The 250,837-nt window shown below is 40.1% G+C and overlaps 4 protein-coding genes across 8 annotated transcripts; 2 read left to right on the top strand and 2 right to left on the bottom strand.

The window, feature by feature from the left end:
* Window positions 1-43,043: 43,043 nt before the first annotated feature.
* Window positions 43,044-68,822, top strand: siae (sialic acid acetylesterase). 2 transcript variants are annotated; one of them, XM_002940008.5, is made up of 10 exons: window positions 43,044-43,151; window positions 48,253-48,417; window positions 50,567-50,742; window positions 51,620-51,758; window positions 53,830-54,025; window positions 54,729-54,826; window positions 60,460-60,593; window positions 62,540-62,694; window positions 63,767-63,962; window positions 65,938-68,822. In XM_002940008.5, exons 1-10 carry the CDS (start codon window positions 43,094-43,096, stop codon window positions 66,157-66,159), a joined length of 1,539 nt encoding a protein of 512 aa, XP_002940054.1. In that variant the 5' UTR covers window positions 43,044-43,093; the 3' UTR covers window positions 66,160-68,822. The 2 variants fall into 2 exon arrangements, with proteins under 2 accessions (XP_002940054.1, XP_017951429.1); XM_018095940.2 differs by lacking the exons at window positions 53,830-54,025; window positions 54,729-54,826.
* Window positions 68,823-78,279: 9,457 nt separating this feature from the next.
* Window positions 78,280-94,510, top strand: panx3 (pannexin 3). The gene is made up of 5 exons (XM_004916530.3): window positions 78,280-78,607; window positions 83,712-83,854; window positions 85,272-85,486; window positions 88,537-89,198; window positions 93,144-94,510. The coding sequence occupies exons 1-5, from the start codon at window positions 78,430-78,432 to the stop codon at window positions 93,170-93,172; spliced, it is 1,227 nt and encodes a 408-aa protein (XP_004916587.3). The 5' UTR covers window positions 78,280-78,429; the 3' UTR covers window positions 93,173-94,510.
* A 2,267-nt stretch (window positions 94,511-96,777) lies between these two features.
* aplp2 (amyloid beta (A4) precursor-like protein 2) lies at window positions 96,778-176,277 on the bottom strand. 4 transcript variants are annotated; one of them, XM_018095936.2, is made up of 18 exons: window positions 176,112-176,277; window positions 129,189-129,362; window positions 128,004-128,133; window positions 125,840-125,952; window positions 125,112-125,299; window positions 122,069-122,265; window positions 120,489-120,656; window positions 116,072-116,202; window positions 115,905-115,979; window positions 114,972-115,130; window positions 114,401-114,529; window positions 110,953-111,052; window positions 110,408-110,581; window positions 109,126-109,161; window positions 106,739-106,821; window positions 106,297-106,371; window positions 103,625-103,780; window positions 96,778-97,381 (listed from the first exon to the last, which is right to left on the bottom strand). In XM_018095936.2, exons 1-18 carry the CDS (start codon window positions 176,181-176,183, stop codon window positions 97,280-97,282), a joined length of 2,262 nt encoding a protein of 753 aa, XP_017951425.2. In that variant the 5' UTR covers window positions 176,184-176,277; the 3' UTR covers window positions 96,778-97,279. The 4 variants fall into 4 exon arrangements, with proteins under 4 accessions (XP_017951425.2, XP_017951426.2, XP_017951427.2 ...); XM_018095937.2 differs by lacking the exon at window positions 109,126-109,161; XM_018095938.2 differs by lacking the exon at window positions 120,489-120,656 and having other exon boundaries at window positions 176,112-176,276.
* Window positions 99,568-101,944, bottom strand: LOC101734072. The gene is made up of 2 exons (XM_031905699.1): window positions 101,872-101,944; window positions 99,568-101,664 (listed from the first exon to the last, which is right to left on the bottom strand). The coding sequence occupies exon 2, from the start codon at window positions 101,580-101,582 to the stop codon at window positions 100,905-100,907; it is 678 nt and encodes a 225-aa protein (XP_031761559.1). The 5' UTR covers window positions 101,583-101,664; window positions 101,872-101,944; the 3' UTR covers window positions 99,568-100,904.
* Window positions 176,278-250,837: the final 74,560 nt, after the last annotated feature.

The following is a 250,837-nucleotide window of genomic DNA, read 5'->3' as shown; positions in this document are numbered from 1 at the left end:
CTTGTTGCATGCAAAAAGCAATAACAGCAAGAAGACAGGAAGCACTCTGCACAAAAAGAACAGTGAATAGAAAGGGTCTATTTACAAATGAAAGGCAGAACATATAGAATATGGGATAAAGAGTAATCTGACCAGAAACTACCTGAACAAACATCCTACCATCGACAATTTCTTCTCTTCTGCAATAACTTTTGGATCAAATAAATACATTAATACAGTGCTGTCCAACTGGCGGCCCGTGACCCCCCTCTGTGTGGCCCCCCACCTGTCTGACTGCTTTGATGCCTTACCTTTGTGTAAGCTTTAAATGGTATCAGTACTGAGATCCCCCTGTATTGTTTAAAAATGTAATCCCCTGTGTTGTTCACACCTTTTAGTTTCTGCATTGTTCACCCCCTACAGTGTTCACAACTCAGGCTCAGGCTATAATCACCCACATTGTTCACCTCTTCACACCTCAGACATTGTATGTACTGCCTGGACTATGCTGCCTGTGTATAGGCAGCATAGGGCAGGCAGAGTATGGCACATAGGTAGCATAGGGCAGGGAGGGTATGGCACCCACAGGCAGCATAGGACAGGCAGAGTATGGCATACACAGGCATCATAGGGCAGGGAGGGTATGGCACCCACAGGCAGCATAGGGCAGGCAGAGTATGGCACACACAGGCAGCATAGGACAGGCAGAATATGGCACATAGGTAGCATAGGGCAGGGAGGGTATGGCACACACAGGCAGCATAGGGCAGGCAGAGTATGGCACATAGGTAGCATAGGGCAGGAAGGGTATGGCACCCACAGGCAGCATAGGGCAGGCAGAGTATGGCACACACAGGCAGCATAGGACAGGCAGAGTGCTGCCTGTGTGTGCCATACTCTGCCTACCCTATGCTGCCTGTGGGAGGTGAACCTGGCAGGGGTTTGTTCTGGGAGTTTGTTAGCAGTTGGAAATAGCCATTAAATGGTCCCTAAGGTGTGTAATTATATGCTGGGGGTTGCTGTGCTACACACAGGGGAGGAGGAGCCATATGGATGTAAGGGTGTGTCTTAATATGACATAATATAATTCTTTAACATATGAATGATGGTTGATATCCCTGCAGCGACCATTGTGATAAAATGGGTGTGGTTTAAAGTGGGTGTGGTTTAAAATGGGGGAGCGGCCAAAACTGGCTTCCATTAGCGGCCCTCCACTATGTATGCAAGAGAAATTCTGGCCCTCGGCACCGCAGAAGTTGGACAGCACTGCATTAATACAATTACTTTAATTTCTTAATTTTTTTTTTTGCTTTTCTCTTTTCCACCGCCACCTATTAGAGGTATCATGGTTAGATATATAATTAATTGCACAAAAATATAGAAAGGAACTCTCATTCTGAAAGGAAATTTTGATGTTCTATATGGTCAAGTTAATTTTTTCAAGTCACATACTGACACATACTGTATGCATACTGTCTGCTTCCTATAAAGCAAATTAAGTTGCCATTTATTTGGATAATGTCATGGTAAGCTACACTTGTTTATATTTATAAACCACTTTGTATGCAGATCTCTGGTGGTATTCTACTAGAAAACAGAAAAATGTCAAATTTAGGACCAGATTCCATTTGATGAGGATAACCTGGTAGTCTGGATTAGCCTTAGAGCAGCTATCATGGTAGAGCATCCAGAGTTATAGAAAGGCAGATGAGGCTGCATTTAATGTCTAATTCATCCATTTCCTACATCAGTTGTCCTTCTTCCCTGGCTGCCAGATACTATCCTCACAAACTGACCATCAGGTAAAACAAAAATTAATTAAAAGGGATTTGCTAGACAAGTTGCATGCAGATGATTGTTGTCTGAACATCTGGGTTTATTTTAGGCATATTCAGAAGCCTCTCTTTCAAATTTAAGGTTATGTCAAGCCTCTTTGACTTCAGCTGCTTGAAGCTCATCCTTTTCCGCTTCTGAGGAACCACTCACCTGCCACAGCCATTCTCTGAAGATATAGCACTCCAACCTACCTGCTAATGGCAAAGCTCATTATATTTGTTTATTTTTTTCTTTTCATTTAGCCCTCCTATTGTCATTTCAGTTCCTCTTCCCTCATCTCCTCATTCTTTTTCCTACTGTTAGTGCTTGCAGGTTATACCTCTCCTGGGCCCTGCTCAATACATATTTATATTCATTTTAGTCCTGCTGTCTGTTGCTCAAAGCCTTTCGTTCTTCTTCTATTTCCAACCTTATACAAATTCCCACTCTTCTTTCTTTCTGCCTTCCTTTTTGTGCCCTTCTTAACGTCCACTCCTTAACCAACAAATCCACATTCATCAATGATCTGTTTTGCTCTAAATCATTTAGATTGAGGCTGCATTTTCCCATGGTGATCTTTCTTTATCTCACACAATTGGACGTGGTGGAGGAGTCAGAATTCTCCTCTACTCCTTTTGTCCTTTTGCACCTATTCCTCCATCTTGAGATGCATACCCTTCAAATCTTCCGTCCTCTCTCTATATGGGTGGCTGTCATTTACAGACCTCCATTTGCCTTTTCCTCTACTACCTGGCTCTCTTTTTTCATCTGTACTGACAGCCCTGCATCATGCTTGGGGATTTCAACTCCCATATTGATGATCCCTTGAAACCTTGGACAAACTCTCCAACATCATTATGGCCACTTTCTGGATTTAGTCTTTACTTAAAATCTGTCCCTTTCTGATTTTAACAGTATCCCCTTCCCCCTTTCTGATACTCATCTGGTTACATTTTCTGTCTCATACTTTCATTCCCAACCTGCTCCTTCCCCAACTGTACTAATTTGAAATACACGTGACATAGACCTCCCAACATTATCTCACTCTTTCAGGTCCATGTCTGATCCCAATACCCTGGTTAGTGATTACGACATACTAGCCTCCACCATTGACTCATTTGCATCCCTACAGCCTAAGGGGCCGATTCACTAAAGGTCGTTAACGCATAGTTTTATGCGATAAAAAGTGTTCGATAATTAAGTACCGATTCATCGGTAATTTCGCATTGTGTTACTACTCATATGGCATGCGCAAAAATTCAGATTAACACAAAGCGTTATTTCCATCACATTGCAGTGATTATCTAATAGAAATAATGCTAACGCATAATTCACAAACATATATGAAGAGTTAAACACGTGAAATATCGCGATAATCTGTGCAAATATCAACACCTACTTGGAGTAGGCGGTACATTGCGGTTCGTTAGCTTTTGTCAAGACAACATGGAGTTTGCAGTCGGATTTTTGTTGGCTTGTGAAGAAGAGGATCAAGTATGTGATCGTCCTAGAGTGATGCATCCTACAGTTTTCAGGGAAAGATCAACTCTAGAGGAATTATCAGAGGAGGAAATAGTGAGGCACTATAGGTTAAATAGAGCAGCAATCGATGGCCTGTATGAGGTACTGGAGCCTTATCTGCAGCCACTAACATGCAGAAGCCATGCTGTTCCTGTTGTCAGACTTCTGTGTTGGGGTTGTGAAAATCAGCCCCAGTAAAGTGGCACAAATTGTAGTAGCCTGCGCTGTACTGTACAATATTGCCAATTATCATGGATTGCCTGGGTTTGTGGCTGATGACCTAGATGACACAATTCATCCCATATATCGTGTACAAAGTGCAGATGAAGTACGAGGAGAAATGACTTTGCGTGTAAGTACTTACAATCTTTACTAGAATAAAAAAGAAACACAAAACAATATCTGAAACAATACTATTTTTATTTACAGTGAAAATAGTTGCACACTTTTAAAAAAATGTTCATTTATTTTATTGAGCTCAGCAGTACTGAGTGGCAATATGCCACATTTCTGCATTCACAGTAACTATGATTCACTAAGCACTTAAGGATCATGTGCCTTGGAGCGGGTGAGCCCCCCCCCATAACAAATATAAAAAAGAGAAAAAGAGAAATGTTTAATTACATAGTAATAGAATCACATAGGACTAATGTTTGCATCGGTCTTGCATTATCATCAACAAGAAATCTCTTTTCCATTTCAGGAGATTGTTGTGGTTCTCTGCGGAGCTGTCTTGCTGACTTTACAACCCACTGACCTCTTGGATGTTGATCTAAAAAAAGGATATACTTTTTTTCAAACTTCTCAATGATGATCATCATGACATGAAACATACAACTTAATAGAGAATAATGTAATTCTGTTATTTTTGAACATTACAAAGTTCACGTGAAGAAAACCTTTTTTGAAGGACCACCTCCAGTTCCAGACCTAAACAAAATATATGAATGCTTTTATTGTGTTTGGCTACAATAAGCAGTCCCATAACAACGTAGTCATTGTAGACCAAATGAATCCCTTTCTTTCCAGTGTAAGCAGTAGAATACTAAAGCATGGTCTGACACTAAACCTACTAAACTACTGCAACTTGCTACTAACTGGCCTCATGCCTCCTTCATTTTATTCAGTTGTTTATTACCGCCACTGCTGTATGAAATATCGCTGTTGCCCCTCCTCTGCATTGTTTGCCTTGCCAAGGAGGTTTTTAGAAGCGCTCCAGGCGGTTCTTGCGCAGCTGCATTTTCCGCATCCTCCATCTTGCGACTCACAGCAGAAATGGGGAATTTATGTGGTATATGTAGCGTAACGTTTGCCTGCATAATAGCGTGTGCTATGAGATAACGCATAAATATATTGCATGCTTTAAAATAACGCTTAAAAATCTGTCATTGCCAGATAAATAACGAAAATAAAATTGCTTCTTAATTCATACAAGTGTCCTTTTTGTGCATCTATCGTTAATTCTCAAAATATAAGAAGTGATAATATTTTAAACGCATGCTATAAATATCGGCCTTTAGTGAATCAGCCCCTAAGTGTACTTGGGCTGAAAACCCATGCCCCTGGCTGTATTCACAACGGTTGACCACCCCTCCTGATGCTAATTCTGCATTTGATTGGTATCCGTAATTAGACTGCATCCTGGATCTCGTCTTACCTTTCTAACCCATCCTTCACTGTCTATTATGGTAACATACTGTATAATAAATACATATATACATATAAACATATACTTATAAATATATACATATATTACATATATAATAAAACCTCATCTACAGTACTTTAGCCTTAAGTATTCACTTGAAGGTTGAGTTATCCTTCTTTTTGGGAGCAATACTCCAGAGGAAAGAATGTCAATTCACACTGTTTTGGCTAGATAGGAAGTTTCTAGATGGATCAGGGCATACGTCTCTCAGAGTCTTAAAGGGGTGGTTCACCTTTAAGGTAACTTTTACTTTGTTATAGAATGGCCAATTCTAAGCAACTTTTTAATTGCTCTTCATTATTTATTTTTTAGCATTTTGTAATAATTTACCACCTTCTTTTAACTTTGTAGCTTTCAAATGGGGGGGTCACTGACCCCAGCAGCCAAAAAAACTATTGTTCTGAGAGGCTACAATTATATTGGTACTTTGTAAAACAATTTTTTCTATGCAGGTCCTCTCCTATAAATATATCAGTCTCTCATTCAAACCAGTCCCTGGTTGCTAAGGTAGTTTGGACCCTATCAACCAGATAGCTGCTAAAACTCCAAACTGGTGAGCTGCTGAACAAACAAGTTAAATAAATAAAAAACTACAAATAAAAAATTAAGACCAATTGCAAATTGTCTCAGAATATTACTCTCTACATCATACTATAAGTCAACTCAAAGGTGAACAACTCAACTAGGGGTCAGGCAACAGAAGTGAAAACTTCCTTGCATATTATCTGCAGATCAGAATCTTGGGGATCTCCTAACACTTTTGTCTGGATGTGACATCAGCTAATTGTGCTAGTTTTGGTCACAGTGTTCTGTCAACTGTTTCTCATGCACATTAAAACATTTTGTTGCATATTCTGAGAATTGTGTTCTATTATCCCTTCTTTGCGAGCTGCTATGTCCATGCAAGTGCTGATATGGAGAGGGCCAAAGTAAAGGGGGCTTCATACTTAATGGAGAAGGAAAGTCATTTTGACATACTGCCAACAGATTCACCATATTAGTGCCACCTGGAATGCTATATTTATTCTGCAGAAAGCTTTATAATACCTGAGTAAACAGCCTTAGAATCTTTCTCTGTTTGTGCAAGATTGCCGCTATCATTTTAGCTTGGTCTTCATAGCTTCCTGCTTGCAGCTCTAGCCGTTAAAACTCAGATCACACATTCCTAAGGGTGGGGGGAATGAGTTTCATGAATTCTTATGGTAGGGGAGAGAGGAGAGCTGCGCAGAGTCAAAGTCAGATACCCTAAGAACAAGTTTACAAAAAAGGAGACAAGAAATCCAGGGACCGGTGATGCATAGCAGGGCGTAGGGAGGCAGGGGCATGACAGCGCCGTAGGGGTTGTAAGCCACTCCCAGCTAGTTTGTGATTGATGGGTTCAAATGGCTGCAAGAGAGAGGTATAAAAGGTGGCTCTGTGCTTTCCCGCTTCCAGTTCCATTTTAGGCAGTACAGGAAAACGCCCATGCTCCCTCCCCAAACAGGTGAGTCAGTATTATAGTTTGGCTGGCAGGGTGGTTGAGTCCTGGAACCAATAATTGCATGGTTATTGGTGGTTGGCACGTCTGGCACCTCAGGGGTAAGGAGGTGTATCAGGAAGTGAGTTTGTTGAGGAGTAGATGGTCCTGGGCTAGGATGGCAGCTGGCAGCGCTAGTGGCGTTGCGCAGTTATTGGATTGTTAAGGTTGTTTGTTATACAACCTTATCATATGTTCATGATATGTTTATCATATTTTCATGTTATGTTTGATATGTTTATCACATTTTCATGCTATGCTATTTGTTTATGGTATGTTTTAAATTAAACTTCAGTTGTTAATAAATGTTCTGCGGCCCTTTTCATCCAAATCTGGTCCGTGTAATTCTTCTGGGATTGGAGGGAAAGGAGGAGGTGGTGTGGTAGGTTGCCAAGAGGTGGAGCAAGTCCCAACTATACGCCTGTCATGTGTTTCTTTTGATGGAGGACTCAGTGAAGCTTTTCTGTGAGTGCTTATGGCTGTATTTAGACCTTTCTGATAAAGCTTAATTAGTTTTTATTTTTCCTTCTCCTTTAACCTTTTTAGTGCCATAGGACGTAGATTCTACGTCCTAGGTACCAAGGGACCAAAGTGCCATAGAACGTAGAATCTACGTCCTATGGCACTATCGGGTTTACAAGCGCTGCGCTCGCTTTTAAAGCAGCGCAGCGCTTGTAAAGCCTGCACAACCCCCTAGGCAACGAGCAAATGAAGACATACTTACGGATCCGGTCGCCCAGCCGCACCGATCCGGTCCCTCAGCCAATGACAGCAGTGGACACGCATTGATGACGTGTCCACTGCTGTCCCTTTAAATGTCGCCGCCCTCTCTGTCGCCTCTTCACTCCTGCTGCCACGTGTGACTGCTGGAGCCCCCCTGCTGCCTTCCTGCTGCCTTCCTGCTGGATTGGTCGCCCTGATTGCCTGCCTGCATTGTGTGAGCTGAACTACAACTCTCTAACCACTGTTTATTTTGCTTATTTCTATCTCAACTGTCTAAAAAATTTTTTTTTTTTCCATTTCTTCTTCTATCTTTGTCATTATTACACTTTTACACACATACACACTTATTTACAACTTTCCCAAGCACACACAGACACTTACACACACACTTACACTCTTTTTTTTTTTTTTTCTTTCTTTTCTTTCTTTCTTTGCTTTCTTTGGCAGTCTTTTTTTTTTACTAAAACTTTATTTCTGATCTTGCTCTATAATTATCTGATTTATTTGGTTGCATTTTAGTGTTTTTTTTGCATTTTCATAATTGATTTCTGTTTTTGAATTATTCTATTGCACTGTAACTTTTTTATTGCTATTAGGTGCTGAATTTGCAGTGACATTGGTGGATCCAGGGCTCTGACCACCGATCTCATTGCAATAATTGTTCTTCTGTTGGTTTGAGTGGTTTTTATTTGAATTTACTGATTTTATGGTGTTTTATCTTTGCATTGTTCTTTATTGTGTATTTAGTGCCCCAAAAAGGTTGCTTTTGCAGTGACATTGGTGGATCCAGGGCTCTGACCACCGATTTCATTGCAATTATTGTTCTTTGATTGCTTTTAGTGGTTTTATTCCATTTTAACTTCATTTGATTTCAGTTGTTCTAGAAAGGTCCAGAGGTGCTAAGATTGTTCTGGTAGTTTCTATTGCCAAGGGTTAGGCTGATGCCACACATGGCGTAGGGCTGATTTTTTCAGCAAGTGGAAAAACGCTTGCCGAAAATTCAGCCCTACGCCTGCTACTTGTGCCTGCACCCGAATGAATGGAATACGCTCGGGTGCAGGCACATGTAGCCGATATACGCATATTCCATTCATTCGGGTGCAGGCAAGAAAAAAGGGGTGCATAGAGTGCAGCCCCAATATTATGCATTTTCACTTATGTGCAACCAGACATAGGTATTGTTTTATTCAGGGGAACTTGAAATATATACTTAAATATATAGATTGTGGGGGTTATTTCACAGGTAGGGGGGGTTAACACTGAAAAACTGCAGGTAGTGCACATAGAGCGCAGCCCCCAAAATTTCAACTGAAATTGCCCTTATGCATTGCCCCTGTTTTGGGGCATTTGGTGGCCACGTCTTTATGTGCACCCATACATATGGGGTATCGTTTTATTCAGGGGAACTTGCAGATTGATGTTTAGTAAGTTTTTGGTAGTTGCCATGGAGATTTTGGGGAGAAATCTAGGTTTGTGTCTGGTTTTTCCTTGATTTCTGACCAAAGCGCTGACTTCTGCAAGGGACTGTGGCCACAATTTTCCATGTAGAAAGAGAAGAGTGGTGTCTCTGAATAGCTGAAGGTGTGCACTTTTTGAAAATATATAGTTTGTGGGGGTTATTTTACAGGTATGGGGGTGTTTAGACTAAATAACTGCAGGTAGAGCACATAGAGCACAGCCCCCCCCTTATGCATTGCCCCTGTTTGGGGGCATTTGGTGGCCACGTCTTTATGTGCACCCATACATATGGGGTATCGTTTTATTCAGGGGAACTTGCAAATTGAGGTTTAGTAAGTTTTTGGTAGTTGCCATGGAGATTTTGGGGAGAAATCTAGGTTTTTTATCTGGTTTTTCCTTGATTTCTGACCAAAGCGCTGACTTCTGCAAGGGACTGCGGCCACAATTTTCCATGTAGAAAGAGAAGAGTGGCGTCTCTGAATAGCTGAAGGTGTGCACTTTTCGTAAATATATAGATTGTGGGGGTTATTTCACAGGTAGGGGGGTTAACACTGAAAAACTGCAGGTAGTGCACATAGAGCGCAGCCCCCAAAATTTCAACTGAAATTGCCCTTATGCATTGCCCCTGTTTTGGGGCATTTGGTGGCCACGTCTTTATGTGCACCCATACATATGGGGTATCGTTTTATTCAGGGGAACTTGCAGATTGATGGTTAGTAAGTTTTTGGTAGTTGCCATGGAGATTTTAGGGAGAAATCTAGGTTTGTATCTGTATTTTCCTTGATTTCTGACCAAAGCGCTTACTTCTGCAAGGGACTGCGGCCACAATTTTCCATGTAGAAAGAGAAGAGTGGTGTCTCTGAATAGCTGAAGGTGTGCACTTTTCGTAAATATAAAGATTGTGGGGGTTATTTCACAGGTAGGGGGGTTAACACTGAAAAACTGCAGGTAGTGCACATAGAGCGCAGCCCTCAAAATTTCAACTGAAATTGCCTTTATGCATTGCCCCTGTTTTGGGGCATTTGGTGGCCACGTCTTTATGTGCACCCATACATATGGGGTATCATTTTATTCAGGGGAACTTGCAAATTGAGGTTTAGTAAGTTTTTGGTAGTTGCCATGGAGATTTTGGGGAGAAATCTAGGTTATTTTATCTGATTTTTCCTTGATTTCTGACCAAAATCTAGATTTGTATCTGGTTTTTCCTTGATTTCTGACCAAAGCGCTGACTTCTGCAAGGGACTGCGGCCACAATTTTCCATGTAGAAAGAGAAGAGTGGTGTCTCTGAATAGCTGAAGGTGTGCACTTTTCAGAAATATATAGTTTGTGGGGGTTATTTCACAGGTAGGGGGGGTTAACACTGAAAAACTGCAGGAAGTGCACATAGAGCGCAGCCCCCACATTTTTAGCTGTAATTGCCCTTGTGCATTGCCCCTGCTTTGGAGTGTTTGGTGCCCATGTCTTTATGTGCACCCATACATATGGGGCATCATTTTATTCAGGAGAAGTTTGTCTTTCAAATTTGCCTTTGTTAGAAAATTTTTATGAGATTTTTTTTTTGTCAAATCCACATTTGATCATGCGTCCAAGTTTACGTTTTAGAAAAAAAAAAAATGTCATAAAAAGTTCCAAATTTCACAATGCACTGACAAAAGGTATTTGGCTTTTGAGTGAAAACTACTTTGCACCTAGACACCTGAAGGTCTGTAGTTTCTAAAGATACCAAACATGAGGGGATATTTTAGATTTACATATAAGTTATGCTGCATCAACTGTTACAAGCGCTTTTCCGCTTTGTTCTGGTGTGATATTGTACTAAGTATTGCTTTAGTTTGGGGGTTACTTCTGGACAGGAACTGTGGGGTACCACCACATATTTGGTATCGTTGGACTTGGGAGTATCAGGGCTTTTACAAACAATAAAAAAAAGTGTGTAAAATTAACTTTTCTATGGAAAAAAACCTCAAAATATACAGAAATTTTTCATAATTTTTTTTTTTTTACATATTTCACCCAAAGTACACATCATATCTCCAGAAAAGTTATAAAATTTGGTATGTATGTCGAAGCCCAATTAGTGACGAAAAAAACGATATATAATTTCCCTAGTTTCATGGAGGTTTTCCTACCAAAAAACATTGTTAAAGTGAATGAGTACAAAATGCTTAAAAAACGTCTGGCACTGGGGGGAACCGAAATGACGAATTCGGCTGGCACTTAAAGGGTTAAGCTGGCCATACACGTGGCGATCTCACGATGTTTCGTACGACCGTCGGTCGCACGAAACATCGTCAGATCCGCCACACACCATTCAGGGCTGAATCGGCAGGTAAGGAGGTAGAAACAATAGGATTTCTACCTCCTTCTGCCGATTCAGCTCTGAAGGGAGAATTTTGGTCAGGCGCCTTCTATGGCGCCCGATCAAAATTTTCTAACCTGGCCGATCGGCGAGTCGACCGATATCAGCAGCTTCCTGCGATATCGGTCGGCTCGCTGACATGCCATACACGCACCGATTATCGTACGAAACGAGGTTTCGTACGATAATATCGGTGCGTGTATGGCCACCTTTAAGGTGATTTTCCTTTCTCTGCACCCTCCATATCAGCAGATTCCCTGACTAGGCTGCTTACTAGGCTTGAACTAGTATGTGATGCTGGTATATTCTAATGAGTCGTATTTAAGTACTTTTTGGGGAGGGTTCATTCCTGAAGTAGGCAGGAGGGGATGTTCAGGTGCGTGCTGATATGGAAGGTATTTTTCTCTTCCCTGTGATAACTGGAAGAGACACAATGCAACAACAAGGAACTTGGCTGTATCTGTTATGCAAAGCAAAGAACAAGAATCGGTCAACTTTTGTTTCTCTATCATTGTGCCCAATCAAATAAGAAAAATTATTTTTGGTGTAAAGTTTGTGTTAAATTGACCGTAATTGTATTGTGTGGTTATCATGTTTTCCTTTATATTCTTTAATTGAGCATGTGAAGAATTTTTTGCAGGGTAATGCTATACAACACGCAACGACAAACATTGCAGGTCAGTTAACTGAATTTTCCCACTGTTTAACATACAGAGACTTCCTGGACATTGTAACTTGCATTTAGGTTTGCCTAACCTTGTTTGTTCAGAGTAAGTATCAAAAAATGTAACTTTAGTTAATGATAAATCCATATTAAATAACCTTGAAGTAAGCTCCAAAATATCCTAAAAATTATTAAAGTTCCTTTGCTCTAACAGAGCAAGAGCAATTAATCTAGTATTTTACAACAAGCAAAGTAAAACCATAAGAAATACATATTTTATGCCTTGCATTGTATCTACAGTTATTATCCAAGGAATCCTCCAACTGTGACTTAAAAGACATGACAAGTCTAAAGTCATTAGTTTTCTCACCCAGGCCAGTGCTCCTGTTATGAGAGAACTGCACCAGCCAGTGGAAAAACTAAGTGATACATCTGCATTTTACTTTTTATCTGTGTCACAGATACCCTTATGTAAATCACTGTTTGCTCAAGCACAGTAGAGTAAACCAGGCAAAGCCACTGATCACCAAAAGACTGAATATATAAAGGTATGGAGATGCCAGCACAGTGTTTAGAGTGTTTTTCCATGGGCTGGTCCAGTTTTCTCCTAATAGGAGCACTTGCCCAAGAAAACCCTTTGCAGACTACGGGGTGTTGAACATTTTGGCACCCTCCAGTGATATAGACTTTACATGTCCTATAAGGAATCATGTACATATGCTTCTGCCACAAGACAGGGGCACTAAGGGGTGCATAATCTCTTCCTAAGGCTAATGGTTCTCAGGTCATTTTCTACTCTGGTGTATCAACCAAAAAGCCAATCCGAACTTTGTATGCATGTGCACTGGCAGACACAGGATCAGCCTGTCAGAGTGAGGTACAGAGCACAGTGAGGGTGGGTGCAATGGAGCCCTGTACTCGCTGCCTACTATATGGCAGGCAGAAAGGATAGGGCTTCGTATTGTGATGTGCCTGTCTGCACTCCCTAACATTTGTATTTGAATGATGTGCAAGTTAAGGACAAGGAGGGGGGACAAAAACATGCCTCTGCCTGCTACTCATAAATACATTGTTTACAAGCGCAGGCAGCATTGTATTCATGGTGCAGACACAGGTCACATCTGCAGCCAATAAGAATAGTTCAGGGCAGAGCACAAGTGTGCAAAAATTGTTGAAACTGTTTTGTTTTTTTTACACTTTGTGTTCTTCCCTGCACTTAGTAAATGAGCCCTCTGGACTTATAGCACATTCCATGGCACTTGTGGGTCAAAGGGAATTCCACCTGCCAGTAGACCAGTGTGGGTTCTCTTTGCTTGGTGCCTTTGCAGTTATTTTTGCACATATCTGAATTGTGTGAAATCATAATTGAAATGTATGGAAATCATAATGACCTGTTGCAACATACAAACAGTACATTTACATTTATTTGTTTATAAATAGCATCTAGCAATAGGTGCACTGATGCTAACATTTTGGAGAACAAAGTTGCATTTTGGGAAAACATGACGCTTTGCACTTTTGTCACTCTAAATTCATGGTATCTACTGTATGTGATGTGCTGTTTTGGGGGTTAGCGGGGTTGCAGCACAAATTTCCAGAAATTAAGGTCTCCTTTCAGGATATATAGGCCTTCTTTAAAATTGTCAAGAATTTTCAAAAATTGTTTTAAGCAGTAGGCTTGCCCTTTGTTAGGTACATACATGTTTGCTAGAGTACAAATTAGCTCACCTAGGTAGCATTTGATTATTAAAAACCTTCCCTCTTTATCTGCTAAAGTTGCTATATGTTTAAAGGGGATATCCTTGTTGACCATAGTAACCACTGCTGTTGCTTTCTTATCAGGATTGTTACTAGTGTATAAATGAGGGTAGTGCTTCAAGTTGCCTCTCACGGCAACTCCAACGATTTCGGGAAATTACGGCGCCGCATATGCCATCCCACCGGCGATTTACATTCAAGCTGATGGGATGGCATATCGGGGAGATTAGTCGCCCACAACAAGGTAGATTTGTCGCGGGCGACTAATCTCCCTGTCTACCACAGCCCTTAAAGTGTGATTCTTGAATCATGACAATTTTAGAATTGGCTTTTTTGCATTCATGAAGTATCTGGGCCCTTTTAACTGGTTTGTTCAAGTCGTTAACATTATATGACATCACCGTACACTCTAAGGCTTCAGTATTCTTATTATTAGACATTTGGTTAAGTTGTGTTGTTTCCTATACCGTTTCTCTTACACTTGTTGGCAGTTCGCCCTTGTGTAGAAGGGGGAGGGTAAAAGTTAACTGGGGAAAGACATAAACATGTAACAACTTGTTAATAAACAGTGAGTTTCCAAATTGCCGCGGTAGTCTTAATGGGGGCTTGCCCCATGGCTGGAAGGTTGGAACAGCAGCTAGGGTATTCAATACCCTTATTGTGGGGGTAGGTGGGTGCTTGGAAGTGGGAGGTGGTATAATGAGTGACTATGCATCCTCAGAGATTTCCCGATCCTTGTATCTTGATTTTTTTTTTAGAGATGGGGATTAGGGGCTGATATTACAGCCTTACCATGTAGGTGTAATCAGTTGCATGTAATAATCAGAGTGAAACTTATTGCATAACTTGAGTCAAGTATTGCAGGTTCTCCCCAATCCCTGCATCCCGGTTTTTTAAGAGATAGGGATTTGGAATTAATATTACAGCCTTACCATGTGACTGCGTTCAGTTACATATATAAGTAAAACTTATTGTACGCCTTAGATCAAACATACAAGTTACTTTTAGTACCCTTAACTAGCAAAAATAACAGTAAATATGTATGGGTTTTTTTTTTCACTAATAACATTTTATAATGAATCTAAATCAGAGGGAGTACAGCACTGTGTCGGTGTACTCAGTCCCTTAAATTCCAATAATAGTCTTAACACATGTCGCATGAAGCATTGAGAGGGGCAGCCTTAGGTTTTTGTACCCTGTGGGCTCTCTCCAATTTGATTTCTGTACAGGGGTCTCTATGCAGGAAATTGTTGAAGATTTGGAGCAGGGCCTGACATATTTGTCATTTTGTACTGCTTCAGGGACCCCTCTTCAGGGCCGGAACTAGGGGTAGGCAGAAGAGGCAACTGCCTAGGGCGCAAACACTGGGGGGCGCCAGGCAGGAACCTATCCTGCCTACCCCTAGCTCCTTTTTCATTGCCCCCGCCGCTTGTCAATACTTGGTGGGGGCAAGGAATTATCACGTAGGCACTGCCCCCCTCCCCCGGAACTGCGCATGCGCGCTGAAACGCGAGGGGGGGCAGAAGGTGCAGGGGCGACGTGGCCGACCCGGTTGCCTAGGGTGCCCGGTGGGCTTGGCCTGCCCCTGCTTGCCACCTAGTTATAGAGAACTACCCTTTTAACTACCCTATCAGCAGCGAATCCACCAAGTCTCACATTAGCTTTAGGTCAGTCCATGTATGGCCCATCTTTAGCCCCCCCAAACAACGATTTTAACCATTTCCTGCCTCTGGAGGAACTACTGTGCCCTTATTATTATTTTTAATAACATGTATTTACAAAGAGGCATATGTTGAACAGACTACATAATAAAAAGCAACCAATGAATAACCAATACAAGAGGTAAAGTGGCTAATTCCACAAAAGAACTTACAATCTAAAAAGAACTGGGTGGAAGACATAAAGAAAACAGAGGAAATAATATCTATAGAGAGTGACAAGAAAGAAACATCTATTTAAATGTCCTGGGACTTTATTAATGAATGGATTAGTCATGAGAGAGGCATGGATTCGCAGCGGACACACATGTGGCGCATCAAAATAGGCATGGTCACAGGAAATAAAAGAAGTGGGCTACAAAAAAATTTGAGCAACAAACGCGTTTCATGGATTTTTCGCCGTTTCATGAATTTTCCTGTTGTTTCGCAAATTTTTGCCAAAGCCAAATGGGACAGATTCACTTATTACTAATGACACTATATGATATAATGATTTACTTTAGACAGGACACTATATGAACCATTTTATATATAAATTGCCAATACTTTTATACTTTTGAATAGTTTTATACAGGGGTTTTTAGTTACAAGTTTATGATCATAAAAATGCCAAGTCCCCCATACCACATTAAGGGAAACCCCATTAACTTCATTTACTTCCATTAAAAGTGAATGAAAATATACAAAAGAGAGTTTATGATCATAAAATTGCCAAGCCACCATACCACGTCAAGGTAAACCCCATATGGTGGAAAAAAATGATGGCTCTTTATAAGTGTAAACAATAAAGATTGTTAGTAAAATCATTGAGTTACTTATATAGAGCTGACACGTTAAGCAGCACTTTATAGAGTTGATACATCATTCCCTGCCCCATGGGGACTGCTAGCCTGCAGAAGTAGAACTCCCCGCTTTCCAAACTTGCCTCTAAGGCAGAAATAAAAAAATGGGCCCCTCTTTTGAGGCAACTGGGAGCAACATCAAAGGGGTTGGTTATGAACAAGTTGCTCCCAAGCCACTGGTTGGGGATCACTGCCCTGGGACCATAGATTATTAAAGCTAGTTTCCTTCTATTTCAGTCTGTAATCGTTTTCCAAAACAGATGGGATCCCTGTAATCTAGACATTGTGGCAAAAGAAGCAATTTCTTCTACTCTGCTATGTTACAGTGTAAGGACTGTGTATGTGGAATGGTAAGGAGACAGCTGAAGGTAGCCGTCTCTTCCATGAAGCAAGAAAACCCCTGTCAGCACTAGTCTTCACCAACGTCCTTTTGGGGCCCTGGATCTTTCTGCGGCAGTTCTGACGGGGAATCTACACACTTCAGAGATACAGACACTGGTGAGATGAATATCGAAGTCTCTGCCGCTGTGCAAATTGTCTTTCTGTCCTATAAATATTCTGGAATCTGTAGCTGGGTTATATTTCCTTATGTATAGTTTGTGCCCAGCAGTAACACCGGCATTTGGTGCGTCCAATGAAATGCTTTCCCTTACAGAATTATTAGGCTTAGACTTCTGGGAAACATTCAAAGTTTTTGGGGGTCATTTATAAAGTTCGCGAATCACATATTTTTTTCGCAAATGGTTGTTTGCACATGTTTTCCTCTCACCGCTTCAATTTTGCACTGCTGTGCCCATCTTGCCTTTATTTGCGAATCACAGTAAATTGTTAATTGCACACAAATATTTGCAAATGAGATTGGGATTTGCTTGAGCGTGCCCTCTGTGTGTGTTTATTAACAAAAACAGTTTAGCAAATATTTTTTTCGCCACTAAAGCTGCGGCATAACTCAGAGTGTGCGCTGAAATATTCACAGTTCGCGAATTTGTCCTATTGAAAAAGCCCTAAGGATATTTGCATTGTGAATTAAAAAAAATTTTGCCTATTAAATGCACCAGTCTTGTCCAACGTTATAAATATAAACACGGGCAGGGCTAATATGTTCACTGTGCGAATATTCTGCTCTTCAAAAATGTTATAAATGACCCCCACTACCACACCAGAAGGGTTTGTTGGGCTATTCATGGTGTTAGACTGTAAGCACTGTCCTGTCATTACTAGTTGTTCTTCAGCTCGAGTTGAATGGAGTATATATTTACTCCCCACGTGTTCATTTTTTTGAGCAGTACTGGAAATCCATCCCAATCTCCCATCCAACCTCCCATTCTATTTTCAGTAATTTGCCTTACGCTTGTTTCCTACTGCTCATCTTAAGCATTCCATTATGGGAATAGTAACATTTGATGGAGAACAGACATGAGTAGTGTCCATCCATCTTTTCCTTTGGTCTAGAATTGTGCCCATAGTTGAAATGCAGTGGTGAAAATTCCCAGTGACTAAGTAACAGCCATCAATTATATTTATTGGCCTTTGCCTTTCTTGTCCATATCTTCAATGGTCTGTGTAATTATATTTAGTTTGACTGGGAATCATCTTTTTTATCAGACTGCTCAGATCTGCTCGGATCTTTTCTCTTCATTGCTTGTGCCCATGCCCTTAATCTTGCCATCATTACTGATCTTGGTGGAAATATATCATCTGATGTACAATCTTCTTGTACATCCCGTGTTTCTGCCTTTGTCTCTAAGGCTTTGGGGCGTACCTTAGGTCCTTTGCCCAGTCTCAGCCTGAGACGCTTGGGGTTCCATAAAGCAACATCTTCTGTGTATGTGTCCAACTTTCTCTTCTTTGTTTGAGGAATTGGGTTCCTGAATAGAGGGGAATCCTCATATGGAGACTGTCTGAGATGCTCCATTTGTTGTTGTAGAGCCATCTGCTGTTGATGTGCTTGAATGGCCCGTTCCCTATCACTCAACTCTATAAATTCATATATTCCCCTGGTGGTAGTAGAAGGATTCTCAGGGGCCGTGACATTATTTTGAACATTGCACTGTTTCTGTTGACCAGAATTGTCTTTCTGGGCCACGGAAGAACTAACAGTTGACTTTATTCTGGTTTCTGTTGTCTGGTTAGTGGCAACGCTAGTGTTTGTTTTACTGTCAGATATTCCAAGAGCTTTGGCAACTGCATCCTGGAATAATTTGAAAGCACTAGCATGCTGCTGGCTATAAGGGCTGGGCTGTCGGTTTTTTCTACCTTTTGTAGATTTTTTACAAATTTGTCTGCTTGTGCTTGTGGAATTAGTAGCAGTTCCATTGTCTTTAGTGTCTTCCTTTTGCATTTTGTTAACTCTCGACTGTTCCTCACTGGAACGAGCTCTTTTTCTCCCAGAAGAGGTACTTGGAGTTGCCTCTGAACTACTGGCCATGCTTGTAGATGGCACAGGAGATGAGGCAACTTGTGTATCTGCTCTGGAAGTGCCAGTAGCCGATGAAATTCCAAGGACTTTGATATCCTGTGCCTCCTGTACGCTAGAAACCTTGGGCTTGTCTAAAGAGCATCTTTTGATCTTCTTGTATTTCCTTTTTGGTTGTTTTGAGGCACTCTGAGCCCGAGAAGAACTAGTTTGTTCTTCTGATATTGCAGGGGCTCTGTTTTTTAAGTCTGAGGTACTACCATTACCATCTGTTCTGTGACGTTTGCTACTTTTAGTCTGGTCCTCAGGAGAATATGCTCTTTTTCTCCCAGAAGAGCAGGTACTTGGAGTTGCCCCTGAACTGCTGGCCATGCTTGTAGATGGCACAGGAGATGAGGCAACTTGTGTACCTGCTCCGGAAGTGCCAGTAGCCGATGAGATTCCAAGGGCTTTGGCAATTGCATCTTGGAAGACTTTGATAGCTTGTGCCTCCTGTACTCTAGATATCTTGGGCTTGTCCAAAGTGCGTCTTTTGATCTTCCTGTATTTCCTTTTCAGTTGTTTTGAGGCACTCTGAGCCAGAGAAGAACCTCTTTGTTCTTTTGATATTGCAGGGGCCATGTTGTTTAAGTCTATTCTGCAATGTTTCCTACTGCTAGTCTGGTCCTCAGGAGAACGTGCTCTTTTCCTTCCAGAAGAGCGGGTACTTGGACCTGCACTTGAATTGCCGGCCAAATTTGCACTGGATGATGGACCAGTCACAGTGCCAGCATTTGCTCCAACTGGAGCTCCATCTGGATTAGAAATGCCAAGAGCTCTTGCAGTGGCATCCTGAAAAACATTCATTGCTGTGTTAACTTGTTGTGTGTTCCCCAAAGGGGAACTAGTGGTCTTGTTTGGATCACCTGGATCCATAGTGACAGGACAGTGTACGGTGACTGTGTACTCAGCACTGTGTGCTAAGAGGCGACTGCACCCGTCAACTGCCAACTGCCAACTGACAGCTGACAGGAGTGAAGCCATAAACTCTGTTCTTATCTGATGGTTGTCATGGTAACGGATAAGGTTGCCATGGTAACGGATAAGGTTGCCATGGTAACCGCGGTGGTGTGATGCTAATTAGCATAAATCTACGTGGGGGGTCCAACAGCTGTGAAATTCGATACTATAACAATGGTTGATGAGATTAGTAGTCACGGTAACAATTGCAATGTAATTTTGACCGGAAATAGTTACAAAAAATCTACGTGGGCGGCCAAACAATTGTGAAACAAGAACTATGACCACAGATTTTGCATAAACTCATTAATCAGTTAATTTTTGGTTATGCTGTTGAGAGTAATATTCTGAGATAACTTGCAATTGGTCTTCATTTTTTTATTATTTGTAGATTTTTCATTGTTTCAATAATTGTTCAGCAGCTCTCCAGTTTGGAGTTTCAGCAGCTATCTGGTTGCTAGGGTGCAAGTTATCTTAGCAACCAGGGAGTGAGAATATGGTATATGGACAGGAGAGGACTTGAATAGAAAAATAAGTTATAAAAAGTAACAATAACAGTAAAAGTAGAGCCTTACAAAGGAATAATTTTTTGGTTGCCGGGGTCAGTGACCCCCATTTGCATGCTGCAAAGGGGAAATAATTCAGAAACTATAAAAAATAAATCATGAAGACCAATTGAAAAGATGCTTAGAAATGGCCATTTAAGGGACTCATTTATTAACCATCAATTTTTCATTGATTCTGATTTTTTTTGAAAAAGTCACGAGAAAAAATGCTGCAACTTGTACTATGTGTCTAAAAGGCTAAAAATCCGAATTTGACAATGCGCCAGATTAAACTTGCCGAGTTTAGGTGGAAATCAGTGGCAACGGTCCCTTCCCTTTCCTTGAATTTCTTTCTTTTGTCTCCAAACTTTAGAGATTGAGCTGCAACAATTTGATTTTTTTTACGACTTTTCTCGCGACTACTCCTTGTGACTTTTTTTAGTAATTATCAGACATTCTGGAAAACAAATTTAGTTGAATTTGAAAAAAAAAAAAATACAAATGATGGAGTTTTAGTAAATCTGTCCCCAAGAGTACCTTAAAAAAATGCCTTCTTATAACCTTCAAAGGCCTTTATTCCTCTGCACCTCTCTCCATCTCTTCTCTTGAGTCACCATATGTTCCTGGCCGACTCCTCTACTCCTCACAGAGGAACCACTTGGTTGCGCCCCCCACTACTACTGCCTTAACCTTTCTGCCCTGCTGCCCCTTACATTGGGAATTCCATCCCTGAATTCCTCTGGAGAGATTCCCCCTCAGTCTTTTCAGCACTAAACTCAAAGACTCCCTTTGGAGCACTCACATAGCAACCATTGTTACCAGCAGCTCTTCATATCATCTTATTTGTGTCTAACCACCGACCTTCCAGACTCCCATTTCTCCCCTGCAATCAATCTAAAAATATGGTAAAATCCCTATAATGGCAGCCTGTTAAGCAAATGATAGCATATAAATCCTTCTACTAGTATTCAAAGCCCTCAGAGCCACCTACATCCATTGCCATCTCTTGTTGTTCTTACTTGCAGGGGTCTCTGGATTTCCATCCCTGAATTTCTCAACCTTTTCATAAATAAACTCAGACCCTACTTTTTGGAGAACTAGAACAAAACCTGGTCCAGTCTTGGTACTTAAGGGCCAATGTTATCCACCAAATTTGACTGTATGCTCTTCAGAGCAGGGGCCAGTGTTTCTGAGCATATGACACTTAGGGGCCCATTTATTAAACCATGATTACCGTATATACTTGAGTATAAGCTGATCCGAATATAAGCCGAGGTACCCAATTTTACCTAAAAAAAACTGAAAAAACTTATTGACTCGGGTATAAGCCTATGGTGGGAAATGCAGCAGCTACTGCTAAGTTTAAATAATCAAAATAATCTTTTATTAACCATCAATTTTTCATTGATTCTGATTTTTTTCTGATTTTTTTTGAAAAAGAGGAAGAGAATTTGGGCAACAGAACAGTTAGGAAGACCTGTTAGTAGCAGGTTACAGTAATGGGGATAGGATGAGAGCAGGCATGAACATCTTGGCTGTTGGATGGATTTTGGCAATATTGTGTAGGAAATAGTGACAGGTTTTGACAATGGTGCTAATATGGTCAGAGAGTCAAAGATCACCCCAGACAGGGTTAATGAGCATCCAATCCATAGAGATAGTGAAGTGTAGGACAAGATTTAAGTGGAAAGATGATCAGTTTAGTTTTTGTTAGGTTCAGTGTAAGGAGCCATTGGTTCATCCAGTTGGAGACCGCGGCTTCTTTAGACGCGACCGCGCCCAATTTGACGTGCAACAAAAAAAAATCTGTGAGACGAATTCTTCTGTGGCGAATTTTCATGAAAGTCGCTGCGAATCCATGCCTGGCAAAAAAATTTGTGCATCACTAGTGATTTTAGGTGCAACTCACTGCGGGGGAAAGCGTAAGTTGCCCACTGCACTTGCGGACGTAAATGAGCCCTTCCATATCTCAAGCCTTGCATGCTGCTTTACTGGTCTGTTAATCAGTTGGGTGCTGCTACATTGTTTTGGCAGTCAGAAGCAGCAGTGGGGGTGCTGCTATGATTAAGGGTTTTTTTTGTCACCTCTCCTTCATGCCTGCCAGGTAATAGAGAAATGCTTAGCAGCAAAATGCCTGCACCGTCTTAGCCTTTGATTTGCTCCCAGAAGTGATAAAACTTGCAGTTACACACGTCCCTCTCCCAAAGCTTGTCTGCAAGCAGCCTCATGTTTTCTAATCAGCGGAATGGCTAATATACAACATTACCCCAAATATTGCTTTTTTTCTTATATAAAGGCAATAAAATCCGAGATAACTTTGAATGAAATGACTTATGCAAATCCAGCCGCGCGGGACTACAAAATCTTTGCAACAATGAACGTTCAAACAAAAATTCACATTTAAAAGATCAAAATTTGTTCACTTATAATTACCGCCGTGAAGGGATGAATATGACAAACAGCGCATAAATAGAGAGGAAGGCTGCTACATTGCTGCTAATATCAGCCTTGCCCTTGGCTGCTATTTTACCAGCTAGACTGGTGTTTGCTATAACTTACTTATACCATATGTAACCTAAAATATTATACTTTTCATCATTAACCAACTAATTTCAGCCATCACCAGGTGATTGGCATGTGAGGTATGAACACACATTGCCTAACTTGGAACTTGCCACCAGGGCCGGAACTAGGGGTAGGCAGAAGAGGCAGCTGCCTAGGGCGCAAACACTGGGGGGCGCCAGGCAGGAACCTCTCCTGCCTACCCCTAGCTCCTTTTTCATTGCCCCCGCCGCTTGTCAATACGCGGTGGGGGCAATGAACTATCGCGTAGCCACCGTCCCCCCTCCCCCGGAACTGCGCATGCGCGCTGAAACGCGAGGGGGGGCGGAAGGTGCAGGGGCGAGGTGGCCGACCCGGTTGCCTAGGGCGCCCGGTCGGCTTGGCCCGCCCCTGCCCCTCTTACCCTGATGTTGTTCCTTCTGCTCCGATTCTCTTGGTCCTCAATCTGCCTCTGAAGTTCCATAATAATGGTGTCCTGTTGGATGTGTGTTTTTCTTGAAGAACATTGGGATAAGTTCTGTTTGCAAGAGTTGCTGTTTCTTCCCCGATGCTCTCTCTTTCTCCGGTCGGGTTTTTTGAGGTTTCCCCATCTTTTTGTAGCGTGTAAGGTGGTTGGATTTGGTTTGTGCTCACGGAGCTCAGCGTTCACGCGTCCATTAGCTTCCAAGGCAGACCACATCCCCCCTGGCTGCATATTTTTAATAGATGTATATTGAAAAGTTGTTTGAATTAAAAAAAAAAAGCTTAAGTTGTGTTTGGGTGGGGTTCCCCTTTAACCAACTCTGTCCTATTGTTATTCCAAATGTTGATTATATTTGCAAATGATTTACCATCTGACTTAAATGCATGCAAGCCATCATTTTCAACCTGTAATTATTCCACACCCTCTTTTTGTAGCATATTACTAAGCAGCTCTCCGCAATAATATACCCACAGTAGTGATAGCCTTTTTGAAAGGTGGATGCCCCCTGCAGCTGACTCAGGGTTTACCCTGGAATTGAATCAGCGACCAGCAGATTGTTATGGGGTATCTTTTACCACTTCTCTATTTGGGCAGACAGCTAGGGACCTGGTTCCCTGCGTCATAATTAGCACGCAATGTTGTTTGCATTATTTAACTCACGATGAGTGTTTTTCTTGCGTTAATCCCGCCGTGTGCGTTATTTCCCGCTGTGCGCAATATATTTCGGCGCTTACTATATTAGCGCACAATTTTACGCACATAACCATTACTTTCGGAAAACTACTTTTCTGAAAATTACCATTTCCCTGAGAACTGGAGGATGCATCACTCTAGGGCCAACAAATACTTGAATAAATCCCACTGCAAAGTCCATATTGTGTTGCCAAAAGTACCGCCTGCCCCAAGTAGGTGTTAATATTCGCACAGACTAATGCGATATTTAGCGTGTTTAACGCTTCATGGGCCTGATTCACTAAAGTGCGATAAAATGTGTGCTATTTTTAGTGTGCACTATAAATTTTACCGCGTCTTAATTTTGGCGATTTTTCGCACAATTCACTATAAGCATACTCGCGCTTTTTTACGTGCAGTATTTTCATTGTGATAAATAGCGTGCATGGTATTTTCCGCATGCAGGCTATTTATCGCATGCGCTAATTGTCGCGACAAACCTATCGCATGAAATACAAGACAATTGGCAGCATAAAAATGGCGACATTTTGCCCTGGGAGAGCACAGAGTGCTAAAGAGGTGCTGTATAAAAGTTTATTTGCAAAAAAAACCCCAAAAATTTATAAAAATCTAAGTAAGAAAAAAAAAGAAGTGCTAGAGATAATAAAATGGGGGTGGGGGGCATTTAAGAATATTTAGCCAAATACTTAGGGGTCCGTTTGCTAAAGTGGCTTAAATTAAGTTAGAGATTTTAGACACAGAATAAATGGCAAATATGTTATGGGCACTTTATTAAACGGGGACAAATATAATATTGCAATTATTCTGGCAACAAAACATTGGATTGGCAGTTATCACACTCGCCAGAAAATACGCTACGTACTAATTAACGCAAGTTTTACTATTCAGCAAAATGGGCTAAAGACAAAATTGTTGCCAGAATATTTGCAAACATTTAACCCATATAGCATATTGATGCTGTTACTGATAAATGTAAGAGTGTAGGGGAAACTACATGAAAGTATAGAATACCATATCAAGGAAGGAAAAATAATGACACATTACTCAGTTCAAAAGTAGAAAACTAAAAACTTTTACTTAAAATAATAAAATAAAAAAGGGGGGGAAAAAAACTTAGGGCTTGCTGCCCTTGAGTTCCTCAAAGTCCCATCTTAGTTGGGCAACTTCCCCCCGGAGCTGGGCCAGCTCAGCCCTCATATTGTCCAGGTCCTCCTGCATGGACCGATGTGCTGGGCCAGGAGAACCTGGTGGCTGGCATCCGGGGGTCTAGGGGGGGAAACTCAAGGGCCGGGGAAAATGGGGGCAAACTGGGGGAGGAGTAAAGGGGGGATGTGTCCGGGGCCTCCTCAGCCTCCATGGCCTCCTCGGCCTCGGCGGCCTCCTCCGCCTCATCATCCTCGGGGGCCTGGGTCAGTCCTGGGGCCTCAGGGGTCTTGCTGGGTCCTGGGGCCTCTGGGGCCTGGCTGGGTCCTGGGGCCTCTGGGGCCGGTGGTCGGGCCTCTGGGGCCAATTGTTGGGCCTCGGGGGCCGGTGGATGGGCCTCGGGGGCCGCAGGTCGGGCCGCTGGGGCCAGTAGAGCCTGCTGGGCCAGTAGAGGCTGGAGGGCCTGGGGTTGGGCTTGGGGAGGAGGCGCCAGCTGAAGTTCTGTGAAATAGTATTGCAAGATGTTATTTTGTGTAATATATTATATATATATATACATTCATACACCATCATAAATAACGGGGCCCCTCACAACAACATTTTTTGGGCCCCCCTCCTCCCACGCCCCCAATGGCCCCTCCCCCTGTGAACCCTCACATCAATACAAAGGACACACAGACATTGTTAGCCAGGGCCCCCTAAAACATTCGTGGCCCTTCCCCAAATGACTCACACTATGGGCCGCTCCTTGCTGCTTCCCCCCTGCTTTAAACTTATTTATGCATATGTATTTGAAAATAGATGTGTATATATATATATATATATATACAATAGGAAGTGCTGGGAAGCTGCACACCATAAGGAACAATAACACCTGGGTGCCTGTGGCAAAACAAAATCTAGACAGGCATGGGGTGACAGCACACACAGGATTTTGACAAGGAGTCACAAAGATGTGAAATAATATTCAGAGGTTTATTGTGAGCAACGTTTCAGTTCCTCACTGGCATTATGGTTGAACGTGATGGACGTATGTCTTTTTTCAACCCAACTTACTATGTTACTATGTTACTTTTATCATCCCTGACATTTCTTACATTTGTACCTTTAGTTCAAATTACTTGCTAAATCTTTTACTGAATGTATACTGTAAAAGCATAATAAAGTACAATAATTACCTTCTCTCATTTCAGCGACCAGTTCTGGGCTCCTGCGCTTAAGGTCGGACCACAGCCGCCGGAGCTGGCGGGGACCCACATCAAGGGCAAACCTGGCGAGCAAACCTTCTCTTAGCTCGTCCAGGATTGCCCTCTTCCTCTCGTGGACCCCAAAGTCCCCCGGCGGTGGGTGGTCATATCCTGCACGCAGGAGCACGCTGATAATATAGCGCCTCTCCCCTGGTAGCAAGTCAGAAACCCCAGGCATGTCCTCTCAGTTTGGTGGCTGCAGGCTCATTGACACAAAATGGCCCCAAGTCGCACATGTCACTAGATTAAAAAATCGCCACAAAATGTCCACAAATCGCGAGATTACAAAATCGCGGAAAAAAAAAATCGCCAAAATATACATAGTAATGTATTTTGCGCGACAAAATATTCACCGCTATAGTACTGTATATTTTGGCGAATAAACTTTTACCGCTATAGTACTGTATATTAGTAGCGAAATTCCATACATGCCAAGACTTTAGTAAAATTGAGTAAAAAGACACATACTTGAATAAATAACACTGTAAGTCCATATTTTATTGCAAAAAAATCATTTACTGTACTTTTCTATAATTTTTCGCCTGCCTGTAGTAGGAGTTAATTTTCGCATAGCCGAATGCGATATTTAGCGCGCAAAAGTTATAGTGAATCATGCGATCGTATTCTTTTCAGCGCGGAAATTAACGCATGCGGTAAAACTAGCGCGAGAAATACCGCATGCGAAAATGGCGATTTATCGCACGCGATAATACTATGGTGAATCGCGCGCAAATTATCGCGTCTTTTTTACCGAAAAAAAGCGTGCGATAATTTTTATCGCACTTTAGTGAATCAGGCCCCATATTTGTTTGTGAATCATGCGTTAGTATTATTTCTATGCGCGAATTAACGCAATGTGAGGTAAATAACGCTTGCAATAGTGCGTTTTTTTGCACATGTGATATGCGTCTTGACGCATGCGAAATGACTTTGATGAATCGGGACTTAATTATTGCGTGCTTTTTAACGCAAAAAAAACATGCGATAAGTGTTATCGACCTTTAGTGAATCAACCTAAATTAATATAGAAATATTTTAATTTATTTTTTTGGACAAAGGCACTGTATACAAAGCTAGCTATCTCACATATTTTATATATTTCCATTTACCCTCCCATCCCCTGTCCTAGATATCTGCTCATTTTCTACCATTCATCAAATTACCTTGTATTCTATTCCAGTTTCCTTCTTGCTTGATTTAGTCATTTAGCACCTTTGTGAGCATTTGTAGATCTCTGAAAACTCACACTATAAACCTAGTGGCAGCTAAGCGGCAGAACACATCAGGTTTTGTACAGGTGCCATGAACCTCTGCCTGACTACAGTGTATTTCTAATGCGCTCCCTTTATTTCTCCACAAAGTGCTGCTCTGTAGTTTCTTTAGTGGCTTTCCTTTTCATAGGAGGTATAGGAGAGGTAATTTCTTCCACCTGACTCGTAACATAGTTGCTGACAAGTTTTTATGCTAAAGGGAATTTGGCTTTGAGCCTAACCCCCTGCTACTTGGATGACATCAAGTGTTAAAATGCAAGGCTCCAACCTTTTGTTTTGTTTCTAGTCTAGCACTGCTAGTTGTACAAACCTTCAAACAAACCATGGCTCAGACAAATGGGTAAAACTTCTTTTCTCAGAAAAATATTTGTATAGTTTAAATAGTCCTCCATGCTTGACAGCTGGTTTCAAAGCGTGCCATTCAGAACGTTATATTTCATTTGTTTTGTTCTGTTCATACCAGAGATGAGTTCTTTGGTGAGGTGGAGTTTCAGTCCAGTTTGGCGCACCTTGTAGTAACACAATTACTATTTCTATAAATGTTCAGTAAAACACAAGTACAAGGCCAGTTCTTCACAAAAAGTCTTTATCTGCATATATTTGCACATTTCCTGAATACCTACATGACAAATTGCCTTTAACCATACTTATCCTTATATATAGGTAGTGTTTGCATTCAAATCATTTTTAATTGTTTAGTAACTTAATATTGTTTATCTCTATGTTTTAAAACTCTTCATAAAGCAAGCGCTATCATACTATTTCTCATTAGAACAAACTATTAAATCTGGTCTTGAGGAAAATATGGCCTAATACAATGCATAAAGGGAGCTATGCAATAAAAGGTGCAATCGTTGCTACAGGTCTAATCACCTACATCAACCAATCAACAGGAAAAGCTATTTATAATTTCATGTCACAAATGATCAATACAGTGTTTCTAAAACAGAGCTATCATGCATTTCTGTATCTACAGCAGGTTTAAGTACCCTAACTGGCCCGTATTTCTCTTTCACTAGCCAGTGTCACTCTTGCATGCACACTTGACCAGTTCACATTGATATATGCATATTGTTGTAGATACAGAAAAAGCTAAACTTGCTGGTCTGCTACACATGGGTACCTATATTTTTGCAGCTCCTGTACCTCAAAGCTTTTACATCACCATCATTATCATTTCTATGGCTAGGGTTCAGTGAGCAAATTTTGATGTCCATTAATATGTGAGTGCTCTGTGATATGGAACAGGATATTTCACCCTATGCATAAAGGCATTTATTGTTCTGTATATCCTATGAGCAAAGTGCTGTGTGAAGATAGTGAGTAGAAAGTGAATGCAAAAAAAGACCCCTGTACTTTGCACCCAATAATAAACCAAGTATATAGAGAATACTAAGCAAAAAGAGAATAACGTAACCTTGAGTATGGCTAATAGGAATTCAGTGGCTGATTTTAAGTTATGGGACTTACTACAACACTTTAATATGGATATCAAACAGTGTGCTAAAAATATTGTGGGGCAATAGACAAAAGCATACACTGTTGTAGGAGAATCACTCTTATCATAGTAGCAGCAGCACCTTTTCCATAGATAAGAGGCAGGTACATGAAATTCCAAACAGATTTGTTTGTCCTTTTATCTCACACAGAAAGTTCCAACAGAAGAAATGAAAGTCAGTTACTTAACCATACAGCAGGTGCTGTGACTAATAGGGGGAGCAGGCTTGGCAAATTCTTGATGAGGGCCCAGATATATTTTTAGTTGGGTGCCCCAGCTCCCAAATCTTATGCTATTGATGAAAGTTCTTACATCTGATTCCTCAGAAGAGCAAACAATTGGCAGTGTTCTAACCACAATTAGGGCAAATAAATGAATCATAACATAAATTGAAATTTCACTTACAATGTCTAGGGTTTTTCCAGCTCTTTATACAGCTACAGTATCCTAGCTTACTTTCAGTCCTTACTGGCAGGCCACACTACTTTTAACTAGAGGTAGGGCTAATAAGCTTATACTCCTGACCCAGTGCCCATTGTTATAGTCCTCCTTGCTGCTTCATAGAGAATTCAAGAGGAATATACCTTTCTTCTATGATTTTTCCAGTAAGTATGTCACACTATGCCAAATAACATAACACGTGATAACAGGGTTCGTAACAGTCTGAGATACTTGTACGTTTGTGATTTGCTATAAAGATGAGAATTACAATCTGAAATGTTTGGGACTTTGTTAAGGTGTCTTTATCCACTTATACTGAATCAAATTTATAGCAGGCACCACTGTGGAGAGTAGTCTGGATAAGTATCTTGTATCCTTAGGATGTGTACTTTAGCAGTCACAGATCCCAAACAGCTGATGGCGATTCAGGGATAAGAAGGAACCTGACACCTGTGTCTTAACTGTGGTCCTACACTAAGGCAACTGTGCCTGTAGGGCACTCCCAGCTAATCTCTCATGGTTGGAGCCAGAAACTACTTTCTAACTAAACTAACTCTCACTTTCCTAGAAAAGATGAAAGATGCCTTCCATTATCCTGCTCTTGTTAATCCTCATTCACGGGGTCCCTGTTTCCTGACTTCATTAGAGTTTAGATAGTTCTCTAAGGTAAATTGCTTACTGTGGCCCTGTTAATCCCAGGCTCAGTGGAACTTCCACCTGAGTCAACAGATACAGCCAAAGAGGAAGATCCACCCCTTTTCTAAGCACTTTATTAGACTGAAAAGGGAGTGGTCTACCTTTAATCTAATAATGCACACAATGCTAATATCAACTAGATAAATGGGTTTTTGCCCAGTAACAAGGAGAAATATGAAATGGTAGGGTTTAAAGTCACAGGGACATATTTACTCTATGTCCCTACAAAAATGAAATAAATGTGTTGAATTTTTAGTGGCTGAAGTGATCACCAGGGCAATTTGTATGCACTAATTTGATTTTGGGGTCTCTCAATGCCAGATACTTTGATAATCCTATGCACAATGGGCATCAAACTGTTCGGTGGACCCTAGGCTTTCATATTTAGGATGTTTGTTCTTGTACCTAATATGTGGGAGATAAGGTGCTTGCAAGTGGAAGCTTTGAGGCGATTTTTTATAATCTTTTTATAGAAACTGCAAGAAGAGTATTGCTGTTTGGTACTTGGGAGTACCATGTGTTCTTTTAAAATGTAGGGACCCATAGGGTTAACATGCCCCTATGGCTTTAAACCCAACTTCCTAGTTAACTTCCTAGTTATGCTGTTACTGGGCAAAGACCTATGTATCTAGTTTATCCTTTGCACTTATGCCTTATTGGTTATTTGGTTGACTACACCCTTGGCACTCCAATATAGGGTTTAGCAAAGGGGTGGGTCTTCCTCTTTGGCTGTCTCTGATGTCGCAGGTGGAAGGTTCACTAAGCCTGGGATCAGAAAAGGTCCAAGTAAAGCCAAAGCCTACCCTAGAGTTACCATCCACTCTAGAGAAGTCGGTGATAGGGACCCCGTGAATGAGGAATAGCAAGCATAGAAGAACACCTTAATAGCACCCTCTAGGAGAGTGAGATAGCTATAGATAGTAGGATCAGATTCTGACTGCAACCAGGAGATAGCTAGAAGTACCTTTCCATACAGGCACTGTTGCCTTAACCTAGGGCCACAGTTAAGATACAGGATACAGGCTAGTACCTAAACCCTGATCCATAGTCAGCTGTAGGACTCTTTAAAAGTATTCAACCTGAGGACTGAGGTATCTACAGAGACTGCCCTCCATAGTGGTGCCGAGCTGACCAGGTGCTTTACCCTTGTAGCACAAATAGACGAATGGCCACATGTATCAATGCTATTAACAAATATTTATTCAGTTTCCAGCCAATCACATATATCCAACAGTACTGTTCCGATCAGCATTCAGTTCTACTGGGCAACACAGACAGGCTTACCCCATAATGCAATCACTCACATATTTTTCTCTCCGACTAGCCTTACTCAACGTCACCCCCGCTGAGAGCTCACTCCCCACCTGTCCACTTGACAGTCCGGCGTTCCTCTAACGACCCTCTGCCCTTCTCTGAACAGGCCTATTCTGTGGCATAGCTCCTAAGCCATCTACTTCCTTGTTAGGGGCGTGGGCTACCCATGCTAAAAAGCCTGTCTTCCTGAAATGCCTTGTGCTTCTCACTGTGACACCCTCTATGTCTATCCTACTGATCTACTATCAAAAAGCCCCAAACTGGGTGTGGTACCCTGCTTATAGCCTTTCTGCCCTATGTTTCCCTCTAGTGGCTGGAGGCTCTATTTTACCAATGAAAACGTCGAATCTCTTTGGGTAGAAATTTCAGTAGGGCTGAAGGTCACAAAGAAAATGATCATTGGTGTATGTTATAAACCACCCCGTATAGATGAGGGGGATGAGGCCCAGCTATTGTTGCAAATGGAGGAGGCTTCAAAACTGGGTCAAGTTGTTGTTATGGGGGACTTTAATTATCCGGACATTGACTGGAGTAATGGGGTGGCTAAGTCAGAAAAAGCTAGTAGGTTTGTAAATATGCTAAATGACAACTTTTTATTTCAGGCAGTTCAAGAACCCACTAGGAATGACGCTATTTTGGACCTGGTGATTTCTAATAATAATGAACTTATCTCTAACATTTGTGTGGGTGAGCATTTGGGGAACAGTGATCACAACATGGTCTCCTTTGAGATAATGCTGCAGAGACAGCGCTATAAGGGAGTAACTAAAACACTCAATTTTAGACGTGCAGACTTTGCCAGTATAAGGGCATCTCTGCAATGTGTCAACTGGGAAAGGCTTTTCATGGGGTTAGACACAGAAGGAAAATGGAACATCTTTAAAACATTGCTTTGTAGGTATACGCAACAGTATATCCCCCTAGTAAGCAAGGAGAGGCATCGCAAAGCAAAACCTTTATGGCTGAATAAAAGTGTTATTGTCGAGGTTGGTAAGAAAAAACGTGCTTTTAGGGCATTCAAGTTAGCTGGGACAGCAGAAACTTTCATCAGGTACAAGGAAGCAAATAAAGCATGCAAAAAAGCTATCAGGCAAGCTAAAATAGAGATGGAAAGGGATATTGCTGCTAGGAGTAAAAAGAATCCAAAATTATTTTTTAATTATGTGAATAGTAAAAAAATGAAGCAAGAAGGGGTGGGAACTTTATTATCACGGGGGGGTACGTTGGTTGATGAAAACGGGGAAAAAGCTGAAATTTTGAACTCTTATTTTTCATCTGTCTATACATCTGAGGAGCCAGATAATGAAGGCTTCCCTTGTAATATGCCCAGTGCTAGTAATTTAGCTACTGACGCATGGGTCACTCGGGAGGAAATTCAAAAGAGACTTGAACATGTAAAGGTAAACAAAGGTCCAGGGCCGGATGGGATTCATCCCAGGGTATTAAATGAGCTGAGCGCTGTGATTGCCAAACCTCTTCACTTAATTTTTCAGGATTCATTGAGGTCTGGCATGGTGCCAAGAGACTGGCGGATTGCTAATGTGGTGCCGTTATTTAAAAAGGGATCCCGTTCTCAGCCTGAAAACTATAGGCCTGTTAGTCTGACATCAGTAGTAGGAAAACTTTTGGAAGGGGTAATAAGGGATAGGGTACTTGAATACATTGCAGGTCACAATACTATTAGTTTGTGCCAGCATGGTTTTATGCGTAACAGATCTTGCCAGACTAATTTAGTTGCCTTTTATGAGGAGGTGAGTAGGAACCTTGATGCTGGAATGGCAGTTGATGTCATCTACTTGGACTTTGCTAAAGCGTTTGATACAGTACCTCACAGAAGGTTAATGATCAAATTAAGGAATATTGGCCTAGAACATAATATTTGTAATTGGATAGAGAACTGGCTGAAGGATAGAGTACAAAGAGTGGTTGTAAATGGAACATTTTCTAATTGGACCAGTGTGGTTAGTGGAGTACCGCAGGGGTCAGTCCTTGGGCCTTTGCTGTTTAACTTGTTTATTAATGACCTGGAGGTGGGCATAGACAGTATTGTTTCTATTTTTGCTGATGACACTAAATTGTACAAAACTATAAGTTCCATGCAGGATGCTGCCGCTTTGCAGAGCGATTTGACAAAATTAGATAACTGGGCAGCAAACTGGAAAATGAGGTTCAATGTTGATAAGTGCAAAGTTATGCACTTTGGTAGAAATAATATAAACGCAAACTATCTACTGAATGGTAGTGTGTTGGGGGTATCCTTAATGGAGAAGGATCTAGGGGTTTTTGTTGATAACAAGTTGTCTAATTCCAGGCAGTGTCATTCTGTGGCTACTAAAGCAAATAAAGTGCTGTCTTGTATAAAAAAGGGCATTGACTCAAGGGATGAGAACATAATTTTGCCCCTTTATAGGTCCCTGGTAAGGCCTCACCTTGAGTATGCAGTGCAGTTTTGGGCTCCAGTCCTTAAGAAGGATATTAATGAGCTGGAGAGAGTGCAGAGACGTGCAACTAAACTGGTTAAGGGGATGGAAGATTTAAACTATGAGGTGAGACTGTCGAGGTTGGGGTTGTTTTCTCTGGAAAAGAGGCGCTTGCGAGGGGACATGATTACTCTGTACAAGTACATTAGAGGGGATTATAGGAAGTTGGGGGATGTTCTTTTTTCCCATAAAAACAATCAACGCACCAGAGGTCACCCCTTTAGATTAGAGGAACGGAGCTTCCATTTGAAGCAGCGTAGGTGGTTTTTCACGGTGAGGGCAGTGAGGTTATGGAATGCCCTTCCTAGTGATGTGGTAATGGCAGATTCTGTTAATGCCTTTAAGAGGGGCCTGGATGAGTTCTTGATCAATCAGAATATCCAAGGCTATTGTGATACTAATATCTACAGTTAGTACTAGTGGTTGTATTTATAGTTTATGTATGTGAGTATAGATTGGTAGGTGTGGGTTAGGTGTGCTGGGTTTACTTGGATGGGTTGAACTTGATGGACACAGGTCTTTTTTCAACCCTATGTAACTATGTAACTATGTAACTATGTAATTTTCCCAAACTTGCAAAACCCTGCCACCTAGTGGCTAAACTACAAAAGTGCATTCTAGCATAACTAAAACCTATGCTGGGGAATTAATAATCACTAGGGCACCTCCCTACACCCTGCTCAGTCTCCAGAAGAGGTGGGATAAACCGGTGGCATCCTCTCTTCTATCCTCGGATGTGTTTTAGTTATTTCCTCTGTGTGGGTATTGATTTCCCTGCACTACTATTTCTCTTGGACAATAAACAGTTAAATATTGATTTGCAAAAGCTCCTGGCATCCATTCCATCATTTATTTAAGCTTTGCACTACACTGGCAGTGGGAGTTATAGTTCAGCAATATCTTTCATAAGCACCTTAGACATTGCGAAGGCCCATCCTGTGAAACAGAGTCACATGTACCCCATGCTGTATCCTACCTGGATATATTGACTAATACAGCCGAAAAGGGGTTACAAAAAAATATACTGTTTCCTGGGTTAAACTTAATGTTTTGGAATTTTTAGCTTGGAATCTAAAGTATGCCCTATTCTGCTGTAATGCTTTGAAAATTCTATTCTGCTGTAATGCTTTGAAAATTCTGTAATTTACTGCTGGGAGTTTTTGATCAATGGAAGTCAGAAATCTAGTCATATTTGGTATTGGCACATTTGAGATACATGAGGCTTTCTGAATCGGTTTTATTTTTGTCCATGCAAGAGACCCCTCCACCCTGAGCCCCACCAAGGCCATTCCTCATCAAACTTTTAAATTACTGGGGACCGGGACACAGCAATCCAGGCCACAAGGGAAAAAGGAGACATCCACTTTTAAGAATCCCAAGTCTCTCTGTACCTGGACTATTCAGCAGCCGTTCAATGTCAGCATAGCACCTTTATTGGAGATGTTTGCATGACCTAGGTATCAATTACAGTATGCCTTTTCTGGCTAAGGATTATTGGCGGGGGAAGACACATATCTCTAAGCAACCTGCCAACGTTGAACATTGGCTGGACTCTCATCCCCAATCTCCACAACACAGCCCACCACAGCAACAATCCAGCCCAGTGCGCTCTCCTTGATGTGGCCGCAGTTACCTAAATTACATGGGTAAAGTGAGTATCCTGACCTATGAAGCACCTACCTGAGGGACACTGGCTCTTTATACCTGTACCGCCTGCAGGACACCCCTATCTACCCTGGACCAGGTGATGTAACACACAATTGGTGCCTTTCCTCCCCCTCCTTACCAGATGGTTACACATTATGGAGCCAGTTTACATCCCCCCCCCCCCCCCCACAAATTTTCTAATACAGGGAATCCTTTTGCAGAGTCAGGGGATCTGCATATTTCACAGACTATAACATTTCTCTAGCCCAGTTGGGCCATTTGCTGTAGATCTAGTTGTTTAAAACTTGTTTATATAGACTGAGTAGTTTTCAGTTTCAGTTGTGGGCCCCAACGCTACGACTACATTGTTATGGGAACAATGTATCTCCAATTGTTCTATGGAGGATTCCATAGAACAACTGGGAAGGGTTGTTGGGAAGTTATATATATGTTCTAACCAGACTTAAAATAATCTTATGGAACGTTAGGGGTCTGAATGATAAGGTAAAAAGTTGTTGGACCTTTAGACTTTAGGTATTAGATCATTTAAAAAAAAACAAAAACCAAGGGGCAGATATATAGTATTGCTCCAACAGACATATTTAGCAGGGAAACGGGTAGGTGCTCTAAAAAGACAACTGCTTGGCTGTATATTTGATGCAGGGTACTCAAGAGGCATGCACATTCTCTTTAGAAAAAAATTATTAGCCCCACTGTTGAGAATGTGATATCTGACAGGTTTGGTAGGTTTCTCATTTTAAAGACTACGATTGCAACAAATACTATGATGCTGGTCAATGTTTACTCCCCCAACCCCCACCGGGTGACTTAAGTCTGATCCAGATAATCCTTAAAAGAATACTGTCATGGGATAACTTGTTTTTTTTTTTCAAAACTCATAAGTTAATAGAGCTTCTTCAGCAGAATCCTGCATTGAAATCCGTTTTTTAAAAACACAACATTTTTTTTGTATTTAATTTTGAAATTTCATATGGGGCTAGCGATATTCTTCATTTCCCCAGGGTTCCACAACCATGTGACCTGTGCTCTCATAAACTTCAGTTACACTTTACTGCTGAGCTGCAAGTTGGAGTGATATCACCCCCCCCTCCCAGCAGCCAATCAGCAGAACAACGGTAAGGTAGCAAGATAGCAGCTCCCAATAGATATTAGTATAGCACTATATAGTAAAGAATTCAAGTCCAACTCCTCCAGTTAGGGTGAAGACACATGGAGCTACTAGTAGCAGCTACTTTTCATGACTACTAAAATAGACAATGCTGATCATTTACTATAATTGTCTCTACGTGTGTTTTAGCAGAGACAATTCTTAGTATTGTCTACTTGCAAGGTATTTTCTAGCATTTAATAGCCCTGACAACTCAAAACTGATTGACAAAGTCCTATCCTTGTTTAAAACCATGTGTAGGTTTATCTTACAGAAAAGTGCACTCTGGAGAATCAAATCAATCAAGTTAACCTAATAGATGTCTGGAGATGGTCCCGCTCATCCTCTACACAGTTCTCATGCTATACTACATCTACCTCTGCTCTCTCCTGAATAGACCTGATCTTGGCTTCTCCTTCAGCACTACAGAAGGTTGACTTTGTCTCCACCCTGAGAATCTGCCCTTACCATGCCCCTCTCCTTTTTGAAATACAACTAGAAACGGTAATAGGTTACCACCAAAATGGATTACTTGTGATCTGGTCAGCGATGCATTTAAGGCACAGTACCGATAATACGGGGAAATAAATCAGGACACTGTCCAGGAACCTGTAGTTTTAAGATGCAAGCAAGGCCTTTGTGTGAGGGACCTATATTTTGTAATTAGGTGGGCCAGAGGTAGGCAGGATGTAGACTTAGAATCCCTTCAGAGAAAACTAGGAGAGGCTGAAACATAATTTGCTAACAACCCTGCAGAGCCTTTGGGACTGGCCCTTGTGGCTGCCCAGAGAGATGTCAATCTTGCCTATGTGCAAAAATACTCCAATAGGAGATCCAGAGGGTGGCTTCTTGGTATGATAAAGAGGACAAAAGCGGCAGGCTCCAGGCGATCCTCACCAAGGACCCTATCAAAATAACATCTATCCCCATGCTGATCTCTGAGGGAGGCTGGGAGCTTTGTGCGCAGGACCAGATTCTTTCATAATTTCTCATCAAGTTTTAATCCAATTTATACAGTTCTAAAATACAATGCCCCATGGAATGTATTGACCAATACCTAAATAGTGTTCTGATTCCTAAACATTACAATGAGGGCTCTGATCCTCTCAATTGGCAAATAATGGTACAAAGCACATAAGGACCTAGTGGTGCCCAGGCTTAGATCTCTGTTTAACGCTATACCACAGGGAGCACAACTCCCTGATGGTATTAAACTGTCCACGATTACACATTCTTAAAATGGGTAAACCTTCTGAGAGGTGTGAATCCTTACAGACATATTTCACTCCTGAACACAGACATTAAGATACTAGCAAAGGTGCTTGCAAACAGACTTAAAAGGGTAATAAAACACTCTATTCACCCTGAGCAGACTGAGTTTATGCCCAACAGGGCCACAGACATTAAGAAGGTGGTGGTATTATTGGACACAGTGAAAGCCTTTGACACTGAGGAATTGCCCCACCCTCTTACAATGGTATGGGCTGGGCATTTAATATATTTAGTGGGTGAAAGCCTTATATGATTCACTGCAATCAGAATATTAGTAAATGCAGAGATATCACATGAATTCTCACTGGCAAGGGGAACTAGATATGGGGGTCCCTTATCCCCCCTCCTTTTTGCCCTAGCCATAGAACACCTAACTATACAAATACATAACAACCCAGGGAGTGAGGGTCTTAAAATCCAGAGGCTAGAGGAAAAAATCTGGCTTTATGTGGATGATATACTGATATACCTAGCCAACACCAAAAATACCTTTCTATGCTCCTTGTGGAGGTAACAAAATGTGGGATTTTTTCAGGTCTTAAAACCAACTGGGCAAATTCGACTGTCTTCCCTATAGACCCCGGCAATACCAGGGACTTGCAACATGGACTCCAGCTCAAATCAGTGTCCTCCATCACCTATCTAGGTATTGTAGTTCACAGGGACCCAAGGCAATACTCTGAGCTGAATTTAACCCCAATACTGGGGTCCCTTAAAATAAAAATTCAACACTGGTAAACTGCTAGGTTGAATTAATATCCTGAAAATGATTTATTTACCAAATTTCTATATGCCTTTCATGTTGCACCAACTATGCTTCCAAAGATGTGGTTTTAACAGCTTGAGGCTTGTGTCTGCAGATGCTACAAACCCCAGTAAAGAAGGGTGGGCTGGCCCTCCCTAACATCTTACTTTACTACTATTTTAGTCAGGTGGTGTATGCCTGGTGGTGGCTTAATCCAGACCCCGACAACCCAGCCACCATGCTGGAAGCTTCGGTAATCTCCTCCTTTGAGACCCCGGCCATCAATTGCATTGAGGTCTCCCATCTGTGTATGCTTTGACACCCTTCTATGAAAACTGTAACCCAAATAATTCACAGAACTGTAATATCTGCTTACCTGACAACAGGCAGCTGGTCCAAATACTTTCCACTTTGGGGCAACAGCACCCTGGTGCAATTCAGATCTCTCCAATATGCTAGTTCTTGGGCCACAGCCAGTGTTAAACACCTTGTTTATATAGTGCACTCTGGTGAACAGTTTGCCCAATTGAAAGAGGAATTTGTACTGCCGAAGCATATGTATAAGCATCAACAGCTCTTACACTATGCAAAAAAAGCTATCCTGCTCACAAGGAAAGCCACGGAACCTCCTACTCTTGCCTTTTGGAGCAAGCTAATTGATTTACATTTGTGGCGTGAGGTTGCCCGGACAAATTTGAGAAAATATGGGACAGTTGGCTTGTTGACCCATTGACGGGTACAGCAGCTCCTTAAAGTAGAAAGAAAGGTAAAAACTAAGTAAGCTTTATATCAGAAAGGTCTATGTTAATACAGCCATAAGCACTCACAGAAACACAGGATTTCTTTTCTGTTTATTTTCTTCTGCCAGAGACACGCAGCTCTCTGCTCTCTCCCTCTCCTGCTCCTCCTTCCCTCAAGAATTCTAAAAACTCACCCCCACCCTTAGTAATGTGGATCTGAGCCAATCAGCAGGAAGCTTCCTCATTCAGTAGTCTTACAAACTGAGCATATACATCGTTTTTGGTCTTGGTGCAGGAGTGAGGAATTATGGGAACTTTCTTTACACAGCTCAGCGTTTTTTCTTCCTGTTCGGCTTCTGATCACCTGAACAGGTGAAATATGGGGAGACTTAAGGGCACTATTGAGACAACTGAAGGTATGCCTGTAGCTTGAGATTAATTCTTTATTAGCCTTTCCTTCTCCTTTAACAGTTTCTAATTAATCCTCAGTTTCGTAAGGTAAAATGTATTAGCACAATGGAAATGCCTATCACTACACTCACTCCTCTTTTCTCCTTGCTTATGTCTTCTTTAACTATTTTGTTAAAATCAATAAAGATAAGTTAAAAAGTATTTATTTATGTTGCACTATGTAAACCACAAAAAAAGTGTTTCAAAAGTGAAAATCCCCTTTAATACACTACTGCTCAGAAGCCTTTATTTTCTGTGCATGCAAGTCTCAGTTTTCCCAATAGACCCAATAGTTTATCTTATTAGTTACAATTGTATCTAAGTGCAGGTATTGACTGGTAAGTATTCTGGGCTCTCTGCCAAAAGGCTACTTATCTAATTAAATTTGAGAAACTTTGTATCTTTTTTGGCATTCAGTGCAGGAGATCAAAAGGAAATTAGGGACTTTTCAATAAGACTGTTTTTAAAATTGGAACTGTCCTGTGTAAATTGGGACAGTTGGGAAGTGTAACCGGCTACTCTTCTTGTGAGAACTTCACATCTGGTAATTATTCTATTATTGTCTGTCTTTAGATCTCTGTGAAGCATTTTTTGCCCCCCCCCAAAAAAAGGGGATATAAAACCCCACTTGGGGTATTTAATTCTTGAAAATATCACTTGTTTTCTTGGATGTCTTTCTTTCTTATTTGTTGATGTAGCACATGGATCCTAGTTTGGTTTTCTTTTGAGTCTGTTTACTCAGAAACCATAATTTCTCATAATTTTCCTGATCTCTTCTATTACCATCAGTAAATCTATGTGAAAATCTAAATTACTGCTGTGTTTTGTAAATACTTTGTATACATAGAGGGAAAATGAAAGAACTAAGGCTAATGCCACACGTAGCAGATTTTTAAAGCATAGTGGTTAATTTTTGACCTGTGTCACTAACCTAAACCTTGCTACAGTGTTCTCCTTCTGATCTGGGCCTGTGTTTAAATATGCCTTCTTGCTGCCTACCCTGACCAGTGGCCCAGGATCTTTCACCATGATTTTGTCTGACCCTTATCTGTGCCGTGCTTCTGAATTTTTCTCCATAGTTTTCTGGTTCTTGTCAGCCTGCAGCAGAAAGTAAAACCAAAAGGACATCAGTGAAGAGCTGGTAGGGCTCTCCTGTTTCACCAAAGAGAAGGATTCACTAAGCAGTCTCTAGATTTCATTAAATACAGACTGTAGCAGGTTATAACTTTAGCCACTGTTAAGTACCCAACAAACTGGCAGGCCCTGTGTTTTATTTTCTTTGTCTATATACACCTAGATAAAATATAAGTGAAATAAATAGTCATATTTTTTTGTAGTCACCTGTGGGAAGTAGTTTGTTTTTAATCCCCTCCAGTTCCCTGTCAGACTCTTTTGGCTTAGTATGGAGACAAAGCTGAGGGGGTGGCTGGTATCCCACTCTTACTCAACTTCTAGGGCCTCCTTCCCACACCAACTGACACAGATCCTATGCACCCCATACAAACACCTCCCCGCTAACTCTTAAGTTTGTTGGCATGTTGCACACACTTCCCCACAATCCTGCACCTATGCTGATCACTCAGTGGCGCTGTGGTGGGACTAGCAGGAGGCAGCCCAACAGGACAGGTCCTTCCGAGATTTTCCCTGTTGCCTGACGGACCAGTCTGACCTGCATACAAGATTGGCACGTATGCACAGACTGTACTGTGCATGTACTGATTGGGTAGAAGAGGGTGCACACAAGGGACTATGCCTAGGACAGCACCATGTATAAACCCAGCTTTGAGATAATGAGCTGTTTATAAAAGACAGTTGCCACTAATGGCAATTTTGAGGTGGCAAAGTTTGACCACCACTGCCTGCTCTCACCATGGTTACCTCTCCTCCTGCAGTAACCATCGGTTGGGGCAACCTTGTTGCACTAAGAGCCAAACTTCCTGTTTAGAAACAGGATGATTATCTCTTTAACATAAAGTGGAGGGCGTTTACATGTGTAGGGATCCCCAGATTTGAGCCCCTTAGGTGCCTTCCCATTTATACAGGCACCAGAGGGTGGCCTCATGGGAAATAAGTGGCTGCTCAGGTGGAGCAACAGGACCACATTGTGGAGATTCCTAATCAAAGGGTATTCCAGCGTGAGTACCGGGGAGAGGTCTCAGGTAGGGTCAGCCTGGCGAGAGTACCGGGGAGAGCCCTAAGAGAGGGTCTCCTGGTGCAAGTACTGGGGGGAGCTCCCAAAGAGGGTCTTCCTCTTGGCGGGAGTACCGGGGATAAGCCTGAGAGAGAGGTTCTCCCAGAGGGAAGTAAGGAAAGTACCTGAATTGCATGTTATACCCTGGATAATCTGTCTGCAAGTAATAAAGAAGTTCATCTGGTTAACCATCACTGCCAGTGTCCTGATCTATTCCTCACAGTGTGGATCCTCAACTTCCTGGTAAGCAGCTACCCCAAGGGAGGGGCAAGGTACTGGGAGTTGCAGGGAGTCCCTGTCCAAGGATGACAGTACAGAGTTTCCCAGGGAGGGGTGTTACAGTTCTACCTGTCCCTACCCTGGATGGAGGCACGCCAAGTAATAGCAATATTATACCTGCCCCCCATAGTAAGCGGGGACACAGGGCTCCTGTTAGCGCCAAATACATATAATTGCGTGGTAGAAGTAGCAGCACCGTCTAAAGTGGGCTACACATGTGAGCAAGTAAACTTCCTTATGGCAGCAAAAAACTACACCTTTTCCTAACTGCAGAAAAGGCTCTGAAATGGTTCTCTCACTGGTCTCCACTGCTGTCTGCCTTGGACTTGACCAGGATCAACTGAATTAAGTTCCCTGGTTTACCTGTGACCAATAGAGACCATTTTGTCAGAAGAACCAGTAAAAACCGATCAAGTGTAAAATAAAAATGTGTTTTTATCTTATCTAGTCTGTACTATTTAGAGCAAGAAATAACACCATTGAAAACCATATATTAATTTAAACAGGCAAAATAAATGTCTGCTCATTGCTCCCAAGCTTATTGCAACAAGTTGAAAATCATATTGATAGAAAATCCTGTGAAGCTGGTGCACACGTAGAAGACAACAAAGGTAGGGCTTGTTATTTAAATCTCATGTAAACGATCAAATACTTTAGAACAGGCACGTCCGCTTCCTAGTGCACTGACAAGTTAGTGATTAGGCCACGCCCACAGTAGGAACACAATGCTCCTTATTACCAGCAGCACTTCCTTATACAACTGCAGTTAAAATGAAGCTGCTACACGCTTGCCAGTTCCTGCTCCTTTGTTATTTTATCTGCATTACAGGTATGACTTTTGTGCCATTTTACTGAATCAAAATTCACTAATTTCAATCAATTCAATAATTGAATTATATAGGGGGATAATCTTCATGAACACTAAACAGAGATATCAACTAAACTGCATTATTAGTGTGATAATGATCCTGTTATGGATTTTATAATCTTAAAAAATGGTAAACCTGAAACCTGGAGTGGATCATTATCTCCGTAACGACATGGGGTTAGTTGACATCTGTGTAGTATTTGCTCTGTAAACTGGGTTGGCACCCTGCTTTTGACACATTGGTGTCAAAAGTGATTGATAAATATTTATTGTGTTACTGTTTTTCTGTGGGATCTCTAATCACAGTTTTGTGGGATATGGTATGGGTTCTGAACTTTTAGTGAGACACTTTATGGGGCAATGAGACACCAGAAATAAGAACCAATTAACTGTGGTCCTCAATGTTTCTTTATAAGAATATTTATATACATTTTTAATAAATGCCTGTTTGCAAAGCTGTCAACACTAACTACTGAGGTGCTGGTCCAGGAATGTTGACACCTCTGTGTTTGGGTATCTGATTGAAATGAGGAAAAAACAGGTTATCAGTTGTCTTTATATGTTTCTAAAAACAATTCTATTGGAAAGCAAATGTGTTTAATGCATGCATATGCTGAAATGTTTAATAATTAATCCTGCCTTAAAGGAGAAGGGATGTATTTGGGCAAGCGCTCCTTCTTTGGTCTCTGTGCGTGCGCAGTAGAGTGAAAACCCGACTTTAATAAAAAAGCTGGCTTTTCATTCAACTGTACATGCATCAGCCCTGGGATTCTGAAGACAGAAGTAAGAGGAACACACTCTCGCATATACCCCGGGCTGGTGCAGTTTTTTCCTAAGGGCCGTGACAGACGGGGAGATTAGTTGCCCGCGACAAATCTCCTTTGTTGCGGGCGACTAATCTCCCCGATATGCCATCCCACCAACGAGAATGTAAATCGCCGGTGGGATGGCATACGCGGCGCCGAAATCACCGAACTTTCCTCTCAAGGAGATTAGTCACCAGAGACAAGGGAGATTTCTTGCGCGGCAACTAATCTCCCCGTCTGCCACGGCCCTTACAAGAGCACTGGCCAGGGGTATCAGGTAAGCAATTACATTTTGGCACCCCCAGTGATTTAGCCTTTCCTTGTACAATCATAGTTGTTTACATAGCTCTATAGGGAAAGAGAGTTAATTTAAGGGGGATGGATTTCAAAGTAGTGGAGTAAATTGAAATTAGAGAAAAAAATATTATCATTAAAATAACATCAGATCAGAAAAGTTAGTGGGTATGGTGAATGTGTACTTATAGGCATTAGATTTCCTCTTTTGGAGGACAATTTGAATTTTCTGTATTAATACATCGTCTTCATAAAGCTGTTAAATCTTTATTACTCCAGCTATTTTTTATTTACATAAAAATATATTTTTGCATTGATGGGCTTAATTGCAAAAAACATTGTTGTTCAGATAACTGTGATTTTTTTGTTTTTCTAGTGTTATCAAACATTTGACTGTAAGGGCAATGGCAGATGAGATTAGTCACCACAATAAATATCCTCCACTGCAGGTGACTAGTCTCCTGTAAATGCTTTCCCACAGGTGTTGCTTTGTTTTTCTGATGTTGCCTAACAAGGAAACTTTGGACAACTTAGGGCTCTGGCACACGGGGAGATTAGTCGCCCGCGGCAAAACTCCCTGTTCGCGGGCGACTAATCTCCCCGAGTTGCCTACCCCTGCCATCCCACCGGCGAACATGTAAGTCGCCGGCGGGATGGCAGACGCGGCGGCGCGATTTCGCCCAAATCGGCGAAAAAGACTTGCGAGTCTTTTTCAGCAATTTCCTGAAATCGCCCCGCCGCGTCTGCCATCCCGCCGGCGACTTACATGTTCGCCGGTGGGATGGCAGGGGTAGGCAACTCGGGGAGATTAGTCGCCCGTGAACAGGGAGTTTTGCCGCGGGCGACTAATCTCCCCGTGTGCCAGAGCCCTTAGTGACACAAATGTTTTCCCAATGGCAATTTACATTACTGCTGGTGGGAAAGCAGTTTCAGGAATTAGTTGCCTGCTGTAGAGGTTGCTATAGGTTGTTTACTCGGGAGTAAAATTACCAATTTTTGGAATTCCCCTCAAATTTTATTTGAGCCTGAGGCTTGTCAGTCTTGGTATGTAATAGGTCGCTATTGCTATGTGAGCGGCCAGGATTCCTTTATGCCTCTTAAGTTATTCTGAAATATGGAGTCTGTAATTGGGGTTGGCACCTTTTTCTGGAACAAAAGTCATAGTATCTTTATTAGAGCAGTCCTACTATCTTTTTAGCTTACAGCCAATTACAAGATGAATCTTAACCATTCTGTGATTCCACTGCATAGTTCCCACTCGAGTCTACAGCTGCCTTGATTATTTTTATCTTTAACACTTCTGTTTTTATAACAAAATAAGTCTAAGGGCAGTGACACACTGGGAGATTAGTTGCCCACGATAAATCTTCACTATTGTGGGCAACTAATCTCCCTGACAAAAATGTAAATTGCTGGTGGGATGGCATACGCATCGGTACGGTTTTCCGAAGTCGCCCCAAAGTTTCCTTGTGAGGCAACTTCGGGCGACCGAAGTGATGCGTTTACCATCCCACCGGTGATTTACCATCTTGCCGATGGGATGGGATGTCAGGGAGATTAGTCCCCCACAATAGTGAAGATTTATCGCGGGTGACTAATCTCCCTGTGTGCCACTGCCCTAAGGCTACGGTCACGAGGGGCTGTTTCTTTGCCCACATTCTTGCTGGTGGAATTGGCATGTCGGGGAAATTAGTCGTCCACAATAGTGAAGATTATTCATGGGCGATTAATCTCCCTGTGTGCCACTGCAATAAGGCTATGGTCACAAGGGGCTGTTTCTTGGGCCACTTCAGTTCAGCACTAACAGGGACAGTGTCTCCGGTAACCGGTCTTCTGATAGGTCTCTTGAATGCATACTGCACACACGCAGTGAGTTTTCTATGATGTCACCCCATTTTTCGCATGTGCAATGACGTCTTATAGACAGGGTGCGGTGCACATAGTGCAATTCCCCAGGAGACAGTCTCCTAGGGCTGAGAGCTCTGCAAAGTGCATGTTAGGGAAACATGTGAAAAATAGCCCTTTTATTTTATTTTGCTTGGGCACATAGTGGACCCTCACACAATTAATTTGTGAGGGAGAAAATATTACCTCTGACCTATTAACTATGACAAGTGTAGCATAGTTTACAAAATGTTTTGGACAATTGTATTTATTAACTGCTTGTATCACACGCATTAACCTTAGCAAAACAATGGCAGCATATCTTCTCGGAGGACTGCCCTGACCCGGGGCCTAAAGCTGTTGTACTTGAGTAATTAGATTTTAATTTTATGGAACTAGAATAGAAGGTTGCATATGTAACTGGCAAAAATGCACTAATGTCTTTTATGTGCTTAGCATGCATTTCTAATGCAAACAACATATAAATAACTAATAATGGTTGATATAAAGTGGTATTCGATTTAAAAGGGTTGTGGTAATAATTGGATGACATGAAATGCTAACTTGCAGTTATGTATTTAACCTAGTTTGGCATATGATGTAAATAAAACCACCAATAAGAATCACATCAAATCAACCCTTTAATTTGGGGTGCAAAAATGTGCTACATGAATGAATTTCAATCACTAGAATACCTGGTATTTTTGTAAATATAGCCTAAATACTGCTTATTTTTAAATGGTTGACCTTATAAAACTATCCAGGATGATTATATCATAAGCTTATTCCTTTAAAAGCAAACACATTTTTAATAAGTGTATTCTGAATTAAATATCAAAGCAGATGTAATAGTAATATACCCTCAGCAGAAGGAGGAAAGCTTTAATGACAAAAGGAGCACCAGCTTTGAGGAAAAAACATACAATTTAATTTAATTTAATTCATTGAGAGGTGCCTAACATTTTGGCATCTTAAAGTAAATTAGCCTTTCCTTATCCTTTAAAAATTGATGTTCAGTTGTAATTATCTAAAATTCAGGAAACAAGGTTTTAAGGCCACACACACACAAAGGGGCGTATTTATTATGCTGTGTAAAACTAATTCGCCGAAAAAACGGAGGAAAAAGCTGTGTAAAATAAATGGAAAAGATCTCCGTCTGAACACCAGATATTACGCTGTTATTTTCCATAAGTTCCGGTGGAAGAAAAAACGCGTAAAAAAATTACGCCAATTTTACGCCGTTTTTACATGGCAAAGCCTGGCGATGTGTGGCAAATTTTCTCTCCGTTTTTTACACAGCATAATAAATATGCCCCATGGTGTACTGTACACTTCTTTCTGCCTGCTTTTTGTAGGCAGGGGGAGAGGAGCAGATCCGCTTCTATACTCCCCTGAGTCTAGCTGCACTCATAGGCATAGCATTGACCTGGGTGCAGCTACACAGAGCAGAGATCATCCTGGAAAATGTGAAAGCATACATTTTTAGGACAATCTCTGCTCTGTGTAGCTGCTCTCAGGTCGACACTATGCCTGTCCGTGCAGTTAGACACAGAGAAGTATAGGAGCGGATCCGTTTCTCTCTGCCTGCCTACAAAATGCAGGCAGAGAGAAGTGGATGGTATGCCATGTGTGACTGGTTCCTATCCCTTTAGGCTACATATGGTAAAAATTTGGTGCTTCTTCTTTTGGTCTCACCAAATTCTATGAGTTCCTGCATTTTATGATGTGCTTTTCCTGGGTCCAATCAGCACTGCTGTCATTAGAATTTACTCCTCATATATGAAGGGCCAAAATGCATCTCAGCATGTTGTATGTTTGCAAATTGTTTTTGAGGGTCTTTATGTGGCACCCAGCTTTACTGCTTGTCAAAATCTGTCCACCTACTAATGCAAGATTATTATTTTAACTTAACAAACTATTATTTCCTTTTCCAATCCTGTATCAATTGTATGTGTGTGTATATATATATATATATATATATATATATATATATATATATATATATATATATGATATTTAACATTATATACATGGCTATGTTGACTTGTAGTTATAACATATATGTTTATGCATTGTAGATTGTGCTTCATTCAGATTTGCATCTTATTATGCCAGCCACATGGTTTTGCAACAGAAGCCCTCACAAGCTGTTATATGGGGCTATGGTGAAGTTGGAGCTGCAGTCACAGTCTCTCTTTTTAATGGGTCTGACACCATTTCAAAAAAGTCTGTACCCATAAATGGTAAGAATCCACATTTTCACCTATGACAGCTTAAAATATACAGTTAAACTAAAAGTCAATAGGTTCAATAGAATTATGTATAATTAGTAAAGACCAGATTTGCTACATTTTGTTGATACTTTCTGATCCTTTACTATGCTTTACCATTTTTGGTACATTCATCTCTGCATGCAGTATTGGAGATGTACTAATCTCAAAGCTAGACTAGCTGATAACTGGAATGGACCATACAGAAACTGTCAAAAGTCAAATTCTTTCTTAGAAGTACAACACAAGCAATCTGTATATTGAGTAGGGATGCACCAAATCCAGGAATCGGTTCGGTATTCGGCCAGGAATCGGCCTTTTTCAGCATGGTTCGAATTTGCCCCGAATCCACGGTCCTGGCCGAACTGAATTCAAACCATAATTAGCATGTGCTAATTAGGATTTGGAAGGGGAAAAGTAAGAACGCAGCGTATGCTAAGTAGGATTCAGATTTGGTTCGGTATTTGGATTTGGGGGTTCGGCCAAACCCGAAAAACTGGATTCCGTGCCTCCCTAATATTGAGGTTCCTTAAAATTCCATTGAGATAAATTCCAAAAGATAAAATGACTAACAGAGAGACAAAATGGGAGGACCAACTTTATTTTGTAAGCAAGTTTCTAACTCACCACTTCAAGAACAAACCCACTGACTGATATACTGATATTTAGTTTGCGTCATTGGAGTATGTATATAGGTAATTATATAGACTTTTCAGCACATAAGAGAACAGCTTCACAGGAATGGAGAATAGATTGTGAATGACTAATAGAGCAGATGGAAAAAGCATGGGCGAATCGGACCTCACAAAGTGACTGCAGAGTAGAACCAAACAGGACACGACTTGACACTATTGACATTAGAGTAACCATTATTTCATTATTTTTTCTTTGTTAGGAATGTTCACACCCAAATGAGTTTTTTATTATTTCCAACATTTTCCTGAAAGAACAAACATGTTTCTTTTGGCTTAAATTCATTCCATTATACATTGTACTATTCATTTCTTCTTTTTGCCTCTGCATGACCTTGGGGCAATGGGTCTACCTCCTCAAAAGGGAATTGCATAATTTGTAAGCCATGCTGTGCAGGGAAGACCATGCTAAAATGATATCACACATTTTAGCTGGGGAATGTCGTAGAAGCCCATGTTTCGCTTAAACACTTCACTGTTCAGTTTGTCGCACATTTATTGTTGCAGTGCATTATTGTTCCTCTGCCACACTGAGGGGTATAATTGGTTAATGAAATAAGTAGCTAGAGCACACATATATTTAATGCAACAAGAAATAGAGAGGTGTCCTGTTCATATCCATTGTGTCAAAGAGCAGAAGTCAAACGCAAAGAATGATTATTATTGTTCAGTCTGTGGCTGCACATTATGCACAATAAACTATAGGCATAATAGGAACTGCTATACTGCTGCTCTTTTGTGATTAGATTTCTAATTTATGTTTGTCGCTAACCTAAGTGTTGTCATTTATAGGTGTTCTGACATCTTTGCAATTGCTCATACCAAGCAATTGACTTTTTGTTTTGTAAACCCTATTTCAACTTGTTTTCTCAAATGCACAGAGCAGGTTTCGATCTTGGTCTTGAAACCAATAGCATATAAACAGACTGTAGCATTAACTAAGCCTGTATCTTACATTACACTTGTTATAACTTTGCACTTTTTGTCACCACCTATTAGGTCTGGCTTTGGACAGTAAGCCTACTATGGACCCCTTTAATAACCCAATATAAAATCTTCACATTTCATGCTCATTACCACATTTTTACTTCATATCTGCTGCCATTAGTAACTCCCCTACAAATATTGCAAAGGAATCCCTTTTTATAACACCCCCCTCGCTTAAGACCAGGTACAGTGTTTCATTTTAAATGAATACCAATTTTTATATTTATTGCAAGGTCATCTCTCATCTTCTTTTCCTATCCATTTTTTTTTTGTCGGTCTATCCAGAATAGCATAGATAGTAGATATAGACATGTATGGACCCCTCAATTCAAGTGGTATAGACAAAACTGCTTTTTATTCTATGAATGTAGCACCTGTAGTAGTGTTTTGTCTTTTCAGTCACAAATTAGTTTAGTAAATAATGTTGTTTCTTTCTCTGCTAGATGATGCAGGTGTCTGGAAAGTACTGCTGGATCCTGTTGATCATGGAGGGCCCTACTGGTTACTTGCCCAGCAACGTTACCAAAAAGATATTACTGACTTGGCATTGCATGACCTTTTATTTGGTGATGTTTGGCTTTGTAGTGGACAGAGCAATATGGAGATGACTGTTTCACAGGTAGGTTATATATAAGTCAAGAAAAGCAATGAATGTTTCAGGGTTTCATCTCCTAACTTCTCAACAGTCACTTTGAACAGATACCCTTATTTTTTTTACTTTGTTTCCCTACACAGGTGACCCAGTCTTTTTTGGTAGTGGCAAGGTGTAACAGAATGGATATACTCTGTGCCAGTATCCAAAACTTTTAGGTGAGTGGCTTGTATTATATACTATACAAGCCACTCACCTACATGCACCCAGTTAGTTTTGATTGATTCATGGGATGGCTTGTATTATATACTATACAAGCCACTCACCTACATGCACCCAATTAGTTTTGATTGATTCATGGGATGAGCTGTATTTTTTGTATATATTTGTATGGTAAGGGGAAGTGGCTTTTCCCTAATTGAATACTTGCTCTCCCAACCCCACCCCTTTAAGGATAGCCTTGCAGCTAAGAAGGTATTTATTCGCTTAATCACTGAATGGTTTATTTGGAATAGGTCATGCCATATAAAGAGAAAAGCAGGTATGGTCTTTCTCCCCCCAAAGAAAATATATTCTCTTTTTTCGCTAGGTTAGGACTGACGCAAGGACACTGCCTTGAGGGGGCGCGTCAGCTTATGCATACTTTGTACAAACCGTGTAACTAAACATGTCTCTTTTCACTAAAATGCAGACATTTTTCCTTCAGTGTGTGCAAAATTGGTTTTTAATTTACTCTTGAAGCTTTATAATGGAGTGCTTTGGTAATGTGTATAGTATATAATACAAGCCACTCACCTACATGCACCCAATTAGTTTTGATTGATTCATGGGATGAGCTGTATTTTTTGTATATATTTATATATATATAATTTCATATATCTTTGCTTTTTTTTAAAAAAAATAGGTATTTAATGCTAGTGAAGAACTGGCAAAAGCTGCTGACTATCCTACCATTAGATTATTTACTGCAGCATTAGAAGTATCTCTAGAGGAACTTGATGACCTTGCAAAGGTAGACTTACAATGGTCAGCACCAACCCCTGGTAAGAATTCATTCTCACAAGGCTTTTGGATAATTCTATAATTTGATCTACCTTTTGAATAGCTGGTAATTAGTAAAGGTAAAATACACCTTATTTATGTGGTTTAATGTTTACTTCACTTATAGCTGTAACACTTGATGCCATAGGTCATTTTGTGCCAAGAGAATTATCTGTCTCCATGTATATATTTTAATTTGTGGTATTAGGCTTCATGTGTATATTTTTATAGACAGTTAACAAAACCTTTTTCTATATTGAATGTATTATTATATTATATGTACTAATAACCTTATTATTATTATTTATTTATAAATATCTGTTGAAGCTGCTTAAAGGTGGCCATAAACCGGCCAATTCTAGCTGCCGATATCGGTCCCTCGACCATTGATAAATTATCCCCTAACTCTACTAAATTTAATTACCGTATATACTCGAGTATAAGCCGATCCGAATATAAGCCAATGTACCTAATTTTACCTAAGAAAACTGGAAAAACTTATTGACTCGAGTATAAGCCGACACCCCCAGTTACATGGGAGTAGGAGAAACAATAGGTTACCTCAAAGCAGTTCTAATGTGTAGCGCTGGCTCCTTCTGAAAGCTCAGACCCAAGCACAATGCACTGAGATGGTGCCTACACACCTATATGTGAGAGAATGAACTACTACTCCCACATCCCCACACTAACAGCAGTCCAAGGGTGCTGGGAGTCACTAGCATTTATGTATAAAGCCTACCCCCCCCTTCAGTTTGTGTATTATTGCCTTTCCGTACAGGGGACTGAATGCTCAGGCTTGCTGCTCCCACTGTACAGAGCTACACAATGCCCCCGGCATGATTGCTAGGGCAGAGGAGTTCCTGGCACAAAAATACAGAGAGGAAGACACTGGGAATGCCATTAACTCACCTCGCCTCTGACTGGGGGTTACAGTAATAGGAACGCTGGCGGCCTGGGGTAAATAAAGGGGAGCTTCCCCCGGGGGTGCATGGTAATGCTAGATCGCGGGGACTGACAGAAAACCAGGGTTACCATAGCGCATCAAACACCCTCCCCCTACTCTGCTTAAACGAACATTCACACCACCGTTGCCTGTAGCAAATATTGGGCAGGGCGGCCATTTGGTAAGGGGGGAGGGGGCAATGGCCTTCCCAGGCCCAGTGAGTTTTGGGCATTATGGAGGGCCGACTGTGCTTCACTTACTTGGATTACCGGGCCCCTTGCTGTCAGCTAGCTACATACTACAGAGTGGAGGGCGGAAGCTAGGGTGCATGTTCCTTCCCGGTAGCGTCTAGGTCCCTCTGCCTCTCGCTGTAGTGCAGCGGTAGATTCAAGTGGAGGAAAAGTACCAACTGATTCTGGGGTGCCTGCATGTTCCTAACGTAGCGTCTAGGTCCCTCTGCCTCTCGCTCTAGTGCAGCGGTCCCTCTGCCGCGGTATATTCAAGTGGAATATTCAAGCGCGCATGTCATCGATTTACCGTATAAATTCTAGTATATGCGCGAGTATAAGCCGAGGCTTACATTTTGAGCACATTTTTAGTGCTGAAAAACTCGGCTTATACTCGAGTGTATACGGTAAACATTAAATAAACCTGATAGGATTGTTTTGACTCCAATAAGAATTCATTCTGTCTTAGTTGGGATCAAGTACAAGCTACAGTTTTATTATTACAGAGAAAAAGGGAATCATTTTTTAAAAATTTAATTATTCGATTAAAATGGAATCTATGGGAGATGGCCTTCCCGTAATACAGAGTATTCTGTATTTCCAGATAATGGATGCCATACCTGTATCCCAAGGTTTTAATAAACTTATAAACATGTAACATTAATTCTTCAGTATCAGCTAAAACATGTATAATTTAGTAAACTGTTAAAAATTGTATTTATTAAAAAAAAAAATACAATGTTTGGGGTGCATTAAATATTGCCTTTGTTTTCAGCAGTTTGTTTTTCTGAGCTCTGTTTTAGACAAACTATTTTAAAGGTAAAATACTGCTGTAATGCAGTTTGGTGTTTGTTCTTAGGTTTGATTTAATCTTTTATCCATGTCTGTTTGCCTTTTAAAAAGAAAATCTTGGAAATGGCGAGTTTACATATTTTTCTGCTGTATGCTGGCTGTTTGGTCGACATTTGTCACGCAGACTGAAGTATCCTATTGGATTAGTGGAGTCTGTATGGGGAGGAACGCCTGTTGAGGCTTGGTCCTCGAAAAGAGCACTACAAAAATGTGGGCTTTCTCAACATATGGAATGTGCCTCTAGTAGGTAAAGTATTCTATGTCCAGTGCAGATGATAGCATAATTCTGATTAAATCAAAATACTGGTCACACATTTGAAAGGAACCATCTGGTTGGTTGGTTTAGGTTACTACAACTTTGTGACCTTTTATTAAATTATATTCCATGATAATTTAAGTAAGCAGTTGTTTGGTGAATTCACTAGTTAGAACAGGGTTCCAGATTCCATTCATCAGACCAACAGGGTTCAATTCCCCAGCCCCATTAGCTTAGAGGAAAAAACAAGCTGGCACAAAACTGGACCATCACAATGTAAATGATGCTGTTAAAATTGTTTATTTAAAAAAAATCTCAGAATACAATCTCAGCACACAATACAACTGGTCACCAGCCAGGGCAGTGGTATTTTTGTTTGTTTTTTCTTTAGAACATTCTGTTTCTTGCATGAATGCAAAAGAATGATAAATCTTACCCAAATAATGATAGAGTGTTTCACTCTATGCTATGTAGCATTGCCTGCTTGGAATGAGAATAAACAGAGTAAGCCCCATGCAGTCTTACCTTTCCCTTGTAGCTTTATAGCTTTCTGCCCTGCACATGCGCATTGTGCTTTGGATTGATGCAGGTTCTTGTGCGTTTTGATCAGCACAGTTATCTTATTTTATTTTAATCAGCTGTTCAGTCTATACAACATATGCCATTCATGTCTCAAATAACTTTATTTTAAAAGGTCAATGTACGCAGGGCCTTGTAACTACACGGTACTGTGGAATGCAATGATACACCCTTTGCTCAATATGACTATTAAAGGAGCTATTTGGTATCAAGGTAAGTTGTTCTCCCATTCAAGCTGTTTTAAACAAATCAATCATTTTTTAAATATATATATGGGGGAGGTCACTAGGCATGTACCTTTTTCATCTACTTCTAGTTTGGCCACTATCTGCATGTCCCCCCCACCGTCTTTAGCACGGCTGCATGGTTTCTTTTTCTCGTTCACTTATGCACATGCAGGGGGTGGGCAAGGAGGCCAGATGAGTTGTCTAGGGTGCGTGTCCTGATTAAACCAGCGCCGATAGATGGTGCAGATCTTATTGTGGGGCCACTTCTGACTTGGAGACCAATTACCTTGTGAAATGGGGGTTAGTGCAATATGTGTGCCAGTAACTCTGATATATTGGTACCAATGTAGAAAAAGCAACTATTCTTAACTACATTAAAGTGGACCTGTCACCCAGACATAAAAAGCTGTATAATAAAAGCCCTTTTCAAATTAAACATGTAACCCAAAGTCATTTTTTTATTAACACATCTATACCCATTATGTAAGCATTTAAAAGTCCCAGCTGTCAATCATACATTGCCTGACCTGCCTCTATACCTTAGGCATAGGGGTGGGGCACACAGTTACTTTCAATTCAGAACTTCTTAGATGTCACTGCACTTCTCACATTCCCCCTTCCTCCTCACCATCTAATTGTGTAATCAGTGCATGGATATGAGTATCAGGTCCCTCCAAACTGGCACAGAAACAAGATTTTAGCAGGATGCACAGCTTGCCTTAATAACAGTGTCCACAAAATGGAGCAATTTGCCATATCTTTTGCACTTTACCACCCTTCCCTGAATTAAGGGAGCATGTCTGGAGTGTAAAGACCTATGCATTATGAGGTGTGGGAAGCAAGTTGAATAAGCACTAATGGGTATGATAATAAGGGGTATAATTGTGTACCCCTTACTGTTAGCCCTTTCATCTGGGGCATTAATAAATTACAATTACCTTGATATGTACTGTAAGCTTGCAGTTTATTGAAACACAGGGGTGCCCATTTCAGCATACAAAATATAAATCATAAAAATAAATTCTGCCCTCCTTGCTAAGTCCTTAACTACACTAAGTTCCCTTGTGTGCTACCAGTAAGAAACACATAAATGTTTCTCCCAACTTTCCTTTGAGGGATTGCTCAGCCTCCTGGATTTTCTTAATTAACTCTCAGTCTCTTGGATGCTGGGTCAAAGACTCTCTCGGATCCTTGCAGTAGCAGACAGCACCCCAGCCCCTCTGGGTGTTCTAACATAGACAGGGTAAGACTAGGCCATCGGGACACTGGGAGAAACCTGGTGGGCCCCGCCAACCCAGACCTGATTCCGCCTGCAAAAGTAAGTATAAGGTGCGCACGCAGGGAAGAAGGGGCTGGTGGTGGTTAAGTGGGCAGGCAGCAGGGGACCCAGAGGGGATGTAAGGGTTCCTAAGTAGTAGTGGGGGTTCCTGGTGTAGTAGCCCTGGTGGGCCTCACACACTGCAGTCCAACCCTGGGTAGCCATCCTGCTCTGTGCCTGCTCAAAGAGACCTTCCATTATTTCCATTGCAATTAAATACCTTTCCATAGGACAGCCTTCCTGTGGAAAATGAGTTCCAATATGTGAGCTTGACTAATAGAATGGAGTAGCTGTATGGTTGCGACTTTCTGCCGTGGCTAACCCCGGGCAGTGGGCCTGAGGGGGCCTGTCACTGTGGAGGGGGGGGAAATGGCGTCACATGGGTGGGGCTATGATGATGTGGGCTGATAGCCATGTCAATCTGAAAGAGTCTAGACTGGTTTTCTAAATTGAGGTTTTGACCCAGACAGCCCTTCCGAAAACTGGGCTGTCTGGGTCAAAACCAGACAGGTGGCAACCCTAAGTAGCTGGCTTACCTGTTCATTCCAAAATATACCAGCTTCCAGGACCTGACAGCTAAACTCTTCGAACAGAGAAACCATTTTCTGTTTAGCAACACTTTTACTGAATCCAGGTCCCAATGTGGCCCGAAACGTAACGTCGGCTGTTTATGCTGTTTTAAAAAGATCGACGTTTCGGTCCTCACCCGGGACCTTTATCAAGATATAAAATGAGCAAACAAACAGTGTTTATAAAGACTCACCCACCAGTTAACCACCACCAAACCACACCCCTCTCTGGAGTGGCTGTGTTAACCCTTAAAAAAGATCTCAGTTCCAGCAGATATCAAACCAATCACAATTCCAGGTAATCTGTAAAATAAAGTGCATAATGCATAATATTCTATAAAGTGCAACGTAAGATAAAGTGCAATACATCATAGTGTATAAAAATGTATAAAACTTAGATTCCAAATGAATGGTGCAATGTCAGTTAAAATGCAGTCCATTGAGGTGCATACAAATAAAAGGACTTAAATGCCAAATACAAATACACACTATTAACACATAATAATAAAAGCATTGCAGAAAAATTACTTAAAAATACCTAGAGTAAAATGGCACTTGCAATAGTAGAAACGGAATTTGAAGTGTACTGGGTGAAACCCAAACATTACCTGGTATTTAAATAAGAGGCAAAGGAACAATACTCATAATACTCGGGGGAAGACAGTATCTAGAGTTCTAACCCAAAACATCTCCTTCTGAATCCCAATCACCCCCCCTGTTGGGCTCTGGGATCAAATCTATTCCCATGAACTTTAAAGCTGGTAACCTGTGCCCCATCATTAAAAAATGCTTAGGTAGGGGTAAATCAGATTTGCCGGTTTCAAAGGCTTTCTTAATGGTAGACCTGTGATTTCCCATTTGCTCACGTAAAGTATATTGTGTTTTGCCCACATATGTTAAACCACAGGGACAAGTAATTATATAGATCACGTGGGTTGATGTACAGGAAATACAGTGCCTTATGTTAATTTCTTTGCCAGAGTGGGGATGTCTAAATGATTTACCTGGTGCCATGTATCTACATGTTGTGCACCCTGCACACTTATAGCAACCCTTTTTCAATTTATTTAGCAGACTAAAACTAGAGTAGCTTTGAAGTTCATGGGAATAGATTTGATCCCAGAGCCCAACAGGGGGGTGATTGGGATTGCATGCTGCTTCAGAAGGAGATGTTTTGGATTAGAACTCTAGATACTGTCTCCCCCCGGGGTCTTAATGAGTATTGTTCCTTTGCCTCTTATTTAAATACCAGGTAATGTTTGGGTTTCCCCCAGTACAGTTCAAACTCCGTTTCTACTATTGCAAGTGCCATTTTACTCTAGGTATTTTAAGTAATATTTCTGCAATGCTTTTATTATTATGTGTTAATAGTGTGTATTTGTATTTGGCATTTAAGTCCTTTTATTTGTATGCACCTCAATATATATATACATATACATTTTTTTAAATTGTTTTATACAGTTTAAAACCTGTTTTCTGTATATTTGCAGATGCACTTTGCTAGTAAGTCAGGCTCATTATGAGCCTCCCTGTTCTGAGTAATCCATTTATCATAATAAAGTTAGCAAACCTGTTTATGAACACAAATACCAAGGATCACATGATATTTTTCTGGCAACAGTCTGAATGACATTTATGTTGCCAGCAGAACAACAAATGTGACCTCTTCCATGTGAATCAAGGCAAAGCCTGCCCCTTGCTTCAGTGTGAATTATGTGCTACAGGTATGGGACCTGGGGGTTTTTAGGACAAGGGATCTTTCTGTAATTTGTATCTCCAAAATAAAAAATCATTTAAACTCTATGCTGTTAGAGTTAATTTTACCTTGAGAAAGAATGCAAATTTTATGACTAAAAATATTAATTAGTTATCTATTTGTTATTAGAATATAGGCTCAGAAAGTATAAATGAATATAGTTAACTCTAAAGCTGGCCATACACGTGGCGATCTGACGAACATCCCACGAAACATCGCATGAAACATCGCACGAAACATCGTCAGATCCACCACACACCATTCAGGGCTGAATCGGCAGGTAAGGAGGTAGAAACAATAGGATTTCTACCTCCTTCTGCCGATTCAGCGCTGAAGGGAGATTTTGGTCAGGCGCCTTCTATGGCGCCCGATCAAAATTTTCAAACTGGTCCGATCGGCGAGTCGGCCGATATCAGCAGCTTCCTGCGATATCGGTCGACTCGCCGACATACCATACACGCGCTGAATATCGTACGAAACGAGGTTTCGTACGATATTATCGGTGCGTGTATGGCCACCTTTAGGGGCACATTTACTAATCCACGAATCCGAATCCAAATGGGAAAAATTCGGATTGGAAACGAACATTTTGTGACTTTATTGTATTATTTGAGATTTTTTCGTAGCCGTTACGACTTGCGCGAAAAGTCGCGACTTTTTCGTAGCTGTTGCGATTTGCTCGTATATTATCGTGACTTTTTCGTATTGAGCGCTCGTAAACGGTGGGCAAAACTTTCAGACTTTGCATGATTTTGGAAGCCTCCCATAGGACTCCATGGCACTCTGCAGCTCCAACCTGGCCCAAGGAAAGTCACGATACTGAAGCTTGAATGAATTCAAAACTTTCGTACTCGGCGTGATGGCTACGAAAAAGTCGCGACAATTCGCACAAGTCGTGACAGTTTACGAAAAAGTCGTAACAGCTACGAAAAAGTCGCGACAATTTACGGAAAAATCGCAAAATACCGATCATTGCGAAAAAAACGCATTTGGACGCTTTTTCGGACGTTCGTGGATTAGTAAATGTGCCCCCAAATGTATAATGAAATCTATTGAAAACACCGTAGTGATAGCCTCCTTTTAATATATTTAAATCTACCAGAGCAGGGTTGTCCAACTGGAGGCCATGAGCCGGAGTGTCCCTCCAAAGTATTTTTATGGCCTCTTACCGGCTTCATCAACTTCATTGGATGACATGATAATTTTAATTTAATCTGGTCCTCAAACATGATTTATAAACAGTATTTTGCCCACTGCATGTAATAAGTTGGACAGCACTGTACTAGAGAAACAATATAAATGGGAGGCAAGGATCTTTACAGGCAACTTATAAATCTCTTTTACCTGAGATTATAATAAATGGCCTCACTAATATATCTACATTTCTGCATAAACTGAAGGGTTTTATATAAATAAACCAGTACATGTTTAGAGATAAGCATATTTGTGTGTTTATTTTTTTACACACAGTCAGTGAAAATCACCCGGATCCTTTTCTGACAACACATTTTCCAGAGATCATAGCAATAGCCAGTGCACCCATTATATCATAAATAATGAGTTGTCAGGGACTAAATATTCTCTGAGCTGATTATATGGCTGAAGGCAAACGGTGGCAGATATCTTATAATTAGTAGCTTTCTTCCAGTCCTTTTAAATACCTCTTGTATTGTACCACACTATGGACCAACGTTTGCTCTAAGCTGTACACTGACACATGCATACTCTTGCTGTGACGCCAGTGCACACAAAACATTATGGCTTGCACAAAAAGTAGCGTGTTTCATACACTCACATTCGACAGTGACACAATATACAGTGAATGCTTCTTTCAGTCAAGTGATGCCAACAGATTTTCTGCCTGTTTCTAAAACTTTGCACAAGAAAAATTTAAATATGATGTAAGGAATATTGCTTGGAATAATAATTAATAATTAATTAATCTGATAACTCCCATTTTGTTTTGTGTATAACAGGTGAGCAGAACACAGGTATGAACACTGACTTATATAACTGCACATTCCCAGCCCTCATAGAAGACTGGAGACTATCATTTCATGAAGGCACAAATGGACAGACTGATAGATACTTCCCCTTTGGATTTGTTCAGGTAATCATATGCATGGTTCCCAGAATAGCAGCATATTTTATCCTGCAGCTCTCAGTGTTCTATTTATGTTGTTATAAAAAGCAAAGGAAAAGCTTTGCTCATTTTTCTTGTAATGCTATTTGTAGCTGAAGAAAAACATTACTTCTAAATTGCAAAACAGTCATTTTATGTTTGCTGTAAATTAGTTGTTGCATTTAAGCCAGAAGGAAATTTCACAGCTCTAACTTTTTTTTAGGTGTACTTACTTCTTGGTAAATATGCTCTACAAATCCTATACAGTTAAATGGAGAGCTGTGAAATTGTGCTTTGGTGAACTGTGCTAAGCATGGCCAACCGCACCTGCAAATGGTCTCACAAGGGGTCTGAGGATCTCATCTTGGTACCTAATGGCAGTCAGGCTACCTCTGGTGAGCACATGGAGGGCTGTGCAGCCCCCCAAAGAAATGCCACCCCACACCATTACTGACCCACTGCCAAACTGGTCGTGCTGGAGGATGTTGCAGGCAGCAGAACGTTCTCCACGGCGTCTCCAGACTCTGTCACGTCTGTCACATGTGCTCAGTGTGAACCTGCTTTCATCTGTGAAGAGCACAGGGTGCTAGTGGCGAATTTGCCAATCTTGGTGTTCTCTGGCAAATGCCAAACATCCCGCATGGTGTTGAGCTGTAAGCACAACGCCCACCTGTGGACATCGGGCCCTCATACCACCCTCATGGAGTCTGTTTCTGACTGTTTGAGCAGACACATGCACATTTGTGGCCTGCTGGAGGTCATTTTACAGGGTTCTGGCAATGCTCCTCCTGTTCCTCCTTGCACAAAGGCGGAGGTAGCGGCCCTGCTGCTGGGTTGTTGCCCTCCTTCAGCCTCCTCCACGTCTCCTGATGTACTGGCCTGTCTCCTGGTAGCGCCTCCATGCTCTGGACACTATGCTGACAGACACAGCAAACCTTCTTGCCACAGCTCGAATTGATGTGCCATCCTGGATGAGATGCACTACCTGAGCCATTTGTGTGGGTTGTAGACTCCGTCTCATGCTACCACTAGAGTTAAAAGACCACCAGCAGTCAAAAGTGACCAAAACATCAGCCAGAAAGCATAGGAACTGAGAAGTGGTCTGTGGTCACCACCTGCAGAACCACTCCTTTATTGGGGATGTCTTGCTAATTGCCTATAATTTCCACCTGTTGTCTATTCCATTTGCACAACAGCATATGAAATTGATTGTCAATCAATTGACAATGTGTGATTAACTTGGAGTTACATTGTGTTGATTGTGTGATTGACTTGGAGTTACATTGTGTTGTTTAAGTGTTCCCTTTATTTTTTTGAGCAGTGTATATTTAACACAGTTCCATATAGATACAGAGTTTAAATGTTCTACAAAAATCAAAGAGTTTAACCTGTCAAGTACCATTGAGTCCTACAGAGGCTTAGAATAGTAGAGGAATAGAGGAATAGTCAGTAACAGCCTGTCCTTCAAGGGTAAATTAATCCCCTCATTGTTTTCAGTTTCACCCAGTTCAAGGGGAAGTTAATCATATCATTGTTTTTAGTTCAACCAGTTTCAACTCAAACTTAAACACATTATTGTTTTTCAAGAGTGCCAATGTTCCTAAAATGGCTGCTGGAGCAATTCCTGTTTGGGAAAAATTAAAAGGATTCATGGAAACAAACTTCTGTTGAGACTCTGATCTGTTGAGTGCCATTGATTCCTATGGAAGGCTTCCAAAGCCAGACATGGAAGGCTTCAAGCCAGAAAGGTTTTGGCACAAAAATTTAATGACTTTCAGAATGCAAATGCAATATTTTCGTACGAACAATAAAAGCATTGTTGAGACATTTTAGAACATCAGAAATGATTGTGGTTACTCTGAATTTATACCATATTGTGTTTTAAGCCCCCAAAACAACGGATTTTAGTAAATGTGCTCCTTTGTGTTTTTCAGTTATCTACATATCAGAAAAGCCAGCAAAATGATAATTATCCTGTCATTAGATGGCATCAAACTGCTGATTATGGTTATGCTCCTAATCCAAAGATGAATAACACATTTATGGCTGTTGCAATGGATCTTGGGGATGATAACTCTCCATATGGATGGTATGGTGAAATATACAACATTTTATTATATATGCACAAAAACTACCAAACAACAATGCATATCATTAATATTAATGATGTCATATAGCCAGACTATATTAATTGACTTAGTGTAATGTTAAACTGTTTTATTGTGCAACAAAATAGACATAATAATAATAAAAAAGTGGTATTCAATGAGCAGGTCTGCAGCTTTGCATAAAAAAAGTGCTTGTTTTTTAAGGGGGGGCCCTTGAGCTTCATGGCCATTCATGTGTCACTCCTGTCCCACTCCTGTATTTACTCTATTCTCTATACACTCTGTTCTGGAAGCATCTGGGTGGCAGATGCAAAACCTGGGGACAAAGTGTACATTAAAATTATTTTTTTATAAAAGGTTCATTGCATCATTTTGTGGTGAAACACGAGGGGGCTGATTTACTAAGACACGAATTCGAATCCGAATTGGAAAAATTCCGATTGGAAAACGAACATTTTGCGACTTTATTGTATTTTTTTGCGATTTTTTTCGGCGCCTTTTCAACGACTTTTTTGTTACCAATACAATTTGCGAGAAAAAACGCGAGTTTATCGTAGCCATTACGATTCGCTCGTATCTTGTCGCAACTTTTTCGTATTGAGCGCTCGTAAGCGGCGGGCGAAACTTTCAGACTTAGCATGATTTTGGAAGCCTCCCATAGGACTCAATGGCACCCTGCAGCTCCAACCTTGCCCAAGAAAAGTCACCATACTGAAGCTTGAATGAATCCGAACGCTACGAAAAAATCGCAACATTTTGCGCAACTTTCGGAATGGCTACGAAAAAGGCGCGACTTTTCGCACAAGTTTTAACACTACGAAAAAATCGCCAGATTTTGCGCAACATTCGGAATGGCAACGAAAAAGTTGCGATAATTTTCCGAAAAATCGCCAAATACCGATCATTACGAAAAAAACGCAATCGGACGCATTCGGCCCGTTCGTGGGTTAGTAAATGTGCCCCAAGGTGTATTTTGTATGTTTAAATCTCAAGCAGAATCAGATTACAACTGTAGATTACACTTTCTCTTTCTTTCTCTATCTTTTTCTGCAGTGTTCACCCAAGAGACAAACAAACTGTTGCATATCGACTGTATCTGGGAGCAAGAGCTATTGCTTATGGTGAAAAAAATGTTCCCTTTCAGGGTCCATTTCCAACCAAATTTGAAATATTTTACAAAGAATCATATATAAACATTACATATGATCAGAAACTTCTAATAACTCATTTAAGTGACAGCATTTTTGAGGTAAGAACTTGCACTACAAGTTTTGTGACTGCAAAAACATATTATAGACATAATTCAGAGCAATAGAAGACTGCACCAGTAATAAATAGAACAATTTAAACAATTATATTTTTAAAAGTGAGAAATGAGTTTGCTTGCAATAGAGATGCATTGAATCCTGGATTCAGCCCACTACCAGCATATGTACAGACTTCCAACTGAAAAGTCAGGTAAATTTAAAGCACTAGAGCTGAAGGTGTCATGTTTTTTAGCGGGACAGTCCCGATATTTATGGCACTGCCTGCTGTCCTGGATTCATTGTTAGATGTGCCACTTCTCAGCATTGCCATTTAATTGATTGCTGTGCCTGCTCTGCCCCGGAAAAAAAAAACCCACCCCCTTAACTCTTGAATCTCCCCTGCTACACTCAAGCTCACAGGTTTACCTTGATGTTTAATTGTCCTGGGAGGAGCATTTGTGACAGGCAAGGGTCAACTATTGGCATTGGCGTGCATTCCTCTCCTTGCTCCTGCTCACCGGGTCAGGAGCTGGGAGTGCACTCTGTCTTTTATCAGGCAGAAGAGGCTGCTGCCTTTATTTGTGTGCTGGACAGTTTCACCTTTCCACCCCTAACATATATCTCTCACTCCTGGGAATCTCTGGCAGAGCACAGCATGCAGGAGAAGACAGAGGTATCGCTGAGCCGCTGATCTGTTCACAAAATATAGCAGACATTTAAAAGGGGCCCTTATAAGTCTTGGGAACCTTAGGCTGGCCTTGTTAATATGGCTAGAAATTCTAGTGGTACATTAATATTGTTTTGCTTTCAACTGATTAAGAATAGAAGGAATTAACATCGATTTATGTACCACTGGAATTGGCCCTGTTTATAACTTTGGCAAATGCACAGAACTGTTGGCATGTCTGAAGTTGATATGCCCTTTATCAGTTTAATTTAGTAATTTTACTGGGATGTCTGGGGTTAATATGCCCTTTATCAATTTAATGTAGTCATACTGGCACCTTTGAAGTTAATATGTCCTTTATTCTTTTTATTTGGTGATTAAACTGGCACATCTGGGGCATGTAAAGTGGGTGTGGCATGTGGGGCGTGGTCACAAACCAGGCGTGGCCAAAAAAAATTCGCCGCACTTCCCGCGTCACATATTTTTGTCCCTCTTTCTCTTAAAAAAATGTTGGGAGGTATACTGTTATCTTATATCTTATAGAAAATAGAAACTTAGTACAAGTATAGTATATATAATCCCGAAATGCTTGGGACATGGGGTTTTCCACATAAGGGATCTTTCTGTAATTTAGACATTACATAAACCCAATAGGGTTTGTCTGTGTCCAATATGGATTTCTGCAATGTAGTTAGGATCAAGTACAAGGTACTGTTTTATTATTACTGTCAAAAAGGAAATAATTTTTAAAAAATTAAATTACAGGTATTGGACCCCTTATTTGGAAACCCATTATCCAGAAAGCTCTGAATTACGGAAACGTCATCTCCCATAGACTTCATTTTATTCAAATAATTCACATTTTTAGAAATGGTTTCCTTTTTCTCTGTAAAAATAAAACAGTACCTTGTACTTGATCCCAACTAAGATATAATTAATCCTTATTGGGTTTAATTTCTGCTTAAATAATTTTTTAAGCAGACTTAAGCTAGGCGATCCGAATTATGGAAAGACCCCTTATCTGGAAAACCCAAGCATTCTGGCTAACGGGTACCATACCCTGTATTTGCCTAAAATGGAACCTATGGGAGATGGTCTTTCTGTAATCTGGAGATTTTCTAGATAATGGGTTTCCATATAAGACAACCCATACCTGTAGCTGAATGCTTTATCCATCTTATTTTATTGCTACAATTGGTTGATAAAAGAGTATTATTTGTGGGAGGTAGTTCTAGTTAATCTGGGTTTTATGATTCCTTCTTATGTCTGGTTTAACGGCATTTATTGTGAATTTATTATTTATATTCCAGGTGCTTTGTGACTCAAAGGATGAAACAGTGGGTGGCTGGTTTCCTGTGCCAGTAACATCAGCATGTTCTAACGTGGTCACTGTGTACTTTAAAGGCTGCTCACAAATTTCAGGAATACGCTATGCATGGGAGGACTGGCCCTGTGAATACAAAAAGTGCCCTATTTATAGTATTCAGAAAAAACTACCCGCTCCTCTCTTTGTAGAGTATTTTAAGAAATAAAAACCAGGGATATTAAATACTGGCAATGATAAACTGTTTCAGAACATTGTTTTTGATACAAATAATTACTGTACATTTAAAAATACACCCGATGAATAGGCCTTGTGCTCAAAACAGACTTTTTGCATATTGTTTTAGTCAAAAGAATCTAACTGAGGAGCAAATATGGAGTAGTTTCAATATTCTTGTTTAGATCAAGAAATAACAACAAGCAGAGATTTACAACAAGCAAAAGATATGTTCAGCACAAGCTCTTCTAAATTTCTTACACACATACAGTATTGTGCCTGGAGGCACAGTATTACATAGTGGATGTAGGTAATACATTGTTTGTGATTACTCCTTTTCCTTGGAGTAAGAGAGGCATTAATCCCTGACTATTAGTGGAGTTGAAAGGAGTTAGGGTGAGAGAGGTTGTGCTTGTGTCAATTATATCTATGCAAAACCACTATGTGACACTCCAATATATTTTGAAACAAGTTGTGACACACCAAAGCCCTTGCACTGCATAAATAAAATGTTTTAAAATTTCTAATATTATTCTCTGCACTAAATGGGTGATTAGACTTGGCATCTATAAACAGCATAACCATTCATAAATTTTTCTTTTCTGAATTAAAATGTGATGTAAAATTGTTGCAAAATTGGTGCTTTATTACATGCATTGAATATTTCAATAGAAAATTATTACGCTTTGTAACATATGCACTGTTTGACAAAGAACAGATTTCACACTGTATAATCATAATTAGATATTTATAAATCAGTGCCGTGCTTGAAGCAAGTGCCCCCCAGCTCATACCCTATGGAAAGGCATAGAGAACAGGTACAGGTAATGTGGTCTTTGTAGTGGATAGATTTATGTATTATCAATACTGAGTTCATTGGGGGCCAGGATAAGTGCAGAAGATAGTAAGGGACATAGGACATATGATTTAGTGTATAGTGTCTTGTTTTTCCCCACCAAAAAAGAGGACTGGAACAGGAACAATCTCTGTTGGAAGGTACACTGACGCTCACCTCAATATTAACTTTTAGTATGATGCAGACAGCAATATTCAAAGGCAGTTTAAAGTTTAGTTTTTTTAATTATTTACTTTTGTTCCTGCTTGCTCTTAAGCTTGGAGATTTAACTGCTATGTGGTTGCTTGGAGTTCATTTCCCTAGCTACCAGACAGCCAGCAGAAAGACAGAATGGAATATGGATTAGAGAGGGTCTGAACAGAAAGATAATCAATAAAACAACCATAACAATAACAGTGAAGACTAATATTTGTCTTTTATTTGCTATGTTCAGTTTATAGTAAATTGAGTACAGAGACATGGGGGGGAATTCACAAAAGTGGTGATATTGAGACAAAATAAAAGTGGAGATAGATTTGTCAGATTTTCCACCTAATTCATAAATCTCCACTTTTGTGAATTCATCTTTTAAACAGACAGTTTTCAGATTTTGTCATTTTCCTGACATTTTTTTTAATGAATTTGCCTTTAGCTGTTAGTAAATGTGTCGGTGCCATCAAACTCAGTCCCACAGCTACAGGAGCCTTGGGGTAAGGGTTTTACCAACAGGATTTTGTATTTCATATGCTATTTGTCATTTCACATTGGGAGCATTTCCTGAGGGGTAATTTTAGTTTGCCCAGGGAAACTATACATCATTTTTTTCAGAACAATCTGGGCTTTCTAATGTTTTCTATATTTCTGTGTAATTCCACTTCTGTAACAAGATTTAAGGGTCTGAATACCTTCTTCTCTAGCCCCTACTCATTACTGGTCAGCAGCAATCTGGGCCACACACCAACATGCCAAGTAAAATGAGGTCCAACAGGACTGGGAACCACCGGGTCTTTATCGAGTGCCCTGTTGGGCCAGTCAAACCCTGTACCCCAAAATCTAAGTTTGGGTGCCAGTGTGCATGTGCTGTTTGCTAATCACCAAGATGGCGGCTGGGAACAGGTGGGGGACCAATGCTGTCAGGCAGCTCTGTAGTTCTGGACACGCTATGGGGGCACAGATAAGTTGGGGCAAATGTCAGTGAAGTGATTAAAGAGGGGGCACTGCTGCTAAAACTAAAAATTTGCCCGGGAGGCTTTACTTTTCCTTTCAATAAAAATGTTTACAATATATTCACACAAAATGTTATTATTGGCTCATTGATTAAGCTTAAAATAGCATAACAATGCAGGTAAAATCTTTTTATATATAAGATATAAATTAAACTTTTTTTTAATCAGAGTTTTACTTGTTTATAAAATGTTAATGAGGCTATTTGTGCCTATTGTTCTATGGTTAGACAGAAACTTGTCCCCTAACAATAGTCTGCTAATCCCCATTAATATGTTACTGATCCCCCAATGGGGCCTCTACCAGAGGTGTTAATTGGAGATTAGGTGAAACCAAACAAAACGGAAAGGTTTAGAATTGATCTAACAGAGTTACACTGAGCTTTACTCCATTTTGAAAATGTCAGAAAAAATGTCGTTAAAACGACATATAAATGTCATTTTAACGACAAATTCACAAAAGTGTCTGCAAACACATATAGTTTCTATCAAAGAAATAGTTTATCCGTGATGTGATCATTCACCCTTAATGCCTGCTTGCATACTGTTAATTGTCATGTTAACATTTTGAAAATAAAGAAATTAAACAAAAGGTAACGATTTTGAGTTGTTTATTATTATTATCACCATTTTTGTATATAGTAGCAATATATTTAAACAGCACTTTCTTGCCAGTGGCCATGCAGGGGGGCAAATAGGCACAGTTTTGATTGACCATACATTGTACATTGCATCCATTATGCATTAGCAGATGGCTTCACTTGCAGAAAGCTAAACTATGGGTAGGTAGAAGCAGTATGTGCTTCCCCCAACATTGTCCCTTTGGTACTTGCCTCTTATGCCTATCCTTAGTTTGCCCCCACCCCTTGTTATAATGCATGAAATGTATTATAAAATACAGCAGAATAAATGGTTTTAAAACACAATGAAAAGTGTCTGTGCTAAAACAAAGCTTTGAATGCTCATGGATAAAACTAGGCAGAATAGAATGGAATCAGTCAGCTCAAATGCTTCATTGCACCCAAACCTGTGTCTCAAATGCACAAAATAATGTCCATATTTAAGGGCCCAAAACAATCAGCCTTTGATTGACATACTACATAGAGCAAATGCATCCTGACTTTAAATAGCTAATATTATGTCAGTGCCAAAACCAGTAAATAATTTGTAACACTATTTTGCATATGGCCTACTCTCTGCTACCTTGCTTTTCTTACCCAATTTGGACTCCTCGTAGAGCCCTTTCCTCTCCAGTGGGCCCTCACTGTACTGGTGGAGGAAAGGTTAACCATACTGGATTCACACACTGAACTTGATCTCTCAAATAACTTGGGTGCCAGTGGTTCCCAAAACAAAATAACTCTTTATTGACTGATTTACAACTCTTTGTGGGTGAAGATAAGATGGTACAAACATCAATTATTTCAGAATTGCTTTTGACACTTTCATCCCTTGGATGGTACTCCTCAGAGGCAGTACTTACAGGTAAACTATTGCCCAGCGCTAGGCAAAGGTCAGTGATGTATTACTTCAGGAATCTCCTATTCCTGAGCCTGTCTCTATACTGGTGGAAGACACTGCAAGGTACCAACCCTTACTAGGCTCCTAATTGGAGCCTCTGGCTGCTCTACTGACTACCCTGATCCTTCCTCTAACTCCTAGAGCGAGCTATTTACTGGTCCTTACTTAATCTTCTGGAACCTACCTCCACCCAGGATCATCAACACACCACATCCTCCAGCAAGTGATGACTGAAGATGTGATGACTCTCTGTTTGAGAACCTTGCATCAATGGCCAGTCACTAAACTGCCAAGGACATACTTTAATGGAAAACACTTACCCTCCTAAACTAAATCTAAACCATGCCCAACTCTAAGTTGGCCAAAACCTTCTGGAGAACTATCTGAAAAGTGTAAGCAGAATAAAATCAGAACAGGGAAAAGTAGAAGATCCTATAAATCAAGAATTTTAGGTGACATGCATTGGATATCTGTCTATTTATCTATGTGTCTATCCATGTATCTACCTATCTATTTGTTTATATATGAGTCTGTCTGTCTATCTTTATATCATCTATATGTTTCCATAGACTATAACAAATGGAGTTCTAAGGTACATTTTGTCAAGACTTATAACTCTGCTCTTTCGAGCTTACAAACATGCAGGCTGACCTGCTCTAGCACAGTATGGCCAGGACAGCGAGTTTTAGTTTGATGACATTGGCTCCTTCCTCTGCTTCTCCTGGATCCACGGTGGCTGTTTGGTCAAAAGGGAATTTTTAAATAGAATGTGATTGCTAGCCAAACATTTTATTATAGAAATAAATACGACATATCCAAGCACATACTGAACTGTTTTTGTGGCAACCTTTTGGCTAAAAAAATATAAAATTCCTTTAGGGTGGGGTGCCATAATGACAAAGAACCATTTATACATTATTATAGTAATGTGGAATCTCCCTGTAGTACAAGGGAAACACGCAGCTGAGTCATAATGCACAATGGACAGTAGTTCACACAGCACGTGGCCTTTCACAAATTACAGTGTACATTATGTTAACAAATACTATATTGTAGTAATATTTTCCTATAGCACAAAGCCCCTAGGAGTAAAATATACAGTTTTATAACTGATCTATTATTATACTGCTTCGGCTTTATACAAGAACAAAATAAGCTATGAGATGGATTATATAACTGAGTATATTGAGATACTCTACTGCAGTTTATATAAATTAGCTACTCAGTAGCCATAGTTGCAGCCATTCAAGATTTAACAGTGCTATAGGACACACATTTACATAGAGGATGAAGGAGACACAAACTTCTAACTTGACAAGGGGACTCAATTGACCCTTCATCTTGAGCCAACCCACCTTAATGAAACACCAGGAGACAGAGATGGGGTAAAATGGCCACATTATTTATTCACATTTTATTAAATAAATAATTAATACCCAAGGCAATATTCCTTGCTGAAGGCTTGAATGTTTCTTCCATAGTTGCCATTTGAGATCAGTGCTATGTCATTATATCCACCATAGGTAGAGGCAGTATTAGGCTGCCTCTACCTATAGAGAGGATGGCCCAAAACTCTGCTACCAGCAGGAGCTGCATCACCAACCATGAGAAAACTTCAGCAGCCCAGCTAGCAGTCCTGAATCTGCTGTGTCATCTGTGTTTCGATGATAGGAAATCCAAACAGGCTGTCACCTAGCACAAGCAGAACTAGCTTCTCTATCCACCGTGCAATCAAAGGAGAGAACCTCCTTCATGCTGCCCCTGCGCTTATAGCTCCAGGGCTTTCCTTTCCCCTATTGCTCAGAAAGTCCCTGCCACTCACTTACTCCCTGACGTAAGAAAGCCTCTTTCCATCTTCATTAGATCTACCTTGTGTCAGATCTATTGCCTGCCATATTGGAGTCCAAAAAGAAACTGAGAACATGTTCCCTAAGGGGCCTATTTATTATGCTGTGTAAAAAACGGCACCAAAATTTGCCACACATCAGCAGGCTTTGCAGCATAAAAATGGCATCATTTTTTACATAAAATAAAGGCATAAAATCTTGCTTTCGGACAGAGAAATCTGCCATTTATTTTACACAGCTTTTTATACCGTTTTTTATACAGCACAATAAATAGGCCCCTAAGGAGTGTATTTATCAACCTTGGAGACAAACATCACTGATGATGTTTCCTATAGCAACCAATCGGCAATTAGATTTGAACAGACAATTAGAAAACAGAAGCAAAGACCTGATTGGTTGCTATGGGCAACATCACCTGTGATGTTTGTCTCCAGTGTTAACAAATATACCCCTAAGGAACATGAACTGGTGTGAAACAAATGGGGCTGGAAGGGATCAGGGGCTCCATTTAGCCCAAATGGAATCATAGTACATTGGTATCAACCATAGGGGTTGCAAAGACAGTTTTAGGTTTGGACTTTTGCTCAAAGGAAATCTGCCAATAGCCCTTGTTAAGTCTAAGGTAAAGGTGCCTCACCCAAGGAGTCTAGTAACTCATCCACACAGGGCATTAGGTAGGCTTCAAACGTAGACACTGCATTGACCTTGTGCAGGTCTACACAAAAGCTTATTGATCCATCGGGTTTAGGGACCACGACTATGTGGTTACACCATTCACCAGACTCCTCAATAACCCTCAATAACCCCAAATGTAAGCATTTCTGCCAGCTTCTTCCTCACAAGACCCTTTTAACTGTGAGGGAGGAAATACTTTCACCCCTGGGTCTGTTTCTAATTTATGCTATATAAGATGTGTCTTATCAGAACACATCTGTAAACTGTAAAATTAGAGTCAGCAGATCATTTTTCTGTGTGACCATGAGCTGTTGACCCATAGGTACCTGGGGACTTGCACCTTTACCGATGGAAAGATGTGTCCTCAAATCTGTGTAATCTGGGAGAGGGTGAATAAACATGGTGCCCCAGTTTTTTTAAGGCTTTAGGAGGTTAACATGATAATCGTGAATCTCGGTGTGCAATTTCATAATTTATTCCCCTGTCCTGCGCAATACCTCAAAGGGACCCTGCTATTTAGGTAAGAGCTTGCTTTTTGAGGAAGAAGTAACAGCACTTTATCACCTGGCAGAAATGTCCCAAGATTAGCATTTCTATTAAAGTGTTGCTCCTAACTTTGTTGTACCTTACTCAAATTCTTTCTGGCAAACAGACCCGGCAGATCTAACTACTCTCTTAGAACTATGACATACTGATCAGTATTTTTAGGAAAGGAAGGCTGCTCCAAGGCTCCTTTAATAAGTCCAGTACCCATGTGGCTGTCTCACATCCAATAGCTCGAAAGGGGAGAAGCCAGTAGAGGCATGTGGGACTGCAAAAAAACAAGGTGCAGAAAATGAAGCAATTTGTCCCAGTTTCTCTTTTCAGAGTCTCCAAATGTTTTTTAACATGCTCTTTAAAGCCCAGTTGAACTGCTCGGTTGCCATGAGTTTATGGGTAATACACTAAGGTTTTTATGGACTCTTACCTTACCTTTAAAAGCTCCAGCACCCCTTTTTTTATGAGTTTGGACATGAAATTGGTCCCTTGATCATTGAGCATTTCCTTGGGATCTCCCCACCCTGGAGAACAGTTCAAAGTTTAGCAGAAACTTGCTTAGCAGAAGCCGTTCTTAAAGAGAATGCCTCTGGGTACCAAGTTGCACAGTCAATCATTAATAAGATAGACTTGTGGCCTTTTGCTGAAGGTTCCAAATGGCCAACAAGATCCACACCCACTCTCTCAAAGGGGACATCTATTAAAGGCAAAGGTACTAAGAGGGCATGGTTTGGACTAATTTGGTTAACTGGCAATCTGGGCAAGCAGCACAAAAAGTATCAATAGCCGTATAAATACCTGGCCAGAAAAAGCTTGCAAAAATGCGGTCTAAGGTTTTACCTCTGTCCAAAAGTCCACCCCAGGGAAATGTATGAGCCAAGTTAAACACAGCCCTTATTAACTCCACAGGAAGCATCATTTGTTTATAACAAATCATTATGCAATTCAATATGGGGAAGAAGATTTTAATATACAATTATTTTTACCATTTTTACCACTTTGTCATACAGTTTGGCCAGCACTGTGTTCTCTCTTTATTTCTTTTTAAAGTCAGAGAGAGAGGATTGTAATAAACACCATTTCCCTCCTGTCTTAGACTGGAAACTGGGATGTGTGGGGACCCAGGCAGGTGACCTAGAAATTATTTTACCTTCAGTCCCCTTTTTAGAAACCCAGTCCTATTAGTTAATTTGTCTATGTTCCTGTGATTTTTTTAGGCACTGTGTCTGGCTAAAGATGTCTGGTGAAAAAGGAAACAGTTTATGTGGGGCATCTGGACACACAGGTTTCACAGGGGAAGTAGTTGGTATTAGTGAAATCCCTTCCCAGTACCACAGGGGTAGGCAGCCAGGGTGCAACTACAACACAAAGGGAAACTGGCTGATCATTAACCTTAAAGGTTACCTGGGCTGTAGGGTATTTATTTACACCCCTATAAATACACTTAATATTAAAATTAGTGGTATATTTACTAAGCTCTGGGGGAATTAACTCTTTCAGAATGAGAGTGGTCCCGGAACCTGAATCAATCATTTCGGTAACCTGTTTAGAAGTGTCCAAAGGAGGTAAAGCCATCTCCTCTGGCAATACTGTACCTTGCCATGGTAGTATAGGCTATGTTGTGTACCACTAGAGGGAGCAGCATGCCTAAATGTTAGCTCAGCTACAATGTGTTATCTAGCTTAACTTCTTCTTGTTCTCTATGGTTAGATATACTTCCTACTTGCAAATGTCTGTATATACAGTGGCTTGCAAAAGTATTTGGCCCCCTTAAACTTTTCCACATTTTGTCACATTACAGCCACAAACATGAATCAATTTTATTGGAATTCCACGTGAAAGACCAATACAAAGTGGTGTACACGTGAGAAGTGGAACGAAAATCATACATGATTCCAAACATTTTTTACAAATAAATAACTGCAAAGTGGGGTGTGTGTAATTATTCAGCCCCCTGAGTCAATACTTTGTAGAACCCCCTTTTGCTGCAATTACAGCTGCCAGGCTTTTAGGGTATGTCTCTACCAGCTTTGCACATCTAGAGACAGAAATCCTTGCCCATTCTTCTTTCCAAAACAGCTCCAGCTCAGTCAGATTAGATGGACAGCGTTTGTGAACAGCAGTTTTCAGATCTTGCCACAGATTTAGATCTGGACTTTGACTGGGCCATTCTAACACATGGATATGTTTTGTTTTAAACCATTCCATTGTTGCCCTGACTTTATGTTTAGGGTCGTTGTCCTGCTGGAAGGTGAACCTCCGCCCCAGTCTCAAGTCTTTTGCAGACTCCAAGAGGTTTTCTTTCAAGATTGCCCTGTATTTGGCTCCATCCATCTTCCCATCAACTCTGACCAGCTTCCCTGTCCCTGCTGAAGAGAAGCACCCCCAGAGCATGATGCTACCACCACCATATGTGACAGTGGGGATGGTGTGTTCAGAGTGATGTGCAGTGTTAGTTTTCCGCCACACATAGCGTTTTGCATTTTGGCCAAAAAGTTCCATTTTGGTCTCATCTGACCAGAGCACCTTCTTCCACATGTTTGCTGTGTCCCCCACATGGCTTGTGGCCAGGGGCGGGCCAAGCCGTCCGGGCGCCCTAGGCAACCCGATCGGCCACCTGTCCCGCCCCGCCCCCTCTGTTGGCGCGCATGCGCAGTTCGGGGGGGGGGGTGCGATGCCGTGGATCATTGCCCCCGCCGCTTGTCATTAGCGGCGGGGGCAATGGCAAAGTAGGGGAACTAGGGGTAGGCAGCAGAGGCTTCTGCCTGGCGCCCCCTAATCATTGCGCCCTAGGCAGCTGCCTCTTCTGCCTACCCCTAGTTCCGGCCCTGCTTGTGGCAAACTGCAAACGGGACTTCTTATGGTTTTCTGTTAACAATGGCTTTCTTCTTGCCACTCTTCCATAAAGGCCAACTTTGTGCAGTGCACGACTAATAGTTGTCCTATGGTCAGATTCCCCCACCTGAGCTGTAGATCTCTGCAGCTCGTCCAGAGTCACCATGGGCCTCTTGGCTGCATTTCTGATCAGCGCTCTCCTTGTTCGGCCTGTGAGTTTAGGTGGACGGCCTTGTCTTGGTAGGTTTACAGTTGTGCCGTACTCCTTCCATTTCTGAATGATCGCTTGAACAGTGTTTCGTGGGATGTTCAAGGCTTTGGAAATCTTTTTGTAGCCTAAGCCTGCTTTAAATTTCTCAATAACTTTATCCCTGACCTGTCTGGTGTGTTCTTTGGACTTCATGGTGTTGTTGCTCCCAATATTCTCTTAGACAACCTCTGAGGCCATCACAGGGCAGCTGTATTTGTACTGACATTAGATTACACACAGGTGCACTCTATTTAGTCATTAGCACTCATCAGGCAATGTCTATGGGCAACTGACTGCACTCAGACCAAAGGGGGCTGAATAATTACGCACACCCCACTTTGCAGTTATTTATTTGTAAGAAATGTTTGGAATCATGTATGATTTTCGTTCCACTTCTCACGTGTACACCACTTTGTATTGGTCTTTCACGTGGAATTCCAATAAAATTGATTCATGTTTGTGGCTGTAATGTGACAAAATGTGGAAAAGTTCAAGGGGGCCGAATACTTTTGCAAGCCACTGTAGTTTGCCATGTTGGAGCTCTAATAAATAAGTTGTTTAAGCATTACTATTGAGTCCTGCACAACTACACTGTGAACCCAACAGGCTACATAAGCAATTCCTTCCTGCAAGGAAGCCAACTGCTCTGAGGTTTAAACAGTTGCAATGTCCCCTGTTCTTGGCCTTTTCCCTTTAAGAAGTGAGAACCCCACTTCAGTAAGGGAGACTGTGCAGTAGATGGGGGTGATGGCTGTTGCTGGAGGGAGGATGCTGCGACCAAGTGCCTCTTTCGCTGACAGAAAATAGCTAGTGGGAGGGCAGTAGCTCAGTGTCTTTGGGCTCACTGGTCTATCTCAACAGGCAGAAATTGTTTTAGGACCATGGTCTCAATTACCTGATCCTTGGATTTTGTTGCAGGCTGGATCTACCTGGTTCAAAAGTGCATCATCCACTGGGCTTAAACTCTGGGCCGACCTGTGTAAGGCCCAACCAGTCCAGTATAGTGGACTAGATGTTAGCCATGTCTGCAGGTGTATATTGACTGTGCTTCACCAGTCAGAAGGAGTTCCAGTAAACTTGCCCACTTATCCTCAGGCCATTTCTGGACACTGACCACCCTTTTAAAAGTTATGGGAAATGCCTCTGGATCACCAGATAGACTCATTTTCATCAGGAGAGGTTTAGGTAAGGTTTCTGTCTCCAGACTGGTTTGTGCAGCCTGGAATTACATTAGGTGTTCATGTTGTCTGGATTGCTGTTCCTGTAACTGCCTGAGTAAATGGATCTGTTGCAGCAGCCACTCTGTGGATTAATAGCACACTTCTGTCACCATCTATGCCAGGGTAAATACCAGGACAGCAAAAACATGTGAAAAAATATATGAAAAATAAAGGCAGTTTTGCTTCAGCAAAATAGTTCAGCAGGATTTCAAAAATACAGACCTCTGGTCAGGCAACAAAGTGTTAACAAGTATATAGACTCCTATGTGCTGGGTTAACAGACCTCACTCCCTATGTCTCTTTCACCTAATAAGTGCCCCTCCCGTAAAAAGGGACATAATTAATGAACATCACTCTTCCTAAATTGGTTAAAGGGTAATACAATTTTATGGACATGTGAAGATTAATTTAATCGAGATCAGTGAGAGACAAGTGAGAGCAGGGTCATACTGGGCCAGAGGGACACTGGGAAAAAACCTGGTGGGCCCTGGCCCTCTTGGCTCTGAAGACCCAGAACCAATTCCCGCCAGGGAGCGGGCGACTGGGGCCCCTGAAGTGGCATGGGGGACCCCTGGATTGGCAGTCCCGGTGGCCCTGCACACCCCAGTCCAACACTGAATGAGAGGAAATTTTGAAAATGTCAAGGAATGGAAGAAAACTGGTAAAAATACTCCCGCTGGCAGGTTTCCTATAGAACCACAAAATGTTATACAAAAAAAACCCCATATCCTTTGCCATTTTACTAATTTAATTGGGTGGTAATGGATTACCATCCTGAGACCCTGCATGCTTCTGACATGCAAATTATTCCATATTAAACTGCATTGGAATGGAGCATATGAACATCTTTGTGCATATGTATAATTAAATGGAGCATTAATCTATTTTTGTCTTTATTTAGAACTAGCAGAGAAACTACCCTGTAATTTTAGTGTTTCTTACAGAAAAACACATCAGCGTACTGTAGACCCAGAGCAACCACGAGCATTCCACCTTTAATTTAGCAACTACATACTGACACCATTGTGGTCTGCAAATTATGCAGTAGCAATTGATGGGACAATTTTAGCTGTTCTGGTGAAGCTTAGATGCAACCCTGAAATTTCCACTGTTTATATTTAGAGACAAAAAAAAGATACTTACAGTATTCCAGTTCTTTCTGGCAGTTATAGTTATTTTAGATTTGCTTTGTGAGTTATAAAGAAGCAAGTGACTTCTGCAGGAACAGAACATTCGGGAGGATACATGCTCTAGCAGAAACGCACGGCCTGCTCTGTGCCATTCACATTTCTTCTGTGTGTATTGTTTTTATCTATAACATGTCGCTTGCAAACAGAGTTGCGGAGTATATGTTATCAGATGCACTGCTACCAGATAATCCTCCAAAAAAGAGAGGCCTTCGCCTGGAATTACCTCTTGACCGAATCATCACTCTGGTTTCAGTTGGCCTGCCTCTATTGCTTATATCCTTAGCATTTGCAAAAGAAATTTCTACAGGTAAGTCTAAAATGATTTTGAGAGACTTGACTTGTATACAAAGATACTGGGATAATGAGAAAAATCATGGGACGCTTTCACAAAAAGGCTACTTTTGCAGTTTAATTCAAAATGCAGGTATGGGATTTCTTTTCTGGAAACCTGCTATCCAAATTACAGGAAGGTCATCTCAAATGGTTTTAAATTATTTCCCTTTTCTCTGTAATAATAAGGCAGCACCTTTTTCTTGGGACCTGTAGTTTTCTAGATAAGGAATCTGTAAATATATCATACCTTAATACAGATATAGGACCAGAATGCTCAGGACCAAGGGTATTCCGGATAAGGAGTCTTTCCGTAATTTGGATCTCCATACCTTGTCTACTAAAAAATCAATAAAACATTAATGAATCCAATAGGATTGTTTTGCATCCAATTGCATTATTTATATCTTAGTTGGGATCAATTACAAGGTACTGTTTTATTACTACAGAGAAAGGGAAATCAGTTTAAAAATTCTGAATTATTTGATTAAAATGGAGTCCATGGGAGACGGGCTTTCCGTAATTCAGAGCTTTCTGGATAACGGGTTTCCGGATAAGGGATCCAATACCTGTACTACTTAAAATCATTTAAAGAATAAACCCAATAGAAAGAGAAGAGTTTTTATTAAGTACAATGTACTGTATTATTATCACAGGGAAAAAGGCAATCATTTTATAAACTTAGAATTATTTGCTGAAAATGGACTGTAAGGGAGATGGCCTTCCCATAATGTGGATTTTTTTTAGAAAATGGGTTTTTGGATAAGGGATCCCATCCCATGCTAATTAAGCTTGGATTTGATCCAAGTTATGGAAAAATCCCTTATTCAGAAAACCCCAGGCTTCTGGATAATAGCTGGGGATCTGGGCTTTTTTTTCAGAAAAGGAATCTTTTCTAATGCTTTAAGGCTACTTAAAAACTTTCAAACATTAATAATGGTTGGTACAAAAGGACACTATGGGAAATGGTACTATCATATCTTGGATCTTTTTTGATAAGAGGGATCTACATAATAAATCCCATATCTGTACTCAATATGAATTTATTGAAGCCCTTGTAAGTTCAGCATTGATATTCATAGGTTCAGTAAACATGTTATTCTGTAATCCTTTATGGTATGTCTTTATATACTAGTAGAGGGTATTATATAATATAATAGAATGCTGAATAACGTGCTGAAAATGTAAGAAACGCATTAGAGATGAATATGGGTGACTGAGAAAAAAGTGGGATGACGGAAGGTAATCCATTTATGATGCTTGGGACACGTTGCAAATATCTACTGCATGGTGTTATCTTTTATTTAACTGAGGAGGCCTCCATGCATAGTTATAGTAAAGCAGTGATATTATGGGTTCTTGCCCTCGTATGTATGCAAATTTACCTGATAATGAACTATATTATCTGGAATAAATATGTATTCATTTCATTTACATTTTTTCCTAATTTCATGTTTTACACTGTAATCTACTATGCCATACTTCATTGGTTCACTGGGTCCATTTGGCTAAAAAAAAATCTAAAATATAAAACTAGCCTTGTAGTATAAGCAGTTACAATAGCTTTTACATGAAGCATCTCCCAGAAATGGCAAAGCCCTTGTTTAATTATGTAGGTATGGAATCTGTTATCCAGAATTTGTGAGACCTCGTCTTTAATAGGTAAGGGGTTTCTCTGTGACTTGGATCTACTAAATCTACTTAAAAATCATTTAAACAAACCCAATAGGATTGTTTTGCCACAGTATGGATTCTTGCAGCTTGGTTAGATATTATTACACAGAATTTTTTTTTTTAACAAACAAATTAATTATTTGATTAAAATGGATACTGTGGGAAATGACCTTGCTATAATTCGAGGATTTCTGGATAAGGGGTTTCCAGATTCCGGACAGGTATGTACTTGTATATGCTATGTCAATGAAAAGAAATATATCCCCATACTGAAACTATTTAACTTTAATGGCTCACAGAACTATATTGCTGGCCTTCGTTTAAGGCTGATGCCACACGAGGCGTAGGGCTGAAATTTTCGTACACCTGCTACTTGTGCCTGCACCCGAATGAATGGGATACGCTCGGGTGCAGGCACATGTAGCCGATATATGCATGAAAACGCGAGACTTTGCATTCTCTCGCGTTTTCGTGCGTATATCGGCTACATGTGCCTGCACCCGAGCGTATCCCATTCATTCGGGTGCAGGCACAAGTAGCAGGCGTAGGGCTGAAAAAATCAGCCCTACGCCGCGTGTGGCATCAGCCTTAGGCTCTTTTCCAATATATAATAAAAGGCTCTAAGTTTGCCCAGGTACAGGAACACATAGCAAGCTATTTTCTGCTGATTGGTTGATAATCTTGTTTTTTTCACATATGGCATGTTATAAGATACCACAGCATAGTTACATGGTAGATAAATGTAAAACCACAAGCAGGTCAGGATGCATTAATTCCATACAAAGATAACTACATAACCCAGCAGAGTGCAGTGCTTAATAACTGTTATCACTGTGTACTGTATTATACGCACACTGCGTGTATCAGGTAGTGTCCATTACAGGTGTGATTAAGTAAAAAAAAAAAAATAATAATAATTATTACCATTGAATCCTTTGCTATTATTATTTTATGACCATTGCAGTAATTAAAATCTACTGGGTCTATATTATGAAAGGTGCAAAGTTTACTACAAGTCCAGTGATGAGCTAGTACTGGATAAAAGTGTGGCTGAATAAAAGTGTTATTGTCGAGGTTGGTAAGAAAAAACGTGCTTTTAGGGGATTCAAGTTAGCTGGGACAGCAGAAACTTTCATCAGGTACAAGGAAGCAAATAAAGCATGCAAAAAAGCTATCAAGCAAGCTAAAATAGAAATGGAAAGGGATATTGCAGCTAGGAGTAAAAAGAATCCAAAATTATTTTTTAATTATGTGAATAGTAAAAAAATGAAGCAAGAAGGGGTGGGAACTTTATTATCACGGGGGGGTAAGTTGGTTGATGAGAACGGGGAAAAAGCTGAAATTTTGAACTCTTATTTTTCATCTGTCTATACATCTGAGGAGCCAGATAATGAAGGCTTCCCTTGTAATATGCCCAGTTCTAGTAATTTAGCTACTGATGCATGGGTCACTCGGGAGGAAATTCAAAAGAGACTTGAACATGTAAAGGTAAACAAAGGTCCAGGGCTGGATGGGATTCATCCCAGGGTATTAAATGAGCTGAGCGCTGTGATTGCCAAGCCTCTTCACTTAATTTTTCAGGATTCATTGAGGTCTGGCATGGTGCCGAGAGACTGGCGGATTGCTAATGTGGTGCCATTATTTAAAAAGGGATCCCGTTCTCAGCCTGAAAACTATAGGCCTGTTAGTCTGACATCAGTAGTAGGAAAACTTTTGGAAGGGGTAATAAGGGATAGGGTACTTGAATACATTGCAGTTCACAATACTATTAGTTTGTGCCAGCATGGTTTTATGCGTAACAGATCTTGCCAGACTAATTTAGTCGCCTTTTATGAGGAGGTGAGTAGGAACCTTGATGCTGGAATGGCAGTTGATGTCATCTACTTGGACTTTGCTAAAGGGTTTGATACAGTACCTCACAGAAGGTTAATGATCAAATTAAGGAATATTGGCCTAGAACATAATATTTGTAATTGGATAGAGAACTGGCTGAAGGATAGATTACAAAGAGTGGTGGTAAATGGAACATTTTCTAATTGGACCAGTGTGGTTAGTGGAGTACCGCAGGGGTCAGTCCTTGGTCCTTTGCTTTTTAACTTGTTTATTAATGACCTGGAGGTGGGCATAGATAGTACTGTTTCTATTTTTGCTGATGACACTAAATTGTGCAAAACTATAAGTTCCATGAAGGATGCTGCCGCTTTGCAGAGCGATTTGACAAAATTAGATAACTGGGCAGCAAACTGGAAAATGAGGTTCAATGTTGATAAGTGCAAAGTTATGCACTTTGGTAGAAATAATATAAACGCAAACTATCTACTGAATGGTAGTGTGTTGGGGGTATCCTTAATGGAGAAGGATCTAGGGGTTTTTGTTGATAACAAGTTGTCTAATTCCAGGCAATGTCATTCTGTGGCTACTAAAGCAAATAAAGTGCTGTCTTGTATAAAAAAGGGCATTGACTCAAGGGATGAGAACATAATTTTGCCCCTTTATAGGTCCCTGGTAAGGCCTCACCTTGAGTATGCAGTGCAGTTTTGGGCTCCAGTCCTTAAGAGGGATATTAATGAGCTGGAGAGAGTGCAGAGACGTGCAACTAAACTGGTTAAGGGGATGGAAGATTTAAACTATGAGGTGAGACTGTCGAGGTTGGGGTTGTTTTCTCTGGAAAAGAGGCGCTTGCGAGGGGACATGATTACTCTGTACAAGTACATTAGAGGGGATTATAGGCAGTTGGGGGATGTTCTTTTTTCCCATAAAAACAATCAACGCACCAGAGGTCACCCCTTTAGATTAGAGGAACGGAGCTTCCATTTGAAGCAGCGTAGGGGGTTTTTCACGGTGAGGGCAGTGAGGTCATGGAATGCCCTTCCTAGTGATGTGGTAATGGCAGATTCTGTTAATGCCTTTAAGAGGGGCCTGGATGAGTTCTTGATCAATCAGAATATCCAAGGCTATTGTGATACTAATATCTACAGTTAGTACTAGTGGTTGTATTTATAGTTTATGTATGTGAGTGTATAGATTGGTAGGTGTGCGTTAGGTGTGCTGGGTTTACTTGGATGGGTTGAACTTGATGGACACTGGTCTTTTTTCAACCCTATGTAACTATGTAACTAGGTAACCATTTACTGGCCACCTGATTGAAATCAAATATCTTATTGGTTGCTATAGGTTACCGCACCTGGGCAAATTGTGTGCCTTGTATTACATATAGAGGTACTTGTGTTGACAGTGAATTCCCATTTTCTACAGCATAAATGGGTGCCCATAGTTCACTGGCTTTGTACATATTTGTATGTATTGATTGTGTTACCTCTGAAGAAATTGCTTTCTAGGTCAACACTATCACGTAAATCTTTCCCATAAAAGTGATATTATTTGACAGTTTTGTTCTCCTGTTTCAGGACCACAGGTCATCTGTTTTCCTCCAAGTAATTTTACAGAAAAACAGACTGAGTATGTTGACAAGCACTGCTGGCATTCCCTGACGCATCATGATTTTAATTTTGATGGAAGTATTTCTGTACATTCTTTATGGATCCATAAGGTAATCATTTAGCTCACAGAAAAAATAAAAAATGACTGCTGGGGGTGTTTGGTGGGGGCTAAGAGTGAGCAGTTAGTTGTGGGAGACAGGAGTCTAAATTGAGCTATGTACAGGAGTGTAGGCCCTAGTGCCAAACAATTGAATTACAACAATGGTTATAGAAGCTGTTGGAGCGAGGACTGCATCAATAAGCCAATGCGGTCCCCGATCTGACCTGAAAATTAAACCTGCCTGAGTGACACCTGACCAATTTTCAGGCAGGTATCGGGCCTGTTAATCTGAAGGACTCAACTGGGCATCTTAAATGAGGGGAAATTTGTGAACTTTTTTTTGGTGATCTTAAGGCTGATGCCACACGTGGCGTTTTTACGCTGCGTATTTTCTAATTCTCTCAGCGGCTTAAAAACACCCAATATCATCATCCATAGAAATAACTTGAAAAGACTCGAAGCAAACCACACAATGCAGAAATACGCTAGAAAACGCCTTAGCACGGATTTTTCAAGCGTTGGCTGAAATATGCCGTTATCTGCACAGCAACCTATTCCTATGCATACACAAAGGCAGCTGCCAGACCTAGCGGAAATACGCGGCGTTTTTTACTATTTCGCACTATTAGCACCATGGAAACGGGATTTGCTACGTCACCAGTACTAGGCTGAAAAACGCCATAGTCAGGGGCTGTGTGGGTTGTACGGCGTTTTGAGGCTGAGAAAAAACACAGCGTAAAAACGCCACGTGTGGCATCAGCCTAAGAAAATCCAAGTCCAAGATTTCATGTATGGGAAATGTTCACCATTGTTTTTTTTTTACTGACTATATTGCTGTGTACTGAGTTATTTTATATCATTTGCATAACCCAACCCATAACTTAATAATAATGTTTATTATTAGATTCTGCATTCTGTCACCAGGCGGAGCAGTGCCTTCTGGCTTCAGACACCTTTAAAACTAGGCCACTCAAATTTCTTTTAAATGACAGTACCTGTTGTGGATAGTTGCCATAGGTTTCTCAAGGCATTAATCAGAGAGTATATCACAGGGAAAATGCAGACCTACCTATAGTTTTAGCACATATTGCAGGAACATAGCTTTTAAATGAGCATATTTTAATACATACATGCTTTTTCTTTAGGTTAAAGGTATCTAAATTGAATTCAGAGTGCTTCTAAAGTAATTGTGCTATTAACATATATAATTGCTAATTAGTAAACATTATCAATTAAGGTCAGAGGATATTACTATATCCTCTGACCTTAATTGATAATGTTTACTAATTAGCAATTATATATTACAATTACATATTTCAAATATAACAAAAGAGAGTAAGATAATTCTAATTTCATTTTGAATTGCACTGTAATACATTCACTACAGCACCAAGAGTCATGTCATTTACATATTTTATTTCCTTTAGGTTTTTCCATACACTTTAATGATAGTTGCTGTTGCTATGTATATTCCTGTAGTACTGTGGAAATATGTTTCCAAGTCATTGCTCAACTCAGACCTTCTTTTTATTGTGGATGAACTGGACAAATCCTATAATCGATCAATCAAGCTTGTTCAGCACTTACTAAAGGCCCACAGAACATGTTCTGATCCAAATTTGTTTTGGGAGGAGCTAAAAAGGTAAATATTTATAACAAAAATCCACATTATTTGATTATAAATGTGTTACCCAATATCTGAGAACCTTCAATAAGGTTTGCATTCAATTAAAAATGTTAAAGGGCATCTACAGTCAACTGCCTTGCTAAGAAATTACCTGTTTAACAGTACTGGTGTACAAGCACAGTGATGGATGTATGTCTGAACTTGGCCCTGTGGTTCTGAATATTCCAGGACTTTCATGGATAGTCCACAATGGGCCAGAACTCAGTGGAAAATGGAGGGCTGTCCGGGCCAGCCAAGAACAGTGTACATATGGGAGAAGACTCTTTACTAATGTGAAGTGCCAAAACTAGACATACTCTCCTTTTACACCCCTTTTTACACCCCTTTGTGCCATAGGGCCACTGCATAATTGCCATTTTGAGCCTTAAAAACTATTAATTTAACAGCTGGTGCAAGATGAATGGTAGAAAAACATAAACAGCCTATATATATATTCAGCGCTTTCCCTTTTCTTAAGCCACAAACTGACTTGTGCAGTGAATTTGATTGGGGGGGGGGGGGAAGAAACCCTCTCATCACACCCACTCCATTAAAAGCAAAGTGGCAGTAGATTTATTCCTAATTTTCTATAAACTGGTGTATATAGTAGTGTTCAACCAGGCATCCAGGGAACTAAAGTAGTTCTAAAAGTCTGCAAAAAAACGAGTACATGTGAGACTATTATATGCAAGATGAATGAGAATTTCACCAGATTTTATTAAGCACTAATGCTATGTCCTTTTTTGGCAAATATATCTCATTTGTGGACATGAATGTCCAAGAGGATGAATGGGCTTTACCAGTGATCCCCAACCAGTGGCTCATGAGCAGCATGTTGCTCACCTGCTGGGATGTTGCTCCCAGTGGCCTTAAAGGAGAACTGGGCTATAAAAGCCTTCTTAACTATCAATGCCTTGACCCCCCCCCTCCCCTCTCGCATAGTTTCTAAGTTTAACAACTGTCCCTATCGCTAACCCCAAGCTAAAACAGCAGAGTAGCGCAGCAGCGCACCTAGTCATCATCTTCCCTGCAACTAAAGACACTTCAGGTCTTTCCGCCGATACGAACCTGCATGCACAGTTGGAGGTAGCAGGAGATCTGCTTAAACACCGCCGTGTCGGTGGTGAGACCCAAAGGAAGAGGTGAGGGGGGGGGGGGGTCAAGGCAGTGATAGTTAAGGGGGCTTTTATAGCCCAATGAGTATAGTTCTCCTTTAAGGAGGAACATTTTTGAATTTTTGGCTTGGAGGCAAGTTTTGGTCTTCAAAAACAGGTGTACTGTCAAACAGAGCCTCCTGTAGGCTGCCAATCCACATAGGGGCTACCGAATAGCCAATTACAGCCCTTATCTTATCCTGGCTGAACTGAATCCGAATTAGAATCCTTAAAATCACTTGACTTTTTGTCACATAAAAATGGAAGTTGAAATTTTTTTGCCCACACTCTTCTTTTTAACTGAAAAACAGGCTAGTTCAGGCTCAGGAGCAATGAAGATCGAGCAACTGGGCTTTAAAGGCCCCTTATTGCTAGACCAGCAACACATGTGGTTAACAAGATGGGTGGAGACAAGAGGGAAGCAGGCCGCAAAGGTGGCAACCCTAGTTTCAGTGTGTCAGGATCTGTGAGGTATCAAACGCTGGACTGTGTGCTGAACTGTGATTTTATTAACCTACTGAGCCACAGGAGGCTTTTTGAGCAGGGCTTGGGCGGTTTCCCTGATGTGGATGCACATCAGGGAAACCGCCCAAGCCCTGCTCAAAAAGCCTCCTGTGGCTCAGTAGGTTAATAAAATCACAGTTCAGCACATAGTCCAGCGTTTGATACCTCACAGATCCTGACACACTGAAACTAGGGTTGCCACCTTTGCGGTGTGCATCACTGACTTCATCATGCAAACTGCTGATGTCATCACACAATGACGTTGCAAATGATACTTACAAATTTACTGATTAACTGCTGTATCTACTAATCAGACCTATCAACAGGATGTGTTTCATCATCTTTCATGATTTACCTATATCCCCTTTAGCAGTAAGACTTATTACCGTATATACCAGAGTATAACCAGAGTTTTTCAGCACGAAAAATGTGCTGAAAAACTCAGCCTTGGCTTATACTCGAGTCGATATATGCTGCGCTGAGATTCGGTGTGCACACCCCCCGTGCGTGTGCGCTCGCAGGTCAGAGAAACCTTTAAGATGCGCCCAGTGAATATGGAGTAAAGTATCACAGAAACCTCTAAGATGCGCCCAGTGAATATGGAGTGAAGTGGGAACTGCATAATAAGATACAAAAGGGTAAATAGAAGGAGGCAGTTACTGTAGGTGCAAAAGAACAACTGGACAAAAGTTGGACTATAATTATTTTAAACTAAATGTTAAAGTATCTTCATATTAGCATTCTTATCTTGATACTTAGTATGGCAGCTTCAAGGCAGGAGGGTCAACAGGTCCTCCGTCCACCTTTCCCTAATCACCTAACCCTAATATGCAGCTGCCAACATAATATATTTATGAAGAGTTCACAGGGGGTCACACTGATTGTCCTTTATTAACTTAGCAGTAGCTGCTGCATTTCCCACCCTAGGCTTATACTCAAGTCAATAAGTTTTTCTTAGGTAAAATTAGGTAACTCGGCTTATATTTGGATCGGCTTTTACTCGAGTATATATGGTATATACTGTCCAATTCTATGTATACAGAACTGATTAGGAAAATACTAGGGCATAAGAGGATTTCCATGATGGAACTCATGCTACTTAATCTCTAATATGTCAGCAATTTTCAGGTGCAAATATCCAAAAACAACAGATCTTTGCTGGCAAGGGTCACTTGATTGATGATTCCCTTTAAGTAATAAATGATTAACAGCAAGTCTACAAGGCATATGCATGCCACTCGTTGGACTTTACCTTTTCATAAACCAGAAAGCTGGTAGACAAATTCTAAGTAACACTGATATATTAGGAGAGACCTATATATTACTGTTAAACAATTCTGAATTAAAGGTTTTTTTTCTTTCTCTAAGTGCTCGTCATGTGAGATACTTTGAATTTCCTCTGCTGGAGAGATACCTGACTTGCAAACAGCACTCGCATTGCCTTGTACTAACGTACCTCCTGAGAAATGCGCTGCTGCTCCTCTTCATTGCACTTACCTGCATCTATCTGGGCATCTTTCACCTCACTGTTTTCTATCAAGAGGAATTCACCTGCCTGGTAAAAACCAGGTTCCTAAGGACTGATATACCCAAACCAGAATTTGTCAACTGCAAATTTGTTTCCCTCGCCATATTTCAAATCATAAGTGTCGCTAATGCAGTGATATACATTCTTTTGGTTCCCATGATCATTTATAATTTAAGCAAATTATGCTATTGGGACAAGCAATTCTTAAACGTGTATGAAATGCTTCCTGCATTTGACCTCCTTAGCAAGAAAATGCTTGGGTGCCCTATTAACGATTTAAACGTCATCATTCTTTTCCTGCGGGCTAATATTTCAGAACTAAAATCATACAGTCGCCTAAGTGTTTTGTGTACGCTCAAGGACACCGCAAATAAAAAGCAAAACATCGACACAGTTGTGGATTTCATGACTCTTCTTGTGGGAATGGATATGGAAAACACGGGACAGGACAGTCCAACATCTGAGGATGGGGACCAACCTCCATCCGGAAAGGAATGTTACGGTAAGATATGATTCTCTACTGGCAGAAACAGTTAGCAAAGCAAGGGTAGAGCACGCATTCCATCTTGGATGATAAAGTACTATTATAAAGAAGATGGAGGTTTCCCTGACACCTGTGTGCCTTCCAGTATAATGGTGACAGTGTCAGACTGGCCCTTCTGTATACCAGGAAAACTCTCGGTGGGCCCCAGTGTCAGTGGGCCCTCCTGCTCACCCAGCCATTTACCTTGTATGCCTATACCATGGTCATTCCTCATTTCTATATGAGAGTAAGGAAACTAAATAGGAGGAATAGAGAATAATAATATGTATGTAAATAATAATAATATGGATTGAGAGAATAAAGAATGTCAGTGAAGAGAAAAATAGTTTAGATGCTGGGCCCACAGTCTAAGGTTTTGTGGTGGATCCCTGGCAGCCCAGCCTGACAAGCTGATCCCTGCAATACTCCACTATTCTGTGAGCTCAACAGATTTATGCAAGTGGCTATAGATGAATATGGCAACTTTACTATTGTTCTGTTAGTTTAAAAGAGCAGAAAGTGAAGTTAAGTGGCAGATGGCATTGGTTAAAATTGGCCAAACCCCCTCACCATATTCTGGCCATGTACAGCATGGCAATCATAACTGCAAAACTATCTAGCTGAAACAGGCTTTTAGATGGCAAATGGGGACCTGTCAATGATATAAAGAAGCACCCAAACTAGCATACACTGAGGAACATACAGTAAGTATTTGAACACCCTGCGATTTTGCAAGTTCTCCCACTTAGAAATCATGGAGGGGTCTGAAATTCACATTGTAAGTGCATTCCCACTGTGAGAGACAGCATTAAAAAAAAAAATTCCGGAAATCACATTGTATGGTTTTTAAAGAATGTATTTGTATTGCACTGCTGCACATAAGTATTTGAACACCTGAGAAAATCAGTGTTAATATTTGGTATAGAAGCCTTTGTTTGCAATTAGAGAGGTCAAATGTTTCCTGCAGTTCTTGACAAGGTTTGCACACTCTGCAACAGGGATTTTGGCCCACTCCTCCACACAGATTTCCTCTAGATCTGTCAGGTTTCCGGGCTGTCGCTGAGCAACACGGAGTTTCAGCTCCCTCCAAAGATTTTCTATTGGATTTAAGTCTGGCGACTGGCTAGGCCACTCCAGAACCTTCATTTGCCTCTTACGGAGCCACTCCTTGGTTATCCTGGCTGTGTGCTTTGGGTCATTGTCATGTTGGAAGACTCAGCCACGACCCATCTTCAATTCTCTGACTGAGGGAAGGAGGTTGTTGCTCAAAATCTCACAATACATAGCCCCATTCATCCTCTCCTTTAATACAGTGCAGTCATCTTGTCCCCTTCACAGAAAAGCACCCCCAAAGCATGATGTTACCACCCCCATGCTTCACAGTAGGGATGGTGTTCTTGGGATGCAACTCATCCTTATTTTTCCTCCAAACAAGGCGAGTAAAGTTTAGACCAAAAAGTTCTACTTTGGCCTCATCTGACCACATGACTTTCTCCCATGCCTGCTCTGAATCATCCAGATGGTCATTGGCAAACTTCAGACGGGCCTGGACATGTGATGACTTGAGCAAGGGAACCTTCCGTGCAATGCATGATTTGAAACCATGACGGCTTAGTGTTCTACCGACAGACCTTTGAAACTGTGGTCCCAGCTCTCTTCATAGTTACATAGTTACATAGTTACATAGGGTTGAAAAAAGACCTGTGTCCATCAAGTTCAACCCATCCAAGTAAACCCAGCACACCTAACCCACACCTACCAATCTATACTCACATACATAAACTATAAATACAACCACTAGTACTAACTGTAGATATTAGTATCACAATAGCCTTGGATATTCTGATTGATCAAGAACTCATCCAGGCCCCTCTTAAAGGCATTATGTCATTGACCAGCTCCTCCCTTGTAGTTCTGGGCTGATTCCTTGCCTTTCTTATCATCAGTGATACCCCACAAGGTGCAATCTTGCATGGAGCCCCAGTCCTAGGGAGACTGACAGTCGTCTTTAGCCTCTTCCATTTTCAAACAATTGCTCCAACAGTTGATCTATTTTCACCAAGCTGCTTGGCAATTGCCCCGTAGCCCTTTCCAGCCTTGTGGAGGTCCACAATTTTGTTTCTGGTGTCTTTTGACAGCTCTTTGGTCTTGCCCATGGTAGTAGTTGGAGTCTGACTGACTGTGGGGTGGACAGGTGTCTTTAAAGAGTTCAGACAGGTGCTACTAATTTAGATTACTGAGTGGAGTAGAGGTGGACTATTTAAAGGCAGAGTAACAGGTCTTTGAGAGCCAGAATTCTTGCTGATTGCAAGGTGTTCAAATACTTATGTGCAGCAGTGCAATACAAATACATTCTTTAAAAATCATACAATGTGATTTCCTAAATTTTTTTTTTTAAATGCTGTCTCTCACACTGGGTATGCACCTACAATGTGAATTTCAGACCCCTCCATGATTTCTAAGTGGGAGAACTTGCAAAATTGCAGGGTGTTGAAATACTTATGTTCCTCAATGTATGCAGAAGCGATCTGAGCCTACATCATCTTACTGCAGGACTTCTTACTGCTACTTCCTTCATAAAGATCACAAGCAACAATCTGGATATAGATGTTATTTGTGTGCTTTCATTGCCATCTTGTGGACACTCCAGGCAGTTACAGTTTGCCTATAAATCTTATACAGACAGCCATTTTAGGTCTCCAAAATCAAGACTGACACTTGATGTTAATACATTTTTTTTTTTTAAAAGGACCAGTAATGCAATGAAATTAAAGTGCATAAAAGCATTTAGATATATGGGCCTGATTTATCAAAAGTTGAGATAAAGATTTAGTTTCATCAAGACTGAGAAAGACCTATATCTCCTGCAAATGGAGAGTTTTTTTTTTTAATTATTAATTTTTTTTACCGAAAAATTTGGGAACTGAAAGGTGCTGAGATTTATTCAAAGAAATGGGAACATCAGTGTTTGGATGGAAATCTTTCTAGCACTCCACTTGCCAGAGGGTATAGTTACTATTAAAGGAATACTGCCATGGGAAAACATGTTTTTTTCAAAACACATCAGTTAATCAGTTAATAGAGCTTCTCCAGCAGAATCCTGCATTGAAATCCATTTTTCAAAAACAGACTTTTTTTTTTTTTAAATGTAATTTTAAAATTTCACATGGAGCTAGCCATATTTTTTTATTTCCCAGGGTGCAACAGCCATGTGACCTGTGCTCTGATAAACTTCAGTCATACTTTACTGCTGCGCTGCAAATTAGAGTGTTATCAACCCCCTTCCTTTTCCCCCCCAGTGCCAATCAGCAGAACAATGGGAAGGGAGAAAGAGAGCAGCTCCCAGTAGATATCAGAATAGCACTCAATTTTGGATTCATCATCTGCACTATTTTTATATTAAAAAAATATGCCTCTTAAAAAACCGTTGAAAACTCAATTAAACAAGAACAAAAATTACATAAATGGGACAGAAATAACGACGGCTCAGATTAACAGTTTTAACAGTCTTGTATTGTTTAAAGAACTAAAACCAAATATGAGAAGAAATGCCATATTTATTATTCTGAGCTTAATGTACCAGCCTAAAGTTTCAGCATCTCTATAATTGTATTGATCCTTCACAACTGTCACAGGAGCTCCCCATCTTGGATTTTGTAGAAGTGTCAGTGACACTCACATTGCTCAGTGTGCTCAGAGAAGCCACTGAGAAGCTAAGCTTAGGGGTTGTCGCAAATTATCAAAAAAAAAAAAATACAGGCCTGCCTTTAATATTTTCTGCCCATTCACAGATCAAAATGTGTAGGACTTATTTTTATTATGTATTTTGCTTTTTTCCCATTGCACATGGCAAAAATAATGACACCTAAAGTCGATATAAGTTCTGGCTTCGCATTTGTTATATGTTTGTCTTCTCTTTTCTAGAATTGGGAAAAATTGAAGAAACACCATAGAATGTAAAAGAACAAATCCAGGCAAATGGAATAACAACAATTAGCCGAGAAGGGAAAAGCAGTTGCCACAGTAGTTGCTGTATCGTACCAGTTTCAAAACTTTAAGTATTGTGCCCATGTATTTTGAGATGCCAACATATATCCCTGGCCAGACCAGATACAACTGACCTAGCCAGCCTGCTGAAATATATTGCAATTTGAACAAACATTTTAGAAGCCTTTTGCACAAAATATCAGCGAGTGGTGAAAGTATTTTGTTCCATTTAATTATACGGATCGGCTCTCAGTGATTACCTTCTTAAGTTAGAAATGCTTGTGGTGGTGAGCACAGCTTTGCCCTTAATTGAACCAGAGCAGCCGGATTTTGTTAAGGGGGAAATTCACCTTAGTTAACTTTTAGTATGTTAAAGAATGTCCAGTCATTTTTCAACTAGTAATTTTCGTGTTTTATAATTATATGCTGACTTTCAGACAGGGGTTAGTGAACTATTGCTCTGTGATACAATTTTAATGTTATTACTTATGTTTCCATTCAGACCCTCTCATATTCATCATCCTGTTTCTCATTCAAACCCCTATTCCATTTTGATTTTTGTCAGTTTTCTGGTTGCTAGAGTCTGATTATCCCAGCAACAAGATAACTGCTGAAAATCAAAACCAGAATCCAAAAAATAATTGACTATCATGCCTATTTAATTAGAACAGTTTAAAGGTGAACTACCTTATAAAGTTTAACTGGCCAGAGACCAACATGTCTAGAACATTACTAGTTACATACGGTTGAAGACCAGAGTCCATCAAACCTATACTAACAGACTGACTGGTTGCCAAGGTAAACTAGACCTTAGCAAACAGATTGCTGCTGTAATTCCAAAATGGGGAGCTGCTGGACAACAAGTTAATAACATAAAAACCATAAGAAATAGGAAATGAAAACTAATTGCAAATTGTCTCAAAAAATCTATGTCTATGTCATAATAATATAAAAAGGTGAAAAACCCCTTTAATAACCTCAGAATACTTAACCAATAGATAAGTTATATCATGCGACCTATAAAAGATACCATCTTTGTAAATAGTGCCCTTTTACATCTTTTCCCTTGAGCCACCATTTTGTGATAGGCTCCCTTAGAGATCACCTGACAGGAAATAATACAGTTGTAACGGTAACAGGAAGAAGTGTAAGAGTAAAAGATTTAATCTAGCATATTTGTGTGTGAGCACAGTAAATGACATATAGAGGGGGGCAAAAGTACTTAAAATGGCAGTTTTTCTATTCACCCAATTCCACATACTTCTAGAAAAGTAGGTTGTTATAAAAATTGCTTATTTAAAGGAGAAGGAAAGTCTAAGTCACTTGGGGGTGCCAAAATGTTAGGCACCCTCAAGTGACTTAAACCGCTTACCTTTTACCCCGGGCTGGTGCCCGTTAGGAGAAAACAGCACCAGCCCGAGGTAGCAGCGATCACTTCCTTCTTTCTTGTTCGCTGCGCGCGCATGCGCAGTAGAGTGAAAAGCCGAACTTTGAACAGAGAAGTCGGCGTTTCACTCTACTGCGCATGCGCCTGTCCCGGACATTTGCCAGCAGCACGAATAGGGAATAAGCACTCGCTACAGGTACCCTGGGCTGGTGCTGTTTGCTCCTAACAGGGGCACCAGCCCGGGGTACAAGGTAAGCGATTTAAGTCACTTGGGGGTGCCTAACATTTTGGCACCCCCAAGTGACTTAGACTTTCCTTCTCCTTTAAAGAATAACAATGTTTTACATATGGATTTTTTAAGCAATATAATTTTAGAGAGCCGTGCAAAGATTAGGGTGATCGTCTTCCTGTAAGGGCTGTGGCATAAGGGGAGATTAGTCGTCGCGATTTGCCAAAAATCGCCGAAGTTGCCTCTTGAGGCACCACGTATGCCATCCCACCGGCGATTTACATTTTGGGATGCCATTTCGGGGAGACTAGTCACCTGCGACAAGGGAGACTGTTGTGCGGCGACTAATCTCCCCGTGTACCAAAGCCCTAAGTGTTCAGTGCCAAGTTACAATGTAACGAGAGTATTCAGGAACAAGATAACACAAGTGGGTGTTGGGCATTATCTAGCTACAGGGTAAATCTGCATTGCTCTGAAGTTATACTGTTCAGTTGTTTTTATAAAGCCTAACATCCAGTTATATTGTCCATAGTTTAGATATAATCCTGAACACATGTAACTGGGCACATGTGTCTGTGTATAAAGTTGTACAAAAGACCTGATTTTTCCCCATTGGAGATGCCAGACCATGCTATCCATCATCACAGTTACCATAGGAAAAAGAGAAAAGAATACACCAACGCACGTTTTTTATGGAAGTTAGTGTTTATTGATGTGTTTTCCAATTTTTACATTCCCCACAGAACACACAAAGGAATCTTGCAGGTTTAAAGTAAATCTGTGCATAGTGCGAAAAAAAATCCTGGCAAAAGAAAACAAATTAAAAACTCACAGTAATATATGGAAAAATATATAGGAAGACAAACACCACAGGTTACCAGAACCTTAAGATTTAGAAAATAATTACGTTTGAAATGATGCAGTAATAGCAAACATCACATTTACAAGCATTACAGAGACAGGGTGGGGATCTGAAGACAGCTCTGACTCTAAGTGGAAGCTATCAGTCCCTTGTTCTACGAGTCCCTCGGGCAGCAGTACTACTGGCCCTTGTTCCCTATGAAATGTTAGTTTATTGATGGTCTTAGCCCTGGCAGACAGTTCCACAGAATAGAAAGCTGCAAGTGCTTGTTGTACACAATCATACAAAGGGGAAAAAAACTGCCATTCTTGTTCTTGCTTCCATGAAGACAATTAAAGGATTAAGTGCAAAGGTACCAGTATAGCAATGATGAATGGAAAATACCATCTGATAATTTCACATGGTGCATCAGTTTACTAAATTACTCTTAATGGCATCAAGACCAAGAGTAGACTGCACTATCTTACATGGATGCAATTCTTTAAGGTTCTGCCTTCTACAAACACAGAGCGCACTGGCCCAAGCAGGAAAATATCTACAAAATAATCAGTAGTACACAACAGCTCTTCTCAACCTGAATCTAAAACAACCAGATTGAAAAACCTAGTGGAAAAGTTGCTTAAAAGGGATGTAATGTCAAAAATTAAACACTCATTTTTAAGAGGCAAACCTCTAAAAACTAACACTTTCTCTACTACACACGTGCATTCAAAAATTCTGCAGTGTTTTTGTGACAGAGTTCTGTACTGCACTCCACAGGCATTCCACTTGCTCTGAAAGCCATTAGCAATGGTGGTGGCTGCCCTCTTTAGAAGGGATCTGCAGCTTCTCAGACTTCATACAGCTCGATGGGCATGAGAGCAGGAGTGGGTGTTCATTTCTCACTAAGCCTGCTACCTGTGGTAAGAAAACAACAGCCATGCTGCTGTTAGAGAAAGTGTTATTTTGAGAGGCAATGCTATCATTCAGTTTTTGACTTTAGATCCCCTGTAAGTGGCATAGCAAGGCCTCTGCTTATTATTAGCTTACAACATCTTTTTGTACAGTAAAACTCAAAATGCAAGCTGACAGCTGCTTTCCCAATCCATTTTTGCTCAGCTCTAAATCAAAATACTCCTGTTTTGTAGTTTACTTCATCTTCAATAAACCAGCAGGACAGAAAGATGCTGCATAAAGAAACATTCTACTGGAACAAGAAACCTGATAGAAATGAATATTTTTTCAATTTACATACATATTTATATATATATATTTATATTGTCTGCAGAAATCACAAGGTCATCTGGATTGTTATTTATATCATTAACAACAAAAAAAACCCTACACCTTAAAAGATCAGCAGTAAAATATTTACCATAGACTCAGTAAGTCTCTACTCTGTCACCCGTTTAAAGGAATGGAAAATGTACTATCAGGAGTGATTAAGAGTCCAAGAGTGCCTAAAGTAATAGGCATATTCTCCTTCTCAAAGCAATGATTGGTCAGCGGTGAAACGCAAATCAATATCCCACCCATTTTCTTTGGCCCCTCCCACTTCACACCCTAATTAGGCTCATTAACCCACCCAGTCCCACAAACCCCCACATATGCATCACTCAGATCTGCATCTGCTCCAGGTATTTATATGTAGGGTTTTCATATCCGTGATTCTGCATCTTGTTTAAGTGACGTTCCTCAGGAGTCAACATTGGATCCACCTAGAGAATACAAAACCATAAGATGGTGAGGCAACATGAAAGAGTGCAGAATTTAAGTTGAGTTATTTAAGGTATGCTGCTAGAACATGTTTAGTAGTAATGATGAATACAACAGTTGTCATCTGGAGCAAAGTACCTAAACCTCTAACATCTACACAGAGTTTCTTCTCCATGTTGTTCTGAATAATGGTATTTGTGTGTGTCCAGAACCTAAATGGGGACAGCAAATGCCTGGGCACAAATGGGAATTAACAGCCAATAAAATCCAATGAAACTTATTTTTTATAAAACAAATACTTTAGAAATACAGTACTTCCTACATTCTATTATAAAAAATGCTGGACCCTGTTTGGGGTTATTGTTTTTTTTGGCTGAAGCTTGTTTTGGGGATGACAGAAAAGCCAAATAATTAGCATAACCTAGAACTTAACTGTGTGGTAACTTAAGCATGGGGCTTACTGCACTGACAGTACGGGCCATCTAGAAACGGATTTTCCGGTAAGTTAAAAATCCTCCTTTCTCTAGTACGGCCCTACCTGTCAGTGCAGCTGTCCCATATCTAGGGTGGGTTCTATTTACCCCTAGGGGGAGATTTATTAACAATTTCGTACCTAGCGCGACTTTTTTGTCACTTTCACTCCTTTTTCATACTTTGCGACAAAATTTCCGCGACAAAATCGTATTGTTGCGCCGAGTACAAAAGTTTCGGATTCGTTCAAGCTTCAGTATCATGACTTTCCTTGGGCCAGGTTGGAGCTGCAGAGTGCCATTGATTCCTATGGGAGGCTTCCAAAATCACGCACAGAAGGATCAAAGTCGGAAAAGTTTTCCTGCATTTTACGATCGTTCGGATCGCCAATACGATATTATTGTGACTAATACGATTTTTTTGTAAGCATTTTTGTGATTTTTGCGATCTTCAGAAATTATCCGTATCCAATCTGAATTTGTCCCATTCGGGATTCAAACTCGTGTTTTAATGAATCAGCCCCCTAGTGTTGCACCGCTGCCTGTAGGACTTTCCTGCCAAAGGCTGCTAGTGCAGAGTGGAAGACCCGGAGTCTATAAAACTTTGCAAACGTAGAGAGTGATGCCCACGTGGCTGCCTTACAGATTTGTTCTGGTGTAATTGTATAGCGCCCACGAGGTACTGACAGCTCTGGTAGAGTGTGCTTTAATACTAAATGGTTTGGGCTGTTTCCTGAGTTTGTATGCATAATTTATTGTACTGACCAGCCATCTGGCTACAGTACGTTTGGATGCTGGGGAGCGCTTGTTCTCTCCATAAGTGACCAAAGCATCCGCTTTCCTGTAGTCTTTGGACCTGTCCAAGTAGAATTTTATTGCCCTAACTACGTCTAACTTATGAAGTGCCTTTTCCTTAGCATTCGTAGGTCGTGGGCATAAACATGGAAAGTTAATTTCTTTATTAATATGGAGGGGAGAGACCATCTTCAGTGTGAATGATGGGATTGTTCTGAAGACTGCTCTGTCTTGGTGTACAACCAGCCAGGGTTCTTTGTGGGACAGGGCTGCTAAGTTGGGGACACCAGCTTTGCTGACGCAATTGCTATCAAGGAATCCATTTTCCAGGTAAGGAATTTTAAGTCGCAGACGCCTAGTGGTTCGAAGGGGGGCCTTGTAAGACTGTTAGGACTACATTAAGGTCCCAGGGTGGCGTAGGGTCCCTGTACGGTGGCCTTGGCTCTACCCACTCCCTGCAGAAACTGGATTATATCCGATTCCCTTGCCCACTGATGTTGAAATAAAAGGGAAAGCGCAGAGATTTGAGGGTGGCTAGAGAGAGACCCATATAAAACCCCTTGGCCAGGAATTCTATGATCGTCTGGCTGGAGGCTTGTTTCCATGGTGTGTATGACGAGGCACAGTAATCTATAAAAGTCCTCCAAGTCTTGTAATAAGCCTTAGTGGGCTTTCTGGCTTTCAAAAGGATATCGATGGCTGATGTGGAGAAACCTTTCGAGCGCCACAGTTCGGTTTCAACAGCCAAGCCGTCAAATGTAACATTGCCGGGTTGTCGTGACTGATTGGACCTTGGGTTAGTAAGTATGGTCTGAGGGGCAGGCATCATGGTGGGGCTACCAATATGGTTACAAGGTCCGCATACCAGGTCTGCCTGGGCCAGTCTGGGGCAATCAGGATTGTCAATGTGTGTTCCTGTTGTATTTTGCAGTTTATCCGTGGTAGGAGGGCCAGTGGGGAAAAAGCATAGACTTTGTTGAAAGTCCAAGCTATGACTAAAGCATCCACGTACGATGCCCCCGGGTCCTGCGACCAGGCGCAGTATGTAGGTACTTTGTAGTTGCATCTGGACGCTAGCATGTCTATGTCCGGGCATCCCCACCTGGCCACAATCTGGTCGAATATGTCCGGATGGTGTGCCCACTCTCCCTGATCTATCCGTTGTCGGCTGAGATAGTCTGCCTCCCAGTTTTGGACACCCGGTATGTATACTGCTGATATTGCCGGGACGTTTGATTCTGCCCAACTGAGTATCAGGGATACTGCACGCGAAGAGGCGGGCCCTTCAGCTGCTGGGACCAATGGAAGATGGCATTCCGGATGGCCCTGATCTCCAGAATATTGATTTGTACGGGTGAAGGTAAAAAGGGGGTAGGTTGTTGAATGGGATTCTGTACCCCTCTGATGATTGACAGCACCCAATTGTCCTGTACGTGTGTTTGCCAGGTCGATACAAATTCTTGAAGACGACCACCTATCCTCTCCGAGTTCGGTGGAGTTCGGTGGAGTGCAGTCATGCCGATGTGGGCTTTGGAGGCCCCGGTTTTCTACCTTGTTTGTGCTGTTGTGGCCAAGGCGTTCTGCCCTTCCTTGTGTCTGCGTGTGTTTGCCAGGTCGATACAAATTCTTGAAGACGACCACCTATCCTCTCCGAGTTCGGTGGAGTGCAGTCATGCCGATGTGGGCTTTGGAGGCCCCGGTTTTCTACCTTGTTTGTGCTGTTGTGGCCAAGGCGTTCTGCCCTTCCTTGTGTCTGCGTTACCTTGTGCTGTGTGGAAGGATGTGTTTTGCGAAAGGAGCATCCCCGGGCGTTCCATTGGCTATTATAGGGTCTGCTTGTGGACTTGGGTCTGGCTTTCTTACCCAAGGGTAAGAAGGTGCTCTTGCCCCCGGACGTCCGAAATAATTTGTTTCAGGTTGGGCCCAAAAAGAGTGTCTCCCGTAAACTTGAGGTTAAGGAGTTTGGATTTGGAGGCTGTGTCTCTGGACCAGTGGCGCAGCCACAATGCTCGTCTGGCTATCACCATGTTCACGCTGGTCTTCGCTGCTAATCTTAACGTGTCCATAGCTGCATCTGATAGGAAGTCTAAGGAAGCACTGATTTGATCTTAGGCCTCCTGCAGTGCCTGAGGTGAAGGCGGCGGGTGCTTAATTAGCTCTTGGCACCAGAATTTTGCTCGACAATCCTGCTGATGCCACTGCTGGCCTGAGAATTGCTGTGGCATGGGTGAAGCCTTTTCTGAGGACGACCTCCATTTTCTTATCCATTGAAGGCAGCTTCCTCAGTGGGCAATGCTGTATTTTTGGATAGGTGGGCCACTGTGGAATCAACTCTAGGAGCTTTATCCCAGAGTTTTTGTTGTTCTTCCGGTATGGGGTAAGTGGTGAGGAAGCGTTGGGTCAGGGTAAGGCGGTGATCCGGTTTTGCCCATTTGTTTTCGATTAACTGAGAAATAGATTTGGAAACGGGGAAGGTTCTGGCCTTTTTGGGCTGTACCCCCAGTACCCTGTCGGCTTTGGAGGCAGTTGTTCTGTCATCTTTAATTTCTAGCGTAGCTAGCATGTCTCGTAGTAGTCGTTTAGCAGTGTCGGGGCTTGCAATAGAGTGGTAATGCTGATCTCTTCCAGAGTCGTCCGTATCAGCGTCACTGTGTGATACCTCACCCAATTCTGGTTCGCTATCTTGTTCACTGACGTCCGTGTCAGAAGAATTAGTGTCAAGCAGAGCTTGTGATTTGCGTTTCCTAGGGCATGTAGAGGACTGACTGATAGTGGACTGTATGGTTGATTTTATCCAGTCAAACAAGTCCTCTAGCTGTGGTGGTTTTGCAGATGTGGAGGGGATGGCTTCCCTGTCCAGCTCTGGTGTGATTGGCATCTGTGTGGGTTGAACTTGATTAGCACCGCCCTGAGGCTGGGTTACCACTGTATGTGCCATATCGGGGTGAGGGGATAATAATGGTGCAGGTATTGATGGCTCCGCACAATCCCTGCACTCTCCCTGTTCACCTTTGCACAGAGTGTGCTTGCAGACTCTGCATTTTTTGAACTGGGTGGTGGCCCATTTGTCAGTAGTCTTCCTAGCCCTTGGGGTAGGTGTGGTAGTGGCCATATCCTTCCTAAGCTCATCCAGCGTTTTGTCAGTCTTCATTTCTAGTTGAAAACAGATTAGTACAGACCTGAGTAATACCTATCGTATGTTAGGCCTATGGTAATGTGGTAGGAGAAGTATGTGTAGTGCTCTATAAAGTGCTACAATAAGTACCTTATCGTGCCCACTTATAAGCAGGATAGAAGCAGGATCGCTGTGTCATCTCTGATAAGCTCTGTTCCATGTACCTGCACTGTGGTTTGCGTGGTCTGATGGGTGCACTTGATCGTGCATGTGTCCCAGGTGCAAAAGGCCCGCAACCAGACCTTAGTGATGCACTGTTAGTGACGCGATACGTACGTGCGTGCGCCTCGTGATTGAGACGCGCGCGTCTTTTGAAAGAACCGTGCTTCCTGAAGGCACGTTCCTTGTCCGTGCGGCACCGCTCATACGCGGTGTAGTTTGTGGGGGTGCCCGATCTCTGCGAGATGGTTGCAGCCCCAATGTCACTCCTGAACGGCTGGCCAGACCTGTGGTGTGGCGTGTAGCCAAGGGATGTCCCAATAATAGGAAAAATGGAGATCAACGATAAGGTGCAGCGTGCGGAGTTTGGTCTGCAGACCTGCGGTGTGCATAAAGACCAGTGAATCTAACAGGAAAGTCCAGTCAATATCAAATGAAATCAATAAGAAAAATAAAAGAAAAAAAAAGTGGTCTGTCCTAACCTTCTAGCAGGACAGAATAAGAAAAAACTGAAGGGAAAAGGAGGAGCACTGGCTTATAGGCAGTAGGTGGAGCCAAGAAGTTTTTTTACTTCTTCTGTCCTGCCTCCGGAACCCATGGCGTCTGCACTGACAGCTAGGGCCGTACTAGAGAAATGTGTCAGCTGCTCCCATGTATATAAAATGGTCTCTTTTAAAAAGATGCTCCTTTTCCAATGTATCTGGGAGGTTTCAAAATCTACATCTGTGAGAGTAGATGGCTCCAACCCCCCTGGTGAATAATAGGGTCAAATAGTAATTATAAATGAATGCTAAGCCCAAATATTATTTCTAGACTTTACCCTTCCTCTCTCAGGAAGATGTTATGTCACCGTGCCACTCTCCCACTGTGGGCAAGAATGAAAAATGTGCTCTGTATAATAATGAGTTCTCAAGGTTAACAAACAAAGAGAAATGTATTAGATGAAGTGAATGAAATGGAGAAGTAAAACTTGATGCAGCACATGCATTGCTTGTATATCAATATACATCAGTACACTAATGGATAGATTTATTAAATATTAACTTGATATTATTAAATTTTTTCAGAACAAATCATTCTAAAAGAAACCACATCCGTGGTTAACACTTATCAATATTAATAAACAACAGCTTCCCTTTAAAAAACTTGTGTAACACTGCCTACAGTGGGATTCCATAGCACAGACCTGTGATCCTTTTGGTGGTTGAAAATACTGAAACCCCAGATGGCTCAGACAGTGTTATATGTGGATTCTGAGTTATTTGATTATGGAACAGCTACACATTCTGCAGGATTCCCTATTCAGTCTATGATATCTATGATAGATCTGCCACAAGTGTTAGCCAGGCCACCAGTAACATTCTTAGGGCCGCCTCTGGAGATGACCTGAATGCTAAGCAGCATAACTGCCTCCACCCCATGGTGCACAGCTGGGACAATATGAAGGAGGGGTTAGAATGCGTAATACTTACCATGACTAGCCCATCTGCCTTACCAGGGCCATGGGGTCTGCTATATAATATGTACTTAAACCAAATAAAACTACAATATACTCCTCAGTGGTAAAACATATTTGAATGACCAACCCCAGCAGGCCTACACACACAAAATCTGTGCACATGGTCAAAATTACAAGTACATCTCACCTCCACAATTCCATGGCTTATTGTGCCATACTGCCTCTTCCTCAGCAGAACAAGGCTAATGACAATTATTGTAGCAATAGCAACAGCAATGACAAGGAGACCAATGAGTGCTCCACTGCTGAAGCTGAACTCATTACGTAGAGGTCCATCAGTGTCCTGGAGGACAAAAAGAAACAACGTATTTAAGTCAAGTTTATATTGATTCTGCAAAGAAATAATCATTAACATGGTTGACCAGGAGCCCACTGCGTCCCAGTTTGCTTTAATACACTCAGTGAAATACCAATGCAGTAGGGCTGCTGATGGTAAAGCAAAAGAGAATTAACTTCATTTCAACAATTCAACATAAACTTATAAATAGCTCTGAAACTTAATGAAAGTAAGCAATATAATTCAAAGGACTGCTGGAGTAAAACACATAAGGAAAGGGGAAAAAAACACACAAATTTAGCTTTAAAGGGAATTCATATGCTGAAAGAGATTACACGATGGCACACACAGTAAGTCCGAATGCTGTAAAAGAAAGTTAATCCAATATTTTCTCTCAACGGATCAGTACATTAGCCTTTTCTTTTAAATAGGACAAAACACACTTATCAATAGATATACACTGGAGTATGCAGCTTATACAACAACCGAGTGCACCCTAGCTGGCAAGAAACAAGCACACAGCAACCCTAACAAATCCCTGCAAGTGCTTGCTCACAAGCCACTTATCTATACTAATGACATGTCACATGCATGTCTGCTATCGTCTACATAGAAATACTGTCCCCTGATAATATAATATAGTGTAGAAAATGCTGGATCCATAGTAATGATCAGGAAGATATTGGGAAAGAAGATCACTATCTTTGGCAATCGGGTTGCTAAAAATGAAGAAACTGTGGGATTCACACAAGAGCACAAGTACTAAAAGGAAATGTATCCTAAAGAGAGGACTGATGTCAAATTAAGCTGTCGGCACTACAGCAACTCTGCAAGCATACGCCATATTGCATTTTCCACCTATGGTTGGGTAAGTAGTATCGGCTGCTAACTATGGGACTGTTCTATAAAGGAAGACTTTTATGGAGTTTTAAGATCTTTGGGGTACCAATTCTTATTCTCTGGTAGTATGAAACTTAGCGTTCCATGTATTTTTATATGTATGAGTTACTTAGCAGAACTTCCCCACTTGCATCTGTAGTATAAATGTACTGCAAAAACACACATAAACATTGCTCTTTGTATCTGGTAGCTTGCCTAAGCAGATAAGCAAATAATATGCACATGTGACAGTGTGGTGTCAGACCATATGCCATATTGCGCAGGAGGACTTGCCAAAGAACTCCTAAGCACAACTAAGCAGCTCCTACACTACAACTTTCCAATATATATTAATACTAAATGTAATTTGTAACTGTAACTTGCAAGATTAAAAGCAACATTTTTTTGCACTGCTGGTCCTGAAATAATGATAAGGTCATCTCTCCTACAGGCAAGACTCAAATTCTGATAATACGTCATAAGTTTCAAGTGTCTGAACCAGCATAATGAACCCAGCATGGGAAAAATACTGCTTTCATAGCAATTACATTTCTAAATAACAATGAAATAATGAAACATTTTTAATTTTTACTGGGAATTTGTTTTGAATTACATTCTTTTATTATGCTTTAATTCTATTTTTTTTTTTTTTTGTAATGGGAAGTAAATCATTTTCCATTAGTTTAAACAGAACAGCACCAAGTTATAATTTGAGATGTAGTCAAATCTGCAGATGCTTTCATTTAACCTACTACCAGGACCATCAACCATTAACTCTCTCCTACTCAGCAGTCCAGACCATATTGCCACTAACCATCAAGCCTTGCAGTGTTAAACACCAGCACTATATAACCAACCAGTTATCCGGAACTCTTTGAATATCTCTTTCTGAAGCAAAAAAAAAAAAAAAAAAGGTCCTTCTTTTGTTCTATAACAGACACTCATCTGACTCAATTTTTTTTTTTTTTTTTTTTTTTTTAAATGTCTGTAAAGGGACCAAAAAGACGTCCCTTGCAGAATCACTGCAGAAGCGCAAGAGAAATGGTTGGAATAGTAATTGCTAGGCCACATTAAATTATTTGGAGGCCAGCAAGGTTCTTATCTTCGTAAGCCGCATCTGTAAGTTCTTTTCCCGAGCCACCAATCATTGGCTACAACGAGGCAGGCATTACATATTGTTAAATGAGGCCAGCATGCCCATGTGTTTAACCAATGTCCATCCAAAGCAAAATGTCCTACACTATAAACCCCAAATAGTCCTACAATGCTGTTTCGGCCATAGCCAATACCATAAATGCTTGCACCTATAGAAGGAGGAGACCTTGAAACAGAAATTGTCCTTGAGAAGTGCGATAGTCCAGTGACTTGGAGCCTTGGGAAAACCACCCTCTGGATGTAATATATAATAAATGACCAAAAGCAGCTCAAGGTTCTTACTCAAAATCTTTGCCTTTACAACTTTGCTAAGCTGGGGTAGGAAAGGAAAAAGGGATAAGAAAACACGTAAGGGCTAATGCAGGTTTTCTATTGGCACTGGAAAGAAGGAGCCAACAGCAGCAACCACCAGAGAAACAATGCAAGCTGTGCAAGTGGCAGACTTCAGGGTAAGACAACTACACTTAGATGGCTTCTCACATACATACCGGCTCATCCACAAGTCCACTGACTCTCTCTGCATTGAAAATCATTTCCTTCACATCAAGGGTTTCATCAATTACCTGAAAACAGTCATGGAAATAATTTAACAAAAACGTATATATTCTATAGCTTGGCAGAGGGGGCAGACACATACAAAAAAAATATCAAATAGGGCAGTGGTAATAAATTGTTGTTTCTTTTTCTATTGCGGCACCAGTTCTTTTCAAATAAAACAAACGTTTATGGGATTTATTTCCTGATACTAAGATTCCCGGGGCCCATACCTGTCACTTGTACAGAAGTTAAACTAGCATTGCTGGAGTATCCTTGCCCTGTTAATGGTATTTACCTGTTTTAGAAGATATGTGATTCATAGAGAATAGAGGGAAATTCTGGATTAGGTGCTTTACAGAAAAGGATGTGTCAAAGAAATATAAGTAGACTTACCACTTTCTGATCTGCTTTGCTCTTGCTATTGATAATCTTTTCCTCTGCACCAATAAGAGTGTTAAGATCAGCCATGCCAGAGCCTAAGGGCAAATATGAATACAGAATAAAAAGCTTGATTGGTAGACCTTTTGGAGAAGTTTAAAATGCCAAGGATCACTTCCTATCAGTAGCAAAGGACAGCATGGTAAATAGCCCCGGGACCCATACCTACCACTTGAAAAAGCACACGTAATGCCTTGTCCAAAGCTACTTACACTGCTGTCACTGAGAAGCATACTCTGAATTACATTACTGACTAGTATTGGTCAAATATCAAATACCCTCTGTATTATAGTAGCCCTAAAATGTGGGGGAAAATTACAGGTGCAACCACATGTTTGGAGGGGGGGGGGGTGAGATAATGAATAGAGGGTAACTATACATTTTAAAGAGCATAACTAAGAATAACATAAGCAGTTCATTTCACAACTAAAGATCTGTGGGGTGCTGCAGGTGGGCCTTAAGAGTAGGCCTGCAAAATAAATACCCAGACCATCAATACAATTTGTAGGGTATGTTCACAATTATTTGGAAACCATGTGCACATATATGGAGTGGCACAAGCAAATGCAAAATGATGCATTATACAAACACTCAGCACATTGCATTCACTATTATGCTATGGTTAGAGTGAATTATGAATGCGATTTTGGTACAATGTGCTATTGTGAATTATGTGTGCATACAAAATATTAGCACTTTCCAGTGGTGTCAAGATGCACAGTAGCTTAGAGCAGGACTGTCCAATTGGAGGCCAGTGGGCCTGCTGTCCAACCAAGATCTACAAAAATCTTGTTTGCTGGTCAAATACTGGCTCACAGAAAGGGAAATCTTAGCAGTATCTTGGAGGATGTATCCCTCTGTCAGTAAGTCAAGGAAATAAAGAGAAAATAATTTAATTGAAACAAGTAAGCAAGAAGACCCTGAGCTAAGGCCTTGGCCAACATGTCACTGAACACTCATGTAAACAACAGGGAGTTCTTAAAAGACAATATGTAACTGTTCTTGGAATAAGTGTTTTCTTCAGTAGCACTCATAGACCACATAGCGTTCTGCACAGACCTTAGCATCAAGTTTGGCCTAAAGGTGGTCATACATGGGCACATTTCAGGTGCCGATTCAGGTCCATCAGACCAATTTGGCAGCTTATATGCCTGTGTATGGGCACCCATCGACCCATATCTGACCTAAAATTGGCCATACACTGACTTCAGGTGCTCATGTGGGTCCATCAGACAGATTTGGCTGTTTGAACTGTTCATGGGCACCCCCTACTGATATCTGGCCTAAGGGCCAAACGACCAAATTAGCCGATATCACCCACCTTAGGTGGGCAAATTGGGAGAAGATCTGCTCATTTGGCGAGGTCGCTAAACCGTGTATGGCCACCTTTAGTGCCACCTTTAGTTGTATGAAAGCTTATGTTTAAAATGTACAGTGGGCAAAAATTAAAGGCTATTATTTAAAACAATTTTTTTGCACCGTATGTCACATGGATGTACAACCCAAAAAACTGATTACCTTACCAGACTAAAAAGACAACAGATCTATCAATGTATAACTTTTACATTTTATAATTATATGTTATAATTATAGGGAATTGCAATATTTTCCTTTACAAAAAAAGCTGCCCCCCTGAAAAGCTTGCTCAAAGTCCAGAGTCAAATGTACTTTTCATTTGCTAGTCCATGTGGTTGCACCTAATAGAAAGGAGGCAATATACACCTATGGTGAACATAAGTCCACTGAATCATTTGTTTTGAAACATTTTACATTATCCCTCCCTCCAAAGAGATGGAAGAGATGGATGCCTTTTCCCACATTAAGAAGGGAGTTAGTGAAAATGTATATTCACATTCTAAAATCAATTCTATAGTTACAAATGGATTTATGTTATAACCAGGGGTATAGTTGCCTTTTAAAATGCTATTTTTCTACCAGATGAATTGATTTTTCAATGAACTGCATTCAAACACAGTGTTTATTTGGATGCTTATGCTTGATTTAGGACAGAAGAGAAAAATGAACACTTGGAGATATATACTTTTAACCTAGGTGTTAGGCCCTTCAAAAATAAAGCTTGGCAATTCTATTAGACTGTGATTATGAGAAGAGACGGAGCCCTTTCACCATGTGCGAATTTAGCAGCTAAGCCACTAGTCAATTTTGTACCAGTATTTTGACATATATAGTTTTTTAAAGGAAGGTTATTTAATAACTTTAGGGAGCACTGACATATTTTGACATATGGTGAAAGTTCCCTCAATATAAAGAAAAATTAAAAAAGAAGAAGCAAAATGGGGGTGGTGCAAAACCTTGAGAATTTAGTTTGTGTAAAAACCAACCTTTTCTCACTGGAAGGTAGGAATCCCGTTGTGTTTCTAAGCAGGAGATCAAGGGGGAGGTGAGGGAGGAACAAAAGGAGAAGTGAAGGGAATTAAAAAAAAGAAACAAAAAGATAGAAAAGCAGAAGAGATTAAAAATAACTAAAACGTTTGTGAGAGCATATTGCTTCAGGCCTGTGAGCTGGTTTAGTGCAGTTATCATTCACTGGTTTACCCCTGCATTCATGCTAAAGACGACCAAAGTAAAGGTATAAAGGCAGGGTACACTGAAGTGATTTCATGCTTCATTTTTCAGCAATGTGAATCATACTGGCAATATAACTAGAAAGTGCCATCAAAAAGCTCAAACAAGGCATTCTTGGTAGGGCTCCTGACTTGCAGCATGCACCTTGAATCAAGTGCTGCCTGTGTTAGGCAGAGACTTTGTGGCAGACAGGGAGGTAGGGAGAGGTAGGGAGAGGCAGGAGTCGTACACCCTGACGTTACCACCTGCTCTAAGGCAACAGACCCCTGGTGTAAATATTACTTAGATGAGCACTAAGGGGCACTAATACGCCAATGTGGTCTGGTCTATTCTACAGAATAATTTTCTAAAGAGCAAATATTTTACAGTAGTACACCAACTTCAGTCCATGAGGTATTCAATTTTATCACACAAATACAGAACCCATAAGAAGCCAAAGATGCAGAATGTCACCCGAAATTCTTGTTTTCTAAATATGTATACTCTGTGCTGCTACAGATGGGCTTATGAGCATCCTTGCAATGCCTCAGAAAATTACCCCATTAAACAGCTTTGGAGATTAGGAACCATGTACTACCATGGTGCTGGCACAGCATACCGCATTTTAGCCTTAGTGCGACATCCTCTTTTTTTGCAGATAAGTAAAGGGCTAGGGATATTTAGAACTAGAGGAAATATGAAATTATACTACATTTAGTGGGAAGAAGAATTGTTGAACTTGAGATGCTTGATTTACTTGCACCTAAACTGGGAAATGTTCTCTGTTATATTTGCAAAAGTTGTAGCTCTGCGGTCAATAAAATAAACTAGTAATAGTAACTAATTTGCTAAAAGGGTTAGCATTTCTGTTCAGACACCTTTTCGCAAACCAGGTTAGTATTCAGGGAAGTAACACAGTATTTCTTAGGCTTCCTGGAGGCAATCATATGGCAAAAGCAAGAATGAATTTTAATGGTTCTGTATCATGGTTTTTCGGAAATGAGTACTGGGCGAATTAAATGCTTATGATCAATTTAAGGCATCTAAAACAAGGCATACCTTCTGATTCTGTGATTGATGGGAAGGTTTTCACCTGGAAAGGGCGGAAGGGTTTACCATCCTTTGGAAGAATTTCTTCACTTTCCTCTGAGCTAACCCTTACATCTCCCTGGGACTCTGAGAATGAAGATGTGAACTGATCCATATCAGTTCGTTGCTCCTGGAATAATTCATCTATATAGGAAAATAACCATAAAAAAAAAATTGAAACTTCTGAAATTCTCATATACACCTTCTAGCCAACAGAGACGTACAGCAGACAAAGACATACCCATTAAAATATGGCAGTATTTTCATAAAATGATGAATCCTTTGTGGTTTGCATTACTCAAAATCAATAGCTGTTAAAAGTTAATTGTGCTGGGCCCCAGTCCTAGGCAATAATGCAGTTTACATAAATTGGAAACAAAGTGGATAGTCAAAGCAAAAACAAGAACACTGCAGAAAGCATTTGCCTATTTAAAAACCTTTTTGTTTTGTGTGAAGGACATTGTTCCATATGGATCTGCCAGGTATTCAAAAATAAACTATACAATAATGCCAACCTATTTCATCCTGAATTTCATCAGCAACATAGGGAACCTTGTAGAGCAGAGACAGGCTTTGATTCATTCGCTCTTCAATAACATGGAGATGGGTCATGACCTGAAAACCACAGGACAAAATATAGAATACATAATCCAATACAAATTACTGGCTATTAAAAAACAACATAGATGATTTTTGTATTAGATTATTTCCCCCTGAGGGGGAAATGATAAGACATTTGTAAGAAAGCTTTTCTCTCACTTTGCAGCACCAAACCAACTCTATATGCCAGGGGGGCTTGCAGTGACAAAAGCAGCTATACTGCATGGAAGATGCTCTACATCTGCAGCGCCCTATAAAAGGGTAATGGGAAGAGACTGGGCGGCAGTGGGTAGACAGAATACCCATCTAATTTACTGATCCCAAACATGAAACAAACCAAAGTAAGCACATTTATATAAATGTATTGGAAGCCCTCATATTGCATGTAAATCAAACCAACTTCCTTTCCTATTTAATAAATATATATATTCAATTATTTCAAGGAGGACCACATGCTTTATTAATGGGTTAACAATGACTTGGTTAAAGTGAAAAACTGCAGACATAAATTGAAATTACTTCTTTAAAAGGCAACTGCATATTCTGATATTCTTGAGGCTATAATTCATTGCTGTTAAACACTTTGCTGAGCTGCTTGATGCTAGCAGCATACTAAAAGCCTACAGATAGGGATGCAGAGTAATGGAAATTAACACAACAGCAAGAAAAAACATTTGTCAAATGTGAAATGGAAAAATAAACAGGGAAAGCAAATTTGATTTCATCCTCTGAACACCCAGTGTTTACATTTCACACACAGTCAAAATGCAAAGTATGAAAACACGCAGGGAAAAATACATTTTAAATCCCTGTCCAGCACATTTATGGTACATATATAAGTCTTTAGACACATATTAAAATGTTTTTTTATATAGTGAATTAAATACCTCATACTTTAATTTATGAAGGTGGATTTAAAGAATAAGTAAACCTTTTTTTTTTCTTCTATGAGTTAAAGGAACAGTAACACCAAAAAATGAAAGAGCTTTAAAGTAATAAAAATATAATGCACTGTTGCCCTGCACTGGTAAAACTGGTGTGTTTGCTACAGTAACACTACTATAATTTATATAATAAGCTGCTGTGTAGCCATGGGGGCAGCCATTCAAGCTGGAAAAAAGGAGAAAAGGCACAGGTTACATAGCAGATAACAGATAAGCTCTGTAGAATACAATGGTGTTTTATCTGTTATATGCTATGTGCCTGTGCCTTTTCTCCTTTGAATGGCTGCCTCCATGGCTATATAGCAGCTTATTTATATAAATTATAGTAGACTTTCTGAAGTAAACACACAACTTTTACCAGTGCAGGGCAGCAGCACATTGTATTTTAGTTACTTTTATACACTTTCATTTTTTTTGGTGTTACTGTTCCTTTAAATTACTTTAAACAGCCTCCAGAATTACCTACCTTTGTCCCAGCATTCTCTCTCACCTGGTTCCTCGGTCAGAAGGTATTCTTTATCGTTGCTTCCTTGTGCAGAGTGAAGCCCCACCCACCCCTACTTCCTGTTCAGTTCTCTCTTCAATCGACAAGGTTGTTTGAGTGGAGAGCCTTCTGCGCATGCCTAGAGGCAGCAGGAGCCAGTCTGTGCATTAGCCGGGTTTTTTTTTTGATGAGAGACCTGAACAGGATGTGGGGGCGGGGCTTCACTCTGCACACGGAAGCAAAGAAAAAGAATACCTTCTGACTGAGGAATCAGGTCAGAGAGAATGCTGGGACAAAGGTAGGTAATTCTGGAGGCTGTTTAGAGTAATTTTACTCATAGAAAAAATAAAGGTTTACTTATTCTTTAACTCCCCCAGTAATGTCAACTCAAGCACCAGACTTCGTAATTGAGATTGCTGCAAATAGTAATTTTTAATACAAAAATGTATTTATAATGATCAACATATTCCACAGAGCCTATGTATAAGGGTAAATAATAACAAATACAAACTAACAAAGCAGGTATAGAGGGCCCTGCACACAATGGATTATAGTCTATAGGGGTGATGGTATGTGAAAAACAAGTTCGAAAAAAGTCTGCGGAATGGAAAAAGTTGTGGTATTTTTTTCCACAGTATGGAAAAAGTTGCCGTGAAAAACGCCCATTGACTAGTGCATTTTGGGAACTGGAACAGGGCAAATTCGCTAATCACTATTACAGTTAGTAAGCAGATAATGGATCAGTAGGATGTGATGTAAGAAGACTGATGTGTTACGCTGGGATTGAATGACTAAGAGCTGCTAGAGGTTAATAGGTTTTAAATCTTTCAGTGTTGGCAAAATAAAAAAAAAGTTTCCATGATACATTGCAAGGATCACTGAAATGCTACTGCTGGCATTGTGCTAAAATTCTATACTGTGTGTTTGCTCATAGGAGGCTAGTTATTGAATCATTCGGTATAGATCCATAGTACACACTGACAAGTAAATAAGGCATATTTCACTGGTTATTTCCATGAGATTGTATGCATTTGTAGGTTAAATACCATACAATCACTGTAATATGTATTTAAAAAAGCTCAATCCTTTTATGTTCCACTCTGTATATACCTATCTAATAAGAGTACTAGTTATAATGTGGGTCTATTAAAGGGGAAGTTCACTTTATGCAAAATGCCAGCAAAGACTTTGCAAATAAACATTTACTATATGCAGTTGTTTAGCAAATAGGTTTTAGCTTTAGGCTTCCTCATTGGTAAAAGGGGTTACACCTAATAGGCCACTTGATTGTACGTTACAGCTGTGTTAAAGCAACTTATTCTTCATGTCCTTGAGGGATATTTGCACAGGAGTCAGTTTCCCTTTGACACACAATATTTACTGGTAATGACAAGGGTTAATCAGTGCAGCATTAATTTAACACTACTGGAGGCATGCAAGACCCCTCTAACAGCCAGATGCATAAACTAAAGCAATAAATGATTTCTGCATGGCTGTATGAGGTGCAGGCTAATTGAAATTGACTATTGGTCAATGTTTCATTTTGAGGGTGGGCCAAACTTCCGATAGTCTGAGAACAAATGTAAACAAACTATGCTCAAGCCTATCAAAAGTTTTGTCTGCCTTCTCAACCCTGACTTCAACTTCTGAGATCATCAGAAAAAGCAGCTGCTCAAGGATCAGTAATAGGGGTTAATGACAAGGTAGGTGGGATGTGTGTGTGTTGACTTGTAAGAGACATGGCACAATTTTGAGAACCTGGGTAGCTAACAATTTTTCATGTCACACCCCTAACTGCTCAGCCACCCCTCAAATCACACCTGGCAAATGCTACTTTTTGTTTTTGTAATCCAATATTTTAAGCAACAAAAACGAATCTGCAATATAAAGTCCACAAAAATAAACATTTGATATTAACTATGAGAGCAATATTACCTGAGACTTCATCTGTGCAGCCTTCTCTGGATCGACAGCAAGCACGTGGTGGTAATGACGAATGGTGTGCAATCTGTCTTTGTTTTCTGCTCTTACATAGCGTTTTAGGGCTTGAAGGATGCGATGTGGCTAAAATAAAAAAAAATAATGATTTTCAGGGCATTCTGATTGAGTTGTCCAAGTTGAGTGTACAGAAAGTGGTAAGGGACATGTGTGAGGGCATATTGAACAACACTTCCCCTTTTCTTTTTGAGTAATACTAAGGCAATTTCCATCCTGGATTGGATAGGAAGTTGCTAGATAAACAAATTTATTCTTTATATGTAAATATATATAATTTTTTTTATGCCATTACCGAGTGTTTAGGGGATATAAATGGAGGACATACTGTACTAAGTGAAATTGTTTATCATGTTTTCAGGCAAGAATATGTGAGAAAAACGTGGAGATGTTAACTAAATTTCTTGGATTTAAAACTATCACAATTTTTTTTAAGGGCAAACTAAATATCTCATACCCATGCTGTATGAAAAGCAGAGCAAATCACAGCACTACATTTGCCTTTACTTACACGAGGGGAGTCAGCCTGCAATGCAGAGAGGTAGTTCTCCAGAGCATTGCGGCGCTTGTCATTGAGCATGGCTTCTACACGGGCCAGGTGAGTCTCCACTAGCTGCTGCTTCTCACTGGCTGCCTCTTTTTCAAGGGCTTTCACTGTGGCCTGAAAATGCTGCAGGAAGAAGAATAGTACCTTGGTAAATGACTTTCAGGAATTTTTATAACAAGCTGTCATTTGGGTTAAATAGCAAAAGCAACTTTATCTCAATAAACATTGTTGTGATTCTCTTTGTTCCCAGGACTGTTACCCAGGTCCATCATGAAATGAACCTATGAAGATTAAAAGTTAAAACACCTTTTGCATTTGTCTAGTAGGAATATTAAAAGAGGGACATACAGTTGTTCTGTTTTCACCCTACTTTTTATGAAGCCTTAACTTGCTCTGCTCGCAGATTAAGCAGACACTGTATTTACGACTAACTGGACACCAAACTCCTAACCATCTAACAATTGCCATCCTATTAAAGGGGCATTATGTAATTTCTAAGAGAGCTGTGTTGCTTGGGGAGACGGATAAGTGGGAATATTTCTCCCATTAATGACTCTTATGGAGAAATAATAAGATCAAGGATTGTAGTAAATCAACCTGTAGATTTCCTACACATGAACTCAAGGCATATCCTGCCTCTAGGCATATCCTCCTGTTATACACTTATGTCTTAAAATGGCAGCAACTTGTTATGATAAGTTGGCCTGTTACTATACTATACTACTTAAACAAGATTTAAAAAACAAAACAAAACACCGTTTTTGAATGGAGCGTGTGCTTTACATATGGGACTTCTAATGAGATTACTGGAAGGGACAGGCACTGTCTGCCCAAGTGCAGCAAAACACCTGTAATTTAAGATTATTTTTTTTAATTTATGAACTAAATAGCATTTACCTGTATGAGGGTCTGTCTTTCAGCTTTTGGCAGACTCTGGGCCTGACTCTCAGCTTCTTCCCACTCCTTTTTTACCTTGTAAAAATATTTTAAATGTTAATCCTACATTCTTTCTTAAAAAGTATATTATGCTTATATTATCATTTCAATATAACCTTTGGACTTACCCGTTCCATGCGATTGTGGTGTCGAACCTCAAGTTGTTCTTTAGCCTTCTGGAAGCGTGCATGTTCATTATCATCAGCTAAGGTCTCAAAATACACATCCACATCATCAGCAGGAGCTGGAGTTTGTGCCACTGAATGAAGCAAAGATTATATCACTAACTTCCTTAAGGAAAGCAATTTCAGGTGGTAAATTGGCTGTGAAACTGGTGAAAATGTTATTTCAAATAGCAAAACCCGGCCCGCAAATTACAAAATTATTTTCAAAGGTATACATTTAAGATTAAGCATTCAGGTCATCCCAAGTAGTTTCCTGGCTAAGCATAGCAATCATGACATGCATGTTACATTACATTACAAGACAGAAAGCAACATTCTAGAAGCAGATCTTTTGGGGAAACACACTACTAGAGTACAAATACTAATTTTGTGATTTGCTTAGCGATTTGCAAGGAAAGCTCTGAACATGTTGCCAGAGATACATAGGAAATCCATCATGACCAGCATGTGGAAGAGATTCAGCATTTATTAAAATCCCAGTTGCTATTTGCATGTGCTTCTTACTCAAGAGAATGAAGGAGGGAGTGAAGGAATAAGTGTTATATAAATAGTTAAACTCTGCACAGGATTCTTATAAGGGCTCTAGCACACGGGGAAATTAGTCGCCCGCGACAAATCTCCCTGTTAGCGGGCGACTAATCTCCCCGAATTGCCATCCCACGAAGTTGCCTTGCGAGGCATTTTCGGCGATTTGCCGAAATCGCGCCGTCGCGTGTGCCATCCCACCGGCGACTTACATTTTCGCCAGTGGGATGGCAATTCGGGGAAATTAGTCGCCCGCGAACAGGGAGATTTGTCGCGGGTGACTAATCTCCCTGTGTGCCAGAGCCCTAAGCAGATTTATTTATAACAAAACAACAAAAAAAACCCCATAAATGTAATACATCATTAAAAAGATAGGTACCACCTGTAGTAGGTGTTCTTAAAACCAATTTGTGTTACCAGTGGTAAAACAGTATATAAAAATATAGAAACTGTAGTTTAATAAAAAGGATAAAGATTGTGACCAGATCACGTCAGTACATATTAGGGAGAATGTTGTGTTAGGGTAATAGCAGGCAACAAATATCCCTGAGACGCTTTTCCACTGGCAATAAAGTCAACTGTCTACGCAAAACCTACCTGGTGCTTCATTTTTTCTTAGCTGCCCTAAGTTGCCTCGCAAAGAAACTTGAAAAACCAAGCACTGCATATATTTTACCACAGGCAATTCACTTTATTGCTGGTGATAAAGCATTTCAGGGTGATATGTCGCCAGCAGCAGCCCAGATGTAACTGCAGCCAACAAATCTCCCTGTGTGCAACTGCACTTAGAGATCACAATGAATGATTTCATATAAAGCATCAGGTTGCCACAGCTGCAGAAAACTTCTAGCAGTACATACATTGCATGGGCACCTATTAGATTACTCTAACATGCCTTTGAAACTATGCACCATCGTGCTACATTTCTACAGTATAGGGTTCCCTTTCATCTATGTTGTACTGCATGTTAAACAGCAACACACTGCCTGACAAGATCAAAAAGATCAGGCACTGAAAGGGGAAACAACATAGTTATGGAAATGGTCCGCTTACACCCAATTCTTCTTTTTACATTCAGTAAAACATACTATCCATTTTCACAAAGCCTTGCTGAAATAAATAAGGCAGCTTATTAAAACATCCCTTTAAGTGCTGACATAGTAATCTGTGTAGAGTGGTATGTATGCCAAGTTGTTTAGTAATCTGTGTAGGTTGGCATTAAGTATGTTTAAATTAAAAAATGTATTGATTAAGTTGTAAATGGATATACATAAAGCACAGCTGCAAAAAAAAACAGTATTCATTGTAACCAACTGCTAATTAAACACACAAATGTGCATTTCATACAAATGTGGGTTTAAAGTTTTAAAGGGATAATTAAGCACAAGAGCGAACAAATGCTTTTAAACTTAATGTTGCCATGTGATTACATTGTGTCTTCTAATTTATAAATTGTGGTCTGATATTATTTAGTAGGGATGCACCAAATCCACTTTTTTGAGATTCTTCTTTTCTTTGTAAAGGATTCGGATGAATACTGAACCAAATCCTAATTAGCGTATGCTAATTAGGTTTCGCACTCTAAAAAAATTTGCAACTTCTTTTTTTACATGACAAAAAGTCACGATTGTTTAAAGATCTGGTTCAGCCAGGAACGTGGATTCGGCCAAATTTAAAGCCTGCCGAAAAAGGCTGAATCCCAAATAATAATTCTTATATTTTTAATTCTGTTCCTTTGGACTGAAATCATAAACTGCTCTGCACCTCACTACTATCTCTTCAGCAGTGTTTCTATACTCCATTAATGGCTGACACCTCCACAACCTAACTCTTGGAACACTGGCATACAACTGCCTTAACAGTAAATTGCAGCATTTATTACCCTCTAAATTACCCAGTCACTTAGATTGTATGCTTTACAGGTCAGGAACGTCTTTCTGAATTAAACAATTAAAGAAACATCTTAACTTGCAAAACAGTTGCAACCGTTTCACTTACAGCATTTTCCAATTCTAGTAACTAGAGCCTAGATATTAAGCATTAATTAAGCATTATTAAGCTAAGTATTAACAAGTAAAGTTCCTTTCCACAGTAGCAATGTATTCTGTATAGTTATGGTCTGTTACTATATTTTCCATAATTCCCATTCTTGTAACTTAGTGACTGTAACAAAACCATATAATTTGTTTCAAATTGGGAGATGGCCATAAGGTAGTTTGAAGATTTCTGGATAACTTTTTTATGAATAAGAAGCCCCATACCTGCATTATAATACATTTATAGAACATATCTATATAACATTCTAGCTGGGATGGACCATCCCAAATGCTAAAGTTCAAACCACCTAAAGCAACCAATGTGTTGGCAGCACTTACTGGTCAGTGGTTTGAAAGGCACAAAGTTTTGAACCTATGCAAACTTTGTGCCTTATTGCATATATATCTTTAGATAAATACCTTTCGTATTAAAGAGTAGGTAGTATAAAAACAAATTATATAAAAGATACATACTTTTTCTAACGTCTAATGTCATTACATTGTTAACCTTTCAAAGCACCAATGACAAGTTATTAGGACTATCTGTGTATGAGGAAATGTATGACAATTCTATCACACTGAACTTCCACCAATATATTCACAGCTCTGAACCATGCTGCACAGAAAGCTACATTAAGTCCCACAGTTGCCATAACAGCCTTGACCCCAAACCATTACAAAAGGCCATAATAAACACTAAACCTATGCAAAGTAATGAAATGATTTTAAATGTTAAGGTCCCCATACACGGGCCGACTATAGCTGCCGATATCGGTCCCTTGGACCGATTCGGCAGCTAATCGGCCCGTGTATGGGGAGAGCAGAGCGGCCTGGCCGACCGATATCTGGCCTGAAATTGGCCAGATCTCGATCGGCCAGGTTAGAAAATCCGGTCGGATCGGGGACCGCATCGGCTCGTTGATGCGGTCCCCGATCCGACTGCCCCATTGCCGCTCACATAATCCGATCGTTTGGCCCCAGGGCCAAACGATCGGATTATTATTTTTTTTACCTAAATGCTCCCCGATATCGCCCACCCGTAGGTGGGGATATCGGGGGAAGATCTGCTTGCTTGGCGACATCACCAAGCGAGCGGATCTGCTAGTGTATGGCCAACTTAAGTTGCTCCTTAAAGGACCTTTACTCAAACGGAGTAAAGTGCTTTTTTACCTAAAATCATTGAACCAGCCCCATTTGCTGGAAAGCACTTAAAGGACAAGGCAACTCAAAATATAATTTTTTGCCTAATAAAAGAAACCAAAATTCTGAGCAGCTTTGCAATATACATTTATTACAAGTTTGTAATGGTTTTTGAGTTATTTGTATTTATAATTGCTATTAGAAGCAGTGCTTGCCTGTGCTTCCTATTCTCTGCCCTGGTGGCTCAGACTGTTGAAACATTGTAACACAAGGCGGCAGACTGACAGACCTGGCTTGCTGGAGAAGCAAGACCTTTGCAACATTGTTTAAAATGTAACAACCAGGAGTTCAGCAAATGCTGCTTCCAATAGCAATTACATTTACAAATAACATTTAAAGCGCTACAAATGTTTAATTATTTCATATTGGAAAGTTGCCTAGAATTATGTTTTCTTTCATTATGCAAAACATTATTTTTGGGGTTGACATGCCCTTTAAATTAAAATGCACAAGAATCTCATAGTACAGAAGGTTAAATAAGCGCCAAGGGGATATGCAGGGTTAATAAGACAAGACACCGGGTTGCACCACAATCATCTTGGTGAACCGAAGCAAGCAGCTCTCAGTTGGGCACATCAGCACTGATGCTCCAGACTTACTCATCACTTTACAAACGGCCATGCAATAGTCCTCAGACTCAAAATTGTTCCTGTTGCCTCCACAGCCTCCATATATAAACCGAACACATTTTTTCTGGCCAAGGTCGAAATACCAGCGTGGCATCATGGCCCGGCAGGGACCGGTCATGGCCTCTTGGGAGCAGACAGCTGTGAGAAGATGGGTTACACACACAGTAGCAGGTGAACACCCGCATGATATCTATATATAATATCTATATCTATATATAGCATTAAGCTAACATTTTTAAAGCTGTTTTTACATTTCAGAATTCATCCTCTGATAGCATTTTATGTTAATGTCTACATTTTTACAAGTATGTAAAGGCATTTCTCTTCCATTGTTAAGTAAGTTCTATGAGCAAAGATTTTTGTGGAGAAAAATGGTTCATCTATTCACATACAGTAACTTACACAATACCACTGCAGAAACAAGCAGGGTAACCTGTAATGATTTGAACATTGTACCCAAGATATTTGGGACATTGTGAAATAACTGTCCCATTAAAAAGATTTATTATATTACCTGATGAGATGCCATAAAATTCAGTAAATTACATGGCCCCTCTGTAAATAACAATTGCTACTGAAACATAAAACTAATATTAGAAAACCTAAGAAGAGCAATACTTCCATTTGAAGCCACATTAATATTCAAATCAGTTTTATTCCAAACATTTGCCTGCTTCTTTGCCACACCTTGGTGTAGCTGTAGTTTGTCTTTCTTACAACGAACATTAATTTTCTATATATTTAATAATTTATAGGTATAACTTTAGAAACTCAAATAAGTGATAATTATACTTGTTTCAGCCCTTGATTTAATAGGCAACACATCCAGGCGTGCTGTATTTTAACCAGCCCTACCTCCCTACAGCAGAAGACCTTGAGTTGTTCCTAACACTAAAGGTGCTCAGTGTGCATGTGCTTTTGCATGCTATCATGACAGAGAAAAATGTCACACTCAAGGTGATACAGGAAAGGTAATGCAGTACTAAGGCTGCTTTACACTTGAAAGCAGATATGCACACTGCAATGGTTAAGTAGTCACACAGAGGACTGAGAATGTAACCAGAGTGGGGGGAGAATTTCACAGGTATTAAAATACCATGGTACAGAAAGAGACTATTCAAATATACCAGCATATGAATTCTCTTGAATGAAGTAAAAATCTGTAGGAAACCTATTGGCTGTATGGAATAGTCCTAAAACCTAATGCATTTTAATATTTTTTAGTTGTTTCAGATATAGTTAATCAGAAATAAAAAATGAAAAAAACTTTGACCCTCCTGAGTCCATTGTTAACACTGATACACTAGTTACTAACGTTCCATATATGCTACAGAGAAGTTTTACAGTTCAAAGTCTGCACCTGGATTATTGAGCTGCTAGCCTAAAACACCGGAGAGAAACATTAAACTTTAATATTAACAAAACTGTCAAAAACAAAATATAGAAAGCATCTGAAATAATATTTTGATGACCCTACACTGAGAAAGTTTGGAAGGTGAACAACCCCTTAAAGCTTCAAACCACAACTGAAGTCAGAGCCTCTTACTTACATTTGACATCTGTAATTATGTCTTTCCCAGATGGTTGTCGCTCATTGGGAGGCTCTGTTGGGTTTTCATTATTGTAGTCCTCATCTTTGTAATTGTCATAATAATAGTCACGGTCTTCTACAACTTCATCTTCCACTTCTTCTTCTTCTTCCGCAGCTGCAGTAAAATCCTCTACATCAGCCTCAGTGGGGAACTCACTAGGAAAAGAAATTCTGTTACAATCAAACAATTACAAAGCACTGCACAGGGCTGCACTGAAAATAACAAGAACTATCATCCAATTTCTGATTATAAGGCCCAGTTTTTACCAAGTAACTTTTGACCTGCTAAATCTGTGCACGGTTTTAAAATTTGCACATTTTCAACACTATCAAAGGATTTTTTGCTTAAATGTCCCAAACCTGTCAGCAAAAAACCATCAACACGACCTATAGGTAGCTTTTTATGTATATTCATATTTTGAAAAATAGTTTTTTCGTGTCAGTATCACTTTAACACTTGCAGGCAACCATGCTGCAGTGACACTTGCTACCTGGCTCCCCACACCCATGAAATGATGCTTTGTGTAACCTGCGTCTACTTAAAACCTGAAATGCAAAGACTAAACTTTAATGCTCTTCCAGCTGATTAAAAAAAGACGGAACTTATTTCTCATTGCACTTGAAATACAAATCAACTTCTGGTCTTCTACTGCTTCTCAGATGATTGCTCCATGAAACTGCCTACTAGAGTATATGACACCCAGCAAACACCTGACATTTGTCATTACTGGTTACTTTGCAGAAATTTCCACTGAAGACAATGGGGGGGGTTGACAAGCATGACTTCACATATTTTGATACTACCTTTAATGTGTCAAACAACACAGAAGGCAAACCACTAAAAACTGTTCCACATACCCTAGGCTTTAAATGGTGGTACTCTACATTCATTATGAGGAAAATTAAAGATATTCAAAAGGAAAAACAGCCCCTACTGGGGCTAGTGAGTTTACCACTGAAGTCTAAGAGAAATGGGCAATGTGCATTATTAGTAACAGGGATCAAAATAAATTGTGTCTTATGGCGTCCTTTCTGAAGGGGACAGCTATTTTTGGATACCAGCTATAAGAATTGTGTTTCTTCATTGTGTTCTTTAACAAAAAAACAGCATTCTAGATGTCCAGATGGCTAGATTAATTATTCTGGTTTATTATCCATCTTTACAAATCAATCTAGTATATTTTTTTATCTGTTTTACAGAAAACTGCATAGTAAACAACTAGAAAGATATTTGGTTAGCTTGGTTTCCTAATTTTTGCTGATACAGAGAACATAGAATTTAGCAATTTATTCATATTTGGACTCTGTATGTAGTATAATATATTTCAGAGGTTAGAGAGTGTTCTTCACTTAAGATTAAGTAAGTACACTACACAGGATATGCAGACATGGCAAGAATGGTTTATCACACAATAGCAAAGTCTGCTAGAGACATAATGAATTCTGTGATTTATTTAACACCGGTATTAATGCATGAGTGTGTTTGCGAATTTTAAAGACATGGAAAGGCAAAGTCACTTGGGGGTGCCAAAATGTTAGGTACCCCCAAGTGACTTGAATCGCATACCTTTTACCCCGGGCTGGTGCCCCTGTTGGGAGAGAACAGCACCAGCCTGGGGTACCTGCAGCGCTTCCTCCTTCCTGTATCGCCGCGCGCATGCGCAGTAGAGTGAAAAGCCGAACTTTAACAGAAAAGTCAGCTTTTCACTCTACTGCGCATGCGCCTAACTCGCAGTCACATCTTAACGATACAGGAAGGAGGAAGCGCATTGCCCCAGGCTAGTGCTGTTTTCTCCTAACAGGGGCACCAGCCTGGGGCACAAGGTAAGCGATTAAAACATTTTGCCTTTCCTTGTCCTTTAATGAAGTGTGGGCTGCAGTTAACCACTCTAAACCTGTAGTTTTCTCAAACTTAATTTCCATTTTAGGCACAATATAAAAGTTGGGGTGAGAAAGTTACATTTTTATTCTATAGAAAATATAATTCCTGCATGTTCACAGTTTGCCAATCAGTCTGCTTGCCAATCACAGTCTGCCAAACAATTAGATTTAGAGATAAACATGTTCAGAGTGTTGACAACTGCACAGTGTACGTAAAGGAAAAGTAACACTAAACATTTTTTAAGTAAAAAAAATCTATTCTACCGTGCTCCAATAATTGCCCTATCCTTCCCAGTGTTTATTATTCTGAATTCTTTATTAGAAAATACCTAACAAGGCTAACAATTGACTTTGGACTTCTGGAGTCAGGCTAGGAGGAGATGTCGATTGTTGCATTGTGGATTCTGCATCTTCTGGATTGCCGTATTTGACCGGATGCAATGTTTTACAAGGTATTTTCTAATAAAGAACTCCGATTAATAAGCGCTGGGAAGGATACGGCAATTACTGGAGCAGGGTAGAATAGATTTTTTACTTTAAAAATTTTAGTGTTTCTTTTCCTTTAACACTGTTAGGCAGGGCCTAACACTGCTATCCAAAGAAGTCAGTAGTGGTCATATAGCCCCTCTCCACCTGTCACTGTTTCCATGTTAATTTATGTGAATTACCATGCCTGGGGCACCAGTAGCGACGACGTGCAGACTTCTGCTCAGAAATGCTTTGCCAGCAATTTTAAGCAGAGGTGCATCTATCACTGCTATGCAGCAATTCTCATACATTAATAAGAAAAATGGAGACAGGTGAAGAGTCACCAGTGAACAAATCTGACCCATGCAGTTTTTTTCTGCTGCAGTTTAGGGGTTTAAATTTGGAAAGCAAGTTGCAGGTAAAACTGAAAAATGTTAGGACTGCTGCTGTTACAGTTTTAAATGAAAAATGTAACATTATTTGGTGTTATTGGTCCTTGGAGTTTGGAAAGCCAAAGAACCCACAATAAAAACTGGATTCCAAATAAACCCTAAACATTGTTGTTTCTAGGTTTGTTATTACATAAATCTGATCAGATGGCAAAAGAACCTTGTTTCTAGCTATCCATAAGGATTTAGTGATTATGACATTACCTTTTGTAAAGATCATAATCATCTTCATCTTCTTCCTCATCATCCTCTTCCTCTTCTTCCTTAGAAAGAGCTTCATCTAGGATTTTTGTTTGAGGACAGCAGACATACTCAGCCCCACGGAACTGGTCCACAGCACATGGTAGCAACATGCCATAACTGTGGAGGACCATAACCTCAGTCATACAAGCCTGAGACCAAACAAGACAAAATTTACTAAAAAATGTATTTATATTAGATCTTATATCATCCAAAAATACTTATGTACTGCAATAGCAAGGAAAGAATTGTCATTGTGAGTGCAGCAAAATAAGAGCCCAAAAATACTGTGTCCTATTACAGCTCTACATTTGGGTAGTGCAACACGAGGGAGATCAGGCCACGAAAGGAAGTGTGGTGAGGGTTCTACTGCACTGTCTGCTTCCTATCACAACCCTGCATTAGAAATCCATGCTGTGGTGTGTCATATATAATAAACATATTTGAGAACTGTATAAACACAATCTATTGGTTTTGTCCCTGACAGTGTCATAAAGGAAAAGAGCTGTTTGAATAAATATACTGTATAAATTTAGTTTGATGTTGTATCATTATCTCCTGTTTTGGTACTAGTAAAGTGCCCTTTTGTACAGTTTTCTGGAATATGTTGGTACTATATCTGTTACTGTGCTATAAAATTAGATAGAAATAGAAAAAAAAAAAAAACAGAAAAAAGGAGCTCAGGGCATTACCTCTTTGGCTACATTATGCCAGTGCTGGTGACCTTCACATACATCCATTCTTTCCTTGTGAAAGAACTTGCACTTCTCTGGGACAAGCAGCACATCGCTAACAAACTCGCCAACTGCAAGAAACAATATCAACTGCATTGAAATAGAAAGTAACAAAATGGATCTCGAAGATGATCTGGTCGTGCCTTCAAGTGTGCAAGCTACTAGTCAGTGATCTCTGCAGAAAGACAAGACACCCAATATGCTGTATCCACATATAAAAGAGCCAACTCTACAGTTATAGAACCTTTTACTTGTGGCCAGAATAAAGGTGACTGTTTAGGGGGAGGCTATGTATTAAGAAGATCTGACTTGCTTAAATATGTCTGGTAAATGCAAGGCAAATCAGCAGATGTGGAAGGAGTTATTCCAATTATTCAAGCTACAACACAATGTAAAGTGCTATACATGCATGTGGTAATTCGTAAGGATTTTGTCTTGACATTGGGTACTGGCCAGTGTTTGGCCACCTATGTATTTAGGAATGGCTCTATGATGTAGAAAGAAGCTAGCTAAAAGAGCACTATGCTCAGTTTCTTTAGGAAGATGGTAGAGGACGTTATGAGAAGGTTCACAGAAATATTTTGCACTACTATTAGAAGATAACAGGCATGACTACACATTAGCCACCCTATCATTTTAGTTTTAAACTAAAAGTTACTAACTGTGGGTGACATCATAAAGACAAAGATATGTCCTGCCGCTCAACCAGAATGAAAATAAATCTAAAGTGTACTAAATGGTTTCTTCATATATTACACAGATAAACGCACAATTTAAAATAAATTTAAAGAGCAATAAACTATTTTCTTGATTTCTGTAAGGTCTGCAAGGGGGTAAGAACAAAAGATGACTATATTTAGCTGTGTACCTGTACAAAATAACTCTGAAAATATATGAAAAATTTCGTTTGACACACATAAAAGAATTTAAAATTAACTGCATGTACCCTGCCTCTGGATGTGCACAAAACCATGACCAATCTTACTCAATTTGCAGAAAGGACTTCTGGTCACCAAAAGCGTTAACCTTGAAGCTTAAATAAGTTTGTTTGCATCCAACGTTATAAATTCTAAAGTGAAGGGTATTGTGACAGGTTGGATTATAACAGTAAAAAGCACAAGAAGAAACATTAAAGAAATACTGTCATGTAAATAAACATCATTTACTAGAGTTTCTCCAGCAGAGTTTGCTTTCAAATCTGTTTTATAGAAATGTAAACAGATTTTTTTTTAAATTTAATTTAGAAATTTCACATGGGGATAGCCATACTCTTCATTTCCCAGGGTGCCACAGCCATGTGACTTGTGCTCTGATAAACTTCAGTCATTCTTAAGGGTGAAGACACATGGAGCTTCTAGCAGCGCCGGATTTGTTATATGGATGCCCCCAAATTTGTGCCGCCCTGGGCCTGGGCCTTTGTGGCCTCAAATCCAGGCCTGGCTACTAGTAACAGCTACTTTTTCACGGATACTGAACTCCAGAAAATAGCCCGCCATTTACAATACTGAGAATTGCCTATGTTAAAACACATAGAGAGACAATTATCATTCAATGATCAGCATTGTCTATTTTAGTAGCTACGACTATTAGCATTGTGTGTCTTCACCCTTACTGCAGCACTGCAAATTGGAGTGATAACACACCCCCTCCCTGCCTCCCTCCCTCCTGAAAGCAGTTCTAATATGTAGCGCTGGCTCCTTCTGAATGCTAAGAATCAGGCACAATGCACTAAGATGGCCGCCTACACACCAATGTTACAATTAAAAAAACAAAACACATTTGTTGGTTTAAGAATACAATTTTCAATAGTAGAGTGAATTATCTACTATGTGAACAGTGTATTTGGAAATAAAAAGTACACCATAAAGTACACCAGAATCCCATTAAAAAAAGCAAAAGAAGAGTTGGAAATATGGGGTGATGGGTTGACAACAGAAAACAGTAAAATGAAAAAGGTAAGCAATAAAGAACATGTATCGTAAAAAAAGGAGAAAACTCATAGCAGAATGATAAGAAAACTAGTAAAGAGGCACAAGGCAGTAATAGAGTAAGAGAAGTAAAGTATCTATGTATGTATAAAGTGTGCCTACATAGTTGCAATGACAATCTTAATAAAACTCACCTAGACACTTGAATGGGACAACAATATGGGAATGACCCTTGCATTGTTTTTTTCCCTTCTTGCACCAGTTATCAATACTAACTGGCTGATTTGCTTCTACTACATTGGTTATTTGAAGATCAGGAAACACCTACAAAAAAAGAAAGAAGACAACTTAGAATGAAATAAAAACATTTAAAGACTTTCATTAACAGATTAAAAAAAAAAATATACTAGACTGTAGGATGTAAATACATCTAAAATTATTAAACGGTTACTGAATATCCATTACAGTTTGGGTGCATGGGGCAGCTTCTTTTCTGTAATGTGTCATACATTCAGATTTTATTTGACTAGCATTTATATAAAAATTAAAAACTGTAAACAAAAGCACACAAGATATATGACCTACAAAAGTGTAATACTTTTTAATACCTGGTATATAATGGACAGCAGTGATGAGCAATTTTTTTCGCCAGGCATGGATTTTCGCGAATTGTTTCACAAAACTTCTGTGAAAATTCACCGTGGGAAAATTCGTTGCACGTCATACTGGGCACAATCGCGTAAAAAAAAAAAAAAACCCACAGACGACAAAAAAAACCCTGCAGGCGACAAACACCAGGCGACAAAAAAATTGTGCGACAAATGCGTTTTGGGAATTTTTTGCCGTTTTGCAAATTTTATGGCGAAGCGAAACGGGACAGATTAGCTCATCACTACTGGACAGTTAAAAAAAAAAAAATAGAAATGGTAGGATAAATAATGTCCAATGGTAGCAGCATTTTTTCTACTGGCAAATACCTTACCTTATAAAACCTGACCACACAGACCAATCATGCATGTAGAAAACAAAAAAATGTGGGTGGCTGCACTTTGTACAGTCTACCAAACATTCATTTTTCTTACTTGTTGGTTCACCGATTACACCAGTGGATGCTATTTTATTAGCAATTTTGGGCTACATAAATTTAGCGAAATAACTGAAGAAAAAGAAAGCTAATGTAAACCTTACTTACATAATAATTGTCTTATTTTCAAATTAGATAAAATTAGTATTTAAGACAAAGCATTAAAGGGGTATGGCTGGCCCAGTTATATTTTATCAGTGATATTTTACCAATGTCATTCATTCTGCTATTGCAAAACAGCAAAATAAGTTAGCAATGGAAACAAGCATTTTAAAGGTCCATAGAAAAACTTCACCTCTTGACAGTACTGAAGAACTTCTTCCTTTGTCCCAATGCAGCTTTTGGTCCCAGAAGGGTCAGGTTCCCATTTGCCAGTCTGAATGTTAACATGCATGTTTAATTTGCCACAAAACATAGCCACTTGTGGCTCTGCCACAGCAAAGCCTGCTCCAGCATTGGCTGCCAGTGCCTATTAGGAAAAAAAAAAAACAGAAAGTCAGTCCTGTTTTCTATAGTACATTGTGGATTTTTTTGCCATTACAAAATCTTACACAACCCCCACTTTACCAAAAGAACATAAAATATGTCTGAATATATTCAGTAATCCCTGGATTTTGCCTGCTTTAAAAAGAGGCCAAATTTGACAATATAAAAGAGTGTGTGATTATAATGAGGAGGGATTTTTATTTGCTTTAAACTAGAGAACAATTATTTAGATAATTTAACTGGGTTAAGCAAGAGAGGTACTTTTGCATACAAGTCATGAAACAAAGTTGCCCATTTAATGTACTTCCACACAAATTAGTTATTATTGTGCCTACTTTAACACACATATATATTGCAAAATATGACGAGTTTATGCATACAAATGTTATCGTTAGAACAGTACAGACAAGGAGACTGCTTCAGCAGAAATGATACATAGCATGCTATTAATCTCTTGCAAAAACTAAGACGACGATTAACAGGACATATATGGGGCTTTCACTTAAAGGGATACGGGTCATGGTTTTTATGGGGTACTTTTTGTTTCTAAATTACACTGTTTACATAGCAAATAATTCACTTTATCATTCAAATTTTTATTCTTGAACCAACAAATGTATTTTTTTTAGTTGTAACATCAGTGAGTAAGCAGCCATCTCAGTGCATTGTGCCAGAGTCTGAGCTTTCAGAAGGAGCCAGCGCTCCTTCTGCTGGAGAAGCTCTAATAACAGATGTGTTTTGAAACAAAACATGTTTTCCAATGACAGTATTCCTTTAAAGGTAACGTCCAAGATATTCCATGTTTTCAGCCAATTATTTGCTACTTCACAAGTGTGGGGTCCAAATGATTTTAAAGAAGTCATACAAAGAAGTCTCTGGATACTGTGGGCTTTCTAGGAGTGATAAAAATGGCATGGAAGACTTCTAGTTAGATAGTTCTGGTTTGGTACATAGTTAACCTTTTGGAGGAAAAAGTGAAGAACTTTGCAGATGGTATGTTAAAGGGGACCTGTCACCCCAAGACATAATTCAAAATTATTTTCTATATAGTTAGTTAAGCAAAATGAATGTTACTTACGCTATATAAATAATATAAATCTTGTTTCCTTCCATCTTGGAATTACTCAATCAAAGCAAGCAGGCAGGCACCATTTTGTGGACACTGTTATGAAGGCAAACTTTGTATCATGCCAAAATCTTGTTTATGTGCCAGAATGGGGGACCAGATGCCCAGGCCCTTGCACTGGCTACACAATTAGATTATGAGGAGGTAGGGGGAAAGTGAGATGTGCAGTGACATCTAGGTAGTGCTGAACGGAAAGCTAAAGTTATTGTCTGCCCCGCCTCTATGCCTCTAGGCATAGAGGTAGGGCATGCAATATATGATTGACAGCTGGGCTTTTTAAATGCTATTATAATGGGTTTGGATGTGTTAATATAAAAATGAATTTGGGTTTTATATTTAATTTGAAAAGGACTTTTATTATACAGCTTTTTATGTCTGGGTGACAGGTCCACTTTAAACGTAGGATGGGACTATATCAGGTGGCTAATAGTTACAGATTAGGTCAGATTACCACAGCCAGTAGCTAACGTAAAAACACATCACTGTAGCAGCAGTAGGAATAGCCTGGAGGACATAACATTCCTCCAGCAGCGGTCGACTGGATTGGTAAAGTGCAACACAGTATGTGCAGTGGGTGGAGGGTATAGAATGTAAGGTTTGGTAAGCTTTGTTTGGAAATGACTGTTGGTGGCAGGGTTTGCATGGTGAAAAGGTACTGAATGAACAGGAAAGTGTCCAAGTATGTAAATTAATGAATCAACAAAATGAGACATACAAAGCTTAACAAGGCTATTAAGTGATCAAATAAAGGCACAAGACCACATGCTATTGCTGAATGTTCATGTAGCTCGACTCTGGGATAATAACAAATTGCGGAGCTTTGCTTCCTTAGCGTATGCTAAAGTATATCTAAAGTAATGCTAAGTCATAATTAATTAGGCTGAAGACTGATTTGAACCTGCATCCATCATAGGCCAGTTAATTGAAACAATACTACATGAAGCAGCGTAGGTGGTTTTTCACGGTGAGGGCAGTGAGGTTATGGAATGCCCTTCCTAGTGATGTGGTAATGGCAGATTCTGTTAATGCCTTTAAGAGGGGCCTGGATGAGTTCTTGATCAATCAGAATATCCAAGGCTATTGTGATACTAATATCTACAGTTAGTATTAGTGGTTGTATATATAGTGTATGTATGTGAGTGTATAGATTGGTAGGTGTGGGTTAAGTGTGCTGGGTTTACTTGGATGGGTTGAACTTGATGGACACTGGTCTTTTTTCAACCCTATGTAACTATGTAACTATGTAACTAATTGGCGGCTGGATGATTTTAGAAAAATTATATACATATCAATATATGGAGGCTTTAGGCAGACAGGGGGCAACCAACAGCCCTCTGGTCCCCCAGATGGACACTTTTGAATTGTGCCTAAACAAGCACATCTTCAGGAATGAAATTATTTTGCAACCTCCCACAAATAAAGGTCATACTGTAAATAGAACATCTTACTCAGAAAAGCTATTCCCAAGTAAACATCCAAACAGCCACATAGTCAAACAGACACCTATGATTTTGAGTGCTTTTAATCGATGGTAAGATGTTGCCAAAACGCAATCTGAGACAGTCTGTGTGTGACAGTTCGTTTGCAGAAAAATAAATACTGACATGCATTAAAGACACCAATAAGGTACAAAATATATATATTTTTTTACATAATAATTACAGGTATGGGATCCCTTATTCGGAAACCAGTTATCCAGAAATTTCTGTATTACGGAAAGGCCATCTGCCATAGACTACATAGACAAATAATTCAAATTTTTAAAAATATAAAACAGAACCTTGTACTTGATCCTAACTAAAATATGATTAATTCTAATTGGAGGCAAAACAAACATATTGGGTTTATTTAATATTTAAATAAAATGATTTTTAGCAAGTTTTGGAGAGAGACACTTCTTATCCTTCAGCAAAAATGTTGAAGTCTAGCACTGTACAACAGTCTACAGAGATTTTTTTGTACTCAAACATGCACGAGTGAACAGGCATTCTACTGCATACACCGGAACATCACATGTGCTTAAGGTGAATTCAGAGCATTAACTATTTAATAAAAGGCTTTTTGTATTTGATCAATGCTTAGTTTGTTATTTCTAGTTGCTGGCTTATGCAAATATCTGAAAAATAAAATCTGGCTATTTCTATTCCTGGCACAACAAAGTTAATTATCAAACAGGCAACCTTGTAAAGTAGTGAACTTGGAACAACTATTCACATCATAATGTACTAGCAAGTTCCTCCACGGTACTCAACTGAATAAAGAAAATAACTTTATATAATTTACCAAGAAAACTGGACTCCTTGCCAAAAATATTGCTGCTAGACATTCCTACCAGACAGCAGCTTTCACAGCTTGCAGCACTGTGCCAGGATTCACACTACCCTTCGGTTTTGACTAAGTTAACATGCACAGATGTTAAATACAAATAGAAAATGTTGAAGAAAAGGGAACTACTGTACATAGATACATTATTCCCAAATGGGTTGTTGGTATTTAACGGAATAGCAACACCAAAAAAAAACAACTTTTTTTTTTCTTTTTAAAAGGAACAGTAACACCAACAAAATTCAAAGTGTACCAAAAGGAATTAATATATTATGTATTATTGCCCAGCAATGGTAGAAGTTGTACGTTTGCTTCAAAAACACTACAATAGTTTATGTAAGCAAAGCTGCTTGCATAGCCATGGAGGTAGCCATTCTATTGAAATGAAAAAAAAAAAAAGGCACAGGTTACATAGCAGATAACATAAGCTGCACAGATTCCAACTGTATTTGCAGAGCTGATCTGTTATCTGCTATGTAATTTGTGCCTTTTCTCCAGCTTAAATGGCTGCCCCAATGCTGCACAGTCGCTTATTTACCGTATATACGCGAGTATAAGCCCATTCGAATATAAGCCGAGGTACCTAATTTAAAGGAACAGTAACACCAAAAAATGAAAGTGTATAAAAGTAACTAAAATACAATGTGCTGCTGCCCTGCACTGGTAAAAGTTGTGTGTTTACTTCAGAAAGTCTACTATAATTTATATAAATAAGCTGCTATGTATCCATGGAGGCAGCCATTCAAAGGAGAAAAGGCACAGGCACATAGCAGATAACAGATAAAACACTATTGTATTCTACAGAACTTATCTGTTATCTGCAATGTAACCTGTGCCTTTTCTCCTTTTTTCCAGCTTGAATGGCTGCCCCCGTGGCTACACAGCAGCTTATTATATCAATTATAGTAGTGTTACTGTAGCAAACACACCAGTTTTACCAGTGCAGGGCAACAGTGCATTATATTTTTATTACTTTAAAGCTCTTTCATTTTTTGGTGTTACTGTTCCTTTAACCTAAGAAAGCTGGAAAAACTTATTGACTCGAGTATAAGCCTAGGGTGGGAAATGCAGCAGCTACTGCTAAGTTTCATCAAAATAAATACCAATAAAATTACATTAAATGAGGCATCAGTGGGGTATATGTTTTTAAATATTTATTTTAAATTAAAACTGTACACTAGCTCTGTAAGTGGAGGGTCAACAAAAACAATTGTTTTATCAACAATGATACCTTAAGAGTACTCAGTAACCAAGCTAAAACACAAAGGGGCAAATTTACTAACCCACGAATCCGAATCCCAATTGGAAAAATTCCGATTGGAAAACGAACATTTTGCGACTTTTTCGTATTTTTTGCATTTTTTTCTTCGCCGTTACGACTTTTCGTAAATTGTTGCGACTTTTTCGTAACCATTACGACTTGCGCGAAAAGTCGCGACTTTTTCGTGGCCATTACGATTTGCTCGTATCTTGTCACGACTTTTTCGTATTGAGCGCTCGTAAGCGGCGGGCGAAACTTTCAGACTTAGCATGATTTTGGAAGCCTCCCATAGAACTCAATGGCACTCTGCAGCTCCAACCTGGCCCAAGGAAAGTCACCATACCGAAGCTTGAATGAATCCGAAACTTTCGTACTTGGCGCAAAAGCTGCGAAAAAGTCGCGACTTTTCGCGCAAGTTGTAGTTCTACGGAAAAGTTACGACATTTTGCGAAACATTCGTAATGGCTACGAAAAAGTCGCAACAATTTCCGAAAAAAACCCAAAATACCAATCATTACGGAAAAAATGCATTTGGATGCCTTCGGACCGTTTGTGGATTAGTAAATCAGCCCCAAAGAGTTAAAATCCTTCAAAACTATATATAGTTTATATAGAATATAAAGTGAAATGTCTAGTGCAGAATGGGACAGGTGAGGATGGTAGATGAAGATGAATTTGGGAACAGGCCAGGGCACTGGAGGGTCTGGTTGCGGGTGGCCTAATTTGCACACAAAGGACAGAGGGTGCTAATTTGGAGGGACCCATGACACCTGACTCGAGTATAAGCCGAGGGTGACTTTTTGAGCACATTTTGGGTGCTGAAAAACTAGGCTTATACTCTAGTACAGGGATCCCCAACCTTTTATAGATGTGAGCCACATTCAAATGAATAAAGTGTTGGGGAGCAACACAAGAATGAAAAAAAGTTCCAGGGGTGCCAAATAAGAGCTATAATTGCTTATTTGGTAGCCCCTATGTGGACTGTTTGGCAGTACTCTGGGTTTTTTATGCAACCAAAACTTGCCACCAAGCCTGGAATTCAAAAATAAGCACCTGCTTTGAGGCCACTGGGAGCAACATCCAAGGGGTTGGGGAGCAACATCCAAGGGGTTGGTGAGCAACATGTTGCTCCTGAGCCACTGTTTGGGGATCACTGCTCTAGTATATACACTATATAAACTATAGTAGTCTTTCTGAAGCAAACACAAAAAACTTTCACCAGTGCAAGGCAACATTATCCTATATTTGAATTACTTTAAAACATTTTTATTTAATAAATATAACATACTGTTGTCCTGCACAGTCAAAATTTGGGGCAAATATAAAAAAGGATAAACTGCACAGGATACAGCAGATAACCGATAAGATGCATAGAATACAATGGGGTTAGTTATTATACAGGAAGATAAACAGGGATCAAATTTGTAAAAGATTCGGCCAAATACTGAACTGAATCCTAATCTGCATATGCAAATTAGGATAAAGAAGGGTTAAAGAGAACCACGAGCAAAAATTTGTGACAAAAAGCCACATGATTTTAAAGATTTGGGTAGGAGCGTAGCTTCAGCCGAATCCTGTTGAAAGGCAGAATTTTGGTTGAATCTCAAACTGAATCCCAGATTTGGTGCATCCCTAGAAAAACGCAATTACAGTTTTTAGTGGTGTTTAACACCCCTGACATAAAAAGAACATACAAACTCTCTTCCACACAAAGCAAATGGATATTATGTTGCACATTCACTTCATGTATGAGAAGTCCTTATTGTTATACTGCTTGGTAAGCAACTTTGCAAAATATTTGTTTGCTGATTTGTTTGTTGAGATTTTCAAATGTGGCAGTATCACTTTAGGGTAAGGGCACACATTTGTAATTTGTAAAATGCCACCCCTTTTGTAAACATTTGAATTAATGAAAATAAGTTACATTACTTGCGGTGATTGAGCTTAATTGCTGGAGGGGGGTTAGGGGTGCAACAGGAGGGCCTGCTACCTTTAAAATAGTGGCTGTTAGTGATTGGACCCCTCAGAAAAAGTTTCTTGCATGAGGGGCCCAGCACGACTTATGCACAAAGTTATGCCACAGCCTATGACCTTGTGGTAATGTTTCCGACTGCAGGTCCCCTCAATCTTAGATATAACCCACTGAATTACTTATCTGGGGATGGTGGGAACGGAATACCAGCTCACTGGTGGGAGTTGAATAGCAGCTTGGAGACCATAGTCTGAGCCCTGAAGAAGACTTTCTTTTTACAGTTCATAGATCTATAACAACTTAAAGGAGAAGGAAAGGTAAAACCTAAGTAATGCAAAAGAAACACAGGATGTCTTGTCTTCTTTTGTGTATTCATGTTCTATCAGACTTCCTCTCTCAGAAAAATCCTTCATTCCCAGGGCCCAAGTCTGCCCAGCTCTCTCCTGCTGCCCCCTCCCACAAGAATTCATAAGTATTTACCCCTCCCCCCCCACCCTTAGGAATGTGTGTTCTGAGCTACCAGCATCTAGAGCTGCAGCACAGATGGTAAGCAGACCAAGCTAAAATGGCAGCTGCTATCTTAAACAGAGGGAGCTTCTAGGACTATTTACTCAGTGAGTACTGGCATCCCTGCTGCCAACAAGGAGGAGGGAAAGATTATATCATGCATCTACTTTTTTTGTTATTTGCTTGTCCTATTTTCTTTTTTTCCCTTTTTCTTTTTAACCCTTCTTTATGCACTATTTTATTCCCCCACTCTACTATACATTATCTGTTACTGTGCCTCCCTTCTTTGCTTCATGTCAATCTCCAATTTGCCTAACTGTTTTCCTACTTGTTGTAATCTCCCCCTCTGCTCTTGCCTTTTGCACCAGTTTACTTCTATTTCCTCCTCTTTCACACCCATTTACTTTTTGCTCCTGCACCTCATGTTGTTGTGCATTCTCCAGCAGAATGCCAAAATAGTACTGCTGTTCTACAACTCAAGGCCTGTTAAAGCTGTTGAAAAAAAAATTCCTACACCCTTCCTACCATCCCAGAACCTTATTCTGCGAGGACCATACACCCGCAGGACCTTCAAACTGTGCATCAGTGTGTTCATTTAGAGCAGCGGTTCTCAACCTGTGGGTAGTGCCCCCTTTACAGGAGTCGCCTAAGACCATCAGAAAACACATATTTCCAATGATTTTAGGAATAATTTTATGGTTGGGGGGTCACCACAACATGAGGAACTGTATTAAAGGGTTGCGGCATTAGGAAGGTTGATAACCACTGATTTAGAGAGGTGTGCTGGTAAAGACAGAAACAGTTGCAGAAAGTTTTCTGATGCTCACAGGTTTGATGTAGGCTCTGCAGGCCGATTAGTTCAGAAGGGAAGTGCCACGTATGGTCAGAAAACTCCTATCAACAGTTGTTTCTGTCTTTCACTGTGCACGTCTCTGTATGTAAATTTAACATTGGAGCATAGTGACCTGCTTCACAATCCTGCAGGAGAATGGCATTCCACCGCATAAGGAAGGAGACAGCAGGGGCAAAAGGTCAGGCTAAGACAAGCAAGGGAGGGAACAGAAAATGAGCACTTTAGCAAAGTGGTGGGATTACTTCTAAATTAGCAGGCTAAAAACATGGCAATCCTGTCAGAGGGCAGCTAGGCAAAAGGCAGAGCTAGATTCCGGCCCATGTAGATGTGCAGCCGTTTCTCCATAAATAACGTGAAAATGCTACTGTTTCTGTGCCGTCAGCGGCTCTCTGCAAACCTTGTCAGCTTTAGGCAGTATAGCAATATACATCAGAATCACAGGCCCAATAGCCAATGAGAAAGAGCCTGCAAGTCATCTATTTTAGACTCTGATGTAGAGCTGGCAGAAAGAAGTTCAGAATGTAGAATATGTCATCATATTCAGAATGTCAGAATATAGATTGTAAGCTCTACGGGGCAGGGACCTCCATCATCTTGTGTCTTTGACTCTTATCTTATTGCAACTATATATTTTATGTGTTTATTGTAATACTTTGTATTTATCTATAATCTTAATAAACCCCTGTTTGTATTAGTGTATTCTACTGTACAGTAGATGCATTGGGATTAGGGACTTTCATATCTTGACCCAAGGATGTGTTTAAATAATTATTCATGTTACAATAGTTCGCCCTTAAAGAACAGCATTGTACAGCATTATTAGTACAATAAGCGATTTCTTCCTATGTTCCAAACATGTTGCAGGTCAGAGGAAATAAGGATTTGTTGTTTTTTAGGTGTTATATGTCCTTTAAACTGCTTCAATGAGAAAGCAGTCTCTGCTTTGGAATTACATAAATCACACTGTTCATGCTTTCAGTTCTTTCATCTTAATGGCACAGAGACCCACACCCCTTTTTTTTTTTTTGCTGCGTACATGCAAACAGGATTAAAAGAGCAAAACTAAACTGAATTTAAAAAAAACATTATTTCTAAAAGCCAGTGCATTAGAGGTTTCTATTTAGTGGACCAGCAAAGTTAAAAAATGAAAATAATTAATTTTAAACATCTAAAGTTTGTATCTGTTGATCAGGCACCTACAAATAAACTATTTATTAGCTACAGATGTCCCACTCAGCGGCGTAACTATATACACAGCAGGGGGATCCAGACCGCATGGTCTGCTGTACCTTACCTGTACCCTCTGCTGGCCCCTCTCCTATCTTGAATATAGTGGCACAGTCGGGGCCAGGAGGAGGGGGTGGTGGTGGAAGAGGGATTGGTCGTGCTGGGCCCTCTCAACAGATTTTTTATTTTGACAAAGTTATGGTCCCACTTTATATGAGAAAGGTTTAATTCCATTGTTCTGTAGAACAACATGCCATTTCTAGCACTATGCAAATCTCCCTTGTCGTGGGTGACTAATCTCCCCGCAATGCCATCCCACTGGCTAAAATGTAAATCGCCTCTCAAGGTAACTTCGGCGACTTTGGAAAATCGCGGTGCCACGTATGCCATCCCACCGGCAATTTACATTCTAGCCAGTGGGATGGCATTGCGGGGAGATTAGTCACGGCGCCACTAATCTCCCCATGTGTTACAGCCCTATAGGTCATCCCTGGGATCATACAACATGCCATAGACGACTTAAATAGAAACTACTGGTGACATGCAGATTTTGGCCTGAAAATGCTCAAATGCTGCTGAAATGATTTGCTCTAGATTTAAGATTACAGTAAACTGAAACTGGAGTAAGAAATATTACTGGAGTTAAAAAAACATCAAATTGATTATTTACTTTCGAGGCTTAAAAAGGGGGGGGGGGGGAGGTGTGTGTGTGTGCCAAAACAAAACATGAGTGAAAAATAAAAATACAGATAATAATTGTCTCAGTAAATATATACAATGTTAACAAGCAAACAAAGAATGCTCTAATCAAAGAATGTTCTAAACAAATAAAAAATAAATAAATAATCAAGTGGTCCAGGTAAACAAAATTGTCTTGTAACATAACTGCATAGCCTGGACATAACAATCAGGGAGGTATTGTACTAGTGATAGGAAACGACGCATGTGTTAGCGATTACAAATATTAACACAAGTAAAAAAAGAAGCTGTACATACAAGTAAATAATTCTAGAATACCACAACTTTGGTCCATCCTGGGCCAATTCAGACATATAGTAAAGAGTTGTAGAATTTACCGGATAGTCAACCCGTTTTTCGTACAACCGTTGAACAACAGAAAGGGAGTAGTGTACCAAGTCGGGAAAAAAAAACAAAAAAATAAACGAAAAATAAAAGGAAAAAAAATAAAGAAAAAAGTAAAATGAAACAATGTGGAATATATATATATATATATATATATATATATATATATATATATATATATATATATATATATACTTACATAAGGATTTTAACAATGAGATTTTAACAATGAGTTTATCACAAGACAATTTCTTCTTGTTAAATATCAGTTCTGCACAGCAATAGTTCTGATGCAGCTAAATGGGCTAGTAAAAACCATACCAGGTAGATTACAGGGAAAAGGGATGGCTTGCAGCTTTTTACAGCCGTAATAGATTTGCTTGGGATGGTATATGGTGAACAGAAATCACCTTCATTACTTGCCTGAAAACAGGTAGCAAAAAAATAGTTAAATAATTTTATGCACTTACTTGCAAATGGTTGTGATATGTAAATAGATATCGCTTAAGGAACATCCATCTACAGCACAAAGCAAACATGTGCATTGCATTTTATTTACCTTACAGATCCTGCCATCACATACTCCTCTAATATTTACTCTGAAAAGGCATGAAATAAACTTACAAAAATAACAAACTGAAATCTAATAAAAGAGAAGGAATGATGCACGGCTTTACATAATATAGTATATATAAATATATATACATTTATAAATATACACATACACACAAACAAAGAAGACATAATTATGCCTTCACATTTACTTGTATATTTCTTGACACAATATGGATGCTAACTTGAACAGATTCTTGATCTCAGTTATATGGTTTATTAAATTAACTGCAGTGAGATTTGCTGCAGAGAGAATCTCTTAAATATACTTAGCAGTTGTCAATACCTTATTCCCTTTAATTTACACAATTAACCTCCATTTTAAATAGAATACAGGTATTGGACCCCTTATCCGGAAACCCATTATCCAGAAAGTTCAGATTACGGAAAGGCCATCTCCCATAGACTCCATTTTAATCAAATAATTCACATTTTTTAAAATGGTTTCCTTTTTCTCTGTAATAATAAAACAGTACCTTGTACATGATTCAAACTAAGATAGAATTAATCTTTACTGAAGGCAAAACAAGCCTATTGGGTTTAATTATTGTTTAAATCATTTTTTTTTTATAGACTTAAAGTTGGAGATCTAAAATACGGAAAGACCCCTTATCCAGAAAATCCCAGGTCCCAAGCATATGCTAATAAGGTTTCGGAAAGGTAAAATGTAGCTGCATGCACAGCAAAAAATTTTCAACTTCCTTGTTTACGTGAAAAGTTGCGTAATTTTAAGGTCCAAACCCTGCCGGAAAAGGTTGAATCCTGGATTCAGTGCATCCCTATTACAATGCAACATGTACAATTTTATCTATGCAATTTTTTTTCCCCGTTTGCTATTTAAACTAAGTTTTCAACATGCCATGTAATAGTAAATTTATGAATGTTTTAAAAAAAGTTACATCTCAGAGTAGAATTACAATCTAGAAATCAAAAAAATAGGAAAAAAAGCTTCAGCAGGTTTGCTGCAAAACATTTAAAGGAGAAGGAAAGGCAAAGTCACTTGGGGGTGCTAAAATGTTAGGCACCCCCAAGCGACTTTGATCGCTTACCTTGTACCCCGGCTGGTGCCCCTGTTCGGAGAGAACAGCACCAGCCCATGTAGCTGCAGCGCTTCCTCCTTCCTGCTTTGCTCGTGCGCGCATGTGCAGTAGAGTGAAAAGCCGAACTTAAACAGAGAAGTCGGCTTTTCACTCTACTGCGCATGCGCCTGTCGTTGCAAAACGAAGGAGGAAGCGCATCGCTACAGGTACCCCGGGCTGGTGCTGTTTCCTCCTAACAGGGGCACCAGCCCGGGGTACAAGGTAAGCGATTAAAGTCACTTGGGGGTGCCTAACATTTTGGCACCCCCAAGTGACTTAGCCTTTCCTTGTCCTTTAATATGGGTAGTGGTAACATAACATTTGTCGCAACGAGTAAGAAAGTTTCGGAATTTATTCAAGCTTCGGTATGGTGACTTTCCTTGGGCCAGGTTGGAGCTGCAGAGTGCCATTGAGTCCTATGGGAGGCTTCCAAAAACATGCACAGAATTTTCAAAGTCAGAAAGGTTTGTGCGCCTTTTACGATCGTTCAGATACAAAAATGTCAGAACGTACAACAATATTTTCATATGACCTTGATCCAAAATTTTTGTACTTTTAAGGCAAATCAGAAAATATCGGATTTACTCTGAATTTATTGTATCGTGCTTTTTAATGTCCGAAATTCGGACTTTGATAAATGTGCCCCTAAGTGTCAAATATGGATTTACCTCTGATCGTTCAAATGTAGATAATGCATAAAAGGATTGAATAGCCACCAAAATATTTCATATTAATGGTGCTTTGCGATGTCTTCAGTTATATTATGTGTTTAGTAATGCATTTGTGTAACACGACTCACTGAATTTTGTACATGCATCCCCCTACTCTAAGGCAGCATAACTGAAATCAAGTATTTGTTTACTATGTATTTAAAAGCATTAGCAGCTCTGTTCAATGGTCAGTTTACATAAAGGGTACTTGTAGCAATTCTTCATTTCCCATAATGGTCAGTAAGAGAAAAATGCTTATGTGTTTTTCTATATAGGGAATAATGTACCCCTGTTGTAAAATAAGAATATTAGAAGTTACTGTGTAGTCCAAAGGCCCAGTGCTATTATATGTGTCATGGAATTTCAAGGAGACTTCCATTATCCTCATATTTTACAACAGGGGGTACATTATTTATTTTATTACACAAGTTTCAGTGTGAGTTGTGTGCACGTATTACATCCCTTAGCTCAGTTTATATAGGATATTAGTTACAGGACAGTCATGACTCTTGGAGGGAAAAAGAAAAAAAAATCTGCATTACTGTCAAACTTACTAGCCCCTAAAAAAGAGCACATGATAAAAATTGTATCTACAATATATCCAAGTTAAAAGCTTTTCTTCAATTTGCATTTTGCATGTGGCTTGAGAGCTAAAAGCATGTTCTGAATGCTTATTAACAAATCTCTGCCAAGGGCACTAACAATGACTTTGAACTGCTGCAGAGTTCCAGGACTTCAAAGAAAAGGGATTTAGACCAAGACATGTTCATTGTTTAAAGCAGAGCAACCACAGAGTACATAAGCAAGGTCCCAGGTGGGTCTCTATAGATGAAAGATTTGACCCGAAAACACTGAAAGTTCAGCACAGTGCTAAAAGCAAAAAAGACATGATCATTCATGAGTTTTTCTTTTACTATGTTAAAGAAGTGTATGCATCTACCATATGAATTGCACACCCCCGTATAGTTGCTGTGAACTATATAAACCCACCAATACAGACAATCAAACACACAAAAACTCCTCCCTGTAAATACTGTATCTTAGGGCTCTGGCACACGGGGAGATTAGTAGCCCGCAACAAATCTCCCTTGTCACGGCCGACTAATCTCCCTGAACTACCATACCACCGGTGAAAATGTAAGTCGCCGGTGGGATGGCACACGCTGCGCAGGCGATTTTGGCAAATCACCAAAGTTGCCTCGCCGGTGGGATGGTAGTTCGGGGAGATTAGTCGCCCGTGACAAGGGAGATTTGTTGCGGGCGACTAATCTCCCCGTGTGCCAGAGCCCTTAGGTAAAAAGTTCACAATGTTATCTCTGAATAAATAAATATTAAAATACAAACTGAAAAACACCCTGTGTAAATTAAAAGAGAAGGAAAGGTAAAAACTAAGTAAGCTTTATCAGAAAGGTCTATGTAAATACAGCCATACACATTCACAGAAACGCTTCACATTCACAGTTCTCTGTCAAAAGAAACAGGATTTCTTGTCTTTGTTTTCCTGTGCTAGAGTGTGCGCAGCTATCTCCTCTTTCCCCTCTCCTGCTCCCCCACCTCAAGAATGCTAAGAACTTTCTTTACAGAGCGCAGCGTCTGATCATCTGAATGGGGAGACTTAAGGGCACTATTGAGACAACTGAAGGTATGCCTGCAGTTTAAGATTAACTTTTTATTAGCCTTCCTTCTGCTTTACTTATCCTTCCGTATGCTGGAAGACTAATGCATAGATTAAAAGGGGTAAGGCGCTATACCAATGAAGTGTGCAGTTCCATTATTTTGCACCTATATGTGGCAAGACAAACCTATATATTCCCTTTACATGTGATTCCAACCAGTCTGCTCAGCATATGAACATTCATGTATCCTGTATAAACTGACATGTTCACAATCTTCTCCCACAAAGTGCAAATGTTGTCAAAACGACTCTACAACATGCTTTAAAAACCATTTAAGAGTCAAGTTTACATTTGTCTCACACCCTGTTTCCTGGCCAACAATTCAATTAAAATGTTCATAGAGTCACTGACAAAATCACAGTACATTTTGGAACAAGCTCACCATTTCAAAGCTTATCCAGGTAAGGTATTGTGTTCAGAAATCTCCTTGTTTGCTAACCTGCTATAAATCAACAGTCCCATGCCATTTTCTGTCTGTCTTCTGAACCTCTTCTGTCAGTTGTTAATATGAATCTTGCAGGAGCATGCGCAGTTGAAGTGGATTCAGAGACGCATGTTTCTCGAATAAAAGAGGATTGGAAGACAGGGGAAGACTGACCCTATAAACTCCACTAGACAATTCTGCAAATCTATGGCAGGTCAGGACATAGGGAGACTTCTGAAAATAACAGATGCAGCGGGGAGGGAGCTAGGGTTTAATGCTCTTATAAAAAGGTATTCTATCACGGTGAATTTTTTATGTTTAAAATTACACTGTTTATATAGCAAATTATTTGTTGTACCATTTACACTTTTATTCTTTAAACAAATTTTTTTTTTTTTAGTTGTAATATTGGTGTGTAGGCAGCCATCTCAGTGTTGTGCCTGAGCCTGAGCTTTCAGGAGCCAGCACTACACATTAGAACTGCTTTCAGATAACCTATTGTTTCTCCTACTCCCTAGACTAGTCTCCCCGATATGTCATCCCACTGGCTTGAATGTAAATTGTCGGTGGGATGGCATATGCGGCGCTGCGATTTCCCGAAATTGCGAATGTTTCCTCTCAAAGAAATCGCAGCGCTGCATATGCCATCCCACCGGCAATATACATTCAAGCCGGTGGGATGGCATATAGGGAAGATTAGTTGCCCGCAACAAGGGAGATTTGTCTTCCCGTCTACCACGGCCCTTAAAGGATTTACAGGCAAAGGATCAAGTACCAAAACAGTAGTGCACCTTATTCCTAAGACTTACCAGCACATTGGTAGGAGCACATAAAGCAATGTGTAGCTATATGCCTTTAATGGCCCAGTAACATGACAAACGCATAATTTTTAAAAATATTTTGCTGTATCTCTATTCAATCACAGAAACAACCATTTCTGGCAATCGCACACAGTGATTTTTGGTTTTGGCATCTAATTGCATGAAATCACCTTCAGTTGCTCTCTGACTCACATGAAAGTACTGGTACAACGTTTGTCAAAGTGGTCCCTAAAGACCAGCATTACCTTGAATGTATATAGCTTCTGGAGGAAATGCACATTTTAAAAGCTAATGCAGTCTTACAATGCGTTATACTGAAATCAACACAACGCCTTTCTCTTTTTCAGTTTAATTTGACATATTATTCAACACTGTACATATGAAAATGTTTTATTTACTCCACACACCGTGCCTATTCCAGCACGTCTGGTACCAGCTTTGCTGCATTCAGACATGTATTAAAAACAATGCTTTACTAATGCTTGTGTGTGGAACAGAGATATTGACAATTTTCTCTACAAATTATATTTTGATTGTGTAAATATTTCCTGCAAATGCTTTCAGGCCATTTTAATTTCCTGGCAATTATACTGGTCTGGTATACAAAAATTGGTTCCCAGAGGTTGGGCTAATAGAGACACACACCAGTTGGGGGGAAACAATAGTTTGTGTTTTGTTTTTTTAAATAGCCCTTTACAGTGCTAGGCTGAGGAGCTCACATGCGTAAAAAAGCAAGTGCCACAACTCGCTCATTATGCACGTGTGTGACATAGACGGGTGAGTTGCATCCACCGCTCCTACGCCACATGCATGTGCGCTAAATAACATAGCTGCCTCACTGGGAGCTCCCTCCCGCTGTTTCCCTCAACTAGAATGCACATCTCTAGTGGGGGAAGCAGTTTTCAGGCGATAGGTGCACTTTAAAAAAAGGACTATTACAGCATGGTTTCTTTTAAAATGTCTACTTAATTCAACTCTACATAATTTAACAAAAAAAGGAAAATATCCCAGCTGATGCTACTGTGTACTGATGCCAGTGTTTCAGTGTCAAAATGGGCACAAACACAGTTTAATAAATACAGCCAAGACAGTAACTTAAACTTAAATCACATAATGCAAGCAACATGGAGGGTTCTCAATCTGTCAGTAAATATTCAGAGAATTATAAAAAAAAAATTGTATATATTAGAAATGATTGAGGGTATTTGGCTAAATCTGAAAAATTTTGGATTTGGCACATACCTCCTAATCAGTTACTATCAAATAAACTATACAAAACACATTTTTTAACCACTTAACATGAGGGCACTTTTAAAAGCACCAACATGCAGTGCCAACATACAATGACTCATACTTTATTGGCAGTGTAGTTGGAGGACAAGGGACTGTTCCTTTAGTCAGATGCATAAAGGGAGATAGGAAGAGAATGTCACACCCATAGTCACATTGTGTGTCCTTTCTGCCATGATAAAACACAAAGGGGAAACTCCCATATGATTAACATACAGAGCAAGGCACAAAAGAAAAAGGCAGCTGTGACTTCCTGAACCCAGCTCTTTGCATCCTTCCAGCACAATTGATCAGTTTGCATCAGGGAACATGTTAGTTTGCTGTATGCTGGCTCAGCATATTTTTCCCCTAATGACACTGTCTGCTCTCATCTTAGTAAAGGTTTTATGTGGGAAAGGGAAAATTCTGAATGACAGAGTTTCCTGTACACTGGTTCTTTCCTGTTGCATACGCAATTCCCATTAAAAAAAACATAAAATGTGTGAAGGTACGTTAAATGGGTACCAGTTTTTTTTTTTTGTTTGTTCATCTAACATCTATTTCTGAGGGATGTTTCAAGGCTACTTGTTCAATCAAATCAATCATGCCACTCAAGTCAACACAATAAATATGATAATTTAGGCTCTGAATAAATTAAAATGTATATAAAAAAATTAACTAAGGAACTGCAACTGCATCTAGGCCATTGCAATGGCTCCAGATGAACAATAAGGTTTTTGGGGTGTAGGGGAAGATGATCGGCCTGCGTTTATCTGCAGTCCCAGAATCGGACCTGTTTGGCAGGCGCCTTAAGGAGAACTCAACCCATCTGGCAGTCTTATGTCTGATGGAAGGCACCAGGCTGCAAGTGTAAAGCAAACACCAACAAAATTTCAGGTGCCATTTTGCAGTTAATGTTTTAAACTTTTTAATCAGGTTTCCTAGGAGTCTTGATTTTCCAAGCACACTCCTGAGAATTCTCCATAAAGACATCTGCATTGTGGACCTCAGTAAAATCCGTTGAACAGTATCTCAAGAATGTTATCTCCTGCCTCATTAAACCTTTTATTTTAATTACTTTGTGCACAGCAGTGGATGACAGACTGCAAATCCATCACATGAGTTATAGGAGGCACTTATGATAATGCAAGCATGCTTGCAAGAGATATTCCCCATATATTATATAAATATAAGTTTCATATTTAACCCACAATATTCCATTCTCTTTTCAAATGTTTTAAAAACATCTACCTTAAATAATGTATTAACAGTATTATACAATTTAAAGCTATAAAACACCTAAACTGTAGTTACTTTCAAATCGTTTTTTGTTTTTTTTTGTTTTGTTTTATTTATTTTTTTTTACTGGCTGGATGCCGGTGGGATGGCATACGCGGCAGCGCGATTTGCCGAAGTCGCAAAGTTGTCTTGATTGGAAATTTCTGCAACTTCGCCAAATCGTGCCGCCGCCTATGCCATCCCACCCGTGATTTACATTCTAGCTGGTGGGAAGAGTAGTCGCCCGCGACAAGGAGGATTTGTCGCCCGGCGACTAATCTCCCCGTGTGTCACAGCCCTAAGGCTACGCATGCACTGTCTGTTAACTCAAGTAATCTTCCAATTGTGTCTGAAACCGGAAGCAATGAATCTGCTCAGCTGCAGGCACATGCAGCCGGAATCCGCCAAGTAACTCAAGACTTACCATTTGTTGGCAAATTTTGGTGCGTGTGTCTGCACCCAGGCACAATTAGTAGAAATTTTCAAGCGGATTGATCCACCTCGTGGGGCCTTAACCTAAAGGAAAGCTCAGTGCAAAGGAGGAAATTGTGCTCTAGTTAGTACATTCGACATCTGTTTAGTTCAGCCTTGGCTAATGTTTATGTGGCTGCTATACCTGGACTTTTCCCTACCATTAGCGGTTTTCAGCCAGTAACACAATTATCTTCCTACTAGGCTACGACACTTCTTGGCTTTGTGTAGGCTAACATGGGGATTATTGTAAGTGGGGAAAAAAGGGAATAATTATGAAAGGAACAAATTGCTATTAGTAGCAATGAACACATTTAACGGTTTGGGTTTGTATTTAACAAAAAAAAAAAAGGTGGAATATTACAATAAAAGCGGGACATTTAAAACTGACACCTTCGAGTAACATGGATGAGAAGTGTTTTCCAGAGTTGCCTCAATACAGAGAAGATCACCTTGAGGATAGTGCTGGGCGGTATACCTTTTAATACCGAATACCGGTGTTTTTTTTTTTTAAATTATATTAATTTTGCATAAACCCCAATACCGGTGTGTCAGGGTACTCACCCGTGCGGTCTTGCGCGCATCCCGTTGTCCGCGGGACGGTGCGCGTGCGTCAAAACGCATGTACATGTCAAAGCGTGCGCGTCCGCGACGCGCTGACGGCGCCAGTTCTGCGCATGCGTGGGGGGTATTTAAAGCTATCAAACGCCTCCTCCTTGCCTGGGAAACTAAGCCTGCCTGATTTACCTTACGACTTTCTGTTGCCGATCCTTCGCTTGCCTGACTCTGATTTTCGTTTTTGCCTGCTGCCTGCCCAAGACCCTTCTTGCCTGCCTCCGACTACGTTTTCTGCTTGCTGCCTGCCCAAGACCCTTTTGCCTGCCTCCGACTACTATTCTGTCTGCCCAAGATCATGCATGGAAAAAAAAAAATACCGTCAAATACTGTGACACTGATATAATTTTGAAAAATACCGTCATATAAATTTTTGGTCATACCGCCCAGCTCTACTTGAGGAATGCATTGCCTTCCACGTACTTATTTGACTGAATGCCCCAGAACTCACTAGACCAGTGCTGTCCAACTGGCGGCCCGCGGGCCGCATGCGGCCCCCCTCTGTGTGGCCCCCCACCTGTCTGGCTGCTTTGATGGCTTACTCTTGTGTAAGCTTTAAATGGTATCAGTACTGTGATTAACTGGCCCCCTGCATGTTTCTCACCTCAGATTCAGCCTTTAATCAGGCTGTATTGTTTAAACATGTAATCCCCTGTGTTGTTCACACCTTTTAATCTCTGTATTGTTCACCCCCTGCAGTGTTCACACCTAAGGCTCAGGCTGTAATCACCCATATTGTTCCCCTGTTCACACCTCAGGAGCAGTAGAAACCCACAAATAATCCCTGCACACTACAAAAAGAACATATACTGAGGTGGTACTGCAATTAAAAAGTTTTGTAATATATAGTTATTGTGCAGACTATAGGAGCAGTGCCAGCATTGTGTCACTGTAGGCTGCCTGTGTGTGCCATACACATAGGCAGCATAGGGCAAGCAGAGTATGGCACACGCAGGCAGGGTAGGGAAGGCAGAGTATGGCACACACAGGCCAAGTTTGGCACAAACCAGCCAAGAATGGCACACACAGTGAAAGTATGGCACACGCAGGCAGGGTAGGGAAGGCAGAATATGGCACACGCAGGCAGGGTAGGGAAGGCAGAGTATGGCACACACAGGCAGGGTAGGGCAGGCAGAGTATGGCACACACAGGCCAAGTATGGCACAAACCAGCCAAGAATGGCACACACAGTGAAAGTATGGCACGCAGGCAGGGTAGGGCAGGCAGAGTATGGCACACACAGGCAGGGTAGGGAAGGCAGAGTATGGCACACACAGGCAGGGTAGGGAAGGCAGAGTATGGCACACACAAAGGCAGGGTAGGGCAGGCAGAGTATGGCACACACAAAGGCAGGGTAGGGCAGGCAGAGTATGGCACACACAGGCAGGGTAGGGAAGGCAGAGTATGGCACACACAAAGGCAGGGTAGGGCAGGCAGAGTATGGCACACAGACAGGGTAGGGCAGGCAGAGTATGGCAGGTTTTTGCTGTACTACAACCATTAATATGGGTATGGTCATGTGATAACATGGGTGTGGTTTCAAGTGGGTGCGGTTTCAAAAAGGGGAGTGGTCAAAACTGGCTTCCATTATCGGCCCTCCACCACGTAGGTCGGAAAAATTCCGGCCCTCGGTACAACAGAAGTTGGACAGCACTGCACTAGACTATTCATATACAAAACATTACTCCAATATAATCCTACTGGCAAATAGGATATGTAAAATAACTGGCCAACTACATGGAAAAACAGAAGAGCAGTAGCTTAATGCAACGACAGGAGTGGCATAGTCGATCAAAGTTAAAATAATGAATTTTGGGCTGTAAAAATTATCTATTTTACTTCAATGCCTAAGAACCTACTGTCAGATAACTGATTTAAATATCAAGTCACCCAAAGCCATGGAGACGTATTATTAATGGACACTAATCATTTTCTATTATCAAGTGACAAAATAGAAATTGCTTACACAAGAAAGGTGTTCAGAAAGATATGTCATAATGACATTCTGTCTACATGTTGGCAGACAAGGGCGTGCTCTATTTCAGATCTCATCACTAAATGCAGCAAAGAGCACCATATATTAACCCTCTGGTACTGAGAGGATTAAAATGAAGCCATAGAGCAAATTATGATTCCCGGAGTTTTTTCTACTCATCATCAGCTCTGTGCAGCTTCCATGACACTTTACATTAAAGCAAGTGTCAACATGAATGATCCAGCTAAATGTCACCTATAAAATAATGAAAAATCCTAGTTTTAACTCACAATTTTGTTGCCTTTTAAAAGATTGCAGGACTTGTTTATTTATTTCTGCAATAATGTATGTCTAATACATAGTGTTACTTTCCCACCAAAAATTTTAACCTATGTTTCATTAACCAATAAACTTATAAAAACAAGAATGTGGTACACATCTACCACAGGTGTGGAGGGGAGCGGGGTTCTAAGTTATGCCAAAGCTTGTGCTAATGAATTACCAACTGCTGTGTGCACAAAAACAGTCCAAAGGGTAAGGACTGTAGATTTAAAAAAACATGAGCTAAGAAAACATAAGATCTAGCAGTGAAGGTCTGTCTGGAAAGTGGTTCTTATTAGCACAGCACCATGTATGCAAACTGCCTTGAACATGACTGCTGAGATATCTTCTTTCTGGTTCTTCCAAAAACAGATAAAAAGCAGCTCCCTGCAGATGGAGTTAGACAATCTCAGAGAGGGAGATGGCATTTGTTGGCAGATGGTGGCTGTGTGCGCTTAAAGGAACAGTAACACCACAAAATGAAAGAGCTTTAAAGTAATAAAAATATAATGCACTGTTGCCCTGCACTGGTAAAACTGGTGTTTTTGCTACAGTAACACTACTATAATTTATATAATAAGCTGCTGTGTAGCCACGGGGGCAGCCATTCAAGCTGGAAAAAAGGAGAAAAGGCACAGGTTACATAGCAGATAACAGATAAGTTTTGTAGAATACAATAGTGTTTTATCTGTTATCTGCTATGTGCCTGTGCCTTTTCTCCTTTGAATGGCTGCCTCCATGGCTACATAGCAGCTTATTTATATAAATTATAGTAGACTTTCTGAAGTAAACACACAACTTTTACCAGTGCAGGGCAGCAGCACATTATATTTTATACACTTTCATTTTTTTGCGTTACTGTTCCTTTAAATGCTTCAGGGAGCAGGCACAACTAGTACAGTTTTCAGTGTAGTTAGTGTAGGAGCAGATTGTTAGCCTGTGCTTATCTGCAGACATAAGGCTGATGCCACACGTGTAGGGCTGATTCAGCTCGAAAATTCAGCCCTACGCCTGCTACTTGTGCCTGCACCCGAATGAATGGAATACTCTCGGGTGCAGGCACAAGTAGCAGGTGTAGGGCTGAATTTTCGGAAAGCGTTTTTCCGCTTGCCGAAAAAAAATCAGCCCTACGCCACGTGTGGCATCAGCCTAAGAGCACTTTAAGAAGGTGGATTTTTCCCAAAACATCTCCCGAGATCTGAATAAAAAGCATCAAACCCCACTGCATGTTGCTGTTTATGTGGGGGTCATTTGGATTATGGTTTATTGTAATTTGAAGAACGGGTCTTTCATTTCTGTGAGCTTCATTGTTTGACACTTGTATAATCAATACATTATCTGTAGCACATGCCAGCACAAATCATTTGGGGGGGGGGGTGGCCTGGGTATTTTGTTGGGGAGCATAGCAATGTCATTTTTCTTCATCTGCCATGTGTTCCCTGGGCACAAGCTCAGTATAGCAATTCTTGTAATTCACAGTGTACAGAGCATGTATCACCAAGTCCAAGCCCACACAATGAACAACTGGTTGCTGAAGCAAAATGGTGAAGCAGTGCACTCACTCGAGGGGAAAAAAAGCTGATCCTTGGCCTGCACTCATACACTTCATTTTGGCAATGAAAATGAATGAATGGGCAGAGATTTGCCAGTAGTTGTAACTGGGAATGGTCAAGGCAGACCATGGTATGGCCTAATTTGTCCCACACGTATGGCAGTAATTTTAAAAGTAATCTAATGCAACAGCCAAAGATAGCAAAAGTTATGGCTCTGCAACACTGAATGAGGCCAGGCCACATAATTATAAAACCACATCATACTCCACAAGGTTGTAAAAGAAATGGGTGTAAATACTGAACATATAGATTACATATGCACATACAACCAATAAGCGATAAAAGAGGTAGAGAGGGCCCGCACAAGCGAGCTTACAACCTAATTGCAACAATAAGACAACTTTTACCACATTTTTAATAAAATGATGGCAAGATATTTATCCATATTTTTGCTGCCACTAACAATCTCCATTCAAATGTGTCTATTTATTGTGAAAATATAAACTGAAAAGCATACCCTTCTTGATAACTGCTCAGTCTTAAATGAGAAGGCAAAGCATTTTATTGCCAATAGATTAGCCACATTAGTGCAAGCTAGAACACTATATTTATTCTGCAGAATTCTTTACCATACCCGAGTAAACAGCCATAGAAGCTCCCTGTGTCTGTTAAAGATAGCAGCTGCCATTTTAGCTTGGTCTGATGTCACCTCCCTGCCTGCACACTGTTCACTGGAACAGCTCTTAACTCAGATTGCACAGCAGAGATATAAGGGGGAGAGAGGAGCAAACAGAGCAGGTGTGTGCCATGCCCTGAAGAATTTTTCCGTAAGTCTGACACAGAAGATCAAGTATACAGAATAAAAGGAAAGGAATGCACTGTTTCTTTTCACTGAGGACTCAGAGCAGCAGTTCTTATGGCTGTATTTACATACACCTTTCTGATAAAGCTTGCTTAGTTTTTACCTTTCCTTCTCCTTTTAACTATTTCCCCTCACCACAAAACCTCTAGAAAAAAAAAGAGCTGTGTACAGTATAAACATAGGTGTTACAGTTCATGCAAAATTTTAATCTTACAAACCTAAGCTTCAGACAGACCACTCAGAACAGAGGTGACATACAGGAATTATGGCAAAGGTTCACAAAAATGAGCGCATCTCTGTTGAATTTCCCCTTCTAAAAATTTTTCAAACCACAGAAAACTTTGCCAGATCAGTTTACAGAAACTGCAGAGGAAACCACAACAATCAAGAGCAAGAGTGAGGCAAACACTGTTTTAAAGGAAAACTAAACCTAAAAATTAATATGGCTGTAGTTGCTCAGAGATTTGACAGTCCTATATAAAAGCAATTATCAATGCCTTCAAAGTTGTACAAAGCAGTCATCTTAGATAGGTTAGCTTCTAAGTCAGTAACTTTTATGTGCCCAACAGTTGTTGAGAAGCTAAGCTTAGGAGTCATCAGAAATAATTAAACATATAATGAAGCAAAGTCTGTTGCAGTGTGCACTGGTTTCTGAGAGGCCATGTAACATGTAATGTTGTATTGCCTCATTGCCTGTATTATCCTATGTGGGTTAAAGAGAACCGGTCACCCAGACATAAAAAGCTGTATAATAAAAGTCCTTTTCAAATTAAACATGAAACCCAAATTCATTTTATATTAACACATCCAAACCCATTATAAATCCCAGCTGTCAATCATAGATTGCTTGCCTAAGGCATAGAGGCGGGGCAGACAATAACTTTAGCTTTCCGTTCAGCACTACGTAGATGTCACTGCACATCTCACTTTTCCCCTCCCTCCTCCTCAACTAACTGTGTAGCCAGTGCATGGGTATGGGCATCTGGTGCCCCATTCTGGCACATAAACAAGATTTTAACAGTGTCCACAAAATGGTGCCTGCCTGCTTGCTGTGACTGTGTAATTCCAAGACGGAAAGAAACAAGATTTATATTATTTATGTAACACCTGTTTGGCCAGTAAAGGGTCAATCCAGACTAGTATTAGGTAGAGCATGTGTTACATGCGATCCCCCTTTCCCAGGATGGGCCTCCGCTAATTGGGAGATGACCTTTAGGAGCGTTTTTGGAGATGATGCTGTATGGTGTAGTACTAGTAATTAGGACGCCAGAAGGTTCTTTGCTGATCAACTATTAACATTTATTGTTACACACAAAATGATGCAGGGTGATACTCACAAATACTGAGGTAGATGGTGAAGCAGTTAATAACAGTTGTAGTTATGCAATGCAGAGTAACACCACGTTGGAGGTAGATAAGGAGATATAAGCAATCCTAAGGATGATCACCTGGTACTGGGCCGGATCCCTACAGCAACGGTGGATCAGGGGAAGAAACTGCCTGATACCTGTGTCTGACTGCGGTCCCTTCAGTAAGGCAAACAGAGCCTGGGTATTGCTAAACCCTTTTTAGATCTCCTATGGTGGAGCGAGTGCTGCTCATGCTAGATAGCCCTGACTGTCTCACACTATATAGAGTGTGCTATCACAGGATCTATCCCTCTGCTAACTTCACCTCATTCACGGGGCCCTGTCCCCGACTTTCACTAGAGCACCAAGGGGCTACTCTAGGGCAAATGGCTTTTACTGGGGCCAAGTCTGATCCCAGGCTCGATGGAAATGTCACCTGAGAGTCAGAAGGCAGCCAAAGAGGAAGCCACCCCTCCTTGCTAGACACTTTATCAGTCTGCAAGGGGAGTGGTCATCCTTAGTAAACCAATAAGGCACAATATAGTATGAACTAGATACATGGTGCTTTGCCCAGCAACAGCACTAGGAACTAGGGATTTAAAGCCATAGGGACTCTAATACCTATGGGTCCCTACATTTATATAGAGTAAGTAAAGTTTATTTTGCTCAACTAAAAATATAGAAAATAATTTGGAGTTATTTCTTAGGGTGACAGGTCCCCTTTAAAGTACGAAGAACAGGTATGGGATTCCTTATCCGGAATCCCGTTATCCAGAAAGTTTCAAATTATGGAAAGGCCATCTCCCATAGACTCCATTATAAGCAAATAATTCCCATTTTTTAAAATGATTTCCTTCTTCTCTGCAATAATGCAACAGTATCTTTTACTTGAGTTAAGGTATGGGGATCCAAATTACTCAAAGATCCCTTATCCGGAAAACCCCAGGTCCTGAGCATTCTGGATAACAGGTCCCATACATGTACTTGAAAAGGAGTTATTTGAATAAAATCAAGTCTATGAGAGTTGGCCTTCTCTTAAATCAGATCTTTCAGGATAATGAGTTCCTGGATATTGGATCCCATATACTTTGTTACTGTATATACTCGAGTATAAGCAGAGTTTTTCAGCACTAAAAATGTGCTGAAAAAGTAAGCCTCGGCTTATACTCGCGCATATACTAGCATATATACGGTAAATCGATGACATGCGCTCGTTGCTCGTGCAACCCCCCCTGCTTGATGCGCTATGGTAACCCTGGTTCTCTGTCAGTCCCCGCGATCTAGCGTTACCATGCGCCTCCGGGGGAAGCTCCCCTTTATTTACCCCAGCGTTCCAATTACTGTAACCCCCAGTCACAGGCGAGGTGAGTTAATGGCATTCCCAGAGTCTTCCTCTCTGTATTGTTGTGCCAGGAACCCCTCTGCCCTAGCAATCATGCCGGGGGCATTGTATAGCACTGTACAGTGGGAGCAGCAAACCTGAGCATTCAGTCCCCTGTACGGAAAGGCAATATACAAACTGAAGGGGGGGGTAGGCTTATACATAAATGCTAGTGACTCCCAGCACCCTTGGACTGCTGTTCGTGTGGGGATGTGGGAGTAGTAGTTCATTCTCTTTAGTATTGGGCTGTCCCGCTATGTTGTAGAGTTATAACAGTCTGTATATATCATATGCGTGCGTGCGGCATCGTAAGCAACGCATCGTTGTACCATTAAGAGAAGCCACAGTATGCTCCCACTTGTGAGTTTTTCTGTGGACCTCTATTCATAGTGCACCATGTAAAGGGAGAAGTTTTGAAGGAATGTTGAAGGAAAAGGTTAGTGAGGTTTTTATACACAACATAAAGTAAATTTTAAAGGAATACTGTCATGATTTTTATGGTATACTTTTAGTTCTAAATTACACTGTTAACATAGCATATAAAATTGTGTTCTTGAACCAACAAATGTATTTTTTTGGTTGTAATATAGGTGTGTAGGCGCCATCTCAGTGCATTGTGCTTGGGTCTGAGCTTTCAGAAGGAGCCAGCGCTACACATTAGAACTGCTTTCAGGTAACCTATTGTTTCTCCTACTCCCATGTAACTGGGGGAGTCGGTTTATACTCGAGTCAATAAGTTTTTCCAGTTTTCTTAGGTAAAATTAGGTACCTCAGTTTAAATTCAGATCGGCTTATACTCGAGTATATACGGTAATCTTTAATTCTGCTTTTAAATTTATCATGCAGAACAATAAAGGTAGCTGTTCTATTTGTCTATTAGTTTATTCTACCTGTAGAGCATGCAGTCAAAAGAGCATTATACTGAGCAGTTAAGATATGTTGTTAGGAAATAAATGTGTTGGATGGCTTTCCTTGCAAATGAAATGTTATTCTATGAGATTTAATGTTTATTTTCCAAATCTCAATTTTAAATCATTCTCCTCCAGTGTAGTCTCCTCCAGTGCAAAATCCCAGCCCAGAAACAAAGTTCAGTATATTACTTGTATGAAACACTAAGATATTTTTTAATCTCTGTGGAAATAAAAGTGTGCACCATTCTCTGCTGGATGAAAAAATAGGCACTGTCCCCTGAGAACTTCTCCTTACATAGCTCAAATAATGCTGATGGCCAGTTTCTATAGTAACATAGATAACATCCAGATTAACCTGGCTCTGGAACAATTCGACCTGTTAGTTTAAAATAAAATTCTTCCCCCAACATTTTTCTTTTTACTATTTGGTTAGATATTTCATAATGAAAGCATTGTTAGCAGTCACAGCATCTGATGTAGAGGCCTTTGTCTCCGAAACATTTCCTTCAATAAGTTTATTATTTGGCTCCTTATTTTTAGAACAATGGCCCACAAATGTATTTTCAGGTAACCATGCAAAGGATGCAGGGCAAAACTGACAAAGTGTACGTATTTGCAGCTTAGAAAACTGGTCCACATTTCAAAGCAACAATCACTTGGCAAATACTAACTAATAATAAAGGGTTCCAAACTGCAAAAATGTGCAATTTCACTAAAAATTACACTCACTGCAGAATAACATTGATTATAGAGCCAAAAAAAACCCACTGTATAGCTTTTGCTCTTCTTTCAAGAAGGAAAACAGAAATAAGCGGAGGAACATTTGGTTAGAATAAAATATCCCAAGATAAGCATCAATGCTCAAATCACTATAAATATAATAGGGGCAATATACCCAGTTTTTAACATAAGTTCAATGACTAAGACCTGTGCCAACAATACTGTTTAACTTGGGCAATAACAAAAACATGTTTTTTTTATTATTAAAATAGTAGGCAAAGTTAAACAGGCCAAATAGGGAGAAACTACTCCAAATTTAGTCCTTGTGAGGGGATAAGTTTACAGTTGCATAAAAAATATCCTTGGATAATGAACTACCACTAAAAAAAAAAAACAGGGTGAAGAGAGGAGAATGTATATTGGTTGCACAAGCCGAATCTATTGTTGGAAGAGGGTATACTACCCCTTTAAGAGGCCTGCCAAAATCACTAGGAAGAACCACTGTTGTGAAAGGCCTAAAAATGAATTTCCTTGCAGAAGTTGGAGAACAAGAGCTCATAAAATATTCAGTGACTACTGCTAATGCATCGCACATAATGGAAACCTACCATGTTCAGCATGTCCACAAAGGGGGAACCATGGAAAACCCACAACAATTACTAAACTACCTGTTAAAGCTTCTGTCACCACATTTGGTCAGTTTCTTTTAAAAGATAGGGATTGTCATGATTTTTATGGTATACTTTTTATTTCTAAATTACACTGTTTACATAGCAAATAATTTAAACATTTAAAATGTTGTTCTTAAACCAACAAAATATCTTTTTTTAGCTGTAATATTGTTGTGTAGGCAGCCATTTTAGTGCATTGTGCCTGAGTCTGAGCTTTCAGAAGGAGCCAGCGCTACACATTAGAACTGCTTTCAGGTAACCTATTGTTTCTACTACTCCCACGTAACTGGAGGAGTCATGAGCCAAACTTGGATTTCTTACTATTGAGTGCTATTCTGATATCTACTGGGAGTTGCTATCTTGCTACCTTTCCATTATTCTGCTGATCAGCTGCTGGGGGGGGGGGGCATATCATTCCAACTTGCAGCGCAGCAATAAAGAGTGACTGTGGCACCCAGGGAAGTGAAGAACATGGCTAGCCCCATGTGTAATTTCAAAATTAAATATGGAAAATTCTGGAGAAGCTCTATTAACTGATGTGTTTTAAAGAAAAAAAAACATGTTTTTCCATGACAGTTTTCCTTTAACTGTAAACGTAACTTTAAAAAAAACAAAAAGAAAAAGTGACCAATATAACATTGATGACTTGTCAAATTATAAACCAGCTTAAATCTCAAACTAAGGGCATCACACTTGACAAAAGGCCAATTAAGCTTTGTTGCGTCAATAAACAAATTTCATCTAGTTCTATAATATAGTGTTTTGGTTTTTTTGTTTTTTTTATTTCCTATTTTAGGTTCGGAACCATGGCGGAGGTGCAGTACCAGAAAAGGATGAAAATTCTGTTTTCTTCCGTGGGAGGCCAAGCACTTGTATTTACTAAAAGGCTGCTGTCATTTTAAGGGATTTTTTTGCTTCATAATTTATGTATCCAGTACCCTAAGATATACCCTATATAATAGGGTAAAAACAATAGTCTCAACTGAGACTTAATGACTAAAATGTTACCTGGCAGAACATGATTTAAAAACTTGCCAAAGCAGCACAGGAAGGATAACTAGTTCTTTAATGAAATACAACACAGAACTGAAGTCTTTTATCTTTTGTATACTTTTCAGAATAGAAGTGAAGTGTCCCCTGTTGTCTGTGCTGGAATTTAGGTCACCCAATAAGGATTAGAGAAGCTTTGGCATCAGAGTTTATCTGTGCTTCGAACACTGTGCCGGTTAATAGCATTTCAGAAGGAGTTTTCAGTGATTGGCAAGGCATCTGCAAACTGGAACATATACATACATTATATATATATATATTTTTTTTAATACACTGATTTGCATAATTCAAGTGCTGCTTCATTTTTCTATTGATTGATATATTTAATTTTATTTGTTGGCTAGTGGGGCTTGCTAATCTAGCTCCTCTGTAGGTAATGCCGTGCTTCAAAACCATTATGCAGGGACTTGAATCTTGAAATAAGGCAAAGCAATGACTAGTTGTTTAAAATATCAAGATTAATTGATTGATTGGTAGGCATTTTTTTTTTTTAGATGTACTAAGGCAAGGACTAAACTTAACACTGAACCATCTTTGTAAAGCACCAGAGAATACATTTCACTTTATAAATAAATATCTAATAATTAAGGTAAAATCTTAATCCCAGGTGTTTCTTTTAATAGCCATACACTTATATAGTGTGGCATCGTGATCTTGAAAACTGTACCCACGAGATCTTATTAAAAACCACCCTTACTGTGAGGTCTCCATTTCATAAGCCATACTGTGAGGTCTCTGTATTTTTACAGGTTTAAATGATCAGCCATCCCCCTCAATATCAGCTGATGCAAGAGAGACAAAACCAGGGCATTTTTTTTTTAAAATACATATTTCATGTTCCTCACAAGAGCTCAAAGCTAAAAAAAAAAAATTTCTGCAGTATAAGTCATCATTTAAATGTGTTTAAATTTGCTTTAAGTATGGTTCTGTGAAGTATAATAGGTCAATTAGTAATGACCTCCCAGTTGCCTGACAAATGTTGTTTTTTTTTTTTTTTTTTTTTTAAAGGTTTTTATTTTATTTTCTTTACAAACATAAACATAAAAACAGCACAATAGCATATACATTAATTAGTGCTATGACTGTGGAGAAAGTACACAGAAGCAGGGTCAGCTAGATACAGTCGGTGTGGCCTGAGTAGTTTGGATAAGGCCTGTGATTTGGAGGAGGCCTTTGGTGTAAAAGTCTCAGGGTTATACAGTGGGACTCGCTTCGGGTTGAGCTTCTAACCAGGGTTCCCATATACTCTCGAATTTGCTAGGGCAACCCCTAGCAAGGTATGTTAGTTGGATAAGTGGGAGTCTAGTGTTAACAAGTTGTATCCATTGCTGGAGGTCAGGGGGGTGGGGGCTCATCCATTTCATTGCGATCACTTTTTTGGCATAGACGTATAATGATCTAAGTAGCATTCTAGTTTTGTTCAAGGGGACTAGGTCATCAATGAGGCCCAGAAGAACACTTCTGGGGATAGAATTCCTGGTAAGGGGATTTGCTTGTTTAGGTATTTGGTTGCATCTGTTTAATATTTGGGAATTGTAGGGCAGCCCCATATTAGGTGGAAGAACCCAGCCTCTGTCATTTGGCATATAGGGCAGGAGGCGTGTTGGTTTTTCCCCATGGCCTTTAGCCGCAGTGGAGCGATATACAGTGGCTTGCAAAAATATTCGGCCCCCTTGAACTTTTCCACATTTTGTCACATTACAGCCACAAACATGAATCAATTTTATTGGAATTCCACGTGAAAAACCAATACAAAGTGGTGTACACGTGAGAAGTGGAACGAAAATCATACATGATTCCAAACATTTTTTACAAATAAATAACTGCAAAGTGGGGTGTGCGTAATTATTCAGCCCCCTGAGTCAATACTTTGTAGAACCACCTTTTGCTGCAATTACAGCTGCCAGGCTTTTAGGGTATGTCTCTACCAGCTTTGCACATCTAGAGACTGAAATCCTTGCCCATTCTTCTTTGCAAAACAGCTCCAGCTCAGTCAGATTAGATGGACAGCGTTTGTGAACAGCAGTTTTCAGATCTTGCCGCAGATTCTCGATTGGATTTAGATCTGGACTTTGACTGGGCCATTCTAACACATGGATATGTTTTGTTTTAAACCATTCCATTGTTGCCCTGACTTTATGTTTAGGGTCGTTGTCCTGCTGGAAGGTGAACCTCCGCCCCAGTCTCAAGTCTTTTGCAGACTCCAAGACGTTTTCTTCCAAGATTGCCCTGTACTTGGCTCAATCCATCTTCCCATCAACTCTGAGCAGCTTCCCTGTCCCTGCTGAAGAGAAGCACCCCCAGAGCATGACGCTGCCACCACCATATTTGACAGTGGGGATGGTGTGTTCAGAGTGATGTGCAGTGTTCGTTTTCCGCCACACATAGCGTTTTGCATTTTGGCCAAAAAGTTCCATTTTGGTCTCATCTGACCAGAGCACCTTCTTCCACATGTTTGCTGTGTCCCCCACATGGCTTATGGCAAACTGCAAACGGGACTTCTTATGGTTTTCTGTTAACAATGGCTTTCTTCTTGCCACTCTTCCATAAAGGCCAACTTTGTGCAGTGCATGACTAATAGTTGTCCTATGGACAGATTCCCCCACCTGAGCTGTAGATCTCTGCAGCTCGTCCAGAGTCCCCATGGGCCTCTTGGCTGCATTTCTGATCAGCGCTCTCCTTGTTCGGCCTGTGAGTTTAGGTGGACGGCCTTGTCTTGGTAGGTTTACAGTTGTGCCATACTCCTTCCATTTCTGAATGATCGCATGAACAGTGCTCCGTGGGATGTTCAAGGCTTTGGAAATCTTTTTGTAGCCTAAGCCTGCTTAAAATTTCTCAATAACTTTATCCCTGACCTGTCTGGTGTGTTCTTTGGACTTCATGGTGTTGTTGCTCCCAATATTCTCTAAGACAACCTCTGAGGCTGTCGCAGAGCAGCTGTATTTGTACTGACATTAGATTACACACAGGTGCACTCTATTTAGTCATTAGCACTCATCAGGCAATGTCTATGGGCAACTGACTGCACTCAGACCAAAGGGGGCTGAATAATTACGCACACCCCACTTTGCAGTTATTTATTTGTAAAAATGTTTGGAATCATGTATGATTTTCGTTCCACTTCTCACGTGTACACCACTTTGTATTGGTCTTTCACGTGGAATTCCAATAAAATTGATTCATGTTTGTGGCTGTAATGTGACAAAATGTGGAAAAGTTCAAGGGGGCCGAATACTTTTGCAAGCCACTGTATGTTCTGTGTATTATTTTGAATTGAATCATCTTGTCTTTAGTGGAGATCAAAAAACTATATAGGTCGCTTGTTGTATCTGCCCACTTGTCATCTTCTAGTTGAGGGATGTCGCCAACCCATTTGCGTTTGGCTGTGTCAAATGGGGTCCCAAGGGTTTGCAAGAGTTTATACAAGTCAGATATCAGCTTTTTGGGGTTTGGGTCCCATAACCTTTGTTCAAAAGGTAGTTCTGCGGTATTGATTGTTTGGGTACCAAATTGCGATACAATCGCATGGCGTAGCTGAAGGTACCTGTATAAATCTATATTTACCTGGTCTAGTTTCCCTTTTAGTTGGTCAAGGGTTGGGAAGTTGCCCTTAATCAGGAGATCTTGTAGGTGGCGAACTCCCAGTTTAGGCCAGTACTGGAAATCAGGAAGGAGTAGTAGGTGTTTGAAATTTTAGTTTCTCCATAGTGGGGAGCGGGGTGATGACAAGTGCGCAGATTTGGGAAATAGGGTCTTAGCGACTGCCCATATTCTTTGTGGGACTTTGATAACTGGGGGGAGTCCTGGGGTATCTTTAGCTATCCTATAAGGGGCATTTCTCAGGGCTTCCATAGATTCCATGCGTGACGCCAGTAGAACTGTGAGGGGGTTATCCATCTCTTGGCTAAACCAGCTGTGCGTAAACCATAGTTGTGCGGCATAGTATTAGTATTGTAGGTGGGGAAGGGCTATTCCCCCCATCTTGTGGAGCCATTAACGTGCGTCTATTGACCCTGGGGGCCTTGTGTGCCCAAATAAGGTGTAAAGGATTGAGTCAGTGAGTTTAAATAATTGGGGAGGGAGCCATATGGGGGTGTGGTGTAGGGCATATAAAAATTTGGGTAGGCATATCATTTTAAATAGATTTACTCTGCCCCATGTAGTCAGAGGGAGACCTTCCCAGAGCCCGCTGATGTTCTTAAAATTATGTATGATCGGATCAATGTTGTCTGCGATGTAGTCAGTGGGGTTTTGTGATATTATAATGCCAAGGTATCTAAATTTCGGGACCCACTTCAATCCCTGAATGCCACCTCTCGTTTGGGGGTCCTCAGGGGAGAAGCGGGTCGATTTAGTTTTGTTTATTTTGAGCCCACTGTATGTTCCTAGGCTATCTGCTAGGTTGATGGCGTTAGTAAGGGACGTCATCTGCATATAAAGCTATTTTTTTTTTAAACCCAACAGGATTGTTTTTCCTCTAATAAGGATTAATTATATCTTAGTTCAAGCACAGGTATATACGGTTTTATTTATATAGTGAAAGAGGAAACAACATTTTAAATTATTTGATTAAAATGGAGTGATAGCATTCCTATATCTCTGAGCTTTTTGGATAACTGGTGTTTGGATAACCGACTCCATACCTGCAATACAATAATGATTCCTAATGCTGCTCTACAACTATCGTCGTTTATGAATGCAGACATGACCTTAGTAAGGCTCCAATAGGCACAATATATCACTTGCCATCTATGAAGCTTGGCTGCATTCCCTAGAATGTGCAGGAACAATTAAGATTGGAGAGACAGGCACTTAAAGCTTTCAAACTAAAATGGCAAACAAGTAGTATATCTTTTGGCAATTCAGGCTAGAAAAAATGCAGTTACTAGATTGTACATACTCTGGACCCTATAACCACTAAGGAAATAGAGAGGCACATTTGTATTTGGAGGATAAAATAAAATCTCTACCTTATCAATTATTCATTTAACATGTCAGATACTTCTGTTTTTTTTTTTTTTTTTACAATACAATGTTGAACCCATTATAGCCACTCACTTTTCCTTGTTCTTTGCCTGTAGCAGGATTAAGGTACATCCTAACTGACAGATATACAAAAAAAAAAAAGTTTACCCAAGTAAAGGTTACTTTTACAGTATCTGCTTTTTGTACTGAATGTGAAAAACCACACATCAATTTATTTAGAAATTAGTTATAAACCTTTTATCAACCACACACCACAGCATAATCTTTAAAGCATAATCTCCCGCTAAACACAAAAATTATTTAGTTTTCTAAAAGTGATAACATGATAAACAGAATGTGAAAAAGAAAGGGAAAGATGTTTGAAGCAGCAAAAATAACTCATCTAGTGCACAGAGCAACAATTGTAATGTCCCTTTGAGAGAGTGCAGACTTCTAAAAGACTAAGCAGCTTATGATCATTATGTGTGCGCAGGTGCAGATGCCAGATTATATCTAATCTCTAAGGTGACTTTTCAGTCTGAGGCATGAAACTTGCCTGAGTATACAATGACTTCTACTACACAGTGACAAAAAAATCTTTTAATATAATGTGGGTATGTAGAAATAAAAATTTATTATGTTTTATGTTCAAATGGTTAAGAGGCTCTGTATTTGACTGTATATACAAATGAATCTGTAAAAGATTAGAAACAGGAACTCTTGACACTAGGAGAAAACCCAAAATGGTCACTGCACGATAGTGAAGAACAAACAAATATATGCAGGTAGAAGACTTCTGTATTGCAGAGGCATAACATAACTGCAGTGCTCCCTTAAATTTTGTACCATATCAACCGACCTTGATAAACGAGCATATCTTACTGTATGGCAACCTTAAGCGCCTTTTATTATGTATGGGGGTTAGTCTTATCTGCTTCCAGCCTGCACCAACACCCACCCTGCAATAATGCCACCATTTCATATCCCCTTCCCAAGTCAACTATCCTGTCATGCCCATAACCGTCCAGCAATCCCAGTATCTCATGCTGTATGAAGTTGCTCATAGTCTTTTATAATATTGGTGCACATCATTAATAAGTAACAGTTACAACACTGTGCTTACTATTACTTTATTTTTTCACCAGTGCGTGCATCTGTACAAGGTTTCCAAACAATTGTACCATGTACTACACAGCTGAATAATATGGGGGCAGCTCTAGACTGTACATCACTAGCTTTTAAACAATGATTCAAATTAAATATTATTTAAACCCAACTTTTTCCACATATGGAACACAAAAAGACTGCCACTTTTAGATTACACACATTCATATACTGAAGAGATCCTGTGCAAGCTTTGTCACAAGCAAAGTACAAGCTATTTCAAACAAGTATTTCAAAACCAAAAGGGAAAACTGGAAAGAATAAATATGTTATGTATAAACACTCATGCCTCCCATTGACTAGAATAAGACAGGCCTAAAAGATCCAGCACTCACCTGCCTCAGCCTTTTTTTTTTTGGCAAACAAGAGTTAATGTCATACTGCAATATTGGCAAATTGGAAAGGACACAAAAGCAGGACAGCCGAAAAACAGCCCTATCTAATAGGATTTTGAGAAGCATAATATTGCTAAGCAAAGGAAAATAAAAAAAAAATTGCAGACCTGTATATTTAAGCCAGGACAGATATCTCAGTGCATTGTGGCTAAGTCTGAGCTTTTTAGAAGGAACCAGCGCTACATATTAGAACTGCTTTCAGGTAACCTATTGTTTCTCCTACTCCCCATGTAACTAGAGGAGTCTCAAGCCAGACTTGGATTTCTTACTATTGAGTGCTATTCTGATCTACTGGGAACTGCTATCTTGCTACCTTCCCATTGTTCTGGTGATCGGCTACTGGGAGGGGGGTGGATATCACTCCAACTTGAAGCTCAGCAGTAAAGTGTGACTGAAGTTAATCAGAAACCCTGGGAAATGAAGACAATGGCTAGTCCCACCTGAAATTTCAAAATTAAATCAAAAGTTAAAAAAGAAAAAATCTGTGTTTGTAAACAGTGTAATTTAAAAATAAAAAGTATGCCACAAAAATCATGACAGAATCCCTTTAAAGTTTACCATAGTTGAACTTTGAAACAAAAGTAAGAGATACGAGACCAGGATTCAATATCAGGCTAAGTTACTGAAAAACTAGTGTAAACTGGATGTAATTTAAAGGGAACCTCCATGGGAAACTGAATTTCTAATTAAAAAAAAAAGTCAATTTAAAACTGCAAAACAAAAAACAACGTGATCACACTAAAATCACATTCTATTAATTTTCATTGAGTGTAAATTTTCATCTTCCCTTAGGGTCGCTTAATGCAAAACCAAATTCTTAAATACAGGATACATTCTTACACAGGAAAATGCTGCAGTCCCCTTTTTAAGATTTTAAACCCTAAAAAGCTTAGTGTGTTATATTTGCATATAAGTATAATTTATGTGACATGCCTGCTTGCTTGCTTCCCTGCTATCATAAAAGTGGCTAATTCCCACGCATACCTATTCATCACAGCAATACAAACCTAGCACACAAATCCGTATGTCTGCTAAGCAACCAGGAGTGACAGAAGCAGAGCTTTAAGGGCAGCAATTAATAGCAGCCTTAGGCCAGTTACACCAGAAATCAAATTTTCTATGAACATGCATCTACACATGTAAATTTCCATTCCATTCTTTCACATTCTTTATTCCTCCTGTTCACTTGCTTTTCCATATTCCTTCTATTCAGTTGTTTCCCTGCCCCCCACCTCCAATCTACATTCCTGCATTCTCCCAGCATTGTTGCCTATCTTACTTTTTACCTCTCTGGGTTTGTTTTTTTTTGTTTTGTTTTATTGTTCTTTTTAGTCACCCTCCCCCATCCATCCATGCTTGGGGACCTGAGGTTTCCAGCTAAGGAATCTTTTTGTAATTTGGATTTAAACATTAAATAAACTGACAAGGATTGTTTTGCCACCAACATGGATTCATGTAGCTTAGTTACCATCAAGTACAATGTATTGTTTTCTTATTGCACAGAAAAAGGAAATCCTTCTTAAAGGACAAGGCTATCCAAAATGTAATTTTTTGCCTAATAACAGAAAACATAATTCTAAGCAACTTTGCAATGCAGATTCATTACACATTTGTAATGATTTTTGAGTTATTTGTAGTGCTGGGCGGTATACCGGTAAAAACCGATCACCGTTTTTTTTTTTTGAAACCGATATGAATTTTCTACATACCCCCATACCGGTGTGCTGAATACTTCCGGGTGCGCACGTGACGTCAGCGCGCACGTGACGTCAGCGCGCACGTGACGTCAGCGCGCACGTGACGTCAGCGCGCACACTCTACAAAAGCGCCATCACTAGGACGCATTCAGAGTCGGATACCAATGTGAGCTGTCGGGGGGTTCCTGGCCAGTAATTATATTTTATGTGAAGGGGATGGGTGGGGATGGGTGGGGGTGGGTGGGTTATATTTATGTGAAGGGGATGGGGGGTGTTTGGGGTGGGGTGGGGGGTGTGTGTGCGGATGGGGGGGTGTTTGGGGTGGGGGGGTGCGTGGGGGTGGGGGGGGTGCGTGCGGATGGGGGGGTGGGGGGGTGCGTGCGGATGGGGGGGTGTTTGGGGTGGGGGGGTGCGTGCGGATGGGGGGGTGGGGGGGCTGCGTGCGGATGGGGGGGTGTTTGGGGTGGCGGGGGGGGTGCGGGTGGCGGGTGTTTGGGGTGGTCACCTAATCATGCATGGGGGAAAAAAAATACCGTCAAATACCGTGATACCGATATAATTTTGAAAAATACCGTGATATAAATTTTTGGTCATACCGCCCAGCACTAGTTATTTGTATATATCATTGCTATTAAAAGTAGTGTTTGTCTGTCCTTTTCTATTCTCTGCCTGGTAGCTCTAGCATTTGAAACAATGTAACACAAGCCAGCAGATTAACTGACCTGTCTTGCTGGAGGAGACGGACCTTTGTAACATTTTTAAAAAGTAACAACCAGGAGTTCAGAAAATGCTGCTTTCAATAGCAATTGCATTTACAAATAACATTTATATTTATATGGGAAAGTTACTTAGAATTACAGTATGTTCTCTTTTATTTTTTTTTTACTTTTTGCCTATGAATAAGTGCTCCTAACGCACGAAACGCGTCAGGCACACTTTTGTTTTTAAACATGATGAAATAAAGTACAGAATTTTAACGGATTCCTTGTGTCCGAAGTGTGCTCGATGTCCTTCCTTCCACTTTGATGTTCTCTTTTATTACCTCATTTTGTACGATATTTGGTGTGTGTATTGTGCGTGATTTTGAATCTACGTTCAGGGCTGAATTGCCAGGTAGAGGTAGAATTTCTATTGTTTCTACTTTAATATCGGACGATTCAGCCCTGAAAGATCGGAATGACTACGTGTATGGCCACCTTTAGAGTGGGCTTTATAGAAGATGGTCTTCCCTAATTTCCCTAATTTCTTGATCATGGGTTTCCAGATAAGGGATCCAATACATGTATGACCTTTCCTCAGCCGCAACTTCTGCCTACCATAGTTTAGTTCTGTCACCCTTTCAGGGGTTCTCATGGTTGTAGATGGGTCTGTAGATAGCTCAAAGTATGCTGTGTGACCTGCCACCAAAGGCAAGCACTGAAAATTAGTCAGAGCAATTAAATGCAGAGTTAGACTACCCCTTTTAAGCAGAGGACAGCCTTGATAGCCTGCTAAAAGATCACACAATTTCTGCAAATAGAAACCTATTCACACTCTAGGTCAGTGGTCCCCAAACACTGGTCCACAAGCAACATGCTGCTCACCACCCCCTCTGATGTTGCTCCCAGTGGATTCAATGTAGGTGCCTACTTTTTCATTTCTGGCTTGGAGGCAAGTTTTAGAAGCACAGAGACACAGTTTTACTCCAAGCAGAGCATCCTGCAGGCCAGCATAGGGCTACCAAATAGCCAATTTCAGCCCTTATTTGGCATCCAAAAAGAACTTCTTTCATGCTTGTGCAGCTCACCAACATTTTTTTAGATAGGAGTGTGGCTCACGAGTAAAAAAAAATGTAGGTAATTTAGGTACAATGATTCAACTCAACAAGCCTTAATTCGTCTGCCCATCTTGAGGAAGAGGTGGTGGGGGAGGGAATCTTGGAAACACTGCATTAGCATTACAAACAATGTATACAGGAAAGAGTAAAACCTGTAGCTGCAAATCACACATCAAACATTGTTGATACTTTCTTATTCACTAATCATTTAATTAGCATTGAACTTTGTTGTGCAGAGTAATGCACAACTTTAAACAATGACCCCTTGGTCATAGAGGTAATATTAAATCCCACCACCCAAAATACAGTTTCTGTAACAGCAGATCACTGAAAATTGCTAAATTCCTATTTACGGCAACAGGGTGTCTCACTTTTATAACAGAAAAAGAAATTAATCAAACATGGAAAACAGATATTACACTCAATGCATGCAGGTCTTGTAATCATGAAAATGGTTTTGTGTTGCTTACATTTTTCAAGCTCTTTAGTAATGGTTACAAAGACATAAGAAAACAAAATGGATAATGTTTTTATGTTCATCCAAGGCCACAACTAATAGGTTACTAAAAGCCACTGCACTGCTTTGGAATCTTTCTCTAGTGAGTAGGAACACACTAAACAAGGTAAAGCAAATGGGCAGCCAGCCCCTATTAGTGGAGTTGTGGCAAACAATTAAACTCATCAACATATGCTGCAACATATTTTTGAGAGGTTACTCACACTGCTTCTACACTCAGACTTGCATTAACACATATATGTGGCCAGTACAGCAGCTCAGTATTCCCCTGGCAACTACCCCTTCAGCCCAGTCTAAGTAATCCCTCTTTTTGCTAGCTACATTACAAACAATGTAGTCTGTGATGGACCCCCACACCCCACTTCTTGCATATAAATGGAAGAAAGGGTTGCATACCCAATTCAGATTTATGCAATGTTTTCAAACTATGGCAAAATAAAATGCTGGTTTTTATTTTTATAGTAAATAAATAAAGCAAATAGTCGTAGTTCCGTTTTTTTAGTATATATATATATATATATATATATATATATAAATTTTTTTTTTTTTTTTTTTTAAATAAATCCTAACTTTATTAGATTCTGAAGGAATAAGTCTGATGGGCCACAGGGAGGAAACTCTGCCTTTCCACCGGCAATTCACTTTGTTGCCAGTAGAAAGGCATTTTGGTGAGATTATCGTTGTATAAAGAAATATTTCTATAAATAGCTCCTCCTCATCATCATTTCCTCAAATGTTGCAGCAGAGGGAGGTCCTCTAGCCACACGATTAGTGCTAACATTTTGTGTATATTTTTTCCGATTAGTATGTGATAAGATTGCATTATTTTTATTTGACTTTGAATTTTGTTATGGAATGCTCTTATTTTGTACTGATGTCTCTTATTTTGTTACCCAGCCAGATGAGCAGAGTGTGGAATCTTTCTACAGTACATATCATGGGGTAAAGAATGGATGTGCTGTTCCACTATCAATTCACTTAATGATCTAAAAGGTTGTTAAATATATTTCTAGATAGTCAGCAGGTGCAGCAGACAAGTCAGTTTCTAAGCAAATGGTGCTAAATGCTTTGTTAGTAATCTGATGTGCAGCCACATAACCTGGAGGCAGACATTACAGGAATGCCTCGCTGTTGCTTCATCAAAAGAAGAAAAAAAACATATGACTTCAGGGCATATTATTTTGCCATGCAAGCTTTTCTTTAGCTGCTAGGAAAACATTTGTCAGTCATTTGAATTAATTAAACCTCATTTTCTTAAAATGTGGCAAAAATAATAAATATACTATAATTTAAATAAATCTGGGTAAAAATGGTTTACTTTTTAATAAATTAAGATTACATGTCAGAAAAAAAGTAAAAGGTGGTAATGCATAGAACACAACACCCAACTTACATCTATTACAAACATCTCCATAAGAATATATTATAAAAATAATATAATATATAAATAATATAATATATAATATATAATATATATATAATATATATATTATATATATATATATCTTGAACCAAGATTGGCACTCCGCTTTAATCTTTATCCCAGGTGCAAGGTAAATGGTTTAAATATCGAAAAAAAGACCAGCAACACGGATTTATTGCAAAAAAAATTAGTTGCGTATTAAAAAATGCATGAATAGCCAACGTTACAATTGCCAATTACCAGTGTGCCTGTTTTATGTATCCCATTTATGCAATTTTTAAATCATGTTACTCACATTTTTACAGGCACACTTGTAACTGCGATACTGCGAGATGTAAAGAAGTATGGATTAATCATGTATTCATGTAATATCTTTTCACGTTTTTATGTATACACAGATAACTAGGATACTGTAAGATGTAAAGCAGCATATTATGGAAATAGGGGATTGGCTGTTTCACTGTATCACTTTATTGAGGTTTTACGTTGTATTAAATGACATGGATTGTACTAGGGCACTCAGTATGCACTTATAACATTTTAATAATAATTTATTGCACGGATCACTTTGCAGCATGGATTGTTCACTTTACTGCATCAGTCATTTTTTGGCATGTCTTCACTGATGTCACTTCCTGTTTGTTTGGTCACTATGGGTATATATAGGTCATGGGGTTCAAAAGCATGGTTGCCTTGAGAAAGGTCCCGACAGGGACTGAAACGTATTGTTGGCTGTTCATGCATTTTTTAATACACAACTAATTTTTTTTGCAATAAATCCGGTGTTGCTGTTCTTTTTTTCCCCCGAATATATATATATATATATATATATATATATATATTATATATATACATATAAACCAGGTGGCCATTAGGAAATCACTGTGAAAGTAAACAAATATATATATATATATATATATAAATAAAAGTCCTGGGTGCAGGTCAAAAACAACCTTCCTGACATCCTTTAGGCTCACAGTGTAATGCAACCTCTCCCTCATCTTGCTCCACTGCAAAGTGATGAATTCTGGGACTTGAACTCTCTTGTGCTTTCCTAAGAAGCTGTGCACCATCAACTATCAAAATCTTAGTGGTTTCAAGTACATAAAGCCATAATTAAACTGTGAGCCTAGAGGTGGTGGGGAAATTGTCCCAGCTAACACAGATAAACTACTACATTATTCTTTCTATCTGTGGAATGAGGTATGTGTGAAAGAAAAATATATTACAGTATATTCATTTCTGGAAGTTCAGATAGTGTTATTCACCTTTTATACATCAGCCCAGCTAAATGAGCTCCTGTCAAAAAAAGGGTCATTTTTTTCTTTAATCTGTGTTGATCACAATGTGTGGTTCACACAGACATACTTGTGGCTGTTGGTCAAATGACTGCAAACAGAGCAGGGCAATTAATAGTCTTGTGGGTTTACACTTACAAAGAGCTCCATTACAGTGAGAGGTAAAGTGCCAAAACACATCTGCCTTTTTTCTCCACACACTCAGCTTTTTGCAGAACTCATAATTGCACCCACTGAAAACCAATGAATCATTTTGCAACAGACATTTCAAAGTCAATATTTTATGCATGGCTGCATCATGTGTCATACATGAAGCACTTGAGACAAACAGAAGGCTTGTTAACGTTTTGCAGTTCATAATTTTTCAGAATATTTAATTCACAATACTGTACTTAAAAAGCATGTGCTAGATAATTCAAAACTGGGTTTCAAAAATACCCACTTTTACCAAGTACAGGTATGGGACCCATTATCCAGAATGCTCGGGACCTGGGGTTTTCCGGATAAGGGGTCTTTCTGTAATTCGGATCTCCTACCTAAAGTCTGCTAAAAACATTATTTAAACAATAATTAAACCCAAAAGGATTGTTTTGCCTCCAATATGGATTAATTACATCTTAGTTGGGATCAAGTACAAGGTACTGTTTTATTATTACAGAGAAAAAGAAAATCCTTTTTTAAAAAGTGAATTATTTGATTAAAATGGAGTCTATGGGAGATGGCCTTTCCGTAATTCGGAACTTTCTTAATAATGGGTTTCCAGATAAGGGGTCCAATACCTGTAAACCGTAAGCAACTCAGCGAACAGAATGAAAAGCCAGGATTAAAGTTAAATAATGGTTAAGTATGCAAAATATGAAGCATGTCAGGCATTTTTACATGTTGACTTAATGTTTGTATTTTAACTTTAATCCTGACACTATCTGCCTACTGCCTTGTTCCTGTCTCAGAGCTGTGCTGCCTGCATGTATGCGACAAAATGTTTGCTTGCGCAAATGTAATACACAAATGCAGACCAGCATTCTTCCACCAAGTTAATAACAACTGTAAAGTACAGGACTGTTTTGTGCAACTACATGTTGCACCTGTTGCCTCATTCACATAAATGAGTGGGACTGCCACATAGGTGCTAGATGCAATACAATTTAAGCATGTTATGAACCTAGCAGTGCACCAGTAACAGTTTGTAGGCCAAGGAGGCACAATAATCATGCTCATAAAATGGGAAGACTAGCTTGCATCCTTATTATAACCATGAAGTCAAAGCAGTCAAATATTAAAATACTTTAAAATAAATATTATAATTAGAACCAAATATTTGTAACTAAAGTTGGGTTTTAAAGGTCAAATAAAAATCCACATCAATGGTTAATGCAGCTGCCACAACAGTAGCAAAATAAAATATTGATAACACTATTACTGTCAATATATATCTTACAAGTATTCTCTAACTGGTCGGTTAGGCTAAAATGCAAAACACCTATCCCTAGCTTAAAGCTCAAGGCTGCTTTGCAAACCAATCGAAAGGAATGTGAATGCTACAGAAACACCTCTTCTAATAGCAAGACATTTATAGGCAGAAATAGATCAGGGAATATTTGCAAACGCATTAAAGCCTCACACAGAAAAAACTAAGAATGCATAATTTTCACATCAAAATTTCACAAACCCTTCCAGAGGAATCCAGGTTGTTGATGGAGTGAACGCTTTCCTCATAAATATAAGGACATATTAAAAAGTATGACCTTGGGGCAACCAGTCAGTACAAAGAAATGCCATTATAATTCATTTATGAGTGTTCCAGAGATGACAAATGCTCTGCACAGATAACTGCAGCAGGAACATTAAAGAATGGTGTCTAAACACAGCACATTAAAAAAAATATATATTTTCAAGAGCTTTAATTTATCTATGCTAATCCACAGCAAGTTGATACTTATTTTTCAGCTGAGAATAATTAACAGGTTTACCCCCCCCCCCACCACACACAAACACTATTACAAAACGCAGTGCATATTTTATCACCATACAGTAAAGTTGCCTTTTATTTAACATTATTTTGCTGAAACAGTATTGCCTTGCTGGCACTGCAGTCAACTGGGTTTGGGGGAAAAAAAAAAATGTGTGTGAGGTTCAGAAAGTATCCACAAATAATCTTTTAAAAGGACCTTTTGTGCAAATGTCAAAACGCAACCCAACACAAGAAAAGTTTCCTTTCATATGAAAAACAAGTACATATCTAAGAAGGTGAAAACCATAAACATCAGATGGCCTAGATTCCAAGACAGAAAATATACACTCCCTCCCAGCTGTTGTTGGACAAATCCAAGTTAGTCATTAATGGACAGCACAATAACCTACCTACAAGTATTAAGTGCTGTAAAAAATTATACAATTCCAATCAGCAATCTTTACAAATATTGAGGAGAAAAACAAACTGATTGTAATTCCAAGCCTTATCCACTTAAACCAGATTGCTAACAAGGGTTATATGGTAGATGCAGAGATTTCATATAAATATTGCAGAGGGATGTATGTACCTAATCTGATTGTGAGAAACTGGAGACAAAACAGAAAAGGCTTTACAGACTCCTTTCAGCTCTGGGATAATCATTTAATTCATGTAACCAGTTCTCTACCAGAGGCACAAACAGACGCAGCCTGTTCTTCCCATTCTGTACAGTATCAGATCCCATTCGATTAATAATGCTTAATGGCTTAGCGGGTAATCTCCCCAAAAATGGAAATAATCAGCCTTTCAAAATCCCCTAAAAAATCCTAATGCCTTCTCTATGTAAAGCCACACTTGAATCGAAAGAACTGGCACAACCACCACCTTTACAGAGGCATCCTCTAACTGTGCCAGGAAGGGAATGAAAAGGCAGTGGGTGGAGTGGAGCCATTAGAACTAAAGGATATCCTGAGAGACAAATGGGAAGTTAACCATTCCCCTACCAAGGTAGCAAGGCGCAAGATTCATCAACCTGGGCTAATTACGCAGTCCTAATAAAACGTCATTTTAACCATGCACAGCATCCCTGAGGGATCTTGGTCGCAGCAATGTCAGTCTCTCCAAGCTCCCGCAGCAGGACGGGCCAAGGCGCAGGCTCTCTCTGGATTAAAACGCCTTTGCCCCCCAACAGGACATAGGTTAGACAACAATCCATTCCCATTCTCCGCAGGTATACAGTAGGGTTCCGAAATTCCCTGCTTAAAATGTAGAAGCAGCATTTAAACAAATCAGAAAAATAGCTCGTAACGCAGCCCAGCCTACATTTATCAACCTTACAGGTTCCATTGGTTTGTACCGAAGCAGTGATTAATCAAAGGGGAACCTGACTAATAAAAGGCTTACCTCAATATAACCGGCTAGTGCTGGAACTAATATCACAGCTATCACAGCGAACAGCGTAGGTGGGGTCCCCATATCAATGTCTCCCACGCCCGATAACTCCTCTCGCCACAGCTTCCACTACCAGACTGAAGAACCTTACCCAACCGCATCGAAAGCTCTAAGCGCATCCGGAATTGACGTCACCAAATCCAGGTGCCGCCCAGAACCACGCCCGTTCACCCAGAAAGTAAACACACGCCCACAGCGCTGCGGATCCTGGCATCCACTGTTCAGCCAATGGGAGAAGAGGCTATGCCTCCACGCTCATCGCCCACCCCAATAGAAGGTAATTTAGCTATTTGTCCATCTTATTTGGCCCCGCCCCTTCAGTTGCGGCGCTTATGTCTAGGTATTTGGGGTTGCTCATTTATCAATGGAATGTTACGCCCCTATGTCCATGTTTGGACAAGTCAACAAAGGCTGCTCAGTGAAACCCACTTCGTTGTTTGGAGAGGTCAGCTGCTGTAGGGAGGGTTGCCTGAAATCCTAGTTTCTTACCCTTGCAGTGGACTTTTCGTTTTTCTATCTGGGACAAGGCTTTGTTTTCTATCTGAGAAGGCTATTTTGCAATTTATATACATACACAAACACACGCAAACAACGTATTTAACAAGAATTTATGGAGTTCTTATTATGTTTCCAAACCTGAACCCACACCCAATCTGCAAAATGTTGCAATTGTAGAACACATATCCAAGCCATACCCATGTCTTTCCACTCTGTACACTACCTTAGGTTCCAAGACAGGAAAACTTTGGGAGCAGGGGAAGAGTTTACTTTTCCCAGTCTGACCCACACCCAACCCAAACCCACAATGGTTGCCCAAATGTGTACTCTAATCCACCTGACCTAAGGGTAAACCTGCACGTTACTACAAAACAAGTTTAGTCTTTGCTGTCATGCTTTGACAGATATTCAAACTTGTTTACAAAAATGGTTGCAGCCATGAAAATCAAAATAAATAGACACTAAACAATGGGGTTCAGTGTCCAACAATAGGTCTTTCTCTGTGCAGTTCCTGGGTGCATCTGAATTTCTGTTTTGGATTGATCTGCTGGTCCTGACTATGCTGATTGCTGCCTGTCTTGACCTTTTGCCTAAATGAAACTTTGAGCTGTTAACTGCTTGGATATTGTGTATTGGACTTTCTAAACTCAGCTTCCTCCTTGGTCCAGACTTCAACCATAGGCCATTGGACCTTGATACAAACACAGCACAAAGTCCCGGGTCAAGGGCGGCTCAAATTTAGAGGCGGCATGCTGTCCAGCTGCACTTGATCTTTGCTGGAGATTCCTGCACATCCTGTCCCCAGTGCTCTGTGTGCAAGATAAATGGATGCACATGTGTGCGATCTTTGGGTGGGGCAGAGGGGGTGAGAAATGTCATGCCTCTAACAGTGCTAAATGGACAAAGAAGGTGTTTGTCCTTTTATCTTCTCTTTAAAGGAACAATAACATCAAAAAATTCAAGTGTATAAAAGAAATTCCAATATAATGGACTGCTGGCCTGCACTGGTACAACTGGGGTGTTTGCCTCAGAAACACTACTATAGTTTCTATAACAAATGCAGCTGTGTAGCCATGGGGGCAGCCATTCAAAGGAGAAAAGGCACAGGTTATATTGCAGATAACAGATAAAACACTATTGTATTCTACAGAGCTTATCCGTTATCTGCTATGTAACCTGTGCCTTTTCTCCTTTTTTCCAGCTTGAATGGCTGCCCCCGGGGCTACACAGCAGCCTATTATATATAAACCATAGTAGTGTTACTGTAGCAAACACACAACTTTTACCAGTGCAGGCTAACAGTACATTATATTTCATTTCCTTTAAAACTTTTTAATTTTTTGGTGTTACTGTTCCTTTAAAAGCATTAAGGGTTAAAAATGTGGTAGCTTTTTAACATGTTAATAAAGTATGATGTAATTTCCTGAATGAGTTTTAAATGGGGAGAATGTACCTCCCCCTGTATAGCCTATGTCAGGTGGTTTTAATGTTTTGATAGAGAATAAAGGACTTTGAATAATAATAAAATGGTGTGCGGCATGCCGCCCAGCCACACCTGATCTTCGCAGGGGTCTAGGCATACTGAAGATTCCTGTCTATTCTGTCCCCAGTGCTCTGTGTACGAAATAAATGGATGCACATAATACAATAGTGATATTTTTAAAAGTCAAAAATAGATGTATACATTAGTTTTCAAAACAAAGTCCTCCAAAGTGGGTCTAGATGGTACTGGAATAATGATTCTAATTATTATCAGACCACCATTTTGGTTGCTTAGCCAGGTGAGGGTTTGCCCACAAAGGATGTATGTGGCTATTAGAAAAGTAAAAAAGTAACATTCTCTTTGAGGAATTGGATGATTGCATTTAAGGTTTTATATTTTAATGAACAGGAGATATTCAGAGGGAGAAGTTCAAAGAGGAAAAATTAAAATGTTGAAAAAGTCTGCACAGTGTTTGGTGCTTAATGGCTATTCTATAATTTTGGTGGCCCTGGTGGGTCTGCAAAATTGAGCAAAGGTGGCCATACGCAGGGTGATAAAAGTTGCTGACCCTCAGGGATGGGATCCTCAAGAGGGCCTGCCATAGCTCGCAATGTAAGGTTGTGGCATGCAGCATGATATCACACCAGACATGATGCGACAAGCGCGCTCAAGCCTGTGTTCCTTTGTTATTGCGGTTTTTGACTCCTGTCTGTCTCCTAACTCTGATCCTTGCTGCCTTACCCTGCCCAAGAATTGCCTCCTTTTTGTCTGTACTGCATCTCTATTTACCTGTTTCCTGTTTGCTCCACCCATTTGCCCCCACTCCAGCCAAATTACCATTAAGGAAGTTTTTTATTTACATGGTGTTCCTTCTCCCATTGTATCTTACTCTGGGATCCGATTTGTATCACCATTTTGGCAGGCATTCCATTCCCATCCACCATACCAAAAGAAATAGACAAACTGAAAAAAACAACCAATCCCTGGAACAGTTTCTTCATTGCTTTTTGCAAAATCAGGACAGTTGGCTTGAACTCCTCCTATAGGCTGAATTTGCTCACAGCAATCTTAAACATGATCCTCTGAATTATTCTTTTTTTTTTGTGTGTTTACACTTTCCCTCTATTGGCTTTTTAAGAACATTGGGTCTGGGGTCATCAGGCTTTGGTAAAGGCTTCTGCTCGTTAGAGGATTGCCACATACCCATCCTTCTTTTCAAGTAGGGGACTCTGTCATGCTCCCTGGCAACCTTCTCCTAAGTTGGGGACTTGTTTTAGGGTGAAGACACATGGAGCTACTTTGTACTAGTAGCAGCTACTTTTTCACAGCTACTAAACTCCAGAAAATACCCTGCCCTAGACAATACTGAAAATCGCCTCTGCTAAAACACATGTAGAGACAGATATCAGTAAATGATCAGCATTGTCTATTTTAGTAGCCATGACAAGTAGCTGCTACAAATAGCTCTGTGTGTCTTCACACTATAGGTCCCTTTTTATGCAAAGTATAGTCAATTTTGTCTCTGTAAAGTTAAATCTTTCCTCCAATATAAACATTTCAGATTTGTTCTATATTTCTCTGCTCAAGCCTGTTATCAAGAATGCAATTTCCTTTGATCCCATGCCTCCTCCTGTTCTCTAAAGGTGGCCATACACGAGCAGATCCGCTCGCTTGGCGATGTCGCCAAGCGAGCGGATCTTCCCCCGATATCCCCACCTATGGGTGGGTGATATCCGGGAGCATTTAGGTAAAAAAAAAAATAATCCGATCGTTTGGCCCTGGGGCCAAACGATCGGATTATGTGGGCGGCAATGGGGCAGTCTGACCAATTTCAGGCCAGATATCGGTCGGCCAGGCCGCTCTGCTCTCCCCATATACGGGCCGATTAGCTGCCGAATCGGTCCAAGGGACCGATATCGGCAGCTATAGTCGGCCCGTGTATGGGGACCTTTAGGTGGTCATCAGGAATTCGAGGTACATGACATTGTTGATTTACAAATCTAGAGGTAAGGTACAGTATTTTATGAATTGGAAGGGTTTTGGTCCTGAAGAAACGTCTTGGGTTGACTCCGGCCAGTTAGCTGAATCTCCTTACCTATAGACATGCTGCCCTTTGAGTCTGTTCCAGGGGTCTTTGGCACACATGTGCGCCTGATGCTTGCAACATAACAGTGCGTTGTGTGGCATGATATCACTCCCCACTCGTTCCCCAGCCCCACTTACACACTTATGTAATTTGTTTTTTTTTTATCGCATCGTTTTTATTCTTGCCTGAAAATTTTTTTTTTATTGCCATTGCAGATAGCGTATTCGCTAACAATACCTTTTGTGTGTTATTTTGGTGTTTTTACTACATTTTCTGTGATTTTGGTGCATTTTTAGGTATTTTATTGCATTTTCAGTTATGCATAGTTGTTGTTCGCTTTACTTTGTCTGTAAAACTTACAGTGAATCAATTTTATTGGAATTCCACGTGAAAGACCAATACAAAGTGGTGTACACTTGAGAAGTGGAACGAAAATCATGCATGATTCCAAACATTTTTTACAAATAAATAACTGCAAAGTGGGGTGTGCGTAATTATTCAGCCCCCTGAGTCAATACTTTGTAGAAGCACCTTTTGCTGCAATTACAGCTGCCAGGCTTTTAGGGTATGTCTCTACCAGCTTTGCACATCTAGAGACTGAAATCCTTGCCCATTCTTCTTTGCAAAACAGCTCCAGCTCAGTCAGATTAGATGGACAGCGTTTGTGAACAGCAGTTTTCAGATCTGCCACAGATTCTCGATTGGATTTAGATCTGGACTTTGACTGGGCCATTCTAACACATGGATATGTTTTGTTTTAAACCATTCCATTGTTGCCCTGGCTTTATGTTTAGGGTCGTTGTCCTGCTGGAAGGTGAACCTCCGCCCCAGTCTCAAGTCTTTTGCAGACTCCAAGACGTTTTCTTCCAAGATTGCCCTGTATTTGGCTCCATACATCTTCCCATCAACTCTAACCAGCTTCCCTGTCCCTGCTGAAGAGAAGCACCCCCAGAGCATTATGCTGCCACCACCATATCTGACAGTGAGGATGGTGTGTTCAGAGTGATGTGCAGTGTTAGTTTTCCGCCACACATAGCGTTTTGCATTTTGGCCAAAAAGTTCCATTTTGGTCTCATCTGACCAGAGCACCTTCTTCCACATGTTTGCTGTGTCCCCCACATGGCTTGTGGCAAACCGCAAACGGGACTTCTTATGGTTTTCTGTTAACGATGGCTTCTTCTTGCCACTCTTCCATAAAGGCCAACTTTGTGCAGTGCACGACTAATAGTTGTCCTATGGACAGATTCCCCCAACTGAGCTGTAGATCTCTGCAGCTCGTCCAGAGTCACCATGGGCCTCTTGGCTGCATTTCTGATCAGCGCTCTCCTTGTTCGGCCTGTGAGTTTATGTGGACGGCCTTGTCTTGGTAGGTTTACAGTTGTGCCATACTCCTTCTATTTCTGAATGATCGCTTGAACAGTGCTCCGTGAGATGTTCAAGGCTTTGGAAATCTTTTTGTAGCCTAAGCCTGCTTTAAATTTCTCAATAACTTTATCCCTGTCCTGTCTGGTGTGTTCTTTGGACTTCATGGTGTTGTTGCTCCCAATATTCTCTTAAACAACCTCTGAGGCCATCACAGAGCAGCTGTATTTGTACTGACATTAGATTACACACAGGTGCACTCTATTTAGTCATTAGCACTCATCAGGCAATGTCTATGGGCAACTGACTGCACTCAGACCAAAGGGGGCTGAATAATTACGCACACCCCACTTTGCAGTTATTTATTTGTAAAAAATGTTTGGAATCATGTATGATTTTCGTTCCACTTCTCACGTGTACACCACTTTGTATTGGTCTTTCACGTGGAATTCCAATAAAATTGATTCATGTTTGTGGCTGTAATGTGACAAAATGTGGAAAAGTTCAAGGGGGCCGAATACTTTTGCAAGACACTGTATTTGTCCAGGCCAAAATACTCAAACTGTTATTCTTACCTCAGATATTACTAGGCAAAAAAAAAAACCATTGATCTTAGTGATTTTTGTGTTTTTTTTTTTAGCAATTTTATTGCATTTAACATTGTTCTTTGTTACTTATCTTTGCACATGGACATTTTGTCTGCTGTATTTTAATTTGGCTTCCTCTGTACCCCATATAGTTTGGTAAATCTATTTATATTGGGCATCAAACTGTTCAGTAGACCCCTGGCATTCATACTTAGAGTGTTTTATGTTGGTACGTTACTAAATGTGGGGTACATAATGGGGCAACATGCAAGCTTTGTGACGATTTTCAGAAATGTCACAAAAACCTTTCTGTTTATCATAGCTTTGTAGTTTGGTAGTTTGCAGTAGAAAGTTGTATTTACCCATTTTTGTTTTGGCAGAATGTGTACACATTGCATACCAGGTGCAAAAACTGCACAAGCCGGAGCGTCTAATGTGAAAATTCATATGCACTATTTTTATTTGGCTGCCCCTGTACACCACATAGTTTGGTAAATCTATGCATATAGGGCATCAAACTGTTCAGTAAACACCTGGCGTTCATATTTAGAATGTTTTATGTTGATACGTTACAAAATGTGGGGGTACATAATGAGGTAAAATGCAAGTTTTGTGACAATTTTTAGAAATGTCATAAAAACCGTTCTGTTTAGCATAACTTTGTAGTTTGGTCGTTTGTCAGAATGTGTACTTTCGGAAAATGTATAGTTTTCTAGGGTCTCTGCACTGTTAGGGGGTCTTTCATATTTAGGATGTGTTTTCTTGGTACCTTATGTTATGTGGGAAATAAGGTGCTTGAAAGTGGAAGGTTTGATGCAATTTTCAGGTATTTCATCAAAACCGGCAATTTTGGGAAAGCATTGCGACTCTGTAGTTTGAAGTAGAATGACATGGGTACCCATTTTGAATTCACCTGAACGTGTACTTTCCGAAAATATATGGTTTTGGGGGGTCTATGTATTTTTTTGAGTTTTTACCCCACAGAAAAGCTAAAGAGATCTCCGGGGCAATTTGTATGTACTAACTTTCTTTTGGGGTCTCTAAATGCCAGATACAATGGTGATCCTATGCACAATGGGCATCAAACTATTCAGTGGACTCTTGGCTTTCAGATTTAGGGTGTGTTTTTTTGAAACCTAATGTTATGTGGAAGATAAGGTGTTTGAAAGTGGAAGATTTGATGTGATTTTCAGGTATTTCATCAAAACCACCAATTTTGGGAAAGCATTGCAACTCTGTAGTTTGGAGTAGAAAGACGTGGGTACCAATTTTGAATTCGCCCGAATATGTTCTTTCCAAAAATATATGGTTTTGGGGGGGGTCAATGTATTTTTTTGTGTTTTTACCCCACAGAAAATGCAGTAAACGTGTTGAATTTTCAGTAGCTAAAAAGATCTCCGGGGCAATTTGTATGTACTAATGTCCTTTTGGGGTCTCTAAATGCCAGATACATTGGTGATCATATGCACAATGGGCATCAAACTGTTCAGTGGACCCTTGGATTCAGATTTAGGATGTATTTTCTTGGTACCTAATGTTATGTGGGAGATATAGAAACTGCTAAATTCAGTAAAGCATTGCCGTTTGGTACTTAGGAGTTGAAAGACATGGTTACCCATTTCGAATTCGGCAAAATGCGTACTTTTCAAAAATATATGGTTCCAGGTTCCAGGTTCTAATCTTCCAGGATTTTTGGCTTTGAAATCTAAAGTATGTCGTATTCTGCTGTAATGCTTTGAAAATTTGGTAATTTACTGCTGGGAGTTTTTGATCTATAGAAGTCAGAAATCTCCTATAGGTATTGGCATGTTCGGGAGACATGAGGCTTTCCAAATCAGTTGTATTTTTGTCCATAAAATAAAATATGTTTCTGGTATAAATCCCTATATCATGAAAAATAGCATTTTTTCTTTTTTTTTTGTGTTTCAAGCTCTAAATCTTGTTCCAGAAGTGGAAATACACAAAAACTCAGGCAGATTTGGAAAGCTTAGGTTCTTCTGAAAAAACAATATATAGATTGCCTACCTAAACTTAACCCTTCCCCCAGTAAAAGCCTCTAAATTGAGAGAGCACAGAATGTTTACAAAACATCTGGCACTGAGGGGGACCGAAATGTCAAATTCTGCTGGCACTTAAAGGGTTAATTTACCGTAGTGCTTTGTTAGAAGCTATGTCTATGCTGCAGGAGTGGCAGGACATGCAGGTCCCTCTCCTAAGTGCACTTCACTGAACACCCTATTTTTCATAAGTGCAAATCACAGTTTTCAAGTGGGGGCAAGTGTTTTGGAAATAAGATCTTGCACCCCAAGGGGTCATAAATCACCAATAGTTTTGTAAGTGAGAGGTTGCAGATTAGTGATGTGCACCCGACACTAACCCATCCCCTTCTGATCTGCATCCAGCCCTAAGAGTATTTACAGACCCATGCCTAACCAACCCTTCTCTAACTCACCATAGGGGCAGGACACATGAGGTGCAAGTCTATAAATATCAGCGTCTGTAGGTGGAAGTAGAGCATAGTAAGGTGGTGGGTTAAGCCAAACTTTACCATCTGCCCACCCCACCCACTACACACAAGTTGTGTGGATGAGGGTACAAACTTGCCAGACCCACGGGTTGGTACTGCAATCAAGCTTGTATCCTTAGTTGCAGAATTGAGACATTAGAGAATCTTTTTATTTTATAAAAGCTGTAAACTTTTGCTTAAGGAAAACACAAACAACTGGAAATTCAGATGAAGATTCATTATGGGCTCCTTTCTTGAAAAGAAATAGCTGCATAAATTGGATTTTGGCTTTTTAATAATATAAATTGTAGAAGCAAAAAATTGAAAAGTTTTAAATACCTCAAGTTCTATTTAAGCAGACCTTGGGGTCTCAAGGAAGGAAGGTGTCTTTCATGAGCTTGAATGCTACCACAATTTGTCTTGCATATAAAATTTTTGCCAATGTGTATGTTTCCACATCTGCAATTTACTTTACTGACAGTGGGAAAAACATTTTCAGATTAGTCTCCTGAGGTAGAGGAGCTTTATCACTGGGGACTAATTTCCTCATCTGTAACAGCTCTTAGAGGAACTGGTGCCATTTTGGTTGCTAATCTAACACCTTTGAACATGGAAGCTCCATCACTTAAGCTGGCCATACACATACTGATAAAATCGTACATAACTTTTTTGGACCTTGTGTTGTCCCAATAATTTTTGCATCATGGTGTTTGCTTTTGCACGATTGGTGTCTGCCAAAACATCCTCCAATTTGAATTTTTAGGGCTTTATCCTATAATTTCAGTCTGAATATAGTTTCAGATGGTTGCATTTAAATGTTTCCCCAATATCCAAACATTCATCGGTAGAAGACTAAAATCTGAACGTGTATGGCCACCTTTACTGTGAGTATTTTCCATCAAAAACTTTCTGCTTCTTCACACCTACAGCCCAGAAAGGTTATAAGAAATTAGATTTTTTCTGGAAGGAGGAGTGTGGAATGACAAAGTATAAGGTCAAAGTATGTTCCACGAGCAGGGTATTTTGTGGAGGGCTGAGAAGCAACTGGCACAATGAGTCCTGAAGCCCAGGAAGGAACTATCATATGTTATGTTATAACTAATGAATGGAGGCCCCGAGGCAAACATTACTCCCATAAATGCATTTGGATTCTTATGGAACCACCACTGAGTTTGCGTAACCTAGAGAAAAAAATAATGAGTTTTTTTTATACTAGCCTAATGTGGCATAGCTACACACGAACACCCAGATACACCCTTATCTGGGAAAACTAGGGATCCAAGCATTTTGAATTATAAATGTCAAATCTGTAATACTTCTATTACATAACTTGTTCATTGTTCAGTGTCGCAATATCTAATTACACCGGTATATTACTATTTCAGCTATATGAAATGTTAAACTCTTTTATGTATCAGATAAGGTAACAATTTTTTTGTTTGCTTCAAGAAAAATGTTTAGTTTTGCTCTAAGCAAGTAAATAAAGTATAAGGAAAGAGTCTTAATATTATATGTGAAAGAGAAAATGGCAACCATACAATTGGATGTATATGTATAAAACAAATTACTTAGTGTGTAATTCATTCCCATGTCTGGAACTAGATGCTTAATCATATAACTATTCATCCTATTAGTAAAACACTACGAGACAAATTCTGTTTTTTGTTGTTTCTCAGATGTCTATTCTGTACATTTTCAGAAGAATATAGGTAAAACCATTACTAGGCATTTAAATGGATCATGACTGTGCTATAAATATTGTAATAGAATTTTAGATTAAAGACATTATAGATTAAATTACAGATTCAACTTTTTTTTCTTTGTGTCATCACTCGACATATTTCTGGGAGAAGTATTACTCTACTATTACTGTGCTACAGAGGCAATCATTGTCTAGCATTATTCAGAAATCTGTTGTTACAGTGTTTATATGTTGAGAATGATTGAGTCTCTAAGAGCTATACATAGTGTAATATATACAATAAGAAAATATTGGGCAAGATTCTGTTTTTACAAAAGTGGGTTATAATGCATAATATTTTGCAGTACAAATCACTTCATACAAAATTGTCATGCGATGCTTTGCAGAAAGTGCCCATCTCACAAAATATTACAGTTTATTATAATATTACCACAATAAGTCAAGCATTGTTGCAGTTTATAGCAAGATAGTTCTTTGCTTCAATTCTTAATTATACTTACACGCCACCCAGAAGATTGCAGCGATTAGTTTTGTTTTGCACTTTACCAAAAGCCGCATGCAGCTAATATGTAATCCAACTGGACACCTGGCCACATAAAGGGATCTTGTATAGAGGGAATGGTGAAAGAGGAGAGGGCTCAATTAATTTTTTGCGTAGACCAGTTGACTCGCCTCTATTCTTTTCAGGTTTATAATTTTTTTACCAAACACTGTGTTTGGTCCGTGGTACTTTGTCAACAGGGCCACCATCAGAAATCTTGGGACTTTGTACATATTGTCTGGGCCCTCCTTATGAACACAAGTGCATAGCACCAACATTTTTTGCCACACCCAAACTAGCATTTGGGTAGTTATTTTCTAGGACAAAACCATTAACTTGGATGTGATAGATGTGTTTTTCATCCACAACTACTATGGTAACTCACAAATCATTTTACTGAAAATTACTGTAAATATAGAGGAAACAGGTCATGAAACTGCTGGGGGAAACATGAATTATAGGTATCAGTAGGATTTTGACTCATTAGCATCTGTAATATGTTTATGGAAATTGTCTTTATTAAATTTATGTGCCCAATGATATTTTGCTTTGGGACCCAATAACTAGTCATTTCACTGCTGATAAGTTCATGTAGGTGATAGCTCATATAATTCAGGGAACAGTTGGTGGCAGATTTACTAAAACTCCATAATTTCTCCTTTTTTTATTTTCAAATTCAACTTAATTTGTTTTCCTGAATGTCTGATATTTACTAAAAAAAAGTTGCAGGGAAATTTTTTCAAATTGTCGCCACTAAAATCCTGATTTTATCAAATTCTTGCTGAAACAATTAGAAAAAGATTGGATTTTCAGACAAAACCCAGCAAAATCTGTAACGTTTCGAGACAAAAGAAAAAACTTCAAGGAAAGGGAAGGGACCTTAGCCACTGACTTCTACATAAACTCGGCAAGTTTAATCTGGCGAATTGTTGAATTCAGATTTTTAGCCAATTAGATGCATAGTAAATCTCGAAAAAGTTACAGCATTTTTTTTCTAAGACTTTTTCGAAAAAATCCGAATCTAATTTAAAGTAAAAAAATGATAGTAAATGGTTAGCCCCTTGATGTTAGTAGTTTATATAAATAGTTAAAATAATTAATGTGCTAATAAATCAGTTAATTCACTGGCATTACCTGTGTTACATAAACTTTTATGTAAAGCAGTTATGTAAGGTACTTCATTTGCATAATTTTGCACTAACTGGCTGGGCCCCCTTAGATCAAACTTTGACCAAGCTCAGGACAACAGTCCCCAGCCCCTGATGGCAACCCTGTGTGTAAAGACATTGTTTGGGCTAAAGTCTTTTGAACATATGGTGGACCAAGAGCATGCTTTAGATGATACTAAAAATGGTAGGTGTCTCTCAAATGATCTCTGTCTGTAGAGTGATGAGCTAACTAGTAAGGTTTTCCGAAGAATCAAATAAGCCAGGATAAGCCAGGTGAGACATACTGTAAGAATGGCAGATCAGTGTAATGTTATTTAACTAAAATCAGAAGCAAAAATAACTTTGTTTTTCATGGAGTAAGCATTCTACTTTGCCCCCAAAGGAAACCATAAAACATATTTATAGGCTGCCACAAGCAAACGCTACTTAACTCCCAGTGTAAATTTACCATATAACTACCCCCCAACGCTATGAGGTTCTGTCTCTCCAATAGAAAAATAGCACATAGCACAGATGCAGCTGATCAGAGAGCTAAAAGCTACAATAAGTAGATTACAGTTTCTAGATAAGTATAGTATGACATTTGTGCACCCCTTATAGCTTCATCTGGAAACATGCAGAGAAGTGTTTATGAAAAGGTCAGAACCTTTGGAGGGTTTAATTAAATTAAATGTGTTGGTACAACTTTCCTGAGATAGTGAGAGAAGAAAAAAATGCAGTTGTACTTTCAGAAATCTCATCCAACTTGTACTCAATAAGAAAACAATATGTTAGAAGTGCCCTTGCAAGGGGTTGGATATCATTTTGCACCAGAGCGGTCATGCCACCTAAACCATACAATCTGCAATTGCTAATTGCCTTTGTAAGCAGTTGGAGGCATACAAATGCAGCTGTCCACAGAGTTTTTTTCCATTTTGTGTGATTTGAGTTTGGGGGTTTTATGAATGACTGTATGAAAGTGCAAGATGGTTTGTCCTTGCTTCCCAGATACCTGTGTGCCCAGAATATTCAGTATGTCATTAAAGGGATTCTGTCAATTGAAAACATGTTTTTTACTAAACACATTAGACACATTAGTAATAATGCTGCTCCAACAGAATCCTGCACTGAAATCTGTTTTGTAAAATAACAAAAATAATATTTTTTTGTATTCAATTTTGAAATTTGCAAAGTTGCCTGCAGGAGGAAACTTCACCCATCATGAGTGACTCTCTTTTGGACTTTAGCCTAAGCAGGTAACACCTCTGCTGAAGGATTCAGCTGGCTAAAGTGATAGTGCCCCCATGGGCTAAAAGCACTTCTGGTACTGTCCTGAATTTTAGCGTGTGGGTAAACACTGCCTATACTGCCTGCCTCACAAAAGTGAGAAACAGTTTTCCAAAAAGCAAGTTTCCTGAAGGCTGGAGAAGATTTAAGCATTGAAGAAATCAAAACAAATTCAGAAATCAATTCCATTGCTCCCCACCTAGTGGATGTCCTAAGCCAAGAAGGAGAAACCCAGTATAGGGTATCTGAAAGCACTTCTATTGTGCAGTGCTGGCTCCTGCTGAAGGCTCAGAATTAAGCACATTGCACTAAGATGGCTGCCTATACACCATTATTACTAATACATTTGTTGGTTAAAGAATACAATATTAAATGGTAGAGTGAATTATTTGCAATGTAAAAAGCATAACTTAGAAATAAAAAGTACACAATAAAAATCATGAGAAAATCCCTTTAAGGACATTTAGGGGCTGATTTACTAATCCATGATTTGCGATTTTTTCGTTGCCGTTACGACTTTATCGTAAATTGTCGCGACTTCTTCGTAGCTGTTACGACTTGCGCGAAAAGTCGCGACTTTTTCGTAGTCATTACGATTTGCTCGTACATTGTCGCGACTTATTCGTATTGAGCGCCCGTAAACGGCGGGGAAAACTTTCAGACTTTGCATGATTTTGGAAGCCTCCCATAGGACTCAAAGGCACTCTGCAGCTCCAACCTGGCCCAAGAAAAGTCACGATACTGAATTTTGAATGAATCCGAAACTTTTGTACTTGGCGCGAAGGCTACGAAAAAGTCGCAACATTTTGCGAAACAGTCGTAACGGCTACGAAAAAGTTGCGATAATTTACGAAAAAAATCGCAAAATACTGATCATTACGAAAAAAACGCATTCGGACGCCTTCGGACCGTTCCTGGATTAGTAAATCAGCCCCTAAGTGTTTTTTTTAAAGTGCAGCATTAAAGGTAGTTGCAGAAACAACCTGAAAGAAGCAGGCTTCAGATTCATAATCATATCTGTAACACCATTACTGTTATACTAAAGTATAGTTACTTTGTTTTGTGAGGCAATTATAGTTTTTCATTTGTTGGGCTAGCTGTGTGCTGTTGTAAACAATTAAAGTTTAACTGTAGAACTAGCTGATACATATGGTAAAGCAAACAGCAGTGATTAAACATTCTTTCAATTATTGCAGAACTGGAACCATTGCACTGGAAACATGACTGTTTGTCCCAGTCAGCACACCCTCTATTTAAGGACAAGTTAGCACATTTATAACATACAATATTTTCTCTCCCTTGAAAAATAAGGCTCTTACAGGCTTGTAGACCTAGTAGGAGCATATTTAAGTGTGAGATTAGAGTCACCACAGAAAAATTTACCCACTTTTTATTCATTTTTGAGAAGCATATTTATTAAATGGTGAGCTTTCAACCACTGATAAATACTCTTTAAAAAATCCCATAGGAAATAATATGGAGTGGGTGAATTTTTATGTGCTGAGCTTTCATTTTACACTTGATAAATCTGCCCCCTAGTGTGAAATAGCCAATAAGTCCCATTTATTAAAAGAGGTGGCACCAAACTAGAACTCCAAAAAAGTTGCCAGATTCAGTTCAGGCCAATTTACTGAACTGTTAGCACTTCTCTAATTGTGAATTTCTCGCATATCTAAATTTGCAGAAATACCACTGAGCTATTTTACAGTTTTATTCAATCAATTTGTTAAGATTCTAATTTTTGATAATAAGCAAACATTTGAGTTTGGAAAAATATTGAGTTTAGTGAATCTGAAAAAAAAAGTAATCGCTGCATGAGTAAAGAAACTCATGCAGAGTTTTGAGGGAAAAAAATTGTTAGTTGAGGTATTTTTCCCCAAGTGGGCTTCCTTAAAGGCTCAAGCCCCTAAGAGGTAGATTTACCGAAATGTGAGATTAGAGCCCACCCACAAAAAAAAATCACCCACTTTCTATTCATTCCTATGGGATTATTAGAAGGGTTTTTATCAAAGGGTGAAAGTTAGAGTTCATCATTTGACAAACACTGTGGTGAGCTTCAATCTCACATTTTGATAACTCTGCTCCTTAAATGCACAAATTAAAATTTTGATAAACATGCCTCAAGGGGCTGTGTTTGAATTGAAATTTTTTTCCACGATTTGTTTTTATTTTCAGTTCCCAGAACTCAAATGTTCAATATTTAAAAAACACAAAAACTCAAATGCAGTTCTAAAGCTTGCAAGCTCACGTGGAAGTCAGTGGGAGTTGTTCTAGGCAAACTGTAAGCAATTTTTAAATTCAAGATTTTCAAGAGCTTGTAGTCCCATTAAAAATAATGAGTAAAATATGAATTTGATGCATTTGAGTTAATCTTTTATGGTTTTATTTAATAATTTTTTTTTAGATTTAAAGTCAAATAAATAAGCTAACATTTTAGTTTTATTAAATTTTTAGTTTAATTGCATTAAAAAAAACTCTCGGAATTCATACATTAGAATTTTGACCTGTATTTAAAATAGGAACAACTTCTTAGCCATTAACTGGAATTAAATGGTATTAAAGTAACTTTACATTATGAAATGGAGACCATTTGTAAAATGTATTATCCTAATTAACCCAAGAAGACATTACAGGCTGGCTATCCATATACCGGAAAAAGAAAAACTTATAATGTGGTAAACCAGTAATGTGCATAATGTAGTAAACCAGTTTAGATGTTGGAATGGCAAGCAAAACTAAAAAAAGAGATTTTACCACCAAGCCATTTTAGCCTTGGAAAGATAGCATGGGCAGTTTCTGTCATTTTTGTCTCGAATATGGACATCCATGCAAGGACTGTCAACAATTCTGCAGTTGCAAGAATTGTGATCTGTTTAAATGTGACAAGGCAAGACAAAAGATGTTACTTTTGCCTTGGAGGTAGGACAGGTCTATTACGATTGGCCTAATCACAGCAGGAACAAAGTGCTCAATGCTACCCTTGTTGAAAAGTGAAATCTTCAAGCAAACCTGTGGCAATAACTGATCAAGATCAAGTTCCTTTTAAAGGTGGTTCCAAACAAGAGTCCAAAAAAGAGAAGTGTTTTTCTGAAAAGCGAGGTCCTGGTGATGTCCCAGTATTATCAGGGGCATTTCTGGACCCAGAACTGCCCTAAGGTGGCTCCTGTGATGCCCTCTCCCAGCACGAGGCAATTGCATTCTCTGCATTGGCAGAGCCAAATTTCTGTCTTAAAAACCTGAAATTTGGCTCTTCTGTATTATAATGAATGTAAATCTATTTGTGATGTTGAAAACAAAAATCTCTGCAGAAAATAAAAAAAATACCTGAAGGAAAAGGCAAAGAGCAGCATATTGAAATGAAAAATGTACCAGTCATCCAGAGAATTCATTGATGAGTCATTTTATGTTCTAAATGATATTACTTTAAATCATGACTTGGCAGGTAGCCTAAATTATTTTATTACAGAGAAAGAGCTATTTGAGTTTTAATAGAAATATACTTAGAGATAGATGGAATACCCATTGAATATTTGTGCAGGTTTTGGAAATTTTAAGAAATGATCTTTTATGTTTTTTTTTTAAATCTGTTTTTATGGTAAAAGATTGGCAGCTAATTTGATAAAATGGGTAATCCCACTAATCCCCAAACAAGGTGACAAAATTGGAGGCCTATAACCTTACTTAATACTGACTATAAAATACTTGCCAAAGTGTTTGCAGGAGACTGAAGGAGGTTTTAGGTCAGGTCATCAATATCAGTCTATTGTGTGGTTTCCTTGGGTGCATAAACCACCAAATAACTAATCTCATGAGAAACAGCATTTAGTATGTGAAAGACTATAGGCAGTGTTAGGCAATTTTATCAGTTGATTTTGAAAAGGCTTTTGATTGCATAGCCCATGTGTAACTTTCTAACATTGTTAAAGAAAATGGGTATCTCTGAAGATTTGTTTTATCATCTTTAAGAGCCTTTTATTATAATTGAGAGATTTTAACTTAAAATTTGCAAGCTTTTATGTTATATAAATGAAATACAGTAGAACCCAGACATATTTTTACATATGCTGATCTAACATTTTCCCCGAAATGATGCAATATTTTTGCAGTCCTATACAGGCAAGTGGTGTCTTTTTTTATCGGATTTTGAATTCTCCTGCAATTTATGCCATGCTCTGGAAAACATAAAATTTGCATTCTACTGTAAGATGCTTTGTAGAGTATATGTATTGGCTGTTGGATGAAAAAGTTACAAGGTACATGGACAAAGTTGCAATATTGTGTAACTGTGGGCTGTTCAAAAGATAGAACATTTCTTTGATGCCTCTTTTTGAGCTTTTATAGTGTCAATTGAAATGTTCACATTAACTTATTCCCGTGCTCCAGTTCCGATTCCTTTCTCAGTTTCTGTAGGTTTTATGGTTCTACTATTAAGACTGACTGGGTCATGGTAGATTTACTGGAGTCCATATGCTGAATAATGCTCATAAGTAGTGGCCATAAGTAGTTTGCTGAAACAACAAGAAATAGTAGCTAAAGCAGAGTCCAGCAAACAAGCCAGAGGTCAATGCAGACAGCAGGCTATAGCAAAGTGGGTATACACCTTTGTTACCTACTAACAGACCGAGCCACCTAACAAGAAGCCTGCTGGTAACTGCTCTGCTATATAAGGCAATTTTAAACTACAACTATCTGGCTTTCTTCTATTAAAAATATTAAGTGTGAAAAGACACCTTTTATGAGTTCCTTCGTATGTGTATAAAGTTTAATAATGTTTCACTTTTCAAGCCAGCTTCTGGTTTTATCAAAAACAGACTTATTATCCTTGAAAGCAAAGCTCAATTATAGGCTGAAGGGGTCAGTTGATGAAAAGGCCTTTTTTCTGCAAGAGCCCATTGTTCTTTCAATGTTAATGGTGAAGACACACTGAGCTACTAGTAGCAGCTACTTGTTCAGGGCTACAAAAATTGACAATGCTGATAATTTATTGATAATTGTCTCTTCTTGTCTTTTAGCAGAGGCAATTTCTAGTACTGTGTATGGCAAGGTATTTTCTGGCATTTAGTAGCTGCTAATAAGTAGCTCCGTGTGTCTTCACCCTAAAGGCAAACTTTACAGAGTATCTCTTGCCAGTACCTGCAGATTATTTTTTCTTTCCAGTAGCATTTTCCCCAGTTCTACATTTCCATCTGGGCCTGCCTGGGATCGATCAATTTTTCTCTAAATTTTTACTTTGAACCTTGTAACTGTACTTGTCTAAAAGTTTGCAGCTATTAAATAATAATAATTAACTTGGGTGTATATAAGGCCAGTCACATGTAGAGCAATTTCAGGCACTTTTCCTATTGGCTGTGGAGTGAGAAGATGAGTTATCATTCAATCTTGTCAGTGCAGGTAGGTTGCCTTTGCTTAGTGATATAAGGTTATACACAGCGGCCCCCATGACCCAGGGCAGCACCTGGCTGGAATCAGGTCTGGACGCCAGAGCCCACTGGGTTTTTCCCAGTGCCCCAGCAGCCCAGTCTGACCCTGGATGTGTGGGACATGTAAACTGTTGAGGCAGGTGTTGAGGACTGCATGGAGATTAGGGAAAGGCTGTAAGATTTAAAAAAAAAAAAAAAAAATTAGAAATGATAGGTGATTTTCTTTTACATAATCATCCCGTAGGCTGCAATATTAATGAAAACAGTATTTCAGCCTACAGAAAAATTGAAGAGCTCCCCAGGTCAGCATGACTGACATCTAATTCTCTATGCCAGAGAACCACCTTTTTTACCCATGAACAATATTTCAATGACAAAAAAGCTGGGGAGCAAATCGCAAATGGGATTTTCAATGCTGACTTTCACCCATTCATAAGTACACCTTTAAAAGTCCCATAGGAATGAATAGAAAGTGGGTGAATTTTTTTATGGTGAGCTCTATTCTCACATTTTAATAAATCCACCCCTTTGAGGTACAGGAGACAAAGGGGCAGCTTTATCAAAATGTGAGTTTAGAACTTAACACATAAAAAGTCAGCCATGTTCTATTCATTCTTATGGGATTTTAAAGAGGTGTATTTATTAATGATGAACTCTAACTTTTACCCATTGCTTCTAAAAATCTCATAGGAATGATTAGAATGTAAATGAGTTTTATTATTGTATATGTATTAAGCTCTAATCTCACATTTTGATAAGTCTTCCTCAAAATGTTGTAAACTTTTCCATTCCACAGTCTAGGGGGCACATTTACAAAAGCACGAACGCTCCAAGCGTATTTTCACTGATTTTTTCGGGTGTCCGCACGACTTTTTTCGTACGGCGCACAACTTTTTCGTACAGCGCATGACTTTTTCGGACGTTTGCACGAAAAAATCGGAAAGGTTTTACCGCTGTTTACAATTGTTCAGTACGAAAATTTAGTGACTTTCGGATCGCCAATATGATATTGATCGTGACTAATACGATTTTTTCGTAAGCATTTTCGTGATATTTGCGATCTTACGAAATTTTCGTTTCCAATACGATTTTTTCCCATTCGTGATTCGGATTCGTGGATTAGTAAATGTGCCCCTAAATCTTTGTGGGAAAATATTTAAATCATGTAATTACCCAGTTTTCTAGAGTATACCTTTAAATATATATATGAGCACTAATTTGCGTCAGTTAGAATTTTAAGGCGGCCATTTCCTCAACATTCACATGAGATATTAAGGGGTTGATTCACTAAAGGTCGATAAAACAAGTGATATTTATAGCATGTGTTAAAAATATTATCACTTCTTATTTTCTTAGAGTTAACGATCAATTCACTAAAAGGATACTTATCTGAATTAAGAAGCGATGTTCTTGGCATTATTTATCTGGCGCTGAGCGATTTCAAGCAATATTTTAACGAATGCACGATAATTTCCACCGTGTGCAATATTTTACGCCGCACTTGATATTAGCGCACACTATTACGCACGTAGCAGTTACTTTCTGAAAACTACTGTTCTGAAAATTACCAGTTCCCTGAAAACACAACCATGCATCACTCTAGGAAGATCACATACTTAAAAAAATCTGACTGCAAACTTTATCTTGTTACCACAGAGAATTACCAGCTTCAATTTTTAAAGTAATTATCGCCACATTTTACGCATTTAACGCTTCATATGTGTTTGTGAATCGTGCGTTAGTATTATTTCAAAGTATGCGATAAGCGTTATCAACCTTTAGTGAATCAGCCCCTTAGGATCTAACTAATGCTATTACATAAATGACAGGAGATCTAGCAGAGGTTATGACTTATTTCTTGTAAAAATTCAAGTGATGGTTGATGATAAGAAGTTTTTCTTAGCATAAACAAACAACTTGAAAAGGAATTTTATCTGTAAAGCTTGGAAGCCTCAGTAATTTTTTGGAAAATTGCTTTCTCTTCTGCTGTCCCTTTACTTTCTACATTTCTACTTTCTACCTTTTCTATTTCATGTCTTCCACGCCCCTTCTTTGCTACTCTTTTCCTCCCCATTCCCTTACTTGCTGTTTTCCCCCCATCCATTTACTTTTCAGCTTTTTTCAGAGTTTTTTTTTGCTTTTTCTTCTTTTCCCTTGCCACTTTAACTTAGGATGCCTCCTTCTCCTTTTTATTCTGGCACAAGCCTGCCAATATAACAGCCGCTAGTTCTCCAGCAGTTGTTGCACAGGTAAATGAACCCTTAGGTCTTTTATAAACCCTGCAGTACCACATAGAACACTTGTAGCTTTCTGATGATCACTTTAAAATAAACATTTTCTCCCCAATAAAGACCTTTCAGTAAGCAAAGAGTTATTTATATACATTTATAGGCCAGTATATAAAATTTCATAAAAATGAATCATTTTACAACTTACACATTCTACATCTCTTCAGAACCTATTTATCTCGTGCAATTTTTCCACATATAGGTTTTCCTTCTTCATACCTATCAGTAAATACAACTTTATACCTGGTGCTTTGTCTCCAGTAACCTTTCATCAAGATTAAAATGTGATAGCTGGAACACTGAAATTTATGATCCTACCGCTGTAAACATTGAAAATTCAATATTCCAGCTGGAAATTATTGATAGACTACGAATGGCTTAAAAGAAGAAGAAAAAAAAGAACAGTAGCACTAAAATTTTGTGTATTTGATAAATCAATTTAAATATAACAACACAAAAACAAATATTCAGATACCACTTGCAAGGAAATTAATGAAGTGCACAGCACAGGGATCCTCAACCTTTTATACCCGTGAGCCACATTTAAATTGAAAAAGTGTTGGGGAGCAACATAAGCATGAAAAATGTTCCAGGGGGTGCCAATAAGAGGTATAATTGGCTATATAATAGCCCCTATGTGGACTGGCAACCTACAGAAGGCTCTGTTTGGCATTATACTTGGTCTTTATGCAACAAAAACTTGCTGGCTTACCAGAAATTCAAAAATAACCACTTGCTTGAGGCAACTGGGAGCAACATCCAAGGGGTTGGGGAGCAACATGTTGCTCACAAGCCATTGGTTGGGGAACACTGGCATAGCATGCAAAAGTTTCCACTGCCTCTATTATGACCTGGACCCCCCAAAACATTGTAAACCATATAACAAAGTTTTACACAAACAACTATTTTGTGCATAAGGAAAGAAAATGCAATTCTAAAAAGCGGCTTCATTGTGTGTTCTACTACATGAAAACACAGCAGTTAACTGACCCATCTTTTCTATTAGGCCTGTGCTGAAGGGAGCACATGCACGGTTTTCATTTGCATTTTGCATTTATATGCTGAACGGATTAATAGAAAACGTCGGTGTTCAAAACCACCACAGTCCACTCACTGTGCAATCTCAGAGGCATTTCAACAAAACAAACCTATCATCCTGCTTGCTGGATGGTGCTAGCTGGTGGTTATGGTCGTGGTTATATGTTTTTCTCCATACCTTCCTGACCTGAAATTATCTTAAATTCTCTAACAAGGTAACTACACACAGACTGATTTTATTACAATTTGATCTTTTCCAGCATGATAATCATTTTTAGGGAAATCATTCCATTTGAGTGATTTGGAATGTCAAACTATGATGATCTTACCAAGTCAAAGAGAAAACTTCATCATGTGTGGGGTCATCTGTCAACTCAGAAATGCAATAGCATTCTTTGTAACAATTCTTTCAGACTTTGGTTTTATGAAGTTACCCAAAGGTGAAGAAACTTTGGGCAACTTTGGGAAACAAAGTGCCAAGTATGTTTTTGTAGTAACCTCTGCTTGTGTGTACATTTAGGTTACAGGTGTTCCTACTGTTTTACCATTTGTCTTATGATTCATTATCTTGTTCTTGTTTCCCTGATCCTGTTCTTGTCATTGGTAATTTTTGATTTCCATCTCAGAAAAACTATTTTGTTTAGAATAAGGGCCTATTTATTAATATATGTACCAAAATGCACCAGTAAAGATGCCAATATCTTACGATTAGTTTTGATTAAGTTATAAAATCAAAGCAAAGATTGGTTGCTACTGGTAACAATGTAAATAATTTTTAATGTTCAGCTCATTTCCTAAAACCAGATCATTGAGAGGCCTTTGCATTTTCAATGTCTCTTCAGAACTGCCATGTCATAGGAAACTCATACACAACATAGCATTAAATGATTATTCTCTATTAAAAGAAAAGATTTTTGAATAATGAACAAAATGCATTTCTAATCAACCTTCCATTATAGATTAAATAACAATTGCCAGTGCATTTCACTTTATTTGTACTTGCTATTAAAAGCATCAGTGACTGTTTTTATTCTCTGCAGTACTGGTTCAGACTCCTAAAACAGTGTAGCAAAAGCCACCTGATTAACAGGCCTGGGGGAGAACTAGTTAGGGCGTAATATCTGAAGCTGAAGTCTGCCTCAATATGCCAGGCATATTTTCTCATATTTACCAAAGTCTGCAGTAGCAAAACTAACTTGGTGAAGTTTTCTCTTGGCATAAATTCTCTGCAAAAATTCATCAGTATTTTTCCCCATACAACTGAGGTAGGCAATATCGGATTGATCTAATCCTTTAGCCTAAGGGCCAAATGATTGGATCACACTGACAGGATACTGGCTGTTGGGACAAGAACAGCATCAGTGTGCCGATGTGCTCCTCGTACCGACAAATTTCTATAGCATAGGCCATTTTTGAGAGCTAAAATAGGCCACCAGAGGAAATGTGTGTATGTCAGGGCCAGAACTAGGGGTAGGCAGAAGAGACACATGCCTAGGGTGGAACAGGGGGTAGGATGCTATGCATTTACCTCTTCTGTCTGCATGACCATAAATTGCCTTTGTATAACAATTCCGGTCTGGGTGACTGCTGAGTGGCACACATTAATCTCCCTTGCTTGTCACCTCAAGGGGGAGGGGCAATCCTTTCTGGGGCCTGGCCTAGGGCGCCCGTTTTGAATTGGCCCAGCACTGTTGTGTGTGTCATTAGCTTAAATAAAACCAACTGTAACAAGGTGAGTGATGTCAGCATACATTATACATTCATAAGAAATAATAGTAATAATGGAAATAATTACAAATGCATATGTAAATTTCCAATCAGTTTTTTGTATGTGTAAAAGTCACCTCTATTGCACTAATGCGCAGTTGTGTGAATATATTTCTAGACATTGGCAGGTTTATATAATTTTTTTGTGATACAGGTATGGGATCCTTATCCGGAAACCTGTTATCCATAAAGTTCCGAATTATGGAAAGGCCATCTCCCATAGACTCGATTATAAGCAAATTATTCTAATTTTTAAAAATGATTTCCTTTTTCTCTGTAATAATAAAACAGTATCTTGCACTTGATCCCAACTGATATCATTAATCCTTATTGGAGAGAAAACAAGCCTATTGCAGACTTAGCAGACTTAAGTTATGGAGATCCAAATTATGGAAAGATCCCTTGTATTGAAAATCCTGGGTCCTGTGTATTCTGGTCCCATACCTGTACTTTTATACAGCTATAAAGTGTTGAATAGAAAATAAGCATAAAATATAAAACATGAATATGGGAGTTTATACATAATTTCCATTTGTTTAAAAGGGTTAAAATGCTTTTGTTTGTCATTTTGTGTGCCTGCAGCCCCAGAAGCGAGATTCCTTTGAAAGCATCATTCCTCATACTGTGTTCATTGGTGGAGAAAATGTGAAATCATTGTGCTACATTACACAGCATGGAAACATTCTCTACCCCCTGGGTAATACCGGCACTGTCAGAACTTGTCTTATTGGGGGAAGAAGAACAGGTAATATTCTGTAACAGTAATGCACATTCAAGGAAATTCGGCCTTACATTACTCTACCTAGCCACCATGGTAAATAAGGCAGATATCTGCATCATTTTATAACAAACCTGTACTAAAGCAAATTTGATTTTTGAGTAGCTTATTCATGTATATTAGACTGTTGCAGTTTCCCTGAAATGTTCTCTCTTCAGAGAGAGAACATGGAAGAGTTGAACTTGACGGGTAATTGTCCCAATGTACCTTGGCTGACAAAAATCCTGAAAATGTGTAACACCTATTTGGCTTTCATATGGCCAAACCCAGGCTAGTAATAGGTATAGAGCATGTGTTACATGCGACCTTAATGCACAGGAGTGGGCCTTCGCTATATGGGAGGTATTAATGGAGCTGAGGGTGTAGTTGAACTACAACTAGATAGCGCTTGTGTGGTGCAGATAGAATAATGGACGCCAGAAAGGTTCTTTATGTTGAACTATAGTACAAGTTTATTGGACAAGGCACAACTTAAATAGTGCAGCAGGGATTATACTCACAGACACAGCAGTATAGGAATTGGTCACAATGGAATAGAGCAGATGTGACACTGAAGGAACAGAATAACCCACTTGGAGGATGCACAGGGGATTAGCTGGATACCTGAGATGAAGACCTTTCAGTAGGAAGTGTTCCGGCCGACTGTGGTCCAGGGGAGAGCTGCTAACCTGGTACCTGGCGTCTAATAAACCGGTCCCTAAAGAACGACAACAGAGCCGGGGTAGGCTAAACCCTTTTATTAACTGCCCTTGCTAAATAGACTAACTGTACTCACCACTTCTAGAGGGTGCTATTACATAAATCTGACTGTGCTGACTTGTTCTCATTCACGGGGCCCTGTCCCCGACTTATCACTAGGGTAGGAGGTCCCCTAGGGTACAAATGGCTTCTGGGCCTATGTCCGGTCCAGGCTCAATTGGAGCCCTGCCCAGTACAAAGCATGCAGCCAAAAGAGGAAGACACTTCCTTGTGCAAGACACTATATAGTCTGCCAAGGGGAGTGGTCAACCTGGACTAAACCTATTAGGGAATAGCTTCATAACTGTAACCTGAGTGTAGAGGGCTCTGCCCTATAACAGTACAGATAAGGAAAAGATAAGGGATAACACCATAGGGAGCTTAACCCTATGTGTCCCTACAAATGCTTTCCCACTAACAATGATGTAAATCGTGGTAGGAAAACATACGCAGGGCTTCATTTCTAAAGTTGCTCAAAGTATGCAGACATTAGAACCCTTCTACATAGTAAAGAAACTTATAAGTAAAAACTACTGTGATAATTTTTTCATTTTCAGTTTAAAATACACAGATTCATATACACAATTACTTTGGGGTTTTTCCTTTAAAATGGTTACAATGTACAATAGAAGCCATGGTTTTAAGCAAAATCTAAAAACAGTTACCGTATATACTCGAGTATAAGCCGATCCGAATATAAGCCGAGGTACCTAATTTTACCTAAAAAAACTGGAAAAACTTATTGACTCGAGTATAAGCCTAGGGTGTTTTTTTTTTTAACTGTCAGGCAAGTTTGGGAAGGCTAAGTAAGCTGCCATACTAAGTATCAAGTACTTGCCATACTGCTGTGTGCGCTCCCATCCTGTTGTGTGCGCTCCCATCGCAATGCAGCATGTCTCCCAGCACAACTGACAGCAAAGCTTTTACTTGTAATAGTGCATCAGGGTTTGCATATTCTAAATTTTCAAAGTCCGTGTTTATGTGAAAAAAAAGTCCCATGATTTTAAGGCCAGAGGTGTGGATTTAGATGAATCCTGGATTCCGTGCATCCTTAATTTTAATTACTTTCATACATAAGATGGAAATTCAAGCAACTTGGCAAGCTTTGGTAAATTCTGCTGAGGGTACCATATATGCGGATCATGCATGTATGCATATATTTCCAAATCAGTGCCTGCTGCCTCTTCCATTGGCTTGGCCTGTGAGTATATATGTATATGATCATTAGCAACAATAAAGATAATTAAAACTATAGCACACATTTCACAATTTATTTTGCTAATGAGTTGCACTGAAAATGATGCTAAGAAAAGTGTTAATAATGGCAGTCAATATAATAAGGGTTGGTGTGAAGTGGCTGTGAGCCTCACTATAATAAGTGTATATATACACTTCACTATAATAAACCAGTGTGGATTTAGAACTAAGGTTATAACTAAAAACATGTAAGAATGTAAGATTCCTGATGCTTGCTCCATATAGAGCACTAAGCTCAAAACAGGATTAGATTCTGTATCAAGAAAGGTAGTAAATATGAGGTTATAATCAAAAGCAGAAGCCAGGCCATCATTTGTATTCATTCTTGGCAAAAGGCTGCTGAGTAGGAATCAGGCAAGGGAAACACCAGTGTGCACACACAAGCTGCGCTCCTCACATATGGATGGGGATGGGTGTTGCCGTATATACCCTAGCTTGAAGGAGCGTGCATATGAGGAGCTCACATACAAGCTGCGCTCCTCACTTATGCGCTTCCCTAGCCGCCGGTGGGACCCGTCCAGTCGTATGTACTCACTCAAGTTCCCCCGTGCTCCTCATAAAGCCGTGCGCACCGCCGACGCGACCCGTCCGGCCACGTGGGGTGCTGCTGCCGTATATACTCACATATACGAGCACCCTTGTATGAAGCCGTGCGCCCGGCCCTGGGCTGCCGTAACTATTCACACAAGTTCCCCCGTGCTCCTCATATACGCGGGGGGGAAGGGGGGGTGCTACCGTATATACTCGAGTATAAGCCGAGGGTGTCTTTTTCAGCACATTTTTGGTGCTGAAAAACTCGGCTTATACTCGAGTATATACGGTAATCAGGTTATCTTTTTTAGCCTGCAGAAAGCTTTTACTGAGTAAAAAGAAAGTTATAAAAGCTAGAAAATGTGTTGCTGGTAGCTACAAATAATTAAAAAGTGCATTGTCTTGTGCACAATTTAAAAACATTGTTTTTCTATAAATAAGATTTAAGACTTTTGGGTCTAAAGCATAATGTTTAGATAATGACCCCCCCCCTCAAAAAATCATATCATAAAACAATGATCTCATACAAAGAAGTCTCTGGAGATCTTGGGCATGCTATAGGTCATATACATTTCTATCAGGCTTAATTTAGACATCCCTGGAGAAACATGTACTGTTTTTCCAGTGTGTTTCAGATTGTAAGATATGGATTTGGATATATATTTAAAATTTAAATCTAGATAAACATGGGCGACTTTCATGTGTGTTGCTCTGGAGACTTTATGTGACTAAAAAATTACAGTGTATAACAATAACCATATATTTAAAGGAGAAGGAAAGGCAAAGTCACTTGGGGTGCCAAAATGTTAGGAACCCCCAAGTGACTTGAATCGCATACCTTTTCCCCCGGGCTGGTGCCCCTGTTCGAAGAGAACACCACCAGCCCGGGGTAGCTGCAGCGCTTCCTCCTTCCGTCTTCACGAGCGCGCGCATGCGCAGTAGAGTGAAAAGCCGAACTTTAACAGAGGAGTCAGCTTTTCACTCTACTGCGCATGCACCTTTCGTGTAGTCACAGCGAAAGAAAGCCGGAAGGAGGAAGCGCATCGCTACAGGTACCCCGGGCTGGTGCTGTTTTCTCCTAACAGGGGCACCAGCCCGGGGTACAAGGTAATCGATTAAAGTCACTTGGGGGTGCCTAACATTTTAGCACCCCCAAGTGACTTAGCCTTTCCTTCTCCCTTAAACTACATTATCATTGCCACCACCATATTTGTTTGTGAAACAAAACCTTTCAAAATCAAGGAAAAAACTTTTCTGTTATGTTAAGGGAAAACTATACCCCCCAGAATTAATACTTAACCAACAGCTAGTTTGTACCATATTAAGTGACCTATTGAAGTCTCTTACCAAACTGGAATATATATATATCAGTGAGTATTGGCCTTGTACATATTTTCCCTTGAACTCAAAATGTAGTTTACTAATCTAAATCTTTAGGGTGAAGACACATGGAGCTACTAGTAGCAGCTAATAAAATAGACAATGCTGATCATTTACTGTTAATTGTCTGTATGTGTTTTTTTTCTGAGGCAATTCTCGATTTTTGCGAGATCACAAATGGACTTGTGGCCCTTTCAAATTTAGTTTCTTGTCTCAATAAATTATGCTGAAATCAGTTCCTAAAGACACACAAAATCTCAATCTATCCCTATAACTTTTGAAACTGCTTCTCAATAAATGGATAAAACATCAGCAAATATATACATTAACCCTATCACTGCCAGCCGTTTTGGACCAAAGTGGAACTTCTACTGCCAGACAGTTTTTTAACATTTTGCACTGTTTCACTTTAGGGGCCTTTCCTCTGGGGGACTTTTAGTTTACCCAGGAAAACAATATATTGTTTTTTTCAGGACAACCTAAGCTTTCAAAATATGGTATGTGTAATTCCAAGTCTGTAACAAGATATAGGCTTCTAAATGTAAAAAATGTTTAAAAAAATCACATTTTCCATAATATAAACACACATACCACAAACAAAAATTATTTAATGCACAAACACAACTGATTTGAAAAATCCCATGTCTCCTGAATGTGCCATAGGTCAAAAACTCCCAGCAGTACATTACCAAATTTCCAAAGCGCTGCTTCAGAAAGCTGCATACTATAGATTTCAAGGCCAAAAAAATTTATGGAAAGAACAGATTCTGGGGAATCCAGAATAGGCACAACTGTCTGTCTACTCCAAACTATCAAGTCGCAATGCTTTCCTAAAGTTATTGGTTTTTATCAAAATTTGTGAAACATACCCCCATATGATCTATCATTTCTGTCATTTCAGCTCCTGCAAAATCAACACATTTACATCATTATATGTGGAATAAAGCTAGTATAAAGTACACTCACCCCAGAAAGTCATATATTTTTGGAAAGTACACACTCCCTCGAATCTAAAATGGGTACCCATGTCTTTCTACTCCAAAGTACCAAGCCGCAAAGCTTTTCTAAATGTAGCAATTTTGATGACATTTCTAAAAATTCCCTCAAAGCTTCCACTTTGCAGGATCTTATCTGCCACATAGCATTAGGTACCAAGATAAAACACCCTAAATTTGAACACCAGGGGTCCACTGAACAGTTTGATACCCAATATGTATAGGTTTACCCAAATATGTGGCATGTAGGGGCCCCAATGGGAACATACCCCCATTTGATCTGTCATTTCAGCTCCTGCAAAATCAACACATTTACATCCTTCATGTGGGATATTGATACAAAAATAGTACACTCACCCCACAAAGCCATATATTTTTGGAAAGTACACATTCCCCTGAATCTATAATGGGTACACATTCCTTTTTACTCCAAAGTACCAAGCAGTAAAGCTTTCCTGTTTGCCGATTTTTATGACATTTCAGAAAAGTGCCTAAAAATTTTGCAATTTGCCGCATTTATCTCACACAATTTCTTGCATACAGAGGAAAATCACCCCAAATATGCATAGATATACCCAAGTCTGCGGTATGTACTGACCCCAAAATGAAAATAGCGCATATGGATTTCTCGCCTGCCAGCGCAGCTTTTGCACAGAGCTCCCTGTCAGCGTATTATGTGCCGTAACCCCCCTAACTATACAGAGGCCCCCAGAAAACCATATATTTTTGGAAAGTACACATTCTGATGAATTCAAAATAGGTAAAGTTATTTTTCTACACCAAAGTTACACATGGCGAAGCTATGCTAAAAACAGATAGGGGGGGGGCGAACAGGAAGCAGGAAGTAAAGACTAAGCAGCAGACGTGATGCGAACAGCTCCCCTGGCTTGTTGCCCAGGGGGCTGTCAACGCTAAAAACTTTCTGCACATGCCGCTTCTGCAGTACCTTTATCTGCCAAACAACGTACGGTGCACGTTGTTGGCAGATAAAGCCTTTCACTGCCACAACGTACGCCATAGTGAAAAGGCAGTGAAAGGGTTAAAGGAGTGCAGATATTCTTATTTAGATCATCAGCCCAAACAGAACAGTACTCTCACAATGTACGTGTGATTGTTTTTTGCATGTTTAGAATATGTGTGTTTACCTTTAAGCACCATCTCCTTATGTATTTAGAATACATTTGATAAATGTCGGCCAGACAAACGATAGCTAATTCCTGGAAATCTCCTGCAATAAATTTTATAATGTTTAAAAATAAGATTGACTGGATTTTCACCAATGAGAAACTAACAAATATTACTACAGACCTAAAATGTTCCAAATAACTTAGGAACCCTGGATAAGGTATATGTATGGTGATACGCTACCCTCACATCTCCTTACACTATAAAAGGGAAAAATCCTGTATAAGCATCAATGATGACAGATGACTAAGGTTTTACTAGAGGATACGTCTCCACAAGTTAATATAGTTACTCAAGTTAAGTTATTTAATTTAGTAAGTCAAACCATACGAATGCTTCATGCTTACTTTACACAAAAGTCTATTACATCACAAATACTGTCTGACAATTTGAATATTGATACATTTGATATAATGTTAAAATAAAGTGACAATATTGATGGAACTGATTAAAAAAAGCTTGGGGTTTATCCCCACATATATATACACTATTGGATACAAATGTTTGATAAACATAAGAAAAATGTAACTGCTATTTCACTGCAATGTTTATGCAACATTTATATGCAAATAACAAAAATGATGCTTGTATGAAAAACTTCAATAAAAATATTAAAAATGTGATAAATGTCCCTTTGCTTAGTGCTTGGCAATATTCCTATCATTCTTTAATTTTTTATATTGCTTGTATACTGTCCTGGCCTGTTCTGCCATTCTCCTCATGCCTACTTTCTGGACTTTGATTCTCTGTGTCTGACTCCTGACTCTGATCTGTCCTGTACATGTTCCCACTAAAATAAGCCTATTTCTTCACTCTTGCTATGTATTGCTATGGCATTTCTCTCATGTTTTTTCTTTGCCTGCCTTTATTGTCCACTACATAGACATTATTAATTAAGAAGATTAGTACTTTTTTAGCCTGTTCTGTCACAGTAAAAGGAGCAACTACAGAATCAGTAGTCTTTGAATGGAAACAGAACTGAGCTATGACATTATCCTGTATTAAAGGTAAGGTGTGGCAACTGCAAATTGATATTGTACATTATGTAAGTTTCTTGTTTGCTAAAGCTTTCACCTAGGAGAAATTATATTTTCTTCATGATTAACTTATATACGTGTTAATATGATTGAGCAGTGAGGATGTTCAATATATTATTATTATGACTGATCAAGATTTTTCATGCAGTATGCATCCAATTAGTCAGTTGCTGTTATGACATTTCCTGTTAAGATTAAGTTATGCAGCACTGTTAAGAGCTGTATAACAGCCATAAATGCTGAATCAGAATCGACACATTATTAAGCAAGAACTGATTACTTTACCTTCTGCCCAGGGCAAGTCAACACAAATATGAATCACGATTTTCTCATAGTCATAATTACACACCTACATTTACCTTGGGCAAAGGTAAAAAAAATAAAGTAAAAAACTAGGTGTTAGTTATGAAAAGAATGTACAGCACTAGTCACTACATGTATAGGATCTGGAAACCCGTTATCCAGAAAATTCCAAATTACAGGAAGGCCATTTCCCATAGACTCCATTTTAATAAAATAATTTAAATTTTTTTCAAATGATTTCCTTTTTCTCTATAATAACAAAACAGTACCTTGTACTTGTTCCTAACTAAGATATAATTAATCTTTTTTGAGGCAAACATTTCTATTGGGTTCATTTAATGTTGAGATTATAGGATAACAGGTCCCATACCGGTATAAAATTTGAACCCACTTGTGCTATAGAGAGCGAGCTGGTATATTGGTAAATCAAGGGCAAAACACAGTGCTAGGAAACACGTTTGCACTGTACTTAACATTCCAAGTAGGCACAAAACTATTAATATTCTTAGGGCTGACGTGCAAAGGTAATCTTTTCTCCTTATGCCCCAAAAGGATAAAACAGTGCAAAACCAAATATTAAGTACAGTATATTTTATATTCTTAATATCTTATATATTTTAAGTATATAAACCAGTGTAAACTTGGGGGTAAATTTATAAAAAAAATAGAAGTGATAAAAATAGCAAAAACAAAACTCATGCATTTTTTTCTTCTCGAACACTAGCTTATTTAAGAAAAAAATACAACAGAATATTCCCAGACAAGTTTTCTCTCAGAAAAAATGTCAGAACAGTGACAAGAATCACAGGCTACAATACTTGAATGTTTTAATTACCTGGGAAAATAAATAAAGGTGTTAGAGACAAATCCCTTTTACTTCTATTGAACCTTTTACTTTCCGAGTTTTTTTTTCTGGTGACTTTTCACAGATTTTTTTTTAATACAGACTATTCATTGGTCTTATAAGACTTGTAAACCCCCCAGAAAAATTTTAATCCGTGAACAGCTTCTTAAATAAGTACTTATTTAATATTTCAAATATTTGAATACCTGCCACTCTGGGTGTTAAAAGCTTAATAGTAAGGCTGCAGCATCCCCTTGATCACTTAGGATTTCTTCTCCACCTCTAACTCACTCGGCCCCCTTTTAGGAACTGCTTTTGGCTCTTGGCTTAATGAGCATGCTCAGTTCTTCTCAACTTAGGTTACTAAACACATCCTCCAGTCTTGCAGCCAGTGAATAAATGGCACTCCTGGTTCTCATAGAAAATCTGCTCTAGCTGTGCACTCTGCTGGAGAAACATTTTTTTCACCTAACCTCCTGTCCTGAGCTCAGCTTTAATCATTACAGTGATGAATCCAAGTAGAACTTTTTATCAAAGCAAGTTTGATTATAGCTGTTTGATTGCAGTTGGATTACATCTGTGTGCAGGTGTAAATGTCACTGAAGATGTGTCAGAGGGAAAATGGTTGTTGGATGAAAGTTGCTATTTGTTTTTGGAAATTGTGATGGTGCTGGGTGTTGGGGGGAAGATGTGCCCAACATATATAAATGGTAAGAAAATGTAGAGTTTTCATGTCCTTTAAGAACATTCTTGAGCAAATTCACTTTTGTTTTGTCGACATTTTTCAATTTGTGAAAAAAAAGCTAACTCAAATTTTGATAAATCTGCCTCATAATTAATTTTTTCAGCATTGTTGACAAAGCCAACATGCATACCTCAAAGTTTTAAAACATAGTTTTGATGTTGGAGAGTCCAATTTATATAACCCGATTATACTGCACCACCAACTCATTGGCGCCAATAAAGTTGATATTATATAATGTGCCATGTATTCCAGTTTCCAGTCCATGGTCCAGTTTCCAATTTTATTCATTTTTAGGCAGTGGCTCCTGCCTTATAAACTTAGTATTTCCCTTATAAACTTATGTTGTATGTTGCTCTGCCACTTAGAATCGCATTATCTATTCATAATACTTATACATCTGTATTAGTGAATCATTGCACTCCATGCTGAAAAAATAGCTATAAACCTAGCTATAGCTAGGCATAAATGTAATTTTGTGTTTAAAACCGATTTATCTCTAGTGGATGTAACACTGGATACATAGAAAACATGTTTACTATATTGGACCTGATAGCAGTAGACTTAAAGCCTATAAAGCATGTCTGTGTGGGTTTTCTCTGCGTACTCTCCAAAAAACACAGGCAGGTTAATTGGTTCCTGATAAAACTAACCATAGTGTGTATGAATGTGAAAAGGACTTTAGACTGTATACTCCACTGATGTGGATGGTGTATAATCCCTGTAAAGAGTATTATAAATAAAAAGAAATTATATAATAAAGGTGGGTGTCTAAGTGTGAGACAGGTAGATCACTTACCAGTGGTGCAACTACCTCTTTAAAAATGGGGAAAGGTCTATGGATTTCACTGGAATGCAGTTTGTGGGAAGAGGATTCTGAGCACACAGGAACTGAAATAAGCGTTCCCTAGACAGTTATGCACTTAAATCCATGATCCATGGCAAGTACTAGATCTGGTTGAAAAAAAATACCACTGTATTTTTGTTTGTTGTATATTTTGCTCTTAAATTCATTTGTTTTCATTTCTTACCTGTCAGTCTGTCAGTGCTCACACACTATATGAAAAGGAAAAAAAAGGAAAAAATGTAATATATTCTTCTGATATTGTACAAAACCATTCATTTTTTTGATTGCAGATTTTTTTTGTCTAACATATGTAGCCCACTTTATAAACAGTTGTGGCACTACCTGCTGAATTACTCTGTTTTGGCGCTTCCAGGAGTCCTGAGCCCCGCTGACTATGGGGGAAGCAGGGATTTCTTGGATAATTGGCGTGCCTCCACCCAGGGCTCTGCTATGGGAGAACTACAACTCCCTCCCTGGGACTTGATACTTGAGTGTAGTGCTGCCTGAGACCTCACACAACCTCCTCTGGGTATCCCCTCCCTGGGGTATCCACTTACTGGTATGTAGGTGCTCCTTGAGGCATACACGATGAACACACAGTTGTGATGAAACAGTTGGTTGTTTATTTAGGCAGGACCTCTCCAGGAGTGGCAATACAAATACAGTGCAGGGGACACTCTCCTTCCTTAAACCTTTAGAGTACCTACCCCTGTTGGGTATCTTATCGGTACTTCCGCCAGGATGATCCCTTTTAGATGTCCTCCCCGGTACTACACGCCAAGAGACCCTCTCTAAGGGCTCTCCCCGGTACTCTCGCCAAGACGGACCACCTCCAGGACTCATCCCCGGTACTCACGACTAAGTACCCTCAGAGTAGTACCCCTTCTAGCGGCAGCCTAACCACCTACCTAGACTCTTGGGTCCCTACACTCCAGCTGATGTACTGCTGGGGGAGCCTACTCCCTCTACCACTCCTGGAGGGGCTATTTCTGCCCATTCTAACTGTGCCCTAACTACATAGCACTCCTAGAGTGACCTGACACATGAAATCTACTGACTACCTATGGGGAGAATACCTCTGCTCTCAGAGGCTCTCCCTTAACTCTGGCCTACAGCACATGGCTGCATTCCCCTTATATGGGCCTAGGCACCACCCTGTGGCCATTACCCAAAACTGCAGGGACCCTCCCTGTTAACTATAACTATACCAGCTCTACCCACTATCCCATGACCAGCACCACCCAGGGGTCTGCTCACAGGGGTCTCTATCCTAAGGGCCCAGATTTGGTAAACCCCTACATTCTCCCCCTACAAGAAAATTGTCACCTCCTGGCTGACACATAAACACAATACTCATACCATCATGGTTACATCACTCTTCAACAGCCCCTCCTGGGGTCTGCCAAGGGTACAATGGGTAAGCTGTAGAGAAGAAAAGGTCAGGCACAATAAATCTGTCCCACCCTCCATGTGAAAAGTCCTGCAAAAGAGTCTCTGTCCCTTAAGAAATTTCACACAGTCAAAAACACAAGGACAACCAATTGCCCTTAAACTGAAAACTTTTTATTTAACTGCAAATCAGATCTTGGACCCCCCTCCTCCTTGAGGGAGTCCTTTACCCCAAGGTGATCCCACCTTGGGCCTTCCCATCCACCGGTTGGTGGGCATACTCAAACTTGGGCCCGGCGGGGCCAACTCAGCACTTCCCTCCTGGGAAAACAATGGGCTCCTCACTTCCCAACCAGCCGGTTGGCTGTGGCCTGGACATCCGTCCCTTTACCAACAGTCCTTCTCTGGAGAAGTAAGTCCCTCCTGGGGTATACACCAAAACTGCAGGTGTTCCCTTTAAACTGAAGCTCCCTCCTGGGAGTTACCAAGTCCCTTGGGGCCCTTACACCATGTATGCAAACCTCATTTGCACGTCAGAATACGGAGCATAGTAGCAGGGATGGGGTTTCTCTACTATCTCCCCGTTAGGCATCTCAATCTCAGTGCTGAAATATTTAGGCTCTGGGTTCTTCCTTCCACAGCTGTACACCGTGTGGCGTAGGACAGTGCGGCCCCACCACCATTCCTTCTCCAGGGCCCTAATGAAACGCCATGCAGCCCTCTTTTTCACCTGATCCACATGGTGAAGGCAATCCCCTGCTTTCTTTTCTTTGGAGGCGATCTCCGCTACAACCCAGTCATCAACCAGGCCCTCCATTTTATCATACACCCAGAGGGGTGCGTAGGGCATATAATAACCCCATAGCCGATACACCTTGTAATTTATTACCCACTGGATGCGGGACACCTTGCAGAAAATATCAGGGTCTGCCCGGCCGGGCAGCACCCAAAAATACTTTTCCTCCTCCTTTGTAATTTTACGGGGAGGTATAAAGCTGTCCGGTATTTTATACAGCTGAGGACTGTACACATCCTCCTCCTCAAAGGCTCCCTTGGGGCCCCCTTCACAGGCAGGAGTTGGCGAGCTGTCAGCCCCTGTGGCTCCCTCTAAGGCCTTGCTCCTTCTCTTTAAGACCTCAATATATGGCGGCGGGGCCTTAACCTCAGGGGTTTCCTCCTCTTTAGGAGTAGCCGTGGGTGTAGGGGCTACCTCCTCTGGAGTCGGCGATACACCCTGGGGCTCTACCTCCGTGGTGTTCTGGGCTGGGGTGGCACTTAGGGCTTGGATCAAGAGGGCCCCTAGCTCACTCTCTTCCCCCTCTGCCTTTGGTACCCCACCCTGTGGGTCATCGCTCCCCGCCTGGGGCTCTGTGGTACTTTCACCCCCTGGGGCTACGGACACTGGGGTCTCTACCTTCCACGGGTATAGGGGCAGCCATCCCCCCTCAGCGGTAACCTCACTGCCCTGGAGGTACCTTCCGTACACCGGGGTGTTTACCTTGCCCATATTTAGCTGGGTGATGAGCGCCATTGTTGCGCTGGGGCCATGCCTTCGCCTCTCATCCCGCAGGGGACCCATCCAGCATTGGTGCCCGCATTGGACGCAGCGCCCCATGGCCTGGTTCAGGGCTAAGTAGGCTTCCGCCCCACACTCACCACACAACGGCACCATGGTGGGGGTTCTTTGTGATGTGGTCTTTTCGGCAAACGATCCTAACCAGATGTATCTGTAGCCAGCATCATAGGACACTCCATCCTCAGGCCTCTCAGGGAGTGAAGCTACACTCCCTCTCTCACTTCCATAACGGGCCGACATCTTATACTCAATCAATTTGGGTACACAAAAGTAGCGGTGCTCTCTCACTGCAGGCGCTCACTTTCTGCTCGTTTCCAAAATGGCCCCCATGATGTCACTCGCGAGGCCACTCCCCTATCACTTGGCGCACTTTTCTCAGTCTCTTAGTGGCCAGCTGGTCACAGGTGGTCGTCCCGGGGCGGGTCACGCTGACGTCCCCTCAGGCACACCTCAGATCTCGGCTTTTCTGGTGCCCACCCCCTATCCGTCCTATTGGCTGGCAGCCTCGTGGGGCTCCGTTTCGCGCCAAATCCCCTGACTGGGACACGGGTAGGGTGGTCCAAATCTAGCCCGCACGGAGGGTAGGCTTTACAGTCCCTCTAGGCCTCAGATCCCTTAGGGCCTTGTCTACTAAGCAGCTCCTGCTCACTGATCTCAGCAGTGCCTCCAAATGTAGCCCACCTATTAAACGCGGTTGTGGCACTACCTGCTGAATTACTCTGTTTTGGCGCTTCCAGGAGTCCTGAGCCCCGCTGACTATGGGGGAAGCAGGGATTTCTTGGATAATTGGCGTGCCTCCACCCAGGGCTCTGCTATGGGAGAACTACAACTCCCTCCCTGGGACTTGATACTTGAGTGTAGTGCTGCCTGAGACCTCACACAACCTCCTCTGGGTATCCCCTCCCTGGGGTATCCACTTACTGGTATGTAGGTGCTCCTTGAGGCATACACGATGAACACACAGTTGTGATGAAACAGTTGGTTGTTTATTTAGGCAGGACCTCTCCAGGAGTGGCAATACAAATACAGTGCAGGGGACACTCTCCTTCCTTAAACCTTTAGAGTACCTACCCCTGTTGGGTATCTTATCGGTACTCCCGCCAGGATGATCCCTTTTAGATGTCCTCCCCGGTACTACACGCCAAGAGACCCTCTCTAAGGGCTCTCCCCGGTACTCTCGCCAAGACGGACCACCTCCAGGACTCATCCCCGGTACTCACGACTAAGTACCCTCAGAGTAGTACCCCTTCTAGCGGCAGCCTAACCACCTACCTAGACTCTTGGGTCCCTACACTCCAGCTGATGTACTGCTGGGGGAGCCTACTCCCTCTACCACTCCTGGAGGGGCTATTTCTGCCCATTCTAACTGTGCCCTAACTACATAGCACTCCTAGAGTGACCTGACACATGAAATCTACTGACTACCTATGGGGAGAATACCTCTGCTCTCAGAGGCTCTCCCTTAACTCTGGCCTACAGCACATGGCTGCATTCCCCTTATATGGGCCTAGGCACCACCCTGTGGCCATTACCCAAAACTGCAGGGACCCTCCCTGTTAACTATAACTATACCAGCTCTACCCACTATCCCATGACCAGCACCACCCAGGGGTCTGCTCACAGGGGTCTCTATCCTAAGGGCCCAGATTTGGTAAACCCCTACACATAGGCAGCATACTGAGGAAGAAAGTCTGCATAAGAAAGCCCATCCTAAACAAGGTAACATTTACCAAGACATAATATCAGCAGCTGTTCCAACAGATTACACTGCTTGGAAGGATATAACATTTTGCAACCTCATTAATCTTTTTAATACCTAGAGGCAAAACAGGATAGCCATTTTTATGACAAGTTAATCTACACCTCCTTTTAAGAGTTGCAACATCTCTATATGCCTAAAAAGAAGAGAGTACAAACTGCAGTGCCAAAAGGCAATCAATTTTAAAAGGGAAGATATAGAGTGGATATTATGAGCAAAACCATAAATGAATTTCTCAACAGGAACAGACAAATGTTACTCACCTAATAAACACTGCAGAATATGAAAACGGCTGAATATATCTGCCTAAATATGGTCATATATTTTAAAATGTTAATCATGTTGTTTCTTAATGTACATGAATGTACATGAATATTATCTGGAAACCTGTTATGCAAAAAGCTGTTAATTGCTGAAGCGTGTTATTTTTCCATATAGTCCTATATAGGCAAACAATTCTTAACTTTTTTAATTATTACATTTTTCTCTACAGAAATAAAAAAAGTACATTGTACCTGATAATATCTAAGTTAACATAAATCTATGCTGGTGACAAAACCCCAGGTTCCAAGAATTCCATAACCTGTACTAAAAGAAGTGCTTTGATTATTTAGCAGGAGCTAGAGTTTTAGTTGATTTACTAAACCAATTTATCAAGCATAATTCAATATTATCACTGGTAAGTGATCTAGCTGTCTCACACTTAGACACCCACCTTTATTATATAATTTCTTTTCATTTATAATACTTCAATCATGAGACTGGGAGTGGACATTGATGCTTTGACATGTAGAGTGGGTGAGAAAACTAGAAGCTACTTAAGTAGAAACAAGTTTCATTGCTATCATTACATTGTCATAGTTAATTTATCCTGTTGCTAAGGGGCTGATTTACTAACCCACGAATCCGACCCGAATTGGAAAAGTTCCGACTTGAAAACGAACATTTTGCGACTTTTTCGTATGTTTTGCGATTTTTTCGGATTCTGTACGAATTTTTCGTTACCAATACGATTTTTGCGTAAAAACGCGAGTTTTTCGTATCCATTACGAAAGTTGCGTAAAAAGTTGCGCATTTTTCGTAGCGTTAAAACTTACGCGAAAAATGCGCAACTTTTCGCGTAAGTTTTAACGCTACGCAAAATGCGCAATTTTTTACGCAACTTTCGTAATGGATAGGAAAACTCGCGTTTTTACGCAAAAATCGTATTGGTAACGAAAAATTCGTAAAGAATCCGAAAAAATCGCAAAACATACGAAAAAATCGCAAAGTACCGATCATTACGAAAAAAATGCAATCGGACTCCATTCGACCCGTTCGTGGGTAAGTAAATCAGCCCCTAAGTGTAGAAGCATGCTGAATGGCTCCTACATCTCCAGTAGTTGTGAAATTCACACTATATGGTATACTATAATCTAGGGATGCACCGAATCCACTTTTTTGGATTCGGCCGAACCCCCGAATCCTTCGTAAAGGATTCGGCTGAATACAGAACCGAATATAAATCCTAATTTGCATGCTAATTAGGAATGAGAAGGGTCAAAATTTTCAACTTCCGTGTTTATGTGACAAAAAGTCACGTGATTTTTAGGATTCGGATTTAGTTCGGCCAGGACCGTGGATTAGGCCAAATCCTGACGAAAAAGGCTGAATCTTGGCCGAATACTGATCCAAATCTTGAATTTGTAGCATCCCTACTATAATAATCATTAGTTTGTGAGTGTGGCCATGGCCCCTCACAGATCAGAAGGCATTCAAGTAAAATACTATGACATGAAAAGAAGCACATTTTATATTGTCCCCCAGTGTTTCTAATTGACATTACATCTGATTTAGAACATACTATTTCAGAATCCAGCAAAACTGATGGCTCCTACTGGGGTTGAGGTTAGGACCAAGGAGGGAGTCCAATATGCAGTATCCAAAGGGTTAAACCCTTTGCCGGCAGGCGGCAGGCGGCAATCAGCGCAGTCAGGACCAGAGCAAGAGAGTTAAAGTGAGTAAATCCAGCAGAAATAGCAATTTAGGTGCACGCAGAAAACTTCAGAGAAAAGACCTATATTTGGGCATTGAACCCAAGTCTTTTGTGTCTTTTTATCTTTAAATTTCATGGCAAATGCAATTACATCAATTGCAGTGACGGCCAGTGCACATAACAGGAGCGCTCCTGAGAATATACTTCTGATATTATAAACAAGATGGCAGAAGACCATTTGAAGAAATGTTTTTGGATTCCCTTTATCACCATAACTCTGGTGTAGTTTTGAAAATATATATTTTGGTATATATTTTGGGTCTATTTCTTCCTGAAATTGAAGAGACATTTTTGATATATACATTTTCTCCAAATACCTGCATCCAGAAAAGCGTATGTTGTCTACTCTGCACCAATGTAGGTGCAGAGTAAAATCGTCTCTATATTTGTTCCAGGCAATTGGGGAAAGGAAAGGGAATTGATTTTATATAGAGCTCTTTGGAAAGAGCCTCCACCAGGAGGTTAAATGACTTGTTTAGGGTCAAAAGGAGTTTCCACAGGGAATCAAACCAGGGTCTCTAGCACAAGATCGCACATAAAAGGCTGATCACGTAATCTCTAGGCCACCTACTCCTGTGGTGACATGAGTCAAGACATGGATCAGTTGGTGTCACTTTGGATAAGAAGCATTTGAAGCAAAGTGAAGGAGTTCTAAAGACTAGAACCTCAACTAGAGGGGGAAAAGACAAAAACCTCGAAAATTTGGGCTAAAAATTGTCTAAAGATCCTGGTTACTTAACATGCCTTCTGCACTTATTAGATATGTGCAGAAGGCATGTGCTCCCCTCTCCAACTGTCAAAATTTCTATCCATGCCTGAGGGTTGGTATCGCTTATAGTGACATTCTTCTCTAATTTTATTTTTAGCATATATAGGGTAAAGCTATAGCAGCACTTTTTTTTTCTATTTTTTTTTTCATTGTGACTCCACCTGAGAAAACAGAGCAAGAGTGAGTAACTCAGTGCATACTTACATTTCCACACTTGTGCCCCACTGAATACTCAATTCAGTTAAGTATTAAATGATGTTCCCTGCATCAAGAACAGGTGCGTGTTGTGCTAAGCTTCCTAACTGTTGGGATGGGAGAGGCAGCATCTACATGCCTCCCCCCAATCCCTCTTGGATAGAACACTGCTTAATGTAGGCAACATTCTATTTAAGTGCCAAGCATGGGCCTCTGTGCTTCTTTTTGAAAACCTGTGGAAATACAGGAAATGAGCTGTGCAGTGTACAAAGTTTAAAAAAGATGATGATTGCAGCTTTTTTTTGCATTTGCATTCTTCACTGTAAATGACCTATTTTGTTTCTTGTTATTTCTGGCACAAAAGTTGAAAATTAACCCACTTCCACTGTAGCATTTACAGAGACAAGGCTTAGGCATGGAATTGTAACACAGAGCCAGCTTGTGCAAGGCAAGGAAGAGTTTGCAAATTTAACTCCAAAATACGTTGCAGCACAGAGGCGTGCATCATAATACACTCTATACATGCTCGAAAGTGCTCACATGCACAAAAATAGACATGGTGACTGGCTTTCCAAGAGGTAGAGAGACGTACAAGTCTCCCAGTCCCCCTCACATTACACCCTCTTCAGCATCATGCACTGGGGGGTTCCCAAGGTTGCCCTGGAAACATTTTGTGGAAAGATTTAACTACATGGGGACCGTTCTTTTAGACCGTACTACTGGTGTCCCTCAACAGCAATTGGAGAGGGAGAAGAGTCAACAGAGGAAAAAATATTCTTTACCACAGACTTGTGGAGAGACACATAGAAGGAGTTATAAATGCTCAAGATGGAGGCTCTAACTTAAGACAAACCGGATTAACCTCTTCGATCTTTAAAGGACTGATAAAATGAGGACCCAACTTAGGAGAAGGAACACGAAGTCTAATGTTTTTGGTTGACAACCAAACTGAATCCTCAAAAGAAAAGAAAGGAGCAGGTCTGCGTCATCTATTGGCCACCCTTTTCTGTTTTGCAGAAGCCTTAATCAGAACTTGATTGGTTTGGGACCTGACACTTTGAAAATCACTAATGGCAGTATCAACAGCAGGAATCTTTACTTTGACTAGGAGGTACAACAAGAGAACTGAATGCAAAAGTGCAAAAAATATTGAACAATCTAAGGATTCATGTGTGAGCTTATTGTGTGGAAACTCAGCCCAAGGAAGGGGTTCATAACAATTCTTCTCTCATTTTATTTTTAGCATATATAGGGTAAAGCTATAGCAGCACTTTTTTTTCTATTTTTTTTTTTTTTACTTTTCATTGTGACTCCACCTGAGAAAACAGAGCAAGAGTGAGTAACTCAGTGCTTACTTACATTTCCACACTTGTGCCCCATTGAATACTCGATTCAGTTGAGTATTAAATGATGTTCCCTGCATCAAGAACAGATGCGTGTTGTGCTAAGCTTCCTAACTGTTGGGATGGGACGATTGCAGCTTTTTTTTGCATTTGCAATCTTCACTGTAAATTACCTATTTTGTTTCTTGTTATTTCTGAGTTGAAAATTAACCCACTTCCACTGTAGCATTTTGTGGTTCTGCTGAGTCACTCTTTGGAGAAGTAAAGCTCGTAAAACAAATTACCAGTTTACAGATAACCCTCTGTATCATGTGCTGCTCTTTATTTACTTTTATTCAAATCTTTGTTTTTATTATAGGTTTCTTTGTTCATATATAAACATCATGAGTCAGTTTGTTTTTAACACTGTAACAATAAGGTTAAAGTCATAAACATAATACAAAGGAAAAGAACCATGAAATGAGATAATTAAATAAAACCATATTTTGTAGTCTAAGCACACCATATCTTTTTAAGAGGAATGACTGTATAAAATAATTTGACATTAGAAGAATGATTTATGGATTGATTTTAATACTAGATGTCCTAACTTTTGCTCAACCCAATAAGGTGTGTCCTTAATTATGCACTTCTCCATTCTATTACTTAGGTGTCTGTTATTCTTTGTCAGAACAGGCCGTTTGAAGTCCCACCTCTTAAATGAAGAAAATCTTCAAAAAAATCTTCCCTACCAGAAGTGATGTATGTATTGCAGAATTTTTATATGGATCTGGTCGTAGAGCTATGCCCTTTGCTGCCCGGAATATATATACTACCCCTTTAAAAATCTCAGTTTACACCTGTAGCCAGAATTAGATTGGTAGTAATATAGTAGTGCCTTACAGATATAAAAATTGCTTTTGTAGTTGTCATTTTTTATGCCTGTGGCTCTGAGCCTCACTATGTAAGAATGCATACTGTGTTAAGTGACACTCTATTACTTGCCACTGACAAGTACAACTATTGGTATTTTTGTACAAAGTGTAATTGGGAGATAAATCATGAGTCTAAGTTTAAAGAGATGCTTATAATTGGCAGAATAAAAGTAGATATCTTTTAATGCTGACAACCTGCTGAGCTGTACAATTCCAGTGTTATTTTTATTGTGAATGCTCTAAATCCATTGATTTTATAAGCAGACAAGGTCTAGAAAATTGTCATTCAAACTTGTATAAACAAAAGATCCTTCGCCATTTGAATATCCCCACGCTTATGGCTATGCAAAAAGGAGTCATTTTACAAGGCCACTACCAGTTTTAATTTTTTACCACTGACATGAATAGGAAGAACCACAGATCCCCACACAACTTCAAGACCTGCAGGGTTTCCAATTCAGTGGGATCATTTTTGTTACTGCTAGAAATTTCACAAAAAAATGACCACTATAACATTGCTGATTTTTAATTAACCACTGTACTTTCAAATTGTCTTGCTTAGTACAGGGGACTACCTGTGCTAGCATTGTCTTATTGTATAATTCTATATCAAGTTTTAAACAATGGTTATTGGATGCTTTCTGTTTAAGCCCCCTTGAAGGTCACAATTCCAGGGCCTTTATAAATAAGGTTCAGATTATTTTGCCTTACAATACTGAATGAATTGGCCCTTGGTTGAGGACACCCAATGCAAATGCCTACCCTCCCCTGGTTGTCTCCTTGGCCACCCACCCTCAACCCCCATACATGCTAAAGTCTTGTGCACCGAAGCCCAGACTTTCAGATGGGTGGAAGTCCTAAGCATGTGCTTCTTCTGCCTACCCCTAGTTCCCCTAGTGCATTTCGTTACACAAGTTTTAATAATGCTGTGTTTCCTGCCTCTTTTCATTACCAATTTTGAATGTATATTAAAAAATATTAAAAATAATATATATGTATATTGTAAACATTCAATTTAGTTTAGATTTTTCTGCCTCAATTAGAGCTATTCATTGCACTCTCATAAAGAGAGGATAAATAAAAAGAGAAGAAATGCCTCTTTGTATCATAGCCCTCTCCAGATGCTACCCTTCTAAATAGCATCACTAAGGACCCACTAAACTCCTGTTTGCTGTACCTGTGTGATGGCCTGGTAACCAGGAGCCCTAAGACTGCTTGAGAAAACTCTCTTTAATGGAGCAGGAAACCCCTGCCGACACTGGTCTTCACTGATGCTCTTTTGGGGTCCCAGAACTTTCTGATGTGGAATCGACAGGGAACCTGAGAAAGGCAAAGAGAATTTCAGTCCAGACAAGGATTTGGCAACTTAGCAGCAGGCAAAGTGACCAAATCAAACCCGCATGCTCACATGCACAAAAATAGACTTGGTGACTCTTGGCTTGCCAAGAGGTAGTACAAGTCTCCCAGGCCCCCTCACATTACACCCTCTTCAGCATCATGCACTGGGCTTCCCAAGGTTGCCCTGGAAACATTTTGTGGAAAGATTTAACTACATGGGGACAATTCTTTTAGACCGTACTACTGGTGTCCCTCAACAGCAATTGGAGAGGGAGAAGAGTCAACAGAGGAAAAAATATTCTTTACCACAGACTTGTGGAGAGACACATAGAAAGAGTTATAAATGCTCAAGATGGAGGCTCTAACTTAAGACAAACAGGATTAACCTCTTCGATCTTTAAAGGACCAATAAAATGAGGACCCAACTTGGGAGAAGGAACACAAAGTCTAATGTTTTTGGTTGACAACCAAACTGAATCCTCAAAAGAAAAGAAAGGAGCAGGTCTGCGTCATCTATTGGCCACCCTTTTCTGTTTAGCAGAAGCCTTAATCAGAACTTGATTGGCTTGGGACCTGACACTTTGAAAATCACTAATGGCAGTATCAACAGCAGGAATCTTTACTTTGACTAGGAGGTACAACAAGAGAACTGAATGCAAAAGTGCAAAAAATATTGAACAACCAAAGGATTCATGTGTGAGCTTATTGTGTGGAAACTCAGCCCAAGGAAGGGGTTTATAACAATTGTCTCGATTTTGTGAAATAAAGCTGGATTGTTTTCTTGGTTTACTTTACAGGTGATTGGCTGAAAAAAAGTTCAAGATGATCCCCAGAAGCTTACAGGAGTCTCACCAAAACCTAGAAACAAACTGAAATGTACCCATCAGACACAATAGCAGAAGTCAAACAACTGGAAAATTTATTGACAAAGGTCTTTGTTAGGATAGCAGCTCAGAGAAGCTTCTTTAAAGGGATAAATTGAGCCATTTTAAAGAAATGGTCAACTACCACTAGGATGGTAGTGAAATCTGCAGATTCTGGCAAATCCACAAAAAAGCCCATAGAAATATCAGACTACAATTGATTTGGCAGGCAGAGGGAGGAAGCAAGGTGTCTTCTGCAAAGCACACACTGAGCAAGCAGCAACCAAAACTTAGTGTAATCCTAAGCAAGGGAAGCAAGGCAGGGCCACCAAAAGTTCCTGGAAACAACTTCAGTGTTTTTTTTTTGTTTTTTTTCATTGAGCTTTAATATGCATTTAACAGGTCTGTGGTTGGGAATCTGATCAGCTATTATCCAGGCTTCTGCTTTAGCCTATAGGATAAACCAATGTAAATGGGATTTTCTTGGAATCCTTTGGAATGAATAAATGTAATAAATACATTTGGGATACTGGTTTTGTATTTCTCCCTGTTCCATGATCTGTCCTAGATATTTTGTTTGGTATTTGGCCCAAGTTTGGGTGTCGGGAATTGTTAGCAGGTGGGAAAGGTGAGGGTTATACCAAAGGGGTGTGTTTTTTGAATGCCAATTTTTGTTCCTGGGGTAAAGAAGTGCCATTTTCCAAATATTGACTTTTATTAGGGGGGAGATTGTTCTGTTTTTGCCAATGCCCCGGTATAGTAAATTTTTAAGTTTCTCTAATGAGTTGACATGAGTTGGCTTCCAGTATAGTGGCTGCATTGCTAGTGGATAGAGCAGCCCACCCCATGCATTTACTAATTTTGTGGCTAAGTAATAGAAAAACATATTTGGGGCAGATAGGCCGCCCATGTCAGTGGGATATTGTAGCGTTGTTAGGGCTATCCTGGGAGGTTATGAGGCCCAGTATAATGTGGATAATAAGATAAGATAATAAAGTTTGCGGAATAAGTAAGTGAATCTGGGGAAGAGAGTCATTGTAAAAAGATTGATACGACCTAGAAGTGTTAGAGAGAGATTACGCCATGCTTTGCTCTTGTTTTCAACCAGTGTTAGTAGGGGAGTAAGATTAAGCGCTACATATTTCTCACTATGTATACTCATATATACTCCTAGATATTTGAATGTAGTGTACCATTGAAGGGGAGGTTTATATCTTAATTTGTCTATCTGGAAGGTATCTATAGGAAAAATTATTGATTTGTTCCAATTAATTTTAAGTCCGGAGTAACCTGTGTGGTGGTTTATTACCCTGAGAGCCGAATCTAGGGCCTCATAGGGATTTTCTAGGAATAGGATAGTATCGTCTGCATACATTGCTACGGTTTCGGCAATCTGTCCTAACTGAAGCCCCTTAACTGGTATTGTGTTCTTTAACAGGGATGCAAGAGGTTCCATTGCAATAGCAAATAGCAAGGGGGAGAAGGGGCATCCCTGCCTGGTGCCTCTAGAGCGCGAAAAGGGAGATTATGAGATTGTCTGGTTTGTTTTTATACGGGCAGAGACCCATTTTTGAAAATTTGTGCCTATGCCCATGGTCTCCATGGTTGCCCACAGATAAGTCTATTCCACGGAGTCAAATGCTTTTTCATTGTCAAGGGCTGCTAGAACCCTATGCCCAGGGTTATCATGTGAGATTGTCAAATTTGTGAAGAGTCTGCGGATATTTATGTCAGTTGTGCGGCCTGGAATAAAGCCTGTCTGGTCAGAGGAGATTAATTTTGTGATTATTTGATTTAATCTCCAGGCAAGGGTTTTGGCTAGAATTTTAGCATCTACACTTATTAAGGATATGGGCCTATAAGAGGCGCAGTTAAGAGGGTCTTTACCAGGTTTTAGCAATAAGGGTCTCCCTCATAGAGGCCAGCAAGACCACCCCACCCCAACTCACTGTTGAATAAAGAGGTTAACAGTGGAGTAATTATATCGTACATGTTTAAGGTACAGATCTGTTGGTAGACCATTTGGTCCGGGGGTTTTGCATTTGGTGAGTGATGAGATGGCTTCAGCTAAATTTTTCTGTAATGCGTCTTGTTGGAATGTTGATAAGAGGGGATATTTCTCTGGATAGTAGAGCCAAAGTTTACTGTTTTTGTCACCAGTAGAGAAGATATTGGATTTGAGGTTTAGTTGTGATTTTTTAACTTGCTTTGTTTGGACTGTTTGTAGAGCATTTTGGGCTGCCAGCATGTTTTGTTTTGTCTGTGGAGAGGGTGATTGTGAGAATGCCTCTAACCGTAGTTTCCAGGGTAGCTATTTAAGTTCAGTGGTTCTCTAAATGCCAGGATGACCAGAAATCTCAGAAGAATGACCCCAAACATGGACCTGGGAGGCTGCAGCTAGTCTTACCAAGAGAAAATTCAGGTAGAACCTCAGAAGCAGATAGATAAGTAAAAAATACAGAGCAATAACTCTATTACAAGAAATAATGGGGCTGGGAGGGAGGGGAGATAACTCAGAAGCCAGAGATCAGTACAAGGCATCAGCTTTCAAATTCTTGGAGCCAGGTCTGTCAGAAATAACTAAACTAAATCCGGAGATTTAAAATGCTCAATGACTTTGGCATTGGTTCAGTCTTTTAGCAGAGGAAACGTATTCTAAATTGTTATGGTCAGTATAAATGGTTATATTAACCTTCAAGTAGGTGCTGCCATTCCTCCAAAGCCAATTTAACAGCCACCAGTTGCTGGCTGTTGAGGACAATTATGGATGAGACTTCAATGACAAGAACAATGAAGCTGGGACAAAAAATCTGGAATGCAAATAATTTTGTCTAGGAGAGACTCCCCACCTAAGCGAGAAAGTTTCCTTGTCACTTAGGCTTGACTGTACAAGACTTGAGGAAATTACAACTCTGAGCACAATATATGCATAGCTTATTGTATCTTCTGCAAGTTCCCTTGTCTGGTGATAGACAAGTAGGTCGAAACTGCATGGGTGTCAGGATTGCTATCAGGCTCCAGAAGCATGAGGCACTGCATTGGGGAATATATGGGAGCTGGAAGCAAAGAGGACACAGTAGCTACCCCCTGAGCACCCTGGAGACCATTCAGATCAGTGGTTCCCAACTTTCCTAATGCTGCGACCCTTTAATACTGTTCCTCATGTTCTGGTGACCCCCAACTATAAAATTATTCCTAAGACCATATTTGTTTTCCGATGGTCTTAGGAATAATTTTATAGTCATGTATCACCATCTTGAAAGTGCACACAAGGTGGACCACTTCTGACAGTACCCCCTCCCCCAGGGGGGGCCACTGGACCACCATGACCAGGTTTTTGTGGAAACCGAAAAATGCCCATATTAAGCGTCAAGCATGGAAATTTTAATGTTTGACCCAGGAATATTCCTCAGTCCCAAACCCTTTCCACTTGATGAGAAACTATGAGTTTTTTCAACTTCCTTCTGGCCATCCACAATAATAGGAGCAGGAGGAGATTGTCCAGACAAGAAATAGTTGGAAATTGCAGGCTTAATAAGAGACACATGAAACACATTAGGGATGCGCATTTCAGGAAGAAGGTGAAGTCAGACAAACACATGGTTGATTATCTCAAGAATAGGGAACTTAAGATGGATATTTTTGGTGGATAGCCACACTTTGGGGAGAAGACTTATCGGCACAGTTCTTTGAGCCAAAAACCTCTTTTCCAAGAGTTTGATTTGGTGGCACTCCAGATAGCAGACATTTGGGCAGGAAGAGGCTGCAGTAATCCACACGAGAGAGTATAATTGGGTTTAGAAGAATCACAGATGGTAAAGAAGCAACAAAGACTTTAATGTCTTTATGCATTAATGGCAACCATACAAGATGATTTAATAAATCCATGGTCTTTCTTTACAACTGGACAATTGATGATGAAAAAAGACAACTTTTCTTTATGTAGAGACTCCACTGTCAAAGGCAGCTCCCCTGTTGTCTCAGAGTTGATTTTGGAGCTCAGGGGTCTGTCATCAATTGCCAAAACCACCAAGGGTGTAGACACTGGGAAAAGGGGAATACCAAGATGCGGGGAGTAGGTTCAATGGGTTAAGGTAAGCGGTTCCCTGCTTTAGAGGGCAGTTATTGGCGAAGTGAGCTTGCTACCACAGTTCAAGCACAGGCCAGCCGAACACCTCCATAATTTTTCTTGTTCGAGAGGTAAGCCCGTTTGATAAGCATAGGTTCCTCAGAGGAAGTGGAAGGGGGTTTAAGGAGCGGAATCTTTCTTTGGAATCACGGTGCTGGAACCTCATGCCATACTTTATTGTGGCTTGGTGCTCCCTGAGGCAGGTATCAACTTTGATGCTGAGTGCAATCAGATTTTCCAGATACTCAGGAAGGTCTCTACACAAGGCCATATTTTAATTTTCAGACAGCCCCTGCCAATAGGCTGCCATATATGCTTCATTGTTCCAGGGCTCAGAGTTCAGAGTTCAATGGCGTACAGGCTAGCACTGCTATTTCCTTGCCGGATTTGCAAGTGGCAGAAAAAATTCCAAAAGTGGAGTTCAGGCAAGGATTAGGCAGAGGTGTAGTCAGCAACAGGCAAAGGGACAGGGCATGCAACAAGAAAACATTGTCAAAAGAAGCTAACACAGAAACAAGGCTTAGGCACAGAACTGTAGAACCAGCTTGGGCAATAATACAAATACAATGGCCTTTTAAATCTAAATTTGGAGCCAAATGGCCATGTAGCTGAAATTCATGCTGTCATGTACACTGGTTTTACAACCTGGTTTTAAAAAGCAAATAAGTATAGCAAGGTTGTTGGGCACCATCTTGCTGCTGTACTTTTTTCTGGTGTGCCTTCCTACCTCTTGGCGCAGTGGTCCCCTGTTTCATCTCATAAACTGGTTTTTAAAAGCTGAATAGTACAGTGGTGTGGGGTACAGTGCTTCACTTTTTTGCCTTATTTTAAATGTTCTGTAAGCTTTTTTCTCTTTGTTAATTGTTATACTACAGAAAATATATTTGTTTACTTACATGAGGGAATTTGATAATACATTTGATATGTAAAAACTGGTGGATAACACACCAGTGAACACAGTTATGGAATACACATACACTAAGGGGCAGGACTTGCCTGAGTGGGGCCTGAGACTCAGGCCTCAAGTCTTGAGACCCATGGGGTGGTATTAGTTAGGGAACCCCAGGAAGAGGAAAGTAGATGGGAGGTTATGGAAAGGGCACCAGACCCTTGGGAGGCTGGGGGATAGGAGGCCCAAGAGGCCTAGGTTAGCACAGGGAGGGGGGGGGGCAGTTAGGGGGATTAGGGGCAATTAGTTTTGCCAAAAAAAACAGACCACAGTATACCTGAGTGAGGATTTTTTCAAGAAACCCTTTATTTCATGTTTACCAATTATTTGTTCATTTGCAGCTTGGGTTCCACATGAAAGTCTTAATAGTATCCCAGTTCCCCCACATCCCCCTCAAATAGATTCCATGAACTGCAGCTATTAGGCCTCATTTTAATGATGGCAAGTGATTTATCTGTTTGTGAGGCTTTGTACTTTGTGTTCAAAACTTGTTGAGCATTTTTTTGTTGCCTTCTGTGAACTTGTAGCTGAAGTGCAGCGCCAAAGGCCCACAGCACAGGAGAGGCGAGAGACCCGGCAGCAGACGCCACCAGAGGCAGAGGAGCAGCCCCAGGATGTTGGTGGATAAATAAACTTTTTTAAAATCTGTTTGGAATGAACAGAATGTGGGTTTTTTTTCTGTATTAAGTTCTAAACTCATGTTTTATCAATCTGTACCATGTTATTGAAAATGCTCTTCTCTGAATAAACTGTTTTTTAAATTCAAATCCATTATTTACTTATTTGTTTATACTCTTATCCTAGATGCTGCTGCGACTGTTGCTGCTGCTGAAGGAGTGGCCAGGGCCGAGGACAAGGACTGGAACATCCATCTTTGGAGGGTTCATCGGAGGTTGGAGTGGCCGCGTTGAGCTACAGACCCACCGCCAAAAGCAGGCAGCTCTAGCTAGAGAACAAATGGCTCTAGCTAGCCTCTGCCTCTGCCGGGTCTGCTGAAGGGTCACTGCCTGGGCACTCTTTTGCACCTCAACCACCACCCCAAGTCCTGAGCCCAGGGCAAGGGGGCATGGCAGAGGCCACAGAAGAGGGTCTGACCCTGCCTGTGGGCCTGGTAAAAAGCGCAAGTAGGTCTCCGATCTGTGTCCCTACTTTCGCCTTGCAGCCATTTGTACCTACACCAAATTGCTCTCTGGCCATGAACTTTTTCAAGCTTCTCTTCAAGACTCACACTATCCGCTACATGACCTGACAGGACTAAGCACCAAACAACAAGTCCCATTGTTCATACTCTTCCTTGACCAAAGCCGAATTTTCCTCAATGAGGGGCATCACGATAATACCTTGTGGTGCCCTCCCCAATACCATCTGGGAAGCACTTATAACATCAAAGTGCATTTGCTCTAACATGAATATTGGGCATTTCCCCAAATACAAATTTGTCCATGCCTGTGAATTGGCCTACTTAAACACACACTAATGATGCAATTCTAACATCCTTAAAAAAAAGCACATTTGTGTTGTACTGACATATCAAAGAAACATGCCTCCTCCCACGTTGTATGACTGACTAAAAAGGGGTATCTCTTTAAGCTCCTTATTCTCTGCTGTGCAGTCTAATGAAGAAGAAACAACTATATGCTTTTCAGGTTCTGTATGTCATTACTATGCAGTTTTTTGAAAGTATGGCTTATATGCTGTCTCCTGGTATATAGTTCCCAGTGGGCAGCTTTACAAAGTCCTCCTTTCCCTTTGCTTTCCAAACTGCAAGTCACTAATGCCTACATGGGTAATTGAATGATCTCCTATGCACTAATGCTGTGTGGCTGTCAAAAGCCTAAGTCAAGAGACCTGCCCTAGGCATTCAGTCAGCTGGGTAAATTCCTCCTCCTCCTCCTCCTGGTATATTGTTCCCAGTGGGCAGCTTTACAAAGTCCTCCTTTCCCTTTGCTTTCCAAAATGCAAGTCACTAATGCCTACAAGGGTAATTGAATGTTGTACTACTATGCAAGGGCCTAAGACAAGACGCCGGCACTTACCTCATGTATCTGTGAGTGCTTTTCAAAACCGAACCAGATATGTTTACAAATGTGATAAATGTTAAATATTGTTTATCATGTCTTGTATTTTTGTTAACATAATGTTTCTATTGCCTGGTTGTAGGGGTGCAACAAGTGTCATGCAATAAGTGCTTTGCGGCAAACACGTTACCCTTTTCTTAGCCTTGGTCCTTTAGGAGTCAAGCATTGCTGTTATAACCTAAAAAGCATGCTGAAACTGGGTTTCTAATGCCCCCTAGACCTACAGTAACTATTTATATTTCTTGTGGAAATTTTCAAATGTTTGTTTTGTTTTAAAAAACATCTATACACCTTGCTGGATGTTATGATTTTTATTGATATTTATTATGATTTTGTCAAAAAGACAAATTCAAAATGGTTTTTGGTTACTTTATTTTGCTTGATCATCATTTTCTAGATCAATTTAGTTCTAAAAGGCAAGAAGGTGTAAAAGTGTAGTTATTGCTCCAGTCAGTAAGGGGCCATTGATTGGAGGGAACACAGGCAGTGGGATTTCACACAGCTGGCCAAGAGCCACATCCTTCTCAGCAGAAACAAAAATTTAAATTTTTGTTTAAACAGTCACTTACCCAGTATTTGTGGGTCCCCTTACAACAGCGCTCTTAGTCCAAGCATAAGAGGTGGTCAACTTCATAGGGATTAGGGCAGCATCAGGGACAGTCCCATGGATTCTGGCAGGGAGTCTAGTTGGTTTTGTCATTTTTCTGTAACAAACAGTAATATATTTGTTTCTTAAAGCAGAGTAAGTGGTAGTCACCTGAACATGGCAGTTAGCAGCAAATGCCCGAATGTCTGGCACTTCTCCATAGCAGGTCTGTCTCCCAGAAGGTTGGTAACAGGAGTGGCACGTCCAAGCAACAGAAATTAGGTTTTAGCTTCTTAGTAGCAACATTCAAAATGTTGGGGGTAGGCACACATAACACAGTAGGATCCCACAAACCTGAAAGTAGAATTAGTTAGTAATGTTAATAATTTAAGGACAAGTGAACCCCAAAATTAATTTTTTGCCCTAATAAAAAAACGTAAATTGATTGGGGTTGACTTGTCCTTTAAATGGTTGACAATTCTGACATCACTGATTTTTGATTGTAAGCGTGTTTACTTACACCAGAAGGTGTCCCGGGAAGGCCTGTACTGCTAGGGGCACACCAGCACATCACAATCAGCAGGCTCTTTACAATTAAGAAAGGAAAAGATTGATTACATTTAAAGACATTGCACTGATAATGTAAACAAACTCATCATAAGCATGATAATGGCCATTCAGATTGTGTGCGCCACAAGCTTGTGTTCTGCACCTACACTGTAATGAGATCCTTATATATCAAGGCCTAACACCAATCAGAGTTGTTACTGCACTGGCCAAAGTCACTTATGTTCATACAGTGCCAGCATTTACTACAAAAACAAACAGTAGCTAAACATACATATTTTTGTTGGCATCATTCATTTTTTTCTGGTTAACACAGTTTCAAGAGCAAGTTAACACATTTAATGAGGCATATTATCAAGTGAATGATATGCTCAACTTACAACTAAAGTGTGAGGCAATAAGCTGATTACACACTTTTCTCAACCACAGGGGAGAATCCCTGGCGCCTGCCAACATACCCCTCAGTCTCAGGTTCCAGAACATCATTGATGTCTGTGCGTAGCCCATGCTCCATTGCAACATTGTGCAACATGGCGCAGACAACAATGATCTCTGAAACCTTAATGGGGGAATAAAGTAGAACTCCCCCAGTGACTAAAAAGCAGCGGAAGCGCAACTTGAGCTCAATTACATTGCGCATCTTCCGATGGGCACGGTTGTACTTACGTTTGTCTCTTTCTAATAGACGTTGGGTGTCTATTAGAAAGAAACAAGTTCAAACAAATGCTTTCCAAAACTACCATTCCCAAGATGCTTAGTAAAACAAGGGTAAGTAAAGTGGCAAATAATTTGGATATACATTTTGTTACTATTAACAACTGACATGATTATATAGTGAAATTCTAATGCAAATAATATTAGGCCAGTTGTATGCACATATGACTAATGGGTGTGTATCACCATGACCAATTAACTGTCACTAGCAGTCACATACAGTGCCTTCAAGACGGTCCTGTTAATGGAAGTTGTGGAAGTTGAGGTAAAAAAATGGTTAAAAAGTACTTACCCACCAGCCAGCCCTGCAGCATTTCTCCTTGAGTAAAGTGGTCATAAAGGGCTGACTGATGCAGGATATGGGCATCATGGACACTTCCAGGAAAACCAGATCTCACACTCATGATCTGCTGGTGGGAATCGCACATCACCTGGACATTGATGGAATGGGAGCAATTTCTGTTAAGGTAGCGCTCCTGGTGAAGCCAAAGTGGTGTGAGCAGAATATGAGTGCAATCAATGGCTCCCAGGCAATTTGGAAAATGGCCAATGAGGTAAAAGTCCTGCTTTACCCTTGTCCACTCTGCCTCGGTTGAGGGAAAGGAAATGAGCCTTTGCGAATGTGGTAGAAGTGGCCTGAGCACTTGCCTCAGTATCCTGCTAAAGGTGGGCTGGATCATACCGACAAGGCGTGTGTGGAGACCTGTTGGAAACTGCCACTGCTCAGAAAATGCAAAACCGCAAGCATATCCCGGGCAGGGCCTGAGACCGTACCGTCACAGGATCCAGGTCCTGCCTAACAAGATTAAAAACCTGCAGAATGGCGGCACGGCTCAGGTGGTACATCCGCACCGCCTCGTCATCAGACAGCTCGTTAAGGGAAGGGACATCCCTCCAGAATCGACGAGGCTGTCTGATCCTAGCAAGCGGCAAAGAAACAGGTGGCTCCTGTTGGTGCTCCCCCCCTGTCCTTTCTTGCAAAATTCTAATTACTGCAAGCAGTATAGGAAACAATATATCATGTTCCATGTTGTTACAAACTGAAGTGAGTTATGGGGAGGGGTTTTATACCTTTGGCAGTCTTTAACGAGCAAGCTGTGCAGTCTTTAACTCTTTCCTGTTTCTTTATCTGTTTAGGGAAAAAAATATTCATTTACAGGCTGTCCTTAGCTAAACACAAATCACACACAAACTACTCAACTTCCCCTTGAAAGGCATGTATTATAGGAAAATCCCTATTTGGTTTAATTTCCCCTTGAAAGCATGTATTATAGGAAAATCCCTATTTGGTTTAATTTCCCCTTGAAAGGCATGTATTATAGCAAAATCCCTATTTGGTTTAATTTCCCCTTGAAAGGCATGTATTATAAGAAAATCCCCATTTGGTTTAATTTCCCCTTGAAAGGCACGTAGTAAAAGGACAGGCTGACAATGGTTATTCACTTGACTATTTTCCCGTTCAACACGAACATTTCGGCCTTTTGAAGCCTTACATACGACTGTACCTGCCGAAATTAAAGTCCCGAAAAAGCGTAACCAAAACATTAATGAATTCTGTAATGTTCGTATGTTTTGCCAAAAATATCAATTTGTCGTGAAATAGTGCCAAAAAAGTTGCGCAAGGTACGAAGAAATCGTGCAAGGTACGAAAAAGTCAGAGCATTCGTGGATTAGTAAATGTGCCCCTAAGAGTGGGTTTACACACAGGGCGATAAACTTAGAGGGCTTTTTAAGGGGAAGCTGTTTAATCAGTGGGAATCATTCACAGGTATTGTCAATCGATGGAAGATCCTAGTGAATAACTATGGTGTGGCCCGCCTTATCTTCTCAGTCCCCAAGAAAACACCATAGGGTTCATTTATTATGTTCAACAAATGGAGCAAAATGCGGAAAATGGGTGCAATTTGCCATGTTTTTTGCACTCTGCGCAAAAATGAATTGCTGCTGGTCTCTATGCTCTAGTTAAAGAGACCTGCATGTCCCCCAATGAACACAGCGTTGCCTGTGTTTGGCAAAGCTGTATACAGGTAGGGGCACGTATGTGTTGCTGGTCATGTTCCACTCAGGTGTAGAGTGTAGCTAGACCCCAGACAGTGGTATTCTTTAAGAGAGCACACTAAGAGGTATGCTTTTGCCCCTTAGTGGTCTTGCACTTTTGTCCAGGATCAATGACTACAAATGATTTGGGCTCCAGTACCACTGGCTTGGACCATTTCTAGTTTCACACTTTAGAATGTTATGTGTGTTAATAACCGCAGTCAGGGGTCAGGTAGGGGGTTGTTAGTCCAGCTATTTTGCCTAATCATAAAACTGTTGCCTACATCCATTGGATGGCCATGGAATGCCAGACAGTCCCACATTCAGTGGATGTAAAAAGCAGCCAATTATTCCTCCATAAAAATATAATCTGGGGCAGATAGCCAAGCTGATGTTCTTGGTGGCACTGGTGTGTTGCCAGTGCCACAATGTGTGATGTAGGTAAATTAATGTGATGCAACGCGGTACGATTAACGTGGAGGATGGAGACTTTAAGTTTGGGGTGGGGAGCCCCTGAGGTGGCAGCCCTGGTAGGCCCCATACACCCCAGTCCAACACTAATTACAAATAAGATTTGTCTCTTCTCTTACCATCTAGCTGTCTTTGCCAGTGCTAGGAATCACAGAGCCTTATTTGGGTCAAGGGCACTATAAAGACATAAAGATATTTTTGTGGACTTTATGCAGGCACATTATCATTTCTGTGTCTCATTGGGCTTCTGTTCTGTGGTTTAGATGCTCTTTTGTATAAAAATTGTATTGAAACACTAAGCAATAACCCTGCCACAATTTTTCTAAAAGCCAGATGAGCAATACTGTGGTGAAAATGCAGGGGTTACTTAAAGCTCTTGCCTTGGGATCCAAGGCTGTGTAGCACAGTTTTGCCCCCAAGTGTTCGTGTGCAGAACATTATCTTATATAAGGTCATGGCTTTATGTTATCTCTTACATGGTTATTCATTAGCTGCACAGAGGCATGCTGCAGAAAGAGCAGGGGATTTTGACTGCTTTGTATACTGAGGTAAAATATATTGCACATTGTACTTATCTGTATCTGTATCTGTAGCTGCACACAATGTTCAGATTACTGTGAGATTTCACAGACTTGTGCAATATAGAGTAGTCTTAACTCAATTAACACTCTGGGCTGTGCACTCTGCTACTATTAATATGTTAATTGTTTAACTGAAACCAAAGCAGCAGGCTGTACAGAAGAGAACTGGGGAATCTGGGGAATCTAAAGAGATTCAAAGCAGTTCAATATTTCTTGATGATCAAAGAAAAAGGGTTATTGAAATGTTACATAAATATCATTTGTCAGAAAGTGCAGTGCAATTAAATGGGCCTTAAAGGAGAAGGAAAGGCTAATAAAGAGTTAATCTCAAGCTGCAGGTATACCTTTAGTTCTCTCGATAGTGCCCTTAAGTCTCCCCATGTTTCTCCCGTTCAGATGATTAGAAGCCTCATAGGAAAAAAAAACACTGAGCTCTGTAAAGAAAATTCCCATAATGCCACGCTCCTGCACCAAGACCGGTGTACATGCCCAGTTAGTAAGACTATGAGGAAGCCTCCTGCTGATTGGCACAGATCCACATTCCTAAGGGGGGGGGCATTCTTGAGGGAGGGCGGAGCAGGAGAGGGCAGAGAGCTGTGCAAATTCTGGCCCAGGAAAACAAAAAGACAAGAAATCCTGTATTTCTTTTGCTAGAGGACTCTGTGAGTGCTTATAGCTGTATTTACATAGACCTTTCTGATAAAGCTTACTTAGTTTTTACCTTTCCTTCTCCTTTAAACATTTGGTAGAAATAATTTTTTGCATTACTATAATATGGATAGTGATTACCAAAGACAGCTTTTTGTAAGAAAAGTATGGTTTGATTTTTTTATATTAGAAGTCTAGAGTTTTCATGACCATATACAGGCACAAGACTACAAGTGCCTTTATATATGGTGTAAGTCAGGGATCTGAGGTGACCTTGTTTTGTGGATCAGGGATGCATTATCCTATGTAACACATCTTTTGGTGAGTGTCGGAGGGAAGTTGATGAATCAGATAGAGATATGAGGAGCTGGATGATGGCCCAATTTACATGAGAAGTCTACCCAATCCAACCTTTATATCATGGACAAGACAGACTGTGATCAGTTTATATTGAAGAAAATGTAATGTCATTTCTGAGAATATTACAGCCTCATGCTTTTATAAACCATATTTCCCTACACATACAGATATATTTTAACCTGGCCTGTAACTTTGTGAAAATATACAGTGGAGGAAATAATTATTTGACCCCTCACTGATTTTGTAAGTTTGTCCAATGACAAAGAAATGAAAAGTCTCAGAAAAGTATCATTTCAATGGTAGGTTTATTTTAACAGTGGCAGATAGCACATCAAAAGGAAAATCGAAAAAATAACTTTAAATAAAAGATAGCAACTGATTTGCATTTCATTGAGTGAAATAAGTTTTTGAACCCCTACCAACCATTAAGAGTTCTGGCTCCCACAGAGTGGTTAGACACTTCTACTCAATTAGTCAACCTCATTAAGGACACCTGTCTTAACTAGTCACCTGTATAAAAGACACCTGTCCACAGAATCAATCAATCAAGCAGACTCCAAACTCTCCAACATGGGAAAGACCAAAGAGCTGTCCAAGGATGTCAGAGACAAAATTGTAGACCTGCACAAGGCTGGAATGGGCTACAAAACCATTAGCAAGAAGCTGGGAGAGAAGGTGACAACTGTTGGTGCGATTGTTCGAAAATGGAAGGAGCACAAAATGACCATCAATCGACCTCGCTCTGGGGCTCCACGCAAGATCTCACCTCGTGGGGTGTCAATGATTCTGAGAAAGGTGAAAAAGCATCCTAGAACTACACGGGAGGAGTTAGTTAATGACCTCAAATTAGCAGGGACCACAGTCACCAAGAAAACCATTGGAAACACATTACACCGCAATGGATTAAAATCCTGCAGGGCTCGCAAGGTCCCCCTGCTCAAGAAGGCACATGTGCAGGCCCGTCTGAAGTTTGCCAATGAACACCTGAATGATTCTGTGAGTGACTGGGAGAAGGTGCTGTGGTCTGATGAGACCAAAATAGAGCTCTTTGGCATTAACTCAACTCGCTGTGTTTGGAGGAAGAAAAATGCTGCCTGTGACCCCCAAAACACCGTCCCCACCGTCAAGCATGGGGGTGGAAACATTTTGCTTTGGGGGTGTTTTTCTGCTAAGGGCACAGGACAACTTATTTGCATTAACGGGAAAATGGACTGAGCCATGTATCGTGAAATCCTGAACGACAACCTCCTTCCCTCTGCCAGGAAACTGAAAATGGGTTGTGGATGGGTGGTCCAGCACGACAATGACCCAAAACATACAGCAAAGGCAACAAAGGAGTGGCTCAAGAAGAAGCACATTAAGGTCATGGAGTGGCCTAGTCAGTCTCCGGACCTTAATCCAATAGAAAACCTATGGAGGGAGCTCAAGCTCAGAGTTGCACAGAGACAGCCTCGAAACCTTAGGGATTTAGAGATGATCTGCAAAGAGGAGTGGACCAACATTCCTCCTAAAATGTGCGCAAACTTGGTCATCAATTACAAGAAACGTTTGACCTCTGTGCTTGCAAACAAGGGTTTTTCCACTAAGTATTAAGTCTTTTTTTGTTAGAGGGTTCAAAAACTTATTTCACTCAATGAAATGCAAATCAGTTGCTATCTTTTATTTAAAGTTATTTTTTCGATTTTCCTTTTGATGTGCTATCTGCCACTGTTAAAATAAACCTACCATTGAAATGATACTTTTCTGAGACTTTTCATTTCTTTGTCATTGGACAAACTTACAAAATCAGTGAGGGGTCAAATAATTATTTCCTCCACTGTATAGCAAAGTGAGTGAGACATCTGCTGGGTGAAACTACTATTTCTAAAATAATAACACTCAGAGGACTTATTTACAAACATATGTGCTAAATTGCAAAAATGCAGTTGCCAATAGAAACCATTTAGGTTTTCACTATCATATACCGGCTTAAAGGAGAAGGAAAGGCAAAGTCACGTGGGGTTGCTATAATGTTAGGCACCCCCAAGTGACTTAAATTGCCTACCTTTTACCTCAGAGAAAACAGCACCAGCCCGGGGTAGCTGCAGTGCTTCCTCCTTCCTGCATGCACAGTAGAGTGAATAGTGGAACTTTAACAGAGAAGTCGGCTTTTCACTCTACTGCGCATGCGCCGGTCGTGGGGTCCCGGCAAAACGAAGCAGGAAAGAGAAAGCGCTCGCAGGTACCCAGGGCTGGTGCTGTTTTCTTCTAACAGGGGCACCAGCCTGGGGTACACTTGGGGGTGCCTAACATCTTGGCACCCCCAAGTGACTTAGCCTTTCCTTGTCCTTTAAGTAGATTTTTTAGTACTAATTGTTCAATTCAATTTAATTTTGGGGGGGATTTTGTTCTCCACCAGCCCAAATGTGTCTTTTGCTTGGAATAAATATTTGCATGAATTGGGGATGGGTGCATTCATATGTTGGGGTGGGTGGGTGCATACATGTGTCAGGGGTGGACACATGTGTCAGAAGTGAGCATGTGTCAGAGGAAAGTGCATGCATCAGTAGGAGTAGGGGCACAAGGAAGGTGGCCTCATATGTTGGGATGGGTGGGAGGCTGATCTTATCTACTGGACTGGTTGGTGTCAGGCTTACAGGGACACTCCAGCGAAGACTGAGGCAGCATGAAGACAGTGTCAAACGGCTCACACAATATAAAACCACCCAAGGTTAGAACAGGAGGAAACAAGAATGGAGAGAAGCCTGTGTGGCAAGCCGAGCGAAGAAGTTAAAAGTGTAGTTAAACAGCTCTGGGTCAAGGACAGACAGCGTAGGTTCAGATTCGGAGTCAGACAGAGGTCAGGATGGGAAGCAAGGAGTCTCAGGATAACCACGATAACCAGGTACTGATCAAATCCTCAAACCGCTTTCAATAGTCTTTAGTGCTAATTTGGCTGCGCCGTGACGCACGATGTAGAGACGCACAGTGTAAACACGCACCAGTACACAAGGCAGACATCACGGCGGCAACGGCATGCCTGTGCACCGGACGGGAATTGGTGTCACAGCAGCAGGACGGTAGCGTGCCAAGGGAGCCGATTAGTAAGTCTTGGGTAAGTCTTATGAAACTTTGTCAAAAGTCTAGGTACATGGATATGGGAGAAAGGTTCCCAGGAATTTTCCTCTGGCCATAGCCCTTCCATTTGAAGCTGCTTATCCCTCCTTCAGAAATCGAGAATCTTCTTCACGAATAATTCTTCTTGACTATCCATAATCACTGGAGGAGGAGGAGGAGGAGAACTACGCCCAGGGAAATGTTAGGAGGATACTGGCTTGAGAAGGATATGCCAAGAGAAGGATGTGCCAAGAACTTGGTACAGGTATCGGACCCCTTATCCGGAAACCCGTTATCCAGAAAGCTCCGAATTACGGAATGCCAGTCTCCCATAGACTCCATTTTAATGAAATAATTCAGAATTTTAAAACTGATTTCCTTTTTCTATGTAGAAATAAAACAGAACCTTGTAATTGATTCCAACTAAGATATAATTACCCCTTATTGGATGCAAAACAATCCTATTGGGTTTAATTAATGTTTTATTGATTTTTTAGTAGACTTAAGGTATTGAGATCCAAATTACGGAAAGACCCCTTATCCGGAATACCCTTGGTCCCGAGCATTCTGGATAATGGGTCCTATACCTGTAATTTTAATTGGAAGGGAACTGGATTGATCTGAAGAACAATAGAAAAACCTAATTTCTTACTTGGGCAAGACAACTTGAGATGGTAATCAACCAAACCCAACCCCCCACCTTAAATTCTGGATCATTGTTTCTTTTCTAATCTGCATAGGTTTTGAAATTTTGTTGAGCTTTAGCCATGGACTGTTTAAAATTGTTAGCCAGAAAAAGAAAAAAGAAATGTTGCAGGATTTAATCCATAGTTTGCAAAAAAACGGAGATTGCTTGGTGGAGGATTACCATCTCAAGTTGTCTTGCCAAAGTAAGAAATTGGGTCAACATTTTCTGGGACCTTTTTCTATTGTTCTTCAGATCAATCCAGTTCCCTTCCAATTAAAATTACCAAGTTCTTGGCACATTCATCCTGAAGAATTATTGTAGGCGAATTCTGCTAAGGGGAGTAGGCTTACCCAGTTGTCTTGAAGATAGGAAGAGTAACATCTGATATATTATTCCAGTGGTTGGTTCTTTCCGCCTGCCCATTAGACTGGGGGTGAAAAGCAGAAGAAAGAGAGACTTTGATTTGTAAAGCTTTACAAAAGGTTTTCCAAAATTGAGAGGTAAACTGAGGACCATGGTCCGACACTACTTCGTCAGGTAGACCATGAAGTTTCACAACTTCTTTAATAAAAATTTTCTTTGATCAGGCACAGGTGTCACAGGAGACAACATATCTTCCACAGTCTTTGGTTAGACCAGGCCACCAAAATAACCCTTTAGCTAAAATAGATGTTTTCTTAATACCAGAATGACCTGCTAGTTTAGAATCATGAAGGATTTTTAGTGCTTTGAGACATAATTTCTCAGGAACAAAGATTCTGTCTTCGAGGAGGAAGAGTCCATTTCTACAGATTAACTCTTTAAGCTGATCCGGGGCAATTAGTGAGATGGAAATTGAAGCGCATTAAAAATAAAGCCCATCTAGCTTGTCTACACCTGAGTCTTTTAGTGGAGCAGAGATATTCTACATTACAATGATCAGTAAAGGATGTTTGGCTCCCTTGAGGCGATACCTCCATTCTTCTAGAGTAAGTTTGATGGCCAGAAATTCCCTATCAGCAACATCATAATTACACTCTGACTTAGACATCTTATGTGAAAAGAGAGCCACTGGATGCCACTTCTTTAACAGACATTTGGGAGAGAACAGCCCCGACTGCTGTTTCAAAAGCGTCAACTTCTAAGGTATACGAAAAAGAAGAATTTGAATGATGAAGTATTGGGGCAGAGGTAAAGGTATGCTTGAGGGATTCAAAAGCAGTTTGAGCTCGAGAAGTCCAATAAAACCTTAAATTAGAACAAGTGAGTTCCGGGATAGGAGCAGTGGTTTGTGAAAAGTTCTTAATAAATTTTCGATAAAAGTTTACAAAAATGAACCACTGAACCGCTTTTTTTGTAGAGAGAGTAGGCCAATTGAGAATTACTGAAACCTTTCTAGAGTCCATTTGGATTCCTTGAGGTGAAATGAAGAAGCCAAGAGATTTGAGTCTTTTTCAAAGATCCATTTCTCCATAAAGGTGCATGGGTGCGGAGGCGAGAAAGCACTTGCTTCATGTGAATCCTATGTGCTTCAAGGGAGTTGAAAAAGACAAGGATGTCATCTAGATAAATAATGACAAATATATCTAGAAAGTCTTGAAAGGCATTGTCACGATTACGCCACTACAGACACACGTGACTTTAAGCGTGGCTGTCTAGAGGGTCACTTGAGTCACACACACCTTGCACACAGGTCAGACTAGCATCACATACCCCAAAGACCAACCAACACTCACAAACTCATACAAAACTTGTTGCCCCCACTCTTATACTATTTACACTGGCTAAGAGAGATGCCAAGCACTCTAGTAGTAAAAGGGTTAATGTAACGGAACTGGCAAACACATACTGCTACCAGTAGTCAAATGGTTAATTAGCATACAGCATGCAGAGGGCTAAGGCACACAGTTACACACTCGGAGGTTAAGTTGGCATTTAGAGCATGAAAGACAAAACGTATTAAATTTTATATTTAATATTAGAAATGGTATAACAGTGCATATGTACAACAAGATTTTACAAAAGGAACATACGGTAAAATAAGTACAAACAGTTTTTTAATGACCTCCAGTGTATGGACTGGACCAATAATATAATGCCCATTACTCCTTATGGGAACATAATAAAAACATTAAATTAAATTAATCAATTTTAAATGATCCCACTGGTCCCATAAAGACTAGACATCACTACTGTGTGACTACTGTGTTTGAGCCAAAATGTTAGGGTATTCTCTCATCCAGAGTATCTGCCTTCATTTCCTTTTTCAGTTTTTCACTGGGTGGTATGTATTGATTTGTTTATTGATGGATATTATGATTTTATTACAAATTCAATATTGTTGCTGTATAATGACCTGGTAAATAAAAATGTTTTTTAATTACAGTACCTCTCTGATAGGTCTTTCCTTTTGGTGTGCAGGATTTATTTGTGGGTTTTCTTAGAGTAGGGCATTCCAGGTTGGGAGACCTTTACACATGGCTGGTTCCAGACCCTAGTGAGCAGAGGCCTTTTAAATATCTGTTTCTGACACCTGAAGGAAGATTTTTGGATATCTTGGCCTGCTTGATTAACTGTTAAAGGCCTGTATCATGACATCATTCACAAAGTGCTTGAAAGTAGCAGCAGCAATACACAACCCGAAAGGCATGACTAGGTACTCGAAGTGGCCATACCTAGAGCAAAAAGCTCCTTCACAAAACCTCACGAGGTTATATGCACCCCGGAGATCTAGTTTGGAAAATACTTTAGCCTCTCTCACATGCTGGAATAGTTCTTGAATAAGTGGAAGAGGGTACTTATTCTTAATTTTAGTTAATTCCCAGTAGTCAATGCAGGGCCTTAGAGTTCGGTCTTTTTTCTCAACAAAGAAAATTAAGGCTCCAGCAGGAAACGTAGAAGGGCGAATGAACCCCTTTGATAGATTCTCATCGAGGTAGTTGCTTAGCTCTAATAGTTCAGGTTCTGCTAACAGTAAACACATCTGAAGGGGACTTGAGTACCTGGAAGCAAATCGATAGGACAATTATAGATACAACACAGAGGTAAAGTGTCAGCTCCTTTTATATTAAACACGTCAGCAAACTCGTGATACACTGCAGGAAGGTGACTAGGAACTTTTTAGGATGATGAAAGCGAACATATCTCAGTTGACTGTTTAGATGATTGAAGATGACAATAAGAAAGGCAGAAGTTGGAATGGAAAATGTTCTCACCAGTGGCCCAGTTAACACCAGGATGACGGGAAATAGCTACCACAAGAAAGTTCAGCGTTTCAGAATTAATTAAGTGTAACACAAATAGGGAAGGGTTCTTGAGTAACTGGACCAGAAATAATAGGAGAACCATCTGCTACTCTTATCAAAATCGGTTGAAGAGGGAGGTGGTAGGCCTTTGCAGTCTCAGTAATCAGGAAGAAACCACTTGCCCCAGTCAACAACTGCCTGAAGAACCACATTTTATCTTCCTACTGCAAGGCAAGGGAAAGGAGTAAAAGGAGTAGTGGGAAAATATGATACTGCGTCTTTGTTAGCAAAGTCTTTCCCTCTGGAAAGGGGACGAGAAGGACAGTCACAAAGCAAATGATCAGCTTTTCCACAATACAAGCAGAGATTAAATCTTCTCAGGTGTTCATCTGGCAATAAAGCAGGTCTTGGAGCTCCAATCTGCATGGGTTTTGGATCTGTGGATACTGAAGGAGCTGGAGGTACCTGAACTGGGGGAGGGGCTTGATAAAGGGCTGGTTCAAGCCCAAAACATTGCTATGTACACTTTTTTCTACAACATTTCCGGAGTGCTGCTGTTTTTTCATTTTATCCTGAACTGGGGGAGGAGCACAAGGCATAACCCACACTGGAGCACCTTGACTGGACCTTTCAGATCTTCTTTCCTGAAGTCTACAATCTATTTGGATGGCAAGAAGAAAGAAATCTTCAAGAGACTCAGGAATGCCTGTACGAGAAATTTCATCTTTCAGATAAACCCAGCCGAAACTGGTGCTTGAGAGCTGCTTGATTCCAATCTGTGTCAGCAACGATCTTACGAAACTCGATAATGTAGTCCTCAACCTTGTACCTTCTACCTTGATTGAGTGTGAAGAGAGGCTTCCGCAGCTCTTCAGCTGTGGAAGCTGTGGGGATCATCATATAAATGGTCCCCACACAAATTTGTTCGGTATGATAAGTACAGGGTTGGAGAGTAAATAGGAGTTTGCAACTGTTCATAAAGGCATGAAAAGCCTTTCTGTCTCCAGAAAATCATTCAGAAAGGTGAACTTAAGGTTTTGGTGGCACAGTACATGCCGCAGCAATAACTGGAATCTCAGAAGAGAAAGAGGCAGCAGCAATAGTGGAGGCTGAGGTTCCTGGAGGGGACTGAAGAGACCTCAGTTGCTCCTGCATCTGATTGTAGCTTCCCTGGAGTTCACAAACTGCTTGTGTGGGGGCAGATATTTGCTGGGCCAGCAACATAAGGGAGGAGGATCCTTCAGCTTGATCCATTTCGCAGGCCTGGTTATACTGTCAGGCTTACCAGGACACTCCAGTGAAGACAGTGAAGAGGCAGCATGAAGACAGTGTCACACAAATGGCTCACACAACACGGAACCTCCCAACGTTAGAACAGGAGGAAGTGAGAGTGGAGAGAAGCCTGTGCGGCAAACCAAGTAACAAAGGAGAAGACAAAAACGTAGTCCTGGTCAAGGGCAGGAAGCGTAGGTTCAGATTCGGAGTCAGGCAGAGGTCGGGACGGGAAGAAAGGCAGAAGTCAGCAACAGGGAATACCACAATCACACAGCTAGGCTCAGGATAACCATGATAACCAGGCACTGATCAAACCCAGAAACCGCTTAAATAGTCTGTCTTTTGGAGCCAATTAACCTGCATTGTGACGTAATCACGCCAGTGTCAGTATGCAGGCAGATATCACTGCAGCAATGCACACGCCGGATGGGAACTGACATCACAGCAGCAGGTAGCGCGCCGAGGGAGCCGATCGGTAAGTATCCTTACAGGATGATGTATGTATCGGGAGTGGGCTGGTGGATACTTGTCTTGGGGCAGATCGGTGCAAGGTTTGGGGAAGGGTACATGTGTCGCGTGTGGGTGGATGCATGAAGGGGTTGTGGGGCATTGGTGTGTATGTGGGTTAAGTGGATACTAGTATAGTATAAAGCCATGATTCAGGTAGTAAAACCAACTGCTGTCTGCAGTGCAAATTGTCCAAGCACTGGGGGATTTTTATTTCTTCTGAATGACTGGCTGTTATGAATGCCCAACCTTAATCAATAAGGGGTTAAGTTGAAGAAATGGATGGGAAAAATATGTCTGCAGGAAGTTGTTAGAGTGGGTTCTGCTGTGGGATTTAATTGGTTAACTGAAACACTCCATTGCATGCTAGGCCATATTCTCTGCTGGGTCAAGCATTTTAAATGTGATTCCAAACCTATAACCCTTCATTATTATAATTGTAATTCATTGTTATAAAACATCTACTAGGCTATGAGGAGTTATAATGTAACAACAGCAGAAAGTCCTTATGGGATACATAAAAAGCATCATCACTACTGCACTGCAATTCATGTTATAGAAGTATAATGGTGGGGATGCTGGTCATGCTGCAGTGTACGGTTGCTATATTACTGCAGCTGGATGGACTGGAGGCTCACCCTTCTGAAGGGAAGCAAGTTGGCCTTGCCTGGTCTACACCATGGATGGAGTATTCTGCTATGTGCAATAACCTAGGGCACCAGGAATGCTGGGAATGGGTAGAGTAGACCTGACCTGGCACAAATTTAGCAGGTAAGTACTAAGAGGTTAAGCTAATAGCTTTAGACAGTGATATATTAGGCTTTCTGGTGCTGTTCTTTCTTTAGATGGGTCAGTTTATTGTCCTGTTCAAAACCATTTGGGAATGCCATTTTTAGGATTCTTCTGCTGGCAGTTCATGGAACAGGCAAAGACACGTTTGTGTAGTTGTATACGTTCAAGTTGACTGTGTATAACCTTTATTGTCACTTGCATACACTTTTATCCAGCTTTTGGCAAGTAGGGTTCTGTTGGCGAATAGTATCTGGAGGATTATCCATTTATTGCATTTATCTATTCATTGTGCAAAGAGTCCTAGTAGTGCTAAGGCAGGGTGGAGTTTAATTGGCAAGTCTTTGAGAGTTCTTATTAGGTGTTGCGCTTCCATTCAAAAGTGTTGAGCGATTTGATAAGTCCATCATATGTGGAGGAATGACCCCAGGAATCAGCCTGGCATCTCCATCTTTACAAAATTTGATCATTTCTTGATGGTTTAGGGAAAATGTTGGAGTTTGGCAGAATAAATATTCCCAAAGGTCCCAGTTCAATGGTGGTTGGAAATCTTGAAAAGTTTTTTTCCCATTAGAGAACTATGGAGAATGGTTTGGATAAGAAGCCATTTACTGTATATTAACCTGAGCAGTCAGGCATGAATAGAGCACCATGAGGTTTTAATTGTTTTACTAGGATGGATGCACTAGATCTTATTTCTTGCATTTCAAGTTGATGAGCTGCTTTCTTTCATATGGTCAGAGAGAGGGCAGAGATCCATGCTAGTGGAAGTTGTACAAAACAGTTGGACTGGGCAAGAGATATTCCAAGTGTCACTAAAGATTAAATAATTGTAAAAATCTCCTAATAGAGTCAGGACCAAACCATTACCATGGGAAAGACAGCAGCCTAAAACCAGGAAGTACAGCTAATTGGGGATCTTTGCCTCTCTAAGCACTTAGGGTAAACAACCTAAATTTTCCATTGGAAAGACTATTAAACTTTATAAATACCTCCAAGCTGTGTTTGTGTCCCACATCTTCAGCACATTTCTATGCAATTAAATAAGTAAATAGTAAATTAGTAAAATAGTCATCTCATTCTTCTTTTTGTGTCACCCTAGAGCCCTAGGAGTCAAGCATGACTGTACATGCTCCTCAAACAAAGGCCAATGATGGCACAAAAGTCAAGTCAAGTGACAAGCCTGTGTCAACTATTGTGGTTACAACCCATACTTAAGCTTGGCATGGGTAAGAAAGGCTAGGTAAAAAATCAAAGATGGTGGGCAAGAGGTGGCACCAATGTAAATGTGCCTATGCAGCTTTAACATTAATGAATGGCACTTGGGAGAAGAGCCCTTATGTTAAGGTTGTGTTACAAGTATGTGCGTAGAACCCTGGGATAACTGCTGGCACTAGTCTTACTCTTCCGTCAAATAGGAGAACCATTGCCAGAACCAGTCTCCACCAAACCCCTTTGAAAGCACTGGAAGTTTCTGCAGCAGTATCAATAGGTTAATTGGCTTGGTGATAGACTGAAATAAGTTAGAACAGTGTTCTCCTGCTGTTTTGGCCCATCCTGATATATTAAACTTTATATTAAAGTTTATGCTTGGGGCGGGGCTATTTTATTCCAGTGTCCCAGTGTACAAGTTTGTCAGGAAATCCTGTGTTCTTGTGCTTTTTTCTCAAAAAGTTTCCTCTTCTTAAAAGAATTATAACCAAAATTATTCGCTGTCAAACTTATCTTGGGAAAGTGTTGTTTTCTTGTGGAGGGCTCTGCCAGCCACTAGTAATGCCGAGTATCAATTCAGATGGCTAGGGACACTAAATTCTCAAAGAGCAGAGGAAGTTACTGTGCAGCATGCTTTTCCTTAAAGTGTTCACTAAAGCTTTGCCAGAAAGCAGTTACCAAAGCATCATTGTTCCAAGATACCGCTGCTACAAAAGCTATGAAACCCAAGTGTATATTCAGCTACATATTGGCTGATGCATCCAACATCCATCCAGGAGCACTGAAAATATATTGGAAGGTGGCAAAGGAAGCAGCAAACTAATGAACCAGAAGGAAGATCCCCATGCAAGTGCTTTACAAAACAGCAAGGCAATGATGTACCTCAGACTTGTCCAAGGTAGTGCACTATTCCTGCCAGCACTGGTCTTCACCAACGCTCTTTTGGAGTCCCAGAACTTTCTGCAGTACCAACAGGGAATGTAAACATGGACAGGACACAATACAATGTTGAATGTGAAAAGTAACAAAGCTAGTTCAAATTCAGACCATCAGCTAGGGGAAGCTGGAATCTATAAAAAAAACAAAAAAGGTCCTATTAGGGGTCTTCTGTTCACTAAACAGATCAGTCTTCTAAGCAGTCCCTGGGTTCCTGCTGCACAGGTCAGGACACTAGCTTTTTATTCTGGCTGACAGTTTTAATAAATATTTTCTGAAATAGTTTTGCAATGTATTCACTTCACTTTGATTTTTCTATTCCATGTGTGGTTTCCTGTTTGTTCATATATTAATGGCTAATTACTAGGTGGAACAAATTTGTTAGCCACCGCCTCCCAGTGATTATAATCACTTACTTCAGACCACAAGCCTGCACTCCCATTTGATTAACAAAAAGTGCTGGACCGGGGCACTATATGAGAGCCACATGGCCACCTTCTTTCCTGTCACCAGGAACATTGCTGTGGTCCTGGGCTTTGCCCATGCACAAAAAAGCAAAAGGTCACTTTTTGCATTTAAGTTCCAATATATGTGTAGAATGGAATTTCAATGGTATTTCTCACTGCATGAAAGAGATTTGTGTGGGGCTTGATGCACACAAGGGATGAAATTGATTTCCATAGACATGGTTTAATGATGATGGCAAATCCATCCCACGGATAAAGAAAAATGCTTCTCATCAAAGGAGATTAGAGGGAGAGATTGAAGCTCTTGCAAGGATAATAACTAAAACAAATTACCAGGGAAATGTAATTAATTGCAAATTTCAGCTGTAAAAGTGCAAGTTGATTTTAGAAAATAAGTAGCTTGATCTTGAAATATAAAGTACAGAAATAATCTGTAGAATACCTGGGATAAATTCAAATAGAAAATGAACACATTTAAGTACTGGGCAGATGACTTGGATTTTTCTAAAAATCATATGATACAAGGCATTATACAAGGCAAGCAATAATGCTGTGGGGATTCTGCCTGTCAGGTGGGCCTTTCCTGCAGTGCTCATAATGGCTTGCAGCAAGGTATGAAATAACAGCCTGCCATCATCTAACTACTGCCAGATAGTGACTGTTTGTTATTTTTGCTTATTTCTGGGTTCATTGTGTTTTCTTACTTTTTTATATTTTAAAGCAATTTCTTGGAAAAAATAGCATTCTGCAAATAATTTTATATAGCTATAGAATTTTCAGTATCATTAGTTACATTGTTAATCACCGTGAAGGGCTTTCCTTTCTTAAAGGAAACAATGTAGGTCTCAATATATTGCATAGACAAGCTCATTTGTAAAACCCTGCTTCATGTAAATATAAAAATATACTTCTTTAGTAGTATGTGCTATTGGGTACTCCTAAATAGAAAATTGCCATTTTAAGAATTAAAGGCCGCCTCCTGGGATCATAGGATTCACAGTGCACACAAACAAGCCAAGGCACACATACATGCTAGGCCACATCAGTCAATGAATGGACAGAGTTCTGCCTTTTTCTCCCACACTTACTCCTGTTACAGTTAAAGCTGCATTATAGATACAGACACGGCGGTGCGATTTCGCGCAAGTTCCTGAAATCGCCCCGCCGCGTCTGCCATCCCGCCGGCGACTTACATGTTCGCCAGTGGGATGGCAGGGGTAGGCAACTCGGGGAGATTAGTCACCCGCGAACAGGGAGTTTTGCCTCCCCTTAGAGGCACAAAAAGAACTGGGCTTTACTAAAGATCCTGCATAGGATTTACTAAATTTACAGAGAAAGGAGGTGAGCATTGAAGAACACTGATAAGATATGTTAAAGAAAAACAGAATTCTTCAGGATTATGCCTTGATGTTTCTATCTATGGACAGATAATGTGGTATTACTAGACTAGACTGTTATAGACTAGATCTTGGTTCTATTGATTAAGAGATATGAAGGAATAAATTACAACTTGCAGAGCTGAAATAATAGCAGACCTGGGATCAGGGGGTTGATAAGTTAAAGGAAAACTATACCCCAGAATGAATACTTGCCAACAAATAGTTTATATTATGTTAAGTGACCTATTAAAGAATCTCACCAAACTGGAATATATATATATCAGTAAATATTGCTCTTTTACATCCTTTCTCTTGATTCACCATTTAGTGATGGGCTGTGTGCTCCCTCAGAGATCACATGAACAGAAATAATGCAGCTCTAACTATAACGGGAAGTAGTGTGGGAGCAAAAGGCAGAACGCTGTCCATAAATTGGCTGATGTGGCCCAGCATGCATGCGAATCCTATGATTCCAGGAGGTGGCCCTTATTTCTTAAAATGGCAATTTTCTATTTAGGAGTACCCAATAGCACATACTATTAAAAAAGTATATTTTTATGAAAATGGGTTATTTAGATGAAGCAGAGTTTTACATATGAGCTTGTTTATGCAATATATTTTTACAGAGACCTATATTGTTTGGGGGGTATAGTTTTATGCCTCAACGATATTTTCAACAAACAAAATCAGAAAATACCTGAAAAGTGACGAAGCTTAAAAGGCTCTTGGGACTATGCAAGGGAGATAGTCTACGCTTGGTGCCAAGACTTTCAGAGGCAGTGATTTGGGGGTTGAGCTGTAAGAACTGGAATGCCAGGTCAGCAAATTTGAAGCGAAAGGCTCAGCCCCACACTACTAACAAGTAGTGAAGATGAACCACCAAGCACTTTACAAAGACCTTTTTCAGTGCCACACACAGAGGGCAAAGGTGCTGTAAATCCAGAACACTTTATCAACCCCTAAACCTCACGATGGCAGTAACCAGCATCCAAAAAGGAAAACACATAACGGTTGATTCACTAAAGGTTGATAAGCGTTATTGCATGCTTTTTTGCATTAAAATTGACACGAAAAAAGCGCGCAATACGGTAAAGTATCGCATGCGTTAAGTCGCATATCGCGTGGGTTAAATAGCGTGCAACTGAATGCATTAATTTTAACGCATTGCGTTAATTAGCGAATGAAAACAATAGTAACGCATGATTCACAAAAGAGCGTGAAGTGTTAAATGCGTTAATTAGCATGCAAATTTGTGCGTATTTTAGCGCCTAATTGGGGGGGAGTTCATTTTTCATTTTTTAGTGGAAAAAGGCAAGATGGAGTTTGCGATGGGGTTTCTGCTTGATTTGGAGGAGGAACATCAAGTCCCCGAGCCTTCCAGCTTTTTTCAGGAAAGGGCCACTTTAGAGGGCTTAAGCGAGGATGAAGTGGTCAGGCGCTACAGGCTCAATAGG

This window comes from Xenopus tropicalis, chromosome 7 (genome assembly GCF_000004195.4).
Source record: "Xenopus tropicalis strain Nigerian chromosome 7, UCB_Xtro_10.0, whole genome shotgun sequence".
Lineage (NCBI taxonomy): Eukaryota > Metazoa > Chordata > Amphibia > Anura > Pipidae > Xenopus > Xenopus tropicalis.
Note: the sequence above shows the minus strand (reverse complement) of the source record. Positions and strands in the feature narration are given on the sequence as shown.

Coding starts and splice junctions, on each gene's coding strand:
- siae (XM_002940008.5), top strand. CDS start 43,094: ATGAAGCTGCTACACGCTTGCCAGTTCCTGCTCCTTTGTTATTTTATC. Junction 50,743..51,619: donor TGGAGATGACTGTTTCACAG/GTAGGTTATATA, acceptor TAAAAAAAATAG/GTATTTAATGCTAGTGAAGA. Junction 51,759..53,829: donor ATGGTCAGCACCAACCCCTG/GTAAGAATTCAT, acceptor CCTTTTAAAAAG/AAAATCTTGGAAATGGCGAG.
- aplp2 (XM_018095936.2), bottom strand. CDS start 176,183: ATGGGGACCCCACCTACGCTGTTCGCTGTGATAGCTGTGATATTAGTT. Junction 109,162..110,407: donor ATCAATCACAGAATCAGAAG/GTATGCCTTGTT, acceptor TCTCCTGCTTAG/AAACACAACGGGATTCCTAC. Junction 103,781..106,296: donor GTGGACTTGTGGATGAGCCG/GTATGTATGTGA, acceptor TTTGTCCTCCAG/GACACTGATGGACCTCTACG.
- LOC101734072 (XM_031905699.1), bottom strand. CDS start 101,582: ATGGCACATACAGTGGTAACCCAGCCTCAGGGCGGTGCTAATCAAGTT.
- panx3 (XM_004916530.3), top strand. CDS start 78,430: ATGTCGCTTGCAAACAGAGTTGCGGAGTATATGTTATCAGATGCACTG. Junction 78,608..83,711: donor TGCAAAAGAAATTTCTACAG/GTAAGTCTAAAA, acceptor CTCCTGTTTCAG/GACCACAGGTCATCTGTTTT. Junction 83,855..85,271: donor ATTCTTTATGGATCCATAAG/GTAATCATTTAG, acceptor TATTTCCTTTAG/GTTTTTCCATACACTTTAAT.